The 282920-nt window shown below is 49.7% G+C and overlaps 2 protein-coding genes and 1 pseudogene across 34 annotated transcripts; all 3 read left to right on the forward strand.

The window, feature by feature from the left end:
• Positions 1-8630, forward strand: part of LOC110561823 (betaine--homocysteine S-methyltransferase 1-like) — a 13617-nt pseudogene extending 4987 nt beyond the window's left edge.
• Positions 8631-20436: 11806 nt separating this feature from the next.
• On the forward strand, positions 20437-140427 carry Map4k4 (mitogen-activated protein kinase kinase kinase kinase 4). Of its 32 annotated transcripts, none has more exons than XM_021658355.2 (32): positions 20437-20645; positions 20879-20944; positions 78886-78942; positions 92210-92335; positions 94823-94933; positions 97492-97582; positions 99664-99794; positions 100648-100702; positions 101915-101993; positions 104533-104708; positions 109053-109125; positions 110380-110590; positions 113138-113299; positions 116043-116129; positions 116679-116900; positions 117486-117647; positions 119698-119931; positions 120680-120786; positions 122089-122240; positions 122764-122861; positions 124866-125041; positions 125450-125570; positions 126428-126619; positions 128684-128801; positions 129099-129269; positions 132252-132395; positions 133951-134085; positions 135593-135693; positions 137125-137274; positions 137795-137954; positions 138519-138658; positions 138858-140427. In XM_021658355.2, exons 1-32 carry the CDS (start codon positions 20589-20591, stop codon positions 138939-138941), a joined length of 4149 nt encoding a protein of 1382 aa, XP_021514030.1. In that variant the 5' UTR covers positions 20437-20588; the 3' UTR covers positions 138942-140427. The 32 variants fall into 32 exon arrangements, with proteins under 32 accessions (XP_021514030.1, XP_060225901.1, XP_060225903.1 ...); XM_060369918.1 differs by having other exon boundaries at positions 122092-122240; XM_060369920.1 differs by having other exon boundaries at positions 116772-116900.
• A 52310-nt stretch (positions 140428-192737) lies between these two features.
• On the forward strand, positions 192738-227244 carry Il1r2 (interleukin 1 receptor type 2). 2 transcript variants are annotated; one of them, XM_021658380.2, is made up of 9 exons: positions 192738-192912; positions 208332-208477; positions 210284-210542; positions 216038-216218; positions 218715-218889; positions 221461-221523; positions 222967-223102; positions 224647-224789; positions 227044-227244. In XM_021658380.2, the coding sequence occupies exons 1-9, from the start codon at positions 192881-192883 to the stop codon at positions 227226-227228; spliced, it is 1320 nt and encodes a 439-aa protein (XP_021514055.1). In that variant the 5' UTR covers positions 192738-192880; the 3' UTR covers positions 227229-227244. The 2 variants fall into 2 exon arrangements, with proteins under 2 accessions (XP_021514055.1, XP_021514054.1); XM_021658379.2 differs by lacking the exon at positions 192738-192912 and adding an exon at positions 198029-198112.
• Positions 227245-282920: the final 55676 nt, after the last annotated feature.

Here is a 282920-nt window from a genome sequence, read left to right on the forward strand (position 1 = left end):
GCCTTTGACACAAGCAAAGCAATTCCAATAAGAAAATGAAAATAAAAAGAAAAAACGGCACAATGCGGCACACGTGCCAATTTGATGACGTCACTGACGTCCTCGTTAAAGTGAATGAGTGCATGCAACAAGGAGAATATTCTTACTGGCAAAGGCACACAGCAGCAATAGTCGGGGATAATAAAGGGAGCTGTGCTTGCTTTGTCCAAGCCGCACCACAATTCCATAGCTAGATTTTTATGTCACACGATTTAGCAAAAGACATCACTCTTTCAAAATGCTAAATAATTTGTCTCAATATTAAGCATGTAGCTGTTTCCAGCTGGACAATCAGAAAAATTCAGAAAATAAATAGTCCAAAGCCAGTAAGGCACTATCTTTTTATTTATTTGTTTATTTATTACAATTTATTCACTTTGTATCCCAGCTGTAGCCCCCTCCCTCCCTCTTAACCCAGCCCTTCCTCCCTCCTCTCCTCCCATGCCCCTCCCCCAGTCCACCAATAGTCCATTGACCCACCATTCTGTTTCTATGCCAGTACCATGCAGTTTTTATTACTGTTGCTCTATAGTTCAGCTTGAGATCAGGGATGGAGATACCTCCAGAAGATCTTTTATTATACAGGTTTGTTTTAGCTATTCTGGGTTTCTTGTTATTCTGTATGAAGTTGAGATTTTTTCTTTCCAGGTCTGTAAAGAATTGTGTTGGTAATTTGATGGGAATTGCATTGAATCTGTAGATTGCTTTTGGTAACATGGCCATTTTTACTACATTAATCCTGACAAGCCATGAGCATCGGAGATGGTTCCATATTCTGGTATCTTCTTCTATTTCTTTCTGCAGAGACTTGAAGTTTTTTTTTCATACAAGTTTTTACTTGTTTGGTTAGGGTTACACCAAGCTGTTTTATGTCCTTTGTGGCTATTGTGAAGGGGGTAGTTTCCTTAATTTCTTTCTCAGCCCATTTGTCTTTTGAATACAGGAGGGCTACCAATTTTTTTTTTTTTTTTTTTTTTTTTTTTTTTTTTAGTTAGTTAGTTTTGTATCCAGCCACTTTGCTGAAGGTGTTTATCAGCTGAAGGAGTTTTCTGGTAGAATTTTTGGGTTCATTCATGTATACTATCATATCATCTGCAAATAGTGATACTTTGACTTCTTCCTTTCTGATTTGTATCCCCTTGATCTCCTTTAGTTGTCTTATTGCTCTAGCAAGGACTTCAAGTACTATGTTGAAGAGATATGGAGAGAGTGGGCAGCCTTGCCTTGTCCCTGATTTCAGTGGAATTGATTTAAGTTTCTCTCTGTTTAGTTTGCTGTTGGCTATATATTGTCTCTACTATGTTTACATAAGTGCCTTGTATAACTTTAAACATAAATTGGTGTTGGATTTTATCAAATGCTTTTTTAGCATCGAAGAAGATTATCATGTGTTTTTCTTTTTCTTTCAGTTTGTTTATATAGTGGATTACATTTATGGATTTCCATATATTGAGCCACTCCCGCATACCTGGGATAAGCCTACTAGGTCATAGTGGATGATACCTTTGATGTGTTCTTGGATTTGGTTTGTGAGGATTTTGTTGAGCATTTTTGGATCAATGTTCATAACGGAGATTGGCCTGAAATTCTCTTTCTTTGTTGGATCTTTCTGAGGTTTAGGTATCAAGGTGACTGTGGCTTCATAGAGTGTGTTTGGTAATGTTCCTTCTGTTTCTATTTTTGTGGAATAGTTTGAAGAGTATTGGTGTTAGCACTTCTTGAAGGTCTGGTAAAATTCTGCGCTGAAACCATCTGGCCTTGGGCTTTTTTTTGGATGGGAGACTTTTGATAACAGCTTCTATTTCCTTAGGGGATATAGAACTAACTATTTAATTTATTTACCTGGTCTTGATTCAGCTTTGGTAAGTAGAATCGATCAAGAAAATTATCCATTTCATTTAGATTTTCAGATTTTGTGGCATATAGGCTTTTGAATAAGACCTAATGATTGTTTGGATTTCCTCAGTGTCTGTGGTTATGTCTCCCTTTTCATTTCTGATTTTTTTTATTTGGATAGTGTCTCTCTGCCTTTTAGTTAGTTTGGCCAAGGGTTTGTCTATCTTGTTGATTTTCTCAAAGAAAACCAGCTCTTGGTTTCATTGCTTCTTCGAATTGTTCTCTTTGTTTCTAGTTTGTTGATTTCAGCCCTGAGTTTGATTATTTCCAGCCATCTACTTCTCTTGGCTGTGCCTGCTTCTTTTTTTTTTCCCTATGGTTTTTAGGTGTACCATTAAGTTACTTATATGAGATGTCTCAAACTTCTTTCTGATAGACACTTAGTGCTATGAACTTTCCTCTTAGCACTGCTTTCATTGTGTCCCATAAGTTGGGTATGTTGTACCTTCATTTTCATTGCATTCTAGGAAGTCTTTCTTTCTTTATTTCTTCCCTGACCCAGCTGTCATTGAGTAGTGAATTGTTCAGTTTCCATGTGTGTGTAGGCTATTTGCTATTTCTGTTGTTGAGGTCTAGCTTTAGTCCGTGGTGGTCAGCTAGGATACAAGGGATTATTTCAATCTTCTTTTATCTGTTTCTTGCTTTGTAACCAACTAGATGGTCTATTTTGGAGAAGGTTCCATGAAGTGCTGAGAAGAAGATAAATTCTTTTGTGTTTGGGTGAAAGGTTCTGTAGATGTCTGTCAGGTCCATTTGATTCATGACGTCTGTTAGAGTCATTGTTTCTTTGTTTAATTTCTGTTTTGTTGACCTCTCTTTTGTTGAGAGTGGGGTGTTGAAGTCTCCCACTATTACTGTGTTGGATTTATGTATAGTTTAAATTCTATTAATGTTTCTTTTACAAATGTGGGTGTCCTTGTATTTGGGGCATAGATGTTCAGAATTGTGATGTCTTCTTGGTGAAATTTTCCTTTGATGAGTATGAAGTGACCTTCCCATCTCTTTTGATTAATTTTGGTTGAAAGTCTATTTTGTTGGATATTAGAATGGCTACTTCTGCTTGCTTCTTGCGTCCATTTGCTTGGAAAACTGTCTTCCAGCCCTTACTTTCAGGTAATGTCTATCTTTGTGACTTAGGTGTGTTTCTTGTATGCAACAGATTGTTGGGTCTTGCTTACACATCCACTCTATTAGTCTGTGTCTTTTTTTTTTTTTTTCAATGCAGTTTATTCAGAAACCTTGAACAATCCTCGGACCCTGGGGAAAGCCAGCCCGCAGCTTAAATAGCCTCTGGGTAGCCAACCCAGGCGTGCCACGTGGGCAATGCAGATAGGTCCACATACATGGAAGCAAGCCAGATCCTCAGCCTTAGCCAAATGTGGAATTGTTCGTGACAGAGAGCACTCACCATCGGGAAGGTGGAAGGCGGAAACCAGCTCCATCTTTAAGGCATAGCATTCCGCAGCTCTCTACAGTTCCCCCTTTTTGTTTTAGATGCATCAGGCAAGAGTAGAGGTCTGATCTCTGATATTAGAAATAAATTGGGACTTTGTACCGATGTTCGTTTGGGTGTCATCCACCCAAAGAGCATCAGACCCGTCCGATACCTTTTTCTCAGAGGCGGGACCTGGGGCATCAACCCGCATGCAAACAAACATGCTCTTCTCTGGGTCCAAAGCGGCTGACCCTGAGTGCAGTGCTTAGCCTCGCATCCTGAGCGTAACATTTTAGCTTTTTATGGTATCCAACCATGCTTGGGGAGAATGTCCTGCTTCAATGGCTGTAAAGGCCTGAATGATCAAGGCTGCATCACACTGTTGTGAGACTCTAATCTTGCATATATACCACAGGCAAACCAAGGAGACCAACACCAGAAGGCCTGCTAACGCTCCCATGCCCGCCCATTCCTTCAGATGATTCATGGCTGCAGCAATCCATGATGATAATCCTGCGGCTAGTCCTGCGTCCACTCTGGTAGAATTTACTGTGACAATGGCCACTCTCAGCTGCTCCATCGTAGTATCGAATTCTCCAGTCCAATTACCTAAAATATAGCTCGACAATTGTTTAGACAGATTTGCAGCACAGGAAAAATTCTCATGTTATATGCTAGTGACTCAAAGTCCAGCATATTTTCATTGACAGCCAAGTTGAGCGATTTGCCATAGGGTATCAATTTGCTCCTGCACGAGGTCAATCCTCTGATTGAACACCATCAAGCTTCCTTTTAGTTGAGCATTAATTCCTTTATGTACAACTAAGGCATGAGCTACATTGGCTAAATGATTGTTCAGGGTCTGAGCAGTCTGCCCAGTATGACTCATGGCTAATGCCCCGGTGGTAGCTCCAACAGCCGCCAATGAGATGGTAGTAACAATGGTGGCTGTAGTTCCAAGATCCCTTTTCTGTCTGAAGAGAGTCATAGCGTGAGGGGCATCAACGGGCACAGGCACGCAGTGAGGCATGCGAGTAACCAGGGCATACCTAAATTCACTAGCATTCCAGCACTGGGCAAAAAAGCAAGTATCATCACCACAATTACTTGGCTCTATCTGGCTAATAATGAATAAAAATGGGGGATATAGACAAACAGGTGTGGGCTTATAGGAAATATTATGAGAAGCCTTAACCCCCTCGTTGGAACTTCCTGCATCAGTTCTAGAACTAGCAGTGGTGGTGTCCGAGGTCTGAGTAGGTTCAGGAGACCATTGCCCCCAGGGGCAAGACGTGCTCCATGCCAATTGACTAACTCCATGTTTTCCTCCACTTTTGAAAGTCATTTAAGGTTCTTAAATTATTTTTTTCCCTTTTTTTCTAAATTTTTCATCAATTACACTTTATTCATTCTGCATCCCCCCATAAGCCCCTCCCTCCTCCCCTCCCAATCCCACCCTCCCTCCTCCCTCTGCTTGCATGCCACTCCCCAAGTCCACTAATAGGGGAGGTTCTCCTCTCCTTTCTGATCTTAGTCTGTCAGTTCACATCAAAAGTGGCTGCATTGTCCTCTACTATGGCCTGGTAAGGCTGCTCCCCGCCAGAGGGAGGTGATCAAAGAGCAGGCCAATCAGATTATGTCAGAGGCAGTCCCTCTTCACATTACTATGTAACCCAATTGGACTCTGAACTGCCCTGGGCTACATCTGTGCAGGGGTTCTGGGTTATCTCCATGAATAGTCCTTGGTTGGTAGTCTGTGTCTTTTTATTGGAGAATTGAGTCCATCAATGTGGAGAGAGATTAATGACCAGTGGCTGTTAGATTCTTTGATTTTGCTGTTGGTTTTAGTAGTGTTTGTGTGCTTGGCTACTTTTAATTTTGCTGAAGTGAGGTTATTTATTTCCTGTGTTTTTCTGACAGTAGCTAGTTTTCCTGGGTTGTAATTTTCCTTCTAGTGTCTTCTGTAATGCTGGATTTGTGGGTAGGTATTGTTTAAATTTGTTTTTGTCGTTGAATATCTTGTTTTCTCTGTCTATGAGGACTGAGAGTTTTGCTGGGTATAGTATCCTGGGCTGACATCTGTGTTCTCTTAGGGTCTGCATGATATCCGTCCAGGCCCTTCTGGCTTTCATTAGTCTCTGTTGAGAAGTCAGGTGTGATTCTGATGGGTTTGTCATTATATGTTACTTGGCCTTCTCCCCTTGCAGCTTTTAGTATTTTTTTCTTTGTTCAGCATACTTAATGTTTTGATTATTATGTGGCTGGAGGATTTTTTTTTCTAGTCTAATTTATTAAGTGTTCTGTAGGCCTCTTGTATTCTTATAGGCTTCCCCTTTAAATTGGGGAAATTTTCTTCTATGATTTTGTTGAAAATATCTTCTGGGCCTTGGAGCAGGGAATCTTCTTTTTCCTCTATTCCTATCATTCTCAGGTTTTGTCTTTTCATGTTGTCTTGGATTTCTTGGGTGGTTTGTGTCAGGAATTTTTTAGATTTAACATTTTCTTTGATGGATACATCTATTTCTTCCATTGTATCTTCCACACCTGAGATTCTTTCTTCCATCTCTTGTAGTCTGTTGGTTATGTTTACCTCTGTATCTGTTTTCTTCCCTAAGTTCTTCCTCTCCATGATTTCCTCCATTTGAGTTTTCTTTAATTTTTCCAATTCTATTTTCAGATTGAACTGTTTTGTTGATTTCCTTCACCTGTCTAACTATATTTTCCTGGTTTCCTTTAATTCCTCTGTTTCAATTCCTCTGTTTGAACATTCCTCTGTTTCTTTTATTTCTTTCAGTGATTTAATTACTTTTTCTCTGAAGGCCACAAGCTGTTTGGCTGCATTTTTCTGTATTTCTTTAAGGATGGCCATAATCTATTTGACTTTATCTTCCTCTATTTTTTTTTTAACTGATGGCCATAATCAGTTTGAATTTATCTTCCTCTGATTCTTTACACATTTTATTTGTTTCCTCCATTATCCTCTTCATTAGCATAGATGTGAGGTCATATTCTTGAATTTCACTTATGATAGGGTGTCCAGGGCTACTTGCCCCTGAATAACTGGGTTCTGAAGATGCTATATTCCTTTGCCTTTTGTTGGTTGTGCTTGGCCTCTACCCATCTGGGTGTCTCAGGTGTTGGCTGTTAGTTTCTGGTGCCTGCTGGAATCCTGGAGTGGGGAGAATCCCCTTGGCAGGAAGATGGTTGTTCCTGAAGGAGGCTTCCTTAGCTTTTTTGGTATGGTTACCAAATGGCCGGTGCTTCTCAGGAATTGCCACAGCTCACCTCAGATGTATGGACCTGGGAAACAGAATCGCTGGTGTTTTAGGGCCCAGAGTTTGGTCTGCTGGTTGCTGTGCAGGTGCTGCTGTCCTGCTCGTCTGCCACAGTGTCCTCTAGGTGCTGCCATCTTGGGCACTATCTTACAACATAATCTAGTTTGCAAATATTGTAGCAGAACTGGAGATTAGTTAATGTTGAAATATATTCATTTCGGCAAATTCAGTTACTGTTTAGAGCTATTTTAACCTTAGTTAGCTTTCTTCTTTTCCCTAATAGTCTCTTCTCTGTCATCTGTTATTTTTTGTTTGCCAAATGGCTTGATTTTTTAAATTTATATATAATTCCATTCTAAGAATTCCTTTCATATTGTGCGTATTTGTTTTAAATGTCACTCTCTTTCAGAACCACAGTGCAGATGAGCAACTCGTAGCTTCTGCTTAGTTTTGTAAGTTTTGATAGGTTGAGCTAGAGAAATGGATCAGTGGTTAAGAGCACTGGCTGTTCTTTCCGAGGACCTGGGTTTAATTCCCAGCACCCACATTGCCACTCACAACCATCTTTCACTCCAGTTCCAGGAGGTCGAAGGCCTCTGCTGGCCTATGGGGTGCACAGAGATGCATCCACACATAACATCCGCACACATAAAATAAAGTGAAAAAAGTTAAATGTTTGTTAGTTTAACACAGTGTGTGACGAATAGAAACGTGGTAGAATAGATAATGAGGAGGATGGCAAGGGGGAATGTGAGGTGAATCATGGGAAAACCTGTGCAAACTATTACTTTCCTAGACCACCTATTTGGCTTTTTTTCATTCATACAAAAAAGAAGAATGGGGTACCTTTGGGTCTTCTGAGGCAAACCTGGTCTGCACAGTGAGTTCCAGGCCAAACCAGGGTATATTGAATGAATGAATGAATGAATGAATGAATGAATATGCATGCGACTGCTGAAAGAAACAACAAGATGTTAAATTGCTCTTACACTTTGTAAGTAATTGTAGTGGAAGTTTTGGTTTCTTTAAAAGCTCAGTGATGGGCCGTCTACTTCAGAAGTCACGTCAGTGGATGCTGCCCCAGGCTGTGAGGTGTAATGGCCCTTTGTGGGGATGCCCACACATCCTCTTTTCTGTTTTATTTATGGTGACCTTGGGGAATGGGGTCCTTTGCCCCAGAACTGTTGTCTCCAAGCCTCAGGGGCTCACCTCAAGCAACAGTGTCTGTCTTAGGTTGCCCCAACTCTTGGGGTCTTACTCATCATTGTCTACTCATCTTCCTGTATTTGAACATGTTGAAGAAGATGTGTGGGCAGTGGAAGCTTTAAAAATGTCTGGTAAGCCTGGAGCAGCTACTATGTGCATTTGTCCTGAAGGAATCTACATGGTGTATCTCCTGGAGAGTGTGTGGTGTGTCTGGTGAAAGCAGGTGCTTCCGTTGTCGGGGTGAACTGCCACTTGGACCCCAGCACCAGCTTACACACTGTGAAGATCATGAAGGAGGGTTTGGAGGCTGATCAGTTGAAAGCTTACCTGATGAGCCAGCCCTTGGCCTACCACACCCCTGACTGTAGCAAACAGGGATTTATTGATCTCCCAGAATTCTCCTTTGGGTTGGAAGCCCGAGTTGCGACCAGATGGGATATTAAAAAGTATGACAGGGAGGCCTACAACCTGGGGGTCAGGTACATTGGCGGCTGCTGTGGGTTTGAGCCCTACCACATCAGGGTGATTGTTGAGGAGCTGGCCCCAAAAAGGGGATTTTTGCCACCAGCTTCAGAAAACCATAGCAGCTGGGGAAGTGGTCTGGACATGCACACCAAACCCTGGATCAGAGCCAGGGCCAGAAAGGAATACTGGTAAAATCTTCTGTAGCTTCTGGCAGGCCAGACAACCCTTCAATGTCCAAGCCAGATGCCTGGGGAGTGACCAGAGGGACAGCTGAGCTGATGCACAGAAGGAAGCCACTACTGAGCAACAGCTGAGAGAGCTCTTTGAGAAAGAAAAGTTCAAATCTGCACAGTAGCCACAGGGCAACCATTTGGGGTGAGTTCTACGTCTGGGCCACAATGTGCACACAAAAGAAAAAGGTACCTAAAACTCAGTGCTTGTGTTACTACTAGTCTACACCTATGATTGGCAGTTAGGTAGACAGAATAGAATCACAAACATCACTTTACAGTTATAAAAGTATGTTTTAGATATTTACTTAGAAGCAAAGAAAAGAAAATCCATAATAAATACTAAACAGATTTTTTAAGTACGTGGCATGTAGCAGGCATTACAGAAATCACCGCAGCAAAGCAAAAGTCACTCAGATGTCAATCCCACTTCAGGTAGGAGGATGGGACATAAGCCACATAAGTGATATGGTAACTACTCAGGGACCATATTATAAATGACACAGCAACCCATTTCATCTAAGGTGCTTCTGGCAGTGATCTCACGATCTTTTGAGCATGACCTTTAGAGAGAAACATTGTCAGTAACAGCTCTGTAAAACAACATATAGCCACAAAGAAGAAACAAATGATCCATTATGGAATTTCTGGATGTATCTCCTTCCATCCCATTTCATTAATAAAAATATGTTGATTGAAAAAGAAAAAAAAAACTCAGTTATGTTACGTAAATATGTTTTTGTTTTAATCCCAAGTGTGGGATTTGGAGCTGCTTTCAGTTTGTCCACTGCAGATAATTGTCTCATGAGGGGTGTGGTCTCTGCCAGCTGATGGCAGCCTTGGGTGGCTCAGAGAGGGGCGTGGTCTTTGCCAGCTGCATTTGGTTTAATTCTGAGGACTCTGAGAGGGTATAAATACCAGAGCCCAGAGAGAGGAAGGATCCCTTCAAGGAGACGGCAGAGAAAGAAGAGGGTTCTGCTGCTAGGTATCCTGACCACTGAGACTGGTGTTTTCCCAAAGGGCCCAGCGACCCTAACCAGCCAGAGCTAAGTCTAAAGAGGTCTACTTTAGACTTTGAGGACGCTTCTAACCTTCTTTCTCTCCTACTAGGGTTGTGGGGTTGGGAGGGAGGTAGAGACTTAAGGAACCCCAAATAAAGTCGAGTTTAAAAACTAGCGCCTACAATTGATAGCATCTTTCCCACTCCTCCAAAAAGACACAGTGAGGCCCTAACAGCTACACCCCAAGATGTGACTTTACATGAAAATGGGGAACTTGTTATTTTACTACTTAGGATGGGAGTAGGCAGGCCTTGTCCCAGTGTGGGAAGTCCTCACAGAAGGACCCAGTGTAGAGACAGTCACGGGGAGGAGGCCATGTTTTTCTAGCACACGCGGAGGAGGTGGTGGTGAGGCTGCCAAGCCTTGAGCTGGAAGAGGCGAGAGAGAACTTCCCCACAGGCTGGTGCCTTGACTCAGTTTCCACCCTCCAGGGCTGCAGAATAGTAGCATTCAGTTTGTGCTGTTTGGAAGAGTAGCCTTATGGACGTTAATTAATTAATGAATTAACCTTATCTCATTACTTCAAAAGTTAATATTAGAAGATGTGCTCAGAGATGAAATCCATAGTCTGTGACCTGAAGGAGGAAAAACAAAATTATAGTTTTTTTTTAATCTAAAAACTTCTAATATTTTATGTCTCCCTTCCCACTATTTTTTCCCCATGAGCAATTTTTCGGTTTTACACACCTGTGGCCATACACTTACGTTTTGCGCAGTGATAGTTTCAATATCATCAAGTACATCTTACGATTTCGCAAATGTTTTTACAGCAAGCAATATGACCCAGAACAATGTCAGGAATCTTATTTTTGTGATTCTGTTTCATTATTGCAGACATGTCTGTTGGGTTGAGTTCTGAGGAACTTAAAGCTCCTCTGATTATCACTAACTCTCTAAACCAGGCTCTGAGAGAAACATGAGCGTCATGGTGAGTCTTGCCTGTCAGTTTGATGGGATTTAGAGTCACCCAGGAGACAGTCTTGGCCCTGTCTGTGCTATACTTCCAGAGAAGCTGAGCCAAGGGCAGAAGGCTCAGGTTTCAGAGGCTGGACTCCCCGAGGGGTCAGGAGAGAGCGGCTGGGATGCCACGTTTGTGTCTGTCAGTGTTGGTGATGCAGAGTGAGCAGCTGCTTCACTCTTCTGCCGTCATCACCAACTGTGTCACGAGCTATGAGACAAAACAAGCCCTTCCTTTCTTCGGTTGCCCTTCTCCAGCTGCTTCGTTGTGGCAGTGAGAAGTTAGGCTGTTTGGCTAGAGAGAGGCACAGTGTTCGCACTGACTCGGTGCTGTCACAGGACACCTGACTTCAGTTACCCTGTGCAGAGAGTTCTGAAGACTAGAAGTCCAAGGTCAGGCAGCACTATCTCCTGGGCTTCTGATGACATCACGCTACTGGCCATTGACAGATACTTAGAGAACAGGAATCACTGCCTTTAGGTACACCTGCTGCTGAGCCAACCAGGCCCGTCTGTGTAGCCATGGGGCTATCCTCTGGAGCCAACAGCTCAGTGGTAAAGAGCAAGGTCCCAGGAGCCCCTTGCCTTTCCGAGGCTGACTATTGACAAATTGTCTGTCTTGTGTAGCTGTGGTTCAGATAATCACAGTTGTGAGGTCGTGGTTGCAATGGCTATATCAAGCCTAGAAGACATTTCACAGTCTTTCACTCTGTCTTCTGGCTCTTACATAAATAACTCATTTTCTTTCCATAACTAACCCACTCTCTCAGGACTTTTTAATTCCCTAATGGGCTTCAGATCAGAGGGTGCAGTCCCTGTGACCTAACTCTCTCTCTCTCTCTCCCCTCTTTGTAGCTTTGGCTGGTCAGGTATGTAGACCAGGCTGGCCTTGAACTCACAGAGATACCTGCTTCTGCTTCTGCTTCCCGAGCACCTGGATTAAAGGTGCACAGCCCATGCCCAGCCCAGCCTAATAACTCTTAAAGGCCACACAATCTCTCTGACTATCACAGTGACAATGACATTTCAATCTGACTTCTGCTGGGGACAAACTATTTCCACAGCACGTTCACAGACCGGAAAAGCCACAGGTCATTTCCACACAGTGGGCTGGTGATCTGTCCACTACTCCAGTGCAGCTTCTGAACCAGAGGTCAAATTCCTGACTCCCACTCTGAAATAAGTCCTTTCTCTCCTCCCAAGTCCTGGCTCAAATTATTGCTCAGCTTTGAATTCAGAAACACACTTAAGAGATAGCTCTGCCAAGGGATTGCAGAACCCTGACTTTCTAGTATGCCTTGAAGTAGGATTTTCTACTTATTTTTTTATTTTTTAGCAATAGAAATCTCCTTCAAAATATCACTCGCCTTTTAATGTGAAGCAGAGGCAGGCAGATCTCAGTTAGTTCAAGGCCAGTCAGGGTGATACAGTGAACCGTTGCAAACAAAACAAAACAAAACAAAACAAAACAAAAACAAACCCACATTCTTAAACTTATGCCACATATGATCACAGAGGGAAAAAGAGATGCCAAGAGCAGTATGATCCTCACATTCCAGTCTCTGATGCTCTAGAAACCCCAAGCAGCATTTGGTACTATGATGCGGGAGAAATCCTGTGGAATGTCCAGTGCTGCAATGACCCAGAGACCCATGAGATGTCCAGTACTGCGGCCCTCTAGACACTCCATGGCATGTCCAGGAAGCCTTGCATCATCTTCAGGGAAACTTATGGATCCAAGGAATAGAGTTTGAAAACCAACTCAGATTCTAGATTTTATCTTTTCGGTATGCAACGGCAGCAGATGGTTTTTCACGGCTCTCTTTTGTCTTAAGAACTGATGGATATAAAAATGCTTTTAGGGCTGGGGAGATGGCTCAGAGGTTAAGAGCACTGGCTGTTCTTCCAAAGACCCTGAGTTCAATTCCCGGCAATGACATGCTGGCTCACACCATCTATAGTGAGATCCGGTATCCTCTTTTGCCCTGCTGGCTCATACACAGGCAGAATACTGTATAAATAATAACGAAATAAATCTTAAAAAGAAAAGAAATGTTTTTAAGAAGCTGGACATGGTGGCTCATGCCTGTAATTCCAGTACTCAGGGAGGCAGAGGCAGGCAGATCTCTGTGAGTTTGAGGCCAGCCTGGTCTACAAAGGGTATCCAGGACAGCCTAGGCTACACAGAGAAACCCTGTCTCGAAAAACCAAAACCAAACCAAACCAAAACAAAATGCTTTTAAGGTTCCCCCTGGCAGCTGGCTCTGGGGTGCTTAACTTGTCCCCAGTTCCTGGAAATTTCAAGATGGGTGGTGACATTTAGAAGCTGTGTCGACTCCAGACCCAGATTGTTAACCTTTAACTCCTCTTCCCCGGCTGGTTCCCCCTTCTCTGCTGTTTCTCTCTACACTACAGAGCAAAGTTGTGATTCTAAAGACTGTGCTTGTGTAACACTTCTACACACAGGCTGATTATAAACCAGAACTCCCTCCCCTCCCCTCCCCTCCCCTCCCCTGCCCTCTTCTCTTCTCCTCTCCTCACTTCTCTTCTCACACAAGCCAGGTAGCTAGCAACAGTATGTTCTAAATTGAGAAAAGATGCAGTTGGTGAGACTGTGATGTCTTCGCCTTAGAGATAGAGGCCAGTTCTTACCTGACTTGCCAGACTGACTTGGCCAATTAGCTCCAGAGATTCCCCTGTCTCTGCTCCCCATTCTCCAGGCACTGGTAGCTTGTATGTGGGTGCTGGTATTTGAACTCAGCCCATCGTGCTAAGCAGAAAACCCCTTGCCTACTGAAAGCCTCTGGTGTGTTTGGAGGGATAACCCCAACTGTGAGAGAAACGCCTCTCCAGTGCCCTCTCCAGTGGTTTCCTCAGGACCTGATGTGCCGTGTTTCCACAGACGGTTCTATTCATTCTGTGACACAGCTGCTGAGCCCAAGAGGCCCTCCCCTGGTCGGCCCCTTTCTGGAGCTGCAGAGACGGAGGACACAGACCTGTGACGGAGCGTCAATCAAGCCTGTCAGAGTCTTCAAATAGTTGCTTCACACATCAAATGTAGCGCTGAGTTTTAGCAGTATTCTGGTTGGCTGTGGTGGACCACACATCCAAGCTCAGCACTGTGGAAGCTTAGTTGTGAGCACCCACCACACACACACACACACACACGCACACGCACACACACACACGCACACGCACACACACACACACACACACACACACACTCACACGCACGCGCGCGCGCACAAGAATGCACCCCTCTTCCCTGAAAACCCACAGCAATACAAAACCAGAATTCTGCTTTTTCTTTTATTTACTGGGATGTCTTAGGGTGGTGGTGAGGTGGCTCTCAAATGCCAAATCCTGCCTCAGTTTCCCAAGTAGCCTAATTTGCAGGTGTAGGCCACCTTGCCCCACTTATTGTTTTTACGCTGACAAAACCCTTTTCTATGAGCACAGGTGCTACGCTTCACTATGGCCCTTTGAAACTCACTGAAAGGAGAGTGCCCTCCTGGCTTTCTTTTGGGAGGGGTGCGGTCACTTTAAGAGGGATTAATCCTTTTCTGAGTTTGTTCTCTTACAGGCTGCATTAGTCATGCCAGGAGGGGGTTGGTGTGGGCCGAGGCTGGCCCGCTCCCTTCTGCACACACCTGCCTGCCCTTCCCTTTCTGGAGTGTGGTGAGGCAGCTTGGTGATGTCATGCTCCTGGACTCTCCAGTCTGCAGAGCTGTGAGCCAACAGCTCTGTGCTTTAGAAACCTCTCCGTCTGTGCTGCTGTTGCGAAGTGAGCTTCCGTGGCTCTTTTCCTTCTCATTTTCAGCAGGCTGGCAACGTACAGCCCAGCTGCTCATAGCCACACCCTGCCTGTGAACACAGTCCACGCTACCTCAGGCATCCCTGTCCTTGTGTCTCCTAAAACGATCCCTGCAAACAAACGGCTGGTTCCCAAACCCCCATCTCAGGATCTGCCTTTGAGAGACCCAAGCTAAGACAGCTTCCTCATCACAGAGCTGCCGACACCCACAGCCTCGGGGGCAAAGGCAGGATGTGGGTCCCTCCTAGGGGCCACTTCTCCTGCGGCCCTTTGATCTAGCGTCTGTAGTTGACACTGCCTACCTTATCGTGTGTTGCTCTGGCTATCTCCTTTAATCCCACTGATCAGATCAGTACTTTAAAACGTTTTGGTCTTGTCTTTCAATGATCAAAGGCAGGGTTTTTTAGACAAAGTGTCACTGTGGCCACAGGCTGGCTGGCTTGGAACTTAGATCCTCTTGCCTTTCCCTCTCTATAGCTGGAGTCACGTGTGTGTTTCCCCTACCTCCTGGACACCTTCTTCCCATTTCCAGGGCTGTGGACACGATTCTGAACTTTGTACGCAGCTTGTATGTGGTCTCATAGGAAACCACGCGCGTAGCCCTTCACAGACGGCTTTTAAAGCTGGGAGCCGCTGCCCAATTTGCAGCATTCTCCATACGCCGTTCGCTTTACTGCGCATGTTGACAGAAGTTGGAGGCGTAAGTCTGAGGGCCCCGGAGCACCTCTCAATCATTTTCGCCAGTCTCCCAATTCCATGTGTGAACACTGAGGGTCCACGAGGCTACCCGTCTGCTCAGTGCTCACTGCTCTGGCCTGGTCAGCCTGTGTCTCCATCCTCTTCCTCTTGACACAGCTCAACCTCCTTTCCCTTGTCGTTTTCCATTGCCTTGGCTCATAATACTTTTATTACTTATCTCTAATCGGCCTACATCCTCAGTGGCCTTGAATGTTCCAGTTATACCCATGCTGTCCTCAACCCTATTCTGATTTTGCAAATACATTTCCCCAAATATTTTTGCAACAAAGAAAAACTAGGAAATTAAGCAAAGTGGCGTTGTCATTGCCGAAGCAGCTGTCTTGCGTCAGCAGCTGTCAGCAGGCCACCCCTGGGACTTCTGTGCTTGGGTACAGAGGAGGCTGCCACCCCTGCACCCCAGGAAGGTGAGCGCTCATGTCCCATGGCCTGGGAGCTCGGGGGCTGCTCCCACACTGCAGTTTGAAGGTGTGACTTGGAGTTCCTGTGTTGGAAAGTAAACAGCGCAGCAGTGCTAAGAGGCAGGCCGGTCAGGGCGCACAGCCGGGCCGCCCCGCTCTGGGCCATCAGGGTTTTGATTTCAGATGTCCGCAAGGCCTGCATTTTGTGTTGCTGCTTTACTCCCAGGATGCTGCAATGAAGTTGCAGCTTCAGGAAGTGGAGCCTAGCAGGGGTCCTGGGCTTGGGGGTGGTGTTGGCGGGACCCTGCCTCTTCCTCTTCCCTTGCTTCTGGCTGCCATGAGATGAATGGCTGCCCTGGCATGTGCTCCCTGCCACACCACGCCACCTTGCTGTAGGCCGAGACGAAGCAGGGCCACCCTACCATGGCCTGAAACCTGCCGGGCTGAGGGAAATAGAGCTTCCTCTTGTCACCATGACGGACAGTCTGCAGTCTGTCTCTGAGAACCCTGACGAGGCGAGGACTCTTCTGCCAGTATGGCTGACCTCTTTGCTTTTCCATGTTTTATTTCTTCACCCAAGACAGCTGTTTTACTCCCTGACCTAAAATGCCCCATTGGTACTCATTTTCCAGTTCACCACCTTCTTGCCTTAGTTTGTGTTCTCAAGCAGATACTGTTTCAATAACTTCCCTGCTGCTGTGATAGAGCACCAGAAGCAAGGCAGCTCATAGAAGGAAAGGTTTATTTGGGGCTTAAGGTTTCATCACCACCAGGGCCGCAGGACTCGGGAACAGCACTGAAACAGCAGTCCAGAGCTCACATCCTGATTCACAAGCAGGAAGCAGAGAAGTGCACTGGGCTCGGCATGGGGCTTCTGAAGCCTCAAGTCTGCCTTTCTGGACACCTTCTTCCAACAAGGCCACACCTTCTAACCCTTCCCAAACAGTTCCATCAACCAAGCACGTTGGTATAATGTTCTTGTTCATTCAAATAATGATTTCTCTCCCCCACTCTCCGGTTTCAGTCCTGACACTGCATTGTGATGCCTATTCTAAACATCACAAGTCTCAAGTTTGTGTAAACCTGCTACAATTTGTTCTGTTACTAATAAAAACAACCAGTGCTGTGCAATGGGGAGAATAGGGTGGGACATCCTGATCCAGAGGGGAGGAGAAAGAAGAGAATGGGAGGAGAGACCCGAGAGGAGAGGTCCTGAAAACACTAGGAGAGATGAACCAGACCTAAGCTATGACTAAAAAACAAGTATAATGCGGGAGATCTGAATGGGAGGAAGCTATGCAGGCTTGGAGGTTTAGGATGGGGTAATTATTGCCCAGTGCGGTGCTCTAGGTTAGTAAAACAAATCCTAGTCTCTGTGTGGTGATTTGGTGTACAGCTGGTTTAGCAATAACGAAAAGATAAATCAATATTAAATATTAATAATCAACAGCACAATGAGTGAGTCTGGGGGTCATCCTCATTTAAACCACCACAGATACATGAGGACAAGGGCTTGTCCCTCCTTTCATATGCCGGTGCTCTATTTCCACATGCCACAGGTCTGTAAGGAGAGGCAGGGTCCTTGGGAAAGCGAGGAAGGTGGGCTAAGTCAGGAGCGGAAGAGCTGCCTCGGTGGTTAACGGTGCTGGTTGCTCTTGCTGAGCATCTGGGCTTGGTCCCCCCAAACCCACATTAGCTGTGGATTACAGGCACAAAGAGGCCTGTGATTCTCATTCCAGGGGCTCTGCTGGCCTCTCTGGCTCCTTCCTGTGGTGCACAGACAGACACACAGGCAAACACACACACACACACAAACATAAACAAGCCAAAAATAAGAAGGGTGAGTCCCAGCAGGCTAGGGCAGCACAGAGCTCATTCTCTTTTTTTCAGTCAGGAACTGGGTGGACGCCTTCTAGACAGGAGGAGCCTTGGTAAAAAGCGAGCAGTCTAAAACCTTCCTCTTGGACACAGAGCCTCTAGAACTGCAAGAAAGTAGGAGTCTGTCCATACTGAGGGACCAGCTCCCAGATCCTGCCTGGATGTCTGAAAATGGAGACAATATACACATACAGGCACACACACACACACACACACACACACACACACGTGTGCGTGCACACGTGGCATTTTCATATACACACTTGTGCTCAAATTTAATTTTTAATGTGGACACAATGATTTATTAAAAACAACAATAATAAAGTAAAACAATTATAACAATATACTGTATACTGTCATGGGCTGTTTAAGCTTGTGAAATGTATCCACATTTCTCCATTTTCAGACTAGAGTTGGCCTCAGGTAAAGGAGGCCTCGGAAGGGAAAACACAACAGAAGCCTCCCTTACTAACGCTACCTACTGCAAGGTATTTTGCTGTGGTTTGGGAAGCGATAAACGTGCATTTCCTCGAGGCCTCTACCCACAGTGCTCCTTTCATGTGTGGCAGATGTGAAACTGCTCTGTTTACAAGGCTTTGTGTCCTAAGGCAAACACTTGGTCACTTTACCCAGCAAACCCCATCTTTCCCTCTGCTCCAAGCAGCATGCCAGCAAGCGTGAACACGGTTCTGAGCCACAAGGAAAGCCGCTAGTTACCTCCTGCCTCTACGCTGCGTTCTGAGATCCCTTCAGCTGTCAAGCTGTGGAGACTCTACCATCCCAGACCTCTTAGGTCTATTCACCAGGCCTCACTCCTCGGGCCTGAGCTCTGGCTTCTTTTCTTTCTTATCTCTTGCTTTTATCTGGTAGACTGAAGCGGAAACAGGCCGAGAGGTTATGCAACGGGAGCAAGGTTGCACAATTGATAAATAATAGAGCGAGGGTTCAAGCCCAGTTCAGCTTTGCCCTCAGACTCCACCTGCTCAGTGCTTTACCTGTCTGGCCAGGATGGCAGTGCCCTGTAATGGGCATTTATGCAACTTTCCTACGACCACTACTCAGCCGTGAGTTCTCCGAGGACACACTGTGAAGCTTTCCGATACCCTGGGCGCTGGCTAGCTCTTTTCAGTAAGAGATAGCGCCTGGAAAGCGGAAAACAATGGCCTCAGAGGTGATGCTCCTCAATCCCTCTTAGGATGGGCGTGGGGACTCAGAGAGAGCCTACAGTAGGATGTGGTGGCTCTGAGGGATGCACAGAACTAGAAGGAAGCGGTATGAGGCAGGCCTCGATGTCCGGGGTCTGGAGAGAGCGGGGGGAGGGGGGAAACGCACTGCACAGCCAGCACAGCTGCACACTGGGTAAGGTGCTTCTTCAGATTTCACTTTCTGACGCGTAAAGTAGGAAAGTGAGAGCGCCCCTCAAGGTTACTGCGAAGGACAATGAGGTAAGATATGTAAAAGGCTGGGTGTACATCACTGCATTATTCACATGATCTGAGATTTCGGAGAGAGCTTCTCTGAGTTAGCCTTCTCACAGAGACAACTTAAAACGCTGCTGTTGATCAAGAGTAAACCACTTTAAAGCGCTGGAGTAGAACCCAACGCCGTTTAATCCTCCCAGGCAGGAGAATCCGGAGTTTAAGGCCATATGACGGCTAACCTAGTGAGTTCGAGGACAGGCTAGGGTGCGTGAGACCTTGTCTTCAGAACTAATAAGACACAGCCAAAAATAAAGGCTCCAACAGCTCCATAAACATTTTCGTTGCCGTGCGTTTCTTAATAAATGGGTACCAGGAGTTTCAATGTAACTTTACAAGAGTCTGACAGAGGCCTAATGATGCAAACATCCTCTGGACACCTCAACCTGAGCCTTGGGTATGGGCCCACCTGGAGAGCATCCTCGCTCCTTTCCAGGTAGGGTCTTAAGGGCTTGGGCACAACACTTTCGGAATTTGGGGTTTTCTCCGAGGCTGTAAGAAGGCCATCAGAGCAACGTGAGTGTGTGGGGAGCTGCAGGACTGTTAGTGACAACAGAGGCCCAGGGCCGTGAAGCCCAGCTGGGAAACACTGCATTTTGATCTTGGGGGCGCCCAAGCTTAGCTCTGCTAACCCGTCAGGCCCATCCCAGGCCTCCTACGTGTGGGCGTCAGGCCCCGAACCAGCGATTTTACAAGACTACCTGGCCATTCTGGGGCCCTGTCGGGGGCGCCGGCCTTAGGTGACAGGCAGCCACTAAACGCGTTACCGGCTGGTCCCGGAGGGTGACAGAGATGACTCGACGAGGCACTAGTTAAACCGCCTCGCTGACTTGCTTGCAACCTGTTCGGTGACCCGTGGTGATCCGCGGGTACCGGGCAGCGCCCCGGCTTTCGACCCCGCGGCGCACGGCGAGCAATCACAGGCGCTGTTCGGGATTCGGCCGCGCGGCCCAGGAGGATGCTCCGCGGATCCTCCAGCCGTAGCCAGGCCACCAACTGAGCCTGCAAGAGAGAAAGGGAAGGGAAACCCTGCAGGCAGAGGCGAGGCGAGGGTCTCCGGGACCCGCGGGCGGCCGAGCGGAGGGCCGGGTGGGGACGCGCGCAGCTCGCCGGCCCGCCCGGGCACACCCTGTCCACGGCAGCGCGGCGCTCGGCGTTCCCCGTCGGCGGAGGCAGGGGCGTTCCCGGCTCCCCGCGCCTCCTCCGGGAAGGCCCCGGGGGCCCCCGGCCCCACCCCGGGCCGGGCCGCCATCCCGCCGAGCGCCCCGCCATTGTTCGGGCCCCACCCCTGCTGAATATTCAGGCGGCGGGCGCGGGCCGCGGCGGGCGGCGGAGGGGGCGGGGAGGGGGCGGGGGCGCCGCTCGCCCCTCCTCGGCGGCGCCGGTCGCGGCCCCGCGGCCCCGCCCCCGCCCCCGCCCCCCGCGGCAGCTTTGTCTCGCGGCCTCGCGCTCGCCCGCCGCACTCTCCGGCCGCAGCTCCGGGGCCGCTGGTGCAGGCGCGCGCGCGCGGGGCGCCGGGGCCGGACGCCCGGGGCGTGGGTGGGGGCGCACCGCCGGCCGGCGCGCCATGGTGTGAGCCCCGCGGCCCGCCCGCCCGCGCTCGCCCGCGCTCCGAGGACGCGCCGGCGGCCTGCCCGTGCGGCCCGAGCCCCGGCGCCGCGGAGCTCCCCGGCCGCGGCCGCCGCTCTCGGGGCACGATGGCGAACGACTCCCCCGCCAAGAGCCTGGTGGACATCGACCTCTCGTCCCTGCGGGTGAGCGCGGCCGCGCCCCGGGCTCCGCGGGGAGCGGGGGGGACACGGACACCCGGGGCGCGGCGGCGCCTTTGTCTGCCGGGCGGGCGGGCGGGCGTGGGGCGCGGGCCGGCGGGGACCGGGTGGAGGGCGAGCCTTTGTCACCGCCCCGCGTGCCCGCGCCCCGCCTGGCGGCTCCGTCTGGGGTCCCCCTTTCTCCAGCGCTCACCTCCCCCGCCCTCCTGTCTCCCCAGGACCCTGCTGGGATTTTCGAGCTGGTGGAAGTGGTTGGAAATGGCACCTACGGACAAGTCTATAAGGTCGGTGTGGGGCGCCTTTGTTCCCCGTGGCGTGGACAAACTTCTTGGGGACCGAGGGGAAGGGTGACGGTGCGCTGCTCGCGGGAGGCCAGGCCGCCCGGCCAAAGTTGGGAAAGGGCTTGCGCCTGCCTTTTGTTTTCTGGTTTTTGTTTTTCTTTCTTCTTCGCCTGTGCTCAGACTGGCCTTAAAGGACCTCATTTCCTGGCTTTGAGATAAAGGAAATAAGCTACGCTGTTAGGCATGCACTCGGCTTCAGCAAAATAGAAGAGGAATTTTGGGTCCGAACGCGGGCAGAGGGTCTCCCCTTTTCTCCCCCGCCGCCCCCTCCCCGTTCCTCCCAGTCCGGCCTCCGTGCGTTTGCATCCCTGTGTGAATTAAAAGTCAGTGTAGGAGACAGGCCTTGCCTGTGATTACACTCGACCGCTGCCTCGATCTGCTTGGAAATTGTCATCGCCCTCAGGAGCGCGTGCCAGTGCACTGAGCGTGAGGAGTGTGGAGTTACCTGGCACTGCTTTTAACGCCCTGGCCAGCCTACCCTCTTCTGGTGGGCAGCGTTTTCGGGGGAAGCCGAGAGGAGTATGTGTGTGTGTGTGTGTGTGTGTGTGTTTGGGCCTCGGGAGCAGCAGGAATTACAGTGTGGGGATTAGAAAATGTGAATTCCAGGAATAACCTGTGTGACAGCTGTGTAACTGAGACGGGAGTGAGGGGCGGAGAGGAGGCCTACCCCCACCACCCTGGGTCTTTCCTTGATCGAATCCTCCTGTCCCAGCTGCAGATGAGGCTGAGGAATCTGGACACTGCTGAGCAGCTGCCGCCCAGGGTGACTAACTGTGGTGTTCATTCTGTTGAGTGCATATTCTGGAAGGGGCAGGCTCCCAAGTGGAAAAACAAAACAGAACAACAACAACAACAAAAAAACCCCTCTGCATTCTTAAATTCTCTTCCTTGATTTCGTTCTTGTCATCAGACGTTTTCTGGAACCGTCTTTGCTAGGGGAGTTTTCTATTTGTTAGGACTGGGTCAGGGTTGAGCTACGAGAAAAATTATCCTCTGAAGGAGGGCTTTGTGGCTTACCATGAAGAATTGTCATTGTTTCCCTAAAAATGGGGGTGGTGGAAGCCGGCTGTAGACGTTTTCTGAGGCCAAGTTAAGTGTGGGTTCCATTGTCCGCCTTCTGCTCCATGAATAGGGGTTATGTGCCCCCATTGCTTCCCTGGGCCTCTGCCTGTTGCCCCTTCCCCCACCGCGGCCTGGATGGTGGTATTGACAGGCCTGTGGCTGAACTTGAGGCAGCGTTATTGGGTGATCTCAAGTGAATTAGCATGTTTTGTTGGTTAGCTGTTGGGGCCGGGGCCAGCTTTTTGAATTTGAAAGGGAGCCCTGTTAACAGCCTGCTGGGCTCAACTGCATTTGGAAGGCCTTGGAAAATTTTGGAAAAAAAGATTGTGTTGCAACTCACGGAGTGGCTGGTAACTGGCTTAAAGACATTCTTCCCTGCGCCCCTGTTTGTTTAAGCACTGTTTTCTTTTTTTTCCCCTAACCTAGTTTCTCTGGCCAAACCTAAGTGGTGAGTAGACTTTTCCAAGTGAGTTAGCCAGAGCTGTTTCTGACCTGGTTCCACAGTAGTGGGATTGTTTGTGTGTCCCGGTCAGCGTGAAAGCTGGGTAGTGAGGCCAGCTGGGATTTACCCGGTTCTGAGCGGTGGGCCTTCTGCGCTGTCACTTTGGGCGTGTGCTTTGTTGTTTCCCCTATTCTTTTGCCCCGCCCTACTCCCTCCAGGCTTGTGAGGTAGATGTGCAAATCACTGCTTTTGGGGAGTGTTTAGGATGCACTAACTATACCCCTGAGGTTGAAAAGGGCCCTGTGCAAATCTGTTAGGGTTTCCGCGTAAAAGTTGCCTGTGACCGATTACAAAGCAGAGCTTACGGCTTTACTCACAGGCAGTCTCCTGTCTCCCCATCTGTAAGGAGGTTTACAATCATGCACGCAGAGGTTTTAGAGCTCCGTTAAGAGCCCACCTTCATTTTTCTGTCATCTATGTTCTTCCTGTGGTATAATTTAATCGGTAAGCAGTCCGGGTTTCATTTTAACGATCTTTTGAGCATTATCACAGTGTGGCCCCACACTCAGACACGTGTCAGGTTTTTCCTGCGCCCCGCCTGCTTCCATACATGTCTCAAGCGGAAGATTATGACTAGGCACCAGGACTCGACTCTCCTGGAACTGGCATCTGTTTCCCTTTTCTTTTGGACGTTTGCTTTCAGGACCTGATACTGCCGTGCAGGAAGGTTTAGTTAGCAGTTTTATTGGTTGGCATGGGGTGGTTTTGGGATTAGGTTGTTAATAGTGGAATTTGTTAACAATTCATGAAGACAAATTTTAAGAACATTTTCAGGTAAAGTGTGAACTGGCCGTCCTAGGGTCCTAATTTATTTCCGTGTTGTATTTTCTGTTTCTCATGTGAATGTATGTGGGTGTGTGTGTGGTGTGTGCCCATGTATGGGTATGTATGCAGGTGTGCATGCGTGTTGGTGCGCGTGAATATGGAGGCCCAAGTGTGACGGTGCTGGGTGGCGTCCTTGAGTGCTTTCTGCCTGTGCATTGTGGTGGGATCGGCTCGTCGCCTGTCCTGGGTCCCCTTTTCCTCCTCCCCCGTGCTGTGTTTACAGAGGGTCACCGCGTCCCCCTGGCTGACAGGAATCAGAAGGTGGCTGATTTAGGTGGGGGGAGCAGAAATGAAAGGGAGGTTTCTGGGAAGATAACTTTCTGAGGCTGCATTCTGGCTTTTGTAATCTTTCTGACAGGACTAGGCTGCTGTGGCTGAACCGCATCTCCTGAGGTGCTGGCGAGTGGCCCAGCAGCTAAGAGTGTTTGCTGTGTTAACCAGCATCAGGACGTGGGTTCAAATCCCCAGCACCCGCAAAAGAAGCCGGATTAGCTGTATCTGTTCTGTGAGGCTGGAGGCAGGAGGACCACTGGAACTTGGCCTATAGCCTAGCTCCAGGTTGATTGGATCTGGAGGGATAGGGCAGGGGTGACGGAGCGGCGTCTCCTGTGGCCTCTGGGTGGTGAGGCCAGGCGTGGGCACCCAGATACACAATGCTCACCCTTGAATCTCACATTACCCTTCACCCCCACAAAAGGTGGAGTATAGAAAAGTGAACTGAAAGACAATGTATATTCTTCAGAGAAATTTATTTCTAGCCTTAGGTGCCTGAAGGATACTATAAAGCTTAGAACACTAAGTTTTGGGGTGTTTCCCATGTTGATTGACAAGTGTTGCCTCCTGTGAGCTGGGCCTCAGTCCTATCCCTGGAAACAGACTGTGGAGTTCTGTCTACGAGGCTGTGTTCAGAACACTGTGTGTGAGAGGTGTCTGCGGCAGCGGTCAGCTCCCTGCTTCCTGGTTGCCCAGGATGAGTAAGTGGTGAATTGAAATTGTTTTCATCACTGCGGACAGCAATGCTAGGGAGGACTAAGAGCGGCAAAAACCTACTTCCAGGTTACTTTGGGTTTTATTTTTTCCTTTGAATGTTTGAGGATTTATGGGCGGAGTTTCTGAAATCTGGGTGGACTCAGGAGGTAGTTATGGAGAATGGAACAGATCTGCGCTATTTTGCTGTCTTTGGAGAAGTGTCGTGTAAACTGGGGGTAAGCAGGGGCCAGTGTAGGCCCAGAGACCTTCATGTAAGAGCAGCTAACACTGAGCGCTGTGCCTTTGCTGCCACTGCCCCTTCAGTTCTGTGAGAAAGGCAGAGAAGGATGAGGGTATGGAGGGATGAAGGACCAAGAGTGACCATTAGAACGGCAAGACTAGGGGAACGGCAGTACCAGGAAGGCATTTTTGCGGCTGGAGTTGCGCTGAGTAAGCTGAGGAGCGTTGGAAGGTTTTGTTGGGCTTGGGATCCCTGGGAGTGGGAACTTGAGGTGATATTGTGGGAAGAACAGGTGGGATGTTTGGCCTAGGACAGAGGCCCCTTGGGGGTCAAAGCACCCTTTCACAGGGGTCACCTGAGACCATTGGAAGGCACAGATATTTACACTATGATTCATAACAGTAGCAAAATTACAGGTTATGAAGTAGCAACAAAAGTAATTTTATGGTTGGGGTCACCCATAAAAAGTTGCAGCATTGGGAAGGCTGAGAACCACTGGCCTAGGACATTAGTTCGGAGAAGGGTGGTGAAGGTCTGGGCAGGGTAATGGTGGTGATGGTAAAGAGGAAGGAGGCAAGGTTGCGGCAGATACTTGGAATTTCTTTCTCTACTTTTAACCTGGGAGATACTTGACGTGGGGGCGCACGCACAGGTGTAGGATTTGCTCTCCCTTTGGAGTTGGAGCTCCTTCCTCTGGATGCGGTGGAACTTGGGTGGGCTGGGTAGGAGTGCTACGGGCCGGTCTGATGGCTGCTCTGGGATGAAGGGCCAGAGGAGGTGTCTGGCTAGCAGAGGTGGGAGGAGCCTTCCTGTGGGCAGTGAGGATTCTGAGCTGGATGTTCCGTGAGGAGCAGTGTGTCAGCTGACCTGGAGCCCTGGCATGTTGAGGCTTGTTCTGAGGCTTGGGCTCCCTTCATGCTGGAAGGATCCTGCATGTGGGTGAGACGGAGGAAGCCAGCCTGTTGAACAAGTATTGCTGCGCAGCTCTTAAAGACCCGCAGCCCCAAGTTTCTACAGGCTGTTTCCCAAAAGCAGGAATGTCAGAGCTGCGCTTGGGGCCTTGATGCTTTCTCAAACACTCCTAAGTCTGTGCTCATTTGAACAGTCCTTGTCTTGTGCTTTTTTCCTTAGCCAGAATTGGAGATGTGTGCATGTCTTTGTATTAGCCCAATCCGAAGACATTATCTGTGTCTTTTTGATCGCAGTGTATGTGTTCACAGATTGAGCCTGGAAGAACAACAGAACAGAAGTCTCCTCCTTTTGGAGTATTGTGTCAATGGAAAGGCATGCTATGCTAAAGAATGGTTATCCAGGAAAGACAGGCTATGCTAAAGAATGCTTCTCCAGGGAGCCTCGTCCCTGGAGAGCCACGACCATTGCGGTCGAGTGCCTCCGAGGGAGTGCCTTGACATGTGGGCTTGCATGTGGTAGTGTGTTTGTTTCTTTGCCCACTGGCCTGAGTGGCTGTGTCAGCCAATCACTGCCCACGCTCGGAGCCGCAGACCCTTCTCATTTCTCTCTGTTGTATTAAGTTCACGATGCCCTGTATTACCATTGTTTTCCTTTTCCCAACATTTATTCCAGGCATTAAAAAAACAGCAACAAAAAAACAGCAGGTAGCAGTAGGATATGTACATAATTTCAGAAATGTCCCTGTTTAGGTAGAGGAAGTCAAGGTGCTGAGACACAGTTGTGAGAGGTGACTGTATCATGTGGCCAGCAGTCAGGTCCAGCCGGCACGTCTGTTCTCTGGCTTTGATGAAGGGATTTTACGCACGGTAGAGAAAGTGCACAGTGACTTCTCAGGTCCTGGCTTGAGAGTGTGATGGTTTTAAGGATTTGAATTAGTGTTTACAGGGTCTCTCTCACAGGGTAGGTATCTACCTAGTGTTATGCAGAGTATTTTCAGATAGTTGCTTTGAGAATTGAAGTAGCTTTTTCAGTGTTTGGTTTCTTACTGGAGTGGTCAGTTCTTCCCAGGACTTCTTTACCGTCAGGGTGAGGGTTCCTGAGAACCCTCTGACTGGAAGACTGGCTTGCTAACTAGTTTGCTTTGCCAGTAGGAGAGCACAGGATTGAATCAACGTTGGGAAAGAGGGCGAGGAGGGGACTGAAGAGGGGCACGGAACTAACTATGCTTACCACCAGTGGCCAGAAATGTCTTTGGGGTTTCTAGTTTTACACTCCTGCTTGTCTTCTGTTGTGAGACTGTCAGAGCTGCAGATGCCGGTGCCTCAAGGACTTTCATGTAAGAGGCTGAGATGTTGGCGTGTTTTCTAGACGGCTCTGAGATGCTTAGAACTAAATTGGGGAGCAAAAGGAAAAATGCGCAGTGTTTTTTTTTTGTTTTGTTTTGTTTTGTTTTGTTTTGTTTTTGTACCCACTGTACTATTTCCTGCATAGGGCTTCTTGTGTGTTAGTACACTGTTCGGGCCAGGGTTTGGTGGTGGATACTGCTTCAGTGAGCACAGGAAAGACAGGGTGGTGGTGGAGGAAGAGGAGGGGGAGGTAGAGATAAAAGCAGGCTTCTGTGCATTGCTCCCGGGTCCTTCCCGATGCACCTGCATTCAGACACATGGAAACAGCTGCTCGCTGCTCTGAGAGCTCCTCACTGTGTAGCCTGTGGCCAGTTTGGAACTCACTGGGTAGACCAGTTGACTTTCCACCGTTGGGAAGCCAAGCCAAGGAACCTGTGCTCCCAGCTTTGTGCTCGCTGCCAACTATCTCTGATCTCTGGCATTGTGTCTCAAAAACGGCTACATATTGGCAAGTTACCCTATCACGTCTAAATAATTAAAAGAACTGCGCCTGTGGATTATAACTTAAAAATTGCCCTCTTGTTTGATGGTAAGGCCCTTAAGATGTTGGAGGTTACAGGTGTGTGTGGCTGGGAGCTGAACCAACTCTTAGATGCGTGTTTCAGAGCATGGCAGGAGTCTGCCTTCAGAGGCGTCACCTTTCAGTGCTGCTCGTTTGGTGGTTACTGCCGTGTCCCTGTCCTGTGGCAGGGAGATAGCCCACCCACCTTTCCCCGTTCACTGGTTTTACCTATCGGCATTGGCCGTAGCTGCTGCTGCTGAGCTGTGTAGTTCAAGAGCAGCCGAGCACTTAGCTTCTCTATCAGCTCCGCCCGTAAGTGATTCTGGCAAATTTGGGGGCTGAAATGGTAGTTACTTATATCTTCATGACTGCGTAAATATTATCTGTCTGTGAGCCAACTGGAATATGATATTTTCTTTTTTAAACAACACCCTTTTGACATTGTTTTGCCTTTTTTTATGCTAAGTTCTCAGTGTCTCATCATTACTTTTCTGCTCACAGACCCTATAAGCCAAGCACCTGGTAAAGTTCAACCTCTCACAGCCATTTTTCCTAATGATGAATACATATAAGTAATTGTTTCAGATAATGTATAGCTTTCAACTTTCCCATCCGGGAGCTGTCGCAGAGCTGGGCAGAGCAGGCTGGCCCGAGACTTGGTATCCCACCGCGCCATGCAGCATTCTGTTTCTTATGGCTGCCTTCTCTGCCTTAATATTTCATTATGCTCATAATATCCGATAAGCATTCTTTTGGGACACAGAGAAAGTGTGCATGCTGACAGAGAGAGAGGGAGAAAGAGAAAGAGAGAGAGAGAGAGGGAGGGGAGGGTCAGGGAAGGGAGGAAGGGAGGGAGAAAGAGAGAGGGCAAGAGAGCAAGAGAGCTAGAACTCAGTAAAAAAGGAACCAAAATGTGTGGATTACTTCCTGAAGAGCCCCTGTGGAGAGAGGAGGTCCCGCCCCTCCCTTGGCCACGCCCTGTGAGGTAGGGGCTGGGGGCTGCTAGGAGAACCTGGAAGCCAGACCTGCCTTGGTTAGTTGGTTGGGCACCTTGGCCTCTGGTCTGGGTCTGAAGCCAACAGCATCCTCCGGGGCTTCCAGGACGGAAGTTGTCAGTCACTACAGGCTCTGACCTTATCTTTTCTAGCCGTGACTGCTGCATGCTCCCTCTAGGGACTAGCCCTGTGAGCTGGCCTGGCATGGAGTGATGGGGATAGTGGTGGGAGGTGAAGAAAGAGCTGCAGGCTGAGATAAACTCTCCATTCCAGCCTGGAACCACCTGGAACCACTTGCTTTCCTGTGCAGGTGTCCTCTGGACTCTGGGGGGCCAACCGCCTGGGCTGCTTTAGTGCCCTTCCTGGCACTTGGCTTATAACTGTTCCTCCCAGTGAGGCAGTAACTGCTCTGTCGCCTTCTGGTTTTCAGAAGTTGGTAGCGATGATCGGTCTCTCTCCGTCTCCCTTCATTCTGTGGCTCCCCTTCTGTGGTGTTGGAGCTCAGGGTGCATGGGGTCAGTGTGCCACGGTCAGCCACAGCTGTGTCTGTGTTTTCAGACTCTTGGCTCTGCTCCGTGTCTGTTTACCGGCACAGGAGTGGCAGAAACCGCATTGGGGGAGGCGGCAGTGCCTGTGCGGGTCCCTGAGCTGACTTAGCTGTGCAGCCCGGGAGGTGATGACGAGGAAGAGGAAGATGTCTGCAGACGCTGTGGAGTGCCCTGGGCTGCTTGCAGCAGCTCTCAAGACGATGAGGCGTTTGCAGCCTGCTTCTGAAGGTGTTTAGAGGCTTCTCTTCTGACCATGGAACGCGCCCTGTGGAAGCTTACATTCCGGCCATGCGGATACATTTCCAGAGCTGCCGGCCTTCCCCACAGCAGTGCCAGGACTGAGGCCATCTGCGTGAGCTCCGAGTATCACTTAGAGTTACCCCCATTCTGACACACAGCGCCAGGCAGGCCCTGATGGTTCTTCTGGTGTAAATTTTATTTTTAAGTGCAGCATGTGATCACATCGACTTCCTGTTTTTGAGAGTCAACTGCTGTGGCAGCCTGGCGGCTTCTCTCACTAACAGTTCATACTTCTCCACTGTGTGGCTGTGCCTTCCGTGTGCCTAGCTGTTGAGCGGTTTACCGACACTGCGGTTGTCTCCAGTGAGAGGCCTCTAGAAGTTGTGTCTGCCGGCATCTCCCTCTGGCTCGGCAGAGTCTGCCGGAACGGCCTGCAGGCCAGAGGCAGGGAAGCAGCCGTCTGCCCGCCTGTCTTTCCTCCATCAGGTTAACCAGACACCCGGCTGGCTGTCCTGCCTGCCAGTGCCTGGCTTGTGATTCTTCTCACACAGCTCTGGACGGGGGAAGCATTTGAAAGGTGCACTTCCCTAAATCTTTGCCTTCCTGGCTCTTGCTGTGAGGTTCACTCATGTTCTGGAGCTTTAGAGGCAGTTTACCATCACCGAATTCCTAACAGCAGAAACCACCCTCTTCTTCCTCTCTGTGTTTTGGATTTAACTTTATAGAGTCAGCCAGTGCCGTGAGGCTGAAGACTGGGGCTTCCCTTTATCTGAGTAGGAGCTGGTGACCCAGCAGGGCCTGGTTCAGAGGCAAGGGGAGCAGGCCTGGAGGACCTGAAGCCCGCCTTGGCATCACACTGGTGGCAGGAGAGACCCCACTCCTTTGCACCACCTGTAGCATTTGTGTGCATGCTTTAAAATCTGTGTTGCTCGGACAGAAAAGTGTACTTCAAGTGAAATAAGTGATTTTCTCTGTTATGTGTGAAGGGTGATCTTACTCATCTGAATTTGCTTCAGAAGTGTCTTCAGGATGTTTCGGGGGTGGGGTAGTGCTGTGAGACACAGTCTTGCGAAGTCACGCTGACTGGTTTTGAACTCATCCTCCTGCATGTTGGGATTATAGGCATGTGCCAACTTGCCCAACTTTGTGGGTATATGTATATATATACACACATATACATATATAAAATACTTATATAAATATGTAATATATGTATATATGTATATTTGCATATACATATATGTAAAGATGCTTGAGGCATTTATTTAGCTCAGCTCTTAATAAGTGTTATAACTGCATACATTTTGGACACTCCTGACTTTTTTTTAATGGTTGCTGACTGTGTGTCAAGGGACAGACTTTCTGTTAGGGATTCCCTGTGAGACCCTGAGTGTGAGACCTGAGTGTGAGGTACTGATAGTGGCTGAGGATGTGCCTTCAGGAGTCACACAACCTTGTGTGTGTAGCAGGCCAGCCCACCAAGGCTGTGGGTGCACCTTTCTGTCCCCCCTTGCTTGTCTCTCCTTTGGGTCTCAGGAAAAAATTATGGATGCCCAGCTCTTCCCAGTGATTTAAGGGCCTGATATTTACTGTTCGCTTCGCTGTCCACAGTGCTTCGAGCCTCATCAGCTGGGTTTGCTCTCTTATTGATTGCCGAAATGCTTAATGTGTGTCTGATCTGTGCCAGGCACCTGTTAACAGGGAACAAGAAGGTCAGTAGTGCCTCTGTGCAGTGCGTAAGCCCCAGTGTTGGGTGGAAAATGAGCAGCGTGAGAGTGGTGTGACGGGTAGAACACGTCAGGGGCTGTGAGGGTACATGAAATTAACAAAACTGGGTTTGTTAGCTCGATGCTGCGCGGTCCACAGCAGAGAGTCTTTGCAGGAGGCATAGGTTAGTGAGGAGTAGCGAGGAGAAGTGACTAGTCCCTAGGTGTAGACGAAGCCACTGAGCCCGTGACTTGTGTTTAACTCCAGGTCTGCGGCCTGAATGGAGGGAGAGAGTGGTGATTGGCTGTCTCTGTGTGCCTGGAGCTGCCTGGGGCGTGGGGCCTTGCCTCCAGCTTGGTTGCTTTGCATCTCCTGTGTCAGTCTGTCCACTGGCAGCCTACACGGCCATCTCTTCAGAGGTAGGGTCTCGTTAGGCCCAGATGTACTCAGAGTATCTGAGTGGATGCTTAGAGTGGAGACGGAAGGAGGCCATGTGTGCCCTGGGTGCCCAGAGAGGAGACAGCGCTGTGGTCTCAGAGTAGGAGAGGGGAGCTCTGGAAGACCATTGCAGCCGAGAGGGACCCCTGGAAGACAATTGCAGCGAGAGGGACCCCTGGAGGACATTTCACTAGGAGTTTCTGTGGTTTTGGTTAGAGAAGAAAGCGATTGAAAGGTGAACTTGGCATTTCTTTCTGAGCTGCCGTGTGCAGTTAGCTGTGGGTCACTTGGTGACGCGGTTCCGTTATGAGAAGTGTCGCCCTTGTGCTGTCTCATGCTCCAGTTGTGTAAGGTTAGCGTGTGTGTAAGTGAACACGGCTGTCAGTAGGCAGGGCGTCGTTTTACATATGGTCTATAACTTTTTGCTTTTTGATAACATAGATAAGAATTTTATTTTTCTGAGCTAAGATGGCTTTGTTGGATTTTGAAAAAAATATGAATTGTATTCCTACTTTAATTTTAGATTAATTTGTGTGTGTGCACACATCCGCACATGTGTGTTGGGTGTGAGTGGAGGGCAGCGGAGTGGGGTTGGTTCTTTCCCACCTTGGTCCCAGTGGTCGGATTCGGGTTCTCCGGAGTGGGCAGCCCGCCCCTGCTGAGCTGGCTGGTAGCCCCACAAGGTGGAGACACGATTTCTAGCCTTTTCCTGCCCTCGCCAGAAAAGGACTGTGCAGCTTAATGGGAGCTTTCAAAGTATGAGATTCCTTTGGTTTATTTGGAAATTGTTGGCTACCAACGCCCAAGGTTGAATTAGTTACGTTTTCACTAGTTTTTCAACTAGCTGAAAATATTTTCAGTTGCTTACTTACTGCTACGTGAAATCAGTGATTTAAGTTAATGTTAAATTTCATGAAGGTTTTTTTGTTTGTTTGTTTTGCTTTCTTCTGATTCTGTATGTAAGAACTGTATTTCTTTAATTTTCTTTGTCTTTGGGACTCTTTTTTTTATATTCCTTTTTTTTTGCAGGGTTAATAGCTATAAATTTGTTATTTTATAGGTTGTTTTAGAATTTGTAGTACATTACTTTTTAAGTTTATTTGTTGAGATTGGGGTTCCCGTTGTAGACCAGGCTGGCCTCCAACTCACAGGTTCTCCTGCCTGTGCCTCCCAAGTGCTGGGAATAAAGGTGTGTGCCACCACGCCTGGCTTTTAGTGTGCATTTTCGACTTACAGTCTGTGTTCAAGTGCCGTGTGTTACAAAAGTGAGAGGTTTTCCAGTCCTGTCCATCTGACCTGTATTAGTTGCTTGTTCCAAAGCAGAGGTGAAGGAGGGAGGGTTTACTCAACAAGACAGGGTGGCGGAAGGGTCCGGTCTGGTCATATGGTCGGAAGCAGACAGCCATTTGTCTTTGCTCAGCTGGCCTCCCCTTGCGTTCCTGTCTGTCTGTGGAATGGAGATCCTGGGTGGCTCTTCCCATCTCGGTTCACCTGATGCGGGCAGTCCCTCAAAGAGGTGCCTCGGGCTTGTCTCCTAGCTGTTTCTAGGTCCTGTCAACCTGACAGCATTGGCCGCCACCTGGCTGTCTTGGTCAGTGTTCTGTTGCTGTGGAGGGACACCATGACCATGGCGTTTCTTATACAGGAAAGCATTTAGTTGAGGCTGGCGTACGTTTTCGGAGGTCAGTCCATTATCATTGTGGTTGGGAGCACTGTGCAGGGAGCACTGTGCTGCACGGGCAGACATGGCAGCTGAGAGTTCTATGTCTGGGTCGGCAGGCAGCAGGAAGAGAGAGACACTGGGCCTGTCCTGGCTTGGGCTTTGGAAGCCTCAAGGCCCACCCTCAATGATGTACTTTCTCCAGCAAGGCCACACCCACCAACAAGGGCACTCCTCCTAATCCTTCTAAGCCATGCCACTTCCTGCTGACTGAGGGTTCAGATCTGAGCCCCTGGGGGCTGCCATTCTTACTCAAACCACCACATTCCACGCTCAGGCCCCCACAGGCTTGTAGCCATATCGGAATGCAAAAATGCATTCAATCCAGCTTTGAGAGTCTGCATACTCTATCACAGTCTCAACACTGTTTAAAAGTCCAACTTCAGAGTCTCTTCGGAGACTCAAGGCAGTCTCTTAACTGTAACTCCCTGTAAAGTTATCGTTAAAAAGCAGATCACATACTTCCAACATACAGAGGCCCAGGATCTACATTATCATTCCGCAAGAGAGGAGAGGGAGCGTGGTGAGGAAACCTGGACCAAAGCAAGACGTGAAGGTTTTCTTTAATTCCTTCCCACAAGGTGGAAGCTTAGCTGGGTAGCCATTGCCTACTGCTCCCCTTATTCCATTTAGCATCAGACTTTTCTTCTCCTTGACTTTTTATCTCCTTGAGTGCAGGACTTAGCTCCATCGCGTATCCTGGTGCTTCTTTTCTCCCCAAATTGAATGTTTTGTATTTTTCCTTGTTTTCGTTATAGATCCACAGAAGACTAATAACCATAGGACAGGGTCAGTACTAGGCTGTCTTGAAATCTCCTCTGCCAATGCCATTAATCCAAAAATCAGCATAGCCTTAGGCAGAATTTTGGACAAAGGCAAAAAACCCCCAGCCTCATTCTTTGCCAAAAAAATTGCCAGAATGGTCTCTAGGCCTCTTACTAATATTCTTTTCTCTGAAATCTTTTGAGCTGGGCTCATTCCACAGTCCACACCCCTCAGGACCACTGTCTTTCATGCTTCTACATGGACAACCCATTACACCCAGCGGGAAGCTCTCCTAATCCAAAATCCACGTTCCACCAATCAGCATGGTCAGGCCTGGCACAGCTCCCTGGTACCAGCTTCTACCATGGTCAGTGTCTGTTGCTGTGAAGAGACACTGTGACACTGGGCCTGACTTGGACTTCTAAACCTCAAAGCCACCCCCAGTGACGTAATTTGTCCAACAGGGCCATACCTCCTATTCTTTCTAAGAATTGCCACTCCCTGATGGGTAAACAAATGTATGGACCTATGGCGGCCATTCTTACTCGTTGTGGCATATGAGTGATTACTCTGTCTGGTACTTGCCAGTTTTTATTTATTATACCTGTACTTATTTTTGGTATCATTTTCTTGTATCTGAGGATTTTCCTTAGTTGATTATTATTATTATCATTACACTTTCAGTGTGAGCTGGCTGATGTTAAATTCTTTCATCTTTGCATATTTGAAAGCATTCACTCTTGATTTCTGAAGGATATTTTGTTGGATATAGCATTCTAGGTTCATACATTTTCCTTTCAGATGTTAGAGTTACTGTGTTTTCATTTCCATTTCTGCCTCTTATTTGAATTTACAAATCCTTACTTTTTCCTTTGTTTATAAATGTTATTCATCTCTGGCTGCCTTTAAAACGTTCTTTTTATTGTTGCTTTGAAGCATTTTGATTATGCGCTTGTACACACGTGTGTGCTTCTATGCTTCTTGTATTTGTGGATTTGTCTGTGGATTTGCTGGTTTTAGCAAACATATTTGTCTGTTTCCCCTTCTGGGTCCTAGGCTTGGGAGTCCTGTGATGTCTGTTAGCCCTGGGTCTGGTTCCCAGTTCCCTCCCTCCCTTCTTTCCTCCCTCCCTTTTCTCTCCCTCCCTCCTTCTCTTCTTCTCCCCCTCTCCTTCCCTCCATCCCTCCTTCCCTCCTTCCCTTCTTCCCTCTCTCCTCACTCCCCTGTTGTCCTCCCAGACTCAGGGCTTCATCTGGGCTAGTCACTGCTGCTCTGGCTTCATGTTCACCCTCCCCCTGTCCCCGACTTATTTTGTGTTTGTGTATGTGGATATGTGCACAGAGGCCATAGGCATTGGGTCCCCTGGAGTTGGGCTTACAGGTGCTGTGTAGTGAAGCTGTGTAATGTGAGTGCTGGGAGTCGAACCTGGGTCCACTGCAAGGGCAGTGTGTGCCTTTGGGCCACGGAGCTCTGCTTCTCTGCTGCATTACTTGACTTTTTATCCCCATGGGTCTACCTTGCTAGTAATGCCATGTACCACACACACACACACACACACACACACACACACACTTGTGTATATAATGTATATAATAAAATCTTAGACATTAGCATATATTTTTTATCTCAAGGATTTTGGATCTTTTAATACAAAGTACAAACATTTTCCCAGGCTTTACATTTTCTCTAATTTTTCAGTATAAGGAATAGCTATACTGTTTGTGGTAATAATGTTGTCTAATTCTAGGCTGACAATTTTGTAGCCTTTTTGCTCTCTTATGGGTTATGATTCCCAGTGTATTGATCTCAGTGGATGCCATTTGCTGTGAATTTTACTGTGTTTTCCTGCTGTTTTTTTTTTTTTTTTCATTCCTGTGAGTATTCTTGAGGTTTGTCTGGGAGACAGTTCAGTTACATACGAGAAAGCTGATCTTCTGAGGACCCACTTTTCTGAGTTTTAGTAGGACGAGCAGTGGTGAATCTTTCTGGTGCTCCCTCAGTTTCCTGCTCTGCCCTCCACTCCTCTGGCGTATATTTTGTCTCCGCCTTAGTGGTTTCCTTGTGTACATGTGTTGACTTGTACGTGGCTGAATTCATGCAGGCCCCTGTCAGAGCGTGGGGCTCTTTCTGTCTGGGCAGTCTCTAGGTTCCCATTTAACCCTGACATCTTTCATTTCCTTAGCTCAGGGAATAGCCTACTCTTTGCTTTGGTTTCTTCTGGAGTCGGGGCCTGAAACTTTGCAGGGAGTGAGTTGTCCCTGCAGCCAGCAGGCATCACTCGCTACCTTTCATTGCTTGGTACCCAGCTTCCCCTTTCTTTCTCCGCCTTTTCCTTTCTTCCATTTAAAAACAAGTCACTGTTTGCCTGTGTGGTGCGCACGCAGCGAGGCAGTGGTTTGCAGCCCTTGGGAATCAGGTATCCTGCATATCAGCTGTTTATGTTTTGATTCCTAAGAGCAGCAAAGCTTCGGCTGTGGGGGAGCATGAAATGACCTTATAGTTGGGGTCACCATGGGGGAACATAAAGTGACTTCAGGGTTGGGGTCAGCTCAGCCTGAGGAGCTGTGCAAAGGGTCGCAGCGTTAGGAAGGTGGAGCATCATTAGTGTGAGGGGAGCAGAGGGGTGTCCAGTGCCTCTGTCACTCCGCCCGTTCTTTTGAGGCACTTGGGTTTTCTCACCTAGGCTGGAAGCCATGAAGCCCGAGTGCTCAGGCAGGGTTGATGCCAGCCTGTTATGGGAACCATGATCTGAGCTTTGGGTGTGGGGCTGAAGTAACCACAGAGCCATTTCTCCAGCCCCCATTCTCTTGCATCAGACTCACTGTGTAACGAGCTGTTGGGAGACCTTTTCTCAGCCTTCTGCGTGTGGGAATGTGAGGGCTTTCCACCACATCTGGTCTAATATCCAGGGTGGTTTTTATTTTTTTATTTTGAGATAGTCTCATTGTTATACCTTGGCCAGCCTAAAGCTTGCTATGTGAACAAGGCTAGCTGCACACACACACACACACACACACACACTCACACACACTCACACACTCACACACTCACACTCGCTCGCACTCTGCTGGACTAAAGGTGTGTGCCAGCATGCCCAGCTCCTTGTCCGTTTCGATGGTGTATTGACATGTAGAACAAACATTTTACTTTAGAAGGAGCTTTGTTGTTGTTTTGAGACCTGGTTTCTCTGTGTAGCCCTGGCTGGCTCTTACTCAGAGATCTCCCTGCCTCTACCCGAGATTAAAGGCGTGCGCCACCACTGCCTGGCTAGAAAGCTTTTTAAAAAAGAAGAAAGTAGGTGCCACACACTCACTGACAACACGATCCATGGCTTTTGGTGTATTCAGAGGTGCCCAGCCGGAGTCACAGTCAGTCGCGTGACATTCTTGCAGTAGACCGTGCCATTCTTGTGTCTGATGCGCTCTGCACCTCAGCCTCGGCCACCCGCTTTGTCTCTGCCTCTTGTGGATGGACGCACCGTAGGTGTTCCCTGTAAATGCACGTGTACAGTGACGGACCTGGCTCAGCCTGGTGCCCTCACATCCATGCATGTTGTAGTGGGTGTCGGCACGCCAGCTCCCGTTGTTGGATGGTTCCATTGTGTGGCTGACAGTGCAGCAGCTGGAGGGCAGACTTGGGGTTTCTGCCTTGAGCCCCTGGGGTGATGCTGCTGTGGGCGCGAATGTGCGGTCTGTGCGGACTCTGGGACAGCGTGCTACTGTGGGCCCGTATGTGCGGTCCGTGCGGACTCTGGGACAGCAGGAATCTGCAAACTGCGACCTCTGCGGAACTGCAGTGTGTAAGCTGCTGTGACACCCCCGCCAGCGACACACTAATGCACGTTTTTCACATCCGTGCTGACGCTGGTAAGGGCTGTCCTTCTCACTGTGGCCTTCATAGTGAGTGCGGAGTGTCCTCTCAGTTGTGGTTTGGGCTTGCGTTTCTCTGATGACGATGACGTTGAGCACGTTTTTACTTGCTTTTTGGTCTTTGGAGTATTTTTATGGGACTTTTGTCAGGTCTGTTAGCTGTTGCCTAAGTTAGGTGATACTGTGATTTCTGCCTACGTGGTGTTCTTGTGTGTCCAGGACTGTGGGGCATAGACTGCGGCGACTGTCTCAGGGCTCCGGTTTGTTTCGCTGTCTTGATGGCACAGCTCTTCCAGCACACTGCTCATCCGGATGGAATCCGGTTTGCTTTTATGTCTGTGGTGCTGGAGTCGTGTCTGAGAAACCTTTTCCTAATTGAAGGTCGTGAAGGTTCATTCCTGTGTTTTCCTCTTAGCTTGATAGTTTTAGCTCTTAGATTCATTTTTAATTAATTTACACATTTTAAGTTGTGTGCATATTCTCCCGTTTATACACGGCTATCTAGTTGAGCACCATTTCTTAAGACGACTTTTAAATCCCCCACTGAATTACTTTAACACACATGTGAAACTCGCTGAGTTAAATGTGCAAATTCTAAGTCTCCCTCCAGTGACTGGCTTGTGTGTCTTAGGCCGCCTCAGTGTCTTGATCCCTGTACCTTTGCAGTGTATGAAATCAGGCAGCATGAGCCTTCTGCCCGAGTAGTTCCTCAGAGAGCCTGTTGACTCTCCAGCCCTTTTGCTGGAGAGTGGCGGTGGGCTCGGCACACTGCACGTATTTCAAAAAACATTGTTCAGTAGTTGCTGTAAACTTTCCCATTCAGCGTTTCTCTCAAAGTTAGGATTTCTCCTTTTTTTTTATGTTTTTCAAACTATACATCCACACATATCATGTGTCTAGCAGACCACCATGTTTTCATCTAGAAACATTGGTAGGTCCTGCCTGCCCTACACATAATCCAAATCATGATTTGATAATGCCAGTGATTTCAGGATCTTACTGATCGTATAAACTATGGGCCGTAGAGTATAGAAGAAGATAAGATCTATCCAGGAACGGGAACTTAGCCAATATCGAGATGTAAAATATCTCCAAAAAGTTACGCTGTGGGACATTTTCAGAACATGCACAGACTTCATATGTTGACTGCACACCTTTCAGTATCACTGAAGTCGCATGGTCTAGGATAGACTGTCCCAGGGCTGCCAAGTAATAGTTTGCTTTGATTTTCAAGAGCCAGTTGTCCCCAAATTTCTGTTAAACCCAAATCTTTATATTCTGCATAAAATATTTCCTGTGTTAGGGAAATCTCTTCTGCCATTCTAGTGTTCCAGTCTGACTGCGACGAATGGAAAAGTTCTTAGTGGTCTGTCATGTGACCCTACCAAAAATAACACGCTGAGGGCCTCCCATTTCAGTAGCCGGCCGACCCGAGTGCCCGAGCCTGTTGTCCAGTGCTTTTGTCTTGTACTTCATACAGTACAGATGAACCTCGGCTCTGGTCCAGTGCCCTCAAGAACAAGGGTGACCCTTTCCTGCTCCCCCAGACTGGGTCACGCTGAGCAGCCCTGGCTGGCCTGGAGCTCACCATGTAGACCAGCTTAGCCTCAAGTGCATGGAAAGTGGAGGTGTGGGCCACCATGCCTGACCCTGCTACACGTTCAAAGCCTCGCTTTGATTTGATTTGTTCAGGTGATGGTTTGTAAATGTTGGTAAAAGTGGAACTAGCCGGAGTGTAGATTTATCAGGCAGTCTGTTGAGATTGAATTCTAGATGAGGAAGTTTTTGTGAAATGCCTTTCATTTGCTTGTTCGGAAACCTTTGCTGAGCCTAACTTCAACTCAGAAGACTGTGAGCATTCTGTGACATCTCAGTGAGGGTCTTTGAAGAAACGGGGAACTTGTCTTCTTCATCATTCTCTGTGACACTCATACCCCCATGTCTTCCTCTTAGCTAAAGTGCTGAGGAAACTGCCCGTCAGAGAGGTCAGCCCTGATGCTAACCACCCAGGGTGAAGAGACAAGTGAAAGCTCCCCTCTAAACTGTCTGCAGACCGTGATTTCCATGCAAGCTCCTTAGGGCTCAGGGGCATCCGGCAGGGCGTGTGTGAACTGTGGTCAGAGATGGATCTTTTAGAGACCATTTCTGAATATGAAACTCACCAGTCATGGGACTAAAGCTCACCTCCTGCTAGTTAAAAGGAAATCAATTTAAAAGTGCTTGTTTCTCCAGTTTTCATCAATTCCAAGTTTACTTACCAAGAATTCTCCCCAGCTCCTACCCCTCGAGACAGAATCTTGCTGTGTTGTCCTGGCTGGCCCTGGCTAGCCTTGGACTCAACAGTCTCCTAAGTGCTGGGGTTATAGGTGACACCATGGTTAGACTAGTTCCTCACCAGTTCTCATTGTCAGACAGTGTGCCAACAGCGTGAGGCCACAACAGCCGATGTGATGTCTGGAGTGAATCGCTGTTCTTTTCCTTGAGCCACCGTAACAGAAGGCCGACTCGGGGAGGGCAGACAGTAGCCCTGCTTTTCCGAGTTGTAGAGATTGAACCTTGAGATTGTGGGACACTGTTGGCCTCTCCTGAGGTGGGTCCCCTTACCCTGTCTGCAGAGGCCTTCTCTCACGTGTCTGTGGCTTTTCCTCTGCATGCCTCCCTGTGTTTCTCTTCATAGTCAAACTTCTGGGACCCCGAATTTTTTTTTTCAACTCCATTTACCATTATTTTCCAAGGTACTGTAGGTTAAGGCTGCTACCTAGGAATTTTGAGAAAGTCTCAGTCGGCCCATCACAACACACACACACACACACACACACACACACACACACACTACGCTTGAGCACCAATGCTTTATTATCTGATAACAGATGCAGCTGACATCACATCAGATATGTAGCCCGCCCTTCTAATCCAGGAATCCCCGGTGCCTGTGGTAGATGAGGCACATACAGACCTGGTGACGGAGAAAACTGGCTCCAAGCTTTTACAGAGAGTGAATGTGCCCGCCATTCCTGGGAGAAAAAAACAGCCTCATACCTACAGGCCCACACGTCACTTTGTTCCCGTGGTTGTGTGGCTCATTGGCCGGTCGGGTCCATGCTCAACACGGGGGCTCTGGTCTCTTCTCCATCCCCAGGCAGCTGCTTCGTTCACTAGGAATTTTGTGGTGTAAAATAGGGCGTGGCAAACGTTTAAACACCCTGATCTTTTTGGTCACATCAGTTTTCTTTGTCTTTCTTTTTAAAGTGCTGTCAAAAAGATGCTGAGTATGGTGGGAGGGTGGGTGTTGGGGGTCTGGGTGGAGCTATAGTACTGACCTTTAAACTGTCTTCCAGCAAGGGGTCTCGGCACCGCTAATTATAGATTAGCAGATGAGAGGGAAGAGTTTGGGGTTCTCATCCATCCCTTCATATAGGACAACAGCAGAGTGACCAAATGGGCCGTAAACTTTTCTTTAGGAGCCTCAGTTCATGCACGGAGATGCCAGCGAGACCTGCTTTTCTTAGCTCAACAGGACATTTGGCTAGGGCCAGGTGAAGGAAGTCATGTATACACGCAGCTTTCGGGGTTCAGGCTCCTCCTGGCCTCCCTCCAGAGAATGCCGAATTTGAGAAGGAACTCAGGTGCAGCTGCTGGGTCCTGACTGAGGAGGCCTGGGCCTCTGTGTGGCCCGTCTGCTCCTCTGCGTGTCCAGTGTGCTCCTCAGGGATGATAAAGTAATTGCACACCTGGAATCCCGAGGCCACAGGAGGCTGGAGTTAGCCAGGCGTGTTGGTGGTTCCCTGGAGCACACCTGGGCCATGTCAGATTTGTGCCTCACCTTGCAGGGTGAAGTGTGCAGCCACACACACTGATGGTGTGAAGAGAGAGTAGCTTCTGGTGAGGAAACAGGGTATTGGAGATTGCAGCGGCCACAGGTGGAGGCGGGGCTGTGGCTGCTCAGGGCCCAGGTGTACAAAGATCTGGCATCTCCCTTAGTCTTGCCTCCTGTTGGGTGCAGAGTGTTGCTGTCTTGTGCCACTGATTGGCATTTCGTGATGAGATAGAAGCTCACAGTGGGCTTCCAGTTCCATTTCTGTTTATATAGTGCACCAAGGAAAGCAGAGTTGTTTGGGAGCGTGGATGAACTAGAGGCCTGGCTTCTGAGCGAGGCGGGTCCCGGCGTCGGGCCTGTAGACCATGCAGAAAGCGCCCAGTGAAAACAGAAGAGGAGTAGAGGGGGCTGCAGAGCCGGACAGTGGCGGGCTGCAGACTATTCTGAGTCGGCGGGGCTGGGCAGGTTTGAGAATTAGCTGGGTACCACAGGGAAGATGGCTGTGCACCCCCTTCCCTCTAGGAAAGCGGGAAAAGGTGCCATTGTCAGAACAGAAGCCTCAGGCCCGGGCCGTGGGGATACAGGGCCGGAACAGCCGTGGGTGGAAGGCAGGGCAGGGCAGGGAGATGCAGATTGAGAGGGCCCTGGCAGAGAGTGCTTGCTGTGCTTCACAAGGCTTTGGTGGGAGGTGGGGGAAGCCCTAGAGTCAGGAATGACCGGCCTGGGAGGAGCTGTGGGAACCTCTGCATCCTCACCTCTCTAGAGACTGTTTGACCTGGTGAGGCCAGGGCCTTGGCTCTCCAGCAAACGTGCTTGCCCTCACTCTGCTCTCTCCCATTGAACTATCTCTGTCTTCCCGCTGATAGCATTATCTGAAATAAGCTACTTTCCAGAGTTTCCAAACCAGGGCTTTGAAGTGAAGGGAGAAACTGCTGAACTATTTGAAGATACATTCCTTTCTAAAAATTCCAAAAGTTGTAGACTTGACTAAAAATTCCTGCAGTCACTTTAGTGATTTTTGCCAAGATTGCTTTATGTTTTGCTTAATTCAGATCCACTGTAGTCTTGGATAAGATGGTTTTGACTACAAGTTACAGAAAATAGAGCCGAATCCCTCCTAGTCACGAGAGTGGCCGTCTAGGGACATGACAGCTAGGGTTCCCTGGTTCTCCACTTGGCCATCCTAAGAGTGTGGCTCTGTCCTTCATGTCCTTCCTGGCTGCAACTCTTTTTTATTACCTGAGCTGCAGGCACTGTAATACATTATTTTTTTTTTAGGCTTTGATTTCTTTTTTTTTAAAGATGCATTTTATTTTATGTGTATGAGTGTTTGCTTGCATGTATGTGTGTGTACTGTGTGTGTTTTGTTCTGGGTTTTGTTCCCAGCATGCCCAGTGGCTCACAACCACCTGTAGCTCCAGTTGTAAGAGACTCCAGGGCCGTCTTCCCATGAGCAAGCCAGCGAGCAGCACCCTCCAAGGCCTCTGCCTCAGCTCCAGCCTCCGGGTTCCTGCCCTGCCGTGTTCCTGTCCTGCCTTCCCTCAGTGGTGAACAGTGCTGTGGAGCGTGAGCAGCATGCGCCCTTCCCTCCCCAGCTTGCTTTTGGTCATCGAAGCAGAGAAACCCCAGCTAAGCCCACGCCTTCCTCCACAGAGCCGTGTAGGACATGCTCCCTGCTGACATCGCGCACAGTTGCATCTACAGCGTGAAGTCCTTACAGACTGCGACACTTAACACTGTGTGCTCAAAGGAAGAACGTTAACGGAGTCAGGAGAGGCGCAGTAATCCATACTCTTAGGGTCCCTGAATCGCTGAAGAAAGTCCCCAGAGTCAAAGGGTTTGCAAAAACAAAGAGCCTTTATTCTGCACAGAATTCCAGCATGCTGGGGTCGCCACCTTCATGAAATGACAGCGACCCCGTGGGGAGCTTGAAGGCCCCTCTTTAAGCCAGAAAGGGGAAGTCCTACCATGTGACGTCCATCGGGCTTGGCTGGTGCCTGTGAGGCTACGATTGGGACTGCGGGCTCCTTGGAATGAAGTCCTCTCATACCTTTCCAGCCTGGCTCATGGGGGTGCTCTCAGACACACAGCCAGGTTGCAGCGTTCCACAGCAGAGCAGGTCAGTATTTCCCAGCACTGATTGTCGTAGTGCAGGCCACTCACCGCTGTGATGGCCGGGATCGTCAGCTCACACCTGGGCTGAGAGCCCCCGGCACGGGCAGCCTCTGCGACTCCTGTGTGAGCCAAATAAGCCAGAGGTTGCTTCTGTTAGGGCACCACAGGGAAAGAGACTGACAGCCATCAGCAACACCCTCTTCCCCCAAGAAAAGTGTGGAAGAAAAAAGTGCAGATGACTTCCGGATTCCATCACTGGTCACGTCTCACGCCAGCACTGCGGCTGACACGTGACAACGTACGGGGCTTTAGATCCTCCGGCCCCGCCGCACTGAAGGAGCACAGGGACGCTCGGGTGGTCTTCCCGGGGCCGCAGCACCGGCATCAGTGTTCTTCTCATTGCGGGACTGTGCCTTGGCTGCTCGTGCACGCTGGGAGACGTTTTCACTCCGCCGCTCCTGCTGACGCACGGGCACCGCCCCACTTCACAGAGGCAGCCGTGTTGTGGGCTGAAGCGCCCAGTGCCGAGGCCAGCTCCCTGGGTGATTCTGGGCGGCATGAACAGCTCTGGCTCCCCCTGCAAGCCTCTCATGGCTGCGCTCTCCCTATAAGCCACATGTGCCGTCTCCACACTCCAGGGACGTGGACGCAGTGGGGTCAGAGCCACCCCCACCCCTGAAGCCAAGCCCTTGCTGCTCGCTGACAGTAGTCTGTTACGTGGCTGGTGCGCTGTGGGCTCTCGTTGTTGTTAGCGAGGTGGGGGAGGACTGGGCCCTGAGAACTGGGGGACAGGAAGCTTTCTGCCAGGTCCTGTCGCGCAGCAGGCCACAAGCTGTGGTGAACAGATAAGGCACCTTGAGAACACCTTGGCACACTGCTCGGGCCCTGCTTGGCCAGGGAGCAGCCCTCCTCCCTCCTCCTCTTCTTCCTCCTCACTGCAGTCTCCTGGGTAGGGACACACAGGCCTGGGCACAAAAGTCAATGGGCCTTTGCGAAGGCATTTGAAGGTGGAGTTTGAATTCTCGGGGTGCTTGAAGGCTTCCTCTGTGTATTGACAGCTTCGTATTGACAGTTTCCAGTAGCAGTCAAACCTGTGTTCCTGTGACTCCGAGCCTGCTGACTTGATAATAGAAGTTAACTGACAAAGTCGCATCCGTACCCCGAAGTGCTAGCTCTGCCCTGTACACGAGGCGCCCTGAGTTAGAGAAGTGTTATGTACACGAGGCGCCCTGAGTTAGAGAAGTGTTATGGCTAGTGCCAAGTGCAGGTTGGCTGGTCTGCAGTGCTTTGAAAGGTCAGAATAAAATCTGCTTTTCGTTCGCATGAATCATAGGAAATGGTCTTAAAAGTGTTATTCTCCTGATGCAACAGGCTGCAAAGTCTTACCAACCCTGCCAGGGTCAGCAATAAGCACTTCAGCTTGTGTTTCCAGATTACATAACGGCCGGCAGTAGATGGGCCTGGTGACCATTCTCCTATCAGGAAACATTAGCAGCACATTTCTTTGCCCGGGCTGGAAAGGACTAGCCTGGAACTCACAGTCCTTCTGTTCCAGAGTTACAACTCAAAAGACTTCTTCATTAGGTTGCAGTAGTAAATTTTGACAAATTGTAACAAAGGGAACTGGAAAGATACTCAGTAGCTCAGAGAGCTTTGCAGAGGATCTAGATTCTGGGCCCTTCCTTCCCCATCACTCACTAAGTAAATGCCCGCAGTTTTGCATACAGCCTGATCTTATGGAGGCATTTTCTCCATCAAGGTTCCACCTCTCAGGTGACTTGTGTCAAGGTGACATAACCTAGCCAGCTCCTGCTATCAAAGACAAGGACCGAAAGGGTTTCAGAATATGTGTTTTTCCTTTTTAGTTTTTCTTTTTCTGTTTTGAGACTTGAACCCAGGGCCCTAAACAAGGCGGGCAGGAACCCTGTTTCTCACAATTGAATTATAATTCAATTATGTACACCAAACATTGACATTCTAGCGGGAGCTTGTAGCTTCTTAATGGAGGAGGTTCTCTTTTATGCATGGAATTTGAACAACTCACATAAATTAATGTTCTGGTCATGGTAAAACGTGGCAGAGTGGCTTTCTATTCTGGTTGTGTATTGGGAACAGGCAAGCAGAAGACTTTGGGTCAGCAGACAGTGGGTTTAAGTAGGCTATAATTTGCTTTCTAAAACAATCCCTGCCTGACTGTTGAATCACTGTTCGTAACTCGGTTGGTTTTGTTTTGTTTCTGAGACAGGTTCCCTCTGCGTAGCTTTTGGCTGTCCTGGAATTCACTCTGTAGACCAGGCTGGCCTCAAACCCACAGAGATCTATCTGCCTCTTTGTCCCCAGCCCAGGGATCAGAGGTGTGCGCCACCACGCCCAGCTGAATTGCGTTGTGTACGAAAGCCTGTCCCCTGGGCTGCTTCCGTAACACAGCAGGAGGGCAGCTCCGTTCGTGGAGGTAAAAGCTGAGGACTTTTACCTTACAGCGTTTAGTCCTGATCTTTTGAAAGTTCAGAGCATTGACTGCTTACTGTGTGTTGCAAGTGTTTTCTATTTCTCGAGGTTAAGAAGAAACCCTAAACTGGCCTGAGAGAAGTAAGTCTTCACCCTGGGAGCTAGAGACGGTTAGTCCAGTTACCTTAGTCCTTAGTCCTTGTGTCCTGTGAACTGACAGTCAGTCAGTCAGTCAGCCAGCTGTGTGTCAGTGCTCTCTTCCCCGGAGCTTCTGCCCCCGTGAAGCAGCGGTGGAGACTGCCGAGCTTAGACTGAGCATCTCTGGTCCTGCCTGTCACCACACCTTTGAGTGTGCTCCAGTGGGTGATAACCCACAGCACTTCCGGGTGGCCTCAGTGGCCAACGTTTCTGCTCCAGCTGTGATGTCCTTACAGAGGTTTGAGAGCTTGGAGCAGTCTAGGAAGGTAGAAGTTGCCAGAGCCATGATGTTAGGCAGCGGCCAGGCATCATGGATCAAGAGCGAGCCCCACACTGGAATACAGACAGATTAGTTCTGAGCTCACCCTAGATCCTGTCCTGTCTTTGGGCCTCAGTTTCCTTCTCTACAGAAGGAATGTGGGCCTGCTCTTGTCTTCATGTGTGGAGTGCTTTAAAAGATAGTTGTTTTTGACATCTGGCACAGAGTTTCATTAGGAGGTCATCAAGGTTTGTATGGTATTTGGCTCATTCAAAACAAACAGAAAATGGGTGCTGAGCCATCTTTCCAATCCACTTAAAAAAAAACTATTTACTTTATGTGTCTAAGTGTTAGGCCTGCGGCTAAGCACACCCCCTGCACTGGGAATCGAACTTGGGTCCTCTGCAAGAGCAGACAGTGCTTTTAGTCACTGGGCTCTCTCAGCGCCTTGCTCGATTAGAGGTGGTGAAACACCTGCAGGTGTAAGCGAGTCCTGTCATGGGTTCCTCGCAGGCCTTTCTGGGGCATGGGAGGCCAGCTTTTCCTCTGCTTGTGGCTTGCTAAAAAGGAAACAGCTCTACTTTGGAGTTAAAAGCCAGGATAGGAGGATTAGGTAGTGTGTTTCAGCCTTTAGGAAAGAACAGGTGGTTTTATGAGGGACCTGGCTGGATTGTTTCACTTGTTACTGAAAAATCTCGTTCGATTCTTTGTAACTTTCTATTTGCAGAAAACATAATTAATTTATTGATGAAGCATCATCTTCCAGAAAAAGTTCTCCTGTAACACTGACTATCTTAAAGGTCTTGAGAGCTTACAGAAAACTTCCCCAGGGTCTGTTGTGTTGTAGAATCCAAGAAAGATGCCAGATCTTGCATGGGCGGAAGCCTGCTTTTTCACTGTAGTTTTAGAATTCCTTGATGATAAATTGGAAAGAAAATTATTTTTGTCAGATACAGCTCAACAGATACGGGCCAGCCAAGCTTACTTACTTACTTATTTCTTTGTTTTCACAAGTACACCTACAGATGGAATGAAATTCAGCGGGCCCATTTAATATGTCTTGATTTGACATTTAGCGCTTTGGTTAAAAGTTGTGTGGTAGGGTTGGCAGTGTGGCCCTTTGGCAGAGTGGGTCTGATGCCACTGAGTGGGCCTCTGCGTACATGTACGCCCTCACACACATGTGCACGTGCAAGAGAGAACTAAAGTTGGAGCACCGTTAGGACGTTAGCTGGAGATATTTAGGACCAGTGAGCGGAGTGCAGTTCTTCTGAGATCGGTGCTGAGTAGCCGGAGTAGGTGAGCCTAGTTCAGCCCAAGTGTTTTGCCTTCCCAGCTGAGGACAACGCTGGGGTGGTGGCGGAGGCGGGGTGGTGGGCCTGTGGCATAGGTGGGTCATGGCAGCTGGTGTCCCTATAGCATCCCGGTGGCCCAGCAGCCTCGTGTCCAAGACCTCGAGAGTTTCCCATGCAGTGGCTGCTGCGGCTGAGACGCGCTTGGGGTTCTGCAGGCTCTGTCTGCTCCCGGGGCCTTTCTTCCCAAGGTTTCATTACACAGAAACTCGGCACTCACGTTTTATAATGTTTTGCTTTCTCTCTTGCCTGGTTACCTGTTCACACCTTAGTCTAGCCTTTTCTGTTACTTCAGAATAAGTTAGAGAAATCAGTATCTTTCACCTGAAATTGTTCCTGAATAGCATTAGCTAGAATGCGCAGGCGTGTGTGTGTGTGTGTGTGTGTGTGTGTGTGTGTGTGTATGTGTGCGGTATCTGACTCACAGAGATCCACCTGCCTCTGCTTCCTGAGTGCTGGGATTAAAAGCTTGAGTAACTGTGCCCTCCTAGACAGACAGCTTATCAATGAGTTTCACAATACACTCATGTGTATTGTGTGTGTATCATGTGTATCACTCAACTTTTTTAAAAATACAGACTGTCACCTGGGAACTCAAAACTGTAATCTGATTTGGTATCCCTATTGATTCATCTGGGCAGAGACCCAGGCTCCCATGAAGAAATTTCTGAGGTGATTGATGTGCAGCCAGGCTGGGTGGCGTCACACTGGTCGGCCCCGGTAGTGTAGTATGTGAGGGAAACCGGTTTACGCGGGAGCGCATCAGCTGTAACCTACGATCACCTTTGACTGATACAAAGATGCTAAAATGAAACAAAAATTGGAAAAAATAAAAAGAAAGCAGAAGCAACTTACGGTGCTGGTTTTATGATATTCTGTTAGATTTTTGGAATAGTTGGGTAGAAGGTTTATTTGGAGATAATGCTGCTTAAAATCACTTCTGGCTCCTGTTGTGAATTTTAATTATGTGTCCAGATAATGAGGTGTTTTAACATGAATGCCAACTGTCTTTAATTTTTTTATTGTTTATCTCTTTACCTTCTCATCTATTACATATTGATTGATTGATTGATTGGCACCATAACAGAATACTTGAGAGATTGGGAATCTTATTAAAAAACAAACAAACAAAACAACAGCACCAAAAATAAAGACAAACACAAAAAGACATTGGTTTGACTTGAGGGTGTGGAGGCTGGCCAATGTCTGTGGGATCATCACGTGGCCACAGGGCATGTGAACATGGACAGAGTGGTCCATCAGCTGCTGCTGATTCAGGAGCATCGGAAGCTTGGTGGCCAGCGTGAGTCATTGAGGGTGCTGTCCAGGGAAGGACTGAAGTCGCTCTCTCGAGATCCTGGTTTGTTCTGTGAGTGAGCTAGTCTGGAGGAAGCAAGGCCTGCTCGCCCCCCCTCCCTGATCTCTGGCATCCTGTGCCGGTCTCCTTCACAGACATGTTCAGGACACCGTCTCCCATATTCCTTCCCAGGGTCACACGGGTGGAGGTGCCATGTGCCATGCTCCTCACGAGCCTGTGAATTTGGGAGCTCAGTACGCAGTTTGCCAGTTTACAGATGCAGCCTCAGTGTTTGTTCAACGGAAAACAGAGTTCTGTCTGAGGCCAGAGCCAGCTTTCCTAAGGAGTCCATTCCTGTGATAACCGTGCTCCTCCGTGTGAGGAGACTAGAATCCTCATGACCTGATCAGCGTTGAAAGCCACTCTCGGTTATAATGGTGGTTGCATCTCGGCATGAGTTTTGGAGGAGGCATTTAAAGCCGAGCAAAGGCCAAAATTCTAACTGTGGATGAAGGGACACACTCAGCCGGGCCTTCCGGCCTGCATTGGCTGTGGCAGGTTGGTAGTTTCTGGGCGCCCTGGTGAAGTGAGGTGAGGAAGGAGCTGGCCCTGCTGGCTCACCCGCACTCCAGGAGCTCCAGGACTGTGGTGAATGACTGTGTGGAAGTGACCGACTTGGTGGCGGCTGTCGGTTTCCCCGAAGCCCTGTGGATGGTGCTAGTTTTGTTGATTTGTGTCACCCGGGAATGCTGACTCTCCTAGACCGTACTGGGTAGGAGCAGGAGAACCCGCCCCCTTTGTCTGGGTGTTGTTTTTGTTTTTCCAGACAGGGTTTCTCTGTGTAGCTCTGGCTGTCCTAGAACATGCGCTGTGTGGACCAGGCTGGCCTCGAACGCAGAGATCCCCCTGCCTCTGCCTTGAGTGCTGGGATTGAAGGTGCGTGCCATCGCTTACAGCAAGAAAACTGTCTTCGAAGCAAAGTGCTGGTGGGAGTTTTGAGAATGACCGTGAACACGGCAGTGTGGCTGGTTTCTTCTCCTTTACCTGAGATTCCCTTTGATAAAGTCTTGCTTCCTGGTGGTGGCTTGGCAGAACTGAGCAGGGAAGTGGTGAAAACGGCCCCGATTCCATCCGGAGCTGTTAGTTTAGCTTTTCCTAACTTTGAACTTTTTTTTTTTCTTCAAATTTTGGAGGTGAAGCTGGCTCTGAAGTTTCTGTGGCAGCGTGTAAAATTAGCACCGAATGAGTAGATGGAGGTGTTAGTCAAATTCATCGGTGGGCAAAGCGGGGAAGTTCCGAATCTAGGGCAGAGACTCTGGGCGGGGCACACTTTAAGCGTCCTTGTCGCAAACGTTGCTAGTCGATCGTTCTCACTTCTTCAGGCTTGCTTGATTTTCCGTGTGTGAGTGCTTGTGTGTGCCTCTGTGCACTGTGCGTGTGTCCGGTGCCTGCAGAGGTCACAGGGAGGTGCTGGGGCCGCTGGGTTGTGAGGCAGCTCCATGTAGGCCTCTGCAAGGACACGTGTTCTCAACCACCTCACCTTTACCGCAGCCTGGACCAGTTGTCTTAGCTGAGGCTACCCTCGCTCTGATTCAACGGGGAGGAGGGAAGGCAGGTTGGCACTTTTAAAGGCCTGGCCCAGCACTGGGCTGGGTGGCGTGCAGCCGTGTGGCCGGGGGTGCCCTGCCTGCTGTTGAGGAGGAGCCAGAAGAGAACATTAACACAGAAGAGTGTAAGTCCGAGTGACGGGCAAGGTGTGGCTGATGGTCAGGCTGCTTCCTGACACAGATCTGGGTGGCTTTGAGTGACCGCTGCCCACCCTCTCGGGGGTTGATGGGAGACGGCCCCTTGGCCTCTGACATGTGTGACTGGTGGTGTTTGCTTGACACATAGCTCAGCCTACTCTCCCCAGGGTTTCACTCCGCCGAAGCATGCTGCCCTTGAGTGTTTTGAAAGCCAAAGGGGCAGACTTGCAGGCTGGGCCGCTGCTGTGGTCAGGTCCACCGTTGTTTACCTGTGACCTGGCTCCAGAGAACTTGATTGTCTCACCTTGAGCAGTTCCCAGGGCTGGGACGTACCCAGGTGTCTGGCAGATCTGGTGTGGCACTGACGTCCATGCACCACTCTCTGTTGCTGTCTCTCTAGCCTCCAGGCAGGCTCTGGCTGTTACCTTATTTCCTCCTGGAGCTGGAAACACCTGCTGACCCCTCCTGAACCCCTTACTCGGCCCTGATTGTAGACCCAGGGTTTGTTTGTTGGCCTTGCACTTTCGCAGTCTTTGGCTGGCCTTAGAGAGGGCGCTCCCCCGCACCCCCAGCCTCTGGAGCTGAGTCCAGCCTGGCCTAGCCCAGTGCATTTTGCTGCTGATGGCCAGCCACCTTGAGAAGCTTGTCCAGTCTGTTTTCTGATTGTCCTTCGGAAGGGCCTAACCCCTTCGCTGTGCCCCACAGAGCCCACCTGTGGTCATTTTATGGCGCTCGGTGTGTAACTGTCAGTGGTGACCCTTTGGGCTGTGGACCCAGTGCTCCCGTTACAGCTGTTTCTGGCACACTCCGGTGCCACGTCAAGGTTTACTGAGCACAAGACCTCCTTTCAGAAAGGTTTGTAAAATTCAAGGCCCTGGCATAGAGCTTTATCTGTTCCCATTGCTGTCCTCTCATTTCTCCCTTTCCCTGGCTGGACAGCTCGTTTTCACTCTCTCTGTGTGTGCCTGCTGGGTTATCATGAGCCGTCCACACACAGGAAAGGACGAATGTTGGGCAGTTTGGAATTCCGGTTAAGGAAGTTAGTCACTGTGACGAGTGTGTGAGACACAGGTGATAAGCTGCTGCTAACACACCTTTAATCCGTGGGCTCATCTGTCATCCGGACAGCTGCCTTCTGCTAGCTTTCCAGCCGATTCTTAGAAGGTACTAGATAGATGGTGCCTGTTCTGGTAAGGAGCTGCTGTTTTCTTCTTGACACCGAGATTAATGTGTCACATGGTTCCCAAGAGCTTGGCAGTGCGCCTCACTGGCAAATGACTAGTGAGCTCCAGTCATCCAAGGCGGGCGTTTCCCTTTCTCACCCTCCGCCCTTTGCTGTTACTAATTGTTGTCTCATTTGCTGATCACAGAGGAAGATTGGGAAATACTGAGTGTGCCATTGGGTGATAGACAGCGCTGGGGCAGCCTGTGGCGGGGCTGCCCGTGTCTCATCAGCGTGTTGGTGGCTCGAGGGAGCCGCCCGAGCCTTCCTTTGCCTGCTGCCCCCTCCTCTGAGTCACTCAAGTCCAGGGGCCTGTGTGTGGGACAGGTGACTCAGATGGAGGAGAGTCTGGAGAGCAAAACTGTTGTCATTTTCTGTTAGCGTTCAGGGCCCACACTAATGCCCTCCCCCCCTTTCTAGAGCCCTTGTGCTAATTCTTGCTCCTTTATTTCTCTTTACAAAGACTTCGTTTCCAGGAATGAATAAAGCACAAAGGAAGAAACGGACACACGGACTTTTAAAAGGCAGATGTCTCTCTTTAGTTTGGGGCAGTTAAAGTCGACTTGAACCGAATAAAACAATGGGAGGTGACTTAGTGCTTTGAGAACCGTATAGAGAGAAAAGAAGATGCTGTTCCATGGAAAGACTTTAGGGGCAGTGACTTGCATTTAGGCCGGGCCATTGGAGTCTGACTCAATGTTCTCACCATTTCTTTGCTCTGCACTGTGACTCAGACATTGTTCTGTGCTCGTTGATAATTGCCTTTTCTTACCCCCTTTGTGCTCCTCTGTCTGTCTGTCTCTGTGGGGCGTGCTGTGTTGCCCATGTTGTCCTGGAGCTCTGCTTTAGCCTCTCGAGGGTGCTAGGACAGAGCATTATTTCTGTGATAGTTTATATGCGTACCCTAGGTTGGTGGCTCGATTCTCTCTCACCCACTCGCCCTCCCGCCCCTGCCCCACCCCCTTTCTCTTGTGTGTGCTTGTAGCACTACATAAGCACTGGGGGGGGGGGTCACTGAACAACTTTTGGGAGTCAGTTTCTTCTTCCGAGGACCAAGGCCAGGCGGGAAGGCATGGCAGCAGCGCCCTGCTCCTGACCCAGGCCGCCAGCGTGGGGCTTGGAGTATTTTTGGTGTGCGTCTCTTGGAGGTGGCCAGCTGTTTCCTTGGTGGACGGAGCTGTGTAGAGCAGGGCTGATTCTGTGACCTTAAAGAAGACGGAAACCTCTTTCTTCTACAGTGGCCGAGTAGAATTTGTGGTGAAACCTAAAGCTCTAGACACGAACTCAGGGTCTGTCTAACTGAGACTGTTTCTTCTTGGCGGTCCTCAGCATGTTTGAGAAGTCCGCTGCAGATGTGGGGAGAAGCAGGCTGAGGCCCTCACAGTGGGCCCTGCCGGCCCTAAAAGGGAGTGCCCTCCTTCCCGTGCTTGGCCACGGCCTCTACTCCAGCAGAAGCCTGCAGGGAGGCTGGACCTACCAGGGTGCAGGCCCAGGAATGAAGGCACCACAGTTCCCGGAGGATAGGAAGTTCTTTCCCGGCCTCAGCGGGGGTTCGGGCTTCACGGTGCTCAGAATCATCTTGATGCCTTCTCCTGGGCTGTGGTAATATAAAGTCCACGTTGTATTGTGCCTCTGATGGACTGTGCTCTGGAATGCCCCAGGAGGGCTCTACTGTCTTCAGTGTCGTCACCGTTTGGAGGAGTGGGCCTCACACTGATGTCCGCAGTGAGCATGGCCAGCGTGAGCAAAGCTTCTTCCTTGTGCTGAAAAGAGCCCTTTAGAGCGAGGGGAGGAGATGCTCCTGCTCTGAGCCCCTTGCTGGCTCTGAAGCGGCTGCTTCGTCCTCCTCCCTCCTTTGCTGTGGGACTCAGTGCTAGAGAGCACAGTCTTCAAGGCGTTTCTGTGGCCGAGTCTTGACCTACACACACATGCACACACACACACACGAGACCAGGAGTGCCCGGCCAGTTATGCCCACTGCTGCGGGTGGTGAGGCCAGGCCTTGGTGTTGTGAATTCACCTGAGGCAAGAGAGAGTTAAAACTTTGTGGTGCTTCAGGACTCTGGGAGCATTGAGGATTCAGACTTAATAATTTTGATCTTGTAATGGATAGTTTTCTCCCTTCAGGGTATTTCAGCCTGCGCTGGTGGTGGATTCCTGGGTCATGCTAAGTAGATCAAGGGCATTTCATTCTGTCTCCTTCCCCTCTCTAGATACTCAACTGTTACTTCTAGTATAAACTGTGATACCACTGCCTTACCAAAAGCTTGGTTTTTCTAAGTGTGAAAACCAAACCTGGAAACAAAACTGTTGGCTTATGTTTGGGACATAAAGTGGGACAGAAGCTGCCCTGGGTTCATGGCCATTGTTCATGCATTAGCTGTGGGTCCTTGTGAAATTTATGTCATTCTCAGTACCCTTGTTTAAAAAACACAGAAACACCAGAGCCGGTCATAAAAGCTGGCGGGGTTGTGAGGACGAGGTAAAGCTGAATGCGGGAGCTGCCGCTGCCGCTCCGCCAGAGCGGTTGATGGCCGTTGGGCTGAAGTGCTTACAGCCATCCGGAGGCTCGTGTGCACGTCCACAGACGACTAAATACGGAGCGCAAGGTGAAACACACTGGTGTAGGGGTGCAGCGAGCATCTGCTGTCTGAACAAATGGCCTCAGACGTAGTGTAGTGAGGCCTGGCCCCGGGGCAGGAGGAGGTGCCAGGCCCCTTGGACGCTCGGGCCCTTGAGCCGCTGTCCTCCTCCTCTGGAGATGTGCCAGCGGCACCCGAGCCTCACCCTCTCCGATCACCTCGCATGGAGGCCTCCTTGCATGCCACAGTGGTTCTGACCTTGGTTGTTCAAGGCAGTAGGGCTCGGGGCTGAAAGCCTCTGGTGTTCTGGGGCGAGCCTGGTGCCAGCGCTCACTGGGACAGGTTGGGTCCCGAAGTCTTCAGTGAGGGTGGGACCGAGGCGTGAATTGGCTGCACGGCACGGCGTGAGTGAACGCTCAGCTCCCACTTCTGAAGCTGCTATTAGTGGAAAAACTGCCTGGCAGGTGGAGCTGAATGTCCAAGGTTTTGCTCAGTGTTCCGGCTCCACTCATGCTTTACACGTGGCTAGCAGTGTCCATGCTTTACATGTCTCTTTACACGTGGCTAGCAGTGTCCATGCTTTTACACGTGGCTTTACACGTGGCTTTACATGTGGCTCTACACGTGGCTAGCAGTGTCCATGCTTTACATGTCTCTTTACACGTGGTGAGCAATCTCCATTCCTGTTTTACGTGTGGCTAACAGTCTCCACTCGTGCTTTACACGTGGCTAGCATTCATGCTTTACAGGTGCGAGTGCACGTGGCGTGCTTTGCACGCGGCAGGCGGTCTTCCTCACATGGCGGGAGGGACAGAAAGAGGGTCTAGTGACGGTCTGTGACCGTCCTGGCAGCAGCTCACAGGAAGGAGGAGCACCTATTTGTGGGGTCACGTGTGTACCCAGTCTCGGCCCCAGCAGCCACTTCCACAGAGGTGTAGTGCTCTCATGTGGCAGGGCCGTGGTGAGCTCTTCGAGGGGATGGCCGTGGTGTTCGGGGACGTCGCCACCCTTTATTTTTGTCCAGTGTGTCCCACAGTCGCCTTTACCAAGGAGAAACTGCCACAAGCCCTCCCCGCTGTGCCAGGGCACACTTGCTCTGGCTGTGGGCTGCCTGCCGTGAGAGCTGCCAGTGCGGGAACCTCCCGTGGCGACAGGCGGCAGGGTAGGCTCTGAAGGCGTTGCCCAGAACCTTCACTGTGCACTCTGAGCTCGTGGCCAGCAGGAGTCCGAGGAGGACCTGTGCACCGCTTACACTGCCCTGGAGTGCGCATACGAGTGTGGAAAGGGACAGGTTAAACCCGGTTTTAGTGACAGGTTTTGTGTGACTTCTGGCCACAGCTGCTGCTTCAGCTTCATCTTAAGATGTCATTATTGACCCTGCAGTTTCCTTTTTGCAGAGTGAGCCCGCTGTGTGGCATGCGCGTGCGCCCGCCGGCCTTCCAGAGGCCTGCCCGCCACATACAGGGACCTTAGCCCTCTTCCCAGCCTTTTGAGAATTTAATTTATAATTTCATGAAACCTTGCTCAGTTCTTTTTCTTTTTATCCTTTTGAGACAGGGTTTCTCTGTGTAGCCTTGGCTGTCCTGGACTGGCTTTGTAGACCAGGCTGGCCTTAACTCACAGAGATCCTCCTGCCTCTGCCTCCCCGAGTGCTCGGGTTACGGGTGTGCACCACCCTGCCAGCTCCATTCTCTCTCTCCGAAGTGAGTTGTAGAGGTTAGTTTAGAGCTATGCCCTCTGGGAGGGTAGTGGGGTGTGTGTATGCTGTCCTCTGCCTTGGGGACTTGAGTTCCTCAGTCTTCCTGGTGTGTAGCGGGGTGTGTGGGTGGGTGGCTCTAGGGTGGACTTCGAGGCCTTCACCCGGCGGCCTTTCTGTTCGCACAAGGCCTGCTGCATTCCTATCCTGGGTCGAGGCTCAGATCTTCCTAAAAACGTGAGATTTCCAGCAAACCCAGCAGTTTTGCTCCAGGTCGTTCCTGGGTTCTCCGGTTAGGTAAAGAGTGCGTGCTTCATTTCCCTGGGCGTGAGGCGTGTGCTGTGAGGCAAGAGTGGCCTCCCTGGATGGATCCGGGGTTTCCAGGGAGAGTAATGACCGGCTTCCTTCAGAGCAAGTCGCTCAGCTTCTAATTAGGAGGGCCTGCCTGCGTGTGACTGCACCTTACAGCAGCTCCGCGGGTGGGGGTGGGGAGTGTGCACGGCCCAGCCTGGTCCGTCTCTTCTTTCTGTGAAGGATTGTTCTCCCGAGCCTTACACGGGCTAGGGAAGCCGCCTGGCACAGAGCTGCCCGCACACTGCCACTGCTGCCAGCTGGTATCAGGAACTGTGCCTGGCTTGGGCAGGAAGTGTGCTCAGTTAGCCTTCGCAGCCCCGGAAGTGTCCCACTACGCCTGGGGTAGGCTGCTGTCGCTGTGGCATTCATTCATCCATCCATTCATTCATTTTGGCAATCCTGGCGACGAAATGCTTCACAGACCCGTGAGAAACGTGAGGCCGCTCTGGTAACGGTGCCATTAGCCTCAGAGGCGCAGAGACCCTCCAGAGGTCTTCACGCACTGGTGGGTTGGGTGTAATTGTAGCGTATTTTCGTCTGTTCACAGGGCAACCACACCCTGAGTGTGGGTGTAAAGCAGTCACATAGTAATTTAGGAAGTGCCCCAGAGACTCTGAGCTCTGCACGTAAACCCATACCCTGCTCTTTGGCCTTTGAGCGGTCTGAAGTTTGTAGGAAAAGCTGCTGAGAGCGTGTTACATCCCCTAGGGCCGGTTACACCCCGACAGGGTAGTGAGGTCTGAGCGTGTGCCTGTAGTGGGCTCCGGAGGGACACGGTTCTGAAAGGCAAGCAGAGAGGAGCCCATGCTGCTCCAGGCTGCTCACTGTCACTGAGGCTTTCATCTTGCTTGTCACTCTGGGCCCTGAGCCTGGACTGGCAGAGACCGCATTTATGCTGTCTTAGCAGGCATGTGAGCCGATGAGTGTGTCAGCGGTGTGCATCTGGCTGCTGCTGCTGCAGCTGTCTGCTGTATCCCTTCTTGTTCCACTTCTTCTTCCATCTATCTATCTATCTATCTATCTATCTATCTATCTATCTATCTATCTATCATTTACATTATTTATACAGTATTCTGGCTGCATGTGTGTGTGCACACCAGAAGAGGGCACCAGATCTCACTATAGATGGTTGTGAGCCACCGTGTGGTTGCTGGGACCTCTGGAAGAAAAGCCAGTGCTCTTAACCTCTGAGCCATTCTCTCCAGTCCTCTCCGTTCCACTCCTCTTTCTTGGCGTTTGTGTGTGTGTGTGTGTGTGTGTGTGTGTGTCCCCACGCACATGTATGTCTCCATTATATATGTTTGTGGGTGTCTGTGTGGAGGCCAGAAGCGGGCAGCTGCTGTGTTCTCCACCATCTCTTGTGGGACATAGTTGGTTTTTGAACCTGGAGCTTGCTGATCAGATTAGTGTGACCAGCCGCAGTCCTGTGTGTGTGCTGCCAGGCCCAGGGCTTTTGTGACTGCTGCCACTTCTGGGAGCCCCTCCTCAGCCCAGCATCTCCTTTCGTTCTGCTATTCTTTCTGTCTGTCTCCAGGACCGGCAGCTTGGCTGCAGCATGATCGAGCAGCAAGGGGAGCGGCAGTGCCATCTCCTGGCAAACCGTGGCTGGGGGTGACACGGAACGAAAACGTGGCAGACACAGGGACACGGGAGAGCTGGGGTCAGGCGGTGTGGGCTCTGGAGAAGCCTCGGCACCCTTTTACGTTTAAATGGGAGCAGGGCCATTGCTTCCAGCTGGGAGAGGTGGGGCTGCTATGCTGCACAATCTTCGCACACTCACATTTGTGCTCTGATCCAAGGAAGGCCTGGCCATTTCCCTGACCCTCACCTGGGAAGACCTGGCCGGGCCATGGCTGAGACCGCCGTTCCTGGTGTGGCCCGGCTCCTGTCTGCACACCTCCGCTCAGGACTTCCCTGCTCCCATGAGGTTTCCCGCCTTGTTCCGTTGCTCTTGTTTTCCAGCGGACAGTGTCCTGGAAAGAGTGACAGAGCTTTGATAACACTGCCCGAGTTATGAATTAGCACTCCCGGGACCAGTTCTTGCGCCCTCGTGGATGTGCGAGCGTTCTCTGCGTGGGCTGCCTTACCCGGCATGCTCTCCCTCTTTCCTGATGTGCTAATGCGGCCGGGCAGGATTGAAGAGTCTGCTCCCTCCTTACTTCCAGCCGCTGCCCTCTTTTGAGAGTCACGTGTCTCCTGGGAGTTTCCTTGTCCTTGTTTTCCAGCACACTTACTGGGCGGCACCGAGTGCTGGGCACACTGCTCCTTCCACGTGTAGGAGGGGGAGGCCTGCTGGCCTTTCTGGGGCAGACAGTGCGGTGAGGTGGACCGTAGGGGACACTGAGGCCGGTGGTTGCTTCCTGCAGGCCTAGGAGGGTTATCCGGGACCTGGCCGCCACCCAGGAGGACCGGGTGTGAGACGCCTCAACTTTGCTCGCGGTTCTATTGGGCTCTCTGTGTTTCCACACATCTCAAGTCTCTGTGTAGGCGTGGGAGCTAGGAGAATTCAGTGTTGAGAGGTGCCCAGGCTGTGGGGGACTGGATGAAGGCGTGAGAAGCAGGGTGAGAGAGACCGGAGGGAACCGGCTGGCAGCTGCCCCACACGGGCTCCCTGGTGTCCTTTTGCACACCTTGAGGCCTTGGTGGACGAACTCAGCAGACACAGTGCCACGGCCCATGTGGCCGTCCACCGGGTGTGTGCTCTGACTCGGTGTGGACCTGCAGGAGCCCGCGCAGCATGCCTCCCCAGGATGAGCGGGGCGCGGCTCTCCTGGTCCTGGGCCTTGTGAGTTCACCGGCTACTGGGGATGTGGCCGACCAGGGCGAGCGCTCCCCGGAGCTTGGGGCCTCCGGGCCAGTCTCTGAGCTCTGTTCCCCTCCCTCCCTGCTCTCCCTTCATTTTGAAGTGAACCACCAGCAGCTCATATTGCGCGTGGGAGGCCAGGGGTGTGCAGAGAGTGAGAGCGGTTCTGGGAGCCTGGCAGTGGGCAGGGGCATCGGGGCTCGCCGGGCCACGTGGCTTCTCGGCTCTTCTCGCCCTGCTCCCCTTCCCAGCAGTCCATGGTGATTCATGAGTGTGAGTGGGGCGGGTACCCACTGGCTCATCCTTGGCTGGGCGTGCCACTCCCCTCCTTAACCTGCTTTTCCTCTTGGGCTTACTCACCTCACACTCCCCCCGGGCTCTCACGATCACGCTTGAAGAGCCTGGTGATAGAAGCTGCTCCTCGTCAGATGGTCCTGGGTAAGGGGCAGGGAGAGCGACAGGACAGTCTGGAGGCTCGTGGAGGCAGGCCCTGTGCCAGCGCTTATGTGCGCATCTGCCGAGGCCTCATGCTGAGCAGAGGCTCAGGAAGCCGAGTTCCCTGAGTGTGAACTGCCTGACAGGTGCTGGCCTGGGATTCATTTACTGAACAGTGCTGAGAGCTCTCAGCCACAGCCACATTCTGTTTCATCGCTGCTGCCCCCTGCTCCCCTTTCCCCTGTCCTCCCGTCCTCCTGTAAAGCCATGGCCAGCTAGTGCGCTCCTGTCCACTTTTCCTGGTGCCAGGATAAAGCCGGTGCCAGGTTCTCCTATAGGGAGCATTGGCAGCCTTATACAGATAGAGCCGTGGCACCAAGGGCAGAACAAGCCATAGGACAGTGCCGGCTCTGTGTGTTCCGCGCGTGCTCGAAGTTTGAGCACGTGCTTGCCTGCGCCACCTCACACAGTCCTTCAGCGTACTTGCTTGTCCATTTCCTCTTAGGTGCAGAGCTGCGTATGACCTCTGAGTTCCTACTGGGCCAGTCAGTGGCAGAGTTGTGGTTTGAGAACTGTTTGAACTAGTGTTTGAATGTGCTTTGGTATTGTGCACACAGACGCTTCCCGTGTGCTGCCGGAGGAGGCTGTGGAAATGCGGTCCCTGGAGAGCCTGGCAGACAGGCCCGCTGGCCCTCTGTTTTGTTGAGAAGTTGGAGTGTAAGAAGCGGGGTGGTGGAACGGCCTCGTCCAGCTTTGACCTGTGCAGCACAGTTGTCGGTGTTTCAGCAAGTGTGCGAGCATTTATTTATAGCTTTTTAGCTGGTTGTCCTTCCAGCCGTTGGTCCATAAGTATTCGCTGGTCTCGTTCAACCCAGTGAAAATATTCCCACGCCTGACAGAGCCTCTATTTTAAGCCGGGTAGAAGCTGCCAGCACTCGCTGGCCTTGCTGCTGTTTGGGTTTAATCAGTTGTGTTGACACAGTCCCCTCGCTCTTGTGATTGTTGTTGAGGGTTATAATATTTACTGTTGGTTTATTTTTTAGTTCACAGCGGTTATTCCTAAACAGCTGTACACCCAAATCATCACACACAGACTAGCATTTATTGAAGTAACCTAGAGCACAATGCTGGGCAATCGTTACTCCATCCTAAACCTCCAAGCCCGCATAGTTTCCTACCATTCAGATTTCCCACATTATACTTGTTTTTAGTGGTATCTCAGGTCTGGTTCATTTCTCCTCATGGTGCCAAGTCCTCTCCTGCAGATTCTCCTCTTCTCCCCCTGCTTCCTTCCTCTTCCCCCGACTCCGGACCAGGATGTCCCACCTATGCTCTCCATTGCTCAGCATTATAGCTGGTTGTTTTAATTGACAATTTAGAGAACAAATGGTGGCATTACACAAACTTGAGACAGGTGATGCTTAGAGTAAGCCTCACAGTGCAATGCCCAATTGAACCAGATAGTGGGGGAGAGAAATCAGCATTTGAATGACCAAGGGTAAATTGTTTACATTCCAAAAGAACATTATACCAACAGATCGTCTGCATGATTTGCTCTTCAGATGATGTCTCCTTTGTCTCCTCGGACTCTCTGGAGTCGCTAACTCGTGGCCAGCCCTTACTGATGTTTATATGTGGAAGGGCGGGCCCACTGAGAACCAGTAGGTTCTAGGATGATCAGCTGCCCACAAGCTAATTGGTTTTCTTCTTGTTGGTTGAAAAGGGCTCAAGGAATGACATTGCTTTTTTTCTTCATTGTTGGGCATTTATCTGCGTGCTCTTTGTTCTCGTTCTGTGAGCGAGGCCCTCTCAGGATGTCTGTTCATTGTTAAGTGCACCTTCACATCTTCATGTCTCTTCAGCTCCGACGGCTGCTTGCTGGAGCGCTTGTGAGAAATCACTTTCAAGTTCTGGGTTAGGCCCTGTTTTCCTGCGGGAGCCACGACCTTTGGTTTTAGCTAAGGCCCTGGGAGAAGCTGCAGGAGGAGGCTGGCAGGTCCTGAGAACAGCAGCTGTGTCCGAGCAGCCAGCCGCTAGCTCGGCGCGGAGAGGAGGGCCTTTTTATGCATTTTCAAGAGTGCTGGAAAGACATCCACATGAAGGCCTCTAACCTTAGCAAAGACTGAGCACCTCGGTGTGCCACAGGAGAGAGCAGCAGGCCTAAATGCACGTGTTTTCATTTGTGCCTTGTTCTAGGGAAAAAATAAAGAGGAATATTTACTGTTTGGAGTAACCTGTTGATTGAGAGGCAGTTTGGGGTATGGACAGCTTTTTTTTTTTTTTTTTAATTGACTTATTTTTATTTTATTTATGTTGCTGTTTTGTATGCATGTATGAGAGTCAGATCCTCTGGAACAGGAGTTACAGACTGTTGGGAGCTGCCATGCGGGTGTTGGGAATTGAACCTGGGTCCTGGAAGAACAGCTCATGCCCTTAACCATTGAGACATCTCTCTAGCCCACTTTCTTTTTAAACCTTTTATTAGTTAAGAAATGTTAATGAGAATTTGCCTGTGCGAGATTTGTGAATTTTGAGTAACTTAGAAAGAGAAGATTTTATCAAACATTTTCTAAAAGTCGAATTTGTTTTCCTGATTTTTTTTTTTCTTAAGCGTTTTCCTGGTAAAGGCTTTTTGTCTGTTATACAGACCGAGTTCCTGTGACTGGGACACGGAATAAGTAAGTGCATAACCCCGTGAAAGGCACACTGCCGTGTCCCCTTGATCCTGTTAATTCCCGTTCTCTAACTTTCCAGGACTCAGGACTCTACACAGCTAGTCCAGGACCTAGAGAGCTGCCAGGGCGGCAGAGGAATGTTGTGTCCACCAGGGTAAAGGTTGCTGGCCCTCAGGCATTGCCCATCCTGGCAATCAGGAACTCTTTGGCCTTCTTCCAGTTTGGTGCACTGGTTGGGCAGGACAGACTGTATGAGCGGGTGTGTGTGTTGTCATGAAGACGTTACATATCTGATGCAGGAGTGCTGGCCATACCCTGCATGTCCCGCACTTCTTTTTCTTTAAAGTACGTTTAGATAACGTTGTTTGTACTAATAAGTTCGCAATTTATATTTTGAGGGATAACTTTTGAGGAATGAGAATTATATGGAAGGACTGAAACTAATCTTTGGAAATCTTTGCTTTCTCATTGGTCGTTTGCGTTTTCGTTATTAGTTATCACCGAAGACTTGATTGGGCCTGCTCTTGGTTTTGCACAGTGAGAAACAAGTATTAAGCTAGAACTCACCGTTTTTATCGGGAGTGGACACATGCATTGTGAGCGTTTTGGAGCTTAAATCACGGGCACACACACCGTAAGATAACGGTTGGCATTTTTCCTTAGTTGGCTGCGGATTGAGGCGGGAAGTGGCTCCAGCGGGTTCTCGGTGTCTTCTCTGCTGGCTGTGCTGTGCGTGGTGTCCCGGCGTGCCTCCCCGGGTCAGGGCTAGTAATTCAGGGAGGTGGGGAGCAGTGAATGCTGCGCTGCTGCGGCGGCCCTGCGCCCGAGTGTCCTGGGCACATGCGGTGTAGCAGTGTCCTGAGTGCTGCTGCCCTGGGGAGGACAGCCTCGTCCTCTCGCTTTGTTTTAGCGGGTGAGGGATGGAAAGAGCCGCTTTGATTGAGTGTGTTGATGAGGTGTAAAGTAGCCTAGTGAGGTGAGCCACATGGCGCCGAAAGGCCACCATCTTTCCCCTGCGTCATGAGTAGAATAGCAGCTGTCACCTCGTTTGTGTCTGAATCATCTTTGCCTCAGGAGGTCATGAAGACTGTCAGAGTAGAATCATAGGCTCTACGTGCGCCTCCCTTCTCAGACCCCTCCTGCAAGGCTTCAGCATGGGCCAAACACAAATTGTAGCCTACAGAATCTGGAAGCTGAGAGACACCATCTTGTCCAGCCTCTTGTTTGTAGCTGGGAAAACCACGAGCAGCCCTGCAGTGGCTAAAAAGTGCTGGAAAAGGTCAGTAAGGCATGTACATCCCAGGGACAGGATTGTTCGTGCCAGTGGCAGGATGGCTTGTGTTCTCTAGGCAGAGAGCAGTCTCTTGGGGACTCCCTGCTGTGAAGAACGGTTGCTGTTTGGTTAGGCTCCTTACTTCAGTGTCAGTAGATTGGAAAGGCTCATTAAACCATAGGAAGCATCTTTCTGTGTGAGCAAAATTTGCCGCCTTTGGTTTCCTTGGACACTTTCCTCCTAGAAAGCGCTCTCAGCTCTTTGTTTTTCGTTTTTGAAGACACTTGCATCACACCACCTCCTTGGTATTTCCTTCAAGTTTGCGGATTTCCGAAGATTCAGCGGGGAAGGGAGCCGTGCGAGGCCGCGGAGCTGAGCAGTGTCGCGCACCCACCCTCTCGTCTTCTGTTTTTAAGGGTTGGCTCTGCCTCACTCACATTTTAAAAATGTCTCCATGCTCTCATAGTACGTAGAACCTTGAGCTGACTGCCGGATATAATGAAACAACAGTGTCTTAACTGGGTAAAATACTGCAGTTAAGTGATAGGGAGATGGAGGTGAAAAATTGGTTTACAGATTAGAAAACTGTAGTTGAGAAGAAAATCTAGTTTACAACCCAGTCCTTTAACTAGATGACTCAAAAGAATCTTAGGCTGGCCAGGGCAGGCCCCAGACTCCCAGCGTAGCTGAGGCTGACCTTGAACTCTTTCTCTTCCCGCCTCTCCTGGCTGTGGTTACCCCGCATCTTCCTGTCATGCAGGGCTCAAAGAGCCAATTGTTTGTATCTGTGGAATTCCTACGTCTTCTGGAATCAGATGTTCAGGCCATCTTAAAGCAGTGCTCGTTCTTGACGAACACGCATTAACGGTGAGTATTCTGCAAGAGCAGGGCTGCTGTTCTTGGGTTTTGAGGTAGCAGCACTTCCTTTTTCAGATTATGCTAATGAAGGCTTTAGGATTTGTCTTTTATGATCGTGCGGATGGGGGGCTGGGCTTTTCCTGAGACATATGTGAGGCCCTGCTGAAGCAGTCTTGTTTGTGTGGGGGATACTGTAGGGCCACATCCGCTCTGTGCACTGAGGGCTCTGGAATTAGGACGGCCAGGTTCAGGGCCTTCCCAGGTGGAAAGCAGTCAGGTCTAGGGGAGCTCGCCTTGGTGAACTCCTGGACCGTGGTCTATAGGAGTGGGCAGCTTAGCCTCTTTCAGTTGCTTTCCTGGCTGGAAAAATAGGACCAGGAGCCCCTGCCAGCCCAAGTCATTTCAGAACTAGAAGCTATGCGATGTGAACTTTCAACTGAACAGCTGTCAGTGGTGCTGTGCTCGGTGACGGCATTCATGCAGGATGTGAGGCTTAGCGGCGCCTCACCTTAAGGTCCCGGAAGAAGCTTTGGTCAGAATATGCACTATGGTAAGCGTCACAACGTGGCGGGATGCTTTGTCTTCCCTGCCTCCAACTTGGCAAGTCGCCTGTGCCTGGCACAGGTAGCACGTTCGATGGTGTCCCCTCTCCACATCCCCCTTCTGGGCAGTGAAGATGTTTTTCCCTTGCGCTGACTTGAATACTTAGGATCTAGAACACCAGAGGAGTTTTCAAAGGAGCCACTTGTGAATAGAATCTCTGTCTGGCCCAGGCCCTTGGTTCCCCCATTCAGCTCTGAGGACAGAAGGACTTTTGATACCGGCTGCTGAGTTGTCAGCTCTTGTAGAGGTGAAACAGCTGAAGTGGCACAGGGGGAGATTATTAAGGGCACAGCCATCTAAATGGGGGCCCTTTAACAAAAGTCTGGCAGTAAACGTAATTTCTGCCTTTTAAATTGCTGTGGAGACCCCCCCCCCCCAAAGCGTGCGGTGTACAAAGCTGCACTGTTGTCTCATCCAGGCCAGCAGAGGGCTGAGGGGTGCTTGGACTTGATACAGATTTCCTCCTCCTGGCCCTCAGTGCCTGGCCCTCCTCGTGCTGTAACTGGAGGGCGCAGAGGACTGTGGAAGCAGCCGTTTCTTGTATGCTGGTTCCCAGCGCTTGCTTTGGGTGGTAGGGGCTGAGATGTAATATGTTTGGTAATGAGTCTGAGTAGCGGCCATGAGTGGAAAGGTGACAGGTGACCATCATCTGAAGGGCAGCTGGGTGTGAGGAGGAGAGGCCAGAGCAGCACAGAGACAGAACATCCGAGCTGCATCCTTAGCCAGGCGCCCTGGATGGGGCTGGCTGCTGGGAGCCTGAATCCAGGTGTGCGCTGCACAGCTGCAGAGGAGAGGCAGCAGGTAGAAATCACGCTTCTGTGCACACTTCCTCCACCTCAGCAGGGGACGAGGCCCCCGTTCACAGAGCTGCTGAGGCGGGGTGGGAGCTGGTTCACTGCAGGAGCATTTGGAAGAAGAAAAGCCGCCCTTGTTACCTCTGCCTTTCCAAACTGCAGCCAAGTCAGGTGGCGGGATACTGTGTCTGAACTCCTGAACCCTTCTGTGCTGTGTCTGCCATCACAGTTTTTCTGGGGTGAACAGTGTTACTAGGGGTCTAACGGGCGGACTTCCGGCCGGGAGGAGGACATGCCTGAACACAGGAACCTAAAGAGAGTCAGCGCTCAAAGCAGGAGGCTCTCCGTAGAGAGGCCGGCCGCTGTGTTAGCCACCCTTGCTGTCGCTGGGCCACCTGCCTGCCCAACAAGGGGTGTTTAAGAGTGTGCTGGTCAGGAACGCAGGGTAGGTGGCGGGGTGCGAGCAGCTGCCACACCATGTTTACAGTCAGCGAGCAAAAGATGCGTGGAAGGCCTGCCGGGAACCTCTGCTCACCGTTAGTGATGCGCCTCCTCCCGCCGAAGGTTTTCTCACCTCGCAGGGGATGCCACCAGCTGGGGATACCCGAGTGCACCCTGTGTGCGCGCGTGTGCGCGTGTGTGTGTGCATGTGTTTGTGCGTGTGTTCATGTGTGTATGTGTGTGTATGTGTGTGTGCTTGTGTTTGTGCGTGTGTGTGTGTATGTGTGTGTGTGCTTGTGTTTGTGCCTGTGTTCATGTGTGTATGTGTGTGTATGTGTGTGTGCTTGTGTTTATGCGTGTGTGTGTATGTGTGTGTGTGCTTGTGTTTGTGCCTGTGTTCATGTGTGTATGTGTGTGTGTGCTTGTGTGCGTGTTCATGTGTGTGTTCATGTGTGTGTATGTGTGTGTGCTTGTGTATGTTCATGTGTGTATGTGTGCATGTGTGTGTGCGTGTTCGTGTGTGTATGTGTGCGTGTGTGTTCATGTGTGTGTGTATGTGTGTGTTCGTGTGTGTGTGTATGTGTGTGTTCGTGTATGTGTGCGTGTGTGTTCATGTGTGTGTATGTGTGTGCTTGTGTGTGTGTTCATGTGTGTGCGTGTGTGTGTGTGTCACATTCACAGTGACACAGAGTCAGAAGAATCAGTGAGGGGCAGCTTAGAACCGAGCAGCAGTGTGGTGTGAGTGGACTAATTGGTGGGTTGTGCGGGACCCTGTTTCTCTCAGCTGTGCTGGGGTGTGTGAAAACTGCTCTGCTCTGCCGCGCTCTCCTTCTGTGGACATGTTCGTTGACTTTGCTTTGCAGAGGTTGGGGAGGTCGTATCTTACCGGGAGAATGGGTCAGTACTGTCCGTGTGGGCAGGGTTTGGGCTCGGGAGTGAACTGGCAGCATGTGTGGCGTGACCTCCGCTTTTCCGTGCTTTAATGAGTTACAGTAGACGATGGTGGTGTGAGTTCTGACAGTGACCTTACAGATTCCACACACAGTGCACTCACAAAGCCTGTTAAGGCAATTTCTTGTCACACCTTTTTCACCCTTTAACTCAAATTTAAAAAGCAAAACAAAACAAACCCCCAAGTGCCCAGCTGTGCTGCTGTTCCAGTGGCTTGTCTCATCCCTTCTGTGGCCCGTCCCTCCTGTGGCCCCGTCCCTTCTGTGGCTCATCTCTTCCCTTCTGTGGCTCGTCACTTCCCTTCCGTGGCTCATCTCTTCTGTAGCTCATCTTGTCCCTCCTGTGGCCCGTCACTTCAGAGGCCTATCCCTTCCATGGCTCGGGGCACGGCAGGTCGTGTGTGGACCAGACTCACAGTTTCCTGTGTTCCTGTGCTCTGTGGACCACTCTCCTCTCCAGCGTTTTGGGACGGAGGTCCGCTCCTGTTCAGTATACTGGACTGAAGGCGAGAGTCTGAAGTGGGAGAATAGGTTTGCTGGTTTTTAACCTCCTTTCTGAGTGTGGGCATGCCGGCGGGGGAGGCGGAGGGTCATGCGGATGCTGGAAAGGATGCAGTGGCCTCCATCAGGTGGCTGAGAAGCTTCCTCAGGATGAGCGTGCACATGATGTCTTAGCATGGACGATGTCTTAGGGTGGACGGGAGGAAGGCGTGGCACTGGCCTGCTCCTGCTCTCACCACTGACACATGGCTCAGTCTCACTGCAGTGTAAGGTACATTCAGGCGGAAGTGACTAGGGTGTGTGGGAGGGGGTAGGCCTGGCCCCGTGTCCAGCCGTTGTCAGGGTTCCAGCCTCTCACATTGAGGGCTTTCCTCCCCTTTTCTCGGCAGAGTTTTCTTCAAACGTTTGCACGCTGGTTGTGTTCTCGTGTGTTCCCAGCGTTGGTATCCTTGTCTTCATCTCCCTGTGTTCGCTGACTGGGAAATGGTGTCTGGAAACTGCTTGCGCCGGGCAGGCAGCGCCTGTGCACTGCAGAGGCCATGACAGTGAGAGGGGGATGGAGGGTCCACGCTGGGCTGAGTGAGGGGGGCTGCCGTGGCTGTGGAGACGCTTCAGAGTGCAGTGTGCCAGCTCGCAGTGTGCCCCTGCTGAGGAGGGACCACAGCCAGCTCGCAGGGTCACTCCATGTGCGGGGTTACTCACCGGAAGGGCACGCTGTCTTCCACGTGGCCATGTGGAGTTTGAATTCACGTGCCTGAAAGGGGTGTCAGTATTTGGTGACATTACATGAATTTTGCAAACGTTCTTTTAAAGTATCAAATTAGGAGCACACCTGCCCGTTAAATAGATAGAGCAGAGCTATTGTTTTCACACTGGGCTTGTCCTTCTTAACCTGAGGACAGTCGGGACTTACTTTCCCGAAGCCTGAACTAAGTCTCCGCTCGAGGAGGAGGAGAGGCTGCACCCGGCCTGAGCCCCGCCTGACCTGGTACCCCGGGAGGAGGCTGCTGCTCCCGCTCTCTGCCTCCCAGCTCTGTCTTGTCTGATGGGGAACATGATGCCTTTGCATTGTGTTTTCAGGAGCATGGGCGCATGTCCCCGAGTTGTGGGGTCGCGCCTTTAGGTGTTGCGGACATCCCACACCACGGTCTTTGCCCCCCCCCACCTTGTTGATGACTCCAGCATCTGGGTGGGAGTTCCACCTCTCTTGGTTTTGCTGTTTTCCATCTGAACATTCCTGGATCACCAGGGACTCTGAATTTTTAATTTCTTGAGTGACAACGTGAAAGAAAAGAGTAGGAAAAGGGAAGGCAGTGGGGAGAGGGAGGGAAGACAACGCCAAGAAACACAGTCTCCAAGTGGATCTGTCAGTGTGTCTGTCTGTCCTGAGGGGCCTCACTGGGAAAACAGGAAAGAGAACCAAGGCCTCAAGCCTCTCCTGGGTTTCAGTCATTGCTGCTTTAGTTCAGTTATGTAAAAATATTGTTAAGTAAAAGTGGCCCTAGTTTCCTTTTGTATGTACAATCTGAATAGAATTTTAACAGGAGTATGGGCTGTTGGTGGAAAGAGCCATTACCCTAGAGCCAGCCCTGTGTTCTTGCCCTGGTGTCTGAGGTGTTAGGGAGCGCTGTGCTGCTCCTTGGACACACCCCTCTCCCTCTCTCACAACCCTGAGCGTGCTGCTCTGGCGGAACCCAGAACCCAGGGCTCACAGAGCACAGACAGCTGCGGGGCCCTAGCCAGCTGGCTGCTTTTGGTTCTAGCACTTTTTTTGGGTTAATAATTTTAATGGTGAATAGGGTTTCTGTTTTTTTTCTTCTCTTAATTTATATAGTTCTCTGTCTGTCTCTCTGTCTGAGACAGGATTTCTCTGTGTGTTCCTGGCTGTCCTGGAATAGACCAGGCTAGCTCGCAGAGACCCGCCTGCCTCTGCCTCTGCCTCTGCCTCTGCCTCCCGAGTGCTGGGATTATAGGCGTGCACCACCACGCCCGGCTGTAGTTCTTACTTTTTAAGGGCTGGATTAAGGCTGTCCAGCCTCCACCTGTAGGTTTTATTCTCCCCTGAGGTCTTCCTGCATACAGCGCTTTGCGGTTCTGCAGTGTACAGTGTATGAGGCTGAGGGCCTGGGGCAGTCATGTCTAAGGAACAACAGTGGAGTCTGGCCCTGGACAGGCGATGACCTGGCCTCCACAGATGAGCTACTTATGTTTTTCTTTCCTTTTCTTTCTCCTTTCCCCTCCTCCTTCTTCCCCTTCCTTCCCTCCCTCCCTCCCTCCTTTCCTTCTTTCCTTCCTTTTCCCTCTCCCTTCTTCCTTCCCACCCTCTCTCCCTTTCTCTCTCCCTCCCTGTTTGACTGTGTTTTTCTGTGAAGAAGCTTACCTCAATGAGCTCATCCCAGGAAGGTCTGTTAGAGGAAGTACTGCTTAGGTGGAAATGCCTGGAAACCCAGAAGGAAAGGTCATCTGAGGGGCCCGACGGGTCTGGCTCCTGCTGAGATTGTTTGTTTACAGACCAGTGACTGGGTTCCTTTTCTTTGTTATTTGTTGATAAACATTTGCTGGCCGCCTGCTGTGCAGGCCTGGACTGGTGCTGGGACTTAGGGCGACTCCAGTAATAGTGAGTGGCCATTTTCTCTCTGCCTTTCTTCCTTCCCCAGCACCTTAAATAACAACAACAAAACCTCGTGTTGCCTGGTGAGGCGGGAGACAGTGTCCCTGCGTCTGGCCTGTTTCACTCTCGCTAGGGTGCTGTTTGCATGGTAGGTTAGTGTGGAAAGGAGGACGGGGAATTAGGCTCTCGGGCATCGCTTGGTGCCTCATAGTGCCTCTTCCTTGTCCATTCAACACAGGTTCATTCCTTTTCCCCTTACTGCACCATGGGATTCAAGGTAGCGTTTGGGGATCTTGCAAGTGTTTTCCTTACTGAGAATTTGGGTTTTGGGGTTAAATACTCAAGTGCGTTGATGATCCAGATGGGACTAAGCACATTTGACTAAAAACCAAAACCCAAACACTAACAAATAATCTGGTCCAGGGCCCAGTGCCAGCCTGTGCCTTGCCTGTATCTTGTCCTGATGAAGGCTGAAGATGCTGGTAGCTGTTGCTGGCTGAAGGGCAGCACCCAGGAGGCAGTCGTCAGCTCAGCTTTAGATACTGACTCCGTGGACAGAGCCTAAGGCACCAGTCTTAACAAACTCAACTTCCAACGGAAGCTGCAAGTCTGGGTTCTAAAGGTAGTGACTGTTTAGAAGCAGAAGCAGTGGGAATTGAGGGACAGGATGATAGGAGATGGTAAGGGGAGGGAGCATGCTCAAAGGTCACGGTGTACTGGAACAAAAATGTCACGAAACCCATTGCTTTGAACCCCGAACACACACTAATAAAGCTCTAAAACGTGTAGCAAGCTGAGGTTTGTACATACTCACAGAAGAAGATAAAATGCAGACATCACACTGCCCCTTAGCCTGCAGCTGCAGGACGGTCAGTTAGGCAGTGACTTACGGGGGAAGGCCCTGCTGTGACCGGCCACAGTGGCTTCTGGCTGTAGAACTTTCAGAAAGTGCCTTGGTTTGGTGCCAGCGTAGTGTGGAATGGGAGAATGCCGCCAGCACGAGCCTAGACGGCTTTAACATGGCTGCTGATGCCTCCGCTGCCGTTATTCAGCAGTTGAGTCTGGGGCGTCATAGGCCAGGAACCACATGCAGATAGTACCGTGTAGTGTAGTGTGTGCAGTGTGCATTTCTTCTTAAAATGATCTTTTCTCCTTTCGCTCCTGGGTGCGCTGGAGTGCTCGTGGTCTGACTCTGAGCGTGAGCCTATATTTAGGCTCAGGAGCAAAGCTGTTTAGAGAAGCAACAGTTTGCAGACCTTAATTGAAGGTTAGGCTGGTGCTAAGTAGGGCTCCGTGGGTGGGTCGAGGCCCAGAGTGGACTCAGCGTTGAGGGGATGTTGTATAATTTCACAAAATGGAGTATGTTACAGAGTCACAAGGGAGAAAGCTGTGTGTAAACCTCTTGGGTGAGGAGAAAATGCTCAATTGTTTGTTCTTTTTCTTTTTCTCCTGGATAAATGGTTGCCATTACAATAGACAGTTTTTATTAACATTCACAGGCAGGTGGTGGTTGTTGGTATTTGTGCATGTGTGTGCTCATGGAGGTCAGAGGTCACACGTCTCTTTTGTCTACTTTGAGAGCAGGGTCTCCCCGACTGGCTGGACAGTGCGCCGCCGGGAGCGGCGTGTCTCTGCCCTCACGACCAGTGTCCGCTGTAGTTACGCTGTCATGCCCAGTTTTGACGTGGGTGCTAGCTCCTGTCTCGTTTTGAGCTGGGACTTGCCACGTGGTCACCCCTGCTTGCCCACCACACCTGCCTCTCATGCTCACCCCTAATGCGTCAGGGCAGAATATGAAGTTGAGGTTGAGTGTGACCAGATTGACTAGTGACTTACTTGTGAATGTCAATTTCTTAGTGGGAAAGGTATAAGAATAACTTTGTAAGTTTGCATGTAGCAAGGGATAGAGAACTTTTCAAGCCGCTCCATGTTTTTTGTTATTTCAAACGGAAACTGCTGAATTTACAGTCGCTTGGGATTTTCGAGTGAGCGAAGGGACGCTCGTTGCACTGGGGTGAGGCGTGAAGCCGTAGCTGTCTGCAGGCTTGAACATTTCCATTGTTCTAGCCCCTAAAACTAACATTTCCACAAAACTGTGCAAGCATAAATTCATCTGAAACGTACATGCCAAGAAATGGCAGGAGAAAAAGTCTCATTTCTGTCATAAAACTTCTCCATTTTCTTTTTAAAAAGTTTGTTATGAAGTGTTCTGCCTGCATGTACACCTGCCTTCCAGAAGAGGGCACCAGATCTCATTACAGATAGTTCTGAGCTGCCAGATGGTTGCTGAGACTTGAACTCAGGACCTTTGGAAGAGCAGCCAGTGCTCTTAACGACTGAGCCATCTCTTTAGCTGTGCAGTGGTGGTGCATGCCTTTAATCCTAGCACTTGGGAGGCAGAGGCAGGTGGATTTCTGTGAGTTCGAGGCCAGCCTGGCTACAGAGTGAGCTCCAGGACAGCCAGGGCTACACAGAGAAGCCGTGTCTCGGGGGAAATAAATAAAGAAATAAAACGTTTTCCGTCTCTGTGAGAGTGGAGGGCCCTGTATTTACAGTGAGAGCCCTGCGGTTCACTGTAGGAGTGACTGGCCTGAGCTGAGTATCTCAGGCCGCACTACTTGGTGTCGAATTGCGCCTGACCCTGCTGTGTAGGGAGGGTCCTCACCTGTGCGTGCAGAGCCCAGGCTGCAGGGAGTCCTGACAAGGCCGGAAACACCTTAGAATCCAGTGCTCAATTTTGAATTAATTTTTGTCTTTGCATGTCCAGAAACCTTTATTGTTGCCCAACCTCTTATGACCCCACATTCATTTCTGTTCCCTTTTCGGGGTTGGGACGTTTGAGACGCTCGCTGTGTTTTGAGACCATTTCTAAATGACGGAACAGCTCCATAGATCCCAGATGATGAGGCCCTTTGTGTGTAATAATTCCCAAAGCGCTCTGATTGCAAGGACTGGGGGAGTACTTGGTGTTCACAATAATTTCCCAGGCCATTAGGAAAAGTGTTTTTAAGGCTCTCAAGAATTCAGGGCTTAGAAACTTTCCCATCCAGATTGGTCTCTTAAAGAAAACATGGTACACAGTATATTTTATTTTTTGTTCTTCACCAATTCATTTGTGCAAGATGAGGGCACATTGACTGAGGAGGGGTGTGGCAGAAGTCAGTCATAGTGTCTGTGTTTGCTTTTCATTCTTAACCACCAGTTTTCCTAGCTTTTGTTAGTGCTGTTTCTGACAAATAGCGTTTACCTAAGGAAGGCACGATTCCATGTTGAAATTTTTGACCGGAAACTCCTGAGAGAATAGTGTTCTCGTTTTTATTAAAGCCCACGTTGTGACTGGTCCCATCATCCACACCCTTGCGCCTCCTTTGTCTACCTGCTCATCCTGGGAGGTGGAGAATTGGCAAGATGGAGAATTGGTAGGAGCCGTAGGAGTGTGCAGAGCTGTGAGCCTGCCTGCTAGCCACACACCGGAGGCCAGCCATGAGAGCTGGGCACGCACCAGCAGGCGCCCGCTGCCTGTTCCTGGCCTCCTGCCGGGGGTGTTCACAGCGTGCAGCTGATCCCTCAACTGTCTCCTATCTAGTGACTTTCCTTACCCCAGATGGCTTGTGGAGTGCTGGCTGGCTGCCTGCTGCATACCCTCCTTCTCTGTTGCTTTTCTTTTTGAAAGATGCTTCCTGGAAAAAAAGTCTACTCCTAAGTGAAGATTGTGCTTTGAGGTTGACAGTGCAGAACCAGTTTAACCTGTCTCCACCTTTGGGATAGGTGGGTGGGTGGATGGATGGATGGGTGGATGGATGGGTGGGTGGATGGATGGATGGATGGATGGATGGATGAATGGGTGGATGGATGGATGGATGGATGGGTAGATGATTGGGTGGGTGGGTGGATCGGTGGATGGATGAGTGGGTGGATGGATGAATGGGTGGGTGGATTTGTGGGTGGATTTGTGGGTGGATGGATGGGTGGATGGATGGATGGGTGGGTGGGTGGATGGATGGATGGATGGATGGATGGGTGGATGGTGGGTGGATGGGGGTAGATGGTGGGTGGATGGGGGTGGATGGGGGTGGGTGGGGGTTGATGGGGTGGATGGTGGGTGGATGGGGGTGGATGGTAGGTGGATTGGTGGCTGGATTGGGGAGTGGATGGGTAGGTGGATGGGGGGGTTGATGGGTGGGGGGTGGGTGGATGGATGGATGGACATCGTGTGAGGAGGGGACGCCATGTGAGGATGGTAGGTGGTTGGGAGGTGGGTAGGTGGATGGTGGGTGAATGGTGGGTGGGGGTGAGTGGTGGATGGATAGATGAGTGGGTGGGGGGTGGGGGTGGATTAGTGGGTGGGTGATAGAGGTAACCAGTTGGTGCGCTCCTTCTTGGAGGAGACTTATTTCTCCCGCTGTCAGCATTCCTCAAAAGTAACCCTGCACTCCCAGGGTGCCGGAGAAGCCAGCGGGCATTGTTTTAGGAAGTCATGGGCCCTGTCTTGCTCTCTTTGGTTCTCATGTTGGATCTGGGCTATGAGTGCATACATTGTGTGGGACCAGGAGCGATCTTTATATCTGTTTTGTTATTGCGTGTGTGTGTGTGTGTGTGTGTGTGTGTGTGTCTGTGTGTGTGTGTCTGTGTACGTATGTGAACATATGCACCTGCAAACATTTTACCGTCTCCTTAGCAGGTACCATGTTGTTAGGCAGTTTTGGATTATACTTGGTAGACTTACTGAGAAAGCATTTTGAGTTTTCAATGTCTATTGAGAGGGAATGGCTAATAAGATGATTGTGGGAATGAACAGTAGCTCATTACGAGGTTCTGAGTGTGCCCTCCTAACACTCCTGGTTCACTAAGGATGCTCCTGGTGTAAGCGGCCCAGGCCAGGGCCTGACAGTGTGTCTGCTGCTGGTTACTGTGTTGCCGTATTTGATTATAAGTCCCTCCCAACGTTTGTAGACTACTGTGCTTGAAGTTTCTGTTGCATTTGATTGGCTGAGATGTGCCTGCCTGCGGGGGGGGGGGGGGGGGGGGGGGCTGAGTGCGAACTTGAGCTGATCAGCGAATCATCTCTGAGGGTTAGTTTTCCTGTTATAAAATGAGGTCAGTGGTGCTTGTGCTGTGTTCTGGGAGGAGTACAGGAGTGTTAAAGTGCACACGTGTCCATCGGGCGGGCTCGGAGCAGGCTGTGCCGGTGCCTGTGCTCTGGGCCTCCTGGACCACGAGGCTGTGCAGGCCGCAGGTCGCGTTTGCTGGAGCTGAGGTTACCTAGTTTGGCACTGTCTGTGCTGTGACAGTGAAAAACCATCTCTTCCCTGAGTTTCATGAAGTCAGTGAAGAGCTTTTGTATGGTCACATGTTTTAGGTTGAATGTTGCTGAACAACACAAGCAGTAGAGAAGGGTGAGCGTGAGTGTGAGTGAGTGCCGTGAACAGAGACAGTGCTGGGTTGTGGTGCACCTCAGCTCAGGTGAGGATCTGTCAGGGATGTCAAGATGAGAGGGACGCTGTGAGGAAAGGGACACTAAGATGAGAAGGATGCCGCGTGAGGAGAGGGAATCTGTGAGGAGAGGGACACCGTGTGTGGAGGGGACGCTCTGAGGAGAGGGATGCTGTGAGGAGAGGGACACCGTGTGAGGAGAGGGATGCTGTGAGGAGAGGGACACCGTGTGAGGAGGGGATGCTGTGAGGAGAGGGATGCTGTGAGGAGAGGGACACCGTGTGAGGAGAGGGATGCTGTGAGGAGAGGGACACTGTGTGAGGAGGGGACGCTGTGAGGAGAGGGACACTAAGATGAGAGGGACGCCGTGTGAGGAGAGGGATGCTGTGAGGAGAGGGATGCTGTGAGGAGAGGGATGCTGTGAGGAGAGGGATGCTGTGAGGAGAGGGATGCCGTGTGAGCAGAGGGATGCTGTGAGCAGAGGGATGCTGTGAGCAGAGGGATGCCGTGTGAGGAGAGGGACGCCATCTGAGGAGAGGGACGCCGGCCGAGTGAGGAGAGGAACACCATGAGATGAGAGGGATGCCATGTGATGAGCTGGGTGTGTGCAGGCCGAGAACTGGACAGGCTGGCAAGCAGGTGTCCGTATCTCCTGAGACCCTGCCTCTGAACCCAAAACCAAGTAGCCAGACAAACACCATGATGGGAGGGGGTGGCATCAGACAGTGATGGCCTCCTGAGGGTGGAGGCCGAATGCTCGTCAGCTGCCTGTGTCCATTCGTGCATCTGCCAAGATCGTGTTACTGTGAGGTTTTCCTTTCAGTCCACTCAGTGAGGCTTTCCTGTGAGTGCACACAGTGAGGTTTTCCCTTGAGAGCGCACAGTGGGGCGTCAGGCCCTCTAAGGAGGTCTGAGTGGTCTAGGTAAAGGCTGTGCAGCCGTTAGCTAGTGTCCATGTGTCTGCAAATCTAGGCAGAGCCACGTGTCCTCTCCTTGGGTTGAAGCTGTCCGTGGTCTTTGGCTAGCCGGCAGTGGTGCAGCCGGGGGAGCATGTGACCCTGCTGTTATTTGGAGTAAAGAATGATGCCACAGTAGAAGTATGGAGAGCATCCTGACACGCCTGGCTTTCCTGAGGTGCATTCTGAGGGGGCCTGCGTCACACGCTGGAGGACTGGCCTGCACTGTCCATCCGAGCTACTCCAGCCTGGCGGGCAGTCCACCAGCCCCGTGCTGTTCTGAGAAGTGTGCTGAAGTGGGATGGAAGGAGCCGCTGTACAGGGGCTGGAAGGCTGAGGACGGTGTGACGTCACTGTGTCACCTTGCAGGCTGAGGTCACTCTTCCTTCTTGGAGTCAACACAGGCATGCTTTGGCTTTGTGATGGTGTAGTCACGTGACGATGCAGCCACAGCAGGACTGCTGCCAGTCATGTGACTTTGCATGCATATTCATGTGACCTCATAGTCATCTGACTACAGGCATAGTCATGTGTCCCCAGTTATAGTCATGTGACTGCTGCCTAGCTATGTGATCACTGTCTTGGTCATGTGACTTGGTCGTAGCCGTGTGACTGTGCTGTCACAGCTGTGGGAGCTCCGTGGTGCCATTACTGATGGATGGGATGGACTTGCTGATTCTGGGTTGCATTTGTACAAGGGTCAGATGCCGTTTGACTTCCACCAGGCCGTGTTGTAAATCTGCCGGGCCTCTGGAACTCGAGGACACCCTCTCTGTCCTGTGATGCTGGAAGGACCGTGGTAAAGAGTGGAGTCGTGAGCGGCTCAGGACAGATAGTCAGTCCCTGTTGCTGCCGTGAGAAATGCTACAAGTACTGCCCCAGAGCGTCGGTGGTGCCCCTCAGCGTGAGAGGAGGCGGTGCCCCTCAGCGTGAGAGGAGGCGGTGCCCCTCAGCGTGAGAGGAGGCGATGCCCCTCAGCGTGAGAGGAGGCGGTGCCCCTCAGCGTGAGAGGAGGTGGTGCCCCTCAGCGTGAGAGGAGGCGATGCCAGGCTTTCCCCTCTTAAAACACACGGCGATACAGAATGAGCTGCGCAGTTTTAGGTCCTCCGTCAAAAGTTAGGGTTGTGACAGAGCTGTCTTGCTTGCCTTCAGATCTTTTGTGCATTTCCGAGTCTCAGATTGTGGCCTCTGCTGATTGCGTTGGCTTGCTGGGCTGATGGGAGGTTTTAAAGGGGCATTTGCCGAAGCTTGAGAGCTCAGTAGTAACCGCTGGGAATCCCTGGGAAAATGCAGTTACCCATTTACGGCATAAAGGAAATATCCTGGGGTTTTTCTTATGTTTTTATTTTATTTTTTAAGAAAATATTGGTGAACCTGACACGCATGACATAGGTTGGTGGGAGGCCCGGAGATGGCTTCCTGTTGGTACCAGCCCTTCCGAGTTGGCTCGGAACCCCCCATAGCTCCAGTTCCGGGGGTCTGATGCCTTCTTGTGGCCCTCACGGGCTCCTGCATGCATGTCCTGCCCCTGTATGCACGCCTGTTTAACAAAAGGTGGTTTGGGTGCATTAAAAGTGGGAAAAAGCATTGCTGTCTTATCTAAACTCATGTGATAATGCCGTCTGTGAGCACATGCTTACCATGATCACCTCTTATTAGTAACAGAAAACCCACGGGGGCGGTGCCGGGCTAGACCTCGGCCACTCCAGCACAGTGACTGTCCTGGATGTTGGGACTAACCAGTCTTTCTTTTCTGCTTCTTCAGGGGCGACATGTCAAAACTGGGCAGCTGGCGGCCATCAAGGTTATGGATGTCACCGAGGTAAGGTCGCGCCGCCTGTGTTTATGGAGAGAGAGACTGTGACTGACAGGAGCCTTGGCGTGTTTGCGATTGTGACCCCTTACACACATAAGTCTCCTGTGGGATCAGGGTCAGCATCAGGCCCAGCCGCAGGTGGTCAGGGACTGAGAGTCAGTTTGCCAAAGTTTCTTTCTTTTTACCAACCCACCCACAATGCCCAGCCTTTATCTGAGTGATGCCATCTTCGGCCACAAGGCGGGCTGTCCTGGAAACAGCTTCACTAATAGAAAAGGCCATATGACTAGAGGGTGAAGGGAAAGCTGAGGCCTTGTCTGCGCCGTTGCTTTTATCTTTTCCTGCTGGGAGAAGAAAAGATCCATGTTCCCAGAGGTTGGAAGACAGAAACATCTGCCAGAAGGCTGAGTGGGTTGGTGGCCAAAGACAGTCCTTTTCACGGCCAGTGCGGAGCTGCTGCCCAGCGTTGGGTGGGAAAGAGGACCGAGCAGACAAAATGTGAGTCCCACATGCACTGTGCACACTCGGGGCGTGCCTGGGTGAGTGCTCTGTCAGAGGTCCGAGCAACTCCATGTACGTGGTTCTGGGCTATTGTAGTGGTCTGTTTTCTGCACTTGCTCCTTGTAGTCAGTGTTGAGTCAGACTCCATAGGCACGGAGTCTCAGAAAGAGCCCGGCAGCCTGAGGAGTCGGCAGTCTTTACACCAGACCACAATTTCCCCAAATCTGGAGTCCCGGAGGATGTGCTGGCCACGCCTAGTTCTGTGAGCCGTCGGAAATCCATGAGGGTCATCTGTGCCCGCTCCGAAGCTCTCACACAGCCTGGGCCTGTCCAGGGCACATCTGGGGGTTAGAGTTAGAACACACTGCAGACCACAGGAAGGACGTTGAATCTGACTGAAGTGTGTGAAGGTGTGGCATTGCCTGAGGCCACTGCCCTCTTTTCTGTCACACAGGATAGCTAGAGACTTTGAAGATGAAATTGTATCTGGTTGAGTATCCAGAAGATTAGCCATGGACAGCTCAGTTGAGTGTGGGATCCACCTTGGCATTCAGCTCAGTGGAGAACTAGACGATTTTCAGCTAAATAGTCCCATTTGTTTGTTCTTGGGTTTTTTAAAGATAGGATTTCTCTGTGCATACTGGAACTCACTCTGCAGAACTCAGAGCTTGGCCTGTCTCTGCTTCCCGAGTGCTGGGGTCAAAGGCCTGTGCCAGCACTGCCAGATCAGCTGCACATTTTTCCAGAGCAGTGACAGAGCAGTGCCTTGTCACTTACTGTGATTTCCTGTGGTGGGCATCTGTGACGGCTGGGAGACCGAGCCAGGAGTGGTGCCTTCTTGATGAAGCATCCGTGCCTGCCCTGTGAGTCTTGCTGCGGTGTGGGCTATGGTGTCGCCAGAGCCCACGCTTTTATAAACACACATGTTGACTGGTTTATTGTTAGGTTTGTGGGCACCACCTCAGATGACGGCTTTGGTTCCAAGCTCGGGTGCACTCTTTCATCCCAGCACTCAGGAAGCTGAGGCAGGCAGATCCCTGTGAGTGTGAAGCCAGTGTATGCAGCAAGCCCCAGGACAGCACGGGCCCCAGAAAGGGACCCTGTCTGTGAGAACATCTATAAAGCACGTGCACACTTAGACCTGTACTGAATGCTTTTGTGCTATTATTGTTATTTTCTGTGCTGGGCTTTCGTGAGGCCCTTGTGCGTCCTAGCTAGACGGTGCTGTGCCACTGACTTACACACCAACTGTACACTTGAGTTGTGTACAAAAGGTAATTTCTTGCCTGAAAAATGCGGTGGCAGTGAACAGATGTACGACATAAGGATTTTTAGGGCACCTTTAACAATAGTTAATGCCAGCTCATGTATTCCAGTGAAGTGGAAAGCGAATGTAAGCCTTAACCAGAACCAACCTCAGCCAACCCCTGAGTGTGCGAGCTCCTCAGTGCTGTCTCTTACATGCTCTTCTCTTGCAACGGTCTCTGCTGCAGCCCAGGGTGCAGAAAGGGCCCAGAGTAAGTGTGCTTAACAGAAGGCGTGCAGCTGCAGCATGGAAACATGCCTTTGCCTGCCTGGAGCACCACGGCCTTGCTCGGAGCATGTGGGCCTCGGCCTGGCTGTGGCCTGGCCACAGAGGAGAGGGTTGGCAGCTGTGCAGCAGAGCTCAGCTCTAGCGGGAGGGCTCCCTGGAGTGAGTTCTCTCGGTGAGAGCAGATTCTGTCTGCTTTCCCCTCACTCTCATCTCAGGAGCAGAAAGGCGCAGAGGTGAATCCCTGGGAATCACCGATGGGAGGCAGGTCAGGACGGTGCTGTTAGCAGGCTCAGAGGGCAGGAGCAGTACGGGTGGGCGCACCCAGCCTGGCTCTCTCTGCTTGGCGGTCTGAATGTAGCTCCAGCTGCAGTGCGGGGGAAGACGTGGGCACCTCACCTGGCACACTGGTCATGAGAAGAACCCGGACACCACTGACACACATTCATGTTCCCTGTGCTGCTTCAGCACGGGCTCTGGGGAAACTAAAGGAGAAAGCAAGCGAGGCATTTCTTTGTGTAGATCTCCTCACATCTCTTCTGAACCTCCACAGAATTAAGAACTGAGGACAGACGGACTCTTCTGAAGGGAACTGTCTTTATCTGGTTGTTTTGGGGAAGGTTTAAAGAACACGTTACAAAATCTTTAAAACTACATGGCACTAGCACAGTAAGTCGGTCATTAATGTGGGTGTGTGTTTGCATTGTTGTAACATAATTTTAGACTGAGAGGGATGTTTAGGAAAATGTGTAGAGGAGTCCCGTGTTCCTGTCACTCAAGTTTCTCGGGATGGCCTGGGTAGCATTCTGCAGAGCAAGGAAGGCTATTAGTGTTTGAGGCAAAGCCCTCCCTGCGACTTCAGTGTAGAGTCTGCTGGGGTAGGCCAAGCAGTTACACCGCGCCTGCTCAGACCTCAGTGTCAAGACTGGCCATGGGGTGGGGGGGGCGGCAAGGCACACATCTGGCCATCCGGGTAGGGGGCGGCGAGGACACATCTGGCCATTGGGGGGGCACCGAGGCACACATCTGGCCATCCGGGTAGGGGGCGGCGAGGCACACATCTGGCCATTGGGGGGGCACCGAGGCACACATCTGGCCATCCGGGTAGGGGCGGCGAGGCACACATCTGGCACGTGCAGCATTGGGAAGAACATCTGTTCTTTTGGCACTTGTTTACCATTGAGCTCATCTCCAGCCCTCAAAGTTGAGATTCTTAACTTTACCTTGTGTCCTAATAGTAAACTTGTATTTACATTAGAGGTGTGCAGATTTGCTATCCATTTGCTTTCAGTTAATATCCTAGTAAGGTTTTTGTTAGTTTAAAGGTGAGTTAGCTGCTCCAGTGGTTGGTAACTTGGGGTTCATAAATTGTACGAGGTTTGTCTGAAGCCCCAACTTTTTTGTTGTTGTTTTTGTTTTGTTTTGTTTTTGAAGTGTTTCTCTTTGTAGCCTTGGCTATCCAGAAACTCATCTATAGCCCAGGCTGGCCCTAAGGTCACTGATATCTGTGGCCTCTGCTGATGAAGTGCTGGGATTAAAGCTGTGTGTCGCCAGTGCCCATAAACATATTAATTCTTGGGCTGGAGAGATGGCTCAGTGGTTAAGAGCACTGTCCGCTCTTCTAAAGGTCCCGAATTCAATTCCCAGCACCCACACAGTGGCTTCCAACCACCTCTAGTGAGATCTAGTGCCCTCTTCTGGCCTGGGGGCTCTGCAGGCTCACATGCAGGCAGAATGCCGTATGAATAATGACTGAATCTTAGAAAAATATTCACGTACAGAAAGAGGGAGCAGTGTATATGAGTTAGTTAGATTTGACAGTGTTTAACATTTGTCTGTGTGTTGTTGAAAATATGTACTGAACCATACCGAGCTGCCAACGTATTAATGTCTCTGCGCGTGAGATTGAGACAGAGTCTTTTGAGAATGAGAGCTTGCTGTCTTGTCCATGTTGGTATCAACTGCTGGGCCGCAGAACTCCTCCTGCCCCAGTCTTCTGAATAGCTGGTGTTAACTCATACACTCCACTGCAGCTGGGAACTGAAGTGTTGTAAGAGTGACTTAATTGGTAATGATTGCTGCTCTTTTGAACAGTTAGACTTCTTTTGTTTTGTGTAGAAATAGAATGTGTTTCAGGTGTGATTTAACTCATTTTAACTTAGGAGTTGGCAAAAAATAAGTTTCTTTGTTAGTGAGTCTCCGTTGTCGCTGTGATAGAACACCAGCCTGTGCAAGGAGACATTTGCTCAGACTCACACTTCTTACTACCGTCCATCATGGCAGCCGAATCTAAACGGCTCCAGGCGGCTGCTCACACACGTGTGCAGGGAGGACACAGAGTGTGCATGCTTGCACGCACTGTCCTCCGTGTGATTCAGGACCAGCACAGGGAATGCTGCTGCCCACAGTGGGCATGGCTTCTTGCCTTAATTGGCCCAATCAGGGTGAGTCTCTCCAGGCCGCTCTAAGGCTTGGTTGACAGTTGAGGAAAGAATGGCTGTTGCAGGTCTCGTGTTTGGAAAGTCTAGGCTTTATGCACAGTAACCGTTGGCGTTCAGAGAGACACGTCTCTTCAAAGCCCTGCAGCCGTTACCAGAATAGGATCACAGTCTTGCTCTAAGCATTAGAATTCCTAATTAAGTCCACGGTGGTATGTGGACACATTAAGTTCCGTGTTCTGCTTCACTGGTGGATTAGCCATGTTTTCGCCGCTGTGAGTGAGTGCTTGAGATTGAGCAGTTTATGAAAGGAGGGTTTTCTGACTTTCAGTTCGGGGGTTCACAGTTGTTCTAGGGAGACTCTACTTCTTCGGCTGCACACGCCTCCCAAGCGCCACTGCAGCTGGCAGTGCACACCGTCTGTTGGCGCTCAGACCACCGTGTTCTGCCTCTGTTCCCCACGTCAGCGCTTTACTTCACAGTTCAGCCTTGTGCAGCTTCTTGAGACGTGAACACAAGGCAGGCAGATCCAGTGATGGTGTGTGGCCTTGACGGCTGCCAGGGGACTCCCCAGGGGCCGTCTTCCCTCCAGGGTAAACCTGTGGGACGCCACTGTCACTTTTCTCTAGGCATTCTCGTCATCTGAATTCTGAGCAGAAAGCCCCGTAAGCCCTGCGTGCAGCATGCAGGGGCTGTGTGCCCGAGCGGTGGGCTCTGCACATTCCTGGGAAACCTGTTCCCAGCTCTTGGGGCACGCGGCCAGACTTGCCACAGCTGTCACCTGCCTTGTCAGCATGGATCTTCCTGTTGGCTACCTTGCCTGGTGCAGGATACCTGGCGAGGAAGGGGAGGGGTCCTTGCTGGCTCACAGTTGGAGGAATACCCGTTTTTGTGTGTCGTGAGGCGTGGGACCTCGGCCAGGCCACAATGCCTCTGCGCCTAGGAAGCAGACTGAGAGCAGGAAATGAGATGATATAAACCTCAAGGCCCACCCCGTCGCCGCTCTCTCCAGCAAGGCTCTGCCTCCTGAGGGCTCCTCAGTCTCAAAGCGTGCCCACCCACGGTGGCCAAGCTTCAAACACCCGAGCCTGTGAGAGACATTTCACATCAGGAACACAGTGCTTGGCATTACTAATTACTGTGTACAAGTCATTGGTCTCTCTGGCCAAGAAAAATTTATCTCGTTTTCATATCCTTCTGTTCTAATTGTAGATGTTGTAATTACTTAGAAACACGACCAATCATAATAGCATGGCCTATCTTTTCCACCTCATGCTTAGACTTCATGCCCAAGAAAAGGTATAGTGGTTTGAAAGAGTGATCATGTATGTAATCCCAACACTTTGGAGGCAGGGGGATTGCCCCACATTAAGTAGGCTGGACTTTGTGTGGAAGACAAATGCTTTGTCATTGAACTGGTAAAACTGCTTCAGCCTTTTACCTATAGACATACATTGAAGCACATAAATTCCCTCAGTGTGAACACGGACCTTGAGGCTGCCGAGTTGGCAGGAGAGAAGGCAGCAAGGAGAGCGGTCCTCTTAGTGCACAGCACTGCTGGTGGCGGGGGAGCCAGGCAGATTTCCATGTGCCAGTGCCCTTCCTGCTTAGGCGTGTAAGTGGGTGATGGTCCTCACGGGTGGCCTTACACCAGTGTGTGCTGTAGAGGTGTCATTTGAGTCTGTCTTCCCTGCCCTCGGTGGGCACATGTGCATGTGTGTGTACAAGTGTGTGCGCATGTGTGCTGTCCTACTCTTTGGATGTAGGCCTGGGACAGTGGGTGGTCCTCTTCTTGACAAGTGAGCTGTTTCTTGTCTCCTCAGAGCTCCGGTTTTAAGACAGTTCTTCTGACTTGGCCAACATCAGGAGATTCAGACAAAATCTCACCATGTGTTTTGCTTCATAGTCATGTAGTGTGCCAGGGGGTGGGGCTCCCTGGAGAGGGTAGGGAGGGCATTGCTTCTCTGCCGGGGACCAGGAGGTGGGGCTCTCCGGAGAGGGTGGCTGTGCTGCTATCAGGGAGGACATCACTTGCAGGCCTGGGACTGAGCAGCTGCAGTGTTCTGGGGGCCTCTTCTCCTCCTTCTCTTCTCCTTTTCCTTTTCCTTTTCCTTCTCCTCCTCCTTCTCTTCCTCTCCTTTTCCTTTTCCTTTTCCTTTTCCTCTTCCTTCTCTTCTCTTCTCTTCTCTTCTCTTCTCTTCTCTTCTCTTCTCTTCTCTTCTCTTCTCTTCTCTTCTCTTCTCTTCTCATTCTCCTCCTTCTCCTCCTCCCCCTTTCCCTCCTCCTCCTCCCCCTTTCCTTCCTCCTCCTCTTCCTCCTCCTCCTCCTCTTTCTCCTTCTCCTCTTTTCTTCTCCTCCATCTCCTTCTCCTTCCCCTCTCTTCCAGGGAGCCCTGCTGCCTCCCCCATCTGTCTGCATACTCGAATTGTACCCATGTCTCAAGAATAGAGGGAGGAAGAAGGGACCCAGCCACAAGTTGGTGAGCTGCTTTTAGACCACAGTGAAGCGCGTTTGCTGTAGCAGCTCTGGAGTCTGTCCTGACTCACAGTCAAGCAGTACTTTAATCACTTACCTTTCCAGGCATCTGAACACAAGTCTGTTTCTCTTTCACCTCAAATAATTGGTGTGCAGCTTTCCTGCGTTGCTGGGCAGGGTCCTGAGTGGTTAAACAGTGGGCTTACGGCAGCACAAGCCATGGGTTTCAGAACGTCAGAAGGTTAATTTCGTTTCCCCTTTGAATGGGCTCGTGCTGATCCTGTAGAAGTTTGTTTTCCGTCCATCAAAACATCACCTCTTGAACCGTTGCCTTACTTGTCGTAAGACTGGATTTGGAGGAGCAGCTGTCCTCTGAGAAGACGTGTGCCATGCTCACAGTCAGCAGGGTTCCCCCCCCCCTTCCTCTGTGTACTCCTGTTACCCTGCTCATAGAAAGCTAAGCATGTGCGTGCTCACGTGGGGTGTGGTCAGGTCACAGCTTGTTGCCAGCAGTACTGTTTGGCCAGCTTCTGTTGGATTCTTTGTGTTCCCTAATTAAAAGGTTTGGGCCTTACAAAATGTCGAAGTGAAATCACTTTTTGTAGAGAATTTGGCTTTGGAAGTAAATACAGACTGTTTAGGTTGTATCGTTGAAAACACTTAACACCTGTGATATTTTGCCTAAATGTTGGGACTGATGGTGATTTCTGGGTGTTGGCATGAAACTTTGGTAGTTTGGGGTCCTAGAAAGCCAGGGTTTCTCTGGGCTTTGTGAGAACCGCCATCGCTGTCTGTCGCTGTGCTGTGTGGTGGGCTGATGGCAGACGTGCTTTGGCCTCTGTTTCATGGTCTCAGTCCTCCAAGGCCGTTCTGGGGTGAGTGGTGTGTGGGAAGGGAAAGCCTTCTGCTCACCGTGCTAGCTAGGCGTGCCACTGGCGAAGAAGAGCTTCAAGGCCATGGCCATTACCAGAACAGATGCATGGGTTGTTCTGTAGAAAAGAGCATGCTTTAATATCAGTATTGGATGTGGTCAAGGGAGTGTTTTTCTTCATATCTTGAGCAAGCTTTTGTGCATGTGTGACTTTCTCTTTGGCTCTGTTAGTTTTGATGGTGTGTTTTTACTGTAGCACAGAGTTGCTTGGGTGAGGATGCTAATTTTGAAGACGTCATTCTTGTGGCCTGGTCCCATAATTTTGTTCTAAAATTTATCCTCTTCTAGAATCTGTAAATTTATATTCATTTCTATCTTGTTGAGAGGTAAATTGAGACTGTGTAACTTTTTATGTTGGGATCACAACCAGATTAAGCTTTCTTCAGTAGTGCTACTTTACCCTGGTTTGTGCTGAGTTGGACACTTCCTGGTCGCCTGGGATTCCAAAAGGTGGCGTTTTTGTCATCTTTCCGTTGCAGCCACTAGGAAGAGCTCAGGAGCAGCTGACTGTAGCCACTAGGAAGAGCTCAGGAGCAGCTGACTGTAAGCTGTTCTTGTGAAGCAGTGTTTGCTTTCCGGAATGTGCTCAGTTGTAGATCTCAGGGCAGAGATCCACCAGGCAGGCTGTCAACCAGCTCCACCGGGACCACTGGCTGCCCTGTGTCTGTTCATCTGTCACTGATGGTGTAAATAAGCCAGGTGGAAAGACGATAAGCTCAGAACATTCTCAGTCCTTTTGGATCCCAGTTAGCATCTCTGAGGTCTGTCTGTCATCACATATAGTACTGCCATTAGTGGAGTGAGAGAGAGTTAGACAGTGAGGGTCTAAAACCACATTTTAAGGGACCCCAAAATCTCCTACTTACCGGAGATGTAAGCTCACATACTCAAGGCACTGTAGAGCAAACGCTTACATCAGAACACCGAAGGAGACATTAAAAACCAGCAGCCAAGCTGATGACACGCACCTGTGTGCTCAGACGGTGACCTGGGAAGCGCTTTTCATCTGACTCATATACAGCCCGCAGCTGCCTGAGCAAAACGTCCATCCGTCCATCCATCCAGAGACAGGGCTTCTCTGTGTGTCCCTGGCTGACCAGGCTGGCCTCGAGCTCATAGAGATCTGCCTGCCTCTGCCTCCCACATGCCAGGATCACAGGTGGCTGCTGGAGCAGATTAATGCTGTGCAGGTGTTGCCTCCTCCAGCCCCGAGGTCTCTCCTCTCCGGGGAGCTCACTGGAAGCTCCTCCGTGGTCACACCCTGGCTCCGGACAAAGAACTTCCCTGTGGGTGCTGCTGCTCTTGATCAGGGGCCAAGTGCTAACAGGCACCAGCAGCATTGACTCACCAAGCGTGGGTCTGGCCACTGGAGACCAGAAGAGAGCCTTCTTCCCCTTTGCTCCAAGAGGCCCCTCCCCGTCCTTCAGGTCCTCTATTTGTGATCACCGGGACCCCTAAGGTGGAATATGAAAGGCTCAGTAGTTTAGACTCACATCTCGACACATGAGACGGTACATAAACTTTGTGTGTGTAGCTTTGTCAGTTCAGCTCTGTGTTTGAGTTCCAGCCTCACATCTGTTTACTGCTGTACTTTCTGCTTGAAAGAAGTCTGCTTGATGGTGGTATGTGTGTATCTATTACGTGTTCAAATGAGACTACCACGCTCATTTCTTTTTAGAAAAAGGTTTGTTTGTTTTATGTATGTTGTTGTTTTGCCTGCATGTATGTCTGTGTATCGCATGGATGCCTGCTCCCCAGGAGTACTGGGTCCCTGGAACTGAGTTCAGATGGTTGTGATGCTCTGTGCGGGTGCTGGGTGTAGAACTGGCCTCTCTGGCTCTGGCTCTTCACTGCCGCCGTCTCTCCAACCCCTATACTTTAAACTAATGAGCAAAGGAAGTTGGGACTCCAGCTTGGTTCACTATAACTGTAGACAATGTAGAATACGGTGAAATATAAGTCTTAGTCATAAGATTTTAGTTGCCCCTGGCAAATTCTATACTTCTGATGCGTTTTCTCCAAGGCCAGGGCTTCATAATTAGACAGTAAATGACAATAAGTGGTGCTGAATGTCTTTTTTATTTTATTGTGTGTAGTAGTCATCTGTCTTAAAATCATAAAAACAGCAGAAGTAGTGTTCAGAGCACCTGTGACAGTACGTCACCCTAAAACAGGCCTTTGGAAGGGAGACCACGATCCTCTCGGTGCTTCTTGTGGTCCAGTTTCTTCTTCTAAAGACCCTTAGGGTATATTTTGGCAAGTAAATGAATGTGATCACTGTATCTCTGTGGTATTGTAGTCATGTGGAAAGGCTGCCGTTTAAGTTGGTTGTACTTACGTTCTCGTGCTTCATTGACTCTGAGATGTAAGCAGCTTCCCATTTGGAGATGAGTCCCATTATGTAGTCCACAGACTTGCACTGGCTGCCTGCCTCAGCCCCCCAGATGCTGGGATTTCAGGCCTCCCCCACCACAGCTAATCTGTAGCCCCGTTTTGAAGGTGTCACGGTGTGAGTCTTGTGAAGGTGCAGTGTAGTTACAGATGACAATGTGTCTCTGTCCAGAGATATTCAGAATTGGCGAAACAGTGCCGTGAAATCCGCCCATCGTATTTTCTCTATAAATGATGTTTTCAGACCAGTGGACAGTACTGATACTCACTTGTTTTGGGGATATGGATCTGCTGAGTGCCTGTGGAAGCTCTGGACTTCATACAGTGGACAGCGAAGGAAACGGTGCACTGGAGCAGAGTTCTGACTGTTGGTCACTGCTCAGGCAGCTGCGTAGGGAGACTTCTTGCTGCATCATTCTCTGCTGAGAAGTGGAAGCTCTTATCTGCTGTTAGAACGAGGACGCTGGGATAACTAAGCGAGGGGGCAGTGGAAGGAAGTGCGGAGGGAGGGCTGTATGGGCAAATGCGCCTCTAACTAGGGCAGATCAGACAGCAGAGAGCTGGAGGCTGGCCGATTGACCGGTGAGGCAGGAAACAGCTTAACCCTTCCCTGGCTTCTTAAAACAGTTCCTAGTGTTCCTTGCGTGCATTCTTTTTTAAAGACAAGATCTCACTGTGAGTCCCTGGCTGGCCCAGAACTCTGTAGACCAAGCTGCTCTCAAACAGCCGCCCCGTGTCTGCATCCTCCGTGCTTGGATTGATGGTGGGCGCCACTGTGGGCGGGCGCCACACACCTGGCTGTGCGCTCTTCTCAGTGCTCCAAACCTCTGTGTGCTTATTGTTTTTTAAATAAAAATAGAGCATCTCTTAAGTTTCTGTTGCGATTGCCTCGCCATCGTAATTGTAAGGAAAGGGACGTTTGGGTCTCAGGAGCGCCTGTTTGCTGCGGGCCGTACTCTGGGAGCAGCGTTAGATGGCTCGGAAGCGGCCCCCAGTGTTCCCTGCCAACACTCTCACCAGCTTCTCAGGCCTCACCCATACCTTCTGCATTTTTCTGCACACGTGCGTGTACGTACAGATAGAAGCCATAGCTGAAGCCTTTCTGTGAGCCCAGTTTCTTAGTTTTGTTAGGGAAAACTCCTGCTTTTGGTGCTCATCACTCCTGTGTTGTAATACAGTTCCTTTGGAGAGAGCTCATTTTTCTGTGTTAGCCAAGTTAAAGGCTGGTTTAGTGGAGGATTCAGAGAACTGCCCTGACCACAGTTGTTACCCAGTGTTCACGGCTGCTTTAAGCATGGCCATGTTGGAGTCACTCGCCGAAATGACAGAGTTTGGTATGATCTTCTCTGCACAGGGCTCCGAGGAGAGGCATTGGGTGTGTTTGTCGAGTGGCTTGCTGCTGTGCTGATGGTCTTCTCCTGACGAAGTTACACGATCGTTGTGTTTGCAAACATACTGTAACATTTCACCCTGTGTCTTTAAGTGATCTTTTTGGTAGTGAGGCCAGGGAGGAAAGCCATCGTCAGAGTTGCTGCTTTAAGGTGGCTGGTTGCACTCCTGGCAACTCTTAGACGGTTGGTTTCTAAAACAGAAAGCATGACAGAAATTGCATTAAATGGTCTTTCTTTACCCATTTTCTTTGGTCTTTAATAGTTAATTGATGAAACTTATCATTTATCTTAAAGTATACTATTTTCTTCTCTAAGGTTTTTTTTAAAAGATAATTTATTTAATTTTATTTTATGTTATTGGTAGGAGGGTATCAAACTCTTGGAACTAGAGTTACAGACAGTTGTGAGCTGCCATATATGGGTGCTGGGAATTGAACCAGCGTCCTTTGGAAGAGCAGACAGTGCTCTTAACCACTGAGCCATTTCTCCAGCCTTCTTTAAGGTTTTAAAAGAGCTTCTGTAGAGGCAGCCTAAAGCCATTGATGTCTCCAGACATGTGCCTTACACTGACACACACACTTGGACACACCTGTTTGCGAGCATCTCTTGCGTCTCACATGTGCACACACCTGTATGTTACTGGTCCCCAAGTCTCTGGAGAGGGAGAAATGTCGGTGTGCAGTGTGTACGTGCAGGAATGTGAGGAAGCTGCAGCAATGCCGTGAGTGTGTAAGGAGTTCTGGAGATTTGATGCTGAGATTCTCCCGGGAACTGTGCTTCCTCACCCCGGCACCGCCCCCAAACACACTTCCCCCAAACACACTTCCCCCTCATTTTGATTCTGATTTTCCTTCTTTTGGGCGGTGCTTAGAGACCTTCCCTAACCTGGCTGTCTTTCAGGAAGTGATCAGTGTGCAGCGGCCTCAGAGTGGAGTGCCCCTGCTGCCTGCTGCTGTTTCCCCAGGTGTGTGGAGACAAGCCCAGACCACGGCCTCTGGTCCCTTGTCCTTAACAGCTCACTTTGGGTTTTCGTGCCTGCATGTCCTCCATCCCCTTCCTCATCCACCTCCTCACAGGGCTCTGTCTTCTGCTGCTCAGCTTGCTTTACACCAACAGGCAAAGGAAGAGAGCCGTGGGAACCTGCCTGTGTCCCGCCCGTGTCTCGGGCTGCCCCCAGCTCCCCGACGGCTGCCCTCACCTGAGTGGAGGTCATGCACTGCCCCCTCCCCAAGCCATCCGTCCAGTCCCTCGCAGAACTTACCCTGTCTTAAGTGTATTCACGAATGTTTCCTCAGGGGAAATGGCTTTCTAAAAGTGATTAATGAAATATATTAGTCAAGTTAACTTATGGGGTTGTTTCACGTGAGCACACTGCCAGGCAGAGAAGGAGGTGACAGCCGGAGGGCGCATGCAGTGGAGAAGCAGGCTGGAACTCTACCCAGGCAGTCCTGCTGTTTGTCACACTTATTATCCCCTTTCTCTTGTGGTCACATTCAGAAAGGTGAGCTGAGAATGAAGAGAGAGTGTGTATGTGTGTGTCTCCTGTCACATTAATCTGCATGCGTGGGAAGAAACAGATCATTCAAAAGCCGCATTTTGTTATTCTTTTCTTAAGGATGAAGAGGAAGAAATCAAACTGGAGATAAATATGCTGAAGAAATATTCTCATCATAGGAATATTGCAACGTACTATGGTGCTTTCATTAAAAAGAGCCCTCCGGGACACGATGACCAGCTGTGGGTAGGTGGATGCTTGCCAGCCTCTGTCTGGGGTTCTGTGCTAAGGGAACTAAGTCGTTCACAAGAAACATGGAGCTAGAAAGAAACAGAACCGAAGGGCAGCAGCTTCCTCATCCTATGTCTGTTCTGTAGGAAAGAGAAGAGTTGTGTGAGGCCGACTCACAGGAAGCTTTTTGATAGAAAACACAATGATCTCTCTTTCTGTTTCACACTGAGGTAAAAGAGACATAAAGACAATTCCTTGTTGCCTGTTGCTTGTAAGTGACGTTAATAATTGTAGTTTATTATGGACAGTCAGTTCCATGACGATTTCTGAACTGACACAGTCAACCATTAAAAACAAAAAACAGTTTATCCTCAAAATGATGGCTGAGAGACTGTCGTCTGTGGTCAAGAGACTGAGTCTTGGCTTTATGGGGCAAGAAGATAGGCTGATAACTTTTCCCGCTGACTTTTCGAAGGGCGATGCAGAGAACAGCAGCTTGGCACAGGCATGGGAGAGTGCAGAAAGGCCGGGTAAATCACGGCCTCAGGAGCGAATCCACATAGTGGTAGTGACTGGCTTGTGACTAAGACGTCAGGAGCATGCCGTGGAGAACAGCGCCTGTAACGGATGCTGCTTGGGAAACTCAGAAGGAAGGAGCAGGTCACTCCCTCTCCTAGTAGACAAAAATAGTTGAAAATGGGCCAGAGGTCTTCAAGTAGGGTTGAAACTGTGAGAGGAAAACCCTTCAAGATAAAGACACAGGCAAGGGTTTTCTGGAAAGGACCCCAGTAGTTCAGAAAATAATGCCAACAGTGGCAAATGGGATTGCGTACAATGAAAAAGTTCGGCACAGCAAAGGAAGCATGAAGAAATTAGCCCAGATGGAGGCTTTTCCGGCTAAGCATTGGACAGGATAAATACCTGGAATATGTTCTAAAACACCAAAACCAACCCCCGGCCAGTGACGGAGTAATGAACACAGCCCTCAGGGGATGCGCACACCTCCAGCAAGTACCTGAAAAGGTATTTGCCATCCTTAGCTGTCACGAGAGAAGTCACAGACACCCGTGTGGACACGGGGAGAGGACTCACACACCCTGCTGTGGGCTGGGAATTGTTTGGCCACTGTGGGCGTTCCTCCAAAAAGCTAACCGTTGCAGTACCACGTGACCCAGCTATACCGGAGGGACCCAGGATGTCTGACCAGGAGGCGCGCGCGCGCACACACACACACACACACACACACACACACACACAGAGCTGTCTGCACAATAGCTGCATTACACACTCAGCCTTCAGCAGGTGAGTAGAAAGAGAATGCCGTCTATGCACTGGAATTCTGCTCAGCTACAGAGGATAAAATTACACCATTTGCTTGAAAGTACGTGCAAACGGAGCTCCGATCCTATTAAAGGAGGTTGCTCAGATGCCAAAAGACAAATAGTGTATGATTTTTCACATTTGTGCCCCCCCCCCCCCGCAAAGCCATTTTCTGGGGAACAAGACCTGAGGTGGTCCTTTGTCCTGCACACATGCGTGTATATTCGTGTGTGCTCTCCAGTAAATAAAAGTGTAGGTAAGAATGTGCTTGGGCTCAGTCTCATGCACACTGAATTGCGCTGCTTCCTGTTACCGTTCAGCACTATCAAAAGCGACCTAGCGGAGAAAGGGTTTACTGCGTCTCTCAGCTCAGAGGCCGCCATGGCAGAGTCAGGGAGCCAGCGGCCTGGGCCTGTCCCACAGCCGCAGCAGCCCGAAGTAGGGAGCCGACAGGACAGGACGGAGCCAGGCTCCCAGCCTCCAGGTGTGCCACTGCGGGGACACACTCGTCCAGCAGAGCTCAGGTCACCCCTCACTGAGCACCCCTGCTGGGAACCAGCGCCCAGACACACGAGCCTGGCGGCATCCTCGGTCGTTCACAGTGAAATACACTAGAGAGAGGGAGAAGAGCAAGGAAGAGAGGGCAGGAAGGGCAGGAAACAAATGAAACAGTCACATTGAAAGTTTAGAATAGTGTGTTTTCTAGGACGCTTTCAAGTGTCGCTATTTAGTACATTAGTATATTACAGATAGACATTTTCAAAACTATGTACCGTTTGCCCTCTCTGATTTAAACTCAGCAGGAAACATCACGAGACAGGTTGGAGACCGCAGTGTATAAAAACAAGACAGCCCAAGGAAGAGCTCATGAAATGTACATTTCTGGTAATTAGGTAGCAATGACAGCAAAGTGACCTCCCATAGGAGGAGGGAGGACGCACGTCAGAATTACCACCCACAAGGGTGTGGCATGGCAGAAGGCATGCTCAGTGTCCTGACTACGCGGCCAGGGTGGACACATTCCCTGAAAAGCAACTTCTGTTGCCCGGACGCTTCCTACATGGTCTGGCATGTGCCGAGTGTTGAGGGAAGCGGGTGGCAGGGTGGTGTGTTCTCACCTGGACATAGGTGACAGGCGCCCAGTCCTGTGGTTGTTAACAGCGTGTCTTGTCTGTCCTGCAGCTTGTTATGGAGTTCTGTGGGGCCGGGTCCATCACAGACCTTGTGAAGAACACGAAAGGGAACACACTCAAAGAAGACTGGATTGCTTACATCTCCAGAGAAATCCTCAGGGTAAGACGAGCAGAGCAGAGCACCCAGCCTGGTCTCGGGCTTCTCCTGCAAGCAGATCCTGAACTTGGCTTTGCGTTAGTTCTTCATCCAGAGATAATTGCTGTGATAGCAACAGAGTCTTCGTACTTCCCTCCAGTTCATTCCCCATCGTGGCTTAATTCTTTGACCTCTGTAAAGACCCGAGAGCTTGGCCTGTATGGTTGGAGAACACTTGAAACAAATTCTGTGTCTAGAAAATACAGACGCTTCATAAGTCATGGGGTACAGACTGTCCTGGTGTTAGGGTCTTTCCCTGAGGAGGGTGGGAGCTGCAGCTTCCACGCACGTGCTCACCGCCATAGCCCGAGGAGCCCGAGCTTGCCCGTGTTCCCTGTGGAGGAGGTTGAGGTGTTCCCAGAACCAGCCTCAGGCACACCCCTCAGCAGCTGAGGTGCTCTGCTCTTGGGACCATTGCAGGGCGCCCGCAGCCCCTTCCCCTTGGCACGAAGGGGCCGGGGGTGACAGAGCCCGCACTGCTATGTGGGGCAGCTCGGAGAGGCCCCAGTTAGCACCACCAATCAGTCCCCCGTGCTGATCTCAGTGGACTCGGCCTCAGCTGTTAGACTGTCTAATTGCAAAGCTGGCTAGTGAGCTCAGAGTGAGTTTCTGAATTGCTGGTTTTTAGCCCCTGACTGGTTTCTTTCAGTCGTAAAGTCATCCTTCCAGCATGTGCGGGTTTTCTGGGCATCATATTGAAAGCTTCGTGTGACTTGCTAAAGGGCTTTCCTTCCACCACCATGCTTTTCTTTGCCTTCGCCCCCAGATGGCCCCTAAATTAATTGGGAGCATGGTTTGTCCCTCCATATTTTAAAAATGAAGACCCTGGACTTAAACCCAGATTTTATTTATTTCTCTACTAATCAAAGTCTGGTAACAAGTTAGGCATCTTTTTTATTATTGTAACTAAATTTACTTTTTATCAGTGGGAGACTCCAAGTTGAAAAGCTGTCAACTATTATTTCTAGAGAAATGTTTTAATGTCTCTTTGCTCCTATCTTATGGAGCCTTCAGAAAAGGTTCTTGAAGAGACCAGTGTGAGTAGGGAGTCTGAAGGTAGGGACCAAACGTTGATGTGGGCTCGCGAGTGCTGTCCCCGAGTCCCAGCGCCGTTTGTGGCTGTGACGGAGCTGAGCCGAAAAGCCTGTGAGGGCTGGGAGCTGGTAGGAGCAGCAGACAGGGCTGGATTCTAGAGCTGGCTACGCATGCGCTGAGGAGCTGGGCTAATGCTGTTCAAAAGCAGATACACCTTTCTGTGTGTGGTAGTGTTAGACTGTGGCCATCTGCCTTGGCTTCCTGTGTGCTGCAGTTACCAAGACTGCAGATACTCAATTTCTCAAGTACAGAAATCCATGCTTTTAGCGTAATATTCTAGGCCTAGCTTGTATCACAGATGTCAGATGATTTGCCTGTTTTTATATACCTGTGGAAACAGTTTGCCTGTCAAGTGTAATGTGTTTATTTTAGCATTTGTCGCCATTGACCTCAGGAGCCCTGAGGCGCAGCCCAGGTTGCTCAGAGCTGTAGTCAGTGTGGTGAAAACTGCGTCCTTTTGAAGCGCTGCAGTGTCCCCACTGCGCATCTTTGAGGACAGCCCTCTCCCCCGGAGCCAGCTGCAGCAGCTGTTTTACAGTAGTTTGAGTTCAAAACAAAGAAGTGCCCCCCCCCAGCACCTACGTAGTGAAGACTGCCCATACCACAGCACTCTTCTTACTTTTTCAAATAGAAAAATCAAACCCCTTGCAGGTGACCCAGCCTTGGTGCTGAGGCATTTCAGGATAAGTAGCTGCTGTGTCTTAAGGAGACACAGTCTGGGATGTAGCTTCTGGCCAGGAAGAGAAGGGTAAATGAGCTATGCAGTGTTGCATCCCTGCCCTCACGGCACGGTTAGATGTGGTGTGTGTCTTCCCATCACCTCTCTCGATATACCGGTGGGTTCATTCTGGATGCAGGGCACCGGAAATGCACACGCCAGGAGTGTGTGTTTGCCTAGGGAAGAAAGAAATTCCTTCACAAGGCTGTTCCGATGGCAGAACTATTACACACTTGGACACAAGTGGGATAGATCAGCGCTTAAGCATTTGTTCCTGTGTACTGGGAAGACAAGCCTGCATTTTCAGAGGCAGATTTTAAGCCCCTCTGTAATTCTTTGCTGTTCCCCTGAGATGGGCCCAGCTTCGTAAGTTCACGGGGTTACCCACTGAAAGATAGACGTTTGGCGTGGGAAAGAGCGATCCTGTACACAAATAGCACAAATTATAGTGGAAAAACTACAGATGGCAACCCAAAGCCTGTGCTGTAGGCTCAGCTAAAAGTGGCTCTACGGTCCCAGAGGGAAGGCTCCACCCACTGCTTTCTGTACGTGTGGCAAGGCTGGCAGTGCCTTCCTGGGGATGCGCCAAGGGTGAATTTTATGTTCAAAGTGCAGGTTTAGAAAAGCTGGGCCCGCTGTGCCCCGTGTTGTGAAGGGTGCTCCCGCTGCCCGCTGGCAGAACTGAGGCTTGGCTCTGTTTCCTCTCCAGGGACTGGCACATCTCCACATTCACCACGTTATCCACCGAGACATCAAGGGTCAGAATGTGCTGCTGACTGAGAATGCGGAGGTGAAGCTTGGTAGGTGGCGCTGTGTGCCTGTCGCGGCCTCTGACACCCCTCCCGGCACTGGTGTGGCAGTCCGAGCACTTGTGCCCTCTAATGTTTATACAAGTTAAGGTGTGCTCCCCCGTAGCCCGGCTCCAGCCTCTGTGTCCCTCCTGTGTCTGCTCTGTCGGGACACGGCAGCCAGATGAGGGTGTTTTTTTGTTTGTTTGTTTTGTGATTTATTTATTTATTTTATATATATGAATGTATTTGTATATATGAATGCTTTATTTGCATGTATGCCTGCTTGACACAAAGGGCATCAGAACCCATTACAGATGGCTGTGAGCCACCATGTGGTTGCTGGGAATTGAACTCTGGACCTCTGGAAGAGCAGCCATTGCTCTTAACCACTGAGCCATCTCTTCAGCCCCAGATGAGGGTTTTTATTCTTGTTTTCTTTGACTCCAGGGAAGGGGACTCATGAGTCCCAACCACAGGACCCGGTGACTGAGGCACACCTCAGCCCTGTGCTAACGTTAAAAGTCAGACTTCCTACTTTCTGGCTGAAATACTCCCCTTAGTGGTGCTGGCATAGTGTATTGCTAGCCCTTGGGAGGTTGAAACAGAGATTGTGAGTTTGAAGCCAGCCTGGGGTGTGAAGGCGGGGGGCGGGGGGGTTAGAGAGCAGGAGAGGGAAGAGTAAGAATAAAGCCATGGAACGTCCATCAGGAGGCAGCCCTGCTCGGCCACTGCCATTTCTGTTTCCCTTTACTTATAAGAAGCCCCAGGACCTTTGCGCATACAGCTCTTCCTTGGGAGTACTTGACCTCACCTTCACAGTTACAGTTTTTCTTGTCTTCTGGGGCCTTCCCTGGCCGCAGACCTGCCTTGGACTCCTATCTCCTTTCACAGCACTGTTGATTATTTATACTTCCTTCTGTGATATCGCATGGCACCTCTCAAGGAAAAGAGCTTGCTCCCTTTGCCAGAATATCCTGGGATCCAGCAGCCAGGACTGTTAGTCACTGGTGTAGTTCCGTGTAGCGCCTGGCAGGTTGTCCCCAGCGCCACAGGGTCCCGCAGATGCCCGGTGCTGGCATTTCCTGGAGACGGCGGGCTGAGCACGCTTGCCTTATCTTTGCCCTGGCTGACCTGGTGTTTGCCTGCTGTCCCTGCCCTGGCTGACCTGGTGTTTGCCTGCTGTCCCTGCCCTGGCTGACCTGGTGTTTGCCTGCTGTCCCTGCCCTGGCTGACCTGGTGTTTGCCTGCTGTCGCTGCCCTGGCTGACCTGGTGTTTGCCTGCTGTCGCTGCCCTGGCTGACCTGGTGTTTGCCTGCTGTCCCTGCCCTGGCTGACCTGGTGTTTGCCTGCTGTCCCCTCTCTGGCTGACCTGGCGCAGTGCTTCCTTGCACTGGCCTCATGGCAGGACACGGTGGTGTCCTGAGTTACTCAGCCATTCGCTGTTGCTGCTACAAAGCTCCGTTAGGCTTTCTGTCCCTACTTTGTTCTGTGTTGAGGAGCAGGCGATACGTGAGCCCGCTGTTCCCTGGGCTGGTGGAGTGTGTGGCCCGGCCAGTGGCCTCACATGTCGCCTGGTTTGTGAGCTGCTCCTCTGCGGCTAGGCTCGTGCAAACACTGATGGGCAAACATTCAGCGTAACTTTGTGGAGCGTTCCATCAGGCACCTTCCATAGGTTCCAGGTTTGTGCGCAGAGTCCCTTCAAGTCCCTTCATCTGCTGAGCAGTGCCACTGCCCCGCGTGTCCTTGTGATCCTCTCCACTTGGTTCGCTGTGGTGTGTCAGCCTGTGCACAGAAGCAGCTCCGCGTGGGGAAGGCAGAGGACTGGGAACACGTTCTCTTGCTGACCCGGGGCCCTTCAGTGTGCTGTTCCCCGAGAGCCTCCGGCGGCCGTGCACAGCTGGTCTAGGGTCTGTTTTCCTGCTTCGTGAGCACCTGGCTGTGGCACTCTCAAAGCGCAGGCGCCGTTGCTGTCCTGCCCAGGCCCTGCTGTCGCCTGGCGTTGGGGGCCGGCCTCCGCCTCCTCCCTGAGGCTCCTGGTTGCAGGCCCAGTGCTGCCCTGGATGCTCGCCGACTGTGCTCTCTCTCCTCAGTTGACTTCGGCGTGAGCGCCCAGCTGGACAGGACGGTGGGACGCAGGAACACGTTCATCGGCACGCCGTACTGGATGGCCCCTGAGGTCATCGCCTGCGATGAGAACCCCGACGCCACCTACGACTACAGAGTAAGAGGCCTGCCCCGGGGCCGCTGTGTGCGCCTCCACAGCTGCTGGGCTCCAGCCACAGTGCACGCTGTTTTGAGCGCAGGTGTTCCCGGCCCGTGCTAAGCAGCTCTCTTGTTGCTTGTTGGTCCACCGCTTTGTGATCTCAGTGAGAAACTCCTTGCTTGCTGGCACAGCCGGGCACAGACTCCTCACAGGGCACTCAGATCCCTTCCTGCGTCTTTGTTAGCATGAAGAACACAGTAGACTCAGATACGGTTTCCTTTTAATGTACTGTCAACGCTTGTAACAGCTTCCTCTGACATTTTAGTGTTTGCGTATAGTTTTATAACTTCTTCCACAAATAAATTGACATGGTCATAGAGCGACCCCTAGGGACCGGAAATCATAATACACTTCTTATCCGGGCATAAAAATCCATACTTATTTGACTCAGGGTGACTGAGTTACTTATTTCATTCGTCAATGAAACTTTCACTTTAGTGGTCATTGTATCTGTTAATGATGTTAAAAGTGAGTTCATATTTAATTGTTCCCCACGTGTTTGAGTATTTGTTGCAAATATACAACCAATGAGGTTTAATTTAAGCCATTGCTTCGGAGAGATTTTCTTTTAATTTGAAGTATTTACAAATATGTCGCAGACTCCCGATTTCCTACTTTTTAATACACACATAAAGTTTGCAGCGCTGTCCACCATTCTCAAAATAATGTCACGCTTAAGGTAATGAAGATAATCCCGGGCTGGGAGGTGATGATGCCCAACAAGGTCTGCTTTTGTGTTCTTACGTGAAGGTGCTTTTACTTCATCTGTGTGGAACTGTGGCATTGAGGGCCTTGTCTTCTGGTTTTGCAGAGTGACCTTTGGTCTTGCGGCATCACGGCCATTGAGATGGCAGAAGGCGCTCCCCGTAAGTAGCTTCCTCCTTCTGAGCTTCTTCCTCTGTCAGAACCGGACGCTGGGCAGAGTCGCACCTGATGGGCACCGGATGCAGGGGGAGTCCTTGGCACCCAGTGTTCCGCCCTGGGTCTGTGCCTGTTGACATGCGGGATCTGACGCTAAGAAGGCCTGCTTTTTCCTCTTTGCATTTAAAACACATTGTTGGAAACAGATCCCTAGTCTTTGAAATTTTGTTATTTTTTTTTTATTTTGACTTTATAAATTCAGATATTAGCTTTTATATGTGGAATTTTGTGTGAAGATGTGAGTTTGCTTTTTCTTGGGTTAAATCAGCAAATTAATCATAACATTGATCTTTGGTTTGGGTTGTGATAGAAAAAGTAAGGAAAACACACTCATCATTTCCTCCCGGTGCCCAGGATAGATGCGCAAAGACCGGCCACTGCCTCTTCCGAGGTTGTGGAGTGAATATTTGTAGAATGAATCTAAACAAGTCACAGTGCAGAAGTGGACATCCCGGTGACTACTCTGTCCCTTCTGTGTCCTCAGATGACAGTGAGACAGTGGGCGTGTTGCGGGCTCATTTGGCTCAGTTTTCTTTCACACTGGACCCCGGGGTCTGCTGGTCTAGTCCGCATTCCCACCTGCTCTACAGGTGTCCTGAAATTGTGCCTCATCGGTTGTGACACGCTAGCATGCATGTCTGCGGAACTCACATTTCTTGGGGCGAGTTATGTCAGCACAGACAGTAACTGCACAGCCGTAAGCACCTCCATTTGCAGTGGCCTCACTCCCCTCCTGACACGCGCTGTGGGAACAGGCGTGTGGGAACACGCGTGCAAGGAGGCTCTGACTGTGCGTGCTGTGAGGGGACACAGGCACAGAGTGAAACACTGACAGCCTCTACGAGCTGTTCTATGGGTAGACCAACCTTCCAAGCCCAGCCGTCTTCATTAAAACCCCTCAGGACTGTCTCCTTTTAAATTTGAGTCAGTATTTATCTTTGATTTATGAACACTTTGCAGTGTCCATTTGAAGTTGTGTATTTTTCCTGCTTTTAAATGGTTTTTAATTCAAGGTATGGCCTAGGGTTTGTAGCTAGACACCTCAGCTGCTTGGCATTCATGGCAGTTATTTGTGAATGAAATTATTTGTGAATGAACCCCAGACATCAGGAGTGAGTGAACAAGCACCTTACTGACACAACTGTCTCCTTTCCCAGCTCTCTGTGACATGCATCCAATGAGAGCGCTGTTTCTCATCCCCAGAAACCCTCCTCCCAGGCTGAAGTCAAAAAAATGGTAAGCGATGTGTGGATCTCTGTCTCCCTCTCTCTGTGCCTCCCTCTCCTTCCCTCTCTCCCTTCCTCCCTCTCTCCTTTTTTCCCTCCCTCCTTCTCTTCCTCCCTTCTTCTCTTCCTCCCTCTTTCTTCCTCCTTCTCTCCCTCCCTCCTTCTTTTCCTTGTTCCCTCTTTTCCCCCCTCCCTCGTTCTCTCCCTCCTTCTCTTCCTCCCTCTCTTCCTGCATCCTTCTCTCCCTCACTCCCTCCTCCTTTTCCTCGATCCCTCTTTCCCTCCCACCCTCCTTTCCTCCCTCTTTCCCTCTCTTCTTTGTTCCCTCCCTCCCTCCTTCCCTCTCTTCCCCTTCCCTACTCCTTTTCTTCTCTCTCCCCCACTATAGTTTTACTTTATTCTGGAATAAAGTAGAATTCTAACTTGAGTACTACAAAGGCCAGCACCTTCAAACAGTCTGAAGGGCACTGATTTTGTCTGTTGTTGTTCATCTTTGAGTTCCAGCCTAATCACAAGTGACAGCTGGAAGCTCCAGAATACAGAGAAAAGGCTATAGTTTAGTACTGAAACCTCTTTTAAGCATAATGTGTTGCAGAACATTTTCTTCCTAAAATGGCAGAACTGTGTGGAAAGCCCTCTGATAGTAGATTTTCACACTGCTGAAGGGTGTCTGGGCTGCAGTGCATGTTAGCAGATCTCATGACTTATGAGGACCGTTTGAACTGAGGAGCTTGAAGCATTCTGGGTAATAGAGTAAGATCCTGTCTGAAAAAGGGGCAGTTAGCCGCACCTTTTCATTCTGAAGAGCAGGCTACCAGAACGGCCCTTTGCTCCTGCACAGCCGGCTCCTTCTCTTGCTGCGTTTCTGAGTGTGTCCTGCAGAAGGCTGACTCCTGTGGAAGGCGGGCATGATGACCCTCTGAGCAAAGTGCTTAGAATCACAGCTGTGCAGGCTGGTGCTTTGCCTAATTTTACATCTTTAAGGGAAGGCCAGTGTCTGTGTGTGGGAGGGAGGCTGAGAGTTTTGTCTGCACTGAAGTGCCCCAGGCCCTGAGCCCCTCCTCCATGCAGGCCCTGAGCACCCCGTTCTACCCAGACGCCCCGTCCTCTCTCTGTGTTCACTCTCCTGATGCACAACACATTTCGCTTCACCGTTCCTAGCTTCCTTTTACTGGAAAGATCTTTTCCCATTCTTTATACACTCTTTAGCCATAATTGGTTCTGAGTAACAGAACCACCTAATTCCACGAAGCCCGTGTGTAGAGAGAATGAAAGAACCACACCGTTGCACAGACCTTGGCCCAGTTGGTTCCTGGGATTAATAAGTGAGAGCCGGTGGCTCTGGGTGTTGCTGACTCCTGGGTAGTGGACCCTTCCCAGGATCACGGGCTAGAGGACTTTAGCTCACGCTGCACCCTGTTCTCTGCTTTCCTGTCTTCCTCTTGTGACTCTGACTGGTGAGCGTCTTTCTGGGGAGTCCGCAGGTCAGTTCTCTGACTGTTCTCTGACAGTTCTCACGCTGTCCCCATCACCCCTAGCTTTGGTTGACCATTGCTGTAACTGCTGACAGGCAGAGGCAGTGGTAGATGGTGGGTGATACCTTCCGGGTCCTGAAGCCAGCCTCTCTTCAACTAGAGTAGGTAAGGCGCTACATTGGTTCATCCGCATCACTGTTCCTGGTTTTCCTGAGTTTTTGAAAAGAGAGCAGCTTCTTCCCTGTGTCGCTGTCCTCTTCCCGGATGTAAGTTTTGGTTTCCTCTTCTGGAGAAGTGGCTCTCTGGAAGAGGTCAACAGCTGATCTGCCGACAGAACTCAGCTACTGATTTTAAGGAATGTAGCAAGTACGGTTGGTTCCTAAGGGTTGTCTTGGCAGCGTGATGCGCAGGAGTCTTCGAAGTTAGGGATTCAGACTCGAAACTTAGGATGTTGGTTTAGTGAGTCAGTGCTGGTTTCTGCGGTCACGTCTGTGGACAAGCTTGGTGGGTACAGGGCTAATGATCTTGTTAGATACTCTAAGCATCACGCACACTGTCACGCTCCTCTTCACGCCTAGACCTGTCTGTGAGGTGATGGCAGACCTTGTTCCATTCTCTTTACTTTTTGTAATAGTATCAGGAAGTGGCTCATCCGTCGCGGACACTTTTGCTTTAAAGCTCATATTCCGAGCCCTGAAAGCTGTCTTGTTCCCTCTGTGAAAGAGCAAATATTCTACCTTCAGTTTATGCTCAACCCACCGAGGCGGGCCCTTGCTCTCTCAGGGTTCGTTCTTGTTCTCTGGACATGGTCAGCTGACCTCCCTCCGGCCCCTCCCGCATGAGGCCCTCTCCTGTTCCTGTCTCCTCCTGCCCCAGGATGTAAAGGCTAGTGAATCACAGCAGACTTAGGCCGTGCTCCTTCGTTAGGGCCGTTGGTGGTATATGGTTAGGGCAGCGGCGCTGAATGTGAACCACACTGATTTGTGTGCTGGCCGGATGGCCCTCGGCCTCCTGGCAGGTGTTTCCGAGCTTTGCTTCTCTGCTAGAGGTTTGATGGTGTGCTCCCTCCTACAGGTCAAAGAAGTTCTTCAGCTTCATAGAGGGCTGCCTGGTGAAGAACTACATGCAGCGGCCCTCGACAGAGCAGCTGCTGAAGCACCCTTTCATAAGGGATCAGCCCAATGAGAGGCAGGTTCGAATCCAGCTGAAGGATCATATAGACCGGACCAGAAAGAAGAGAGGGGAGAAAGGTACTGAGGCTCCTCTTGTTTTCCTTCTGTGAATACCTGCCCTTTCCCATGTGCCCTCCACCCTCGGGTCCTCCTTCCTGTCACGTGTGCTCCTCAACCCTCCTGTTGCTACACCAGAGTGAGGCTGCTGCCAGTTACTTCTCCTCAACAGCCTTATCCCCCTCAGGGGCACCGTCTGCTTTTATGTCACATACACACTGACACACATAGGTAAACACTGCCAAGTAGCACCTCCTAGAACAAGCAATATTTGACTCCCTGAGTCTGGGTCATGTCCCTTATTTTACGAATTGCTGGGTACATTCATTTCCCTGTAAGTGTCTTTTTTCTTTCCCCCAATGGCTACATAGAATTCCGTTGTTACAGGACCGTGCTTTCACTGATGGTCTGTTGAAGGGCTTTCAGGGTGACAGGATTTTTTTTTTTTTTTTTTTGCTATTGTCAGAAGAACAGTGATAAAGATGGATATGTACACGTGCAGGAGGACACAGCCTTTGAGGACTCTGCTGCAGAGAGGGGTCGCTGGTGTTTTTATTTGGCTTTTTGAGAGGCTTTCATGTTTCACAGTAGGCCTCAGTTTACAGCCTCACCACCAGCGAGCAAAGATTTCTTTTCCCCACAATCTCACCACCATTTGTTCTTGCTGATAAGTGACCAGGGTAAGGTGGAGCCTCTGGGCAGTTTTAATTTGAATTTTTATAATGACTAGGGATTTTGAGTGCTTTTAAAGATACTTATTGGCCAGTTTATATTTTGAGAGAAGTTTATGTCATTCATTCATATCTGACATATAGCTGGCAAAAATACTCTTTTGTTTGTCCTGCTGCTACTTTACTTTGCTGTATGTAAACTTTGTAAATTATGTAATCCCATTCATTGATTCTTGGGGTAATTTTCTGTGCTTTTGGAATCCGGGTAGAAAGTTCTTGCGACCGCATCCTGAAGTGTCTTTTTCCTCAAGCATCCTTGGCATTCTATGTTTAAATTTGAAGGCTTTGCTCCACTTTGAACAGACTTGTAAACACTGATTAAGTTGTTCTTTGGCAGTTACAGGTGTGCGCGCCTGTTGATTACTCCCACGCCTCACCTGCTCCTCGCACCCTCCTCCCTGTGGCTGGATAGCCATTTTTCTCAGTTTCTGTTGTTTTAAAGATTTCTTATGCATGTGCACCTGCAGGCCATAAGAGGGCGCCAGATCTCATTGTAGACGGTTGTGAGCTGCCATGTGGTTGCTGGGAATTGAACTCAGGACCTCTGGAAGAGCAGGCAATGCTCTTAATCTCTGAGCCATCTCTCTGGCCCCACTGTTTGCTTGACTAGGCTGTTTCTCCCCTGCAGCACATGCTTCTAACACCTTTGTTAAATCTTAGGTGGCCGCAGCTGTGGCTGTGTATCTGGACCCTCTGTCTAGTCGTCGTCCTCGGGTCTGTTTTTCCCGGTGCCGTGCTTTGTCACTGTTCCTCTAGCATAGTGTGTGGCCAGCTGTGCACTTCCTGTTAGAATTACTTGGCTGCTCCGAGTCTTCCGTCACATAGCAAGTTTCTGGATCTTTTTCTCTTTAACATGGGAAGGTTTTTCCCTGCGGTGTCATCATCAGGAGACTTAGAGTTCTATTGCAGAGGCCTCGCACTTCCTTGGCCAGCTTTATTCCTGGATGCTGTTATCTCTTTCGCAGTAAGGTTGCTGTTGATATATAGGGAAGCAACTGGGTTTTATATGCTAATTTTGTATGCTGAAAGTTGACGAAAAGTGTTTATCAGATCTGAGTTTGATGGTAGGGTTGTTAAGGAGAGGATGTGGTGTCTGAGATTAACAGTCTTTTGACTTGTTTCTTACGTGTTTTTCTAATGGCTTACCATTTTAGCTGGGTGGGATTGAAACATTATATTAAATAAGTGTGCGGTTCTAGACTTTGAGGATTTGCTGCTTGTCCCCATCTGGTAGAGCATTACTTGTAGGTTTGCCGTGTGTAACCTTTGCTATTTAGATGTGTATTCTGAAGTTTGTGTTCCTAACTTCTTCAGGACGGTGTTTTTTTAGAAGGTGGGCATCTCTGTAGCCCAAGCTTGCAGATTCACAGCGCTGCTTCTTTCTCAGCCTCTCATGTGCTGGGATGGCTGTGTACCGTGATGTGGGCTCCTCAGGAAGACACATTTAACTTTGTCTAATGCCGTGTCTGCACTTGAGCTCTGTCCTGAAGTTCATTTATGTCATATCTTACATTGCTTGTTTTGCGCCGCTCTGTGTCCTTAGATAAAACCGTTTGGGTTGTGGTATCTGGTTTAATACATTCTGGAATACAGTCTTTGAGTATTTTGTTGAAGAATTTTTCACCCAGTATGCATTAGAGAAATTGGCCTTTAATGTTCTTATTATATCTTTATTCAGTCTTGCTGGTAGGGTTATCTTGGCCTGACAGAATGAGTTCACCAGAGTTATTCCCCTTCTTTTTGGTAGACTGTGAGAGTTCTGGTGTTAGGTCCTCTAAGTATTTGGCACAGCCTGCGCTGCATTTGTCTGGCCCTGGACTTTGTTTTATAAGCCTTCTTCTCACTGCTCTGGTCTCTGGGCTTGTTAAGGGCCTAGCTAAAGGCTTGTGTCTTACAGATTAAAGTGTGGTAAATTGTAGGCCTTTAGAAATTAATTCCTTTCTTCTGTGTTTTCCAGCCTTTGGAATATAAGTTTTCAAAGCATTCTCTAATGATCTTTTGGATTTCATTGGCTCTATGGTGACAACTTGCTTTTCATCTTTATTTTTATTAATTTGGCCTTTTTCTCTGCTTTTATTAGTTTAACTAGGAGTTAATCTCAATGAACTAGATCTTTTGATTAGTTTCATGCATTGTTCTTTCTGTGTCTGTTTCATTTCTTTCTGCTCTGGCCTTAATCTCTTGTCATGTGCTAGGTTTTGTTTTAGCGTCCTGTTTTTTCGAAAGCTTTACTTGAGGTCCCTGAATTTTTACCATCTTACCGACAGTAGTAAGCGTCTCTCCGGGTTCCCGGGCGGTACACAGAGGGGCAGGAGATGACCATCTTTCATTCGCTTCACTCAGAAGAGTGTGGTTTGGGAGCCAAGGCTTCTTGGCTGTTGGTTATTTCTACGTGTGTTTCACCGTGGTCTGGCAGCAGAAAGGGAGTCTGTCTGCTCACCTCTCCCTGTCTACCTGTCTGTGTGTTGGTCAGTTTTAGGTCAGATTTTGTGTGAAGATGGAATAACCAGTAGATATTGGTAAACTCAGTTGACTCATGGCGTAGCTCAGCTCTAAAGTATCTGTCGTGGGTTTGAGTGTGGAGGAACTGTGTACGTATGCCTGGTGGGTATTGGCTCACGCAGTGAAATTCTGTCAGGACCTTTCACAACACTGTTCATGAGTGAATCTTCATAATTATTAGATGTTCCTGGTGAGTTGTTCCTTTCTTAGCTCTTATTGCTTGACTTTATTCTTCTGACTTTGGTGTCAGAGTAACTGTATCAGATACAGCATTAGCTCTGTCTGCTTGTGCACACAATCCTTTGTGTGGTCAGTTGATTTCTAGCCTCCACCTCAGTTTTTGGGCATCTTTGCTAGCTAAGTGTATTTCTGGGAGACAGCAGTCAACAGGTGTGGTTGAGGCCACACCTCAAAGGAAAAGTTCCATCCCTTCCCCAGCAGTGATGGGTGGCCGATAGCTTCTCAGTAAGGGTGAGGCCTGGCACCTCCCCATGTGTGCCGTGCTGGGATGGTGGCTTGAGTGGTCTTGTCCAGTCTTGTACAGGCAGCTGCAGCCGTGGATGTGGCCGTATGCCACATCCCGAAGATGGCACCCGTAGCTTCTCCTCACCCTCAGCCTTTAATACTCTTCCTGCCTCCTCCTCGGTGAGGTTTCGGGAATGTTTAGTTCTGTTACTGCTGCAAAATGCATACTTCATGTTTCCTTTACCTCCATCTGGCAAAGCTCTCTCCCGTGCACCTCACGGAACCTCAAATGGGAAAGTAATTAAACAAGTGGTTGTGCTGCCTTGGTTGGTTCGGTAGTTAAACCTCTTTGTCTTCCTGTGGACATCTGTTTATGCTGTCATCTGTGTCTGTGTCATCTGTTTTTATTTCACTGGCATTCATGACAGCTTGTTTTGTGTGAATATACTGGTGCTGTTGAGCTGTTTCCTGGTGTGGAGCCTCTCACAGATAAGCTGGTGCTGAAAGACCAGCTCTTCTGTGGGGGTGAAGCCAGCAGGGAACTTCCCAGCATGGCAGCAGCCATGAGCATTGCTTCTGTGTGTGTCCTCTGCAAGATGCTGTGTGCCCATCCTTAGACAGCCGCCAGGGCCCGTCAACTCCCATTTCTCCTGTCCTTGTCTTTCAGATGAAACCGAGTATGAGTACAGTGGGAGTGAGGAAGAAGAGGAGGAAGTGCCTGAACAGGAAGGAGAGCCAAGGTACTGACGCCACCGTGGCTGCCTTATGAGCGATGAAGCTCCGTTGACGCCAGCGTTCCGGAAGGCTCTCTAGCCACAGACGGGCCTGGCCCCCCTCCTGCCTGCCCTTCTTCTCCCCATGACAGATTTCTGTCAACAGCTCTCCACCTCAAGCTCTTACCTGGTGTTTTGGTTTTGTTTGTAACCGAGTGTTACGTTGGAGGCTGAGGAAATGGTGCTTCTGACATTTCTTGCTCCAGAAGGCAGAGTGGTCCAGGTCTTTTGCGGACAGTCAGTCCTGCCACAGAGCAGCATCGGTTCAGTCCTGCAGGGCCTCTGTTGCCAGACTCCTTCCGGGAGCCTTGTGTCCCTCTGTGCATATGTGGTTGCCAGCGTTTGGCCCCCTCGGAGTGTGTTCTGCCTGGCCAAAGGTTGAAAGAGCGGATTTACTTGGTCACATTTTTCCTTCGTGGGTTTGCCTGACTGTCGTTTCACCTGGCCTCACGTATGCCTGAGTACTAAACAAAACTAAGAGCGAAGGTCGTGTTGAGACCTGTGGGAGCCATGTGCTGGGAACGGGAGGTCGAATTCTTAGACTAACTTAAACAGAAGATAGAGTCCATTTCAATCTACAGTTTCAGAGAAGTTAGAATTGATGTCGTGAGCGATGGAACGGCTCTTCGGGAGCCCAGTGGCACGTGTGTGCGATGCACAGTGCGTGTATAGGAGGAGGAGTTTATGGTTTGTGTCTTGGGGTTCCGTGTAATATGAGCTTGCAGCGCAGCAGTCCCCAAAGCAGGAAAGATGTGAGCCAAGGTTTCTGTGCAAGCCCATTCGCAAGGGCCTGCTGCCACCTCGACCATAAAACATCGTGGCAGAGTGCAGAGCTGGCCTGGTGCTGGCCAGAGGGAATGAAGGACTGATCAGTGAGCGCTGCCCTTTCTTTGTAATCATGGAAAATGAGAGGGCCAGCGTGAGACCGGGACACGTGAGACAGGTGAGCTCAGCCTTACGCTGTCACCTGAACTGATGTGAGAGGCCTAGGTAGAAATGCTCGGCCACCAGGAGGGAGCTTTCAGACATTACAAATGATAGAGGAAGGTGCAAGGCCTCTGAGCGGTGGGCGGAGTCACCTGGGGGGTGGGGTCATCCTGCTGGACACCTTGCCTGAAGCCTGGGCTCAGGAAGCAGGCTGGGGAAGAGGACTAGGAGCCCAGGCTGGTCACGCGCCCAGAGGCCGATGTGACAGAGCCTGATGGCCCTGTCCCCCCGCAGCTCCATCGTCAACGTGCCTGGAGAGTCTACCCTGCGCCGGGATTTCCTGAGGCTGCAGCAGGAGAACAAGGAGCGCTCCGAGGCCCTGCGCAGGCAGCAGCTTCTGCAGGAGCAGCAGCTCCGGGAGCAGGAGGAGTATAAGAGGCAGCTACTGGCCGAGCGGCAGAAGCGGATTGAGCAGCAGAAGGAGCAGAGGCGGCGGCTGGAGGAGGTAGGAAGCTCCGTGTCGGTTCCTCCTCCTTGCCCGTCTCCACATCTGCTGGGGAGACGCGAGGCCACAGGTCCACAGCCTGATGCAGCGCAGCAGAGCCTGCGGAGGGATGTGTGGCCATGCACCATCAGGCCTCACATTCTCGAGGCCCTGGGAATGGGTTTCTTGTTAAACGTGCCGAGGAGCTGCCTGTCACTTAGACGTATTTGATGCAGAACTGCTGGTCCTCAAGATGGCCCTAGAGCAGCTTGCTGGAGTGCTTCTGTGGTGCTCAGATTGACTCACTTATACTTGACCTAACTCCTTTGCCATTTCTTGGCGGCTGTACCCCAATTTTCTATTTTTCTGAAACCTCAGACTTTTTCTTATGAAAAATATTGCTCCCTAAATGCAATCCCTTTGGGGTGGATTTAAGAGTAAGAAAAATTGAGGCCAGTGAGATGATTCCACAGATTAGGTACTTGCTACCCTGCGTGGCGACCAGTTTGACTGCCCCCTCCCCCATCCCGGGTGGTGTGGAGAACCAACCCCAGCAAGCTGTCCTGATGTCATACGTGTGCTTGCACACACCCCACATACACATGTAAATGTTTTGGTTTTAAGAGAAATTCAGAATGTAGAATAGTCAGTAAGATTAACTGCAGTTTGTGGCAGGGAAGTACAGGGTGCACCAAGTTCATTTAAGCCATTAGTGTTAACTAGTATCAGTGTTGGTGATATAGTTATTTATAGGTTAATTTTATTTCTAACTCACAAACATGTACGATTTCCCTGTAATTCCCTTGAGAACCAAAACTTTGATTTTCTTTTCTTGACCATCTCCTACTTCATACACCTCTAAGTTCTCTTTCATCGCTTGTTTCTATTTGCTTTAAACATTTTTTTAACCTTTGTTTTCTCTAGCAGAAGAACCATCAAAAAGCCCTGCAGTGACATGCTCGGTGGGATTTAGATTAATAACAGACACTCGCAGGTTGTGGATTAGTCTGTGCTGTCACGGTTGATGTGCTCTGGGGAGGACCAGTGCTCTCGCTGGGGGAGGTGATGGGAGTATGTAGCTAGGACTCCAGGAAGAGAACTCGCTAGTGTTCGTAACTTTTAAACGTTCACTTGCAGTCCTCTGTGAGATCTTTCCTGAGGCTGCATTCACCACTAGATGAACAGCACAAAACTGGAATGAGTTTGCGGCCTGCACGGTCCAGGATGGGTGGCGCCCACCATGTCCCGGGACACTGCCCACTGCCCGGGCGGGTGGCCTGGTTCCCCGGGGCTCCAGACTCTCCACCGTCTAGTCCCTGAGACAGGCACCGTCATCTTGTTTCTCAGGAAGCAGGTCCTCGGGAGTTAGACTGGCTGCCTCAGTGTTTCCGTTATTCTCTGTTAGGCCACCCTCAGGGCCCCTACATGCAGTGGACTGTCTGTTCCTCTCCTGAAGGTGACTTAGACATGGAGAGGGAAAAGGGACCTAAACATAGCCATTCCTTCATAGAACTTAAATTTCTAAAAATGTTTTACTTGAAGCCAAGAAGAAAATGCTTTTTGAAAGCTTTCAGTTGATAATTGAGTTTTTTTTAAGGTTTATTAATTTTATGCGTATGAATGTTTGACCTGCTTGTATGTATTGCACCATGTGCCTGTCATGCTCACAGTGACCAGAAGAGAGCATCAGGTCCCTGTGTTTGATCTATAGATGGTTGTGAGCCACCATATGGGCGCTGGGAACTGAGCCGGGGCCTCTGGAAGAGCAGCCAGGGCACTTCACCTCTAAGCCGTTTCTCCAGCCCTAGAGGCAGGTTTCTGTGTTTCAGAGACATTATCTTTGTCTTCTTCCTGATAATATATTTTAATTAAATTTAGTGGTTTTTTAACTTAAACTAATTGAATAAAAGGTCATGTTGACTTGGCTCTGTCACTGGGCGTGGCATGGCGTGCAGCACAGAGTGGACGTTAGAGCCAGCCAGCATGGCTGTGTTAGCAGAGGCTTTGGCTGGGGACATTGGGCAAATCATTTCCTGACACTACAGTAGGGGTGAGGTTCCGACTCCTTAGGGTTTTGAAGACAATTATACTTAGGTACGACAGATATAGATTTTTAAATGTTTAGTTTCTGACACAAAGCCAGAGACATAGAAGCTCCCAGTTCTCTCCCAGGTCGCAGTGAGGTGTCCCTGGCAGGAATAGAAGTGTTTGGTTTGTTGTTGCTAATGTCGATTTTGTTTTGTCTTTCTCATGCATGCTTCTCAGTTTTCAGTATTTGCTTTCTTTGTCCTTTTCTCTACCCTTTATTCATTTCTTTCTTTTCGGTCTGACTTTTGGTCCTGGATAGTTAGTGATGCCCATGACTGAAGGTCTTGCTGACCTCTAGGTTAGACAGTAGGTGTTACGGGTGATGGCTTCCTGCGTGGAAACCAGGGCAGCGGTGATGGGGTGACCAGGGCACGCATGGGATACTGGCCGTGCAGGCAGGGTCAGACACACCTGCTCGTCACGGCAGCGCATCTCAGCTGAGCTGGCAGCCCCGGTAACTGCATGCTTCTACTTCTGCAGCAACAGCGGCGAGAGCGGGAGGCCAGGAGGCAGCAGGAGCGCGAGCAGCGGAGGCGCGAGCAGGAGGAGAAGAGGCGCCTGGAGGAACTGGAGCGCAGGCGCAAGGAGGAGGAGGAGCGGAGGCGGGCGGAGGAGGAGAAGAGGAGAGTGGAGCGGGAGCAGGTGAGGCCTCGGGAACGCTGGTTCCTCATCCTGGAGAGCTGCGGACCGGGGCAGAGGAACGCACACAGGTGTACAGCCCCCGGCACGTGTGTGCACACTCAGAGGCCTAGGTGTCTAAACACAACGGAAACACCAACAACTTGACTCCTCTCTTCCAAAAGTATAACAACAGTCACAGGTTAGAGACCCTTTGAAACTAGCCGGAGTCTGAAGAGTGCCGTGCTCTGAGCTCCGGGTGTCTGGGTGATACTAACCTTCGGAGAGGGAAAGTAAAACCAGTGTAAGGAAGTTTCTTATAAATGTTTGAAATACCTAGTGGCTGAGTGAGTGCTACAGTACAAGTTTGCACACACACACACACACACACACACACACACACACACACACGTACACATTTGTAGCATTAAAGATTTTTGTATAGCTAATGAAAAAGTGTTTTATTGCTTGTATAGCTTATCTGCAAACTTCATAAACTGTGCAGGCAGAAGGTAACTTTCTTAGTTTCTTTCACTCTCCTGTCTTTGAAATGACCGTTCTGGGTCTTGAGCTTTGAGTAAAGGACACCGGTGAACGGGAGTCGTTTTGAGGAGTGCGTGGAGTTCAGGGTTAGAGGACTTACAGACCGTGACTTTATCCTCGGCGTGTGGTGGTCCAGCCACTGTCCTTGGTGCTCCCTGACCTCGAGTCTGACCTTGGGTGTGCGCAGGCACCCCGTTTCCCAGAGCCTCACCTCCGTGCTGTCGCCTGCCCGCTGCTGTCTCCCTCTTGCTTCTCACAGTGGTGCTTATCTGTGTATGGTAGTTAAGTATTAATATTTTTATCATGTTTATGCCCGAGTGCTAAGAAGTTGTGAAAATGCTCCTTGTCGAGAGGTCACCTGGGCGTGTGACCGCGTGTGACTGTGACGAGAAGCTTGGTGACACTTCACCTGTAATGCGGTGTTGGTGCTTGTCACGAGCTTGTGAGCGATGGCTGAGCAGCTCTTCTAGAGGAGCCTGGCTTAGTTCTCATCACTGCATGGCCCCTCACAGCGTGTGTAACTCCAGTTCAGGGATCAGTGTGCCTTTCCTGATCCCAACAGTGCATACATACGGTATGCAGGCACAACACTCACAAATACAAAATATACATAAATCTTGAGAACTTTGGGAAAAATTGAGAATAGCAAGTGCCCTGCCCTTTAAGGGTTCCTTAAGCTGGTTGTTTTACTCCAGTTTTCTTTTCTGAATTCACACTGTTTCTCTGTTAAACTCGCTGAAGTGAATGTTGCATTCCTGTGCAAGTGTATGTGTCCTGTCCTCTGTGCTCACTGTGTGTCCAGCATTTTTTTGAGTAGACACTGTGGTTTTCCCCGATTTTCTTGCATTTTAAAGTCAGAAACAACAAAAAAATATAGTAACTTGATCTTTCTGGTTTGGATTTAACTCTTTTTTTTTTTTTTTTTTTTCAAAAAATAAGTGACTTGGGACTCATACTCCCTTTCTCAGACAGCTAAGGCCGCATGTTCATCAGGGAGCACTTGGTGCTCGAGTGACCGCAGGGTCAGGCACTAGCTAAAGCCACCTGGCTTTGGGGGTTCAGTTTGGTGGAAGTGTCTGCGGGTCACTGTTTCTCTGCTGTCTGCTGGCTCCTGAGCAGAACTGTTGGTTACCTTAAACTTTGTTCAGCCCGAGTCTTTGGCTCATTTTGCTTCAAGGATGTGCCTTGAAATGGGGCTACTATAGAAACAGAACCCAACCCCTGGGCCGCTTTCCACGCCCCTCCTTTGCTTCCTCCTGGGACAGGTAGGCAGTGGTGAATGTCAGGGTGGTGGTGGTGGTTGTTCCCCCATGGAAAAGAAGGTGTCCTATAAAAAGCTGTTCTCTTGAGAAGAGTTCCTGTCTAGCTCACGGTCCGTTTCTCGGGCGAGAGAGCAGATCGTGGAAGGCTAAAAGTGTGCAGTGGCTTGTCCTCGGTGGACCCGGGTGCAGACTCTGGACGTCTTTGTCCAGCTACGATGTGTGTGACTTCAGGGTTGAGTGTGCTCCTGCCTCTCACATACCCCTTCCCAGTGCTGGAGCTTGAGCTGAGGGCTTTAAGCGTGGCAGGGTGTGTGCTCCGCTTTTGATGACCCGTTCCCATCGTGATGCAGTGGCCATTTTTCTCCCACTGTCATGGCGTCATCAGTCCGCCGTGTGTGCCCGTGCACACAAGCTCGTCACTGAGAGCTTGGTCAGTTTACTTGTAGAGGCCCCCCAGGCTGTGATTCCTCGCCGCACCCTCAGCCTTCCGCCACTCCAGGCACCGTGGGAGTCATCGGCAGAAACACAGATCATGGGTGGGTTTTTGTTTTGTTTTGAAGTCTTAGATTTGGGTTTTAGTTTTCAAAAGCTGCTGGTCTGTGCTTATTTGAGAGGATGCCTTGGAAGCAGATCTTCGCTAACCAGCATCCCCGATTCTAAATAAACTCGCATTGTCCGCAGAGCCTTCCATCCCTAGGAGGAAGATGCTCTTCAGACTTCGGCATTGGGTGCAATGAGAGTGTCGCAGTGGTCCCACGCCACCGTGTGTGAGGCCGGAGTGTGTCAGACGCCGCGCACCTCTCTGCCCCACTTGAAGCCTCTCCTCAGCAGCAGGTTGTCTTTAGCTGCAGTGCCCTCCTGGGCGAGCTTGTGGTCAAGCTTGTGGGCAGTTCCTGGTTGCCTGTGCAGGAGAGGGTGCTCCTCCCGGGTGTACTGACCGCTGGGTGGTTTCCTTGTGACAGGAGTACATCAGGCGGCAGCTGGAGGAGGAGCAGCGGCACCTGGAGATCCTGCAGCAGCAGCTGCTCCAGGAGCAGGCCATGCTACTGGTAACGCCCCGCCTCCGTCCCCTTCCTTAGCCACAGGCCGTTGTCCCTCCCCGAAGTTGGCCAGCTACGGTGGCTGTCAAGGCTTTTTGGGCTTGCTGTGATGGCCAGGTTCTGGAGAAGATCTGCTCCTCTGTGGCCGTGGCACCAGGCGCAGTGTAAATTGGCCCGTGCTTAACTCCCTCTAGGAAGTTGACTCCTCTTGCTTGCTAGATTGCTGTCAGGCCTTAGGCAGAGCTTGGCACTCAGTGGATGGAAACGCTGAAGGTGTCAGGCGCACAGCGCACGCTGTAGGATTTGTGCTGAGTCTGTGTGTATGTTCCACTGTATCTCATGTTGGCTTGAATTCCTTTGCTCTGCACGATCTTACAGTTAGCAAATGCTGTCACATTTTACACAGGTAACATGCTATTAACACCCAGCCATTTTGCCTGGCTCTCACACAAGGGGAGGAAAGCGCTGTTTAAAAAAAGACAGAAGTTGAGAAGGGCTCCCGAGGAGAGCCGAGCTCGCCACGGCCCCAGATTCAGTGTCGCCCTCTCCCTCTCCAAGGAGTGCCGCTGGCGGGAGATGGAGGAGCACCGGCAGGCAGAGAGGCTCCAGAGGCAGTTGCAACAAGAACAAGCATATCTCCTGTCTCTACAGCACGACCACAGGAGGCCGCAGCCGCAGCCGCCGCCGCCGCCGCAGCCGCAGCCGGACAGGAGCAAAGCCAGCTACCATGCTCCAGAGCCCAGGCCTCCTCACTATGACCCTGCTGACAGAGCGCGCGAGGTATCTGCTTTCACTTACTGCCTATACTCTGGTCCTGAGAGAGCTCTGGGACGTTCCCTCGTGACTGTTAAGCGCTGTACCGTGAGCGCCAGGCTGGACCTTGGTGCCAGCCAGTGGCTCACCTTCGTTTTCCACACGTATGCCTCCATTAGCAAATATTAGAGGAATTGGAAAGGGAACCACGCAGAAAGAATGCTTGGTGCCATATTCTCTAGCGAGTGAGTGGGAGAAATGCTGGTCTGGCCTAGCGCTCCTGTGAGGAGGAGGTAGGCTTTCACCAGATTTCTTACGGCTTAGTTGGTGCTTAGATCGCCAGAGGGTGAGGGAGCCTCCTGCTCCCGTTCGGGCTTGGCAGAAGGGCGTGGCTAGCCTGCAGGTGCCGTCCTTCCTGTGTGCTCACCTTCACGGAGGAGAAGCAGGGAGCAGACGTTAGAGTCACGGAGCAAACCTTAGCCCTGCTTCAGCACCACTGTCCAGCTCTGTCTCACAGCTGAAGAAAACAGATCTCTCCTGCTTGTCCTGCTTTTCCTCTCGTCTCTCCTCCCCGTACTAACATGGAGCGTGTCTTCTAACTCTCCGCTGCAGGTGGAAGATAGATTTAGAAAGACTAACCACAGCTCCCCCGAGGCCCAGTCTAAGCAGACAGGCAGAGGAGCCGAGCCGCCGGTGCCGTCCCGGTCAGAGTCCTTCTCCAGCGGCAACTCCGAGTCTGTGCACCCCGCCCTGCAGAGACCAGCGGAGCCCCAGGTAGCAGCCGCAGCCTTCGCTGTGCGGGCGGCTCGGGCACCACACTTCCCACCGCCACAGCTGGAAGAGAAGAGGGCACACACTCCGCTGTAGGGAAAGGAGGGCTGCGGTCGGTCTTTTTAAGAGTTCTCCTCCGACCCGTTCAGGTGCTGCCAGGCAGCAATCTCATTTTCCCTCCTTAACTCAACAGGGAAATCCCTCCTTCTTCCTACACAGATTTTTTTATTAGGCTTTTAGGAAGTTGATTTTACTGTGTAAGCGCATCAGAAGAGAGCCGGGGCCCTTTCTCCCACACGCTTTACAGTGGTCTGCTACCTTGTGGTCTGCTGGCTGAAGGCCCTCAGAGGCCCCCCATGCAGTTTCACACATGATTCTACTTATTTGGCTGAATCAGTAGATTTTTCTGTGGAAAGAAAAGCTTAAGCAGATTCTCACCCATGTCAAGATTGGAAACAGGTTATGGCCAATGGGTTGAATATTGCTCTCCTGTAGGAGGTCAGGACAGAGGTTACAACCTTTCCTTACTCTGCCTTGTCTGAGTGCTCGGGAGAGAAGCTGCCGTGTTCTCTGGAAAGGAAAGTACAGGACAGAAGGGCTGAGCCTGCATTTCAGCCCCAAACACCGTTTCTGGCGCTCTCCCTCAAGAGGCTGCTCTGTAGTGTGGACAGCCTCAGACACACCCCTGAGCTCCCTGCTCTTGGCACTGGTGTTTGCCCTGCACCTTGCACTCACCCGAGAATTGGGGTGTGCTTTGCAGTCACAAAGCCTCCTGGGTAGTCAGCGGCTATGGCGCAGGGTTTAGACGGGTAGACCTGAGGTGGGCATTGTGTAGTGCAGCAGAGAGCCTCAGAGAGTAAAAGAAGAAGACAGTAGCATGAGATGCTGTGTAAGAGGCTACCCTGCTCCTCAGCTCCGTGCTGCGCTTCTCCCGAGATGCACAGGAGCCATCTGTCCTGAAGCTGGACCCAGCCCAAGGGTAAACTGACCTGATCAGCAGAGACCCCGGGAGCCCCTGGGTTCGGCTCCCACGTGGTTGATGGGGGTTCAGAAGCCGTCCTGCTCTTCCCCTCCCCTCCCCTACCTGGAGCGCTCCAGGCCGAGGCCCACCCTGTGGCGAGTTCTTGAGGACACACCCATGTGGCTCCTATCGCTGAGTCCCTCTACTGCTGTTCTGTGACACGTTCATTTCTGTTTTCACAGCAAACGCTGAAAACGTTTCAGTAGTATGAGGCTGTACCAAAGCTAGGTTCTCTGGCTCCACTGTGAGCCACAGGGCCTGCGTACCATGGTGTAGCCGCTGGCAGGGACTGGTTCTGCCTGCAGAAGCCAGTAAGGGAGGCCTTGTGGGAACTAGAGCTGCCGCAGCTGTCCTGTTGGTTGTTCTGCGACAGCGACAGTGCTTGCTGAAGATACTGTGTAGATTTCTGAGTAGCTTTTCAAGCAGCTGGCAAATAGTCACATTCTTCCATTCTCAGTCTGGCTGCTCAGCCCAGGGTATCTGGGGACAGGACATTTTGCTAAAGAAGTTTTAATCCTACTTTTTTTCATAACTCATAGAAGTAGTATAAATTCATCTAGGTTTTGAACATTTTGAGCATGGGAGGAAATTTTTTAAAAAGTAGATAAATTTGAGAAGTTGCTCTGCTAGTCTCGGCGTAGGAGGAGCGTGTGCGTCATCGCTGATGTGGCCTGCTTTCCGCCGCGTTCTCACTGGGGCGCGGGGAGGTCTGCAGTGTGGCACTTTCCCGTCCTGTGGGTCCCACCTCTGTCCGTGCTGACACAGATGTGCGTGCAGCATGCTCTCCTCTCGGGTCTGTAAGTGCTTCTGTTCCCTGCCGTCAGCTGTGCGCGCCTGGGCACTGTTTCCTCTGAGTGTGCATTGTTCCTTCTCTCGCCTCTCCATCGGAGCGGAACCGGGCTCCGTGCCTGGCGCCGTGCCGCCCTGATTCACATCTGCTCCTGCTCACTCCTGTTTGGGATGTAGTGCTGACCGGAAAAGCTGGCTGTGCGCAGAAGGCATTGAATGTCGTGTGTTTTGTTCTCTTGTAAGGTCCAGTGGTCCCACCTGGCATCTCTCAAGAACAATGTTTCCCCTGTGTCGAGGTCCCATTCCTTCAGTGACCCTTCTCCTCCCAAATTCGCACACCACCATCTTCGTTCTCAGGACCCATGCCCGCCCTCCCGCAGTGAGGCGCTCAGTCAGAGCTCTGACTCTAAGTCAGAGGGACCCGACCCCACCCAAAAGGCGTGGTCTAGATCAGACACTGACGAGGTGCCTCCAAGGGTAAGGAGCAGACAGACAGCGCCCTGCTGTTTCTCTTTATTCCAACTGTTTACTGTGATGATGGGAGCAGTGATGTCACAGCGGAATCTCAAAGGGACTGTGGAGGGACAGTGTCCCATACCTACACGGTCACCGTCACCCTCAGCCAATGGTCGATTAGATTTTTATTGTTACCTGTTTTTAAACATAAGTCAGTAAGAAACATTTAAGGGAAAAGTTACAAGCAACATGCTTCTTAAATTAAATAGAATTGTAGATTTATCTGGAAGCTATCCATCATTGTGTATAACATCATAAATCTTACAAGGAAAAAATGAACAAGAAAACTTTTTTTAAAAAAAAAATTAAAGCTGTTTCCTAGTTAATAGCACAAGGAAATTGAAAGGCACATTTTAGTATATTTTTCCCCTCCACCTGGAATTTGCTTCCTCTGAATGTTTTCTTGCTCCTTTGCCAGTCTTTGCTTCCTGCTAATCTATTTAAGGACCATTGTTTGATTTCTTTGAGCTTATTTTCTTGACTCTCACATCATCTCAGCAAAAGTGCTGTTGTGTGTTCCCTGCAGCTTCAGTGCAAACATCACAGCAGCGTGACAGGACTATAGAGATGTCCAGGCTGTGGACAGGAGCAGGGAGGGGCCAGGGTTGACGGTTGGGTAGTCCGCCTAAGGAGGACTGTGTTCGAGTGTGTGTGCAGAGGATAGCACTGTTCATCCCGGTCAGTCCTAACTGCTGTTCCCTGCCTGCAGGTTCCCGTGAGAACAACGTCCCGCTCCCCTGTCCTGTCCCGTCGGGATTCCCCACTGCAGGGCAGTGGACAGCAGAATAGCCAAGCAGGACAGAGAAACTCTACCAGGTACGGGAAAAATGACAGGAAGAAGTGTGCTCTGCGTGGCCGTCGCTTAGAGAGCCAGCCTCTGTCTGTGTTTATGAATGTGCCTCTTTCAACACTGAGGTTCTAGACAAAAGACGATCTGTTTCATGTAGGCGTGTGCACACACAACAGCAGCATCAAATTGATCAGTAGTAAAAAGGTTTGAATCCTGATGTGTATTGTAGTAGTTCTAAAATGAAAGTACTTTTCTCTGTGAAATGGAGGAGGGAGGATTGGGAACAGGTCCTGAGAAACTTGTGATTTGAGAGAGTTTTTCAGTCTAAAGGAAATGGTGAGGGTTTGGACTGGTGTGAAAGAATCATGATGAAGTCAGTGTTACATAGCAGTGTGCAGTAGTCTCTAAGCTGGCCTGATGGCGTCCTTGCCGAGGGTCAGGGGCTGTGTCTGTTGGCCGTATGAATTCAACTTAATTAAAATGAAATAAAATTAACACGTCACCTCCTTGGTGGTGACAGCCATGTTTCCAGGGCTCAGTCACGTGATTAATTCGAGGCTCTGACGTTTGGTCATGTGGCGTGTGCTGCGTGTTTAGCTTCCTGAAAAGCTTAGTCTGTCTCAGGTTGCCCTGAGATTAGCACTGTCAAGCGTTTGGTCGTCACTGACCTGCTCTGTGGGCAACCTGGTGCAGTTACAGTGGCCAGCTTGATGATGACCCAGGGCCTTCAGGCAAGGGCACTGCCGTCCTCCCGTGACGGTGTCCAGGGCATGGACCCCAGCATAGGTGCACTGTAGTCTGACCTCGGCAGAGAAGCCTCCCAGCTCTGTTTCCTCAGCAAAAACGGATGCGCCATGGGCATTCAGAGCCATGGAATGATGGTGAGTGAGGTCAGCCTAGAGACATAGCATTTTCTGGGTATTTCCAACCAAAAGTCTCTAGACAGGATGGAAATATTTGTAGCTGTGAACAGCCACATAGCCTTTCCTGTGAAGCACGGACTTCACATGCTTTCGAAGGAAGATACCACCTAACGCCTTCCAGTTTAGGATGTCCAGATGCTGACCCTCTCCAGTGTGCAGTGCACTGGGCATTAACTGCTGTTTGCAGGCTCTCCTCCCCTCCTCTCCTCCCCTCCTCTCTTCCCCTCCTACCCTCCTCCCCTCCTCTCCTCTCCTCCTCCCCTTCCCTCCTCTCCTCCTCTCCCCCTCTCCTCCTCTCCTCCTCCCCTCCTCTCGTCCTCCCCTCCTCTCCTCCTCCCCTCCCACATCACACACCTGTATGCCATACTGCAGTGGGCTGACACTGTTCCTCCTCTCTTCTAACAGCAGTATCGAGCCCCGGCTCCTGTGGGAGAGAGTGGAAAAGCTGGTTCCCAGGCCAGGCAGCGGCAGCTCCTCAGGGTCCAGCAACTCAGGATCCCAGCCTGGCTCCCACCCTGGCTCCCAGAGCGGCTCCGGTGAACGCTTCAGAGTGAGATGTAGGCCGCCTCTCCTGCACACTCTCTGTGGGAACAGACATGACTTTAGTGAGCAGTTAGGACAGCTCGTGTGTGAGACCGGAGCTGGCATGTCACAAAGTGGTGTTTTGACATAGATGGCTGAGGGTGACTTTACTCGGGAAGCTGGATTTCCAGGGCAGCAGAGGCCTAAACGCCTGAGCTGGGATTCGAACACCTCAATTTCAGTTTGAGGTCTGCTGCCTGTGCTCTAGGCGGTGTGCTCTGTTGATGACAGGAGTTGAAACTCCCTTTAGTTCCTCTCAGCACTCGGGAGCGCACAGTAGGTAGATGTGGGATTTTAAGTGAGACTTCACAAAGGCTGCCAGCGTCCCCCGCTTTTGCCTGGAGTTCAGCCTCCTTGGGGACCTTGCTATGGGTGGGGTCAACGGAAGTCAGCAGGGGGAAACGGGAAGCTTCGGTAGTGGGGAGTGCGTGCAGGACAGCTTATGACACGCGTGTATCCACGTGTTTCTGCCTTTTCTGTCTCTTCTGAACCTGACAGCGTCATCCAAGTCTGAAGGCTCACCATCCCAGCGCCTTGAAAATGTAGCCAAAAAGCCTGAAGAGAAAAAAGAAGTATTCCGACCCCTCAAGCCCGCTGTAAGGACTGTAAAATCAGCTGGTTCCATTTTAGGCCTGTGTGGACACTCAGTGTTCAGAGTAGGCTCACAGGGCTGGGGTATGTGGCTGCCTGTGGGAGGGCACGCTCAGTCTCTAGGAAGAAGAAGAAGAAGAAGAGAAAGAGGCCGAGACTCCCGCAGTGTTTATGGGGAAGCATGTCCTGTGCCAGGCTGCCCTTGTGGGTGTCCCTGAGGCATCTTACTTCTGACGTTCTTAGTAGGGCCGCTTTTGTTGTCTACTTCAGCCTTACAAGTATTGTTCACTGAGCATTACAGAGAAGAACAGAAGAAAATGCAGTTAGGAGCTACAAGCCCCAACACACACACACACACACACACACACACACACACACACACACACACAGTTACTGCTTGACATTGGCCATCCTTGATGAGTTTGGCATTTACAGTATGTTTTCAGGATACATTTTTATAAATCAGCCTCTCAGAGCCCCCTGTTGCTGGAATGCTTTTGGTCTCTGGAATGGTGGCTGCTGCTGCCCTGCCTCCCTGCCCCTACTGTAGTGACCAGTCATGTGACTGTGGGTGGGTGTGGAATTTTAAGCCTGTTGCCGCTGTAGATTCCGGCTTTAACTGATTTCTGGACTTCTTCCCCCCTTTTCCTGCTGCCTGCTCCCTCTCTCGTCACCGACGATGGCCTCTTCTCTGCCTCGGTGAAACTGTGCGCCCCGCAGGGTGAAGTGGTAAGCCTCTGACAGGCTCAGCTGCTTCCGCAGCACTCTCTCTGCCTTTCAGCTCTGCTCAGATGTGAACTCTGCCTTCAGCTTGCCTTCTTACTATTTTCTAACCTTACAAGCTCAACTTTAGTGATAGTCAGCTGTTGAAGCAGATATTCGTTGTTTCAGACTTAGCTCTGCCGAACAGCTGTTTTACAGCTGTTGCTTTGCCAGAAGTTGACAGAACATTGTGGGTTCAAACTCGCTCCCTGATAACTCAGAGGCCCAGGGTCAGAGATTAAAAACATATTCTTAACCGCATGAAAGAAGAGAACTAAGTAGAAAGGGAGAAACCGTTATATGTTGGTTTTTAATTTTTTTAAAGGTTTATTTACTATGTGTACTGTTGTGCATGCACACCAGCAGAGGGCGCCAGATCTCACTATAGATGGTTGGGAGCCGCCATGTGGTTGCTGGGAATTGGACTCTGGACCTCTGGAAGGGCAGCCCGTGCTCTTAACCGCTGAGCCGTCTCTCCAGCCTGTATAGATGGTTTTTAAATAAAACTCCCAAGTAGAACAGTGCATTTGGACTTAACACATAAATGGGAGGAGTGAGCTGTCATAACTGAGTAATTAGACTTAGCAGGTTAATAAGAATCTTAAAATATCTCAGAAGAGTAGCGGAAAGGGAAGCCCGTCTGCAGTAAGCTCCTCTCACACCCACACTCACTGGCCGTGTTCTTGGGAGCGTGGGAGGTGTGGAAGGAAGGCCAGTGGTTGTCGCCACGGCACGTGTGACAGGCGTTCCTACTGCACATGTCCCTGACCTAGGAAGGCGCCCGCTGCGCGTAGGCAGGTGAGGGTGGCTGTGTGCAGCAGTCTGCTGTCCTGCAGGCGTGGGCGCTTCGTGGAATGTGTTAGCTGAGGTCTGTGCAGCCAGAGGACAGTGCCCCGAATGCCTTCCTGAGGAGAAAGGCCGCAGTCACGCCTCCACTGCAGAGCCTAGGCTATGCCGTGGGATTTGAATTTCCTCTGCCTCTTTCTTCCTGTTGAAAACCATGCACACCCCTTCATGTGGACGTCAGGCTCCACAGAGCCCCATTCTGTCTGACGAGGACCCTGGCTGCGTACCAGCTGTGCCTGGAAAGCGTGTCACCTGTGTCCCCACTCTCCTCCTCACTAACCCTCCATCCTGTGTCCTGTCACCTGTGTCCCCACTCTCCTCCTCACTAACCCTCCATCCTGTGTCCTGTCACCTGTGTCCCCACTCTCCTCCTCACTAACCCTCTCCCATTCTGTGTCTAGGACTTGACTGCGTTGGCCAAAGAACTCCGGGCGGTAGAGGACGTGCGGCCACCGCACAAAGTGACCGACTACTCGTCCTCCAGTGAGGAGTCTGGGACCACGGACGAGGAGGAGGAGGACGGGGAGCAGGAGGGCGCCGAGGACTCCACCTCAGGCCCGGAGGACGCCCGAGCAGCGTCAGTGCCTGCTGAGCTAGCACGCGCCCTCCCCCAGCCCGCTGTCCGCTGCACAAGTCTCATGTAGCTTTCGTGGGCTCCGTGGCACATAGCTTTCACACGCGCGCACACACACACACGCGCCCTCCCCCAGCCCGCTGTCCGCTGCACAAGTCTCCTGTAGCTTTCACACGTCACTGCCTCCCCACGAAACCTCCGAAGTTTTCTTTTATGGGAACAGTGAAGGGGAAGTTAGTTAGAAATAAGTGCCCATTCTAACGTTCTGCCTGAACGTGAGCTTCGAGGAGCCCGGAGCGGGGAGAAAGCCAGGCTCCTGCTGTCCTGTGCCCGGTGCTTCTGCTCATCTGTCAGCCGAGAAGGTCACGTGGCTCGGCCCACAGCCTTGACTGGTGGGCGTTGTCTCTTCAGGTCGTCTCTGAATCTGAGCAACGGTGAAACAGAATCTGTGAAAACCATGATCGTTCATGATGACGGGGAGAGTGAGCCGGCCATGACCCCGTCCAAGGAGGGCACGCTGATTGTCCGCCAGGTACCCGTGTCTCTCCTTCCTTGTGTCAGGCTGAGCTTCTCCTGTGTCATTAACCCACTTGCTCATTCACTCACTCATGCTATCTCTACATCACCATCTGTGTTCACGTTAACACGGCTCTCAGGGTAGCGCGTCCTGGGCTAGGGAGGTCGTGTGTGCTGCATGCCTCCAAGGTGGCCGCTAGCCGGCACCCCACGCTCCGCCCCTGCATGCCTGTGGCAGCCTTCATCCAAGCACCATGCTGAGTCTCCCGGTCTGTGTTGGAGTGCTAGAAAAGCCTCGTGGTGTCCCTGAGTGAAGGTGACGCTCGTGGGGTGCAGCGAGAGGCTGAGCAGGCCTCCCGGGGGCCAGAACGACCACCTCTGTCTGTGACGCAAGGTGGACTCTGTCTGCGTGACAGAACTGTCTGTTCACTCGGAGCTTAGGTTTCTCACTGAAGTCGCACAGGCCTTCTCAGGCTCTGGGGTTCCGCCCTGTGGCTTTCAGGCCACAGCAGTGTATTTGGATGGAAGCAGGGAGAGCGTGGGCCGGCCAGGCTGCAGAGCGAGCGCAGGGCACTTGCTGGAGGTAGCTTAGACATACTCGCAGAGGAGGCAAGGGCAAGCTCTTCCCCAGATGGTCTGCTGCAAATGCTGCCTGCCCTGGGTGGTCCCCAGTGAGCTGCTCTAGTTCAGTCAGCTCTTACTGGGCATTTGGCAAAGGAGTTGGAGCAATTCTGGCTAATTGCCTTGGATTTTCCTCGGTAACTTAACACAGGTTGAGAAGTCACACCGCACCTTGACCAAAGCAGTTATCTCTAGGGCTGTCACAACGTCAGCAGCGCTTGAGCGAGACCAGTGTGCCTGTTTTTTCTACAGAGTACAGTTGACCAAAAGCGTGCCAGCCATCATGAGAGCAATGGCTTTGCGGGGCGCATTCACCTCTTGCCAGATCTCTTACAGCAAAGCCATTCCTCCTCCACCTCCTCCACCTCCTCCTCCCCATCCTCCAGCCAGCCGACACCCACCATGTCCCCACAGACACCCCAGGACAAGCTCACTGCTAATGAGGTATGTCACACACCACAGCTGGCCGCTTTCCTGGGTTAGACCAGCACTGCCTAGGAGCTAGATTGCGAAGACGCCCTTCCCAGAAACCCTGCCCCCTTCCCTCCTCCCTGCTTCTCTGTCATCCGCCCTTCCAATCCCTAGTAACATGTTCAGGTCTGCGTACAGATCCCTAACCGTAGCTGGACTGATCCCCCAACTTGCCAGTTCACTGTTTACTTCTTCTAGATAAAGTAAAGTTGCATGGCTTGCTTCACTGTTTATTTTAAGTAAATAAAACGATCGCTGTGTTTTCAGATCCGTTACATATTTGGCATGAACTCCTTGTAGTCATCTGTGGAATTTGCCTCTTTGTTCCTTTTATCCAGTATATAAAACACAGGGGAATGTGGCTGCGTAGATTTGGCCTTACCCACACAAACTCCTTGTCTTGTGTGAGAATCTCCTACAGAAAGGCATTGATTGATTTTGGTTACTGATTTTCATTTGTTTATTTTGGGGAGGGGCTGGTTGTTGGTTGGCAACTTTGGTTTTCACCGACCCTTTTATAGGGATCTTTTCTTGACATGTACATGTACTAAGGGTTTAAGAGGTCAGGTGCTTTGGGGAAGGATCTAGGAAAATGATGCTTAGCAAGGACACGAGCCTGAGCTATCTTTTAAAGTCTTGTGGAGGAAGTCCCGTGAGTTCGTGGCATGCTGTGGTGCTCAGTCTGGGTGCCGGGTGGGTGAGTCTTCGTTCTTTGACTAGATCCTGCTCAAGCGTGGTGACAGAGCCCACCATGAACACCTGCTGAATTATACAAGGTCCTTGATTTTGCAGGCGTGGGGCCTTAATGAGGCCGTTTGCATAACAGTCGAGAACGGTCCAAGCAGACCTGTAGTTTCATCCAGTCTGGTCAAGGTCGCGCTTGACGACTGCTGGACAGCAACAGTGCCTCGGCTCCCTCGTTGGAAAATACCAGCAGGGTCGTCCGGCATCACACTGGCCATCGTTTGGCCTGGCCACTAACCGATGGGCAGGGCAAGAAGCCCGAGATGGCAGATGTGTCAGAGGGGAAAGCTTAGGATGGCATGAGCAGTGGGGCAGGGCGACTTTCAGGTGCCCCCCACCCCCAGAGGAAGTGACAGAGGAAAAGGCGCTTGATCAGATGTGCTCTGTCCCGGAGGTCTGTGCTTGCACCTCTTGTTCAAATCTCACCTGCGTTCCATCTTACTCTAACCTGTAACCTACTAAACTGGCAAGTTTTTCTGTTTGGTTTTAATCATCATTACATTTCCACTTAACAACTCGTTTCACTTCCTCTGTGAGCTTGTTTGTTTGTTGGTTTGTTTCAGTTTTTGGTTTTAAGTTACATTAGTCATACCAGTGCTCCTAAGCGCTCAGAGGTCATGCCTGCTGTTGTTTGTGTGTGTACTAATGCTCCCTGTTGTCTGGTGTGGACGGAAGGGTGATGCACCGTTCAGCAACCTTAGCCAAGCCTTCTGTAGCGTTCTGCAAGAGGCTCAATGTCAAACACGTAGCGAAAAGAAGCGTTTGCCCGTAGTCTGTCACCGTAGAGGGTGGGTCACACTGACCGTGTGTCCCAGTAGGCGGGAGGCCATAACGACATCTGTCACAGTAGACCACACCAGTAGTGGGTCACGGTAGAGCACACTGCCTCTCCTGTACATGGTAGACAGTGGGTCTCTCGCTAATTGCCACAGTAGATAGTCGGCTGCTCCTTTATTATTTTTTAGTGTAAGAAGTAAATTCATAAAGTAATGAGTTGATACTAAGCATTGTTAAGTTTTAAAAACTTTAAATTTTTTTAAAAACTCCGTTTGAGAGTTTCCACTTCCTGTAGAGCCCGGTCACAGAGCGGGGCTCCCGTGAGCTTGCGGCATCCCTGCCCTAGGCGTGCGTCCCCAGGAAGAGGGTCGCCACTCGAGATGCCTGCTGGGCCTTTGGGAGCAATGTAGAAGAGCGGGTTGGGGAATGGTGCTGTGTATAAGTGGATGGAAATGGTCTTGAATGTTCACCTTTTGAATGTCTCTCATATTAATGAAATTGAAATTTACATTTCAGACTCAGTCCGCTAGTAGCACACTCCAGAAACACAAATCTTCCTCCTCCTTTACACCTTTTATAGACCCCAGGTTACTACAGATTTCTCCATCTAGTGGGACGACAGTTACCTCTGTGGGTAAGTACAGCCGCAGCCAGGACGGCAGCTGCAGACAGGCCTGGTCCCTGGCGTAGCTCCTGAGGGCCGTAGGCAGGGTAGCTCCTGACGCAGACCTCGCTAGGAAGCCCATCCCACCCCCATTGCCTGGTCAGCAGCAAGCCTCATGCTCAGTGTCCTTTTCCATGTCCATATCGCTCCGAGGCCTTCTCCTTGAGGAAGTATCAGTTGCAGCACGTGAATGTTTATCTGGGCACACCGGGGGGCGAGGCAGCGAGCAGTGTGAGCGATGGTAACGCCCCAAATACTCTGTTTCAGTGGGCTTTTCCTGCGATGGAATGAGGCCAGAAGCCATAAGGCAAGACCCTACTCGGAAAGGCTCAGTGGTCAATGTGAACCCCACCAACACTAGGCCACAGAGTGATACCCCCGAGATCCGTAAATACAAGAAGAGGTTTAACTCGGAGATACTGTGTGCTGCCTTATGGGGTAGGTATCTCTGAAGACCAGTGTTGCCATTGGGAACATCCCTTCCTGTTTGGTTCCTGCACCTTCAGCTCTGCTGACCCATGCTTGCTGCTGCGGTCATTTCAGCAGTAGGACGTTGGGAAGAATGGCCCGTCCCCATTTCTCCACGGAGAGTTGAACAGTGAGAGGATGCAGCATGAGAATGGTGTTTAAGTGTGTGTGCACCTTTTGCTGGGACGCGGCCAGTTTACAGATGAGGTGCTTACAAGCAGCTGCAGAGGGACTGGTAGCCTGGCTGCGCTTAATGTGTGTTTGCAGAGCCATAGCAGGGCGGCTGTGCTCTCATGTCGGCCTTCTCAAAATCAGCTCTCTGCCAGCCCCACCCTGTCCTTGCCTGGCATCTAGGCCCACAGTCTGTCCTGCTGTTAGCATGTCCTGCTTCTGCCTAGCACAGTCCCTTCCTTCCTTGACCCTGTGCATGCAGATGGTGACGTCCTGGTTTCCCAGGTTCGCTTCTTGAGCAGCCGGGCCACTGCGTCACCTGCAGTAGGTAGTAAATTGCCCATCCTCCTTCCCACATCTCAGACTTCCATGCTCCTCTCAGTTTCGGGAGAGACAATGGACGCAGGACGCGGCTTTCATCTTGACACCTGTACAGTGTCCCAGCTCCTGTTTGTGCCCACTGGGCCCACCCTTCCCTCTGCCGGGCTCCTGAGCTTCTGTCCAGCCTTCCACCAGGTCTCTTGAAGAGCCACCCACACTCAGCAGTCCCACCTGCGTCCTTGGGGTCAGGATTCTTGCCTTTGACGTGACTGCTCTAAAGCTCATGCAATATGGACTTGGTGTTAACTCTAAATCGGGTTTTCAACCTATAGATCACGGCCCCTTTGGGGGTCGGAGGACTCTTTAGCAGGGGTCTCAACCGAAGACCATCAGAAGACGGATATTTACATCACAATTCATAACAGTAGCAAAATAAAAAGTATGAAGCAACAAAAATTATTTTGTGGTTGGGGGTCACCAAAACTTGAGGAGCTATATTAAAGCTGTATTGCAGCATTAGGAAGGTTGAGAACCGCTGGTCTAGATAAAGCTAAAATGGGATGTTTCAGGGATTGTGGGCGCCGTACCACAGGAGCCGGCACAGAGGTATGCCTGGCACACTGCTGTCGCTCAGCAGGTGCCGGCTGCTCAGAACGCAGACTGTCGGTTGTTCAGATTGGGAGATTTTACTGTGGTGGTCTGCGTTATGTCAGTAGGTGTAGCGATTGTGGGAAATGCGTAGTTGTGCTCGAGTTGCTAATAAATGCCTGGCAAAGGGCATCATTTTATCCAGAGACGTTACTCTTGCGCATAGTTTCAGGATCGCACTGTTCCTCCGGTGTCCCAGGAGCCCGTGGGCCGTTCTCTGTGCCTTCATCTGTGAGCACTGTTGCTGTGTTGCTTCCTCGCTGTGGTCAGATGCTGGCAAGCAGCGGGGAGGATGGGTTGTGTGGCTCGTGGTGTGAGGTCTGTGCCGCTTGGTGAAGTGCTGCTCAGCTGCCCCAGCTGTGAGCCAGTGTGTGTGTGGCTGCCAAGCACGTGAAACGCGGCATGTGAAACTGAAGAACGAGCCGTTTATCTGTTTATAAGGACACTGTTCCTACGGCTCATCCCATTAATGTACGAGTAGCGTAAACTCATGGCCTTGATTTAGAACATGTGGCTCTGCTTCGTAAACTCACAGCAGAACGCTTTTCCATAGCTACACAGATCTGACAGTGACTTCATACGGGGGAAATGCCCAAACTCTAGAGAGCCTAGAAGTTTCCTGGGCTGTTTTATCTGTAACACACTGTCTTGATACGTCATCCTCATGAGGGCGGTGACCCAGCAGGTATTCTGTCAGAGCACCACACCTCACTGCTTGTCTAGAGCGTTTATCGTTTATTCCGAGCTTGGAGGATGGCCCTGAGTGAATATGATTTGTTCCCTGGGAGCACAAGTCCATGCTGTGTGTATGAAGATGCTTTCGAAGGTGAAGGTTCTAGACCAAGGAAGCAAGAACATCTGGATAAATACGTGAGTTAAGAGGAGAGTCCAGAAATAAGGATTATTACGTATTGGCCAAGCTTTTTAGTGGGAGAAGCCGGCTGGCTTGAGAAGTGTGTGGGTCCTGGATGCCAAACCAGAGCTCCTGACAGTGCATCTTGGGATCTGTAAATTTTAAAGATGCAGCGTGACTCGGTGGGTGTTTTAAGAAAACAAGGATCGCTTTGGTGTGCACTTGTGAGAGATTATGTGGACAGTCCGAATGAAGGCCTGTGTCTGTCAGCAGTGAAATGGTTTGTTAGAGCAGGAGGAGGGAAGAAGCGGCAGGAGAAGGCTGTTCCAGGGCTTGGTTGCCAGGCTGGTTAGCTTGGTCAGGTGTGAAGTCTGGTTTCAGTAGGAATCTGTATGGCGTGGCACGGCGGCAGGAGCGGCTGCCCTGGCATAGGTGGGCGTGTGCGTGGTCAGCCAGGCAGCACCAGCGGTGGCCAGCACACTGCTTCACCCGTCAGAGGGAGTGGAAAGGGAGGAAGGAAACAGTGCGGCTGCTTGTTGGGTAGAGACTGTGACGGAGGACAGCCCAGAAGCCAGTGGGATCACAGAGGTGGGCCTCCTCCAAGCCATTCCAGAGGCTTGCCAGTATCAGAGCCTCATGTATCACTGTGTGATGGTATCAAGTATCTAACGTGACTAGCTCAGTAAAACCCAAGAAATAGTGAGCTGACAGGCGGGAGCTCAGTTCCCTGGAGACAGGTAAGGTGGTGAGGCTTCCTCGTTCTTCCCTTGCGTCCATTTTCATAGCTAAGGAATGACACAGTCACTCCTATGTGGCAAGGATCAGCTGCTTTAGCCTAACCGTTCTGAGCATTTCTTTCTCAGTTATGAAAGCTGTCATCTCTCAGATTGAGCAGTTTTCCCCCTATGGTTCAGCTGTGCAGGCACAACCTGACATGTAGGTTTGTGTTCTTGAAACAGGCGTGAATCTGCTGGTTGGTACAGAGAGCGGGTTGATGCTCCTGGACAGAAGCGGCCAAGGGAAAGTGTACCCGCTGATCAGCCGGAGACGCTTCCAGCAAATGGATGTGCTCGAGGGCCTAAATGTCCTGGTGACGATATCCGGTAAGTATTTTCTAAAGCAGCATGTATGGCTGGTCAGAGGGCCCAGCCTTCCATAACGAACGCAGCTCATCCTTGAACTACTGCCCAAATGAGATGCAACTGAGAGACGTCTTGGTGTTTCCGGGAAGGCAGGTGTAAGCACGGCTGCTACAGAAGCGTTTGTGTGCAGCTTTTTGCTTGAACGAAAGCTTTGATTTTGTGTGTTTGGAAAAAACTCAGCTACTGGAAACACAGGGCAAAAGTGGCCAAGCGTGGGGGCCACTGAGGTATCCTTCAGGGTCTCCATCATAGCAGATGGGCAGGCAAGGGGGGTTTCCGAAGCACATCCTGATGCCTGAGGCTTGGGATTTCCGTCTGCCTTGGTTGCTTCAACGTGGAAGAGAGAATGTTGTGTGTTTTCTTGTGGTTATGTTCCTTCAGTCTCTCTTCCTTTGTGTCTGCTGAGGTCTTTAGCTCATATTGCAATTGGCTCTCTTTTTCTCCTATTGTTAGATTTTAAGAATTCTCTGTATATTTTAGATAGCAATCTTTTATTGCAGGTACTCTGGAAATACTTTTTCCCCTGCCTGTGGCTTCTCTGTTTATTCTCTTTACCAATGCGCTATAGAACAGATACTTTCAAGTTGAGTGAAATCAGGCACTTTGTGTGTCTGTTTTGTTTTGTCTCATTTTCATTTTTGTGAATGGTGCTGTTGGTGTTTTACCTAAAAATTCACTGCTAAATCCCAGATCCATCCAAGTCTGAATCATTTTTAACTTATTTTTGTGAAAGATTTAAGGTTTGCAGATAGCTTCATTTTCATTCACAACTTTCTGTGTATTTTAGAAGAGGCTTCTTCCTTCTGTATCTCTGTACATCTCTCTCTGGCCCCTTTTACTCCAATAATTGATTTGTTCATTCTTTTGCTAATAACCACGTGCTCTTGGTTGCTGTATTGAGTGTATAGTAAATCTTGAAGCCAAGAACTGTCCAAAAAGCTTTTGGTTCTCATTTCAGTATTTTGTTCACTGTGTTACTGTTTGTCCTCTGAACATAAGCTTTAGAGCGTGTTTATCGGTATGCACAGATCACTAGGATATGACCTGTGCTAGAACCATGTTGAATCTGTAGTTCAGGTTAGGGAGAACTGACAGAGTGACTTTATCCTTGACCAAACACAATACTTATACATTTTAGTTCTTTAAGGTCTTTGACAAGAGTATTCTAATGGTCCTCAAGAGATATTTTAAAAGAGCTGTTTTGTGAGATTCGTGTATATTTTATTTTTTTTAGTGTTAATGTGAATAGTATCTTTATTTCAGTTTCTAATTTTTATTGTAGGTGTATAGGAAAGTAACTGACTTTTGTGTAATGGGCTTGCTATCCAGATCATCACTATAATGCCTCAAGACCTTTCCATGCCTTTCGCAGACAGACTGTCTCTCTTAGGGGAGACATAGCTACTGTTTCTTTTAGTTTGGGTTTTTTTTTGGGGGGGACGGGGCATTCCTGTTGTTATTAATGATAACATTGCTTTTGACCATGGTGTAAAAATACTTACATTTGTCTCATTAGGCAAAAAGGATAAGTTGCGTGTATACTATTTATCCTGGTTAAGAAACAAAATCCTTCATAATGACCCTGAAGTGGAGAAGAAGCAAGGGTGGACCACGGTGGGCGACCTGGAAGGATGTGTGCACTATAAAGTTGGTGAGTTCTTGCGGAGTCTCCCCAGAGTGTCTGTAGGTCCTGCGTGGGTGCCTGGCCGTGTGGTTCACCTGTAAGTACAGCACGGTTCGCTCCTCCTGCCCAGCCTGCCCTGTGCTTTTTGTCTGTGAGTCATTCCACCTCGCTGATACTCTCCTCTGTGGATGTGATTCTGAACCAGTAAGCCCTCTCACCTTAGAGGTTCCCTCTGTACCTTAGAGTATGCTGGGAGGCCTTGGCCATCACCAGTAGAACACCGAGAACGGAACTGCTGTTGCGGGTTGTTAGGTTTAATTAAGCACATTGTGCTTAACATTGTGCCCTTACTTGTGGAGACTGAGGCTGGCTGTGGCGCAGAGCTGCCGTGCCCTTACTTGTGTAGACTGAGGCTAGGAGTTGCTGTTTCTTGGCAACTATTTAGTGGTTGCCTTTTCCCTCCTGTGGAGCATTCAGTGATTCTCACAAAGTCATCTAACAAGACCCAAGCTGAGTGCTGTTGCCTAAGAAAAAGAAACTGCTAGAAACGGTGGGACGGAACAGGCCGTAGCATAGTGACAGCTTTGCTGACAGTGGGATTCTGTGGCCTGGCTGGTTAGGGGTGCTCTGAAAGCTGATTTCTGTTTGCATATTTTACTGGGCACCTCCCCCAGCACATTGTAATCCGTGGCATTGTCTTCTTTGTCTGTAGCGCCAGCTCGTTGGCTAATAATTGTTCCAGGAGTGGTCTCACTATTTTGAATGATTCTGAGTCTCCACCGAGACCAGGTTAAAATATAACCAGGTTGAGGTTAACAGCCATTAATTCAGTTCCCATGTGGTCCCAGTACCTCCTAGTGTCAACAGCTGTGGCTTTATCTAAAGGGATTAGCAGTGCGCGTAGAATGGTTTCCATCATTTCAGAAAAGTCCATGAACAGTTCTTTGGGTATCCACTTAGAATTCTCTCTGTGGATTTTGAACACTTGGCAGTGTGGGAAGTTTAACAGAGCTGAGTGGAATGACAAGTCAGGCAGCTGAGTGATGTTTGGAAGGTCGTGAGGCGTAGGTGGCGCAGCACCAGACCAGTCCCGCATACGAGGGGACAGGAGTAGCTGGGAAACAACACGATGTTCTGTGATTTAGACACGATTTACCACTTTGCTTCTTTCGTCCTCCCCCATCTGTGTAAGCTTGGGGCTCGTCGTGTTTTTATTTTGAAGTACTGGCGAACTCTCCAAGCCTTTGGTTGCCCACCTGGCGTTGCCCTTGATAATACTTGGAAACTAAGACATTGTGGTTATCAGTTAAGCTATTTGGTGTTAGCTTAGACTTGATCTAGGGAAGTGAGTCCGACACCAAAGAAAGAGAAAAGCAGAGAGTATGGCCTAAACCCTATTTCCCACCCCAATCCCTTGTTTTATTTGGATGAACAATACAAGGCATAGTTATGAAGTTTGCAAATAGCAGCTAGAAGAATTTATGGCTCTTTGTTGATACTGAAAGTATTTCTCTCGCGTCTATGTTTCTTTCAGTAAAATATGAAAGAATCAAGTTTCTGGTGATTGCTTTAAAGAGTTCTGTGGAAGTCTACGCGTGGGCACCGAAGCCATACCACAAATTCATGGCTTTTAAGGTAAAACCATCAGTTCTAAGTGGCTTAAAGTCTGAACAGTTAATACAGCATGGTACATTGCTAAAGCTGTCGAAGAAGAAGCTGTTCCTAATAGCAGCTATTCTCCAAGTTCCCAGGTGGCACTTGTGCCCTCTCTTAGGACGTGGGCTGTACCCAACAGACACAGATGTGAAAGTCTAAAGGCTCAACAAGAGATGGGTTAAGTGTGTACAACTTAAAGACCAGGTGATGAGCTGGGTGTGAGTGCATGCCAGAGAGGCCGAGGCAGGGGCATTGCTGTGGGCTGAAGGCCGGCCAGGGACTGCCATCAAGGCCGCATCTCAGAAGAAAAAACAGTTAAAAAAAGTTACCGGGAGTTTTGCTAGTACAAGCGATATGCGTTACACGCTAAACGAGAGAAGAAAGGTAAAGTGTGTGTCATATGGTCCTGTGTTTATTTAAGTTTTTAAAACTCAGTTTAACATGTCCTGATATTTACAGTGAGATGGTTTGGGTGAAGTAGTAATGTTTGTGCTAAACTTGGGACCATTGTTTGTGAGTTCACACGTACTCATGATTGGTCTTGTATCTACACTGTGCTGACACCAGGTGACGTAGGAAACCCATCTAGTGAGTGTAAGCTCCCACAGCTCACACTGCAGAGAACTCATGTTCTTCTGGGTTTCCCTGTGCCAATTTCAGAGATTGCCCTAAATCCAAAGGATAAGATTCCTAACTAAAATCATCCTGTTCTGCTCTTAGAGATAACAGTTGCCTCTCTTTGAGATACAGAACCTTCAGAATAGTCCAGGCACATTTTATTTTAGCAGAGGGTAGGGAACGAACGTTCATCTAAAATGATTTGATACAGCTCATTGAAAGAGTACGGTTCAGTTATTTGGGAAAATTGAATTAAGGGGTACTTCCTGCTTGGCACCGTTGACTCAGTCGGTGGGGTGACTGTTTTTGGCAACTCCTAATATAACTGGATAAAGATAGTAAATTATCAAGTCACTTACATTGTCTTCTACAATCTGGTCTTAATAGTCCTACATGCCAGCCACCGCTGTTTCCTTCCTTGACTGTTCCAGTTCACAGCTCTAGTGCCGTGGACTATGCTGGTGTGAAGAACTGAGCCCCGCCCCCACCCCAAGTCTGTGCAGTGTTAGTCTCCTCACACAGCCAAGGTCACCGCTCCCACAGTCTCGCCCACCGCTGTGTTTGAGTACTCTGATTCTGTGCTGTGCCTAGTTCTTACTGTTTACATGTGTCCTAACTAAGCAAGACACAGCAAGACTGGACAGACCATTCTCCAGCTAGGTAGGAGGGAAGAGGTACCTTCCGGATGCCAGTTAAGGAACAGGACCACACAGCGAACCAAATGCCTGCGGCTAGCCTCTTCCCTGCTCGGGAAGTTTGACTGTGGCCTCTGTCTTGCTTGTCTCTGTATAGTCGTTTGGAGAACTGGTCCATAAGCCATTACTGGTAGATCTCACTGTTGAGGAAGGCCAGAGGTTGAAAGTGATCTATGGCTCCTGTGCCGGATTCCATGCTGTCGATGTGGATTCGGGCTCAGTCTACGACATTTATCTACCAACACACGTAAGAAAGAACCCCCACGCCATGGTGGGTTGACAGGCTTCACTTTGCGCTTCCCCTACTCCGCCTAGTGAACTAACACAACATGGCCTCCTCGTTCCCCAGGCGTGCGTGAGTATTCAGTGAAGCACTCTTCAGTAGCTTCATGTTGGGGAACAGCAGAAGTCTGCTTCCCCGGCCCTGCTTCCCCTGACTCAGCACTTGTCTGCTCTTGCTTTGACTAACAGGGGACGGAGGCGGGGCTGTTGCTGTCAGGCTGGAGTACACCAGGGTTGGGAACGGCTCTCAGATAAGTCCTCCGTCCAGTTACGTTTCCAGAGACTCAGAAATGAGAGTCAGTGGAGCACGTGGCCCGTAAATGGTAGACATTTGATTGTAAACTGTGTGGGCTTCCCACAGTCCCGCAGACTCAGGGTAGCTGTAGCCAGGGGGACAGTGCCACTGTGCCTGCCAGACAGTCTTCCTGAGCGCCCCCACGGGCCGGGAGACGACCCCAGCGTGCCTCCCTGCTTCTGTTCTCCAGATCCAGTGCAGCATCAAGCCCCACGCGATCATCATCCTCCCCAACACGGACGGCATGGAGCTCCTGGTGTGCTACGAGGATGAGGGGGTGTACGTAAACACCTATGGGAGGATCACCAAGGACGTGGTTCTGCAGTGGGGCGAGATGCCCACCTCTGTAGGTACGGCGCGTCGGATGAGGAGGGCCCTCTGCCTGCTGTGCGGGCTGTGCACGCCGCCCACGCCCATTGGCCTACGGCAGACAAGTCCAAGCAACTCTTGGGTGCTCCGAAAAGCTGTGCAGTTGCCATCTCTCATTTGACTCTTAAGTTACCTAAAGGGAAGCTTTTTCTTTGGCACTGCGTGGCTCTGTGTTTATTCCTCTACACGCCTCCTCACCCTCACTCTCACCTCCCTTCTCTCATGGTGGGCTGATGAAACGTGCAGTAACCCGCACACCGGGGCTATTAGAGGGGAATCAGTTTGTTCAGTTATTGATTCGTGAGACTGCCCAGTGACAGAAAAGGCACAAAGGCATGCTCTCCCTTTTCCGGCCGTGCTGTAAATTGAACGAATCCAGGGCTTGTGCATGGGAGGCAGGCTACCGGGGACTGAGCAGGTGCCCAGCACCGAGGCGGAACTCGTGCGAAGATGCAGTCACACAGGCTGAGCACTGGCTCATGTGAATCAGAGACATCTTGCCAAGGCTCTCCGTGTTAATACTTTGTCTTTTCCCCTCTTTAAAGCGTATATCCGATCGAATCAGACAATGGGCTGGGGAGAGAAGGCCATAGAGATACGATCTGTGGAAACCGGTCACTTGGATGGCGTGTTTATGCACAAAAGGGCTCAGAGACTAAAATTCTTATGTGAACGCAATGACAAGGTAATGTTTCCTTATGGCTTCTGTACAGTCGTGACTGTTTATCCTCCGCAGATAGTGATAGTAATTTCCTTGTAATTCTGGTAGAGTCTAGGACAGGTGAAGCAAGGTTTTAGCCATTGCTTTCTGGGCACGTTGTGAGGGGTGGGCACTGGAAGGTGGCCGATGGCCTGCTAACTGTACCCTCTCGTTCTGCTTGCAGGTGTTCTTTGCCTCCGTGCGGTCCGGGGGCAGCAGTCAGGTTTATTTCATGACCTTAGGCAGGACTTCTCTCCTGAGCTGGTAGAGGCAGTGTGAGCTGGGATCACCAGAGTCAAGACCCCGAGAACTCGGAATTCCGTGCAACTGGAGCTCAGCTGTGTCGGGTCAGCCAGGACAGCTGCACATGCGGGCCTCTTGTGTGTTGGATCCTCTCTCCCCTCCTTCCTACACTTCTTGCCAGTCTGTTCCCACTTTCTCCTGCTCCTTTCTCAAAAATAAATCCGGGCTGCATTGCAGCTGGTGCTGTTAGACTCTACCACCGGTGCTAGGAGTGTTTGGGGAGCAGCAGCCGACCAGCAAGAGCGCCCTTCCTTCAGCTCCAGAATTCCTTGTCTCTGCGCGACTCTGGCCTGTGCATGTCTGACAGCTGTGATGGGCACACCGTCAGACGTTGGCAGTGGGCACAAGGAGGTGAAAAGTGTCAGCAGCAGCTTGCTGAAGCAGAGGACAGATTTAATATAGTAACATTAACAATGTATTTAATTGACATTTCTTTTTTGTAATGTGACGACATGTGGACAGAGAAGAAGGTGCAGGTTTAAGAAGTTAATATTTATAAAATGTGAAAGACACAGTTACTAGGATAACTTTTTGTGGGCGGGGATTAGGGTGGGCTGGGGTGGACTGAGGGGTCCCGGTTTGTTTCTTTGAAGTTTTTTTGGAAGGGGTTGTCCTGGCCAAGAACTCAGTCATTTTTCTGTGTACCAAGTTTTGCCTAAATTGTGCAGATGGTTCTTAAAAAAAGAAGAAGAAAGAAAAGAAAAAGAAGGTGTGTCGTCTTGTTCGGTGGCCAGGTGTTCGTTGTGTGACAGTATTAGCACTGCCTCAGCTAAAGGTTTAATTTCTGTTTGGGCCTCGAGTGCAGCTGTGGTCTGCACGCGCGGGAGGAAGAGTCTGCCTTCCTGTGGGTTCTGTTCTGTTTTTTGCCTACCTCATTGTCTCCAATGCATTGAGAGGTGACTTAGCTTATGGTTTTGGCAGAAAACATTAATGTTTAACTTAACCTTAATACCAAAATTATCTGATTGAAGTTTGGCTTATTTTGTCACAAGTCTAGCCAGGTACAAGGAGACCTGTCTGGAGGCCCGGACTGGCCTGTGGCTGTCGCGGTGTCCTCTCGGGAGGCGGCGAGCTGTGTCCTCAGCAGACTGCGCATTGCTGGTGGGCAGAGGGCAGCCGCCACCTGTGCCACAGCAGGCTTCACTGTTCACCGGGGTTTGGAAGCAGGCGGTCACGCTTGGGGAGTCAGACAAACTGTTCATTGTTGCAGGAACCTTTTCTTGAGGGTGAGGTTGCGTCCCTTTTCTAAAAATGCAATGCACTAAAACTATTTTGAGAATGTAGTTGATTCTACTTATTCATAAAGATGGCATCGCCCGCCGTGTGTTCTAGATGTGACATTGAAGCCCTGGCTTTCCCTTTTTTCTCACTTGCTCTCGTTCTGTTTTTTTTAAAACTAATTTTTCTTTACGAATATGTCTGTGACATTTGTAATAAATGTCTTGTAATAATTTGCTTCCTGGTCGTCACTCCGTCCCCTAGGATGCTGACCAGCACCTCGGTGGAGGAGCAGCTGAGTCGGGACCCTGCCTTCCTGCTCTCAGTGGGGTTGTCTGTGGCAGCGGCTGGCGCAGCAGCCCCCAGGCAGAAGCTTTGCGCCTCAGAGGCTTGATCCTCCTGTGGGGTCAGCTTTCGTTTCCAGCCTGATCCATACGGCCCCTGTGCCGTGTACGCGTCACCTGTGCCCGCTGCCAAGCCTGTGCCGCCCGCCTCCTCCAGGCAGCTGCTAGGAAAGGACACGTAGCACAGCTGCAGTTAGATGCTTGGTTGTAAATACACACCAAGACGGGTCACGACGAGTGAGCAGCCTTCCTCCTCGCAGGGGAAAGGACAGTAAAAACTGCTTTCCATTGGTGTGACCTCAGAGTCGTCCAAGAACGGCTTCTCTCCTCTAGTTTGTGGTTAACCTAGGGGAGCTGAAAGGGTTAATCCCGTCCCAGACTTGAGCTGCTGCATCGGTAAAGGACATACGTTGTTGGAAGTGCTCCTATCTGGACCTCTGCAGGGGGAGCATGGGCAGGGCACGAGCTCAGGTCAGCTGGGCCTGCCCCACTTGCACGCCCAGGCCAGCGGTCAGTCTCCCAGTGGACCCAGACCAGCTCCATGGCCAGCTTGACTGAAGCAGAGCAGTCTGCCCTGGGCAGGCTTCAGGCCCCTCTGCCGTCTTGGCCTTCCTTCCCTCGGTCCTGACACCCTGTGCACCAAGAAGTTAGGCGGGTCAGCTCAGGTGTGTCCAGGGAGAGATGCCTGGTGTGTGTGTGGCTGCTGGGATGTGATAGTTGGTAGGGGAGGATAGGCTTTCCCTTACTCTCCTTCCATAGGACAGCGCTGTCTTCATACAGGTCATTCTGGAAGAGCAGTGTTAGGGTCACACCAGGGGCCATGGGCATGGCTGTGGGGGCGCTCTGTGCAGTACCACCATGCCCAGCATCAGCCAGAGCATCAGTGCCTTTCTGTGTGTGTCAGAGGACCCTCGTCCGTGGCGAGCCAGTGTGTTTATTGTGCACATGCACATCGGAGGAAGTGTTTACAGAAATGGCTGTGGTGCACTGAAGTGTGTCGCGTTTACCGTTTACTTTTAAGTGGCTTTTTTTGGGCTGTTGGGTTTCTAGCTTAGGATTTGCAGTCCCTGATTTTACCTGTTACCAATTTGCTGAGTAATAGTACAGGTGAGAAACGGCCTGAGTTTACCAGTCCCGGAGCCAAGCCGGCTATGACAAGCACACAGCCTTTGCTTTTCCTTCCTTTTTGCAGTGCTAACTTGTCTACTGTTAAACAAATTATTGTTCTCCCTACCTTTCTTTCCTAAATAAAGTAAAAGTACTTTCTACTTGAGTGTGTCCTGACCCTTTAGGCATTTTCTTCATAGGAAGAACCCTGTTTTATGCATTCCTTCCCTACCCCGGCTGGCCCATCCAGGTGGGAACCGGCTCCCACATCCTACTGTCTCTGGCTGTGGGAGCTGAAGGACAGTTGTGAGAGAAAGTAGCAAGCATGTGCGCCAGCTTCTCAGCAGTAAGGTGGAAAGCCCATCTGCAACCCATGAAGCAAAAATGAGAACGAGAGAAGAAAGGAGGTGGGGTTTTTTGCATGTCTGAATAGGATCAAAATGTAGACTAGGGGTTGGTGGGGTGGCTCAGCAGTTACAGCATTTGCTGTTGTAGCTCAGCTCAGCACCCACACCCATATTAGGCAGCTCATAACCAACTTCAGTTTCAGAGGAACTGATTCCCTGTCAGCCTTCATGTGGAAGACACATGGCAGATGCACACAAATGGAGATAAAAATCATTTAAGATAAAAACATTGAGCTAGCATGTTCCCAGTAGGACATAAAGCAGGCTTTTTTCGACTGGTTCATAAATGCTGTCTTGGGCACAACGGCTGAATGATGTCAGTGTGGCTGAGCGTCCAGTCTCTGTCCCTAAGGTGTTGAGGTGTGTGCCACCTCCAGCAGGTGGGAGCCAAGCTCCCTGGACTGTCACATTGCCTGCACTGCCAGGGTTGTGTGTATCCTGTTCTCTCCAGCACAAGAGTAAAGTGGTAACTGTCTCAGCCGCTAGGTGGTCTCAGGGCCTTTTTTCTGTTTGCAGCTGGTGGCCAACTCTTCCCCTCTGGTCGAGAGTTCACTGGAAGGAATTAGTTGGAATCGCATTCGGTCCTTTCCGTGTCACATTCAGAGACGCTGAATTGTTGCTCCCTGCTGTGTGCCACTGTAGAAGAAGAACCCTCCATTTCCCTTCAGCAGAAGTAAATGGAGTGCTTTAAAAAAGTGGCTGAGGAGTTGAGAGTTGGCCGGAGTCATTACCACGTTTTCTTACGTGAGAATACAGGTGTGTTCAGATACTAGGCTGTCACACCTGGCTGTTTGTTTCGGCCTCTCCGGGTTAATCTGTTTTTCTTAGTAAGAATGAAGTCCGTGTTCATCCTGGAGAGATTGTGCCTCCTCTGGCAGTGTGGACCTGCTCATGAGCTGCATGCTTCAGCCCGGCCAGGGGAGGAGCACAGAGGCCCAGCAGGCTGTAGGAGAGAGCACCAGCTGAGCAGAAGCAGGACGCAGTCCGCTAAGCGCTGTTCCTCCCTGGATTCTGCTTCAGTTCCTGGCTCTAGGTGCCTTTCTCCAACCTCCAGCAAGATCCATCTGTGATCTGGAAGCACAGGGTGAAATTAGCCTCCTCCTTCCCTGTGGGAGCCCGCTGTTAAGGTCGAAGCCTAGCACTTCTGGATAGCTCTGAGCTGTGTGTGTAAAGAAGGGCTCCCTGCCTCGCTGGATTCCCTCGCTGCCTGGTGGGGGAGCCCAGGTCTCAGAAGGAACATCACTCAGCCCTCAGGGAGATTACAAGCCCAGCCCTTTCTCCAGGTAGAACCTGTTCAGCAAGCACCCTTGGGACATGCAAATGAGGTGTCCCTGGCACTCCTAGCCCCAGCAAACCAAAGCATTCACCCCTGAAGCTCCCCCACTGCCCAAGCTCTATAAAAGTCGCTGATTCATGAAATAAACTCCCCTGCACATCACTCCTCCACCGTCACCGCCTGAGGCTTGTCAGTTACTCTGGAGAAGGAAGGGTTCCCTCCTCCCTGAATTTTCACCACTGAGCTGGGGTTGGCTCTGTGGCTCCCGCCTCTGCCTGTCTCGGCTTTGGAGCTCTGAGCTAGCCTGTGCTCCTTTGAGCCAGTGTCTCACCTTTTCTACCCAGAGCCTGCACTCTTGTTTCCCGCCCAGTGGCCTCAGTGGGGAACTTGTGCTTGACTGGTGTTTAATCAGCACCAGAGAAGCCGACCAGAACAGCCAGCGGGTACATAGGTGGCCAGGGCTCTTCCTGGTGTCTACAATGGGAGTTACCATGGCAACACTGAGGACACCCCCGGGCTACGAGCTCCAGGGAATTTGAATCTGGTGTTCTAGCTTTTTTTTTTTTTCATTTGTTTGTTCATTCTGTGTTGGTTTGGTTTTTTATTGTTTCTATGAGATGGTTTCCATTTTGATCTGAAGTATGAGAAGTCTGCAAGGTGCCCACATGTTTTCTGGGCAGGAGATAGATCTGGAGCGGGCGCAGCCTGTCCCTCCCTTGAGTTTGCTGGAGCTGGACTTGGTTACAGCCATTCGGAGCAGGGTTAACCGACTGCCAACCGTGCGTGATAGCGAACACTGTCGCAATGGTCACGTCCCGTGGCTCACCCATTGGAAAGCACAGAGGTGGCTGGCCTCTGCTCAGGTCCCCTGTGCCCTCCAGCCGTTACCTTCTGGCTACAGGCAGCCTCCCCCTCCTCTGCTCTGAGCCTGCCGCCGTAGGGCTACTCCTGTCATTGTGAGACAGCCCCAAAGCCACCCTGGATTTCTAGGGTGTTCTCTGTTTCAGAAACCCCAGGGTCCCTCCCTCCCTAAGTGGTCCTGCTACCAAACATGAGGTTCATCGTGAACAATTAGACCAGGAGTCACCATTGAACAGAGGCCGCCTGAAAGCTACCATCTGCGGACTGGCCCTGCCTAACTGTGGACAATCTGGGCAGTTTGGTGCACTCAGGACCTCAGCTGCCCCTCACACCTCATCCTGCTCACTCTTCTAGGAAGAGGCGTAACTGCACAGGATCCATTTCTTACTGTGGGCACAGGCATGGGCAGGGCCTCGGATTCCCGTGTGTTACTGGCATCCAGGAGGCTTCCTTGGTGTGCTCTCTGAAGGACTAATTGTCCTTTTACCTTCCCCAGCAGGGCACAGCATTGAGTAAGTGTAGGAGCTTGTAAACTTCTGGGAACTTGGTGGCTTTTGGTCAGGTTGAGCAATCCGTGTGCTGAGCAGTCTTAAGGCTCAGGGCTCCTGGAGGGCAAACAGGCCTAAAGAGTGACATGGAATATTGGTCACTTTTCTAGATGCTAAAGTGTGTGTGTGTGTGTGTGTGTGTGTGTCTGTCTGTCCATGTATCTGCACAAATGCACTTATGAATACAGAGCCCGGAAGTTGGTGCCAGGGCCCATTGTCAAATGCTCTTCACCTCATTTTTGATTGTGACTAGCCTTTAATGGCTGAGCCATCTCTCCAGCCCTCTCAGCCTTATTTCTGAGACAGAACCTCTAACTGCCCGGAGCTCACTGGTTGGACTGGATCGGCAGGCCAGCCAGCAAGCTTCAGGGGTCCTCTGTCTCCTTGTCTTTAGAGCTGTGATTCCAGTGCGCTCTTCTGTGCCTGGCTCTTCATGTGTGCACTGGAACACACGTCCTCATGGTGCTGCCAAGAAATGTCTCCACTGAGCACCTCCCCAGCCTCAAAGAGTTACACTTCAGTAAGCTCCTGTGGCAGGTGCCGCCTGAGAGCCTGTCAGTTTGGGCTGTCTGGATGAAAGACGAGAAGGAAGGCTGCCTGTAGTTGGATGTGTAGCCCTGTTCCCGCTGGGCTCTAGCCCTTTGATGCACATCAGCCTCACAGAGTGCAGGCAGCTGCTAGGGGCCCTGAGCAACATCTGGTTAAACGAGAGGCAAGGGAGGGAGCTGGAAGTAACTAAGCTGGCTAAGTTCATCCTAGCCTGCCTCTTGGACAGTGACAGGCTACATAGGCGTGTGTTGCTATGCACTGGGCTGTGAGCAAAAGCCGTTAAATGAACCTGCCCAGCCTGCACAAGAGGAGTCTTGGGGTGCCTCTCTACTGATTGTGAGGAGATCCCAGTGCAGGAACTGAGTGGAGCATTAGCAGAAATGGGCCCAGAGACAGGACAGGGTCAACCCTAGTGTAAAAGGACAGTTCGAGTGAGCAGTGAGCAGGCGGTGGCTGTCAGGCCTTGCAGCACTTGAGATGCAGTGAGTCCCTTTAGTGACCGGCTGCCTGCCTTGAGAGGTTAGCACACAGGATGTGCGCAGGGGTGAGTATCCGTGTGTGAGCCGAGAACGCTTAGAGCCACCTACAAGTTGTCTCGTGTTCTCGGTAGAGGAGAACACACAGTGGGGATGAGGGCAGACTGGAGGCTTGCTGGCGTACCCAGAAATGGGGTCGGCGTCAGCAGGTGCCGGCTTCCAGGGCCCTCGGAGTGGAGCTGTGTTGGACTTGAGCTGTGTGGCCTGCCTGCCTTGCCCTGCCCGCAGCCAGGGTTCAGATTTGGAAGAACTGGGCTCCTCCGGCCTGACCAGAAGCCAGGCGGCTTTCGCCAGAGAGCTTTCGTATCCAGCCACCCCTCTCCATTGAAAAAGAAACAGCAGTGTGCCGAGCCTTTCAGATTTCCAAATTTATTTAAGCAGTGCCAACATCTAAAGCACGCTTTGAAAAGCACTGGTGTGAATTTCACGTTCAAATGTGTGCTTGCGTTCAAGGCCAGGCCTGAGAGAAAACTTAGCTGGGCTGGCGGAATCCACAGGCACCATCTGTCCACAGCAAGCTTACTTTTCTGTGTTCAGTTCCCTGATACGGAGAACATCCCCACTGCTCCCAGGGTAGGGCTGCTTTGCAGGGAAACATCGTGAAGGCCTTGAGGTCAATAACACTGGGGTGCCTTCTGTTCAAGGCTAGTAGAGAGTTTAAAGATACGCACAGCAGAAGTCACTATGTAATGCAAACTTGTTTTTATTGGCTTACCATATGAGATATGGCCACATTTAATGGTGTTCATGCAGACTTGGTAATGTACTTAAATAGTATACGAAAATGTGTAATCTTACAGTGTGAGGCCTGGCACACTGCTAATTGTGTACATGCAGAGCCTGATAATGTACACTTAAATGAGTGTATAGCAAAATGCCGTGTCAACCCGTGATTTATGAGAGGAGAACCTTCGCACTCTTTTCCATACTAAGGCTTCGGCCTTGGCCTGAGGTGTTACGGACACCATCCAGGTGAGTCCCCCGCTGCTGTCCGTGTCATAGCTTCCCCTCAGCACACCATAGCCCCCCAGGATCATTCTAGAATGGGAGATCCTGAGCTGGGACATGGTCTGCCAGTCTCCAAGGGTGCTTTCTCTGCATCGAAGTGTGTGTTACTGTGATCACACACACACACACACACAGTTACCATTGTTAAGCCTACAGGATAACCACAGGAAGGTCCCACTAGAGCAACAGTTCTCAACCTGTGGGCTTCGACGGCTTTGAGGGTTGAAGGACCCTTTCACCGGGGTTACAGATCAGATATCCCATATGTCAGCTATTTACATAATGACTCATAGTAGCAGAATTACGCTTATGGCTGGGGTCACCACAACATGAGCTGTATGAAGGGGTCGGTCACGGCATCAGGAGGGTTGAGGGCCTCTGCTGGTTACCTGTGCTGGATTTTACAAAACCGCCCCATCCACACGCGGACACTTTGGCAAAGCTTTTCTTTTTTGGCTCTGTGAAGGTGGTAGTGTGAGAAGGTTAAAGGAGGAGGCCGTAGTTTGCAGAGCTCAAGGCGCTGGACTGGCCGCGGGTGAAAGCTAAGACGCCTCCTTCCCACGGATGCCGCAGGGTACTGTGATGTGGACCTCTGGCATGGACAGTGCTGGGCTCCTCCTCTTTCTGTAAAGGCTACAGGGAAGGCAGGTTCTCACACCAGGTCGCTGTATGTCTGTGCAGCCACCTGACTGCTGCTCTCAGACCCCAGCAGAGTGTCGTCGGAGCCTCTGACCCACTGAGGCAGCGAGCAGAGCCCACCTTGCTGGGGAATGGTTCTCTGAGGCTCCTGGCATTGGGGGGAACCCACCCACCATGCTCAGTTCCTGCTGGGGTCCCGGTGCTCCTCAGGACTCACCTGGGCTGTCACCTGAGTCCAGACTGCGCACTCCGGGCTAGTCTGAGGTGAAGCAGCATTGACAGCTTTTACTGTCACTCTAGGCCAACTGCTTTCCCCATGGGCGGGAGCCATCATTGCCTTGAGCTGGGAGTGACACAGAGTAGCCATCCTGGAACCTGCTGAGTTATGGCGTAGGCCTGACTGACCCGGCCTCTCAGCTGACCTTTGCCCGGCCATACACAATCAAGCTCGGCAATCACAGATGTCTCTAACTGATGCAGAGCAACACGCAGCATCACCGTCGCTTTAGAAACAAAGGGGGGTCTTTGTGCAATGAACACGGATGTGCTGTGTATTTGTGCAGTGAACACGGATGACCAGAATTACAGGTCGTGCGTGGTCCCTTTGGAATGCTCAGACACGGACATGACCATGGACGAGGATCTGATCTTTAAAGGGAAGCTGATGAGAAAGGGGCACACACGGAGGAGTACAGCATGGGTCAGGAGAGAAGCCAGCCAAGTGCAGCCTGCGGGCCTGTGGCTGCAGACGAAGCTGTCTTCATCCCCGGACTTGGATCACAATCCCAAGATGGGGAATTCTCTCTTCCCTTTACTCATTTCGTTTTTTTAGAACAAGTTCTTTGAGAATTTCATGCCTGCGTATATACTGTCTTCAAATGCACCTCCGTCCCTTTGCCTCCAATTCTGTGGACCCCAGCTCTGTGGAGCTTCAGTGGCAGAATTCACCAGGGGAGGCTTCCGGCAGTTTTCGACACAATTCTGGGAGTGATGTGACTGTCTTCACCCAACCAGTGTGGAGAACTTTACACCTATTACATGATATGCAAATGAGCTAAATTTACTCTTTCTACCTTTTAGTTGTGGAAAAAATAAGTATATATAAAATCATAAGGGACTGGAGAGCACTTACGGCTCTTTCCTGGGCTGAGTTCAGTTCCAAGTGCTTAAATCAGAGGATTGACAACCGCTCACAGCTCCAGTTCCAGGGGCATCCATTGCCTTGCCCCCAACATTCATGTGTACACACCTACACACACACGCACACACACACACACATACACACACACACACACACACCATTGCCTTGCCTCCAGCATTCATGTGTATAGACACACACACATACGCACATTTAAAAATAATAAAGAAATCTAAAAAATGTTTTCGCCTTTCTGCTTCAATGACCTTTAAATACATGTTTCTATGTTTGTCTACATGTGTGTCTGTGTAGCACAGAGGCCAGGACAGAGTGTCAGGCTGGAGTGACAGATGGTTGTGAGCCACCAGGTGTGTGCTCAGAATTGATCCGGGGTCCTCCTGTCAGATCCCCAGGGAGCAGGCTGTAAGCTGCATGTGAGTTCTGGGAACTGAACCTGGTCCTCTGGGTGAGCAACTGGCACTTTTAACCACGGAACCATTTCACTACCCCATCCCCTGCTCCAAGTATTATCAACTTAGTGATATCCGTCTCACCTTATTTACCCATGGGCCATTTCAAAGCAGCCCTTAGACATTAGGCCATCTTATTCATAAATATTCAGCCTCTGTGTCCAAATATATAAAATAACTGCACCAAACAGTAGTCATTTCATCAGATTTTCAGTTGTCGTGTGTTCTTAGGCATCTTTTCCTTTGTTTTGTTTTTAACTGTATGTGAATCACAATCTAGAGCTGTGTAGCATATTGTATGGTTAACAAATCCCTTTGTTGAAAGTCATCATTTTTGTGCACAAATATTTTAAGCTTTGGTCCCTAGAAGCTTGTTCTTGTTACTTGTTGGGTGTGTGAAACAGCTGTAGGCTCTGGTACATTTCCTGCACTTCCTGGATTCTTCCATTTCTCTGAGCCTGTGCCATCTTCAAGAGAGAGTATTATGGCCTGGTATTCATATTGTGAGTAGCTATAGTTAGAAATTTTTCTAGTTCCTTTCTATGTAAAGGTTTATTTCTTTGTCTGCTTGCTTGCTTGCTTTTGACAAAGTCTCACTATATACCCCAGGGTCACCTCAAATTCTCCACCCTTCTGCCTGAGCCTCCTCAGATGGAATTGCTGATACAGAGCCATCCGAAAACAAAAACTTTACATTGAAAGAATCTAGAAAAATTACTAACTGCAGCCACGAACAATATAAATACCACACTGATTACCAAACCTTTGGTTGGTCCTATAAATTCTAGATCTTCTTTTCCTTGTTCCGGACACAGTTATCATTCCCTGGTCACAGGACGTACTCCAAGGCTCAGAATACTATTGAGCCCATCATGAATGATCCGTGACTGTGAGAAAGAGGCGGTGGGTTGGCTAGCAGACTTTGCTCTGTGTTTTGTTCCTTTTGCCTTGGAATGTTGTGCTACCAGATTGCTACATAGGCTTGTTCGCTTTGGAGCTTTTCAGGAATGCTTTTCAAATGTAACTCTTATACTCATGTAAAATAGTATCTGTTCTTGAGTCAGTTTTCCTAAACAGAATCTAGTCAGCCAGGGAATTCAGTCTTCTCTCCCTCCTCCATCATGAGCCTCTCTCCCCTTCTAGGTAACTTTTAAAATATTAATTTGAGGGCCAGCGGTGGTGGTACACTAAAGAAACTGAGGCAGGGGGATCAAGTGCCAGTCTCTCTCGGGCTAGCATGAGCTGGAGACTGTCCTTGGAATGTGGCAAGACTCTCTCAAAAAGCCAGCATGCGCGAGGATGAGGTTTCTTCTTTCTCTCCATTAAAGTAAACCAAAAGCCAAGCAAACGTGCGTGTGTGGTGGTTATCCATCTTGATCTCACATCTGTGCTCAAGTAATAATCTGTCTCAGAACATTCGTGACCCAACTGCATTTTGTTTAAGAAGCAGCTGAGATAATTTGAATAGGCCTCAGTACATTCCCTACCTGGAAGGTCTACCCGGAAAAATTCTAAACATGTAGCATACATCACAACCTCCTTTAGAACATTCATCACCCAGAACGTCCCTTCCTAGGCCAGCTATGAAAACTGGTGTCATTCTCTGCATGGTCTGCGGTCTGGTGGTATGACTGCGCCACTGAAGGCAGGAATTTCCAGCACGAGAATGAGCAGCCCCTCCAGTATCCTGTTAGTTGTTCAGGCGGTGGCAAATATTTTTCCTGAATGGCACCCTCTTCCCCCTGGCATGTCAGAAGAAGGCTTAAGAGTTATCGAGAGCTGCTTGCCAGCTCTGCCAGGCTTTGCCAACTGCAGACACGGTGCCATCCGCCTTCCCCAGGGTGCTCCCTGTAGACCACCAGTGCTTTCTTCTCTTCAGCTGGGTTGCTGTCTAGGATTGCTGGCCAGCTCTCACTCCAGACTTCCCTTCTGCGATTGCTGCTCCTCTCCCTACCTGGGTTAGATGTTTTCTGGATTTCATTTCCTTCTCTCTTTTCTTTTCCTTCCTTATTTTCTTGAAGAACACCCTTGAGCAACTTCCTCAACAGTGTTTGTGGGAAGAAAGTTTGCAAGCAGCAGTCTTTCTGAAAATGCTCCTGTTCATCCTGTGTCACCATTGGCAGTTTTCCTGGGAGTAAATTCTGTGTAGACGTGAGCTTCCTTGGGATTCCGTTACCTTCTGTCATTTCATGGTAACTCATGAGGACTTGTATTGAGACCCTCCTTCTCCTCCGTGCTTGGAAGTTTCCCCCAGTCTCATTTCCATTTCTGTTTCTGTGATAAAATACTCTGGCCAAAAGCAGCTTAGAGGAGGGAGAGTTTATTTTAGCTCAGACTTTCAGATTACAGTCCGTGACTGCCCGGAAGTCAAGGTATCAGGAAGGTGGAACAGCCAGTTCCATCATACCTGCCGCCAACAGCAGAGAGAGATGAATGCCTGATTGTGCCCAGCTGATTTCTTTCAGGGCTCTCCGGTTAGAGAGCGGTGCCGCCCACAGTGGGCTGTGTTTTCCATGTCAGTTAACTCAAGTCCCCTGCAGACATGCCCAGCAGATGTATGCAGTCTCGCAATGACATTGTCTTCCCCAGTTATTTAGGTGTGTCAGGCTGAGAAAGCTAATGATCACACTCACGCTAAGAGCACCTAAAGGCTTCCTTTCACTGTTGGTGTTCTGAATACTTACGTTTCATTCTGGATTCTATTGTTGAACTTCAAAACATATCCAAACGGCGTTAGTAGACCCTTTCCACCTGTAATCTGATACTGCCTGTTACTTGCTCCACTGCTTTCACTAACAGTTGGGTGATCTACTGATGAACTGACTCTGTCTCACCTTGTCTTTTACTAAAGACTCTGCTGTCTTGTTTACTGGACTGTCTTCCCCTTAACCCATCTACGGACCTTGTTTTCATTTTGGCAAACACCGTTCCAGCTCAGACAAAGGTCTTAAGCATCGACAGAATGCGTGCTCCTGATCACTGGCAGCAACTGGAAGTACCTGAAAAGACAGAAAACAAAGTGCACGGAGAGAGGGAAGGTGTGCAGGTGGGCCCGAGTTCTCAGTGCTTCTGCCCTGAGAGAGGCTTGCTTAAAAACAGTGACTTCAGCTAGAAAGGTGGAACCCGTCCGCTGGGAACTGAAGCATCGTCACTGGGAGACAAAAACACGGATGGTAGGTCTACAGTCTTAGGAGCCTAAGTCTCAAAAATCTTTGAGATGAAACAAGATTTTCTGTTTTCCTCATGTAACTGCTGACTTTTATAAGCAGCATGAATTCAAGACCCTCAGAAGATTAAGAGACAGCGCTTTGATAGTCTGATGAGCCTGAGAAACAAATGCCCCAGAGGCCTGCGCAGTTAGCAGGATCCTAGAAAATCCCCAGACTCCCGGGGAGAACCACAGAATGACTGGGCTGCACTCCAGGATTAGGGCCAAACCTGGAGAAGGTACCCTGCCTAAACACCAAAACCCAATTTCAAATCAGATCAGTCCCCAACCAGGCAGTGTGTGTCCTCTAACCCTGCTACTTGCCAGAAGGCAAACTGGATTCTTCATGGAGAAAGACAACGTTACAAAACTTCCTACATAATTTTCCATACATAATGTTCAGCATGCAATAAAAATTATTGGGTATCTTGAGGAAGGGATACAAATAATTCATTAAAATATGCTATGTCAGCCGGTGGATGGTGGATACCTTTAATCCCAGCACTCGGGAGGCAGAGCCAGGCTGATCTCTGTGCCAGCCTGGTCTACAAAACAAGTCCAGGACAGCCAGGGCTTGATACACAGAGAAATACTGTATCAAAAACAAAACAAACAAAAAAAACTATGTCAAATATGTCAAAGAATCAGTTGGAGATACTGGAGTTACCTTGGAACATTTATGGCCAAGTTCAAGAAAATAAGACTAGAGGTATAAAAAGCTGGGGTCAGAGGAAGACAATGAGGCCAGTCCTGATGAGACCTGCTAGACTAGGGTCAGAGGGAAGGGAAGGGTCTGGGGAGGGCAGAGGAGAAGAAGAGGGAGGGTGGGATTGGGAGAGGGTGGGGAGGGAGCTACAGCTGGGATACAAAGTGAATAAACTATAATTAATAACATTTTTTAAAAAGCTGGGATGACATTTAGTAACAGAAACTTGATAAAATTTTACTTTAAGGCAACAGTTCTCAACCTGTGGTTTGCAACTCCTTTGGGGGTCAAACAACCCAGAAGCATCCTGGTATCATGCTCATCATGGACCAAACATCAGTGGTCCAGGTTTTCATCTTCATTGCCAAGACTGAATGACTGGTGGCAAATGTGGTCCTTGGAAAGGTGAAAGAAGACATGAGTGTTATGGAAGCCGTGGAGCGTCCAGGAATGGCATGACCAGCAAGGACATCTTCACTGCCAACTATGAACAACTCTAATTCTTTTGACTCTGGGCATCTTACCCATCAGACCATTCTGTAGCTCAGGAGAGCACCCCACCCCAATCTGTGCATAATACTGGATAATCTTTGCTCTGACTGAAGTTCTTTGTGTGGTTCCATATTTTATGAATAAAAACAAAAAAAATAGGGAAGAAAAAGTTTGCAAATCATGTCTTTCATAAGGGGTTAACATGAACTCTTATGTCTCAAGACAAAACAGAACAAAAAGCTGATGAAACCATGGGCAAAATACTTGAGTACATGTCTCCAAAGAATATGTACCAATGGCCCAGAACCACAGAAAACATCATTAATCAGGAGTGTGCAATTCAAACACCAGAAGAAATGCATGGTGGAAGGATGTGGGGGAACTGGGATCCCTGTTGATGGGAATACAAAAGTGTTTCACAGCTGGAGCTATCAGCGTGATAGCTCTTCAGAGAGTAAGCATGGGGTCACCCGTGCAGCACAGCAATCCACTCTATGTGGAGGCCAACATCGCAGATAGTCTGAAAGGCAGAAGCACTTCTCGTGTCCATTGTTGCATAAATATATGAGCAAAATGTAGGAGGTTGTTCCTCCCAAACATCTGTGTGCCCTTCTGCCCTAACTGCACGTGGTTTGGGGGTTTGAGAGGAGTGCCAGGTACACAGAGGACTGGGAAAGTTAAGTGAGACTGCATCCATGGAGCTATGGTGAAGCCATCATCTATACTGGGTGCAGACTTCCCGGCTGCTTTAAAGTCACCGGTGCCTAATAAACTCACGGATTCTCCAAGGTTCACTTTAGTGGAATCAAACTTCAGTGTGTAGTTGAAGTCTTAGAAGGGGGCAGGGATAGATGGTTACATATTTCTCCTTCAAAAGCCTTGAAGAAATCTGAACATACAACAAAAGGCTGTTCAACCGTAAAAGGGAAGAAAATGCAAGCTCATGTGCTGGGGGTTGGTCTGATGCTTGTATTTTTATGCCAATTACTGGCCCTCAAGATCTGGTTGCTGCCTTGTCCTTGCTGTGTAAACCTGCCTAAGACATTATTCCTGATTGGTTGATTAAAAGGCCTAAAACCTTGAAAGGGCAGAATGGGGTAGGCGTGGCTAAGGTTCCCAGGCTTTGGGTTCAGAGAATCATGGGAAACAGGAAGATGGGAAGAGAAGAGGAAGGAGGACCCCACTGTGGGTTATTGTGGAGAAGGAACCACATGGGCCGGGAGAAGGGACTCTGAGGATGGCGTGGATGGAGGAAACATCACAATGAAGAATGTAAACAGCATTTATGAGATTATGAATGGAAGGCAGCCCAGACAGGAATAGGTAAGGCGGATGGTGTTGGATGGATGGGTCTGGAAGATGGATAAGAAGGTTATTGGGGGGGGGGAGCAGAGAGTGACAAGAGGCCAGTGAAATAAGCCAGCTAGAAAGTGACCATCACTGTGATGTCACTCTTTCTAGTTCGATTCAGAAGGGTGTGAGTAGGAAAGATGCTTTCTAGAAGCTGAGCAGAGAGTGTGGATGCCTCATGTTCACAATACTAAGGTAACCGTGAGCGTGGAGGTGGACTGAATGGATTTGGCACTCTCGGATAATCTCACTAACCCACAAACGCACGCCTATGCTGTGCAGGAACTTGCCGTCCTCCTCTCCTGTGTCTTTACCGTGTAAATATAGTATCGATTGGGAGCATGTCGTAGTTACGGGTGGTTAAATCTGTGTTGTCGTATTTGTCATCAGATATTAAAAGTGTAAACCTTCGTCGTGGGACTTTGCCAGCTCTTCTTGCGAAAGAGCAGTGCGGCATTTGGGTTGCATGTAGGGCCATGGTATCAAGCTGGATGGAATTGTGACATTGTTATTGTCTTTATTTGGAAATTAAGTGTGACACAGTGAGGCACGGTAGAATAGCAAGTTGAGCAGGAGTTCCCCTGGGGCAGTGGATTTTGACTGTCAATTTGATGGGCTCTGGACTCAGCTAAGGGAAATGCGCACGGCGCGAGCCTTGCCGGAAGGAGGAGGGCACTGAGGGAGGATGGCAGGTGGAATGGCCGCACTTCCCTAGGGGAAGCCCAGATATGGGGAGCCTCTAGGAAACAGCAGTGTTGCCTGCCTGCTGGTGAGTGTGTTTGCCCTTCTCTGATGTCAGGTTGTAACTTCCAACACAGACCAAAGCGCAGCGGTGCTCCAGGCATCAAGCAGGCCATGAGCACCAAACACCGACTGCTGGGCTTTCCAGCCCCATGGACCAGGCAGCTGCAGGTACTCGCCCTCTGCCCTGTACAGACAGCCCCTGTAGAGGAGAGGCTGTGCCAGTGACTTGCCTTTAATGATGTCTTCACATGCATTCATTCTGCTCCTCTGGAGAACTCTAAGGCAGTATTGTTGGTCGTAGGGCAAGGTGCGAGAATCAGCTCTACCTTTATTGTTTAGGCAGTTTAAGTCTCAGTAACCGAAACCCGCTCCAGATTACTGTCAAATGATCCTTTGACCTTGGGGTCTAGGCATTGTCCTGTTTCCCATAGATAAGGCCAGAAAGACTTCTGGTCCTGGGACAGACAGACTCCATATCCCTGCCCAGCGTAAGAAGTCCTCAGTGAATGGAGCTCTGGCCACCATCAATCTTTAAGCTTAAGGGACTGTGGTTCCAGAGGGGGGGCTCGAGACAGGCTAGGAAGAACCGATCGGAAAGAGACTCCCGCTGAGAGAGTCTGACTAGAGTTTCTTTCTGACTGAGAAACTGTTGAATAACAACTACAACATTCTTGCGAAGCCAGATACATGGAGACACCATTTGAGTCTTTGAGGGATACTTTAAGTAAGACTGTTAAAGAATAATGAGGTTAAATGTTATGCTACTCTTTTGAGTTTAATTTTACACCCCTCCTCTATAAATCTGTAACTGTGGAAAGCCCACGTTAGAAGCCATGCTTATAGCCAAAGCATACCCTGACATTCCCTGTGACCTGTACATAGTAAGGATTCCTTTGACCTTTTTGACCTGTTTCATCTGGACCTGAACACACAGTGTACGCGTTACCTTATAACCACCATTAACTAAGGAAAGCTCCTTTCTATAAAAAGAAGCATACCAATGTATTTTTAGTTAATCTTCAGAATCTTCAGACCCTGAAACGAGGGAAGCCGCCCACATCATGCAGTAGCTGTTGCCGACCTCGTTCAGTGCATCCTCCGTGGCCATCCTCAGTGCCACACTAGAGTAAAACTCAGCCCAGAAGACGGAAGTGTTGAAGGCCAAGGAGAGAGCAGCACCTGCCACATATAAAGGCGAATTCACGAGAACGACGGGAGAGTTCCTAATAGAAGCTCTAAAAGCTTTAAAAGCCGGAAGGGCTTGCTTGGAACAGTGTTGTTCAGACCGGGAAACAGCAACCGCTGACCAAGTTTGCTGTATCCGACACAACCACAATTGGAGGCTAAATAAATTCTTCCCATGATAAAAACAAAACCCAAAGAAGTTAATGACCACTAAAAAGATACTTGAAGCACTGAAGAGAAAGAAAGATAAATGTGTTCTGAGGCGACAGGAAAGAAAGCATTCTAAATAGTAGTCACGCAAATGCAAATGAGGAAAATACCTGTCTTGGTTTCCTTTTAATTGTTTTGACAAAGTTCCACACCAAGGCAACTTTAAAAGAAGTCATTTAATTAGGGCTCGTGGTTCCAGAGGCAGTGTGTAGGACCATCATGGCAGGGAGCATGGTTGCAGGCGGGCCAGGTGCTGGAGCAGCAGCTGAGAGCTCGTGTCTTATTCCACACGCATGAGGCAGAGAAAGAGAGAGCTCACATCTTAACCCACAAGGTGGAGAAAGAGAGAGCTCACATCTTCATCCACAAGGTGGTGGAGAAAGAGAGCTCACATCTTAGCCCACACGCATGAGGCAGAGAGAGAGCTCACATCTTAGCCCACAAGGTGGAGAAAGAGAGAGCTCACATCTTAGCCCACACGCATGAGGCAGAGAAAGAGAGAGCTAACTGGGAAATGTGCTGGCTCTTGAAACTGAATGCCCACCCCCAAGAGCCATAGCTCCACCAAGATCCTCACATCTCCTAATCCTTCCCAAACAGTTCTACCAACTAGGGACGATGCATTCAAACAGAGGAAACTATGGGGGGGGGGGGGATTCTCATTCAAACCACAATACCAAACTGTAAAGTGACAGAAACTAACATGCATTTTTCAAAAAGTACTTCTGAGTAGTAATGGACTCAATCCAATAATCAAAAGACACAGACAATCCGATTGGATTAAAACAAAATAAAACAATATCCCAATATCCAGCTCTTTGTTCCTTCCAAGAAAAATATAGTTTCCGGGTAAAATCAAGGGGAAAGGTATTCTAAGGAGAGGGACCTAGGAAGGAATCAGGCGTCGCTGTTCTACTATCTGACAAAATAGTCTTTAAACTGAAATTAGAAGAGAGGAACGTTCCACCGTACTGAAATGTAAGTAACTTACAAGGAAATGGTGCATCTTAAGGGGATGTGACATCCCAAGAACACACATGCATGCACACACACACGCGCACATGCACACACACACACACACACACACACACACGCACATACACCCTGTGACATTAGTGCTGCGGGCTAGCCTGCAGGATACAGATGTGTCTTTCGTTAGGTTCACTGACGTGGGAAGGCCCCACCCCAACACCTGAGCCAAGTGAGAATGAGTCCAGATCTAGATGCAAACATAAATACTTAGGTGTGATGGTGCTCCAAGCCCTGGATGTGACCTCATTTCCTAGATCAGGCGGCTCTGGAGCCACTTTAGCTGTCATCCTGCTACTCCCTGGAGAGGGGAGCCTTGGGTCCTCCTCATCAAGGACAGGTTCAGTGATCCGGATGTGTATCTGTGGCCCAAATCTACGCTGAGAAAGACAGCCTTAGGAGGATGTCTGTCTAAAGCGACGGCTCCCGCCATCATGCCATGAAGCAGGGGTGCTATGAAGAAGCCCTCCGTATCAAGACATCCAAAGGTGCATCAGGGTCTGTGAGGTGACCCCCCAAGGATTCAGCTGTTTCACCTGGTTGAAAGTCGCCTTCTTTCCTCACAGGGTTTGATTCGGGGCCTTAACTGAGGTTTTATTGCCTCCTTGTTGTTTGGTTTTGTTTTTATGTGAAGTTCAGGTCTCCATCTGCTACAGAACATTGGCCAGAGGCAGAGTAACCGGTTGGAGACCATCTTGGTATTCACCTCACAAATACTCCACAGGTGTCTCAGGGCCTGTGAAGGAGGCTGGGTTCTCAACAGAGGGCGTTTCCTGCTTCCTGCTGAGGATAGCTCTAAACTGCCATTTTTGTTTTTTCCCTCAGAGAAATTATGAGTCAAACTTCAGAGTCACAGTGAAGGTATCAACCTCAGTGATTAGCAGGTGGGCTTTTTTCCCTTTTTCCATAGCCACATGGCTGGCTTTAGTTGTTTAACAACTTGGGTCAACCACTTAAGAAACACGTCAGAGACAACCATCACTGAGTATTTCACAGAACAGGGGCCATCTCCAACATTTAGCATCTCTGACAGTTTCGATCCAGCACAAACTCACTACCCAGCCTCCCTCATCGCCACAATATTCCTACGTGGGTTTCAGTAGAAAGGAAACATCTGGCTTTTCAAAACAATCTCCAACATGTTTGTTAGGCCTGGGAAAACTGGTGATGGAAAGAGAAGAGAAGAGGAGGGGAAAGGTGGAGAAGGGAGGATGGAGGAAGGGGAAGAGAAGAAAGGGATATGGTGGAAAGGGGAGGAGAAGGGAAGGGGAAGGAAGAAATGAGAGGAGGAGAGGACAAGAAGAGAGAGGAGGGAAGAGAAAAAGAGAAGAGATGGAAGAAGAGGGGAGAGGTGGGAAGGAGAAGGGAAGGGAGGGGATAGCAGGGTAGAGGAGAGGAAGGGAGAGGAGAGGAGGAGTGGGGATAAGAGATGAAGGGGAGAGAAGGAAGGGAGGGGCACCTTAAGGAAAGAAGATTTTTATACTTCCATTCCACAGGAGAGGGCCTAGAGGCTAGCTTAGACCGATTTTATCTCGAAATGTGAGTTCATTAGCAAAGCTTCCTCTGGACATGTTTCTGCACATAGCACACGTAGCATACATACTTCTCTGGAAATGCCTCCTGTTGACCTTTGAGAGTGACAATGACAAGAAACGCTGGCTGGTGGGGGCAGCGAAGCAGAAAGGGAAGGAAGTCTTAGTGAGGTACTGGCCACAAACCCCACAGTCCCTTCCGGTAGCTGATCTGAGTTATCATTTGAGCACTTTTCCTAGGATGATAAATTAGACACGATGTAAGAAAAAGCCATCTGCCTGCCTGACTATACTGTACTGGTTAAGCGAGCATGGCAGAAGCTTACAAACCAAGCCTAAACTGCAAACAGTACTTTAAAACAAGAGTCAAACCTGCAGTTTTGATGATGTTTTAAACACCAGCACAGTTGGAATAATAAAAATGTATTTACTTATTATCCAGAATTATTGAAACAAAAGAATTAAAAAATAATATATTTAATGATATCTTCCAAATTTACAAGTAAGTTAAATAGAAAAGAACTATCAGTAATTCGGCTTTTGAAAGATTCTAATTTGAAGGAAGAAAGGGCGCACCACTGGGTACAGGGTCCTGCATGTGCACGGGCTAGAATGTGCCTCTCCAGGCCTCTGGATGGAGGGGTGCTCCGCCTTCATCCCCGCAAGGTACCAGGCCGAGATGCTCAGTGCCTGGGTCTGTGGCTCTTTCCGTCAGGAGCGACAGGGCACTAATTGCACCATGCCTGCTTCAACATTATATCATACCAACTTCGCCTTCTCCGGCTGGACCAGCAGCTCTTAACCTGTGGGTCGTGACCCCTTTAGGGTCACGCACCCCACGTCCTGTGTATCAGATATTTACATTCTGGGTCATAACAGTTTCAACATTACAGTTATGAAGTAGCGAGGAAATCATTTTCTGGGGTGGAGGAGTTACCGTGAGGAGCTGTATTAAGGGGTCTCAGCGTTAGGAAGGTTGGGACCACCGGAAGAGGGGTGTCAGCTGAGCCTCTAGGCAAGCGGAAAGGGCCGGGTGGCTGCGGCAGGACAGAGGGACACGCCAGCTCTCCATACAGGTGCTCAGTGGGCAGGACGCGGCCTCAAGTGAGTCCAGAGAACAGGGTGCAGGGGTAAAGCACAGCTCTTATTCTCCTTCCAGAAAAGCAGCCTCAGCCATCTGTCCTCTCAGAACCTCGGGACTGGCTGGCCAGCAGAATTTACAGTTTTCCAGGACTCGCTGCCTCTCAGATCCTCCGCCCAGCCTTTCCCCTCCGGATCCCTGAGTGCCCTCCTGAGGTGGTGAGAACAGCAGGCAGCTCCGTGAAAGACCTTCACGGTGCTTGTGAAACCTTAAGGCAAGGGCAGGGTCACAGAAAGAGGCAGGTTGGGACGGGAATGCCAGGCTCCCTGGGGCGGTCAGGCCATAGATGCCGCTCCGTTTCCATTCTCTCAATAATGGTACTCTCTCCTGGGTTCCTGCAATGGAGGAAACCGTGCCGGCATTCAGGGATGGAGTGCTTCAGAACTCTGGAAACTTTGTCCTCGATTGTCTGAAGAAAAGCCAGTCGCAGGGCACCGGGGGTAGGCAGGGTGGGGTGGGCAATAAAGATGCCACCTGCCACCCCTTCATTTGTGCTGCTAACCTGTGTCAGGACACTGTGGCCAGGCTGACTTCAGGAGAGTGACACATTCGGGTAAGGACACCTGGGTCCTCCTGCCTCAACCATCAATCGAGAAGGTGTCCTACAGGCTTTTCTACGGGTCGGTGTTTTACAGGGGCATTTTCTTAGTTTTACCATGTGTCAAGTTGGCATAGAAATCGAATAGCACTCACAGCTAAGATCACACAGACAGGAAGTGGTGGAGCAGATATCCCAAAGCAGTCTTCCTGCTTCTCAGAGACTGTTCGTGCTGTGCTGTCTTTCTTGAATTAGTTTGTGATTTACCTTTCAGATGTGTTGGTGTCACTATCACTCATCATACAAAAGGAGGGAGGCCCGGAAGGACGGCTCAGTGGTTAAGAATGCTTGCTGCTCTTGCAGAGGACCCAAGTTGGGTTCTCAGCACCCATATCGGTGGTTCATAACTGCCTGTGTCAGCTCCAGGAGATCTGATATCAGCTTCTGGCATCTGTACATACATGCTTGCACACACACTTGCAGTGATAATTTTGCACATCTGCACATACATGCTTGCACTAAGAGTTTTGATTTCTTTAAAAGCCCAGTTCCGTTATTTGATTGTGTTGTTTTGTTTGTTTGTTTGTTTTACTCCTCGGGGTGGAGGGGCATGGGGCTGCTTCAGACTGTCCGCAGCAGCTGACTCTGATGTGCCTCATGCTCTGGCAGAGGTGTGATCCTGCCCACTGAGGATGGTTTACGGCTGGAATTCTGGGGACTCTGCCCAGGGTCTATCAGTGCCACAGCCCCGAGAGGCGGTGGCTGCTCCGCGGCTGTCATTATGGCTGTTGCTGATGTTGGCTGGTTGCAGTTTGTTTCAGTTGGTTGCAGTTTGTCAAGTAGTTGTGCAAAAGGAGAAGAGGAGGAGAAGGAGGAGGAGGAGGAGGAGGAGGAGGAGGAGGAGGAGGAGCAGGAGGAGCAGGAGGAGCAGGAGGAGCAGGAGGGAAAAGGGGAGGAAGAGGAGAAGAAGGAGGAGGAGGAGGAGAAGAAGGAAATTGAATATCCTGACAGCAAAAATCAACTTTCCCCTAGGAGCCCAACACCCCTAAATAGCAGGAAGTGTCTAAAGAGGTCTACCCTACCTCTCCCTCTAACCTTTTTCTCACCTACCTAGTGTTGGGGGTTGGAAGGGTTGAGGAGGAGAAAGGTGGCAGGTATAACCCAATGAAGTAGCCCCCTAAAAGTCCTCCTGCACACACTCACAGACATAAATGTTTTTTTAGAAAAAGAAAAATCGAACTCTCTCCTTCACCTATATTACAAAGCATTCTACGCAAGTCAAAAATAAAAATATTTAAATAAAAATCACACAAAGAAAACGTAAGGAGCTTATGTCAGGGGAGGCTTTTCTAATCCAAGTCAACAAAGCTAGAGGATTTTATATACCTCAGGAAAGACAGTTATACATAAATTTCTGAATATCAAATTACACTAGAGTGACGCTATCAACTTGCCTTCCCTGTGATAAAACACCCGAGACCATCAACTTAAAAAGTTGGAAAGTTGACTTGGGTTCATGGTTTTGGAGGATTCAGCCTGTGGTTGGTTGTTGGTTTGTCCATCGCTTTGGGATTTGCGGTGCGGCGCTATGACATCATGAGGGCATAACAGAGGCGGCTGCTTACCTCACGGCCAGGAAGGAAAGAAGGGGAAGCAGAAGGAGCTTCAGTGCCCTGACCTTGACCACAGGAAGATGCTCCACCCGCCAACAGCTTCTCGGACTCCACAGGCCGAGGCCCCAAAGACCCGAAGGCTTTGTCCAACACATGTACAGGCCAAGGGGAAGTCAAGGGGGCAGTGACCAGATGGAGGGAGACATGTTTAATGTATAGTGAAATACTGCTAAAACTTACACAATTAAAGAAAAAAATGTAGAAAAATTGGTTAGCTATATGAATAAGTAATCCATAGTCACAAAATCAACTATAAAAGCTGGAAAGTTATGGATGGATGTAACACATCATTAGTGGTTATGGGGATGCAAATTAGAATATGCAACTTATAAAAAATAAGATGAAGCGCACCTTTTATTGAGAGGAATTTGGGGACAGTCCTTACATGCTCTTGGAGTTATGAATAGTATAGCCTTTTTGGAAGTCAACATGGCAACTCCTATTGAAAATCATACAAAGCTATGAAATCCATAAGTCTCCACCTGTGGACGAACAGTAAAGAGTTAAGCACGGCTAGACCTGGAAGATGTTTGGTTAAACAAAAGCCAGGCACGGACACAGCAAAGCAAGTGTCACAGAGCTGTGGGCGTAGAGTGGAGGGGCCAGAGGTGGCTCGGGGGTGAGAGAGCTTAGCGTGAAGACTGCAGTTTGAACCCCCAGACCCCGGGGAAGCTGGTGGGACTCCGCCCAGCATGGGGGCTTGGGAGGGGCGGAGCAGGTGTGACCGGCAGGTGTACTTGAAAAGGCTTCCACTTCCCGAGGAGCCTTGTCTCAGGGTACAGTGGTTCCAATGAGAGTGCTCCCCGTAATCGCGGGCATTTGAGCACATGACTGGCAGTTCACTGGTGCTGTTTGGGAGGCTGAAGAGGTGTGGCCTTGCTGGAGCAAGGCTGTCTCTGTTGGGGAGGGCTGTGGAGTTAAAAGCCTTGAGCCATTTCCAACATGCCCTCTCTGCTTTGAGCTTGCTATCTGAGGAGGCGAGCTTTCAGCGGCCTGCTCCCTGCCTGCCACGCTTCCTGCCGTGGCGGACTCTTAGACCTGGAATCACAAACCCTGTATAACTTGCCTGGGTTATGGTGTTTCATCCCACCAACATAAGAGCAACAAGGAAATGGGGTGGAGACTGATAGAGGAAACTCAGCACCTTCTTCAGCCTCTGAATGGGCGGCACAGGCATGGACACCGCACATACACGAACATACTCCCACACACACCACCCAGCCCCTACCAAGTCATGCAATAAAACTTTTAAAGTAGAGGACAATGGTGGCTACCGGGACTGGGATAGTCACATGAGAGGTGATGGTAAGGGTGCAAAACTCAGTCAGAAGGGATACTATATCCTCTCTACATAAAGTGACTGTCGCTAACAACAGTGTATAGTGCCCTTGAAAACTGCTGAGAAAATAGTGTTCTCACCATGAAAAAAAAATGACAACATGAGGTGATGCTTATGTTAGTTAGCTCAGTGTCGACATCCACAATGCCTACATATTTTAAAACAGTATGTTATATGTGAGTAATATATATGATATATATTTACTAATGAAAATAATTTGACAACTTAAAATACAGCAAATCTTTCTTTCCAGAAATCTATTCTTCATACTTTATCTTATGAAAACATCAAGATGGAAGAATTTATACATTTGAAATTTGTACCAGAAAGCTTCACTGAAAACAATGCCTGCCAGTTGAAAGAGCCATGCTCATGCAGATAAAAGAATACTATGCAACAGTTAAATATATAATAGTTGTAGCCTGGAGAGGCTACATTGATATGATCATTCTTCTCAGCTGTTTATTTTGGAGTAATTGTAGACTTAACCCCACATTCTCCTTTATTCCAGTTCTTGGTTTCTTAACACTTTGCTGTATTTTTGCCCTCCATGTGGTTTAATGAGAATGGCCCCCTAGGCTCATCTGTTTGAACACTTGGTTCCCAATTGGGTTGCTAAGCATTAGGGCGTGGCCTTGTTTTAGGAGGTGTGTCTTTGGGGTGGCTTTGAGGCTTCATAGACAGCATTCCCAGGGTCCCTCTCTCTGCTTCGGCTTGTCGATCATGGTGTGAGCTCTCAGCTCCTGCTCCGACACCATGCCGACCCACAGACTCCCCCTCTGAAACGATAAAGCCCTAAGTAATCTCTTCCTTCGGTAAGTTGCCTTAGTCAGGGCATCTGATCTCAGCAGTAGGAAGTAACTAAGATGCCCCTCCCTGGTTGGCACAGATCATTGTATGATTCTTGCTTTTGCTTAAGCATTCCGATATGGTTTTAGCAACGAAAACATTTTCTTACTTAACTATAGATAAGTGCTAATGTCAGGAAATGAGCCCCACAGTAATTTTATTACTCAGGCACAGGACGTTGCCGGCTGATGAGCATAGAGAAAGGAAGTTGGGTCTCTAGGATCCAACCGTGGTCCACCTTGCATGTCTCGCTGGTTCCTGCTGGGAGCCTTTCTCAGTTCCTCCTGTCTGTCTTGACCGAGACTCCTACAAAGGACAGGTCGGCTGTTCCGGAGAACGCCCGTGTTTGGTGTTTCTCCGTGATCAGATGCTGAGCACGTCACCTTGGCAGGGATTTCTCCAAAGGATTATTAGTCATGTCTCTGCTGGAATAAATTCCTTTTAAAAGCAGCGAGTTTTATCGTTTTCACCATATTGGGCCACCACTACCCCCGTCTTACATTGAGCCAAAGCAACTTTATCTTCTTCTACTCTCTGATTATCTCAAACCTTCAGTGACTGCTAACTTCCTGCAGATTCGCCAAGTACATACAGTTCACGGATTTTAATCATCTACCCACGGACCTCTGCACGCCTGGCTTCTTTCACTTGGCGTAAGATTTTCAGAGTTTTTCTGTGCCCTAGTTTGACTTGTGCTGCTATGAGACAGATCCTTACGAAAAGCGACTGAGGAAGGGAAGGATTTGCTTTATTTATTTTATTTTACTGTACGGTCTAGCTTACAGTCTATCATTTTGGGGAAGTCAAGGCAGGAACCTAAGCTGTTAGTCGTATGATACCCATGGTCGAGAGCAGAGAGGATAAACCCATCCTTGGGCACTTCCTGCCTCTGCAAGGCTGCTTTCTGGCCTTTCTACGGCTCAGGGCCCAGCTCATGAGATGGTGCTGTCCACCACTTCAGAGTGGGCTTGCCGCTTCACTCAGCAGTCAGAAAATCTCCCACAGATATTCCTGTAAGCCAACTTGAGCTATGGAATTTTTCGTTCATGCTGCCTCCCCAGGTGATTCCAGGTTATAGGATGCACTTTAGGCCTATTGATTTATAGGTGAATGATAGTAGAATGTGTGAAATCCCAGAATCCGTCTGACTTTCTCTGGATTCACTGTTACTTCCCAGGCCGACTGCAGCTATTAGTGTCAGCAAGAGCAGGCGCTCCCCAGACCTGCCCTCCTGCAGAGCGAGGGGTCTTCCAGGGCAGAAGTCAGGCCAGCCACAGTCTAGATGCTTCCTTCTAGGCTGTACCCCGGCACTTTGGGGTCACATCATCCCCACTCTGCTTCCCAGGCCTGTAATGTCTTCATCTCTGGGTCTGTCCCATGAGTGTGGACGTCATGCCTGCAGTGAGCCTCCTTTTCTGGTGGGGATGCCAGAGTACAAACTGTGGAAGAAAGACACCCACACATCATAGGGTACTGCCACATGCTCTCCCTTTCTTTTTTTAAATTTTATTTATTTAATCTATTTATTATTTATTACAATTTATTCACTTTGTATCCCCTCTGCATCTCCCTCATCTTCTCCCAATCCCACCCTCCCTCCCTCTTCTCCCCCTATGCCCCTCCCCTAACGCCCTGATAGGGGAGGTCCTCCTCCCCTTCCATCTGACCCTAGCCTATCAGGTCTCATCAGAACTGGCTACATTGTCTTCCTCTGTTGGCTGGTAAAGCTGCTCCCTGCTCAGGGGGAGGTGATCCCAGAGCCAGCCACTGAGTTCATGTCAGAGACAGTCCCTGCTCCCCTTACTAGAGAACCCACTTGGAGACAGAGCTGCTGAGGGCTACATCTGTGCAGGGGTTCTAGGTTATCTCCATGCTTGGTCCTTAGTTGGAGAATCAGCCTCTTCAGGCCCCCTGGGCCCAGGTTTGTTGGCTCTGTTGGTCTTCGTGTGGCGCTCTTATTCCCTCCAGGTCTTTCTATCTCCCCCTGCTCTTTCTACCTACAACAGCAGTTCTCATCCCCACCCAGCTACTCATTCTTTAAAGATTGACTAGGTAGGCCGAGGAAAGCTGAAGCAAAGCAAACAGGAGTGGGCGCTGGCTTGGTGACCAGGCCCTGGCTGCACAGTGCTGTCCTCCCCCACCTGCCTCGAGGGTTGCTGTCTGGTAAGGGTGGGCTCCTACGAAGCAGGGCGTTCTGCCAAGAGAAGGTTTCAGGGGGTTCAGCTGCTAGGCAAGGACAGCGGAGATGTCGCAGCTTCAGATGAACTATTTGCTGTCAGTCAGAGCCTGAGCAGGGCAGGCAGGTGAGCGTGATGCCGGCTCCCAGGGAACAGCAGAGAACAACCCCCTTCAGTCCTCCGCCTTAGGGTCAGCTCGCCCCCTCCTCTCGCTGACAAACGGAGGCACACGGAGAGGAACAGCTAACGCCCCCGGGTGCCCGGGTCATCCCTCACTCTGCCAAAGCCAAGCACCTCCTTCACAGTTGGAAAGCCACCAAGGAGACTTGCTCTTGCTCTAAGCCACAATGGGCTACAATGGGTGGGGTAGGCGACTTTGCGTGCCTCGATGCAGGAGGGCCCTCAGCTGCCTGGCTGCTCCTGAGGTTCCCTGCACCCTGGCATCTTGAAGAGGCGCTGCCCAGCTCTGCCGCTGACAGGTGACCACTCAAGGTGGGGTGGGGGTAACTCAACAGGAAGTGAAGACTCAAAGGCTCTTCTAGGGCAGTGTGGACGGCTGCCTCTTCCACCAGAGCCCTGCCAGCTCTGAGGGAGGCAGCCTTTGCTCTATGAACACCCCACCCTGGGCCTCCTCTCCATCCCAGTGAAGTCTGTGAGCCTATCTCAGAGGCAAGGGAATCTGGGGGTGGGGGGCGGAGGTGCTCTGAGCCAGTGGTCTGCCCAAGGCTGTGTTGCCCAGGACACCGGCCACAACCTCTCCCCTGGAGCTGGGAGTGGGTGGTGGCTGCCGGGCTCTGTTATCTGGTGTCACAGAGGTTCTGCCTTGCAGACTCAGCTGCACGCCATTTCTCAAGCAGGCGGAGGTGCTCTGGCCTGGCTTCCTCGTGGCACCCCGCAAACGCACAAAGCAGAGATGCTGCCCTTTGTCAGCAGCTTTGGAGGCTCACAGCTGCCCCAGCACTCATTTCCCGCACACCGTGGAGGGGACAGCGCACAGGCTGTGTCGCCTGCTGGGCGTCCATGAGGGTGGCAGCCCTGGGCCTGTCTCCACACTCACAACAGGACACAATGCTCGGGACTGACGACTCTCCGTGACATATATCTGTGTGCTCCACTGCTCGCTGGCTCTTCTGCAAACATCTCCACAAAAGTCTCAGTGAGCCTGCAGTGTCTCATCCCAGGGGCCTCCCTGAGGCTTTGGGGGCAGCACAGGAGAGGAGCAGAGGGTGTCTGTAGGAGGTGCCGGAGGCTGAGAGCTAGGCGCTGAGGAGGAGCCCCTCAGGGGCGGTGGAGGCTGAGCAACAGGCGCAGATATCTAGCGCACGCTGCAGGCAGCCCTGCCGCAGACAGCCCGGAAGGTGGAGTTTGTCCTGATGGCAGAGAGGGCTGTGGCGAGACCCAGAACTCAATCCCCGCTCGCTCTCTGAGACACAGTCTTATGTAGCACAGGCTGGCATCAAACCAGACTCATTTAATGGCTAAGGATGGCCCTGGGTTTCTCATTCTCTTGCCTTCACCCCCTGAATGCTGGGATTACAGAAACTATACCAGGAACCTGGCCCAAGAGCATGTCCTGACATCAGGGACCGGCTCTTTGATGGTGTGTGTTTGTGTGTGTGTGACCTAGCCAGACCCTGGGCATGCGGTGGACGAGACAAGGAGTGGAGTCAGTCAACCAGCTGGTGGGAGGAGTTTCTTGCCTTAGGAGGGGTGACGTTAGAGGGACCAGTGCTGGAGGTGACAGGATGGAAGGTTTTTCACCAGGGACAAGGAGCACAGGTCCAGGAGGAAGGGGATCTGGGGTTGGGGGGATCACCTGCCTCATCTCCCCCACCTTCTCATCTCCATCTGGGTCTCCTGAGAGTCAGAGCCTGAACAGTGCACACGGCAGCAGATAGCCTCCAGCCTGGCCTAGCTAGGGCTCTGTGGGCATGTGTGAGCACGCGCAATGGAAAATTCCATGGTCCTCACTGAGCCACCCTGACTCTCCCCATAAAGGCGGGAGAGGACTCACAGGTCGCCCTACAGCACAGGCACAGAGCTTCCCCTGCTTGCCCTTCAGGGAGTGGGGCCTGGAAGGCAAGGCGGGACCCAGCCCAAGGATGAGCGGGAGCACATCTGCCCCTCCTAGGCTCAGGCAGATGCCACGGTGAAGCGCATTGTGCAATCCTGGTGCATTTTCTCCTGTATTGTGCTGAGCACGAGCAGCTGAGTGCGTGCGTTGGCTCTGGGCAGACAGTCGTGTTTAGCTTGTGGCTTCATGTTGGGTCACAGGTCCCTCCCAGCCCTACCCCAGGGACTCTCCAGAGCTAACGGCACAGCTGTATGGGCTGTAGTCCTGTGGTCTGCTCTGGCTTCTGGGGAGCAATGGACCCATGCCTCCTTACAGAAGCCAGGAGCTGTCAAAATGTTGAGCATTTTAGGAAGCCAGGGAGGAAAGAAAAGGCCACGGAAGGAAAATTGCCAAGCCCCTGCTGGTTCTGTAGCCATGTTTCTCAGTGGGCCCCTGGTCACCCTCCAAGCCCTGTGGAGCCCTCTTTCTCTGAAGTGTGATGTAGAGATGAGAATTCAGCTCTCGAGTACTGCGCCGGGATAGGATGGGACCTGAGGAACAAGGCCTTGTCCTCTCTAGGCTTCAGCCCTCAGGTCCAGGGGCTGCTAGTAAAGGGTAGGAAGGCTATAGCAAGTCTTAGGAGTCCCTCAGCTGTCGGCTGCAAGTGCGTTTGTTAGCCAGCTTTCTGGCACTGTGACAAAATGCCAGAGATAATCATCTTACAAGACAGAAAAGGTTTTGTTTGTTTTGTTGTTGATCTATCCTAGGTTGCTTCCAGCCTGTGGAAGTGTGAGGTGCGTGAGGCCTGCCCACCTCTTGACACCCAGGAGAGAGAGGAAGGCCACCCCCAAGGCAACTTCCCTTCCCTCCCGTAAGCCCCCCTCCTAGTGGTTCACTTCCAACCTGCTCGGTGCCAGGCTGGTGAAGAGTTGGGGGACACTGACCTTTTGCCAGGGACCTGCAGTCCAGGAGGACCCCAAGTGATGCTAATCATGTAGAAAGCACAGTAGAATTCGAAATCTTCAACCCAGCCCAGAGAACCTTTGTACAAAGGTATGAAAGTAAGAAAACCATTTTGTTGGTATCGCTTGAGGCATCAAACCAGAATGTGATCCACATCAAAGGCGTAAGAGATTTCACACAGAAATCTCATCCTTTCACACAGCCAGGTGGGGGCTCCCTGGCACAGGAGACAGAGGAACAGGAGCTCTCCAGGCATCCACATGTGTGTGCATGTGTGTATTATATATCACATATGCACACGTAACCTTCCATCCATTCTTGGAGAATTGCACACATGCATCCAGGGCGCTTGGTCACACACAGCACCTGCTCCTCCATCGCTCCCTTTTAGATCCACTCACTACTTAGATCTCCCTCCCACTTCCCACCCTCTTTCTCTGCTCTCTTTTTTTGTAGCCCATGGAGTCCAGCGCGAGCTGCCCACATACCAGAGCTTTGTTAACCCCACGTGGGCCACATCCTTAAATAAAACTGAGCCCTCCTCAGAAGCCGTGACCTGGGAGCAGCCCCTCAGCACGGGGCGGGGGCTCACGAGCCCCTAACCAATCCGTGCTGAAGTGTTGACTGACTTGCTCTCCTGTAGGCCTCCTGAAGGCCAGCACAGCTGCGGCTGCTCACGAGCACAGCAGCTGCCGCCCAGAAGACACTGTTTCTGTCTTCCCCAGACTCTGGAGCTTGCAATCTTCTTGCCCTCTGTTCCACAAAGGTCCCCAAGCCCCAGTCAGGTTTTATCCAGTCCCACAGGCAATAGAATTAATCATCACAGACGGCAAACCTGGTGAGGCTCAGGCAGCCCTGGATTTCCATTTCTAGTCCCCCACATAAAGCTTGAAACCCTCTGCAAGCAGGCTGTCACTGAGGCTGAAGTGTGTGTGGCTCGAGCGCTCAGTGGTCCACCTGGGCACGCGCTCCTCAGGGAGCTCTGGAGCTGCGCCCACACCCTGCGTCAGCCGGAAGGACGTCGCACACCCCGGGTCTGCCTCGGACCACTTTGGAGCCTCAGGCCCAGCTCTCCGGCCCGCTGAGTCCTTTGGGCACCGAGTGGAGTGAAGGCATCAGGGGCTGGCCAGTGGAGGACGGCCGCCAGTTCTGAACCTTCCCTTCCTGCTCACTCTGCCCTGCCCATCAGCGTCTTGCACGGCTCCCAGAGCATGAGGAAAGTGCCCACGTGGCCGCTCCACAGTGCGGTTAAGGTTTTTACTGTAGACATGAGAGAAAGAAAAGCTGGAGGTGTCTGTTGGTCCAGAGCAGAGAGAGAAGAAATCCTAGCATGGTCTGCAGACTAGACATGGCCAGGGAAGCAGGAGAGGGAGAGAGCGAGTGAGCGAGAGAGAAGAAAGCAGAACTAGAGAGAGCAAGTGAGGAGCAGCAGAGCACAGAGGGCTAGGAGGGTGAGTTGCTGAGGGATGGGAAGGGCCGGGACATGGGTGTGGGGGCTTTGGGTTGTGTAACAAAGACTGAGGGACTTGGAGGTCAGCTCAGCTTCAGTGCAGCCACAGGTCAAGGAGCCGTATGTCCCTTCTGCCAGAGGTTGGGGAAATGACTGCTTTCGGCAGCGGGGCACCAGTTTCACAAGCTCCCGAGGAACACTGGCTTTTCTCTAACCCAGAAGTCCTGCCAAATCCAGGTGGAGGTCATTTCTTCCTATCCGCACAGCTGGAGACCTAACAGGGGCCCCAGCCAGGGGACGTCATGGCTGTATAGATCTTGAGATCTATAGGAGGCTGACGGGAGCAGATTCCTGGCATTTCCACACGGGGAGAGCCTGGTGTGGGCTGGGTCTAGAAATGTCCTTCCCTACCATGGCAGATCCTCCAGAGACGCGAAGCACGGGAAGGGGACCTGTCCTCTGCGTCAGCAAAGCCATCTTGCCACTCTCGAGATGGGTGAGCTCCAGCCCCAGCATGCTGTACTTTTGAGACTTACGGAAGAATTCATGGAAAACCACCACGCCCCTCGGCTCCAGCATGACCAGAGGCCACGGGTCCACGCTTGCTCCGGCTGGATGGCACCATCTGCAGAGCGTCAGCCCGATGAGGGTTGTGACTGCCTCGCCTGCTGAGGCGTCATACGGTCCTCGTGACTCAGGCTGCTCTCGTGCTGTGTTCATAAGGTCTCAGTTAATACACAAAGGACCAGTTCACACCCAAGTGAAACGCATGTTTGGATACAGGCGCTGTTTTCAGGTGTGGACTCCCTGGCCTTCCGGGGAGGGGTTCAGGCCTGTGCGTGGTAGAGGTGTGTCGTTAAGGCTCTGGGCCTAGGGCTGTGACTTTCTGAGATGAATTCTTTCAGGATGATGAAGAAATGGATTCTTGGTCGCTGTCATGTTCATTGGTAAGCACTGACTGATATACTCTTATAGACGGACACCAAAGCTATGGGTCATCTGGGAACACGCTGCTTCCATCCACCAGACCAGTGATGATGTAGGTGTCATTACCCAGTGCCAGTGAGGACATCGTGGCTCACAGCAGAGAAATCATGTGTCCAAAGTCCGAGAGCTGAAGCTAGTGGGGCTGAGCTCAAACCTACTAGCTCCTCCCCTGACTGGTGCCCCTTGTACGGGTAAGTGTCTCCTTCTGTATACAAGCTCATTTTGGCCACCACTCCAAGCCTTTCTGCTGCTGTGGTACGGAGCCAAGTGGCCTTCTATAGGGAACGGGGCCACACATGTATGTTGCTTTATCTTTTTTTTAAATTTTAACCATTCTTTAAGGACCCCTCACAGCCCCCTTGTAATTCTCTCCTTGAATCAGCCTGATGAACTGGGCAGAGAGGGTCTTGCTGAGTGTCCAGGAGAGTCAGAGAGGCTGTAACTCTGTCCATCTATCCCGTGGAGTGGGAGGCCTTGGGAAGACAAGGCACAAAGACTGCTTTAGTTCTTGCGGCTGCCGGCTCTAGGCTGTGACAGAAGAGAGGCAAGGCAGGCTTTGGGGCTGGGGACTAGAAGCTCTAAGAAACTTTATCTCCTACTGGACAACAGTAATGATGTTCTCACTGCTTGATAGGATAGATACAAGCCTGAAAGGCTCAGAGCTTGCTCAGAGCTGAGATCAGTGGTCCTCAGCCTCCCCAAGGCTATGGCCCTTTGATACAGGCCTTCATGCTGTGGTGACACCCAGCCATAAGATTATTTTCATTGCTGCTTCATAACTGTGATTTTGCCACTGCTGCGGACCGTTTTGTAAACATCCGTGTTTTCCTATAGTCTTTAGTGACCCCTGTGAACGGGTCTCTTGATCCCCAGAGGGGTCTCGACCCACAGGTTGAGAAGCACTGGCTTAGAGCTTTGTCCAGCATGTGCGAGGCCCTAGGTTCAGTCCCCACGATGTGCAGAAAAAGTCACAGCGGAGTCACTAGTGGTCCTCATGTGTAAATTGCTGCAGCGTCCCTCCACTGTAGATGGTGACAGACGCAAGGGAGGAGGACACTAACTCATGCTTTTTTGAAAACGCCCGTGGTAGCCGAGGGTCAAAGGCTCTACGACCACAAGCTCCCTCCCTCTCTACCTTCTCCTGACCTAGACTCCCAGTTTGTAGGAAAAGCTTGGATAAAGACTCATTTCAGGGCCACCTGCCTTGGTGTTTGGAGGTGTAAGCTGAAAGTGAGGGCCCCTCAGGGAAGAGCTTCTGCAGGGAGCTGCCCCAGGTTAGAGCAGGGCTGGGGCAGAGGTGGCCTCCTGAAAGCATGTGACCCACTCCGGATCCCTTCGGCCTTCTGAAAGAGTTGCTGGAGAGTTCTCATCAAATTCTGTTCTTGTGTGCGTCTCACCTTGTCTGTCTTTGTTTCCAGTCTCTCACCCTCTTGCCTGCCTGGGAATCTGAGCTTGTGCCTTTGGATTAAGACCCAGATGGAGACAGACAAAGGGAGCAAGGGCAGAGCCTATGTTCCTGTTGAAGAAAAAAAAAGTTTCAGTGGGAAATTGTGCCTCATCCATTGTGTATCCTTCTGAGCTGGCTCGACAGAGCCACTGTCTCGAGGCTGAGCTGCAGCTGACCTTTGTAGCAGTGGCTGGTCCCTGCGCTGGCCTCCCCACTGCCTTGGCAGAGTTATCCCCTGTACTTGCTGCCTGCATTGCTCTCCCCACACATCCAGGCAGTTTGGAGCCCCCCCCCCCGCCCCCAGCCAGCTATATCTGACTCTAACCCTCATGTCATTCGGACGGTTTATCGTATTTACTTACCTGATTTTAACGGGTTTCAAAACTATCTTTTAAAAGGGAGTGTTAATGTGGGTGCCGTCAGATGCTGTCGGGGTGCCCCCAGAGGTCACCTGCAAACTGTGGCTGTGGGGCTTAGTTGTGGGGGACTTCACGCAGCTTCAAGATGGCATGATGGTGGCCTCCAGGCCTTCCTAACAACCCAACTGAGAATGAGTTCTCACCAGCTCTGGCTAAGGCTGGAATATCTCTGGTTGGGAGGTTGGGGCCTGGGAGTGTCCAGAGCCAGATTTAGTTTGATATATCAGAACTAAGAAGCATAAGGCTTCCTGCATCCAGACAGCATGGAGCAAGCGCTGTGCATGATGCTGCATGTGGAGGCTGCTGTGGGCGGAGCTGACTGTGGAGGGTGACTGTCTACACCGATTCACCTTTCGGGCTGACGGTGAGGCAAGGGGGGCTTGGAGAGCTTGTGTGCAAACTGATGTGAGGAAGGGGAAGGATTTTAAGGACGCTGCTTTGGTCTTGGAGAGACTAAGGCAGCAGTGACGGACACAGAATCCTTCAGCGGTATAAAGGAGCCAATCTCTTCAAGCTGGAGATCCCTCCGTGGGAAGGCGCAGCATGTGTGCTGAGTGAGGACACCGAGCGACCCTGTCTTTGCGCCTAACTTCTGTGACGTGTGTTGGCTACCTGAGGGGAGGGAAGCTTTGTGCCTTTTGTAGTGAGTTATTAGTCAAGGACAGTTATTTCAGGGACTGACCCACCGTTCTTTCGAGGAGGGCTGGAACCCTGGCTGCTTGGCTCATTTGAGATATTGGAGCGATGACAGCCTGGGTGGCCAAGGACCCATGTTTCAGAGGTGGTACCCCAAGGCTTAACGGGGCTCTGCTGCAGCTGCCGGCTAGTGAATGAGGACTTAGGGTGTGCCAAAACATACCCCTCGCCACTTAGAAGGCTTTTAGCTCCTTAGAAATCAGGCATGATTTTCGGAGCCACGGTTGAAGGTAGGAACCTGGGTTTAGCCTTTAGTCTTTGCACATAAGAAACTAAATATGAAGAATGAACAATGGCCAGGGTGTGTATATAAAATGAGACTATGACCTATGTATGCAGCAGCCAATCCGGGACACACCTATTGTGATAGCTCCTCTCACGCTGAGTCAAACCTGCACAGGGTGATACAAACAAGGAAACCATAGGACGCCTTGCACAGCTGCCCCCTAAGCAACGACCGACAGCCATTCCAGCTTCCGGTTTACAAGGCAAGAAAGGTAAGAAACAAGGCGAGCACACCCTGAGCCAGTCATGTACGCCGCCGCCCACATTCAGTTTGCGTCACTTGGCTCCCAGGCCAGGAGCCTGCGTCCCTCTGATGCTGCCCCGCCCTCCTGCGCGAGGCTCCCTGTGGCCACACCCGCCAGTCGGCCAGCTCTCAGCGCCCCGTGGCTCCTCTGTCAGAGCAAGCCTTTGCTGGCTTTTGCTTGGGCCATCTTTATTTCCACAGAGGCATGTTCCTGATCAAAGAGGAGACGGGCCAATCTGAGGCCTGCCTGGTTGTTCCAGCAACTGAAATGAGGGAAAGAGGAATGCCAGAAGCACAGACCAGCATGCCTAATCTAGAAACAGGGACTGGTATGCCTACTCCTTCCATAACTGCTGAGTTGCAAGATGCTGAGATTCACCAAGTTCAATTCGCCAAGTCTTACCAACCGTACTTGGTACACCTGGCACTGGCAACCGTAGTTTCTTTTCTTCTCAGCTTGACAATATTAGCTCTCAGATCACAAACTGTGTGTGCAAATTGTGTGCATGCGTGTTCCCAAGGGGCCAAGAAAAGGTTAAAGAGTTTGCAGAGCTCATGGATCTCACTGAAGAAGCAAAGGGCTGGGGCAGATGCAGCTGTCGCGTTTGGCTGGACTTTAACGGCTCACAGGGGGTTCGGGAGAGTGAGGCTTTGCTCGCTCTGGATCAAAACTTCGGCAGAATGTTATGGTCGGGGCAGAATGTGACAGGAGTTTCACATAGCCTAGAGGGGGAAGATGGAGAGGAGAAGGAGAGGGAGGGAAGAAGAGAGAGAGAGACAGAAAGAGAGGAGAGAGAGGGGAGAGAGAGAGAGAGAGGAAGGGAGAGAAGAGGAAAGAGGAAGGGAGAAAGAGTGGATGAGAGCGAGAGAGGGAGAGTGTGAGAAAGAGAGTGGAAATGACAAGAAGAGTAAGACACCCCGAAGCTCCCGCCCCTCATAACTGTCTCCCACCTGTCATAACCTTCCCAAACAGCATCGCCATCTGTGGGCCACCTCCCTGGAACTGCAGTGACGTTAAAATCGTGCCCGCCTCTGTATGTGATGCCGTGGGTGCTCCTGGCATTGAGCTGTGCCCAGGACTGCAGGCCCGCCAGCCAAGGGGACTCAATAAATGGTTCATCAGGCCTTTCAGCAGGAAGCTCACACCTACAGGAAGTCTCTTGCTTACATCTCAGACACCAGCGGCCTGGGCGCCAAGGTGGGCTTTGGCGGGTGAAAGAGTGACCTGCGGTGCGGTGGTTTGGGTTGGAAATGGCTCTCACTGCTGAGACTCAAGGCCTTTGGAGTGGATTGGGCTGAGCCATTTTAGGAAGTGCTGTCTGCGCTTGCTTTCAGGAGGCAGGAGCCCTGTGGGGGTGGCGATTTGCACCTCCTATACAGCTCTGGTCACTTTTTTCATTGGGGAGAACAGCTTAGTGGTGGATTGGAACCAGCCTAACACAGATTTGGCTTTTGCCTCAGAAGGCACGTGAGGCGAGGGATGAGTTCTCCACAAAGATGGAGGGCGGAAACTTGCTCAGCCTACAGAGAAGAATGAACGGAACAACATTTTCTTAGTCCTTGCTATTAACACCTGGTTCTTGTAAAGCATGTCTGTATGCGTGTGAAGCAGATTGCTCTTGAACTTGCTGCCGTGGCAACCTTTAGCAAGTCCACAGTGTGCGGCTGTTGGTCTTCTCCACCTTTAGTCTTTTAGGACTAATACTTTCTATCTGGTGGGTTTGCATAGATGGGAATCTTTGCCACAGTCTCTGCATTTGAAAGATCCCAAGATCCCACGTGTAAAGTTTGTTGAGGGGAGCTGACACATGCCATCCTGCTCAATGGACGGGATGTATGTGTTATTGGGACTGTACATTATGCGTCCATAGGCTGCGTGTCCGTTTCCACAAGGCTTGAGATAAGAAATGTTTCAGATTTTTTAATAAAGAATTTTAGAATATTTGTGTATAATTAAATGGATATCTCAGGGGTAAGAAGTAAGTCATGGAATCCATTCGTATTTCATAACACTACGCAGTGTGTAGCCTTAAGTAATATTTTATGGAATATTTTCAATAATTGTATCCACGAAACAAGTTCTTAAGGTATGGAAATTAGTGATGTCATGTTTGTACTCCAAAAGTTTAAGACTTAGGGCCTGTTACAGTTTAATATGAAATGCTGTCTTTACGTACCAGAGGACGGGTTACAAACTGAGGAGGTCTTGAGAGGCTGCTGGATCAGGAAGGCTCTGCATTCATTCATGGCTAAACCCTGCTGATAGGTTCATAATTCGGTGGGACTTTTGGGAGATGATGGAAATGCTAAAACGTGGGAGCTGCTTGGAGGAAGCAGGCCTTTGGAGTCATGTGCATTTTCCTCCTTTCTCTGTTTCCTCTCTGCCACGAGGGATCCGCCACCCCTTCCACAGTGCTCAGCCTCACCGCAGGCTCACAACCGTGGAAACACAGACTGCGGACTGGAGTCTCTAAAACCGCAGGCTGGAATAACTCTCCCCTCCCTTAAGTCGCTTGTGTCATGTATATTGTCAGTGGGAAAGCTGACACAGGTGACTCTCAGATTTGGGGTTAAGAATGCCCAATCGAGCTGGAGAGATGGCTCAGCTAAGAACATTTGCTGCCTCCAGAGAACCCAAGTCCTGTGCTCAGGACCCACATCAGGTAGCTCACAAGCCCCTGTAACTCCAGCTCCAAGGATTTGACACTTTCTTCTACCCTCTGCAAGCACCCCCACACACGTGGCATTCACACACAGACACACACAGACACACACACACACACACACACACACGCACACACACGCACACACACAGAGAAATAAAAATAATATAAACAAATCTTTAAAAAGAATGACCAGTCTGTATAAAATCCAAGTCCTTCTCAGGGCGTACAGCTAAACACTGAATTTCTCCCTTAAAAATCTTGGTGCCACGGACTAGAGAGATGGCTCAACAGTTAAGAGCAGGTGGGGCTCTTGCCGAAGACTCGGGCTCAGTTTCCAGAACTCCCATAGTCTCTCACAACTATTTGTAACTCCAGCAGCTCCAATGCCGTCCTTGACCTCTGTTGGCAGCAGGCACGCAAAGTGATGCGCTCAGGCAAACACTCGTTCACAGGAAATAAAATAAACGAATAGAGAGCTTTTAAATCTCAACGCCAGCCTTAGCGCTGGCAGGCTGGAAGGACTGTATCCCCGGCATCGACAGCCTGAAAGATCCCAGAGAATAAGCGGTTGTGGTTTGGTTCACAAGCATGGAGGAAGAATCCTGGTCCCACAGAGAGCCAAAGAGCCTCCTTCCTTTCCTCCCAGAGGAGACCCTCAGAGAGCGTGGAAGAAGCTGGAATGTCCTCCTTGGGTGCACACCAGGGCGACTGAGGGGTGTCATAGATGCCTCTACCCTGCTCTTCGCCATTGCTTTTGGGGGGCTCTCCCAGAAGCGGCATTTGGAAGGGTTCTGGTGTCCACATGGGAGGAGCTCAGCTGATGACATGGCTGGAGATGGTGGGCCCTGTGTTTACTACGCTGTCCTCCCATACACGCCTTAAAGATGGATGCGGCAGCTCACTGTCCACCGTGGGAGGGAGGTAGCCAGGAGGAAGATCCGTGTTTAATTTGGGATATTTGGATAGTCCCGCCTGGAAGATAGGCTTTGCCTCATGTCCACATGCGCAGCCTCTCTTCTGCTCTGCAGGGCTGCTGTCCTGGCCTAGGGCACCAGCCCTGCTCCGGTCTCCTCCGCTGGAAGCTCTGGGCTAAGGAGCCCTGAGGCCGGCAGGTGCTTTCTACAGGAATGTCAACCAGGTGCTTACTTCCTGTTAAATTTTCAGGACACTAGGGGTCTGGAAAGCAGGTGTTCAGAGATGTCTTTCTTTTCTGGAGATGGGGACAGCGGGACCTCGGGCTCTGACTTCCTTCTTCAGCGGTCCTTAGCTCTGAGTGATGAGCATGCTCCTGAGGGACTTTGGTCAAGCAAGGCAGGGAGGGTCTACTCTGGGGACTGGATCACGTGAAATAAACCTGAATGTAGGTGAAAGGTGGGATGAGGGTAGGATTATCTACAGAGGGTGGGCTCCAGGGAAGGTCCGTGGCTGTGGTCAGTAGTCAGCACAGCCATGGCCAGCAGGCTGAGGCCGAGCACGGCCACCTGGGGCTGGGCCTGTGTCGTGTGCCCTCAGAGCCACATCTTGATTTTGGCCCACTGAGGAGTCCACTGTGGGTTTCTCTCCAAGGCATCCCACCAATTTGGGGTCAGATTTTGACCCCTGACCATGCATAGGACGAAGAGACTCAGTCCTGCTGGTGTGTGTGTGTGTGGGGGAGGGGCTGGCGAGCTGCAGTCCCAGGCTGTCACCATCAGCTGGGAAAGCGAGGAGCCTAGGTGCTCTGAGGCTTCCTGAGCAGCCAGCCATTCCTTCCCTGCTGTGGCTCTCCACCAACCATAGAAATGGGCAGAGAGGGGAAGGGTCACTCAGAGGGACCCATGGCTCAGATGCTGAGGGAGCATGAGGAAGGAGGGACCAGTGGTGGGCGCAGGGAGGAGAGCAGGGTATTGCAAAAGGTGGTGTTACCTGGGGAGGAGAGGGAGCAGGGTTGGGTCCCAACATGCTCTGGGGTATAATTCCTTCCTGCTCCGTATGGCTTGGCCTTCCTGGCTCAGGTGGGCTCCTTGTCCCCTTGGCAGCTTGAATGACTGTTACTGCCTGGAGGCCTGGAACGTGGACATGTAGCACAGTCAAGGGAGGAAGCGCTGTTAGCATCAGTTCTTGCTCCTCCTGCTGCGGGGCTTGGGGCATGTGGATGAGGAGGAAGTGTCCGAGCACAGGGCAGGCATCAGTGAGAGCTGCCTGTCTCCTTAGGGAACAGGGTCAGGCTGGGTCCCGAGGTCCCTCCGCTGCTGAGTAACTCTGGAGGAGGAAATGAACCCGGTTCCCCTCTCAGTCTCTCCATCTCTCACTCCTTCACCCACTCCCCATGGGCGCCACTGCCTCCTGAGTATGCTAGTGTCCTGACATCTCCTCTGCTTCACAGAGCTGCCCAGTGCTGGGTGCCTGTGCAGGCTGGAAGGCAGCGCAGCCAGGGCAGATCCAGGCCTGCGAGGGAAGGGGAGCAAGTGCAGGAGCAAGGTCAGGAGCTGGCAAGGTTGACGTGACCCTGAGTCAGCACCCTTAGGCTCCCCGAGTTCTTTTCACCCGGAGCAGGCTGAGCTTAGAACAGTGCCATGCTCAGGAGTGAGGGCTGTTGCTGCTATTTTGCACACACACACACACACACACACACACAATATGGGCCTGGAGAAAACGGCAGAGCAGTTAAGAGTGCTTGCTGCTCCTTCAGAGGGCCCGAGCTCAGTCTCCAGAACTGGTGTTGGGCAGTTCACAACTCTGGCTCCAGGAGATCTGATGCCCTCTTCTGACTACCACATTTGCTGGGGCTGTTGGTACTGCTTTTGTCTTCGGGGGCCTGTGTTTCCTAGGGTGACGGCTGGACCTGCAGGGTGGATGCTGTTCTGGCATCGGGTGAGGGCCCTCACCTCTTCCTCTGAGGGAAGCTCGTCCCACCAAAGTGCTGCCCAGCCTCCGTGAGAGCAGGTTTGGCGCAGCGTCTCCTCCGCCCCCAGGGCAGGCAGTTTGCTCTGGCGTCCTTCCACCTGGCAGGAGCTGCAGACACCTGGAGCACTTGGCTGGATTCAGCCCTCACAGAGTGAAAACTGCTTCAGAGAGCGGTAAACAAGCCCAGCCCAAACATGCTGTTCTCCACCAAACTGCCTGTTCCCACACCTAGCCGGGGTGGCTCCTGCCTTCTTACAGAGGTTCCTTAGCTTGCCTCTGTCTATCGCAAGCTTTTGAGAAGATAGATAAGCAACGAATAAGATAGTATCTACCATGTCTTCTGTAATCTCCACCACCACCTCCACCATCACCATCAACATCACCACCATCATCACCACCTCCATCATCACCATCACCATCATCACCTCCACCATCACCTCCACTATCACCTCCACCACCACCTCCACCACCACCTCCATCATCACCTCCACCATCACCTCCACCTCCACCATCACCTCCACCATCACCTCCACCTCCACCATCACCACCACCATCACCTCCACCTCCACCATCACCTCCACCAGCACCCCCACCATCACCTCCACCTCCACCATCACCTCCACCATCACCTCCACCTCCACCATCACCTCCACCTCCACCATCACCTCCACCTCCACCTCCACCATCACCTCCACCATCACCTCCACCTCCACCTCCACCATCACCTCCACCATCACCTCCACCATCACCTCCACCATCACCTCCACCATCACCACCATCATTACACCTCCACCAGCACTACTACTACCGCCACCTCCACCACCACCACCACCACCACCACCATCACCACCATCACCACCACCATCATCACCATCAACATCACCACCATCACCATCACCATCACCACCACCATCACCACCACCACCATAATCACCACCTCCATCATCACCATCTCCACCACCATCACCACCATCTCCACCACCACCACCACCACCACCATCACTGTGAATATACCTCATGTCTGTGCTCTGAGCTGAAGTCACCCCAGGTCTGCACCACCAGAAGGCACAAGCGAGGCTTAGCCTAGCGAGGAACTGCACCCTGCCTGGTTTAGAACAACAACGTAGAATCACACATTTAGAGCAACAGCATGCTTGCCGGTGTCCGGACCGTGGGCTCTGCCACACTCTCTCCGGTGGCTGCGGGAAGGTCCCTCCTATCTTTCCCAGATCTGAGTGCTACTGGCATCTAAACCTGCCATGCCCATCTCGTCATCCCTCAGAGCGTCTTTAAGTCCCCCCTCCATGCTTTTCTCTGTGCCTCAGTTTCTCCTTTGCACACGGACAGGGGTGGGTAGGGAGAGCCCACCCTCGATCCCGCTGTAACTGCCTTTTGTTGGGGCCTAGTTGGGGTACTAGGCCTTAGGATTTCCACACACTGGCTTTGGCAAAACAGAATGAAAGTGTGGAAGAACGAAGACCAGCACAGCTAAGCGATCCGCAAAGCCATGTCTCACTGACCGTGGTCTTCTGGGTACCTCCTCTCCTCAGAGTCCCTCCCCCCCCATGCTCTCAGCTGGCCCAAATCACGCCCCTCACACAGGACAGCTCTGAGCAGACTTCATTCGACCTCCCACAAGACGGCTTCCAGCAAAACATCACGTGGCACAACTGAGTCTTCAAGGAAACCAGAGACTTGAACTTCAGAAAAGGCAGGCTGTCCTCACTGCTCCCAAGAGCAGGCGGCCATGGAGCAGGGCTGAGGTGGCCCGCAGAGCAGGACCGAGGCACCGGTGGGACAGGAGGCAAAGGGAGGGAGGAGCAGTCTGTGCTGAGGGGATGCAGGCCCACTGCAGGCTGAGTGGAATGCCCTGATCAGAATCCAGGGTGCCTGGGACCTGCCGGGTGATTCCGGCAGGGACCTGGGGACAGAGTGTGAGAGCATGGTGGAGTGAGTGGGCAGGGGTGGGCATTGCATTGGTCAGTCTGTGGGCCGGTGAAGGGCTTGTGGTCATGGAGCTCGCTGGGCCCCGTGGAGAGCTTTGAGAGCTCTTTCTTTAGAACACTGTGCAGTTGGCTCTTGGCCGAATCCTGGGCCTTTCCTGATGGGGGTAGAGTGAACTTTGTTTGAAATTCGTTTTCTGCATTAATAACATATCAAGGAATGAAAATAAAACAGCTTCCACTGTTGGGGTCTTTTGACCAAGAGTGAGCCCGGATTTGCGTCTCCACTTCTTGGGTTGGCGTCTTTTCAGCACCTGAGGCAGATGTTAGCAGCCTGCTTCCGACCGTTGCTTCCGACACTTACGGGGTTCTAGCTGCTTCAGGTTGTTTTCAGTCTGTTGGCTACATTCAGAAAACGAGATGACGGCACACACATACTGTTCTGGGAGAGGCATGGAGAGTGTATTGTTTAAGATTCAAGCCATGTATTAGCTTAGCTTGTAAAAGCTGATTGCAAGAAATCAAGGCACGGGGAGGTTGATCACATTGTTCTCTTAAAGGCAGTGTATTAGTTAGGTTTCTCCAGACAAACAACTGATAGGGTGAATCTCTCTGGGTTTTCCTCTGTGTGTATTTCTTTGTATGTATGTATGGGCACATCTATCTATCTATCTATCTATCTATCTATCTATCTATCTATCTATCTATCTATCTATCTATCCAACTATCTATCTATCTATCTATCTATCTATCTATCTATCTATCTATCCATCTATCCATCCATCTATCTATCACCCATTATATTTATATCTGGGATTTATTAGAGTGGATGCTAGACTGTGATCTGGCTTGCCCAGCAATGGCTGTCTCCTGACAGAAAGTCCAAGAATCATCGTGGTCCATGAGGCTGGGTGTCAGCTGGCCTTCAGTATGCATCAGGATCCTGAGGAAGCAGGCTCTAATGCCAGTGAAGGCATGGACTGGCCAGAGGGAGCAAGAGCAAGCAGACAAATAGCAAAAGCTTCCTTCCTCATGTCTTTTTAGGAAAGCCCAGATTTAGGGTGAGCTTTCTGACTTCAAATAATCCGAACAGAGTAATCTTCTGACCTTAAAGGTCCAGTCAAGAAAAATCCCCAGAGGTGCTTGGGCGTCAGTCAATTCCAGATGTCATCAAGCGGACAACCAAGAATGGCCATCACAGGCAGGTGAAACTTCAGTAAGCTGGGTCCCCAGTAGGCTAGCTCCTCTGTCTGCCTGCCTGTCTTTGTCTCTATCTCTCCGTCTCTGTCTGTCTCTGTTTCTCTTGTGACAGCATTGACATTGTCTGAAACGGCATGGATCATACACAAATGCCCTTTTAAGTCTAAAGCAGTTTCTAAGGGCAAACTTTTAAAACAAAACCCGATGCTTGCTGCTGTTTTGGCATGGGTTTTTAATTTTTAATATACTGGGAGTTTTGAAAGTGTGATTGGGTGTGGCTTCTCTTCTCAGGATGAGGCGGAAGAGGCAATGAGTGGTTATTCAGGGGTGGTGGGAGAGTGAGCATGGCTCTGGGGAGTAGAAAGGAAGGGCTGTAATTCATTCATACAGAAAAAAAAAATCCGCAAACACATATCACCCTCTCCACACATCTGGGACATTGCTTTTAAACAAAAACACAGTCATTTGATTTTACCAATAAAGACTCAGGGGACAGATGCAAGGGTAAACGTCTGCTCCCTCAGAGAGGCAGAGAAAGCACCCATCTGACCTTCCTACTCAGAGGACCTCCCAGAAGGAAAAAGGGGTCCCCTCCTTTCTGCTTCCTTTGCTTCTCTCTGTCCATCCTCTGGATTTCCTCCCACTCTCTATGGTTTTTCCCTATGTTCACTACCTGTCAACTGGTTTCTTGCTCCACCTCTTGACGTAGGGTTAACTTTATTTAATCCTGCTTACCAAAAGCTCTTAGATTAAAGGTGTGTTCTAGGGCTGAGACATACCACAGTAAACAGATGGCAGATGCCAGGCAGGAGGAGCTGCCGTGAGCGTCCTGGAGATGCCCACCATTTTGCTCAGCTGAAGCAGGACTACCTTGGAGAGACATGGCCCCAGGGCCTTGGTCTCCAGATGGCTTCTTGCTGCTGCTGTGCCTTCTCATGTCTGTTATTGTTGTGTTCATCATATATCTGACATGGGTGATTGGGTGTGGGGAGACCCTCGCTGCCTCTAGTCCACTGGGATTGTTTCCTGGGTGACAGCCCATTCATTTGGGCAATTTTCCTGCAGATCAATATGAAGATGACCTTTCATAAAATGATACTGTTTAGATGAATTAGTGATTGTACAGACTTCCTGATTTGATTTAGTTTTAGAAAGTTAAGCTAAGGTGTTTTTGTCAGAGGCTCTGATGTAGAAGAATCTGAGGAACATTTGAAGTTCAGAAAGGCACATTCTTAATAGAAGACCTGGGGAGTTTTTGATGTTCGCGTTGGCTGATGTGATTCTCTTGCCGAAACTGGGTTGGTGATGGCTGATTTCTTGTGTCCATTTTGCCCTGAGCTTCCTGATGTGACCTAATAAAAATTGTTAGTGAGTAGATGTGCACCCTGAGGACTTCAAGTGGAAATGGCTGATGGCTTTTCATATAAAAGTTTATATTTGTGATTCTTTTAAGATTTTTATAAGATTGTTTTTTAAGATAATTGATTCTTTCTCTGTAACTGCAAATTGCAGCCTGCCCATAAAGAGAAACTCGCTGAGAAAATGACCTTCCTTGCTTACACTTTTTAAATCTATAACAAGTTGCTTAGCTGCAAAGATGTAAAACATTTGGCCATGTGAAGGCACGGGGAACATGTCTATCTACCTACACTCATTGGAATCATTCACTTGAAGAAAAACAGAATGTAACCACGCTGTGATTTTTGTACTGCTTGAAAGGTTTTAATGGGATATATAAGCTGTGGGAGAAAAAAAATAAAGTTGTTGGAGTTTTCTCCATCCATCCAATACATAGGTGTGTATATGTGTATACATATGTATGTGTGTAAAATGGTTGGAGCCTTTGAAGCTTTGCTCCATCTACCCAATGTGTGAATATGCACGTGTTTGTCTGTCTGTATTATGTATGCATGCATATGTGTGGAGTTGTTGAAGCTTGTTGGAAATTATTGGAGCTTGTCTTGCTTCATTGTGTGTGCGCATGTGTGTGTGTGTGTGTGTGTGTGTATGTGCATGATCATTCTTTCCTCCTTTCCTTTTCTCTGGAAACAATCACTTCCATCCTGGAGAATCAAGCTTCATCAGTCTCCAGATATAAGCAGTACTGGCCTCTAGTTGCCCTATGCCCCCCTCTATGCCCTGCCTCGTTTTACCCATGTGATGTCAAAGCTGGTGTGTGCTAAGGTTGAGCCACACCACAACTGGAAACAGGTTTTTCCAGTTCACAGTCTCGGGGTGTGATCAAATATCCTGCAACACTAAAGTAGGGGATCCTAAAGCAGAGAGTTCATCTAAGGGTTTTGGGGCGTGTGTGTGTGCGTGTGCGTGTGTGTGTGTGTGTGTGTGTGTGTGTGCGTGTGTGCGTGTGTGTGTGTGTGTGTATGCCAACTTCATTGTGTGTCATATCAACTCAGTTCTTCAGTAATTTCTACCTCTATTAGAAGGTTAGCGGAGCCAATGAGATACGTTAGGGTCTCCACCACGAGAAACAGCTGCTCTCTGACTCTCAGGGCATGGAACCCTCTCTCTCCCCTCCAGAGCAGAGGGCAGGGTGCCCACCACAGCGAGTGGCCTTCAGTGGTCAGTTTCTGGAGTTCACTCCCTGGATAGGCTCAGTGTACCGACAGGCTGAGGAGCAGCCATCCGCACGCCACGTGCAAGCGTCACTTCTGTCAAATGCTAACAACACAGATGGTACTAAAGTGTGAGAAGGAAGGGGTCTCAGACACGCAGTCACCCGGAACCGGCACAGAACACTCCTCTGGAAATAACGCTTGGTCCAAAGGCGACCACAACTTTACACAAAAAAGTTTTGGCCCAACAACTTCCTGTTTAATCTGACCGAAGGCATGCATGTTATTGATCCTGTGGCCGGCATTGTTATTTCAAAACGCCTTATGCAAGCCTCCCCCACCCCCTTAAAACTGCCCCTTGACCCCGCTCCCTTACGTTCCCACGTTATTCACCGCGGAGCCTTCCCACCCTGACGTCCACTCCCAAATGAATCCACTCATTGTAGATTCTCCCTGTGGTAGTTACTTCTGACTCACGTGGAGGAGAGAGTGGGCTCAGATAAGGCTAGGGGTGACTTAGTGTCTTTGGAGCCCCAGCGTTGTAGTAAAATTGATGGAAGAACACTCAGATCTTGGGTGCTGGGTGGGGCCTGGGTGCTCTTGGGAAGGTCACTTGGCATTGAAATGAGACCAGGGTCTAGCTTCCCTGGGCCCCGTGGGAAGGCAGGATGGTGTGAGAGTGATCAGGAGGGGTCAGTGTCAAGGCTGACCTCTCTGGAACTCCCATTCAATTCCAGCCTGCCTAGAAAGCTAAGGTGGGAATAAAAAAGACAGGAGCAAGAAAATAAAAAGAAATCCTTCCGCAAGCCAGGCGCAGTGGTGCACTGGGGAGATAGAGGCAGGCAGATCTCTAAGTTTGCTCTACAGAATGACTCCAGGACAGCCAAGGCTACACAGAGAAACCTTGTCCCAAAAAACAACAAACAAACAAACAAACAACAAATCCTTCCACAGTGAGCACTGGATTTTTTTGGAGTTGAACAGCAGAGTTAGATGCCTTGGGAATCACCAAGGCTCCACTTGTATTTTGTTTCCAGTTTCTGCTTAGCCTTAACTGGGGGTATGAAAAGAATTGTGGGATTGCCATGTTATTGTTGTTGTTAAGAGAAACCATCTTACCCTGGGTGGACTGGCCTTAAACTCTGGGACTCAGCCTCTGAGTGCGGGGACTCCAAGCGTGTATGGACAAACCTGTGGGAACCACCTTCTCATGCTTCTGTTCAGAAGCATAAAGCACAGATTGTGAACACCGGAAGGAGGCATTGAACCCATGGTAGCCAAAAGATGCCTGCCTCTGAGTCTTTGGAAGCTGGGAACGTGCTAGCTAATGTGGAGAAAGGGGCTTCACTAAAGTAGATAAAGGATTTCCAGGTGAGGAGACAAGCTCGGATTTGGTGTTTAAGGGAAGAATGGTCAGATGGTCAGAGGAGAAAGAGATGCTGTGGGCGGGCCTATCGTCCACGAGGCAGAAAAACACCACAGAGGCTGGACAAGGAGCAGGCATGGATGCTGCCCTGTGGTGCCGAGACCTGGTATTGGCCACAGTTCATGTTGGCCCGCTGGTACCCATGCAGACCTCTGACCTTCATGGCGACGTAGTAACAGGGAATCAACATGGATCTCATGGCCCCTGCCCCCACCTTCATCTGATTTTTCCCCAAAACAGGAGCCTGAAGCCCATGTTTTCTTCTCCTGTCCTCAATTTGTGAAGAGCTTATGAGCAGGAATAGCTTTTCTCATGTCTCTATGAAAACGACATAGCGTTGTTCTGTTGCCCAGCTGACCAGAGTAGGGCTTAGGGTTCTTTACTGTACAATACATCACTGACTTTTAGCCTAGGTGTTTGATGGCCAGATTTTCTTCCATCAAAACTACAGAACTTGGATCTGATAAGAACAAATGAATGGTGAGGACAATATGCCAGGGTATTTGGGGTTAACATTGTCCCCTCAAACTGGGGACAAATTCATGCCATTAGTGGCCCACACAGGCTATCTTCCAGATCACCTTCCTCTACCCTCTGGCCTGCGCATCACAGAAAGGACCTTGTCACAGGCTTCCAGGGGTGGCTACTGATTTCTAAACCCGAGTCAAGTAGGGAAAACTTCTCTGGGTCTAACAAGGAGGGGTCTCTGCTTCAGACTTTGGACAGTATCTTGGGTACCATGCATCTGGAACCTCAGGGGATCTTGAGATGCCTGTGTTCATTTCCCATCAGCCGGTGGGGAAGCTGAACTGAATATTCTATCGTTGGTAGGACCATGAATGGAAGATGGAGGGATACAGGAGAAGCAGCCATTGTTTCTTAGCTTCTTCTTCTTCTTCTTCTTCTTCTTCTTCTTCTTCTTCTTCTTCTTCTTCTTCTTCTTCTTCTTCTTCTTCTTCTTCTTCCTATTCTTTTTCTTTTTCTTCTTCTTCTTCTTCTTCTTCTTCTTCTTCTTCTTCTTCTTCTTCTTCCTCTTCTTCTTCTTCTTTTCAGCCTGGCCTTGAACTCACAGAGATCCACCTGCCTCTGTCTCCCAAGTCACTGGGATTACTGGCATTCACAAAGCAGGCCTTGGGCATTAGTACATGTAAGGATTATTAGGCTCTATGATTGCCTTAGTTAACTTTCTAAGCTATGATAAACACCGTGGTCAAAGGCAACTTGGGGAGGAAAGAGTTTATTTCAAATTACAGTTTTCAGTTCTCCATGAATGGAACTCAGGGGCAGGAATCTGAGGGCAGGAACTGGAGCAGATATTATGGAGGGGTGCTGCTTTCCAGTTTGGTCTTTTAGGATTGCTCTGTCTGTATTCTTATTATACCCAGGACCACCCTCTGGGGTGTGATGGGCCCTCGCATCTCAATCAGTAATCAAGAAAATTCTCCACAGACTTAGACAAGTCTATCAAATGAGAAACAGATGCTGCGTGCAGGCCTGTCGTCCATGAGGCAGAAAGGGGACAATAGGAAAATCTGATGGAGACATTTCTTTCAATTAAAAAAAAAAATCCCTTCTTTTGATATATGTCTTGGTCTGTGTCAAGTCAACAATAACCAACCAGCACAGTGATCAAAGTTTTTCCATTGACAGAAAGTGAGATTGAGTAAATTCCTCTTTATAGATCACAAGGTTTGAAGTTCCTCTTGAGCGCAGACCAAGGCATCTGCATGATCTTGCTTCTCCTCTAAGCCACTTTAAGCTGTGTGTTGCCTTTGTTATTGAGTGACTGGGATCCTAACTTAGGCAGATCTGCTAGAGTGATGCACGTGAGGGATACACAAACATACAGTCACCACCAACTCCACAATAAAAGGAAATAACATTCATTGTCACTATTATCTAGCAACATCAAAACTACAGAACTTGGTTCTGATAAGAACAAATGAATAGTGAGGACGATATGCCAGGGTATTCGGGGTTACTCAATTTGGTGGACACAACTCTCCAACAAAAGACACAGACTAACAGAATGGTTGCAGAAACAGGATCTGAGACTCTGCTGCATTGAAGAAACACACCTCTGCAGCAAAGATAGACACTACGTCAGAGTAAAGGGCTGGCCTGTATGCTGGCATGGTGAGGCCTTTCTGTTGGGGTGAATTTCTGCCTTTGATACTAATTTGACTTGATATTTATAGCTTACTCTTCAACCTTACCATGTCAGAATTAAAAATCAAAAGCAAATAGTCTACCTTCAGGAGTACTGGGAAAAGAATAAACGTGGATATAATTTAACACTTACCCTTTGTTCTACAACCTCATTTTGGGGTAGGAATAGCCTCATAAGACCATTACCCAGTGTGATTGTTGAGTTTTGTCAACTTCACACAGACCTAGACACATCAAGGAAGAGGGACTCTTAATTGATAAAATGCTTCTGTAAGATTGGCCTGGAGGCAAGGCTGTGAGGTATTTTCTTGACTAATGATTGGTGTGGGAGGGCCCAGACACTTGTGGGTTGTGCCATCCCTGGGTAGTGGCACTAGAAAGTATCAGGAGACAGGCAGAGTGAGCCATGGGGACGCAGCGTTAAGGCCTCTGTTTCAGTTCCTGCTTCTAGGTTCCTGTCCTGACTTCCCTCAGTGATGGATGGTGACCTAAGAGTTAGAAGACGAACTAAACCATTTCCTCCCCAAGTTGCTTTTGGTTACGGAGTTTTATCACAACAATAGAGAGTGTAGCTAAGACACCCAGGATGAAGAGACGTACATGATTAAATTAGCATAGTTAACTCAAACGTGGCCCCCCAAACCTCTGGACTCCAGTTTGATCTGTTTCAACCTGAGCATCAGTCTGATGAGGTCCAAGTTTCCGTCTCATTCTCACATTTTGTTTTGTTGGATACTATTTACTCATTCTGAGATTTGAATTCTAAGATGAGCCTTCTTTGTTATCAAAAGGCTGCCTGTTTTAACTTGACTTGAGACTTGTTTCATTTGTTAAACTTCCGTGTAGGCATGTATCTACGTGGAGTTAAGTGCACGTGGATGCAGTGTTCTCAGAGGCGAGATCCCGGGGGCTGGGGTCCCAGCAGTTGTCGGCCGCTTTGACGTGGGTCCTGGGAACTGAACTTGGGACCTCTACAAGATCCAAATGCACCCCTAACTGCTGGGCCATGTCTCCAGCGCTGACCCTGAGGCTTTTGTGAGGTTATGAAAGTCTTAATATTTTTTAAAATGTTTTTTGCCTCCCCTTTCACCTGTAGGAATATGAAGAGCTGATATAAACAAGGTAGAAAATACCATCAGAGTTCATAATCTGGGTTGTTGGTTTCTTCCACGGTTGATATCATTGTTTGTGATTATTCTTTGCAGTGTTGAGTTTTAAAGTGCAGTTTGAAAAGCATCATTTTCCATCTCCCAGTAGCGGGTCTCTGTGTGTGCCTGTGCTGTGTGGCAGTGCCCAGCATCTATGCAGCAGGGTGTACTGGGACTGCATGGACCTGGAAGGCTAGCAGGGGTCACAACCTGGCACTTGTGCCAGAGCCATGGCCTCACTGTGTCCCACGCTGCTCCCTCCCAAGCACCCAGTGATACACCACAGTGCCTCTGAGATCTTGTGAGTTCTGAGAGATCTGCCGCTCTCACTGTATGTGTAAAGGTGACCTAAGAAGGAGAAAGTGGCAGCATCTTTGGGACCTTTGGGGGAGTCAATGAGACATTTCTATAAGAACAGAAGCTACTGTCAGAGCAATTCCATACACTGGAAAGAAAGAATTAGAACATCAACCCTTTATATTGCCTGTCTTGGAAACAATTCATGGAAGGTTAAAAACAAAACAAACAAACACAAAACTAAAAAACAAAAAGCTAAATCAAAGCCCCTAAAACAAGCCCATAACCCTCCTTAGAGCCAAGAGGAGTCCTTTCGGGTATGAGTGGGGACTGCCCTCTCCTTCATTAAAAACCTCCTTTTCTCTTTAATGGGGCCATGGTTGGGTTTCAATCAGCACCCAGCCACTGGGGTGGAATCCCACCTGTGAACCTGCCTACAACTTTTTGATATACAACCGGCATCACTTTAAAATGTATTTTCAGCTGGAAGCATGTCAGTTTAGCAAGTCTCACACACACACACACACACACACACACACACACACACACGAAACTCAGAGTTTCCTAGGCCACTTCCCCATCTGGCAAGCGTGTACGCACACAGCCCCACGAGCCGGGTGCTCCCTGTGAAGAGGGAAAAGGTGTGTCCACCGCCACCCAGTTAGAGTGTGTGACACAGCAGTTAGGAAATCCCAGCAGGCAGCAGCCTATAAATCCCTGTGGGGGCTGCTGAGACAACATAGAAGGTGAAAGTGGCCTGCAGCCTTCCCCAGGCAGGATGCAGCACGGTGCAAGAATGCAGAGCTCCAGGTGAGACGCTGGGGAGGCCGGGAAGGACACCAGGGCGTCAGAAGGGCAGCTCTATCTTTCATGGGACCCCAGGCTACTTGCCATGCTCCTCCTGACCTCCTGTGGGTGAGCCTTCTCCTCAGTGACTGTCCACACCTGTGTGCGGGTCACTCTAAGCACTCCTTGGCCCTCTCCCACTTGGGTTTCTCTGTTTTGAAAAGGGGCAATGGGTCGGAGTCGTTCTGAGGGAAGTCTGCAGTTCCACCTGGAGGGAGGGGATGGCCTGGGAGGCTGAGCATGTGGACTGGGGGCAGAGCACGTCTTCGGAAGGCTCCTGGGATGCTCCCGTGATGTAATGTGTGGTGATTTAGCATGCCCGAAGCCTCTCAGAACACAGAGCTCCCAGGCTGACTGAGTAGCACTCTGGCACAGGCCTGGCACACACAGGTATTAGATAAACGGTCTGCTGCTTTTCCCTTGCTATTTAAAGTTCCTCCTCCCTTTTGGAGCCTTTTTTCTTCTGAGCCCCAGTGTATCAGTCTCTGACTTCAGCCTCCTCACACAGGGTACTCTTGGCCAGAACTTCTTTTCGGGTTTCCTGCTGAGTAGGTAGAGGCAGAGGGCTGACCTGTCCTGGCCAGTCCTGCCTGGGCTCTTCTTGCTGGATCCCCTCTGCACTCCTTCTTACCTCCGGAGCTCTTCAGCTCTGCCTGTCCAGGAGGCTTGCAGTCTGGGAGCAATGTCTTGTTCCTACAGGCGTAAGTGTAGAGAATGCCTTCCCAGAGGAGGAATGCCTTCCCAGAGCAGGAGTGCCTTCCCAGAGGAGGAGTGCCTTCCCAGAGGAGGAGTGCCTTCCGGGGCCTCAGTGCATGCTTTTCCTTCTCCCAGCTTCTTTGGTTTTCCCAGGTCTGGGGGTTTTGGGGGTTCTGTGGGGGTGAGCCCTCCATCCCACGTGCTGCAGCTTGACCTGGGCTCGCTCCAGCAGCCTCACTCCCAGCTCATCTCCAACTCCAACTGGGTGGCACTTAGAATGCAGCGATCACGTGATCATTCCCCTCCTCCCAGGCCGCAGGAGAGCAGAGCCAGCCTCCAGCAGGGCTGAGGTTCTGCTGCCGCGGCCTTTTCCTGGAGCAGTCCACGAGAAGGCGCTCCGCCGCGGCAGCCCAGTGTTTACCAGGTCCTCAGACTTTGCCTGTATCAGATCTGCCCACACAGATTTTCAGGTCCAGGAGGTGTGGGTGGGCTGGCATCACCCACACTGGACTGTTTTCTTGGGAATGAGAGGCGGGTCAAGCTCATTAGTGAGCTCAGGAGGGAGGGCGTTATCTAGGGACTAGGAACTCTGAGGTCACTGTTTCTTGTATCTTGGGAGTCCGGTAAACACGTGGGTGATATTCTTTTTCCTGGAGGCTGATGCAGGGCACCTGGATTCCTCACAAGTGTTGATTGTGCTGTGAGTAACCCGCCCTAAAGAATCTGGAAGAGACCTTTCTTGAGAGCGAGGAAAAAGTAATGTAAAGCATTGGGTGGGTCTCGGGTGTCGGAGAGGTCGTAGTCACTGGATGTTTCACACGTGTGTAACAGGCAGAAGGAGATGGCTGACTCACGCCTTATCTAATCCCCTCTACTGAGCGAGGCAGGGATGTAGGGGCAGATGGGTTCTCGCAGACAGGGCTTGTACTGCCTTATATAGCCAGGTGGAGGGACTTTGTGGGCGCAGTCAGCTGAACAGAAGAAAGAGCAGGTTGGGATCTCACGTCACAGCCTCCTTCTTTATAAGTGGGTCAGAGATCCGAAGCAGCATCAGATGGTTTGTTGGCCTTAAGAGGGGCAGAAGGCATGAGATTTGGCTTTGGGGACCTGGCCTTCAGCTGATAAAAAGCAGGGACTTCAGCGGTCTAATCATAACTGTCACGTAACCTTGGAAGAAGGCTCAGAAAAGGAACAGAGGCCAAAGGACTCTTAGCTTGAACCAGGAAGGACTGAGCACAGAGAAACCATCTAAACAGAGCCCAGATGCTGGGCCTGCAGCGGCTGCGGCTGTACTGTTACCGGTTTCAGGGCAATAGCAGGCAAACCTCCCTCTTTGACTCATGGATGCACTAATCCAAGGCCCGATGCGGCGGTGCCTATAACTCCCTGTCCCTTAACATGGCACCAGCCCTTATTGCTCCTGTGATCACCTGGACTGTACCTCACAGCCTCTCTTGGCCTCCCAGGCTATTTTCAAAACAGGATTTACAGAGAACAGCTGCTCACCTAATATTGTTTTGACGTTCATTCTCTCTCTGTCTCTCCCTCTCTCTGTCTCTGTTTCTTTATGTCTCTCCCTGTGTCTTTCTCTCTGTCTGTCTCTCTGTCTCTGTTTCTGTCTGTCTGTCTCTCTCTCTGTGTAATAGACCACAGGCTAGCTACAGGACATATAGGACCTGAAACTTCCTCTGTGTCCTAAGGAAGTGGTTTTCAGAGTGTAGTCCCTGGGCTAGTGGCTTCAGCATCATTTGGGAACTTCCTAGTCATGTAAGTCCTTGTGTCTGCACTCATGCCTACTGAAGCAGACAGAGCAGCAGAGCAGGAACCGATGTTTGGGTCAGCAGCTGGCCCTTAGACCTCACATGTCGGGGGGACCAGCTGCGTTCTGCTGGCAGCATTCACAAGAACTCATTATTTACTCTGGCCAGAGAGTAGAGGACTGGAACAGAAAACACCAACCATAAACTGGGGCAGGCTGGAAAGCCAAGTGTCTCCACCAGTGGCGTGCTAGGCTGAAGTTCAAGGACGCAGAGAGAAGAAAGTACCTGTGTATCCCACAGTAAGGCAGTGTCCGCCGCTGATGACCCAGGTTCGCTGTGTCAACATGTCCAAGCGCTCAGTGACGCCGGCTGGAGCGGCTGCGGGGGAAACCCTGGGCACAGGATTTGAGGTTGCGGGCTTTCCAGGGGTGCTCTCACTACAGGGCAGGCGGAGAGAAGCCACAGGGTGCAGTGTAGGAAGGAACGTAGCTCTTTGGGCAGAACCAAGAGTTTGGGGGCCCTGGGGAATACAGAGAGTTTGGGGTGACTGCCTTTTCTCCCGGCAAGGGATTTTCAACACAGTATAGAGAAAAAGCTCTTGGAATCCAAGTGTGTGGGGAGATTGTGTGTTCATGGCTGACCTTTATTTTCCTCACGGATAGTCATCAGGACAGCTGGTGACCCTCAGACGAAAGGACATTTTAGCTTGGTCTTTGCCTTGGTCTTGGTGACTCTGACACCAGAGGCCATTCCAGGTGGGCACAGTTTCTGGAGAGTAGGACGTAATCTTTCAAAGCATGAAAAGAAAAGTCCTGTCTGGCGTCTTAAGAGCCATATAAAGAAAAACTTTATATCACTGTAAATGATCGCCCCATGTGCCTTTATTCACGGCTGTAAGGAGGCTCTCACTTGGTTCCTGAGTCCTCCTTCCACAGGGCAGGGAACTCCAGCCTGCTGCTGAGCACTGTGCCTGGCTCAGATACTCACACCCATTCCTCTTGGGCTCACCAGATTCCCTTGGGTGGGTGCTCACTGTGGCCTCTCCTCTGTTCCTCGTAGCCTGGTCTAGGATGCATTCCCAAAGCATGGCAGGCAGTGTTGTGTGTGTGCTGGCCTGGGTTACTCAGGGCTTCCTCAGAGCTGTGTGCATAGCTTCCTGGTCACAAAGTCACTGCTACTTGGATGCAGGGCTGGGGAAAAACACAACCTCATGCCTAAGGTATGCGACAGCCAATGCTGGCCAGTTTGTCCCCTGTGCTGCTCACTGGGTGCACCCGTCCTCTGCATTTGGACAAACTTTCCCCCCTCTGGTTCAGAACGTCCAGGTGATAGCCAAACAGTTAGTGAGCAACCTAACTGGACACGGCCCCATCTGTTGCTGGACTGTGGGAGTACTGGGAACATCAAGAAAGCTGGAGCACCAGAGAGCGGAGCTTGGGACCTTGGCAAAGCCGGCATGTCCTGCTTCCTTCTCTGGCTGCTCCATTCCTTCCCAGCTTTGGCCTCAGCTGGGTTAACCCCTTTCACCGTGGCAGCCTCGGCCCAGCCCTCGGTTAGCCTCCGTCCTTCCCAGGAAGCACAGGGGAAGATCTACACACTCTCTGCTGACGTGGCAGTGAGACCAGCAGTCCTCTAAAGCCTAGCGCCCCTTTTGCTGATGCATCGCATCATTATTGCCTTCCCTTCCGCCATCCCCAGCCTACTAAGAGCGCCTCGGCTGCCCAACATGGGGTTCCTGTACAGACCCATTTGTAATGGACAAAAGTTCTGCTCTCAACTTCTTAAAAAAGAAAAAAATCAAAATTCTTTTCTGCTTGGCTTTTAGCTTTGGAAAGCAGATTAGGTCTATGTACCTCTTTCATCTGGCACCTCTCTCTCCATTTTCCTCGGACCCCAAAGGACGATTCTCTTCTGCCTGTCTTCCTATGAGGAAGACATTTCCTCCACGTCTTGCCTACACCTCTCCCTCCTTTCTGAGCAGTGTGCTGTGTCTCCACTCCTGGGGCCATCTTACAGAGCAATCAGGAACAGAAAGACACACATTCTGGAAAGCAACTGCCATCTTGCCTTCACTAAAAGCCTGCCCTGCTCCACCTTAGACAAGCTTGGCCAGAGCTGAACTGTTCTTCATGACCCAAGGCTGTCCCTGGAAAGCTTAGCTTTGTGTGCTCATGTCCCAGTGTCCTTGCTGGGACACAATGACACGGAAAACAACACTTGTGTCTGCTTTTGTGTTCTTGCAAAAGCCTTAGTCTGTTTTCCCCCTGTGCCCTGCTGTTGTTTGCAGCATGCGTTTCCTTCTCTGCTGTGTGTTTCAACTGAGTTCTGACAGTCATCATTGGTTAATGAATGGGCTTGTCTGTGGGGTCTAAGATGGCTTCCCTCACATGGGCAGAACCTCGGAGGGGATTTGAGGGGTTGCTGGCAGCTCGGTGAAGACCCCTCACACGTGCCCCTGCTCCCGGCACTGGTGACGGTCAGGCTGCTTGGATAGTGGCTGGAGACTGCCCAGCTCTCTCTGACGTAGCTGCAGAATCCACGCACCACGAGCTCAGTCCCACTGCATTCCTTCGGCCACACGTGAGCTACCAGCCCGTCCACATTCAAGGGAGGCGAGCTGGACTCCACCTCGGGATGGCAGGCCGCTGGACTCCACCTCGGGATGGCAGGCCGCTGGCAGCACGGCCGGAGACCATGAGGGATGGAAGGTAGGGTCCTGGGCATCCCAAGGGTCTGACCTACTCTGCAGAAGTAGTTGTGCTTGCACACAGAGAGAAAGAACCTCAGAGGAAGGCTTCTCAGGCACCACTGTGAGTCAGTTCACAGAGCGTGTTGAAGGCCCATGGCTCCCTCAGCTATTCTAATCTCTCTGACCTTGTTTGTTTTGTCTGCTTTGTTTCAGACAGGCAAGTTTTCTGGGTAACTGGCTGCTCGAATGTCTGTGTTGTTCCCTGTTTTCAGGTAACAGGAATTGGAGGCCCACATTTGGTCTGAAAGGCGTTGTGTGTGCCACCAGCCAGTCCTCAGCCCCTGTGACAGCAGAATACCCAGTCACTAGCTACCACTGCCTAGAATTGGTCCAACTGAGGCAGCACTCTAACACCCAGAAGAAAGCCCCAGTCCTGAGGGTTGGTTCTGTTCTTTGCTGGCCACAGAGATTAGGGCAGAGGAGCTGGCTTGGCACATTCTGTCTGATGACCCCTCCCCCTCAACTTGAGTCTTTAGAAACGTAAGCTGTAAGCCAGACCGAGACCCGTGCTCAGATCTGGGATAACTCTGAATCCTAGAGATTTTACTTGGTGGTGAGGCCTCCTCAGCACAGCCTTTGTATTTTGGAGATGAAGAAACTGCGACCCAGGTTGTGTAATTGTCTTTGTGGTTGCCTAAGATCACATAGCTAGTAAATGGCTTGGATCTCCTGATCTCTGTTTAACGGCTCCATCTCGAAGGGGTCAGACGGAAAGAAGGTACCAGAAGGATTAGAATTCCCAGCCAGCTTTATAGAGCCATATGCAGCTTTCTCTGTGAACGTAAAATCCCGTTTATATGTTAAACGTACGTTTACATTTAAACGTAAATGTTTAAGGGTTTAGACTTCCTGATTCCATTAGGCAGTACTGTTTTTATTTGAAGCATGGTGAATGGTACCAGCTCAGTTAGTGCCTGCGATAGCAGAAAGGTCCATTCCCTGGGGTGCAACCAAAGCAGGACCCCGCAGCCAGGAGGGTGGGTGCTGCGACGCTTTGCTCAGGCCTGATAGCTTCACAGCCACGTTACTAACCCGCTCAGCCCCCAGCGTCCGTCAAGCGCCTTTGCTGCCGCGTGCTGAGCGGTTTCTCTTTTTCAGCATTGGGCTGGGTGAGCATCACGTGACGTGTCCATCCTCCTGTGCTTTCTGCCGGTTGGCCTCCATTTATAGATGAGGAGAATGAACCACCCACGTGTGATCTTTGTGGTCCTCAGCCATGCCTTTGCAAGCTGTGTGTTCCCTCTTTCTGCCCCCATATGCTTTTCCACTGTATTTTTCTGAGGTCCAGGACGACTGAACAATGGGAACAAGGCCAGGTAGTCAAATCTGACCAGTGGATGCCATTTAGAGAAAGGCGAATTTGGGCTCGGGGCTGAGAGAAGTTTCCGATGACGGCCTTGTCTCAAGACCGGAAATGCACATCTCCTAATGGGACAAGCTGGACCTTCCACGGGTGACGATGATGGCGGGGCTCTTCCAGGAAGCATCGTTGTCGTCCTCGGCTTCTCTGGAGGGTGTGTGTGGAAGGGCGCCAGTTAAGGAGCAGAGAGTGTTCATCTGACAGGGCCATGCACTGGAGGCAGAACTCCCTTTCTTCTGGCGGTTAAAGCTGGGTGCCTCCAGCTCTTTTGCCAAGGAGAGCTGCTGCGACCCCTTAACAACTTCCCCCTCACGTGCCCCAAGGACCCTCCCTTTGCTGCACTTTGTAAAGCTGGGAGGTTTCCCGCCTGAGACATTTTTGATGTGAATGTTTGTTCTGTCCCCAGCTGCTGAGCGTTTTGTATGATGGGTATGAGACGTGTGTGGGATTTTAGGATTTTGTTTACCACACTGGATGTGACTAAGTGATGGGTGCTTGGGCCAATAGCTAATCAACTTGATTAGCATCCAACACTGCCGCCTTGGCCTTGTTCTGTTCTTTCTGTGACTGCTCCGTGTGACTCAGAGGTAGGCCAGCTGCCCAAACCTCCAGGCCTCCAAGCGAGGATAACAACGGACTAAAGCTCAGCCTCCCAGGCTAGCTCAGCCCTGACACACTCAAACACAGTGCAGGACCTAAAAAATGTCTTACTTGATTTTTGAAGAGAAGTTTTGCTTGTTTATTCACCTCTGATTCCGCTCAAAAGATCTCTACATTCCTCTTCCAACTTTAGCTTTGTTTGTTTGTTTGTTTGTTTGTTTTTTTATAATCCATGGAGCCTAATTAGGGCAGCGTGTAAGGCACTGAGTTCATGATGCGATGTCCGGTCATGTCCAGAAGACAGAATTAAGCAGGTCCACTGGCTTCTTGTGATTTTCTCTCCTTTCCAGAAGTTCTCTGAGCTTTTTGAGGAGGCTGTTGATACAGCCTGAGGGCTGAGAGACCCATGGACTGAATCTTAAGCCTTTGGAAGGCAGTTTGATGCTACATCCATTTAAGAAAACAATGACCATATAGGTCATACCCTAGGGCCAATGACCTCTCACCTTCCAGTTCTTATTTACATTTATTTATTTACCTACTCATCTATATATCTATTTATTTATTTTTACTTATTTCTTCTTAATCTGTTACAATGTACTTATCCCTACATGTATTCTGAAGTATTTACAAGTTTGATGAAACCTGTAATTTTTAGTTGTATATAGAACTGTAATTCTATATATACCTGTAATTTTTCTGTATATGGAATTTTACAGTATACACAGAGGAAAACACACACACACACACACACACACACACACACACATACATATGAGTTTAGGTGAAGTATACTCTGAAGCGTCCTATACCATTTTTTCCCTCATAAAAGTTGGACTGAAAGGCCATGAATCACCGACAAGCTCGCAGGCTGTTTACACTGTCCATGGACAGAGGTCAGGAGACAAATAGCTGACCCCAGCCTGGGCGCGCACCACCGGAGGACGAGGCCTGTCTGCTCTGGGCTATGTCTCTGAGCCTTTAGTCCACTGAATTTTCTCTTTTCCACATCGCCACACATGCTCACCATTTTCGTATCCCACCCCACTTTGCAGCCCATCCCCGTTTTCTTACATGGACTGGGATGTACGGAACATGATTATTTGTCTAGAAAAAGAAATAGAGATCAAACCATAACTCAGATGCTTGGAATGAGCCATGCTTGAAATTTCTTCCCGGTACTAAAGTCAACTCAGACTTCATGAAAAAGATCAAGTTGCCAGTGATTTGAAGATGCGTTTAAAGAAAGTAGGGCAGGAGGTGTGTTTGGCCGGGAGCCTCACAAATGGTTTCTCCTCTCTGGGCCCGCAAGGACTCTCTGTTTCACACACTACAACATTTTGGCTTCAGCCTTTTGCGATGTTTTGGTTATTGAAAACTGTTACTTCTGTGTACCTGTGGTTTTCTTGCCTAAAGCCACTTCCTGGGAGAGTCACAGTGAAGCAGCTGTTTTGCTGAAGTCCAGAGAGAAGCCAAGACTATCTCTCGGCTGGGGGCAGCCTGGGCCATGGACAGGGGCTAGCTGAGCTCCAGGAGAACATCACCTGAGGCTTTCGTTTTCTTCTGGAAACAGTTATCTTCTTGCTTGGCCAGATAGACAAGCTGGAGAGAACAGCCAACTTCAAACTCTCTTTGGTTTCCTGTCCAAGGAAGATACCAGAGTAGAATTCTCATGTCAGTCACTTTTCTTGCTGCTAGAACAAAATACCTGACAAGGAGCAATTCAAAGCCAGTCCTTTTTGGCTTACAGTTCTAAGGGGACATAGTCTATCATGGTACAGGAGACATGACAGCAGGGATAAAAGGCAAGCTGGTTATAGTGCATCAGCAGTCAAGAGACAAAGGGTGAGGAGGAAGTGACGCTGGGCAAGAAGACCTCAAGACCCTCCCTCCCCTGAGACCTACTTCCTCCAGGAAGGCTCTGCCTCCTGAAGGTACCACAGCCTTCCAAAACAGCACTGCTAGCTGAAAACCAAGTGTTTACACACATGAGCCAGGGACATTTCCCATGTTATCCACACTTCCCTGACTCCACAGCGTCATGTTTCTGTGAAACCATCAGCTAGGGATCTCGCCTGCATGAATACAACCTGGTGTTTGGTGTCAGAGTAATTGTATAGACCACCGTATAAACGCAAGGAAAACCTCACTCAGAAACAGGATGAACCTTGGTGGGTAGTGCTTTATCCCAGCAGAGGCTGCAAGGCAACTGCCAGGTGGAAAGATTTTTCAGTCAACCATCAGAAAACTTCTGATTTGAACAAGCTGGTGTCAGGAGGAGGGCTGTGTGAACAGTGCCCTTGATGATGCCTTTTAGGGCTCCTTCCCTTGCTATTTTTTTTTTAAATTTAGTTAATAAACTCCAGGCAGGCCACATATCGAGTTTGGCTGCATATTATAGAAAGCTTGAGCACTTAAAGAAGGTGGCCTAGGACTCAACCTTCTTCTCATTGTTCCAGCACTTCCCACTTGTAGTCCAAGATGGTGGCTACTATCTAGCCACCAGGGAGCACGAAGACCGAGGACAAACAGAAGAACGCTTAGCAGAGACTTTGTTGGTCATGCTCTTTTTTTCTAACATAACGGTGCACGCTTATGGGCAACAGTGTGACGATGTGGCACTTATATATTTTATAATAAACGATTGTATGTGATCAGCGTAGCAATCATGTGGCATAGATCTCATTGGGAACACAGGAAATCTTTGTTGACTCTAGTCATCTTATTGCACACTGAGAAGAGTAGTTCCTGTTCTTCCTGTCTGCTTCTAACTTTGTTCCGGTTGACCGGTATTTCACAGCTTCCCTGCTCCTCCCTCTATCTCTGCAGGTCACTCTTCTGCATAAGACTTCTGTGTGATCCACATTTCCAGGTGCCACATACAGGGGAGTTTCACAGCAGTTGTCTGTGTCTGGCCTCTTGTGCTGGGCTTGATATCGCTTTACGTTGATGCAAGTGGAAGAATCTATCACTATAAAAAACCAAACAGTGCCTGTCATGTATACACACATCACATATCCTTCATCCATCCACATTTGGATATTAATTGACTCCAAATCTTGCTCACTTGGAATAAACAGAAGTGTCTCTTTGACACGCTGACTTCGTTCCTTTGGGTGTACACCTCATAGTGGGCTATGAGATTGGTAAATACTACCGTAGGGGACCTCCCTAGGAAGATTACACGTTAGATACATTCCTCGACCCAAATTTTCTCATCCTCCTGATTACAGAGGATGATGGGAAGTGTGGTCTGCATGAGAGTTGGTGGTGGGCCCAGTAGAGCAGCAGAGGGATATTGTTGGGGAAACAGAGTAGACAGGGATTGGGGGAGGGGAGGAGCATCTGCTGTAGACAGCAGTTCTGAAGGTCAGGGGCTCTGGAGTCAGCCTTCCTGGGGTTCTGTTCTCAGTAGCTGTGCTAGCATGGCCAAGCCCTTCAATCCCTTTGCTTCATTCTTATATATCTTGTGTAAACTGGTATGATATTCACCTCCTAGGGGTAAATGAAAGAACGTGTCTTCGTCATCTGTCACAATCACTCTGGCTATTACATTAGCCCATACTCGTTCCAAGCATCGTTTGCCTCTGTCTGCACTGTGTTTACTGTTCTAAGGACACTGAGAAAAACATGAGCAGACGCGTGCTCCACCTTGGAGCCATCCTCAACCCTGCCTGCTCTTGGCTAGGCAGCCTCTATAGGACACAGAGACTTGTAAGTGAGAGCAAACCAGCACTTTATGCCATCAGCACTGGGGACATCCCCTGAGCTGCCTCGCTGTGGCAGTGGTTGGCTGGTACAACCAAAAGTGATGTGATACGGTGGGTGTGAGAAGGGCCATGGGAGATTTAGAAGAACAATTGATGGACCGATCTGGGTCGGCGGAGGTGCTTCATGAACGTGTATATGATAATCACTTTTTGGCTACTCATTTTTTTTCAAGGTATTAATGCCCTCTACCCCCAGAATACTTTAGATGAGGAAGTTAGAGTCTGTCAATGCATGTCAGAATTGTGAAAATCAGAGTCCATTTCACATACAACTCCAGGGAATTTGTTCATTTGTCCCTTGGTGTCTGTGGGTTATTGGCTTAAGATCTTCTAGATACTGCAATCTTAGGGTGCTCACAAGCCCCTTACAATTCATGAGCTGTGTAAGCCTCCTGCATACCTAGAATCATGTCTGGGTCACATGTGATATCAAACACAAAGGAAATACTATATGTCTTGTTACTGTAATGTCTGGCTTAGGAACATGGCAAGAATGATGTTTGCGTAAGCATAGCAGAGATCCTGAGAAAGAACCAGAAAGTCAAGTTTCCCAGCCATGCTTTCTGACACTGCTAAGTCGTCATAATAAATGGGTCTTTCAGATATAACACCATTCTGTGAGAGGGAGGGAAAATTGGAAGAGAATTTCTAAGTGTAAGCCTTTATGAAATGCTATGTGAACTCTGGAGTGGAAAAAATTTCCGTCATGGGACTGTATGGGTACAAGTCTCTAAGCCCCCCAGGCTTACAACCCCCAAACTCAGACAAGCTGACCTCCTTCCATCTGGGACCTCACCATGGTCTTGGCCCCTCTTTGGGCTCCTCCACCTCCGTGCAGAAAGCTGTATTCGGGGATTCAGCGAGATGTGTATTTTCTCAGTTCTCCCCTCCACCTTCTGTTGGAATTGAGGAAAAGAGCTGTCTAGATGGAAATTCCACTCCACGGCTTTAAGTGTGTCTTTAAATGGTGCGCTGGTCTACTCACACGCTGACTGGCTGGCATCACCTGGGGGAAATAATGCTTTCTGATGTGGGGACCTCCTTTCAGCTGCAGTTTCACAGGGCCTTGGGCACTTTTTGAAAGCTCCCAGGTGATGCTGGAAACCTCGTTTCAGCTGCAGTTTCACAGGGCCTTGGGCACTTTTTGAAAGCTCCCAGGTGATGCTGGGGATCTCCTTTCAGCTGCAGTTTCACAGGGCCTTGGGCACTTTTTGAAAGCTCCCAGGTGATGCTGGTACACAGCAATGCTGAGAAGCTTGAATCCAAGTGGGGTCTTACTGTGAAGACACGGGTGGATCAGAATCTGGGGCCTCACAGTCCCCTAGCTTCACCTGTGCTAAGGAGTCAGTTGTGCGTGCCAAACCCTGGTCAGACCATGTCTGAACACGAAAGGGCGAGGGTGAAGGGCTATGGCCTCTGCGAACTGTTCCCAGGGCTGCACCAGTGCCATCTCGGTAGGGATGCTCAGCCCTGCTTCTGAATGCAATAAGCCACCACGGGACAAAGTGAGATCAATGAGCTGAATTTTCCCCAAAGCGTTTCCAATCCGGGTCCCAGGTTTTGAGGTTTTTCTTCCTTGCGCACTACTGACCCCGTTTATCCCGTCTGTAATGAGACTGAGGCCAGGAAACCAGCTGACAAGGGAATCAATTTTGATTTTGGGAAATGACATATTGAGACAGAGAGATGGTCAGGGCATGGGTTCCCTCTCAGATGGTGAGGCCCAATCTCACAGAGGACAGCGACAGGCTCAGGGGTGAGTTCCTCAGCTTTGGCGTTTGTCTTATCCTGGAGGTGTGTTCTCACAGCACTGTGGGCCAGAAAACAGCACATGGCCACACAACCACTGTGCAGCAACCGAGAGAGGGCAGAGTTTCCCATGCAGGTCTCCACTGAGACCCAGAGAAGCCCGTCTTGGAGCTGTGGAGAGGACAGAGCATCATACCATCTGCGATTTGGAAGGAGTGCCAGGCTACAGAGCGACGCCTGATGAACTTAGGCCTCCTCGGACCTTTATCGAGGTGCTCCTGAAGACACACCAACACTGTCCAAGCTCACTGCGAGGAAGAGCTTCATCGATATGCACCACTACGCACAGGCTGCCGCACGGTCCTACAGGAATTTATACCGCCCGAGGCAGACTATGACCCTTTGCCAACTCTGGTAGAGGCCTTAAGGTTTATAACCACAGAGTAGGCGGAAGACGTGAAAAGGAGTTTAGAGAATCCTACGGACCTCGGGTGCCCTGATTTCACTGCTACCTCAGGGTGACCCCACAACGCCACTGAAGATCTGCAACCAGCTTACAACAGGAGCAATGAGCAATGGTACCCAGGGTAGAATCAGTGTGTGTTCTGGGAAAGGAATTCACAGGAAGCAAGACTGTTCCCTCCCGTCACCCCAGAGAGGGCAAGCTGAGTGGATTCCACACTGAGCCCAAGCTCGGATCTGGTCCCCTAAGGGGGAAAGTCACCCCCTGGACTGAAGAGATCTGAGGCTCTCTCACCTCCCTCCCAAATTCACCATCACAGGAGCAGGGTCTCGCTTCCTTGACTGCAACGGGGAAATAGTTTAAGCGGTCAGCCTAAAAGCAAAGGAGCTTCATTCTCCTTCCAGGTGACGCCTGTTTCTACTTCTCCTTAGAGAGAACAGATAGGTTCGGAAGAGCCAGAAAAGTCCCCACCAGCTAGCTTTCTTTGATAGTCCCAGTCCTAAACTCACATACATTCCTCACAGACAAACAAACATTCCACACAGAAAACAAAGCGTGGCCCTGGAGTTGCTAGTGAGATTTCTTGGGCATGGCTCTGTAGACCCGCCCTTATCCATAAGGAAGGGAAAGGGCAGGGAGTCCCATCTCAGTCCCTGGGGCCCAGTATTTATCTAAAATTTGAATCTCCTCAGAGCCACAGTCCTGTGTGCCCTATTGAGACTCACAGGAAGCTGCGGGACCTCTTGGGGTTGGGGCAGCCTCCATGGTTTTGGCCGTGCTTTGGCCAAAGTATTAAGAAAACCACCTAAGGAAGGGGATGGGGCTGCAAACACAGACACTTGCTATTTGATAAGGTCTAGAGATCAGCCCTGTGCTCCAAGGACACTGTGAGCTACAGGCTTTTAACTGTACCCTCAGGGGAGGGACCAGGACCACACCTGTCACTTGAAGAGTCAGGGACAGAGTCCTGTGCCTCCAGACATCGCAGCCAGAAACACATGATGTCAGCCGGGGCCTGTTCAATCTAAGAAGCCTTGCTGATTTCTCAACGCGGCCTTCTATCTCTAATGAGAAACAGGCTTTGCAGGATCGCGCTATTTAAACCATCTCCCTCACCGAGGACTTCAGTTCTCAGCAGTCCGGGTTTCCCAGGCCAGCTCTGTGATTGTGTAGGCTTCCCTCCTCGCCCCTTCAGGGTGGCCCAGGGACCCTAGCCTCTGTTGGGCTCCTTTGTGCCTGAGAAAATCCCTCCCCAGGCCTCCCTGTGTGGAGCTGCCTGCTTTACTCCTGCCTTGAGCCTAGCAGGAGAACCCCTGGACGAGGATGCTCTGTGGCCTCCTGTGAGCTGTGCTCCCATCCCTGGCAGGCAAACGGGTACCACCAAGAGCCGATGGTCAATCTCGAGAAGCCTTCTTGTTGCTGTTCCCATCATCTGCCCGCGTGGGACCAGGGAAAGCTCCCTGACAAGTAAAATCGGAGGACTGTTTGGCTGCTAGTGATTTGTTGGCTCGTTCACGAATTTACAACTGAGTTGGGGCAAGGTAGGACACAGAATAAAATGAAGCGTGTCCTCATCTACACAGCGCTTACGTGAGTTCAGCAAAGAGTGTTGCAGAAGACCATGGAGCCAGAGAGGAGAATGTGGAGGGCGGCGGACTCGGGTCAGAAAGCGCTGCAGGTTTACCTGCGGGTGTGGAGATTCCTTACTCAGAGAGTGGTCTGTGGACACAGGGAAGGAGGAGAAAAGGTACAGGGTGGCCTGGGCAGAGGGGCAGGAGCTGCTGAGATGCTTTTTTGGAGAGAGAGGCGCTTAGGACCCACTGCTTCCATTTCAGGTGTGTGTGTGTGTGTGTGTGTGTGTGTGTGTGTGTGTGTGTGTATGCAGGGTTCATGTTGGCCATAGGGAGACAAATACAAATGGCTGGAGAATGTACAGACTAAGTGGTGAACGCCTGTAATCCCAGTGCTGAGGAAGGCAGAGGCAGGAGGATCTCTGTGTATTCCAGGCCAGCCTGGTCTGCAAAGAGTCCAGGGCAGCCAAGGCTACACTGAGGAATCCTGTCTTGAAAAATCAAAACCAACTAAGCAACCAAACAAACAAAATGTGTAGACTAAAGGTTCCCCTTCTCAGGTGCAGTTCAAGAGCCTATTTTGTCTCCTACCGCACGTCCCACCCCAGGACCATCTTCCCGTGGAAGGTCACGCTCCCACTTGACCCCTCTTTCTCTTCTTGCAGGCTGCGAGGGTCCTGGGCCCTCTGGAAGTTGGTGCGGACGATGTTGATCTTGTGTGTGTTACTAACTGGGGTTTCCACTTTCACCACTCCATCAGTGCGCACAGAAAGGGCTTCCGGACCTCCCAGTACGTCAGAGACTCTCACAGGTAAGAAACAAACACTGGGAAAGGGCCGGACCCAGCTTCTCCAGGGGAAACAGTTTTTGGGAGGGCGGTCTGCTACCCAACAGCAAACTACAAATATTCACGGCTTGGCAAGTGACCACAGATACTCCCGTTGGATCGCTGCAGCCTGGGCGTGCGTCTCCTGCCGGGAAGAGAATGAGGAGCATGGCCAATTCACCCTTACTCAAAGATACATTTGTTTTGGAGTTTGAGATGCCCGGGAAAGGCCACAGACTTAATCTGGATTGTAACTCGTTAAATTTGTTGAAGCTGTTAGCAGGACAGCAATCTCTGAGCTAAATCAGAGACTGTGGCTCAAAGCCAGGTGAGGGGAGGATTTTTAAAGGAGAGAAGCACAGGAGTACCTGCATGAGCAAGAGGCAAAAGTTCTTCTGCTCTGCCGACATTAGGTGGTCAAGGCGACTTCCAAACAGTCCTTGAATGTCTGCATAAGAAGGCTACAGAAGCCAAAAGAGCAATTATGTCATAACAGGTAGATGTCACGGTTGTATATTTCCAGGCGGGGAGTCAGGGCTACCAGGAACTTATCGTCCAAGGACTGGACTCGGAGACAAATGACTAGTGGGTACTTAGCATAACACGGAGTTTCTTTACCATCACACCGTTGATTCTAAACATAGTCTGTCACGACCAGCCCCTTTTGTCTGTATTTACATAGTTCAGCTTTTGATATCAACACATGAATATGACCATGGTTTTAAATCTTCTAGAAAAGATTTGAAATCTTGCTTTTATTTGTGTGTGTGTGCGCATGCCTGTGTGCAAGTGCCCTGGAAGGCCAGAAGAGAGTGTCAGATCCCCTGTCGCTGGAGCTGCAGACGTTTGTAAGATTTCTGATAGAGATGTGGAAGGATTTCCAGCCCCCATTTTTAAACTTTTATTAATTACACTTGATTCACTTTGTATACCCCCATAAGCCCCTCCCGCCTCCCCTCCCAATCCCACCCTCCCTCCCCCTTCTTCACGCATGCCCCTCCCCAAGTCCGCTGATAGGGGAGGTCCTCCTCTCCTTCCTTCTGAACTTAGTCTATCAAATCTCATCAGGAGTGTCTGCATTGTCATCTTCTCTGGCCTGGTAAGGCTGCTCCCCCCTCAGGGAGGTGATCAAAGAGCAGGCCAATCAGCTTATGTCAGAGGCAGTCCCTCTTCCCATTACTATGGAACCCACTTGGACACTAAACTGCCATGGGCTACATCTGTGTAGGGGTTCTAGGTTATCTCCATGCATGGTACTTGGTTGGAGTATGAGTCTCTGGGAAGACCCCTGTGCTCAAATTTTCTGGTTCTGTTGCTCTCCTTGTGAAGTTCCTGTCCTCTCCAGATCTTACTATTTCCCACTTCTTACATAAGATTCCCTGCACTCTGCCCAATAGTTGGCCATAAGTCTCAGCATCTGCTTTGATAGTCTGCAGGGCAGAGCCTTTCAGAGGCCCTCTGTGGCGGGTTCCTAACTTGTTTCCTGTTTTCTTCTTCTGGTGTCCATCCTCTTTGTCTTTCAGGGATGGGCATTTTTTTTTTTTTTTTAAAATCACAATGTGAACCTGACTTAGCTGCCTTCACAGGATAGAACTGGAAGGTTATCATTCCGGAGGTCTAAGGCCATAAGAGGGTGCTGTGCTCGGGACCCTGGGTGCAGGGCGTCTGGAGCAGGCAGGCTCTTCCTCAGATGTGCTGTGTGTCTTTGGGTTGGGGTGCCCTCAGTTTGGGGATGTGCTTTTGTGATGTGAGCGGGTTTGGGGCCTAATGCCTACTATGTCTGACCGGCAGTGCCTGGAGACAACTGCCGGTTTCGAGGCCAAGATTACAAATCCGAATTCAGGCTGGAAGGAGAGCCAGTGGTTCTGAGGTGCCCCCTGGCACCTCACTGGGATGCCTCCAGCAGTTCCCACAGCCTTCTGACGTGGCATAAATCGGGCTCTTCTCAGCTGATCCCAGGGGACGAGCCGAGGTTGTGGGTGAAGGACGACACTCTCTGGCTTCTGCCTGCGGAGCAGCAGGACTCTGGCACCTATGTTTGCACATTCAGGTAAGTCCCTCTGGGCCTGGGGCAGTGTGGCTCCAGGCAGAATGGACTCTAAGGGTCTCAATTGTACTTCAAAAAGTACACAGATGGCAACTCACAGTATGTTTTCCTTGGCGTCTCTGAAAAATGCCTGTGCTAGTTTTATATATAATATAGATATGTATATGTGTGTGTGTTTGCTGCTGTTTTGTTTTCCTGTCAACTTGACACAGGCTAGCTTCACTTTGGATGAGGGTAACGCAGCTGAGGAACTGTCCCCGTCAGACCGACCTGTAGGCAAATAAGTGGAACGTTTTTGATTAATGATGTGCGTGGAAGGATGCAGCCCAGAGTTGCAGTGAGCTCTCCACTGCCTCGAAGAGACACCACAGCATGTCAGCTCCTATGAAGGAGGCACTTGGTCGGGCTCACTCACAGCTTCACAGGGTCTGCTGTCCCATGGCGGGAAGCACGGTGGCCTGCCGGCGGGCACGGGGCTGGGAAGGAGCAGGAAGAGAGAGACCCTGGGCCTGGCTTAGGCTTCGGAGGCCCCAAAGTCCATCCTCCAGTGACCCACTTCCTCCAACAAGGCCACACCTCCTCCTCTCCCCACAGTTAGTACCACTCCTTAACGACCAAGTATTCAAATGGATGAGCCTGTGGGGCCGTTCTCACTCAAATAACTGCAGCCACTATGGAGCAAGCCATTCCTGGGTTTATAAGAAAGTAGGCTGAACAAGTGAGTAGGCGGTGTTTCTCAGAGGCCTCTGCTCAGGTTTCTGTCACTAGGTTCAGTCCCTGACTTCCCTTCATGCTGGACCATGAGCTGTAAGCGGAAATAGATCCTCTCCTCTCCTAGTTGCTTTTAGTCATGGTGTTTGTCAGGGACAGAAAGCAAACCAGGCCAACCCCTCATCTGCACGTTATCACAGCTCCCTCCCTCCTGGGAGACCGAGTTTGGTCTCTGCTCAAACGTCTCCTCTCTGGAGAGCCCTCCCCTAGCCATGTTAGCTGGCCTGGCATTTGGGCCTTTCTCACACACACGTCTTCCTGTGTGCCCATGTGTCTACCAGCAGAACGAGCCGCAGAAGGACGAAGGCTTGTTTTCGTGCTTCACTGGTTATCCCTCATGGTAGAGAAGCAAGGCAGAGACGGAAGCCCAGCAGGACTTTAGAACCACACACTAATCCAAATGCTTATTGTACAGAAGAGGGACACGCACAGGAAGTTCTTGTGGGGCAGGAAGAGGGCACACTGTGACTCGGGGACAGTCCTCTCTCTCTCATGGCCTAGCGCTTTTGAAAAGAAATGATGTAAAATGCGTATGACATAGGTCCCGCCATGCTAACTTCCTCTAAGTGAGCAGCTCGAGTGAGTTAAGTGCTTCCGTGCTTGCATCTCCATCATCACCATCTTCCTTCAGAACTTCCTCTTCTTCCCAACTGGAGCTCTGTCCTCCTGTCCTCCTAAAGCTACAGCTGTCCATCTGTGCTTTTCTTCTATTTTTGTTTTCTGAGCTCAGGAACTCACAGATGAATTCAAAGTAACGAAGCTTTCCTTTTTGTTTTCTTCTATAAATATATAGATTTAACTCCTGTTTCAGGTTTCTGATACGTTTTGAGCTGTTTCTTTGCATACAGCGTGAGGCAGGTCTAGCTCTGTTTTTGCATGGTCTCTCTTGCTTTCTCATCACGGTTTGTTGAAAAGATGGTAATTTTTTGCAGTGATTGCTGCTGACTTGTCCTGGCGCTTCTTGAAGGGTGAAGTTGTTGGCTTTGTGTTGGTGATCCTAATGGTTCCCTGGTGCAGTTCTGAAAGGATCAGGACACACCCTTGGCATGACTGGAGAGGAGCTTTTCCTCTCCAGATGGCTGCCTCTGCTTTTAGGCCAGTGCTTGCTCCACATCTTACCGGTTTTAGATCCCTTCTAGAGTCCTATGTAGAACTTGTCCAGGGCATTGACACCTAGGAGATCCAGACACACTGACATTGTTAGCACAAATGGCGGAAGTTCAGACATCAGCACTACCGTAGGTGAGGTCTGTAAAAAGTGTGCACACACTGGAAAGATGCCCCAGTGGCTGAGCGATCATGCTGAGCCTGGGGTCGGCTCCCCGTGCCTATACTGGGTGGCCCACAGCCAACTAACTCCAGCTCCAGAGGATTTAATACCTTTTCCCAGCCTCAGCCAGCACCCAAACACACATGTACATATTCATACACACATACACACACACACACACACACACACACACACACACACACACACACAATTGAAAATAGAAGAGGCATTAAAAAATAGAAAAAAAGAAAGCACATCACATGTGTTTGTGATGCAAGAATTCTTTCAGCTCAAATCCAGCTTGGTGCTCTGGTCCATGTGCCTCACTTCCCTGTAAGTGGTTTAGGGGAAGCTTCACACAGTCAACAACATGGAGAGGGAGCAGGCAAGTCGTCTCTCATGTCTAAGTCCGTGAAATAGGAACATCTGACTTTGCAGAAGGCATAAGGCTGCATCCCTCCAAGGTTTTCCAACTGACCTTCTCTGAGGAACATTACCAGGAAAACTTAGAAGTGTAATAGAAAAACAAACAAACAATAACAACAACAACAACAACTTCACCCTTCAAGAAGCGCCAGGACAAGTCAGCAGCAATCACTGCAAAAACAAAAACAACCAACCAACCAACCAACCACCACCACCACCAATGGCAGCAGAAAAACCTCCACCTTGGAACCTGAAAGACATAGTGGGGATTTTAGCCCTTCCCCTTCTTATCCTGACATTCATGGTTCAGTTTTCTTCCCTGTTGAGTGTTTGTTGGGGGCAGGGTTAGGTGGCTAGCCACAGCATGGTAAGGCTCTGGTGTAGCGAGAGCCATGGTCTCTATGTGGAGCCCCTGCCAAGAGGTACAAATGCCAGGGAGAGGTGAGTAGAGGCGTGTTGGTCTTGTAGCTAGTTTTTGTGCTAGAATGAGAAAAAAGGGAGCGCTGAGATTTGAGAGGCAGTAAAAACCCCAGTGTGCTTGCCTTCTCTTCCGACTGTAATCCTGGGCTTCATTCAGTGTTGGAGAGGTCAGGGTGGAAATCTGCAGCAGCTACTGGGACATACTGACATTCACAGTTCCAGGACACGAGACCGCCCTGCTCTTCCATGCTTGTGCTCATGCTATTAGGAACTCACATGACCTTTCTACCACTCAGTTTGGTCAAGATAATGCTGCCAGAACAAACAGTCCCAAAATCTCAGTGTTTTGTCCAAGGGGAATTATGAGATAAATAACGTGCGCAAGCTTGGGTCTGGCAAACTTGGTTCTGGAGACTTCTCCTGGTTTGTGGGATTTTCAAGAGCTGTTGATTTTTGTCTCTTAGTAGCTACAGAGACTCAGAAGGTTACTAAAGTTCTTAATTTAGTTTTGTTGGAAACACTATAATGATTGTTACTACTTGTGTGTGTTTCACTGGCCTGAGATCACTTCACTGTAACAGACTTCTCATTTGTATCTCTTCAGTTGTGATGTGATTGTTAGGATTTCCTACATCATCTTTGTTGTTATTTACTACAGTAAGGATAACTTATCAGTGTCCAGAGAACTGTGAAGGTGACACCTCCTTCCCTTGGTACCCAGTAACTGCCTGGAGCCCTTCAGTGAGGTGTGGGCTCCTCCCGAGGGCTCCTCCCCTGGGCTTTGGACAATTGCAGTCTTATACAGGAGACCACGCTGCTCTGAACTCATGAATACAGTGGCCTGGCCATGTCCAGAAGATGCTGTTTCATGGTTTCCCTTCAGTCTCTGAGTGTTACATTGTTCCCCCCTCTCTTCTGCAATGCTCTCTGCGTCTTAGGGTGGTGATGTGAATGTCCTATTTGGGGCTGAGCACCCTGGAGTCTCCTACTTTTTACCAGTGTAATAGCACTGAGTCTCTGAATCTTCACCCATTGAGCACAGAGACTTCTCTGCTGAAGGATGAGAGCCGCATTCGTCTGTGGCCAAATACGTAAATACGTAAATACTTAGGAGTAGTTTGATACCATGTCATTTAACAGAATAATAGCAGTAGGATTTCCATCAAGGCCTATGACCTTTCCAGCCTCAGAGAGCAGATTTACAGATCCAAGTGTGTTTCTTCCTGTGAAGGAAGCCTCAGATCCAACCAGAGAGTAGTTGGCTGCCTCTATATGAACCATGCCGTTACTACATCAGTGGGCATGCCTTGCCAGGCAGGAAGCTGCAGCTCATGGCATAGCCAGTTACGCTGCTGAAGACTTTTCTCCCCCAGCAATTTGCATAGCATTTTCAATACTCTGTGAGCTAGCCAGTGGGGAAGGAACTTCTTGCACAGATCCAGATGGATTTCTCAATGTCCTGCAAATCCCAAGTGTGGTTACTCGTTTTGTTTTAAAATTGAGAGCTAACATTTTCTTTGTGCATAAATTTTCCCTCTAATTTCATTTTTCTTGTCTGTATTGTTTTTAATTTATTTTTAAAGCTTTCAGCCAGTTAAGTGGTTATCAAACTTCTTGCATATATATTTGCTGTGTTTTGTCGCTTCTTTGGATGACTATTGTTAGACTTGTATGTGTGTGTGTATGTGTGTGTGTGTCTGTGTGTGTGAAACTTTTACAGCATATTTGCAGTTGATTCTCGTGGCCTCCGTTGAGGTTGTTATTCATTTTATATAGCTATTCCTCTGAGGGTTTTAGCTGATATAATTCTATTTTTCTTTTTTCTTTTGTTTCATTTTTTATGGGCTGAAGATAAAATGCAGGGCCTCATCCGTGCTAAGCACAGGCTCCACTACTGCTCTGCCTTCCAACCCTTTGTTTTTGTTTTTGTTTTCATTTTAAACATTAAATTTTGTTAATTGTTTCTATGTCTTCATCCATTCACCCTCACATTTTCAGCCATAGTTTTACCTCTGGCTTTTTCTCACTCCTAAGGGCTTGACAAAATCACATACTAGGACTATGGGTGGGCTGATGAACAATTCAAAACATCTTTTGGAATGAATTGTTTTCCTCTCCACTCTGTCATGCCGTTTTGTTCTCGTTCAAGAGCCCAAACACAAGGTTCTCAGCAGTTTCCTGAGACTAGAAATCAGTTGGCAAAGGATTCCAAGGGGAAGAAAAAGGAATTTTTCTTTTTTATTTAACTGAAATAGTGTTTCTTGGGAAACTATGTATTTGGAAATAGTTCTTTGGAGCATATGCAGACTTGGTTCAAGGCTCCCGAATTTAAACTCTCTTTGGAGAAGGCTTGGGAGAGGGGCATGTTCTTAGTGTCCTGGGCGCTGGAATGAGGCCTCTGGGGGTCCCTCACGAAATGCACAGGACACATGGCCACTAAAGAGTTCTCAGGCATGATGCTTTTGTACGCAAGAACTTAAAACAAACAGGAGGTCAGCAGGCAAGACAACAGAGTCAAGATTCAGTGGGAGTGGGAAGCTGTTCTCAGCTTCACTTTGCTCTAGTCTTTCTGTCCTTGCAGTCATTGCCTTTCTTTTTTCCTAACAATTAGAAACGCGTCCGTCTGTGAGCGAATGTCCGTGGAGCTCAAGGTCTTTAAGGACACCGAAGCTTCTCTGCCGCTTGTCTCCTACTTGCAAATCTTAGCTGCCTCGGCCACCGGGTGGCTCGTGTGCCCTGATCTGAAAGAATTCATCTCCAGCAACACTGGCGGAAAGACACAGTGGTATAAGGTATGCTTCAGAACACGTGCGCCACTAAAACATGTTTTGCAGGCCGCAGGACACATACGCAAAACTCGTTTGGAGACAATGTATTTATGTAGACACACATGTAATTATATATTAAGAAAGATAATATATACGTAAATATAACACAAAATATATTACAATAGTGGTGATTAGTATTGTCTTCTAGTCCTTCTGTGGTTTGGGTAGGTTCATGTAGAAAGAATAGGAAACGATTCCAGAGGAAGTAGCTGCTAAAGAGCTTTTAGGTGCCATTTGCCTGAAAATAAGTAGGAAAAAAACAAAAAACAAACAAACAAAAAACTCCTGTTCATTTCTAAAAAAAGTTTAATACATGTTTTTTTTTTTTTTTTTTAAGTCTCTTTTAAAGTTCAATACAACGTTTGGGTTACAGGAGCAAACACAGTGACAATTTCCTCTCTGTCTTCTTAAGTAAGCAGCAGGTGCTTTATGGGTTCTTTGTGAGGTCCTCAGACATTGTCATGTTGGGCACAGGCCACAGACGACAGCCTGCAGTCATGCAGAGCCTGTCTCTGCATAACTCATCAGGAGTGGAGGGCTTTCAGCCTGTAAATGCTTGAAAACAGTAGAGGAATGCTTTGGCGCACGTGACCCTGACTCTGGCCCACACTCTGACGTCCACAGCACATCTGTCCTGGGACACAGCTATACCGTCAGTTTCCAGATTGTGTCTACATCACTGTGTAGTTGTGACAGAGACAAGGGGACTCTGACGGTACTAACGTATGTCCTACCTGGCTCTTGCCTGAGAGAACTTGTCAGCCTCTGATCCAGATGCCAGGAAGTATAGTATTCAGTCATTGATAAGAATTAGCCCTTTATTAAACAGGTTAACCGAGCTCCTGGTGTTAAAATGGCAGAATGTAAATGCATGCACAGGCACACTCAAACACACATGTTCGTTCACATCATCGCAATACAATACTAGAAATTTAAAAATGCTTTTCTGAAAGCAGTCTGTGCCTGTGTGCAAGCCTGGTGAGCTGGAGAGGGCCTTGTCTTGGTTCAGGAAGAGCGTGCAGAGGACAAACGCCAGGTCTCGCCTGCAAGGGATAGGACACAGATCCGCAAACAACGCATCTGGGTTAGAAAGCTGCTTCCTTTCTTTTAGTGTGGTTCCCTTGCTTCCCTTCTTGAACCCGCTTCTTCTGTGAAGTAGAATTAGCAATTCTGGCTCCCTGCAACTGTTCTGAGGGTCAGGAGAGGACCTACGGGCAGGAGGCACCCTGCATGGTGCTGGCGGGCACCTACCCCGTGCTTCCTGAATAGGACTAGCATGTCAGCGTTAACAATAACTGTTCCCTCCATGATCATGCTGAACACTGCTGACATCCTGCTCTAACCTCAGCGAGTACTTTAACGAGGCAGGGAAAGGAACAGAAGAAACTGACCCAAAGCCTCAGTTTGTAGAACAGCTGTGATTCTGCGCGTGCTCATATTCGTCTACGCAAGCTAGGGGTTGTGAAATCTCCCCCTTTAGTTAAGTATATTTTGAAGACAAGCTGCCGACTGTCTCAGTTTTGTCAGTGTTCTCATCCAGTGTAAAATTATGACGTCACTCAAGGTTGTGTTGGATTACTGAAAGCCTTTAGTTTTAATCACAGTTTGCTCCTCCCCTCTCCCTCTTTTTTTTCCTCATCACTCTCCCCCACCCCATCCACTCCATTTGATAGGGTTTTTCTATGTAGCTCAGTCTGGCCTCAAACTCATAATCCCCGTCTCAGCTTCCTAGGTATATTATACAATGTATGGGTTTTATGGGTTAGAAAGCAATATACTGAGGCCGTGGGATGCTCAGGATTTTCTTCCTGTCTGCTTCTCCTGTTTTCCGGAAGGCCGAGCTCCCCAGGGCTTGGTTTGGCTGAGAACTGACGGGGCTCCATGACTCTGTGAGAATGTGGACCCATCTCTCCGATTTATTTACTTACAAAATCTCGTCTCTTGCAGAAAGTCCTAAAACTGAAATGATTGTTAGAGATTTCTGCCACAGGTTCTCTTGTAACCCTGTTTGCCGTGTCTTCATGCCCGTGGAGCAGCGACTTCCCTGGGTACTGCGCAGAGTCAGTAGCAGGCAGCTGGACCTTAGATATATATTAAATGATCCAAAATAAGCTGATCTTTAAAAAAAATCAAGTTGTTAACCAATTCCTTTCCCTAAACTGGGTGTGGGACCCCGTCCATGTCATGCCAGACTCCCGGAGGCCATGACAGAAGACCCAAGACTTTGAGGCCAGTGTGGGCTATGTGCGAAGGCCCTGCCTCAAGAATAAATAAATAAATTTCCCTAAAAATACAGACAGAAGCATTCCCCAAGGACAAAATTGTCAAAGTGAGCATACAGCAGGGAATCTTGGGTTGTAGATTCCTCACTGATTGACAGCCGTGACACGGCCCTGAGTGACGAGAGCTTCGAGAGCTTCGTTGTTCTACGATGTAACTTTAAGACGCATTTTTCCTCAGGGCTCCGTCCTCCTGGAGGAAGGCAACAGGAAGTTTGCAAGTGCAGGGGACTCCACCCGCTTGCTGATAGCCAACACATCCACGGACGATGCGGGCTACTACAGATGTGTGCTGTCCTTTACCCACAAGGGCAAGGAGTACAACGTCACCAGGAGCATTGAGCTCCGGGTCAAAGGTAGGCACTCACCGCTGGGCCGCCTGCCTTACCTGGTTCTGGAAGCAGCAGGATGACGAATTCAGGATCACCCAGAAGACTTCATGAGTCTTTGGCATGAAGGAAAAGAAAAACATGTGTGTCAACTATTCTAAGTGTTACTAAGACACATGCTTGATAGTCTGAATCACTAGGGAGTTCTGAGAGAAGGAGAATTAATTAATTCTTGGGCAGGTAGGGGGCAGGTAGGGGTATTTGAAAGTGGCTAAAACAGCTAGAGAAGGCCAAGCCAGGGGTCCTGGTGCCCGGAAGGAGCGAACACTCTGAGGTGCCATGACACACGTGCCATGCCCAAGAATACACTTCTGAGGTAAGGAGAGTTTGCTGTGGGGGTTCTCAACCCGTGGGCCGTGACCCCCTCGGTGGGGCTGGTCACATATCAGCTCTCTTGCATATCAGATATTTATATCACAAGTCATAACAGGAGCAAAATCACAGTTTTGAAGAAGCAACGAAGTAATTTTGTGGTTGGGGATCAGCACAGCATGAAGACGTGTGTTAAGGGGTCCCGGCGTTAGGAAGGTTGGGAACCAGTGTTTTAAAGCGTCAGCACGGCCTGTGCAAGGAGCCCATGTTGCCTGGACATGTCTGGTCGCCCTTCCTACAGGCTGAACACCACCTGCCTGAAAGTTTGACAACAGAAACCTTCAGAATCTGATTTTTTTTTCATGAATTGGCATATTTTCACCAGCCTAAGGACATATCCTGGGCATAGGCAGAAGTTTAAGCATGAAATTAGTTTACACTCATATATATTTTACACGTAACCCAAAGATAATTGGATGTGACGCTTTCTTTCATGTTTGAGACAGGGTCTCTGGCTGTGTTAGAACGGCTATGTGGTTGGGGGCCTCCGGCTGGCTTCTATCTAGAGAGCCTATGTGGCCTTCTGTTCCAGACCACTGCCAGCAGGACGGCTATCCCCGTATTTTAATTCTGCGCATTAAAACAACACTTTACAGTATGGAATTTTCTATGCACAGCGTTGTGTCGGTGCTCAACAGGTTTCCGACCTCAGACTTCAGAGTTCAGGGTTTCATCACCCCTGGAAAGGTGATGCCTAGCCCACACCAGGACAACTACATGTGAAAAGAGTGTGCTAGGCAGGGTTGGCCAGCATTTAAAACGTGTAATGTCTGCCCCCAGCTCTTATGTGCTGGAGAGGAAGCTGGAAGAAAGGGTAAAACAGGTGAGCCCCAGACTGTGGAGAACATTCAGTATTACTCTATACCGAGGGTCAGACACAACTGGAGCCGTCACATGGCAGCCTCAGAGATCAGTGGGAACGCTGGGCTTAGAGGACTGCCCTGTGAGGGGACAAGCCTTATCCCGCAGGACCGAGAGGGACATTTGTGTCACAGGGAATATCTTCCTCTCCATGAATGAAGCCTTGGCATGTGTCACCCCGACCCTGAGAATCCAGGTCCTTTCAGGGTGGTGCCCATACCGCATGGAAGCACCAGGGGGCAGCAGACCTGCATGCCGTGTGCTGAGATTTGCCGCTGGGCAGACAGCAGTGATTCTCAAAGGCTGGTCCTGAACTTAACTGAGCTCTCCTCCCACGGAGCGCCCGAGCCATCCTCACACACGCAGAATCCAAATAATCCTCACACAGAAATTCCGAGTGTACCCCCGCCCCAGGCTCTGAGTGGTCCGCACACACTAGAGAACCCAGGGTCCGAGGCAGGTCTGCTAAACCGGAGTATGGGAGCTTGGGAGTCAGGTCTGCTAAATCTGCGCTTCCCAAGCCTTTGCCGCCCCAGGCCGTACAGTTGCACCCTCAAATCGGAGAGGCACCGCAAGTTGCGTCCCTGGGCTGGTCTTTCTCCCTTGGTTGCCCCAGCCCTGACATAGGCAGCAATGCCAGTGGACAAGCTTCTCCCTGAGCCGCACCGTCACCTCGTCAGATCCTTACTCCTGGCAATTTAAGTGCTTTTTAGCAGCAGAAACAAGAACCACGAGGCCAGCTGAGGGATGGCTCTCAGCCCTTGACTGGCTCCCCAGCTTCTCACTGCACTTCAGGTGCCCCCTTTTCTTAACGAATCCCATGGAAGGCCCCAGCCCCCCTCAGGAGTTTACCGCCTCAGTTTACGAGACCTCAGTGACCAAGGCTGGGTCACTGTATTTAGGACCCAGTATGGGGTTAATCTCACACATGACCCCTGTGCCTGCTCTTGAGGAAGCACATCATTAGTGTTGAGGGAGAACAAAACCCCTCCTGTGGATGCCCTCAGCGAGCACTCGGGAGGCCTGGGAGGAAACTAGCTGATTGCTCATCACAGCGCAGATAACGAAGAGCATCTGCCAGAGGAACACGCAACCGTGGCCTCTTCCAGGAATGTCTCTGCCGGGAAAAGTGCTGGCTTAAGATGCTCAATTTTATGGAGAGCCTGTTTCCTTCGCCAGACAAAGGCTGATTCTCACAGAGCCTCACGGGGGAAGGACCCCTCAGTCAGCTAAACAATGAAACCCAAATCCCTGCGGAAACCAGGGCTTCCCTAATGCAGTCTCTTTTCCTTTCCACCTTCCCAGGAACAACCACGGAATCCATCCCTGTGATCATTTCTCCCCTGGAGACAATACCAGCCTCTGTGGGTAAGGGCCAGCAAGGCCAGTGCAGCTCACGTGCCCAGGGTGGTGCCGGAAATCGTCAGGGGCTTGGGGACCTGTGTGTGCTGAGCACAGCATGCCTTAGGGTGCGGAGCGCCTGAGTGGAGCCCAAGAACCACAAAGGGAGGGCTGACAGGATGCAGGGACCTTTGCCTTTGCTCAGCATTGCCGGTATTGCCTTTGTTCCAGAACAGCGGTACTTGATGTTCGGAAGGCTATACCTACAAAAACCTAAATGTAATGGGGCAAATATTTTGGCAAGCATTACTAACCATAGGACAGAGTCCACAGAGCTGGCATCTGTGGTACATTTAACTTAATTCATGGTCTCAATATTTAGCAGCTGCTCAGAATTCCTATTTGTCAAACAAAGGCAGCAGTGACTGTGGACAGTTTTCTGTTGCTAGCGGGGCTGGTATAGTCAGCCACTCTACAGTATGACGAAAAGGGGTTTCTGCTGTCACCCCGTGCAGGCGCAGGACGTCCTGACCAACAGTCTTGGTGGGTGGTCCACAGTGGTCAAGTTCATGTTAGAGAGGGGCTGCCCATTTATGGAGCATCTGCTCTGCCCAGTGGGAGTGCGGAACACAGCAGAGTCATGTGACCACTTTTGTTTGTTTTGTTTTATCCCAGTCCAGGCCTGGGGCCCAGCTTTCTGTACTCCAGGCATGAGCTAGCTCTAAGGGGCTGGGGTAGCTGGTGGGGAGTGTTTAAAGTCACAGGGACAAGAGGCGATGGCGAAGACCTCTGAGTGTGACGTGGGGCAGACAGACATATTGACAGGCAAACTGCAGGAGGTGCGTCTTCAGAAGGAAGAAGTGAGTGGGTGGGGCTGACTCCTGCTTTTCACTCCCCTCATTGGTGACTCAGAAAGAAAGGTAATGTACTATGATTGAGGCAAAGGACTGGCACCATGGCATTGCACAGCCGTATAGAGTATAGAAGGCGCTGTCTTTAGACTCTGCCACTGGTTCTCAGAGGGTTAGTGCTAAACTTGGGCCCTCTTGGAATGGAGCATTCCACTGGGAAAGAGTAGAGTGGAGGCCAGCGATGGGGCCAGAGAAAGAATCAGACACGACTACATTTTCTTGTAGTTAGAATCCACTGCGGGAGAAAACAGGCCTTGAGTAGGGAATGCTCCATGGGAGCTCAGTGCCCTTGGTGAAGCCATTCAGACCGTCTTTGCCTGCTGCACAGACCAGTGGTCTAGAGTCATTTGGTAGATAAGTATCAAAGCTTTACTCTAGCAGAACCATCTGGGGAAACTAAAGTTTCTTATATGGAAGGACTTGACCAATGGGGGCGGGAGGGAGTGTTGGAGAAGACAGGCAAGGCTGCGTGCTGAGAGCTTTCTGAGAGGTGGGAGCTAAGGAGACCATTTCCCTGCTGGGCTCTGATGGTTGGCTTGTTATGTCTTGCTCTGCCCAGGCTCAAGGCTGGTAGTGCCGTGCAAGGTGTTTCTGGGAACTGGCACGCCTTCCAACACCATTGTGTGGTGGATGGCCAACAGCACTTTCATCTCGGTGGCCTACCCAGGAGGCCGCGTGACCGAGGGCCTGCACCAGTAAGTGGCCGAGGGTCTTCCACTGTGCTCTACTTCCTCCCGGAGGGGACGTCACAGATACTGTAGTAAAAGTGACTTTTTAAAAGGTTACAAACTGCTGGGGGTTTAGGACTTTTAGAAGTGAAATCTGCTAAATATAGTCTTGAGAACCAAACGTTCTTTAGACTTGCGTTGAATTGCACTTTACTAGTTGACTCTTTAAACTGATTTTTTTGCATGTCTAAAACAGTCCAGAGTTGGCACAATTCCATTTGCCACTCTGCCACACTCAGTACCGTTAAAGATTTTTCCTAAGTCCTCATGAACATTATAAGGCCTGACACAGTACTGTACTGACACTGTGTTCTGGAGTGTCTGTGAAGGAGGGTGGGGAGAAGTAGCTCTGCTTAAACACCATCTCCTGTGACAGTTTCTACACTTGAAAGTCGAGAGGGAAGGAGAGAGACGGTGCGAGCTCTAAGGTACTTTTTGCGTTGCAGTGCTGACCTTAAGTAGCCTGGCGCTGTGCGTGCAGCTCTTTGGCGTTTTGGGGAGGTTAGCAAGAACGCCCTCTCTGGGTACACTCGGCGGGTGAGCATGGCGCGTGGTGGCACGCTCATTTGCTCTCAGTTCCTTGTTGCCAAAGACTGAGTCACAGCAAATGCCCGGTGCTGGAGGCTCAGCCTGCTTGCTCAGCCCGGCCTCCATGCCTTTATTCCTCGGTGAGGTGCTGTGGCTTCTGTGTAAATCACAAATGGGAGCCACCCTGGCCGGGACCTTCCCTGGCTGTCTGACGGAGCCGACCTGCATCTGTTTCCCCGTGAGGGAGGACACCCCGAAGCCCAGGCCCCGGAAACTCCCCAGGCCTCACCGTGCCTGTGAGAAAGCCCAGTTCCCCACACTAGACTTTTCTGTTCCTGCTTATTAGTGAAGGTATTTTTGCTCACTCCAAAATGAAGTTTTCCATCTAGACCAAGAGGAGGGTGTGGGCTTTCATTGTGACAAATGTCCGGTTACAAAAAACAACATCTTTAGGCTACATGGTCCTCTAGGAACAGGACAGAAAGTCTCTTAGATGAGAATCAAAGATGGTGGCAATCCACTGAAGTTGTGCTCAGCTTACCACAGCAGACGTTTCTAATCTGAGACTGTCTGCCTGGTTGCCCCGTAAAAGACAAGCCTAGCTACACACATCATGCTCTACATACATCATCATGTGCTACATACATACATCATGCTCTATATGCATACATTATGTTTTACACACATCATCTTGTTCTACATACATACATCATGCTCTACATACATCATACTCTACATACATCATGTTCTACATACATACATCATGCTCTATATGCATACATTATGCTTTACACACATCATCTTATTCTACATATATACATTATGATACAGTATGTTCTATATACGTGCATCATGCTCTACATACATACATACATAATTCTCCACATACATACATCATGCTTTACATACATCTTCTTGTTCTACATACATACATCATGCTCTACATACATACATCATGCTCAGTAAAATGTGTTCTCACCCAGCCAATACTCAGAGAACGATGAAAACTACGTGGAAGTGTCACTGATATTCGACCCAGTCGCTAGGGAGGATCTGAGGACAGATTTCAAATGTGTCGCCACGAATCCGCGGAGCTCGCAGTCCCACCACACCACAGTCAAAGAAGGTGCGTATCCGGGGCCCTCCGGAAGGAACACCAACCTGTCGGCTGCTTTATGATGCTACACACCGTATAGATGTTTCCTTGCGGGGCATTGAAAGCAAACCTCAAACTGTGTGTGTGTGTGTATGAAGGCCAGAGACAAGGTCTTCCTCAATCACTCGTACTTTATTTATGTGGGCTGGGCCCCTCTGGCCAGGAGCTCAGTGATCACACCAGCCCAGCCACTCAGCCAGCTGCAGGCTCCCTATCTGGAGTCGGGTGCTGGGTGACAGGCTCCACACCCGTGGGCGCATATGTAGGTGCTGGGACCCGCAGTCTGGTCCTCATGCCTGCACGGGTCCATACTTTACTTACCCGCCACTTCCCTGCCCCACCCTCTGCTTCTTAAAAAGAATCGTCAGCGAAGTGGACACTTGGCACTGGGAAATTATACTCACATGAAAACAGCCCAAGCTGGACTTCTTTTTAGCAAACACACAAAAGTCCGCGGTGAACTGAACACGCCTCATCTCCTCGGGCTCTGCCTTGGAGCATCAGCATTTGTTGGCCTCACACGGTCTCTTGAAGGGGGTGCAGCTTTCTGACGAGCAGGGTTTTAGGGCAGCAGGCAACTGCAAGGTCAAAGCCATCAACAACAGGAAATAAATGCAGCGGAAAAGTACATTTCAAAAGGAAAGAAACGAACCACAGTGAGTTAGTCTTAATGTCTGAATGTTAAGGGGGACTGTGAGGTGCTGTGGGTCACATAGTTTCCGCCGACAGGCTCTGGATCCGAGTGTCTGCAGGCCACAGTGACCCTGGAGAGGGGTCTGAGCTCCAGAGCAGGGCTGCAGAGGTCCTCGAAACCCCTCCGTCCGTACCAGTTTGCATGTCCAAGGAGGGGCTGTAGATGTATCTGAAATGAGGATGATGACTTGGCCAGACCCCAGAATGGCGATGGATAATAAGCCCACCTCCCTCTCAGCACCCACCCACCTGGCTTAGCGTGTCGGTCCCTGGGGAGGCCATGGCTGCTTCCCAAGGGCACATGAGGATTGAGGGGTCTATGCAACTCGTTTCTCAGGAAATCACAGCTTCATTATTCCTCATCCATGTGGAATTGTAAGGTAGAATCTTCCATAGAGCCAGCTTGCTTCCTGGGCAAGAGCATGGCAAACGATAGCTTCAGTGTGGAGTCTGGTACTCAGGAGATGTTCAAATGGTAAAGAGGACCCGAGTTCAGATGCAGGCATCCGTGAAAAGAGCCAGCATTGTAACATGGACCCATGATCGCAGCCCTGGGAGGAGATGGAAGTCCTGGGGCTCACTGGCTAGCCAGTCCAGCCAGTAGATGAACTCTGGGTTCACGGAGACACTGTCTAAAAAAGCAAAGTGGAGAGTGATAGAGGGGGCACCCGGATAATCTCTGGTCTACATACACACACATCTTCACTAACCCTGCAGTCCTCTCCCACAAACACATACATTTAACCCCATGCGCGCCCACATACTTACACCCAAACACATACCCTGCAACCACTGCACATGTACACACATACACACGCACACTCACACATACATGTGTGTACACACAGAGGTTATGAACCCCCTCTAGCAAGTGTGGAAGCCTACATACCTCTAACCCCAGTCCTTGACCGGAAGCAAGGGGGAATCAAGTTTGAGGTCCTCCTGGACTGCACAGGCCAGGCCCCATCTTTGAAAGAAAGCAGATTCTGGCCTCACCAACATGACATCTAATAACCCGTCCTCATATTCGCTTCTGAATACTGTGCTCACAATCTCCTCTTGTACTTCCTCAACAGAGATGTCTAGGAATCAAATATATAATATCTGTGCCCAAGAAATAACCTTGGCATTCAAGGCACATAACCAAAAGTCTCTTCTTTGCCTTTGCGTCCTGTTCAATCTTCCCGACGCCCGTGGTCGCTGGCATGGGCTGTGAGGCTGGGACCTGTCCTGGCACCTCATGCACAGCTAACAGACGAGGGCACGTGCCATCTCACACCCACTGCCCACAACTGGTGAGGCCCCGTGGCCTCTGCTCCTTGTCTTCTGATGTCCCTTCATCAGACTTTGCCACCTTGTTTGGTCTCTGACATCCTCAAGTGGCTTTGGTGTAAGAGACAAGCTTTCCAGAAATCAGTGCACACTTCTCAAGGAAAACAAACTCTGGAGTTTTCTTTCTTCCCCATAAACCTGCGCTGTCCTGTTTTGCAGTGAGTGACGTCCCCCCTCACGCCCTCTCTTCTCTCCACAGTGTCCTCCACCTTCTCCTGGGGCATCGCGTTGGCACCCGTGTCTCTGATCTTCCTGGTTGTGGGGGCAGTATGGGTGCGCAGATGCTGGAAGCGCAGGGCTGGAAAGACATACGGACTGACCAAGCTACGGCCTGACAACCAGGACTTCCCTTCCAGCCCGAACCAAATAAAGGAAATGAAGTAACACAAGGCTGACCGTGTCGTTTCTGGGGGCCGCTGTGCCACTTAGAGGTTCTGTGTTTGCCTCTGTGTTAGCAAAGCTGGAAGGCTTACACTCCACACTTCTCTGAAAGTCAGTGCCGGGGGCAAGCGTGCAGGGCATGAGCGAACATGGCCTCTGTGACCCTGTGAGAATAGCATGCGCGGAGGCACAACAGCTGTGGAGGTCTTGTGGAGCGCGGGTCCTCTGATCCTGAGTACAGCACCGCCCCTCCTCACCCCTCCAAAACAGCCACGCAAACAAGGCACCAGCAGTGTTGAGTAAAGTGAAAACCCTCCAGAGCACTCTGAGGCTCACCCGCTCTCTCAGTTGCGGTGTCTTTGTGATTAGGCTGACGGGAGAAGCTGGAGGCGCGAAGCTGCTTACCACATAACATGCCTTGAGAAAGGCTGATTTCCATTTTGATTCTGGAAGGGTGGTTTAGAAGCAGAAGAATCAGCAAGGATTACTGATTCAAAAATTAGCACTCATCTTTTGGTAGCAGATAGAAACTATGACAAGAATCCTTAGCTGGTCCACACTGCAGAGGACACTGCCTATGGGCTGCCCGCACCCAGCGGACACGTCTGCAGCACAGCTCCTATCCCCAACGCCCCAGGACTGTCTCAGAGGGGGTGGAAAGATTATAGGAGCCGCACGTCCTGCATCCACCATGAGACAACATCTTCTATGTCTGAAAAGGAGGCGGCGCTTAGGAAACAGCAGCGATATGGCCTTCTAAACAAGACCTGAGCAACGGTGGCGCTGGTTGCTGGGGATTCCACAAGGCTCTATCCCTAGATAAAGACCTACGGCTCTCCAGTGGTCACCGGAGGGAGAAGGCTCAGACTTCTGCAGGGGTGGGCCCCAGCAGCTTGCTCAATCCCAGCTGGTCAGCTCTGAGCACATATACATGTGAGCAACATGAAACAGGCTCAGCAAGTTATATATAATCACACACACATATCTAATGCACATATGTGCATATAAATTATAAATTTAATATATAAATAATAGAGACTATAATACTATACAATAATGTTTAAATAATAGATTACATACAATCTATAATATAACAATAAATTATATATTGTATGTATATATGCAGATATACAGATGTATGCATGCATACATATAAAATAATAAAGTTTGGATCATGAATTTGAGAAGGAGTTGGGGGCATGGAAGGAGTTGAATGAGGAAGAGGGTGTATGGATATGATAAAAATATAGAACTCGTGTATGAAATCCTCAAAAAATTGTAAAAAACAAAAGAACAAACACTGTAGCTTGTTTAAAATCGTAACCAGTTTCTTCACTAACAACGGAGTAGCTTAGCTTTGAGGTTGTTAGCTTAGAGGCATCATTCTTAGCATATTTCACTACCGTCTTGGCTTGCTTTCTGTTGCTGTGATGAAACCCAATGACCAAAAGCCTCTTGGGGGAGAAAGGGTTTATTTGGTTTGCAGGTTATAGTCTATCACCCTGGGAAGCCAACACCAGGCTCAGGAGGCTGGAAATGCGGCGGAGACCAAGGAGGAGTGTTGCTTATTGGTCTGCTCATCAGGCTCCACTTAGCTACCTTTCTCAGTCCTCCCCAGACCACCCGCCCAAGGATGGCACGGCCCACAGTGGGTCCTCACACACCATCATTCAGTGAGGTAAAAGCTGCCTACAGGTCATTCTGATGGAGACAGTGTTTTCAGAGAGGTGCTTCTTCCCCAGTACCTCTAGCTCGTATCAAGTCCACAAAGAGGTAACCAGGACAGATACTGTAACAAATTACCACAAATGGGGGTGGTGCTTATAAACAAGGAACTTCATGTCTTACAGTTCTTGAAGTTGAGAGTTCAAGATCATGCTGCTGCTGCTTCCTGGTCTGCACAGAGCTACCCCAGAGATCAACTTCCTCCCAGCGGCCTCGCCTCTCAGCACCATTCTGTTGAGGGTTAAACTCTCAACAGGGATGTTAGGAAGACACAGTCTAACAGCACTCACACCCTGTCACTGTGAGACAAGCGCAGGAGACAAACACAGAAGGCTCGTGTCAGGGATCACCAGATGTAAAAGAGACTTCGAGGTGCCTGCACACTCACACCCTGTCTGCGTTTCATGGCTAAGGTCAAGGCTGTTTGGAAGCCCATGCTCCTACACCCTGTGGCTTCTTTAGTAATTTGATAACTAATAAATTATAACAAGTAGTGAGGTACTGGTATCAACTTGGATGAGTTTCCAAGGACCAAGGGTCTCTTACCTTTTCTGCTCCGTGATGCTGCGCTGCTGACGTAGAGCCGTTGTGATTTTATTTCACCGTAAAAAATGGCAAATATTGCAGACAAGTGCTTCTGTGTCCCAGCTGCCCAAGTCCCGGACGTGCCACAGTGCTAGTCCTAGCAACTTGCCTTAGGCGATCCTTAGGAAGGGAAGATGATTAGCAATATACCACTTAGTGTCCTGATGATAAAAATGATGCACTAATTTTGTGATAATTGTCCAGGTTGTGAGACATAGAAAACGTGAATGGAAAATTACAAGGTGTTTTGTGTGGTCCTTGGAATTGTTACCAGTGGTCAGAATCTGGACTGTTTCCAGGTTCTTGGCTCCTTGGTTAAAGAACTGAAATGAGTCTATGTATAGGTTTGCAAGAGTAGCCAGGGAACTTATTCAAAGCAGACTCACTCACAGGCCAGCGCGACACTGTCAAAGCTGACCGTGGCAACTGATGAGGTACGTATTGAAAGGTCTGACTGTTTCCCAGGGTTTCCCATGAGATTCAAAAGGAGAGGAGGTTTGGTCCGAGGGTGTAGTTGGCACAAGTCTCTATTTTGATTGACTGATTGTGTTGCATAGTCATTTTTCTTGGTGTGTCCCTTTCCATAATTCGTCTTATTATAATCACGTGCACATCCAGTTGTGCATATGCATAAACGGAGGACTCTTCCCAAGAGTTTACTCAGAGACTCAGCTTTGCATCATTACAAAACTAATCCCACACCAAGCCTAGGCTCGGTTGGCCTGCCGCCTTTGTGCCTAGACACGAGCAGAGCATGGCTGAGTAGAACCTGAGTCTGATGGTTGTTCAGAGAAGGGAGAACACACTCCATTGTTCACGGCTGGTGTGTGTGCTGCTTGATTCAGGTTGGGGTCCGAGGTTAATGAAGGGTTGCTGGGAGCATTGTTTGAAGTCGGGCGTGTGCATAGGCTGAGCCAAGTAGAACCCAGGTGACTAAACCATTCTCCATGCTTGAGTGCCTTAGTTACAAGGTCACTAAACTGCACCCAAAGATGAAAGTTGGAAGTCAGGAATGGAAAGAGAGCTATTTGTGTCAGCTTTGTGATCATGGGCAAATCCTTTAATCTTGTAGGGTACCAGTTTTCTTATTTGAAATGTTGGGATGATAACAAAGCCTCTGTTAACTATTTTACTATATCTTGCATATTTATACCTTTCCTTTTTTAAAAAAATGAAAAGTCAAAGCCAGGAGCATCAACAGATATCAAAATGGCTGCTTTGTATAGGCTACTCAGAAGCAAACCACGGCTTTGCAGACTGGAGCTGCTGGTTTCTGTCCATTACCAGCCATCAGAATGTGGGCACACCTGCATGCTTGTGGGTTGTCATTGGCCGTCATTGCTTTTGGCAGGCAGAGTAGCCCAACAGTAAACAGCCACTGAGAACCAGGGCCACCTTGACTTCTATTTTGACATTTCCCTATTGTTGGCTTCCCTTGTCCTGTCCTCTTGTCTTCTAATCCTTTGAGAGGGAGAAGAAATAGGAAGAGGAAGCAGAGGCTTTTGAGCATCTGGGGTCACCCATGAAGGTAGAGCACACGGCTTGAGTGGAAGGAGCAGGCAGGGCAGGGCACGCGCGGGGCAGCAGGCTTGGGCCCTATGTCCCTTCACTAGTCTCTTCAGCTCCCTGGAGTCACACCTGTGGATTCTGGCAGCTTCAGCAATGCCAAGAAAAGATCCTGACTCGACTAGAAGGAGGGCCAGCTACACTCCAGACTCACCTTGACTGCAACCCAGATGTACTGCCTTCAGACTGTGCTTCTGAAGCATTAGAAGATGCAGGACAGGAGTTCTAAGTGACTTACATTCATGTTAAAGAAGAAGCATGATGAGATCAATAAATTAAAAGAAAAAAATAGCTGTTATCTTTATGAAAGACACACTGGATTATTTAAAGACGTGTCTTAGGTGGAAGAACCAAAGAAAGAAGATTGGCCACATGTTGACCAATTTTGTCACTGGTGATAATATTCCTGGACTTCTATATGCCATCCTGTCTATTCTTGCATGTTTCTGGAAACTTCCACAATACAGAATAAGATATAAATACACCAGGAAGTGGATTTCATAATGTGGCTGACCCTATCTATCTATCTATCTATCTATCTATCTATCTATCTATCTATGTATCATCTATCTGTCTGTCTGTCTGCCTATCTATCTATCTATCTATCTATCTATCTATCTATCTATTATCTATCTGTCTGTCTGCCTATCTGTCTGTCTGTGTATCTATCTATCTATCTATCTAGTTGATTCTCTTGACTGTTGGAATATGGGATTTTTTCACACCCCCTCTATGAAGGATGGATGTGGGAGGTTGATCCCATTAGCGACTTCCACTTCCGTGTGTTGCTGGTGGGAAAAGGACAAGCCCTATGTAATAAGAAGCCAGCTCTGCAAGAGGTAACTGAGGATGACAGGGGGTGTCAGCAATGGTAGCCAAAAGTGACTGGTGCACTAAAAGGTAGATTGGATGCTTCATGTATTTCAAATGCCCAGGGGAATGCAGGGGGCTCTTACATAGAAAAGGCAGACGTCTACTGCCAGGGTCTCCGGCAGGAGGGCACTTACTGAGGGCCGCGTCGCCGGCCCTGGGCTTTTCTACACTGTAGACATTTGCACCATGTCCGCGGCAGGACAAACTTCTCCCACCCCAAACTTGCACTGGCTTTTGCCCCGACTTCCTGTCAACAGTTGGGCACAAATGCTCCCTGTGTTTTTATGGTTGTTCTCCACCTCCTGGGCGCCTGCCACATTTGTCACCTCGTCAGGGCTACCTGTTACTGCTCCTGGGCTCCAGGAGATCACTGCTGCCACAGGGGGTGTGGCCCTCGGGTATTCAAGGGCAAGCTGCTCGGCTGCCAACCTTGGCTGCAAACACAGCCAGTTATGGCCACCCTCTGTACCTTCAGGAAAACTCTATTCTGAAGCTAATGTGGGCAACCAGACTCCAAACCAGGGTGATGGTGGCATGGCTCCAAACCCTTCCCCCACCCCACCCCATCTTCAGAAACAGCGAAGCAAAGCAGGTCTGCTGTGGAGAAGCTTGCAGAGCCCACACTGCTCACAGCCTTGAGAAACTGGTCAGGTCACAGCTGTAGGGTGGAGTTATCAGAGCGAGAGACACAACCGATCCAAAGAGAGCAGGGGAGACATGCTGGGGAAATGAAAGGAATAAAAGAAGAAAGAGAAAGCTTCGTGAATTTACAGAATTAAGATTTTATGTTTTGCCCAATTTAATGCTCAAAGAAAGAAATCTACTAGTTACCCACACTTTAGAGATAAGCAACAGATACACATTTATTACTTTTTAGTGTGTGTGTGTGTAGATAACATCAGAGTATCTTCTTTAACCTCTTTCCCACTTTCTATTTTTGAGACGTGCTCTCACTAAATCTGGTGCATGCTGTTCTACCTAGACTGGCTCAGCAATCAGCCTTGGAAAGTAAGCCTCTGCCTTTCAGCCTAAGGGCTTCTGCTACCTTCTCTGGCCTTTACATAGGTGTCCGGGATCTGGTCTCAGTTCCTTACTCTTGCACAGCGAGGACTTTACCCACTGAGCCATTTCCTCAGCCCTGACACTTTCACTTTAAGCTCCCTGGAGAGCGTGGCTTAGAGTAGCAGCAACAACGAGCCTTCTAATGCCTTCATGACAGCTGGCCAAGGTCAAGGCGGCTACAGCGAGAGGGGACAGAGCAAATGTCTTCACCCCTGGGGGCAGGGGGCTGGCTTCCGCAAAGAGACTAACTCCCATCAAACTCACCAGCAGACTTGTGTGGAGTCTGTGAGGAACTGGAGCTGCTAACAAAGATCCCTCAACGGAGAAGGAAGCATCAGAAAGGGAACCAAGGGTCCCGGCTGCAGGATTTCTCCACTTCAGGTTCTCTAAGCCGGATGGACTGCCCCACAGGCCCATGGTCAACTGAGCGTCACCCTTGCCCCTGCTTTTCCTTGGCCATCAAGCTTCCTGCCTTTGCAGCCTGCTTTCCCAGGGGAATGCAACACGGCTTTTGGGAACTTTCTGATGCTATTGAGAAGAAAATCTGGATTTTACCCTCAGAAAACTCTGAAATATTTAAAAAAAAAAAGTGTGTGAGCTAAATGAACATCAAAATCCCATCTGGAGTGGAGGCCTAGCTGGCCTCTGGTTGTGCAGGGGGAGGGGATCCATACTTGGAGGAAGAGCTTGCTCTAGGCTTACTTGGTGTGCATTGGAATGGCTCATTCTCTGAGTAAGTTATTAGCTGTCGGAACTGACAGAACCCGGGGGAGGCAGCTCTTCCAGGGTCAGCAATGCCCAGTGTCAAATCATCAGAAACACGCACTTAGAGTTTCTCTGAGGTGGTGCAAGAGAAGCAAAACAAGACAGTCCAATGGCCAAGCATTTTGCTGTGTGGATGTCCCAGCTGTGTGGCGGAGCTTTGCCTAGAGTCTGCAAGGCTCTGGGTCCATTGCCAATGCTAAAAAAAAAAAAAAAAAAAAAAAAAGTCAATTAAGTATGCCCCTGATACCAAATATCATTTACCAAGCGCAGCAGACCACACACAGTAAAACCTCACAGGCCTGGGCAGCACAGGGCCGGGGCAGCACAACCGTGCCGTTCGCAGCCTGGCCAGCAGAACCCGAGATCCTGCTCCACCCTTCCTTCCTGCTGCGTCTCCCGCAGGAGCAGGGCCGCCTGCGTTGTCACCTTCTGCCGAGAAGCCTGTGGCTCTAGTGCTGGATTCTGGAGCGGCCTCTCACGAGCGCCTTGCGGTATCAACAGAGGGTAACACGAGCCTGGCCCTGCACTGACTCGTCCGTCCGTATGAAAGTTTAACTCAAGCCTTCTTGCAGCCCTGGGGAAGGCTTTTCAGAGTCAAGTGGCTTCGGGGTCCTGGCTGAGCGAACCATGTTCACACACCACAGACGGGCGTTCTGAGGAAGTCAGGGAGAGGCACGCAGGCCTGGGTGCTGCTTCTCCGTGTGTGGACCGCAAGCCAGCCCTGGCCTCCCTAGACAGCTCTTAGGGTGACAGGGCTGCTGAGAAACCCAGGGCAGCCTACAGTTCAGCGCCCTCCCCTCCCCCCAGCTAATGGGCATATACCAAGGGTAAGCATCCGGCCTCTGTGGTCAGCCTTGAACCCGAGAGCTGGGATGGAAGAGCTCTTTGGGCCTCTCTTCTCAGCAGCGGTCAGTGATAGGACTGTATTTATCACATCTGGGCAAAATTCCACCTTGTACCTCGTCCCAGGATCCAGCGCTTGGGCTATCTTCCATAGCACACACCCAGGACTAGACACCTAGATACAGGCTCAGCCTTTCGGGGTGTTTTCCTTCCTCCCTCCGACACCGTGCTTTGACCGGTGACCCGTACTTTGGCCTTTGTCTACTGCCAGAGCTCCCCATTTTGTTGCCGATAGGTAGTTAGTATATGCTCCCTGCTGTGGGACTTTCTAGACCTGAACTTTGCAGGAAATGAATGCCCTGGGAGGCCTTTGCTTGGCTCGGCTTAACCTCCTTTACATTCTATCTCTTGTGGGCTGCTGACCTATCCATCCATCCATCCATCCATCCATCCATTTGTCCATCCATTCCTTTTCCTACTCTAACACGCTCTTCGAGATTTTGGTCTCGTACATGGGTCTCATACATGGTGTGACCAATGTAAAATCAGTCAGCTTTTATGGAAGAAGCTTCCTGAAGACTTTGGGGCCAAAAGGATCCCAGGAGCATCTGGCTTCATAATCATGTCCCGTCTTCTAATGGACAGCATATGAGCAGGAGAGCAAGGCACGCATCGTGCGTGTCCTTTCTGACACATGTGAGGTCCCACACTGCTCCCCTCTTGGAGGAGTGTCCACACAGAGGCGAGTGCCAGGCGGTGGGTGCGGCTGCGTCCTCCTCAAAGCCTCAGCGCTCCTCAGTTATTTCCAGCGCCTGCAGCGCAGCTTCTCTGTTCTGGTTCTGATCTTCAGTACTGCAGTCCTCGTCCCTGGAGTGTAGACACTGGGCACTTGGGGTGTAGTTTTGAAGTTGGAGTACTTCTGGGAAATCTCTTTGGAAACAAGACGAGTCTTTAGAGGCCGCTGCTCGAGCTCCATTCTCCATGCTATGTGCCCTCACCTTCATGCCCCGGGACTTCTGTGCTCCAGGGCAGTAGTCCACCTCTAAGGCTTTCAGGTTTGGCAGACAGTAGGCAATCCACACATGCTTATTGGATGCGCACAGGCATGACAATGAATGGTTTCCTCCCTGAGGGGATGGAACATGAGAAATAGCTTTCCAGTGGCCACTGGCCCTCCTGCAAAGGCTGGGGTCAGGTTCCCAGGGGGCTCTTCATCTGCATGGTATCACAGCATTCGTGCTTCCTACTTCCTGTGACGTAGACACTGTTTCCCCACTGAGCTCCAGTTGGAGTGCAGGCAGGTTGAGAACAGGTTCAAGATCTGACTGATCTTCACCTCTCAGAACCTGTCCTGTAAGACTTCACAGGACAGAGGAGAAGAGTGGACTCACATAAAAGCTCTGAGGAGGGTGGAGAGAGAAAGCAAATGGCTGGAGAGTCAGATAACTGTGCTGCTGGGACCTGGGGAGAAGGCTGGAAGACACAAACTCCCTCTGGCTGTCCACAGTCTTCTGAGGAGGCTGGCAGGACCATGGGGCTCTGAGGAGGGGGCTGGCAGGACCATGGGGCTCTGAGGAGGAGCCTCAGCTATACCCCAGGGGGTCTGAATTCCAGCATGTGCTCTAAAGCAGTGGTTCTCAGGCTGTGGGTCGTGACCCCTTTGGGGTAGAACAACCTTTCAAAGGGGTCATATATCAGATGTCCTACAGGTATTTACAGTACAACTCCTAACTAGCAAAATTGCACTTTTGAAATAGTGAGAAAAATAACTTTGTGGTTGGGGGTCACGCAACTCAGGGAATGTATTAAAAGGCCTCAGCATTAGGACGGTTGAGAACCATGCTCTGAAGAGCATGAGCTTAGAGGCATCTTGGATGTACAAAAACATGGAGTCACTGACGAGAAAATGCTAAATGTGTCCATCAGTTCATCCTAAAAGGAAACTCAACCCCTCCCTTCTGTTTCATGTTTTATCTCTCAATGGAGTCCCGGTCGCCGGGGAGCTGGCTTGGTCAGGGCGGGTAGCCTTTCCCAGCCTCTTCTGGCTCCGTGCTCAGTGTTTTCTGTTCTCTGGACTCAGGGTTTCCTGTTGAGAAAGTCTGAGAGAGTATCGAGATTGGTCACAGAGCACTTGCTGAACTCTGGCTGAATACAGCCTCTGATTAAACCCTTCAGACGCTAATGAAAACATTTCTTAGGAGACTCCTTAGGGAGCCATACCAAGAGCACGCACTTTTCTCGGCAACCGCTTGGACTGGCCGGCCCTTCTGAGTCAGCTTGGAGTCAGCGAGCCCATCCTGAGGAAACGCAGGCCACTGATCTTCAAAGCCCAGAGTGGGAGTCGGTTTCAGACGTCCTGGAGATAGCGGAGCAGAGCAGACAGCTCACTGTGCTGGGCTGCGATCAGTCCCTCGAAGTGGCCTCTTTATTTAACCCTTGCAGTAAAAATCCCCAGCAACATGCTAGAAATGTCAGCTTCTCAGGAGAAAGGCCACAGAGGAATTTTCCATCGCTTCTCTGTATCTTGCTGTCTCCTGTATCCGCACCATGTGGCGCTGGGCTGGGGGTGACGTGGGGCGTCTTCACAGCAGGCCTCACCTCTCCTGTGGAGGTGGCTTACGTCTCACGTCCGCTCCACACCATGGCTCGTTCTCCTCTTCTCCTGCTCTTCCTGCCTTGGCATGGAACCGGCACGATGTGGGTGGGAGGCCCTGTGTGCTCAGGACGTGGGAGGAAGTGCTTGGGCACACGCTGGGGATGTTTGCCACCAGGAGTGGGTGGGCAGCTCCCAGGAGGCTGCTTCTCTCCCCAGGCCTCATGGACGGAGCTCCTTCAGCTCCGCTCCTGCCCTCGGCTCTCACACCGCAGGTCCGTGGCACCCAGAGGTTGGTTTGGCAGCAGGGAACGGAGAACCGGAAGTCTGTCCTGCCGTGTCTCTTCCACCACCGGGCCCTTAGGAGCTTGGCCGTGGCAGGGCCACACCACTGTGTTCGGGTCGTTTCCTCAAGGCCACGGGGCACCATGGCATCTACACGCAGACAGGCAGCAGGGACAGGCAGCCGCCACCTTCACTCTCTCTAACGGCCTCTCCCTCAGCTCCCGGCAGTCTCCTGCTCACATGGGGCTGATTAGAACCCTCTCAGGAAACGGCCCCCCAAGGGAGGACAGGAAAGTCCTCAGATCTCAGGCTCCCACGCTCTCTTTTCCTCCCACCATCCTTTCTGAAGGCATTGCTTTTTGTTTTTTTGCTTTAGCTATTTATAGGCTCAGTTTTTTAGTTTCTAAGCACAGATCAATAATCTGCTTGTGGCCATCTACAATGGAGAGGCACTATGCTTTGTTGTCCTGTCATTATTCCTGTAACAACTGTTTACGTAGCACACATACTCACTGGATGTGACAGCCGTCTAGAGATGATCATGCTGTGGAACGCTCCCCCGGGCTGTACATGAAGATACGCACATCCGTGTGGCACATGGTTTCCGATAGGTCCCTCTCCTCTCACTACTCACTTGGGGATCCCAGGCCTGGCTGCTTGCAGCAACTTCTTTTCTCATGGGGCTGATGTTTTGAGGGTGGTGGGGTGCCCAGTGCTGATTGGGAGTGGTGAATCTGGGGCCAGGCTAGATGTCAGACATGTGAGCAGCTCAGCGACTTCAGGGGAGTCAAGAGTGGGATGGCGACAGGCTGACACAGACGTGCGGGAGATCCTGTTATGCTAGGAAGGAGCAAAGCAAGGGAGGGGAAGGGAAAGAGAGGAATGAGAGAAACAAGAAGAGGAAGGAAGAAACACAGACATCAGCACAGGGAGACAAAGAGAAAGAGAAATAGACGGATGCATGGTAGGGATGGACTGTGTGTGTGTGATGATGGAGATAGAGTGCACAAACAAGCCCAAACATGTTCTTTGCTACACACACACACACACACACACACACACAGACACACACACACCACAGTGTGACGTGCAAGGCAGAGCGAGAGAATCGACTCAGAGGCAGAGGGAGGCGAGTGAGAAGATGAGACCAGGGCAAGCATCACACAAGAAAGAGCACCTTGCTCATCTGTCTACTTGCTCACTCACTCACTCATTCACTTATTCACCTAATGTCACAGCGCCCTTCCTTGGTTCCCTGTCCAGCAGAAGGGACCTGTCCTCTTTTCTGCTGTGTCTCCCCAAGGACAAAGATAACAGACTCCTGGCAGTGGAGATTGTGAGGAAGATGAATGCAGCGCATAGTGAATACATCAGCTGGTCTCCGGAGGAGGAGGCGGTCAGAGGTTGTCCAGATATGAGTGAGACATCTTTGCAGGGAGGAAGGGAGGATTCCAGTTAGAAGCGGTGGGCTGGGCAGTGCAAGGGCTGCTGGGAATGGCCGACAGGATGTGGGAAAGGCACGCGCCCTGGACGTCTGAAGATGCTATCACTGGGAGGCCTACTTTATTTTTAAAAGAGATGTGGGGGAGTGGGTCTGTGGGGGAGGGGAGGCTGGCAGGAGCTGGAAGAAGTAGAAGGAGGAGAAACTGAGGTCAGTATGCAGTGTATGAGAGAATAATAAGAGAGGAAGGGGGAGAGAGGGAGAATAGATTGAGACAACTGTGGCCCAAGTCTCTGTACCAGTTCTTTTTTTTTTTTTTATTTAGAGAGAGAGAGAGAGAAAGAGAAATCATGTAAGGTTCCCTGAAAGCAGATTCAGAGATGAAGACTTGGATGCTGGGAGTCATGGGGACAGCAATTCCAGGAAGCAGGAGACAGGAAGACAGGTGAACAGGCCTGAACAGAGAGTGATGAAAGCACCAGTGTCCCGGGTAAACAGACATTCAACAGACGTGATCAGAGCCCCTCACCTTCCAGGTGCTTTTGCTAGTTTTCCGTGACCTCAGCCATGAACTTGGGTGGTCATAGAGATAAATATGAACTTCACTTTCATGGGTCATTAGGGGTTAGAGGGTAGCCCCCCCCCCGCCGCTTTGGGGGCACAAGCGTGGCGTGGCTCACTTTCTGTTACCCTCTTCTAATGCAGCCTTTATCTGGGTGGGGATCTCCCACAAGCCTGTTTGATCTTTTTTTTTTTTTTTTTAACTTTTCCTTTTTCAGTAATGCTGGGTTGTCAGAACTGTCTAGTTTTGATTTTAAGACTGTCTTGTGTATTTTAACATCTCAGCCACATGGTTCATTCCTTCCTTTGCACTTACTGCTGTGTGCTCGTGAAGGTGAGAAACGACACCAGATTAAAGACACTAGAACAAGCAAAAGATTTTTGAAATCAGTTTTTAAATTTTGTTTGTTAAAATATAACTACTCTTTGCCTTCCTCCATGAAACCCTTCCCATGCCCCAACTCCTTCTCAAATCCATGATCTCTTTTTCTTTAGTTGTAATCATCACACACACATACATACACACACACACACACACACACACACACACACCATGGAAAGGTTTTGCATGTTGGACTGTTACCACATGCTCAGGAAGGAACTGAGGCTGAGGGGGCAAATGTCTCACAGGGCCAGAGCTCTCTCCTTGCCCTCTATCTTCTGGGACGTATTCTCTGTGTGCGCACCCCACAATCTTTCACTGAGCTTCTGGGAATTTCTTTCAGTCTCATTATGTCTTTTTTTTAGATGTGGTCACCTAAAGTTCATGCAGTTTCCCAAATATGGTCAAAGCTGGGTCTGTGGAAATCCAGGATGGTGGTTTGTTTCTGTGGGTGGCCTCTGCTGCCCCTTGACTCTGGAGTGTGGGGGTTGGGAGATGGCTCCATGAGATCACTACGGTGACCTCCAGGTTCATTTCCAGGGCCGAAATCAGTAGGTGGAGACCTTTATCTTATAAAAATAGTGCAGAGGACATTTCTGGGACAGATTTTAGGGGAAAATTCTAATCATAAAGTGCTCTCAGAGAAGTCCAGTTGCCATCTCCTCCCAACTGTTTACCCCACCCTCAGGTCTCTCACAGATAATATTGGCACCATATTATCTGTGGATGAGAGAGTCACCTTCGAGTCAGAGCTCCCCATGCACTCCTCAGTAGAGCGTGGGGAAATATTCGTTCATATGGAGGCTGGGTTGTCTAGGGCTTCCTGTCTAGACTGTTGGATGCCTACATTTCTGTTGGTTCCCTTCTGAAGACATGAGGCTAAGATGGGAATGCCTCTGAAGAAATGCCTCGGAATTGGGGCTTGCGGGAAGAGGTGATGGTTTCCACACAAGGATAGTTTTCATAATCTGGGATTTTCTTCTCCAGCAAATCAGAAATTAGAATACACATATCATAAATATATATTTACTTATGAGGTATTTAAATTAGATTATTACAACCCACCACAAACTCTGGCGTTGATAAAAAAACATAAAGTGGCTTTTTCAATATTAAGGATGTGAGAGTCGTTCATAATGAGGTGCTGTGTTGTCAAATACTAAAGTGTCACTTGGGGTCTGAGTTAATCACAGGTAACGCATAGATAAGGGATCACTGGAATTAGGGACTCTTTCATTAGATAACATTAAATTACAGCAACACATGACATAGCTATCACAAGAGAAGGTATACATCCAAAAGAAATAAAATCAGTGTATTGAGGAGGTGCTGTCTGTCTTCTCATGTTCATCACAATAGCCAAGACATGGAACCAGTTTAAATGTCCATGGATGAGTGGAGAAGGAAAACACAGAATGGGTGAACAATGGAATGCTAGTCTGTACTTAAAAGGAGGTTTTGTCATTTGTGACTGGTTGGATGAGATGATGGTGTGAGAAATAAGCCAGAGATAAAAAGGCTATTACATGATCTCTCTTACACAGAGAATCTATTCATTAACGTGAACTGAGCAAAGAAAAGAGAATGATAGAGAATAAAGAAAAGAGAATAATGACCAGAGTCCCTAGAAAATAGTCATAGGATTTGGAGGTTTATTTTTTTTTTTAATAAATAATGAAAATTTTCAAACAGGAGGAATAAGTATGGAGCACCAACTTGATTAAAATTGTAATTAAAATTATCCTTGGTTGATTGCTATGCTTATAAAAAGGCATGCTAGAGAACTCAGGTGTCCAGTTTCTCCAATGACCTGTTTCCTCTATTTGAATTTATTTTACCTTTTGGAAAGAAAGTGGCAATAATTTTAGTTCAACCCTTACATCCAGGGAGCCAAGTACTTTTCAGAATGGCATGCATCAGACTGTGATCTGAGAAAGCTACCTAGAGGCTGAGTGAAGTCTAGAATGAGTGTCTGTGACAGAACAAAAAGGCGTCTTATGTCAGTTAGATACATCTGTGACAATGCTCTGGGTCTTGGAAATTCAAAGCACCAGCTAAATTACAGCAGTTCAGTGTCCAAGAGGGTTTCCCAGTAACAGGAACAGGGACTGTCTCTGACATGAACTGATTGGCTGGCTCTTTGATCACCTCCCCCTGAGGCGGGAGCAGCCTTACCAGTCCACAGAGGAAGACAATGCAGCCACTCCTGATGAGATTTGTTAGACTAGGGTCAGATGGAAGGGGAGAAAGACCTCTCCTATCAGTGGACTTGGGGAGGGGCATGAGAGGAGAAGAGGCAGGTAGGGTGGGGTTGGGAGAGGATGGGGGAGGGGGCTACAGCTGGGATACAAAGTGAATAAACTGTAATTAATAAAAAAATAATTAAAAAAAGAATTGTAAAAAAAGTTTACTGGGGAAATAAAAATTAGAATTTTGCAGCATTTTAGGCAAAACTAGGTCTGGCATGCCTCTTTCTATTCCATGTTAAAGCTATATCTGTAGACAGAGAAAAGGAACAGTGAAATAAAGCAGCTGCTTGGTTGTAGTCACCATTTGCCTTAGATGGGAGCCATCTGGTGGCTGACAGACTGATATTGGCTGTAGTGCTGCCACTGACTGAGATTCAGCCGTCTTTTGTCGTGGTATACCTTTAAATCGCTTTACAGCTTATTTAAATATCAAGTTAGGCTGTAGTTATTTAACACCTAAGTAGCTCTGGGTCCAGTTTTATCACCGACGTATAGAAACAATCTTAAAATGAGCATGGCTTTAACAGGCGCGTGAATCTAGATGTGTAGCAGCACAGCCCACTGTAGGGGGCACCATTCCCTAGGCAGAGAATCCTGGATTACGTAAGAGCACAGGATTCAAGCCGAGCATAAGGGAGAGAGTAAGCAAGGGTGTGTGCATTCATTTTATTTTTTTAATCTGCTCTGCGCTATGAGTGCGGTTTGAGCGGCTGCTTCAAGCTCCTGCCATGACAGAGCTTCCTATGGTGGGCTGTAACGCAAAACTGCAACTCTTCTCTGCTAAGTCGCTCTTCGTCAGGATATTCTTCAGGGCAACACAAAGGAAACCAGGACATAAGGTTTCTGGGTTGGGTGCGGTAGAACATTTCACTGCATTTTAACCACCTGCACTGTCTTTTTCATTTAGATGGATGGAGTAGATTTCTCCTGCTCCATTAGAAGTTCTGTGTCTCTGTAGTCACACATAACTTAACACGGCTGAACGTCAGATTTCTGATGTGCAGAACCATGAGTCGAGTTAGAGGCCTTTCCTACGTGCGTTGTAGCCTCTCAGGATGGCACCTCTGGGAAAGCACTTGCATGTGTGGCTGGTTTTTGTTTGAGGTGCTTAGGTAAGCAAAGGCCTGTGCAATGCGCCTTTCGCCCTGGGAGCCAGTACAAGCATTTGGAGGATCCGTCACACATCACTCCCTGCTGGTGCCAGGGAAAGTGGGAAGCCGTGCATCACTTCCGGACAGATCTCCTGCGGGGACAAGTGAAATCCTACGGCCTTTGAAGCCAAGCCAAACACTGAGATCCAGGGAAACAGCTGAAGTTAGCGGCTTGTTTGCTCTGAGCACATGGAACCTTCTCCAGCCTTCAGTGAGACTGAAGCTCTCCTCAGAAGCTGGCACCAGCCAGGACTTAGAGACCCAATGCTCATGACTAGCTGGACGGCATCTTTTAGAAAACACTTCAGGACAGAAAGATTCACACGTTACCAGTGCCAAGAAGTTCAGCTAGGCTGTCATTTCTCCTCCTCTGAGGGGTCAGACACAGTAGGGGTTGTTGTCAACATCCAGCTAGGAAAAACAGCTCAAACTGGGTCAGCACAGCAAGCCTGCCCTTGCTGACGCTGAGTGCTCAAAGTCCAGTCCGCCTAGGTGTTCTCGTTTATTTTTCTATTGCTTCAATAAACACGAGGATCAAAAGCAACCTGGGGAACAAGCAGCATTTCATCTTATGTCCATCATGAAGGGAGTTCAGGGCAGGAAATCAAGATCGGAACCTGGAGGCAGGACCTCATGCAGAAGCCAAGGAGAAACATTGGTTATGAGCTTGCTCTCCGTGGCTGGCTTAGCTTGCTTTCTTATACAACTTAGGGCTACCTTCCCTGGAGTGGCCTGCTGGCAGGGGCTGGCACCTCCCACATTAGTCATTAAACCAAAAACTTTCCCCAGAGACTCGCCCATAGGCCGATGGGACAGAGATATCTTGTCAGTGGAAGCTTCCTTTCCCCAGATGACTACAGCTTGTGTCAAGTTGGAAAGTAAAACAAAACAAAACAAAACAAAACAAACCAGCCAAGCAGCGCCGCAGGACTGTGGTTTGAACAATCCAGGAAGGAGCCCTCAGACAATCTTGAGCTGCAGCCAGAACCTCAGCTTGGTTGCAGATCAGAGATGGTAGTGAGAAGGTTAGGTTCCCATGGGCAGCCCACTGAACTCAAACCCAAGAGGCTACCGAGTTCCGGAAAGCCAGCTTATCTTGCCGTTGGCTTGTGGTGGTAACATGGGGTTACCCAAGCACCTAGAGGCATCTCAGGGAGCAGGACATTAATACTTATGGAGTACAACCGTAACGGAGGAGAGCCTTGACAAGTGTGGTTCTTGGGTAAAGTCCCAGCCAATTGTGTTGCTGATATTGGTGAAATTTCCTTTACTCACCTCTCTCTTCATCTATAAAACTGACATGATTTTATTGGAGAATTTGAAAGTCTTTTTTTTTAATTTTTTGAGAATTTGAAAGTCTTAAGAGAGGATTGAACAAAGTATTATAAGCAAAGACCTTGGATATGAGCTATTATAATCATCAACTTGGCAACCCCCCTCCCCCGCTCTTTGGTTTTTCGAGACAGGGTTTCTCTGTGTAGCCTTGGCTGCCTGGACTTTTTTTGTAGACCAGGCTGGCCTCAAACCCACAGAGATCCGCCCGCCTCTGCCTCCCCGAGGGCTGGATTACAGGCGTGTGCCCCTGTAACCGGTTTGGCAAACTCTTATATAGATCAGTGAATATCTGTCTTCTTTGACCTTGTGGTCTACTCTGGAACTACTCAATTTGGCAGTAACAGCATAAAAATAGCCACATATATTAGGTAAATAAAGGTTCATGACTGTTTTCCTATTAAACTTTATTTCTAAAAACAGACATGGAGCTGGGGTAGAGAGGGCGGGGCATTATATATATTATATATATGTATATATATATATATATGGGGGGGGTAGAGAGGAGCCGGGCAAAGGTAGTGAGAGGATAGTGCTGGAGTAGGGGGCGCTGAGACAGAGGGGCGGAGTATAGAGAGGGGGCGGGGCTTCGGCGGAGGGGGCGGGGCCTAGGTAAAGAGGTGGCTTGGCGGGTAGGCTGAACAAGCATGCCCCCTGAGTTTGCCCCCCACAGCCTGTGTGTGAATTGCGGCTGTACATCCCTCCCCAAGCACCAGCCTGTAGTGAAGGCTATAAAAGACACGAAGGATGGAATGTGTATTCACAGGGATCTTAGGGGTCTGCGTTGGCTGTTAACTCTTCAACAACCTCCCATCCAAGGGCACACGTGATGGCTTAACAGCGGCCCCCGTTGAGAGCATCCTTCAGAGGGAGCAAGTGTCACGGCTGGAGCCAGAACAGCCTTCAGAAAGGTGAGGGGACACTACTGCAAGTCCACACGTTAGCCAGACAAGCATCAATATCCATAACTCACCAGTCTATAAGGAAACTCTTTCTGTTGGTGCGCAGCTATGTCCTTTGCGGTGCCCTGCGTGGGCCGTGGTTGCTGAGGGGCGTTTGTCTTTTTCCTGGTCCTTCATGAAGGAAGAGCTGTGTAAGGAGCCTCTGCAAGGAGCCTGTTCACACTCGTTTACCCTGCTTCCCCATACGGAGGTGATTAAGCCCAGCTTTTTGGCAGCACAGAGTATCCGTTAGAAGCAGACAGAATGACAGTCAGGTGAGCAGGCCATTGGAAAAATGAAGATCCGGCTATGAAGCAGAAGTAAGCACTCAGAAAGGATGGCCCTTTGGCGACATTCAGTGGCTTGAGCAGGAGAGACAGGAGCCCGCGCAGGCCCCACGGTGTTCTCCGAGCAGCATTTGAGGCTGAGCACAAAGCTGAAAGGGTGAGTAAGTAAATGATGGAAGTAATTCTTAATCCTGAGGTGACAAGCGAGAGGCAGCAATGGCAGCCCTATCAGCACAGGTCACCACAAGGCTTCACTGCCTGCTGTATCTCCAGTGTGACGGCTCTATTGATCCCTTCATGTAGGGTTGTCTTGCTTGCATGCATGTCTGTGCGCCACTCGCAGAGCCAGAAAAGAGCACCAGCTCCGATGCCACTAGAGTGACAGACAGGTGTGAGCCACTCACAGGAAGTCGAACCTGAGTCCTCTGCAAAAGCAGCCAGTGCTCTTAACTGTTGAGCCATCTCTGCAGCTCCAGTTTTGAGGTCTCAAACACCCCCTTTCTCAGTGCCCCTTCTTATTTAGGCCTTTCTAGTCTGCATCTCCGAGTGCCTGGCGTGGCCTCAGAGACGGTTGCACAGCTGTCTGTGGGTTGTGATGGGCAGAGGAGAACATGTCCTGTGGCGAGCTGCTCTGACCAGACACATATGCTAACGGTCTTCTGAGCGGCCCCTGCAGCCGTGCCTTTGCCCTCCTTAATGGAAAAACTGCTAGTTTGATGAAGGACAGAGTCTTTTCATCTCTTCCGGAGGATCTGAGGAACAGGTGAGGAAAGGGCCTCGGACCCGTGTGCAGGAAGATCCGATATGTAGCTCAGGCCTTCAGGGTTGTTCCGTCTTCTCCATCTGCTTCAGCATTCTGCATTCCACGGAGACTGGAGTTTCGTTTCTCCTTACTCCTCGATGCTGAGCAAGGAGGGGCGACTTCTCACACTCAGCTTCCGTCCCCATGGGTACCGTATTAGCTACTTTTCTTTGTCTGTGGCAGTACATCACAAAAGCACCTTAAGGGAGGAAGGGCTTCTTTTTGACTCTCAGCTTGAGGGGATACAGACATGGTAAGAAGGCATGACAGCAGAAACACACAGTACGAGGTCACATGGTCACGCTACATGTGCAATCAGGAAGTAAGGGATACCCAGGAAGCGGGGTGGGCTTATAAAACGTACAGCTCCCCTCAGTAACTCACTTCCTCTCAAAGGTTCTGCAACCTTCCAAAACAGGTCCACCACCTCGGGACCAAGTGCTCAAATGCTCCAGCTTAGGGGGACATTTGGCATTCAGCCCACGACTGGGACAAATTGCTGTTGGCCAGTTGAGTTCTCCAATCCTGACTCTTTAATTTTTTCTGTAAAACCTTGATGTGTTCCTTGGTTTCTCTTCTTATTCAACCCCAGTCCCTCACATACTCAAATTATAAGCTTACAGCTACATAAAAGTTTCTGGTAGTGGGCAGACATCCTGGAAGGGAAATTTCAAATTTGGCTGGTCTGTGCTCACGCTGTGAGAGTAGCAATGCTGCCTCTCCTCCGGAGACACCCGGGACAGTCTTGGTCAGCTCTTCACCATCACAACGAAATACCAGAGGCTGGCTGAGCTTATAAGGAAAAGGAGTCTGCTTAGCCCACAGCTTGAAAAGATGGACGCCAGACAATGTGGCACAGGAAGGAGGTTCTACAGCTGTGTCACTCCATGTTGGGTGGCGGGGAGGGGGGAAGACGTGAGTGATTACACCCCAACTGGGAAGCCAGAGAGCTGGATACAGACAGCACTCTGAGAACAACCAGCAGGGAACACTTCGTCCTTAAAAGGCTTCCCACCAGGCTCTCACGTTTCCTTATCAGCCAATACCTCCTGCCACCCTGGGAACTAAGCCTCACTTTTCGAGGGACACACTGTATGGAAACCATCGCAGTCCCTCAGAGGGAAGAGTCAGTATGAGTTCTGTATGAGCCGCCGAAAGGAGTGTGAGCAGCATTCAACAGGCCGGTCGGAGCTGGCTGCAGAGAAGGACAAGATTAAGCTATTATTTCTGCAATATGATCTTTTCTTTCTTTTCCCTTCAAGTATGTGCATATACAAACATACATACACAGTACACACAAACACATACATACATACATGCATACATACATACACATATGTGTAGCGTATATATTCTTATTAATGCGTAAACATAAATAAAATGGTAATTTAAGCTCAGCTGTAAAAATGACCTATTTAGCATCGTTTACTAAAAACTTTAAACCAATTTGTGAAACAGCAGGAGTAAGAGGGCTGGGATGTAGCTCAGCGATGGAGCACTTGCCTAGCACAAAGCCCTCTGACCTCTGGTGCTGCCAGGAGAGTGAAATGGCTGCATTTTACAGTTATTATGGATGTCTTAAAATCTGGGGAAGCCAGGGGGCGCAAAGCCATTGAGCCTACACAGCTGCCTCCTGCAGGACTGCCCGCACAGCTGAGTCCTGACAGAACTGGACAGTGGGCTGAGAGGATAGGGAAGGTTGGACAGTTTAGAGGCAATGTGCTCTGCAGGCCAATGTCAGGTTCCAGTCTGCGCCTTGTCACGGGATGGTGCGTGTGTGACCTGGCTCATATCACCTTCGCTCTCCATTTTTGTTCTGTGAACTGAGAGTTCTCCTAAGTGATCCTTCCAAAGCCCAAAGTACAAGACGGTAGACTCTCCATGTAGAGCAGTTCTTGGGGCTGAGTACAGGGACCAGAAATGACAGGCCCAATGCTGCCATACTGCCCTGTCCCCACCCTGGGACAGTCACAGGACGCCAGACAGAACCTCTGTGAGCAGCTGTTGTCCCTTCTTCTTCACCGAGGCAGGAAGCTAACCATACCTCTGGCTGTTTCTCTGCAGTGTGAGGCTATTATTAGCTCACGCCTGACTCACAGTGTTATTCCGTAGCCAGCAACCCATGGCCATGGCTCATTCTAGCTGCTTCCAATTAAGGTGGGAACGGCTCGGGGGAGCTAAGCCGGTGGTCAGCAGGCATGGCGCAGAGCCAGTAATCAGCAGACCGTACCACAGAGAACGCAGCAGGATTAAGGATTTCCAGAGAACACTTGCCTTCAGCTTCTTGGAAGTGCTCTTGTGGCTTCTCAATTCCCCAGCACAGCTGTCCTTCCCTCCCCGCACCGAAGGTGCTGTGGGCCCGCTGCCCACTCTCTCCTTTGAGATGTTTCTTTTGGATAATATTTAGCCCATAAAAAAAAGCTTTTTGGAAAGACTCTGGTTTTATTGTTTTGCCAAGGATAAACTTCAAATCTAGACCCAATGAGCAGGCAACTTTTCTTATTAACATATTTGGAAAAGTAATATTTCAAAATTTCTGTTTCTTGTAGTGTTCTTTTATTTATTTATTTGCTTTATTAATTACAGTTTATTCACTTTGTATCCCAGCTGTAGCCCCCTCCCTCATTCCCTTCCAATTCCACCTTCCCTCTTCTTCTCCTATGCCCCTCCCCCAGTCCACTGATAGTGGAGGTCCTCCTCCCCTTCCATCTGACCATAGTCTATCAGGTCTCATCAGGGCTGGGCTGCATTGTCTTCCTCTGTGGCTTGGCAAGGCTGCTCCCCCCTTAGGTGGAGGTTATCCAAGAGCCGCCCATGAGTTCATGTCAGAGATAGTCCCTGGTCCTATTTTTGGGGAACCCTCTTGGACACTGAACTGCCATAGGCTACTTCTGTGCAGGGGTTCTAGGTTATCTTTATGTATGGTCCTTTTTTGAAGTATCAGTCTCAGAAAAGACCCCTCTTCCCAGATTTTTTGGTTCTGTTGCTCCACTTGGCTTGTGGAGCTCCTTTTCCCTCCAGGTCTTTTTGTCTCCCCCTTCTTTTATAAGATTCCCTTGCTCAAGCATGTTTGTAGCAGCTTTATTTGTAATAGCCAGAAGCTAGAAACAATACAGATGCCCCTCAGTAGAGGAATGGATACAGAAATTGTGGTACATTTACACAATGGAATACTGCTCAGCAATTAAAAACAAGGAAATCATGAAATTTGCAGGCAAATGGTGAGATCTAGAAAAGGTCATCCTGAGTGAGGTAATCCAGACACAGAAAGACACACATGATATATACTCACTTATAAGTGGATATTAGACATATAATATAGGATAATCATACTAAAATCTGTACACCAAAGGAAGCTAATCAAGCAGGAGGATCCTGGGTAAGATGCTCAATCTTCATTCAGAAAGGCAAATGAGACCGACATCGGAAGAGGGAGAAAACAAGAAACAGGAGAGGAGCCTACCACAGAGGGCCTCTGAAAGACTCTACCCAGCAGGGTATTGAGGCAGATGCTGAGACCCACAGCCAAACTTTGGACAGAGTGCGGGGAATCTCACGCAGTGTTCTTTAGGTAATTTTTTTTTTGTACTTTTCTTTTTCAGAGTCAGAATATGCAGAGGAGCCAATATGTACATTTTTATGCACAATTCCAGCCCTTACAACTAAATATTTACATCAGTGAAGTTTTCGTTTTATGACAACTTACCTCGGCTAGAGTAGAAGATTCATGAAGAGAACAGAAACCCTCAGGCACGTCTAGGTTGAGGGCCATTAGCGGTCTCATCCTGATGTCTTTCCAGCCGGCTGGCACCTTGGTCACCATAGCTCAGGTTGTGACATATTTTCACAGCAACGCACATGAGAATAAGAAAGTCTCCCTAACGCATCAGCCGGAAGAACAGCCCATGCACTGTGTTCCGCTGGACTGGTCCCCAAAGCCAAGGAGATGGGTGTATCCGCTCACGGAGCTGGAGCGGCATGTCCCGCTCATCCTGCACTTCCAACAGCACAAGCGTGCCCCGCAGTCCCCGTGCCCTCGATTTGGATGGCAGGGAGAATTCGTGGTCAGCCCTGACGGGCCGTTCCGTAGGGAAGTCATAGTTTCATGTCTCCCAGGCTTGACCTTCCGGGAGGAGTGATGCCTTCCAAGGAGGAAGGCGTAGGCCTCTGCCATTATGGAAAAGAATCCAAGCTAAAAGCTCCATAGGAATGATGAATTTCAAACTCAGCCTTGAAGGATCGTGAGGCCCCTGCAGGCATCTCTGTGGGCTGCTGACTGGTGTCGGGATAGACTGCGCTTGCTGCCATGGCTTCTGATGAAGGTCTGTGCACACAAACTCTAAGGCAGGCACTTGGTTTTCCCCTCAGAAAAGACAGGACTGGCAGGATTGGGGTGTCACCCTGCTACAGAAAGCCCCTCAACCCGGAAACAAGCCACGTCACTTTCCTAAGACTGTATGAAGAGTTCCTTGAATGGTGTTAGGTGAAAGTTCTTTTTCTGTGATGTTTTTCTTTTGAAGACAGGCGAAAGAAAAGGATGGTTGGGAGAAAAATCATCTGATTATTTGTTATAGGCAGCCTTAAAATGACTCCATCTTGCTGGGGGTGGGGGGCAGGCTGAGTGTGCTGGGGAAGCTGAGCTGTGAGCTAAGAGTCTCACAGGAGTCTAACTAACACTGTGACTTGAATTGTAACTCTAAATCCAGTTGGGGATTTCTCTCCAGGTTTTTCAGAATCCAGGGCTCTGTTATCAACAGAACTCTCTCTCCCTCAGACCCCCTGAAGCTTAGAAGTCACCTAAAATAAAGATCAGAGCCTTTTTTCCCTCGAAGCAGGTCAGCATTTCTGCGGGTCATCCAGGTCACTCAGCCCTGCCCGCCTGGGAACAAATAGTCTCTCCTGTGTTTTCAAACGTCCTTTGACCTCTTTTCAAGTGACACTGACCTCCCCTCAAATGTACACTATCAGGTTTCCCTTCCAAGAAGGCCTTTGAAGTTCTGTTCCTTGTGACTGCAAAGCAGCCCCGTCCCCTCCCTTCGGTGGTTACTGGAAGTCTGGTGGGACCCGGTTCTTGGCTTTTGGTCAGTGTCAGCCTGTACATGGTGATGTAAACATGGGCTTCCGGCCTTTAGCTGCAGGTGGCTCCCCCCAGCTTCTCGTGTGAGGGTCCCCAGGAGCATACGAGGCCACGTTTCAAAAATCTGACTGTGTCATATTTATACAAAACTTGTGGGCCCCTTCCCTGTGAGGGGGTCTCTCTCCTTGGTGTTGAACACCAGCTGAGGGTGAGGCTGGAGCATTCAGGTCCCCTCATTACCTGAGAGGGGCTATCACTGGAACCTACTTCAGGCCGGGGGGGCGGATCAGGCCCACACACTCAGGCCTCTTAGGTTTAATTTCAGGCTTTGGGTTTCTTCCTGACCACATTCAGTCTATCACCCCAAACCTGGTTTACCAAGCCTCCAGCTTCTGGCCTGGAAACCAGATGGTGGGGTGTTTTCACCCATGGGTCACTTAGAGCATCGACTTGGAGCATCAAGGAAAGGAGTGCCACAGAACAGAGGAGTCCCCCATGCCACACTCTCCACTGGAGGATGATGGGAGCTGCCTATGGCAGCAGTGTTACTGAGTCCCCTGTGGAACTAACTGCTCCATTTCACAACCAAACATAACCACTCCAAGGGGAAGGGGACAGGGGCAAGAGGGAGGGAGGCTGGCCTGGGGGGAGTTGAGGGAGGGGGCTTCAATTGGGACATATACTGAATAAGTTGTAAAGAAAAAAATTAAATATATATACAGACTCTCAGCAGGTCAGGGCTCTATAGAAAGCAACTGAAAGCACGTGTGAGGCCTTTTAGGGCTGTTTCTCTCTTGGGGCCACTAGGGAACACACAGATCTCTGGATGGGACAGGGGTTTATTCTGTGTCCTTTCTGGGAGACATTACAGCTGGCGGGGGCACGGGAGGAGCTCGGAGATTCTCCTCACCAGAGGAGGAAGGATGCCCTTCCTCACCAGAGGTAAGGGCACTTTAGCTGAGGCTGGAAGTGTGGTTTCTCTGCCTGTCCAAACATGACACCGAACAGCATATTCTGGGTACCAGTCCAAGCCCTAATCATGGGTTAGGATAAGAGCATGGAAAGCCAGGAAAACACGAGTCAGAACATTAGAACTGCCATTTGCAGTTGTGTGACTGGAGTCATTCTTTAATCTCTGGGTATCACTTGCTCTTACTACACCGCGTTGTACTTAATTTACTGTGAAGATTTAAAATAAAACACACAGGAAGCTATCCTGTTACATCAGGCTCCTGCACTGGGCCAACAGATCAGACTAAAAACCAAAATGAAGTCACCGCTGCTCCAGGTCAGCATCATGGAACGGAGACTAAGCAGTTGACCGACCTTCCAAGAATGAGGAGAAACAAGTGAGAATGGGAAAACTTCCCAAAAAGAGTAACTGGAAATCATAATGAAATCGCTCTGTCCTAATCTTCATGTCCTTTGATCATCATTAAAGATGACCCAGGGTCAGGTGACTGTGATAACCAATTCCTGCTGCATTTGGTTGGGTGTGTTTTTCCGTAGCGTGGGAGCATTGGCTTGGGATTCTTCTCTCGCTCATGCCGATAACTGGAAGGTTTGGTTTTTCACAGTGCTGCACACTTCCCATGTGTTTCTTTTATAGGTTTTATTTTTTCCGTATTTCTTACTTATTTGGTAGAAATCTTTTTTTCCTTCAGGCTCCTCATATTCCATCGTCTGCTGGATTCATTCTATTTGTAAGGCCTTCCTTTGAGTTTTCTAGTGGAGTTGTTGGGTTTTCTTATTCCACCGTCATTTCAGCTTGAGTCTTCTTCAATGTGTCTATCTCCTTACTGAATTCCAGTTTCAAGTCTTGGACTGTCTTGTCATTTCCATTAGGTTCATATTTGTTTTTTCTTGGGCATCATTCAGGTGTTTATTCCCCTTAATTTCATTGAGCTGTTTCCTTCTGTCTTCTTTAAACTCTTTGAATTCTTTGATAAGTGTTATGATTGTTCTAATTCTGCGTCCTAGGTTTCATCCAGGTAATTCTCATTGGCAAGCATCTCTACAGGACTGGGTGTTTCTGGAAAGGAGATACTAGCCTTATCTTAAATGGTTGCTACTTTTGCGATGAGATCTGGGTGTGTTGACTCCTTTGGTTATGGGCAGGAGAAGACGTGCAGGCGGGCTGGGCCTCCAAGGTTGGAAATGGCTCAGATGGAATAAAGTCAGGTAGACAGAGGGACTGGGCTGGGGTATAAGACATGCTTCCTGGTCCAAGCCTGGAGTGTTGGGTAGATGTGGCTGGCTTGGAAGGTTGCATATAACGAGGGAGAACTCTGTGATGGGGGATAGGTAGGGGTGGTCCTGGCCAAAGCTTGGCGTGCCTTTGCAGTGAAGGGAGGGGAAGCCTGACAGGCTAGACTATGTGGGACCCAGGCTTAGACCTACCAGATTCAGGAGGAAGAGCAGATGTGTCAGGGGAGTGTACTGGATCATTTTATGTCAACTTGACACAAGCTAAAGTCATCAGAGAGGAGGGAACCTGAATTAAGAAACTGTCTCTGGAAGATCGAGGCTGTAGACAAGCCTGTAGAACATTTTCTTAATTAGAGACTGATGGGGGAGGGCCCAGCATGGTGTGGATAGTGGCACTCCTGGGCTGGTGGCCCTGGGTGTTGTAAGAAAGCAGGCTGAGCAAGCCACGAGGAGCAAGCCAGTAAGCAGCACCCTCCATGGCCTCTGCATCAGCTCCTGCCTCCAGGTTCCTGCCCTGCTTGACTTTCTGTGCTGACTTCTTCAGTGATGGAGTATGAGGTGGCAATAAAAAGCCAGAGAAGCCTTTCCTCCCCAACTCGCTTCAGTGATGACATTTTCTCACAGCAGTATAGACCCTAACTAAGACAGGGTATGTCAGCAAGCTAGGGTCTGGAGAAGGATGTGAGAAGTCTGGGAACCAAGTAGGGCGTCTGGAAGCTGTGCAGAAGGGACCTGGGGATGGCTCAGGTTGCACAAATCCAGCCAGCATACTGGGGATTGGCTGCAGCACAGACTTGCGTGGCCAGACTTCCACCAGGGCACTGGATGTAGACCTGGGCTGGATTTGATGGCTGGCCTAACAGGAGGACTCACCAGGCTAGACCCCGGTGGAAGAACTGGGTGCTGGGTTTGGTAGTTGAGAGCAGTTGTGGGTTCACTTGTTTAATTTTAAACAAATGTTGACAGTGTCACGACTTATGCTCCAGGATGCACTGAGCACTGCTCTCTGTCTCTCTGCTTACTGAATCAGGTCACGTTCATGCCGCTCATGCTGCGTCGAGGGTTAGCAAGCAGAGACTGTGGGCATAGTTAACTGTCAAGGGCACAAAGGTCCCTGTGACCACAGATCACTAGGGAACCCGGGAGTGTTAATCACACAGGGTGTTTCCTCAGAGAAGGAAATGCCTGGTTTCCACTCAGAAGGCTGGAGTGCATGTTGTTAATGACCTGTGACCCTTCGCTATCTGTGGAGGCAGACCTCACTCAGCCTCTCCTCCACCAGAATGATCATCCCAGAGTCTTGCTCCCTAGGCTGTTATCTTTAGCTTCAGTTACTGGAACCCGTCCTTAGGGCAAATGTCACATGTGCTTTATAGCCTGCTGACATCTCTGCTATGGGTCAGAGACGGCATTAGATTCGATGTCTGTTAGTTCTAGAGCCCATCTCCACGCTTACATGTACTCTGCAAAGGACTTCCTGTGTGGCCATACTTTCACCTTTATTTGTTCTTGGGATTGGGATGCTTGTTGCCTGGAAACTTTACCCCAAATTCTATTAGGTTTAAATGTGTTGGTAATAAACTGCCTGGTGTGAGATTCCCAGAAGTTTGATCGCGGTTGGCAGCGTCAATCTGAACTGAGTTTTAATTTTCACCTCTTTGGGGTTGACTCCCCTGCCTGCTGTGACACCTGCAGGGACCCCCTCAGGTCACCACCAGCTGTTCACTATGCTTGCGTGACTCGAGGGCTTAGGCTCATCTGTGTGAGCCATAACCCCAATCCCTCCGTGCCCAGCTGCTGCTCGGGACCAGACTGTGAGGTCTGCAGGAGCTCTGCAGGAGTGACCCTTGAAGATCACCATGGCCGTGCTGGTTGACTGTTGACCTTCTCTCTTGGAAGGAGAGGTTTGGAGGGCCACAGAGTCTCACCTGAGTAGCCAGACCACCAGTCGTATGCAATCCTTCCCTAACTGCTCGAGGCTGTGGAGTCTCTGAGAAGGACTAGAGCCGCAGCTCTCAAACCTCTATCTCCAAAGAGATTTACATTATGATTCGTAACAGTAGCAAGATTATGGTTATGAAGTGACACTGAAAATACTTGTATGGTTGGGGGTCTCCACAACACGGGGAACCGTATTAAAGGGTCGCAGCACGTTGCAGAGCACTGGGCTAGAGGATAGAGGAGGGCAAGAATGACAAAGGGGCTCCATCTGTTAGTATTTATTTAAAATGATGCCACGTACACAACAGATATTATACAAAGGAGATTTATTGGATGGAGGTGGAGAGAGAGAGAGAGAGAGAGGAAAACAAAGAGAGAGACAGGAAAGAAAGCGAGGAGGAGAGCAAGAGAAGAGAGTAAGAGAGAGACAAAGTGGCCGGTTGGTCCTTTTAGAGCTTGTGCATGCGCAGCTGAACCGCATCTGCCACCAGGCAGTCCTGGGACCCCTGTGGCCTCATGAACTCACTGGGATTTCTGCCAAGATCTCTTAATGATTACGACTTTGCGTGAGAACACAGCGGCCAGAGACTCATGTCTTTCTGAGCCTTTCCTGTGTGGCCTCGGAGCTTCACCATTCCTCTGTGGCCGGCAGACGTCCTCTGGAAATGGAGACTTCCTACCAGATTTCGCCTTGTCGGCTTGTGGAGCTCAGCAGCACCACAGTTATCGGCGTGTCATCTCCCGGTGGCTGTCTCCTGCCTCCTGTGAGTCATTGGGGCGCAGCCTCGGCTCACGGAGACGCACCGTTTAGGAATGTGCTGCTCCGTGCCCAGAGTCTTGACAGCAGGCTTCGGAAACTTGTGATGGTTTTTCATCTGGCTTCAACATTTTTTTTGATAAATTCTTTGAGAATTTCACACAGTGTATTTTGATCTGTTCATCCCTCTCCCCATCTTCTCCCTTACCTGCCCTCACTCACCTCCCTACTCACCCAGCGATGACCATCAAGTCATTCGCTTCCCAAAAACTAGGGAGTGGGGCCCGCCCTGAAGACTGGCTGACCTGCCGGATCACTTTATTAAGGAAAACAGCTTTGTCCTTCCCAAAGAAGCTATGAAATGCAGCAGCTCCTCAGCTAGGGTGGGATTTCATGATCACCTCTCCAGCTTCATGCTGGGATTTTTTTTTTTGGCTGAATTTTGCACAGACCTTGACTATATTGTCACAATCACTGTGGATTCATCCTTGTAACTGTCTGGTTGTGTCTAGAAAATAGTGTCTCCTTGAAGTCATCAACCACTGGCTCTCTGGGTCTTTCTGACCCCTCTTCCACAAAGAGCTCCAAGCCCTAGGAAGACAAGGGTGTGATCTGTACATTCTGTGTAAGCTTGCCCACTTCCCAGTGTCTTGTTCTCTGAAGACTGACCAGTCGAAGGTCTCTGTGCGAACTGCCATCTACTGAAAGAAGTCGCTCCTCTGATGAGTGCCGAGAGGTTCACTGATGTATTAGTAAGCCATTTGCAGCCATTTTAATTACTATAATCAATTAGCAGAAAATAGTCTTGGTTTCTCCGCTAGGGCCTGGGGCCTATTTAGCTGCAGGTTCTTGATCCTTTAACAATGTCAGGGATGGACTCTATCTCATGGAGCAGGCCTTGGAGGCAATTAGAGAGTGGCTGGTTACTTCCAGAACATCTGTGCCATTATTGCATCAGTGGGCGATGCATTCTTACACAGGGCTCGCGATGCCATGAGCCTGCACGTTTCCTGCCCTTCGGCGTGTCTATCAGGAATAGTCTGTGGACAGTGACAAGAATGTGGCTAGCACGTTAACTGTACTGTCCAACCTAGAAGACTGCTGGAAAGTCTTGAGATTCCAATTCCTTTTCTGTGGATGGGAATAAGAGCAGTATGGCCAGTCACCCACCCCTCTATAAATTATAGTGGTTGGACCCATTCAAATGCTCAGAATCCATGAATGATCAAGTTCCTTAGAGAAAAGGAAAGCATTTGGGTAGATTCTACATACATCCTCTTGTCTTTTTAAAATTGCCTTCAGATCACTTACAATCCCAAACATAACATAAATAGGCACTACACTGTAATGTTTAATGACAAGAACAAAAGGCTACACACTTTCAATAAAGATGGATATTTTCCCTTATAATTTTTTTTGAGACAGGGTCTATGTAATCCAGTTTAACTTTACATCCTCCTGCCTCTGCCCCCAAGTGCTAGAATCAGCTACCACGCCTCAGCTTTTTCCTTATAATTTTGATCTGTGGTCGGTTGACTCTGCAGATGCAGCTACTGCTTGGGGGAGGGGAATGCAGCAAGCCAGTTAAGGCCCTGGCAGGAGGACACATGTCTAGACTTGCTGGGGTGCAGCATTGTTGGGACCAGCCAGGCAGCATCGGGGTTTGCAGCAGGGACGCTCAGCTTGGTCCACACGCTCATGTCTTCTGCGGGAGCATTTTGAACACTCTCTGAGGCTCCTTCGCCATGGCCTGACTCTTGATCTCTTGGGGCTCAGTGCCTCTGGTGTGCCTGGAATTTGTCCAAGCCGAGTTGCAGGAGGATAATCATTTGCTCTCAGTTGTGCCCAGGTGTGTACCCCAACACTCTGGGGTGCTGTATCCTAAAAAAAGGTGGTTGGCCCTTTGATTGCCTTGACTCGTTGCTTTGGAAGTTGCCTCTGTCCCGCTTCCATGGCGTCCCAGACGCCTCTGGATTATTCTCTAGGAAGTTCAAGTGTTCACAGTGTGCATGCCTTAAGATTGTGGCTCACATCACTTCTGGCAAGTCCTTGCTCTTGATAGGCCTGGAATCTGGATTCATTTGATCATCACTGTAGCTTAATTGCTTACTTTGTCAACTTGACACAAGCCTAGACATATCTGGGAAGAGGGAATGTAATGGAGAGAACATCCTTATCAGATTGGCCCGTGGGCAAGGCTGTGAAGCATTTTCTTGATGGATGGTTGATGCGGGAGGGCCCAGGGCTCTGGATGCCATGAGAAGGCAGGCTGAGAAAGCCCTGTGGAGCAAGCCAGTAAACAGTACTCCTCACGGTCTCTGCTTCGGTTCCTGCCAGGGCCCTGCCTGGCTCCTTCAGTGATCCCCTGTGACCTGAGAGCGGAAAGCCGAAATCAACCCTTTCCTCTCTAAGCTGCTTGCGTTCATGGTGCTTTGTCACAGCAGTAGAAAGAAAGCCTAACGGAGACGCTGATATCATGGCTGCACAGAGTATGTACTGTGAATGCACCAGCAGACCAGGGGGCCTGACAGGAAGCCAGTCCTCGGGGTCTGACACCATCTATCACACCTGGTACACAAAGGAAACAGGTACAGAGGGCTGGACTCGTTCCCAAGGTCCCGGTGAAGTGGCTGCTCAGACCTGGGTCTTGCAACCTGTAGAGTACTTCCGGATTCCACATCCTCATTGTCCAGAGAAGCCCTGGCTACAGAGAAGACAGCCTGTCCAGGAAAAGAGCTGACGCATTAAAAAAATTAATTTCATGATGAGCAGGCAGGCCCTGAGTGCCTGGGGAGACCTATTTCCCTCTCTCTTCCTGACACTGAGAAACCGGCCATTGTTTTCCAACAGATAAGCCTGAACTGCTAACTCAGAAGTTTGAAGTTGCCCTTTCTCTTCTTAAGTAACACCCCTGGTTCTGTTCCCAACAACAGAGTCTGTCCTCCCCATACCCCTGTCCAGAGAAGGGGTGGCAGCCTCTCCAGGCTCAATGGTGCCTCACTGGGGTGGGGACCTGGTTCCTGTTACAGTAGGAGGCCTCCTTGGCGGGAGCTAAAGCCTCCAGCGTGCACTGTGGGGTGTGTGGCTGGTAAGAGGCTCTGATTGTGGCAGCCTCCTCTGGGTCCAGCATCCCTGGGTGGTGGAAAGGTGACGTTTGCTCCACAGAAAATAAGGCCAAGTCAAGGGGATGAGGGCTACAGCCTTCCCAGAGGCCAGAACACACTGTGTCCCACTGATGGCAATCAGCAGTGTGGCTGTTTGGACGTTGGTCTGAATTCTAGTTAAGCTTGAGCTTGTGTGTGTGTGTGTGTGTGCGTGATTGTGTCATCCTAGCATGCCAGGCTTTGTTCACACACACCCAGAAACAAGAGCCACGTGCTTTAGTGTCTTGCAGAATTGTTTCTAATTTTTGGGACCTGTAGCTCATCACTGGGGATGCTCCTTAAAGACCTTCCTTTCCATTTATTTGTTTGTTTGTTCGTTCATTTGTTTATTCATTCATTCACTTTACATCCTAATGGGTGTAATGCTTTACCTCCCTCTTCTCTGAGTCCCTCTCCCTCCCCTTCCCCTCCTTTTCTCCGAGAAGGGGAGGCCTCCCATTGATATGCCAGCCTTGGCACAGCAAGTTGCAGTGAGACTAGGAACATCTTCTGAGGCCAGACAAGGCATCCCAGTTAGGGGAAGGGGATCCAGCGGCAGACAACAGACTCAGAGACAACACCTATTCCAGTTGGTAGCAGACGCACATGGAAACCAAACAGCACATCTGTTAAATATGTGTAGGGGATCGAGGTCCAGCCCATGCATGCTCCTGGCTGGTGGTTCCATGTCTGTGCTCCCCATGGGCCCAGGTTTCTTGTGGCGTCCTCGACCTCTGTGTCTCCTTCATTCTCTCTTCCCCTCTTCTACAGCATTCCTGGAGCTCTGTCGAATGTTTGGCTGTGGGTCTCTACATCTTTTTCCACCAGCTTCTGGGTGCAGCCCCTGGGAGGACAATTATGTTAGGCTCGGTCGGCAAGATTAGCGGAGTATCATTAATAGTGTCAGGGGTTGGCTCTCTCTCACGGGATGAGTCTCAAGTTGGGCCAGGCATTGGTTGGCTATTCCGTCAGTTTCTGTTCCATCTTTATTCCTGCACCTCTTACAGGTAGGACAAATTTTGGGTAGGTTTTATGGGTGGGTTGTAGTGACCATCACCCACTGACAACTTGTCTGGTTGCAGGAGGTGGCTATTTCAGGTGCCATATCCCCTGTTGCTGAAAGTCTTAGCTGGGGTCAGCTTCACAGGTTCCAGGGAGTCCCCCTTGTGCCAGGTTTCTGGTTCATTCCCGGGTTGTCCCCCTGCCCCCCCCCCCCACCACCAACTTCAGTTCTCTTTCCCAGTTCTCTCCCCCAGTCCTCCCCACACTCTATCCCTCCTGTTCCCCTTTCCACCCTCTCCCACCCAGTTCCCTCCTTCCATCGCTTCCAATGTCTACTTCCCCTTCTGAGTGAGAGTCAAGCATCCTCCCTGGGCCCTCCTTGTTACTTGGCTTCCTTCAGTCTGTGGCTTGTAGCATGATTATTCTGCACTACATGGCTAATCATGATGACTGAGTACATACCACGTGCGTCTTTCTGCTTCTGGGTTACCTCACTCAGGATGATCTTTTCTAGTTCCATCCATTTGTTTACAAATTACATGATGTCCTTGTTTCTAATAGCTGAGTAGTATTATTCCATTGCGTACCACGTTTTCTTTATCTATTCTTGGGTTAAATGACATCCAGGTTGTTTCCGGTTTCTGGCTATTACAAATAAGGCTCCTATGAACATCCATGAGCAAGTGTCCTTGTGGTATGGTAGAGCATCTTTTGGGGATATCCCCAGGATTCCTATAGATGGGTCTTGAGGTAGAACTGTTCCCAATTTTCCGAGAAAGCGTGAAATTGATTTCCAAAGTGGTTGTAACAAGTTTGCACTCTCACCAGCAATGGAGGAGGGTTCCCCTTGCTTCACATCCTCTCCAGCATAAAGGCCTTTTAAGTTACATTGTCTGAGAGGCACTGGGCTAGATCTAAACAGCACAGACTGAAGGGTCATTTTAGGTCAAGCATACTTGTGCCCCAGGAGGCGGTGATGTTCTCAGGTCAGAGAGAGGCCTCCCTTGCCCTAAACAGTTTCCCCACCTGGCCTCTGACTCATATTTCAAGGTGTAGAGAGGAAAAAGTGAGGAGGAAGTCTGAAAGAGTTTCAGTCTTGAAACAATGAAAAGACGAGGAGGGTGGAAGCCACATAAAAGCTGAGAACTTTAAAAACTGAGTGATGTCAAGCAATCTTGAAAGAACGCACACGAGCGCTGCAGAGACTTGGAGGTGGTGCTCGGGGCCGAGCATGAGCCGGCTGCTCCACTCCTTCTGTCCACTTGGCTTTGTCAGGAGTTTGGCCTCTCAGTAACTCAACACGTTCTGGGTTTTTCCTGCACTCTGGTGCCTGTGACCTTACTGTTCCCACTGCCTTATCTTCCAACTTTGTCTATTGTGTGACAAGACTTTCCCTGGGGAGACGCACACACACATATCTGCTTACCTAGGTAGGGGCCCATGACAGATCGAAGTATGGCTTCCAACAAAGTACAATTTGGTGAACCAAGGTGTTTTATTGGGGTTACTTACAGGACTACTGCTGAGGGGCAGAAAGGGCAGAAATGACTTGGGGACAGCTGCACCACCCCAGCATGGGTGACAGCTCCCCTGCACAGCCTTCAGGCAGATCACCAGGCTGGAGAATGTTCTTTGCGGGTCACTCAGGTCTTAGCCTCTTCCAGTCACCTTGACTGGTTTCTGTTTCTTCCAAACAGCCGGTCTCCTCTCAGAGTCTTCACAACTCAGCTAGCTTGTTTGAGAATGATCCTAAGCCATCTTTATCGCTTACTCGTGGAGGGAGGGGCCTAGTGAACCTGGTCAGTTTCAGGGACTTCCTGAAGCTCTCGGGAGTTTTTTACCTCCCTGCTTAAAGAGCTTCCTTGCAGGACGGAATGTTTCGATCTGGGAGGAGACTGTGATAGGACACACCCCTTCATACCCTCCGTGCTGCCTACTGGCTGGGCTTGCTTCTAGTGTTGCCTTCTGCAACGCTCTTCCAAACCTGCTTGGGAAACACTTTTCTGAAGCATGTAGGATACAGATAACAACCCATGGTTGACATAGTTCCCTTGTAAGACCTGGGGTCTCACAGCTCAGGAGTTCAATCGCGCCCTTCTCAGAAACTCCCCCAGACCAAGACTCGTTGCAAAAGCAAGAGGTTTATTAACCATTGTACAACGGGGTCACCCTTGTTGGTCAGCAAAGAGTGGCACCGGGAGACAAAGGCCTTTAGGTTTTTAAAAGAAAAATTGCGGGAAATTTGAAGTTTTAGTTTTGGCAATTTAGGATTGGATGAGGAAGCTATAAAGTAAGATAATTGGTTAGTCTTAGGTGCTCAAGCTTGGCCAGTCCTGCCAAGTGTGGATGCAGCTGCACTTTAAGGTGGGGGTGGTTAGCTCATCCTTGAAGATTAGGGCTGCGGGCTCTTGGCTGCAGGTCAAAAGCTACTCAGAAGAAGTCTAGGTTCGTTGCTAAGAAACGCTATCTCAAGGACAAGGGTCTGGTCCTTCTTTTGCTGAGTGAAGGTCATTGCTTGCTTGTCCTTTTTTTATATCTGTCGTCACAGATAGGGTCACATTCCTTCACTCTCTGGAAAGGTACTAAGAGGCTTTAGCTTAACCTGGACCTAAAACTCAAAACTATAGGCTTTAGAAGACATATAGGTTACAAAGTTAGTCTAACCCTTTCATTTCCCCCTTCTCCTTGTAACTGCTTCAATCGTGAAGCAGCTGCAGAGTGAGAATTTTATCTTAAGAAAAAAAATTTTTTTTTCTTTTGACTCAACATTTCAGTCTGTAGAATGGGACAATGGGCCGATGATCTGTCTTCTGGAATTTCTTCATGCTGATGATGGATCATTGAAATCTCAGTGTAAAAGAGGCTGAAATGCTGGTCAAAAGTTGGGGAGAGTACATGGGTAAAGATTACTAGGAGCCAGTCAAAGGCTGGTCAATGAGGCAGTCCTTAACAGTCTCTGGTTAGTTGATCCAATTGAAGAGACAGGGAGCAGTCAAGTCAGCTTCCAACAAGTCCAGATTTTAGTTTGTAGCCCAGAGTCAACCAGGTGAAAATCTGCTGAGACAAATTCAGACTAGAGACAGAAGTTAAGATTTGTCTGTTAAATGGAAAAAATGAGGAATCCCAACACCAGGGAAAAACTCTTCTGGGATCCATTTGAGCTATGCCAGATCTAGGTCTTATGACCTTTTGATTTTTATAAACTCATATGAATTTTTGGTACACAAAAGGAAAAAAATATATATATATACTCAGAAAAGTAACATATCAGCAAATCTAATACAGCAACATTTTGAGAGTAACAGATAAAAACTATATCCAACAGAATTGGTACCAGTCAGCTGTTTGTTTTATATCTTTTATAAACAACTTAAGTGTGTCCATGTGGCAGCCTTTTTGGAGTTAACGGCATCTGAGCAGCGGAACTCAGCTTCTTGGCTATTTTTTAAAGTCCAGTCTCTCACAGACTGACCTTGGTGGTCTTACAATGGACTGCTCTGACCCTGAGAAACTCCGTGCAACCATAGTAACCAGACAGCAGGCTCTGTGCAACCTTGAGTAAACCCTCCTATATTTTGGCTAAGTAAAATTGCCTGCGTGAGAAACTGCTTGTACTTTTTTTTTTTTACTTAAGTGTTAACCTGACGTCCATTAAATTGACACTTTGATCAGTATGTAGACCAACATTTTTTAGATTTTTATAACCTGAACTCCTATATCCTCAGACCCTATATAAACCTTATATTTTTTTATTTAACTATTAATATAAGACATTGGCAACTGATGTAAAGCCTGTGAGCAGGGCAAACCTGTTTTTTTTTATACAAAAGATATAGTACCCAGTAGTTTTAACTAACTAATGAACTGTCCAATGAGCTGATAGTAAACCTAACTGTCTGCTCTTTAACTGCCAAGTTACTGTTAACTAAGCCTAGCCTTTCAGTCTAGCTGTCAATGTGATCAGAGACCTGAGAAGGATAAATTATGAGCTAAGTAAATGTACCAATCAAAATGACAGAGATGACTAATTAGTCCATCACCTAGGCAGTGTCCCTGGTTCATGTGGTCTCCTGGCTTTCTGAGCAGAGGCAGTCCAGCCATCAGGCATAGAGGATGAGAAACTGCTGCTGTGGAAAGAGGAACAGGAGAGATTGACCTCACCTTGCGTCTCACAATGTGAGACAATGGCTCTTCAGGTGTCCCCGGCTTTGTCCACAGTTTAGGCTGGGCCCTAGCAGTGAGCCAGTTGGGGCAGTATTGCCCAGTGGTTAGCATACCACAATCCAGAGTTGCAGTCATCTGTCGTTGTCCAAATCTTCTCAGAGACCTTGGGGAGCTACTGCCAGGATTTTGGGACTTTCTGCCACAATAAACTTACATATGTTAAAATGCCATATTCATCAGATCTCTGATAAGCTTGAGGGCCAGCATATCTGAGTTACTCTTTGTTTTTATCATCTGTTTTAAACTGTGTCCTATAAAACAGAATGCTATTTAATCTAGTTTTAGCATATTTCTGAGATGCATGTTTTAGAACTATATATTTTAAGACAAATAGGCAAACTTTATAGTTACCCATCCTAGGCTTAACCTTAAAAAAAACCCTATACAAAGACACTAGGTAGAGCTCAATATCTTAACCAACTGCAGTCATTAGCATAGCTTTAAGTCTGCTCTTTCTGAACTAAAATTAAAGCAAACATTTTAATCAGATACAGTTTATAGAGGGGCTAGCAAATCTTGCTGATCCTACCACTTTGTATTAAAATTGAACAGTAAAAAGCTTTGCACTTAACACTAATCAGAGGACTGAACATAACTGAGAGACCTAAACAAAATGGTGGTAAACTCATGTCTCCACCCTCTTTATCTCTGAACCAGCATGGTGGCTGGCCACGTGTAACTGAACTCAGATGGAAGTCCTAAACAAATATGGCAGCAAAACTACAGCTTCATGTGCTCTCTATCCCTGAACCATCATGGCAGCTAGCCATGTGTTAGCACAGGCTGTGACTGACAATACCAAAAATAGCCATTAGGTGCTGTTGATGATACAGCAAACACTGTGGAGCATCCATAATCCCCCACAACCAAAAGTTTTAACATAGTGATCAAATAAGTTTTAGAACCAACTGCATAACAGAACAGTACAGAACACTTTTAAACTGTATGAATTATTTTAGCCATACCAAACCTATCAGCCAGAATTTTTTCCCCTTAAAAGAGCATAAAAAAACATTTTGCAATGAAGAATCACCAGTCTTTTAAATGAATTATAACATATTTAAATACAGTTTTTTTTTTAAATCATATTAACTCTCTGGCTTTATATAATACATCCACTAACCTTCTGCAACATCCTATATACCTTCAGGTTCCTAGCTTTCTTTTTCTGGCTTAACCGACATTTTTGCTTTAGACAAGCTATTTTTTTTTTAAATATCTCTTGCTCACTCTTTTTTTCAGACAACAGGAAAACTCTCATTAATTTTTTTTTTCCTAAGGGTTGGGAAACTGTTTTAAGTTCGTTGTTAGACTGCCCAAGAATTATTGCTTAAAAAATCTGATAAATCTGATAAACTGTAGATGTTTTATCCTCTTAAACATCTAAACAATTTTTAAAACTTGTCCCTGCAATATCAAAGCAAAGTATCTTTTTTAGGAGTGAATTTACAAAGCATAACCATAATTTTAAAAGTCGAAACCAGATTTTAAGACCAAAATTTATCAGTGAAAATAACCCAATCTTCAGAACCAATATCAACTTAGAATAAGACTTTCTTCTTATCCTAAAAGGAAATAAAATCATTTTGACTCAGAGATTTTGCAACCTTTGTTCTTTTCCTGAGCCACACCATGTGGCAATTTACATTGTTGTTATTTAAACATATGCATTTATAGACCCTACAAACACATAGGCACATATACGTGTTTAAAACAAGAATTTGAATTTAACCTTGAAACATACCCAATTATTTTTTTATCATATCAACCATTTAAGACCAGTTGAAAATAATCGTATAATGGCCATATATTTAAACAGACAGACTCAGCTGTAATTCTAAACATTACAGCAAGTGCAGTTTTCTTTTTTTTTTTTAAATTACTGTTTGATCTGTAAATTGCAAGCCCCCTAGGTGGGAGGAGGGAAGAGAGGAGCAAGAGGGCATGGTGAGCTCTTGCTGCTCACTTCCCTGCTAAGCTGGCATGAAGGCAAGGGGGAGGAGTTTTTCCTCACTCTCGGCAGCCAGAGCAGCTCCTATCATGGAGCAGCTACGGTGCCAATCCCCACCTAGCCATGTCTAAGGACTTCCACCCAGCAAGCCCATGAGCCTTGCCTACTCCCTTGGTTCCCTTGTGAGCTCTACTGTAGCTTAACTCCCCCGCAAGTCCTGAACCTGCTTCCTGGCTGGGCCTCTCCCCTCCCCCATGCTCTTTGGCTGTCCATCGCAACAAGGGGCCGCATCAAGCCTATGCCCTGCTGGGTGTGCATTGTTATTCCACAGACGCTCAAGTGCCTGAGCACTGCCTGCCCAAGCTCCAGCCCCAGCTCCACATGTCTCCCCAGCCACCCGAAAGTACTCCCTCCTTGGCTCCCTCGGGAGGGAGAGCACACTGCTTGGTGTCCTGCCATGCAGCCATGTGCACTCCCGGGCCAAGTTCTAATTTTAACTATCCTCTGTCCAAATTTTTATCAGTCCAAGTCTACAAAGAAACAGACACAGAAAAATAAATACATACATGAGAAACACAGGATTTAAATTGCTGGGGGAGCAGACTCTCTCTGCTCCTCCCTGTTCACAGAAAGGGGCAAGCTGAGTGTCCTACAGGATGTCCCATGGACTTGGCATTAATGACATGTCTGTCTGCCTTAATGAAACCGTTCCAGGCAAGTGGCCTCAAACCACTCAGGGGACTCGAACCTCTTCTACAGATGCTCTCAAGCTAGACCATCTCCCTGTCAAAAGAGTCAGAGAGGCAACAACAACAGTTCACAGAGAATGAGGCAAGTAATCAAACAAGGACACCCTTGTGAGTGGTACCACAGTGCTCTGATAGAACGGCTGCCTGGTGGCGGTCGTTTTCTACGAAAATCAGACAGGAGGAGAACCGTCTCAGATCCAACCTCCCAAACGGAAAGTGGGCGTCCCCAGTTCCCAGTCAAGCGATATTCTGACACGTCTGTCAATCGCAATGACTGATCAGATGACCAAAAAGGTCCATATAGGCGCCTAAACTGAAACAGATTGGTACCACAGAAATCTAATTGAGAGGCTGCCTCATGGCAGCCATCTCTGACAAGAAACAGATTGGTAAGACAGAAACAGACTAACCTGTTCCGAGCTCGACCTCCGAGTTCAGTCTGATGAGGGTTGGGGAAGGGGCACGCCCTTTCCCGGCCAATGCACCAAAAATGTAAGCCCTGGGGTCTCACAGCTCAGGAGTTCAATCGCGCCCTTCCCAGAAACTCCCCCAGACCAAGACTCGTTGCAAAAGCAAGAGGTTTATTAACCATTGTACAACGGGGTCACCCTTGCCGGTCAGCAAAGAGTGGCACCGGGAGACAAAGGCCTTTAGGTTTTTAAAAGAAAAATTGCGGGAAATTTGAAGTTTTAGTTTTGGCAATTCAGGATTGGATGAGGAAGCTATAAAGTAAGATAATTGGTTAGTCTTAGGTGCTCAAGCTTGGCCAGTCCTGCCAAGTGTGGATGCAGCTGCACTTTAAGGTGGGGGTGGTTAGCTCATCCTTGAAGATTAGGGCTGTGGGCTCTTGGCCGGAGGTCAAAAGCTACTCAGAAGAAGTCTAGGTTCGTTGCTAAGAAACGCTATCTCAAGGACAAGGGTCTGGTCCTTCTTTTGCTGAGTGAAGGTCATTGCTTGCTTGTCCTTTTTTTATATCTGTCGTCACAGATAGGGTCACATTCCTTCACTCTCTGGAAAGGTACTAAGAGGCTTTAGCTTAACCTGGACCTAAAACTCAAAACTATAGGCTTTAGAAGACATATATAGGTTACAAAGTTAGTCTAACCCTTTCACCCTGACCTTTGTCACCCTGCAGCACCCATGCTTGGGTCACTGCAAGGATCACCCCCATCAGGTCCTAATTCATAACTGATTACCTGTGTCATACTGCCTAGATGTCCTTATAGAGGGTCCAAATGTCACAGTCAAACAGCAGGAGGTCAGAGACAGAGCCCACAGTATGCACATAGGAGCCCTTTCCCAAGCTCTGCCAGCTTACCCTCTGGTATTTTATAAATGGAAATGCACACTCTCTAAAGACTGACAGCTGAGTGAGCATGATGTTATGTGAACTGATCTTATAGCACAAAGCAGCCATTTACAACTGTGTTCTTGAGAGCTGCTGTTGTGATTTTTAATGGATACTATCGAGAGTGCTTCACAGTTCCAGAGCAAGTACAATGTATGTTATGTGTCACCCCAACAGGCTCAGGGGTTGAGAACGTGGTCTCCATCTGGGGGACACAGTCACTGCGAGGTGATTGGATCCCAATGGCTTTGATGATAGTCTTCGAGTCATCCCAGTGACAGGTTCAGAACTTGTGTCACTGGAAGACGATTGAAATATTCCGCAGCAGAATGTGCTTGGAAGAAGTGGGTCATGAGTGAACTAGGACCTACAGAAATGTATAGGGAATACCTGGGCTTGAACCTTTTGTGCTTCACTTACCCAGATATTAGAACACTTTTGGTCCCTGACAAAATGTGGCATTTCTTATATTTTAACTTATATTTCATTGGGTATTGGTGATACTGAATATCTATTTCATGTTAATAATGTCACATTATCTTCTACAAGTAGCACATCATTTCTTTTGCTGATTTGCTTTGTGGAGATTGTTGACTTATAACAAACACTGGTTTATGTTGGTACTGCCTATTGCAAACATTTTCTCTGTTTTTCCTAACTTCTCAAGTGTTTATTATGCCACGCTTGTCTTTCCTATGTCAGCTTTTCACCTGCAGGTCATTGAAATCATGTTTTTCCTTTACTGCCTTCTTTTCATGCTAAGATGTCCTCCTACCAAAGGTTATAAAACCATATTCCTGTACTCTCTCTCTAACTTTATTTTCCCATCTCAGACTCTGATTTAGCTAAGGTATGTCTGCTGGGAGAAGTAAGTCAGATAAACTGGGTTGACTCACTTGTCTGATCTCTACCTCCACTTTCCTCACTGTCCTCTTCATATCTCTGAGCCCATCCTTTCATTCCTACAGTAGAATCCCAGAGCCAAATGTGTGCAACACACACACACACACATGAGAAAGAGAATGACAGAGAGAGACAGTCAGAGACAAAGAGAGAGACAGAGAGACAGAGACAGACAGATACACATACACACAGAGACACAGAGAGACAGAGACAAAGAGAGAGACAGGGAGACAGGGACAGACAGACACACACACATCGGTGGGGGAGAGTGTGGCAGCTATTGTTGTACTGAAAGGGTTAGGCTAACTTTGTAACCTATATGTCTTCTAAAGCCTATAGTTTTGAGTTTTAGGTCCAGGTTAAGCTAAAGCCTCTTAGTACCTTTCTAGAGAATGGAGGAATGTGACCCTATCTGTGAGGACAGATATAAAAAAAGGACAAGCAAGCAATGACCTTCACTCAGCAAAAGAAGGACCAGACCCTTGTCCTTGAGATAGCGTTTCTTAGCAACGAACCCAGACTTCTGAGTAGCTTTTGACCTGCAGCCAAGAGCCCGCAGCCCTAAGCTTCAAGGATGAGCTAACCACCCCCACCTTCAATTGCAGCTGCATCCACACTTGGCAGGACTGGCCAAGCTTGAGCACCTAAGACTAACCAATTATCTTACTTTATAGCTTCCTCATCCAATCCTAAATTGCCAAGACTGCAACTTCAAATCTCCCGCAATTTTTCTTTTAAAAACCTAAAGGCCTTTGTCTCCGGGTGCCACTCTTTGCTGACTGGCAGGGGTGACCCCATTGCGCAATGGTTAATAAACCTCTTGCTTTTGCAACGAGTCTTGGTCTGGGGGAATTTCTGGGAAGGGTGCAATCTTAAACTCCTGAGCTGTGAGACCCCAGGTCTTACAGTACCTTTGGGGATAAGGTCAGCACTGGTCAGTCCAGCAAGTGTTGGTTATAGTTTTTGGAGCATGGGAGGAGGTCTTCACTGCTCACTGACCAGAGGTTTTTCTTGGTTCATTCTGGAGTGGGAGTGAGTAAAACAAAATTTTAAGATAAGCCACTTACCTCAGTTAGTGAGAGATACCTGCCTCCCCCTCCCCCAGCCGCATTCACAGCTGGTCTGCTGCAGAGTGCCTTAGACAGTGCTTGCTCCATGAAAGGTGAGGCAAGCTCCTCCTGCTCTGCAGAAGGGTGGGGTTCAGATGAAGCAGATGGGGAGGGCTGCTGGGTCAGGTGATGCCGCTTCTAAGGCTGCTTGCACCCAACTTCAAAGACTCGAGTTCAATCCCCAGGACCCACAAGGTGGGAGGAGAAAGCTGCCTCCAGCAAGTTGTCCTCTGTGCGTCGACACCTCCTCCTGGCCCACGCAAATAAGTAAATGTAAAAACAAAACAAAACAAAACAAAACAAAACAAAAACAGTTAAAGAAGCAAATAGATCAACAAACTTGCCTGGGTACCAAGACATCCATGAGACAAGGCGTGGCTCCGTCAAAAGTCGAGGTGGAAATGGAGCCATGGTGCTTGTCAAATGGAGCAGAAACAGGGAAGCTTGCCCATTTGTTCCATCTCCGCCTTCATCCCTTCCCTGGCTGAGCTGACAGAGCACAGAGGACACTGAGGACAATTCACAGGGGAAATGACCCTCACAGGAACTCATGTACACACACTGCCACTGTCACACCTTAATCCCTTGCTTAGTTTATGTTCCAAAGGGCTCACTGATATCTATCTCCTTTGGAAAATATAGATCTATACCATGCGGATGAACTAAGATATCACTGTCTGGAGTTTGGCCACTCGAGAATTTAATAAGACCATGTAGGGTGCCTTGTAACCCGGCTAATGTGGGTTGTGTGAATGACTTTCTCTGTCTGTCTTTTGGGGCTCCCGGTCCCCAGCTGAACAAGGCAGGGTATAGATAGAGTTTAGCTTTGTGATAGTTCTAAGTATCTTTCTTGTGGAGTTTTTGAGAGAATGGAAATGGAAAACTATGCCTCCTCCTCCCCCCCATACACTTTTTCAAGCCACTTGAGACTCACTGGGTACCGTATTAAGAATCTAGGAGGAACTCCCTGGTGTTTTAAACTTATATCTCTATCAGCTGTGCAATCTGCTGGGGTAAATCCTGTACTTGCTGGCCACATGGCTCCATACTGAGCATGTCCCTTCTGACAATTTTCTGTTTTGTAGGATGTATTAAGGTCCAACCCCTGGGATCTCAAGGCCCCTTGCCAAGAGGAGAGGAGCGTCATCATTTACTGACCGTGGAGAGCAAGGAACAAAATGTTATCTAATTTTTTAGCCATGTAACCGCTTTGCTTTAGGTTTCTCAGCTTCGGCTGAGAAAATGGTTTTACCAGTCCAGAAGAGAAGTAACGGGTTTTAGTTTTAATGTTTGTGCACAGATTTTTGGTTAATTTTTTTTGAAATAATTTCAAAATAAATCCTGATATTGTTATGACTCAGATGCTTAAACAATTAAAAGCCTTAGCAGAAAACATAAGTAATTATTTTAATAGTGCATAAACTGCTTTTATAGCCAGTTCTTACAATTTTTGCTAGGAGGAGATCAGTATCTTAATAAAGCCTCATTGTTTTATTTTTCTCATTATAAGTTTTTGTTGTTTGAGAGTTCATACCGGGAAATATATTTATGGCTACTGCCTGGACTTCTGCCTGGACTTCTGCCTCCAGCCCTCCCTGATCTCCATCTGTGGGGCTACCCACCGGAGGAGGGGTTCTGTCTGTCTGTCTCTCTCTGTCTGTCTCTCTGTCTGTCTGTCTGTATGTGTGTGTGTTATTCCTCAGAAACTGTTCACATCTTGTTTCAGTTTCTTTTTGTTTTGCTTTAGGATGCTGCTGCTCCCTGCTCTTAAGCTTGAGGAGCTGCCTGGGCGTGAGCTTCAGGGACAGGCCAGTCTGAGCCTCTAATTAGGGTCACGGGCCTTTTGCCACACCTGCCTTTTGCTTTCAAAACTGATTTACTTTATTTTATGTGTTTGGGTGTCTGCCTGTGTGGGTCTGCCTAGGTGCACTGTCTGCCCAGAAGGCATTCCCAGTGGGCATGGACCTTCTGTTCATCCACAACAGAACAGAGGCAATGCCCTGGAGTGGGGAATCCCCCTTGAGCGGGGGGACTCTGGCCTCTGAAAGGGAAGCCTGTTTTCAGTCTGGTGTCCTCCACAGCACCACCAGACCAGAATGTCTATCAGGTTAAGCCATACTGTCCCTGAGGTCACAGACCGAAACATGACCACAGCTTGGCCATGAGGCAAGGGAGGCCTGCTGCCCAGGGAGAAGTAAACTCCCTGTCACTGTTAAATTTTTCACTTTTGGTACCCATGCTTCGTTTCCTCCTGCCGAGGAACTGCAGCCATGGAAGAGAGAGGAGGGAGAGGGGACACAGAAGCACCACCTCTCAGAAGCAAGGGTGAGGGCAAGGGAGGCGAGGATGGAGGTCCTCATTCACAGCTCACCGAGGGACCCCAAGTCAGGAGACACAGATGAGGAAAAAGCACCGGTATTGTGAGCTGTAGCAGGCTGGCGGAGGGATGTTGATTGACAGCCCATCTCACAGACCGCTGTCAGTGGCTAAAGTTGTGGTGTGACCCCATCTGCATGTTAAGTAATATGTCGAAGTGTGTACGTGTGAGTGAGTGTGTGTGTGTGTGTGTGTGCACCCCAACAGCCCTATGTTTCCAAGCCATGAGGAGGCCATTCCATTTTCAACTTCAATGGGAATGTGGAGGGAAAAGAAAGTTCCTTGTCATCATTTCAGCCAGGCCTTGATAGTCTCAGCTGAAGAACTAGGAGGCATGAGGAAGTGATAGGTGGGTACCATAGGAAGCCCTGGGAGAGAGAAGGTGTGTCCTGGAGGAGACACTGTCCCCGCTGGACCAACACCAAACAAGGGACGGCATCTTTCTTTGTGTTGCTGAGCCAAAGCTCTTAGAAGCCAAACTGCCAACAACAGTGAGGCCGCTTTGAAAGTCTTTGTCAGCTTTTGTGTTTTCTCCCTTTGCACTAGAAAAGTGGAAGGCAAGGACCATGAGACCAGATGCCCATCCTTCAAAATGGCAGCAGAAGCAGCCCTGTAAGCGTGGTCTAATAGAGAGCCCATGCCCTCAGTTTGCCTGGGGGCTTCGTGTGAGCCCAGCACGGCCGTGGCAGGAGGCTAGATGCGCACTTTGTTCCGATGCTGCGCCCCGTGCCCACCAGACTCCAGCCAGTGCTTACGAGCACTTGCTGCTTCCTCAGAGACCCAAGTTCACTTCCCTGTGCCGGGGGGCGGGCATCACAAATCTGGCTCTGAGGGATCTGATGCCCCTCTTCTGGACTCCATGGGCATCACACCCACCCACACCCACACCCACACCCACACCCACACCCACACACACAGCTGAAATTAAAACTTAGTAAGATTTACAGCTTCTGAGGTAAACTCAGGGCTTTGGGGCTAAGCTCACAGGTTTTGAGTCCCAGGCTCTGCCCGCGTCTGTACGGACTTGGCTGGGATGTGGTTCCTCCACTGCACGCCGTCCCCCTGGCAAGCTCACCGCTGCTTAGATGACTGAAGTCATCCAGGAGGAAGGAGCCTTACCTGATGGGTCGCCTCCATCTGTTGGCAAGTCTGCCAAGCACTTTCCTGATTAATGATTGATGCTGGGCTCAGGCCTCGTGAGGTGGTGCCAGCCCTGGGCAGGCCATGGGGGCAGCATGGCAAAGTGGTCTCTGCTTTAGCTTCTGCCTGCAGCTTCCTGTTTTGTTTGAGTTCCTGCCTCGGTTTCCCTTCAGTGAACTCTAACCGGTCAGATAGAGTAAACCCTGTCTTCCCACGTTGCTTTTTGTGATGGTGTCTATCACAGTGGCTTCTGCCGGTGTGGACCCCGCTAAGAACCTGGCTTCAGCAGCGGCCTCCCTGATGAGTGAGGTGTCTGACGGAGAGCCTGCCTCGCTCCCAGTCTTTTCCACCATCTGTGGTAACTGCTGAGAGGTGTTTCTCTAGAGACTGGCTGTTTGTGGAAGGCACCATAGTCCTCTGCCCTGAGATTTCAGACATCCACACCAGACACTGTGGGCCAGCCTGGGCTCAGGTCCAGACGACCTGGGCCTAATGATTAAAGGGTATGAATTTGGCTTTTGTTTTAAAAAAAATTTTTTTTATCTCCAAAGAAGTGACTTTCTAAGAAGAACTGTTTGTTACAAGAGAACAACGATGTTTGAAAATTCAGTAACTAAATAGATAGTTTCAAAGCCTTTTGCTAACAATTGGGAATATTTGTAGAACTTTGTGTGTGTGTGCCTTGCACAACTGAAGGCATATTCGCAGGAGGTTGAAAAGAAATTATCTTTCTCAGGAAATCATTATTTATATGGATAGAGACACACTGGATGTGAAAATGCCATTTTCTGTACTCACTACCTCCAAGAGTTCTATGCTAATAACTCTAAATCAAAAGCATCCAGCAACTGAAAAGCCCTTGGCTTCCTGGGTTTGGGTTCGATGCTGGTTGTAGCTCATGCTCTCAAGTGTTGAGTACAGCAAGAGGGCTTCAGTTAATTTCATACTTTATAGAATCATTTTTTATTATTAGAGGTGATACGTACTTCAGGTAAAATGTCCACAGCATTAAACAAAGATGGAGGAGAAAATAATGATGTTAGCAGCAAGTCCTTTCTTCCTAAATTCTCACCGAGAAGACCGGAGCTGTCCCCTCCCAGATTCTTCTGTTGTGGAGAAAGTACCATTTAAGAGAGAAAAGTAAAAGCCATAAAGAGAGCTGAGAGGGCAGGAAAAGGAAGCTGCATTCCTCTCAGATGTTGCCGGTCGTGGCTGTCGCCTGCTGTAACTGGGAAGTAGCAGTGAAGAATTCATTCTGACAGCTTCTTACAATTTGCTGTCTGTTGTAGACAGCATCATTATGTTCGTGTGTGCATTATCTGTATATACGGAAGTTTAATCCTTCTTACCCCCTATAACCCTGTCTCATTCCATTTTCTTTTCCCAGTGAAATCTTTCTCCTGCCCAACAAAATCCCCTTCCACATTCAGACCTTTTGCCTGTGTGGCCCAGGAGGTTAGTTACAGTGCCCGAGCATGGGTGGCAGGTCGTTCACAGGAGCATGGACGACTTGCCGCTGAAGAAAGGCGCACCCTCTCCAGTCAGCATTAACGCTCAGCAGTGCGTCTGGGAGAGCTAGGCCTTCAAAGCTGCTCCTATGATTAAATGATGGCAGCGGCCGTGGCTGTGGTGAGTGCATGCGTGCAATGGTGGTGTCATGCCTAGCAGACTTGACTTTGCAGCGCTTCTCCCTAACCTCTTGTTCTTCCATTCCTCCCACCTTCCATTTGGGCCGTGCAGAGGTGTGGCTGACACACATGTCCTGCTTAGGATCCTAGCTCCGTGATCACTTACTCTCCAGTCTTGGACCAGCGGTGAGTCTTAACTACTGTCCACGCCAAAAGGGATCTTCTCTGATGAAAGCCGAGAGCCACTAACCTATTGACATCAAGATAAGCACTTAGAACGCACTTTGGTACCAGGTCCATGTAGCAAAACAGCAGTCATTTTGCTAAGCAACAGTTGGTTCTTAAGTAGGACCCCAGGCACAGGTTCTTGACAAATTTATGTGCATAAAAGAGTTATCTCTTTTGAGTGGGCCTTAAATCCAATTAAACAACAACTGGTTGCCCATATAACATTCGTGCCACTTTTGCCTAATGGGCACATATTGACAGGCTGGTCATTACTGCAGCTCACGGGGTTCACAGTTGGGTAAGACGTTTTATGATTTTCTGTCCCAAGGAACACGCACACAGCACCTTCCAGCGATGTGAAAACTAGTCAACAGGAGAAAGTTTCCAGATCAGTTCCAGTCTGATTGTCCCAGATCCATGACCAACACACGTGGTATCTTCAAGAACAGTCTCACATCGAGTTCTGACGGGCAGCCAAGAATAATATCTGCCTGGTGTTTTTGCTCAGAAACAGTCAGTAGTCTGGAATTGTGGGCCAAGTTGTATTGTGTTGAATTTCTGCTTGGTGGCACAGTCCATGCCATGTGCTGAAACTGAAGATGAAGGCGCTGTCACTTTGTAGACCACCACATACGACATGTCATATCAGGAGAGGTTTGAATGTGCACAGCCGTTTCCTCTTAGTGAAATCACCCCTCCTGGGCGGAGGCTTAGTAAGTGTCAGAGGCAAATGGACAAACACTCGCCCTATCTGGCTCAGGAAAAAACCAAAAGCTCTCAAAACTCAGGAAGTTCTTGCAGGCTAGAGGCCACTCCCCAAGGGGTTATTCAAGCAGTAACAGTTGGTGGGAGAGGAGATCCTTCTATGCCTGGCAGAGCTACCAGTAAGTTGATCAGGGAGCTCCAGAGACCGGGTTCTGGGAACTATCTGGCCTGAGCTTGTTGGCAGCTGCCTTTGAGGCGTCCATGCTCCTGTAAAACCATCCTCCCTTTCTCCACCACCCACTCCTGCTCCTGTGAGTTACCCCAGCTAGCTCACTGGACCAGTAAACAAGATTTGATGGACGTTCTTTGGTCTGCTCCCTGTGCTGTATTTGGGGTAAACAGGAAAAGCCACACAACAGAAAGACTAAAATGAAGAGAAGAAAGTGATCACACACTCCAAAATGCCAATGAAGATGGATGGGGATTAGGTGACAAGACCTTGAGGGACTTTTAAATCTCCCTTCACCATAGTGACTTTTCCATATCTTAAGTATTATGGTTATATACTGTATACTAAGGATACTCTTAAACTCTGCTTTTGACTCACTCTGAAAATCCAGTGACACCATTTAAGTCCTGCCAGAGACCAGCTGGGAAGAATGCAGTTGTGTGTGACATCTAGGAGCACAGCCATTCAGACAGGTTTATTGGTCTGTGACTCATATCTAGTGGTTAAACACGATGAATGCTATATCAGATTGTCTTACAGTATTAAACACAGAAAGTTCCGGATCCATGCTTAGAACTAAAGATGCCATCCAAGTTCACAGAATGTAGAGCCAGGCATGGAGAGAGAAGGAGAGAGAAAGGGAGGTGAAGACTGCAGACCCAAACTCTGATTTAACATTTGCCCCCGCCAACCTCAGTTTCTTACTTCATGTCCCATGGTATGAACGGCATGTGCCACCTCTAGTGCCTTGACTTGTTGTGCAAGCAAAGCAAAATGAAAGAACCTGCCAAACACATAGCCTAAACCGGAGGCCTGGAGGAGAGCCCAGGAGTGCAGTGTGCACACCGGACACGAGGCCTTGCTGAGGACTTCAAAGGGAGGAAGGCGCTGACTTTGGATTTGGCCTGTCACCTTGCTGAGGTCCACACAGTCACTGGTCACCCGGCCTCTAGCGACCTCTCTGGGTCCACTGCTGAGGGCAATCACTCGGGCTGTGTTGAATTTGCTGGGACCCTTCTTGGCTCAGTTGTGCCTGAGTTAGGCATGGAACATGCCAGAAGTTCAACGTCCACCAGACCCTGAGACAGTGGTTCTCGAGTTCACGGTCTCATCTAGAGAAGACTGAAGATGCAGGCACTCGTGAGAGCAAGCAATGCTCTGTGAAGATGTAGCCACAAAAAGTAAGGCGTCGAGGAAAAATGAGACTCCTGAGAGCAGAGGAGGTCCCAAGGGAGGAAAACGCCACTGCCCTTGTTTGTTTGTGGCTTTCTAAGGGTCCTGTCAAAAGCTGCCCCAAGGCTGGAGAAGTTGCTCTGAGATTCCGTGGCTTTCTGGGCTGCCATGGGTCAAGTGGATGGCGAGCCCTTGTCCTCTGTGTGTGGCCTCTGGCTGAACCAGTGAGACGCTCACATGCTTTGTTCATAACACACCAGTTAGGCGGCTAAAGCCTCCTCCATGCAGCTCTCAGTTCAGAATTCTTGGTTATGGACCTTTACTGGGAGTCATTGGTCACTGGTTGGTGTTGCTACCTCTGCCCTTGAAGGTGTCTCAAGTGTGCTAATTTTGCAAAACCCTTTCTTCTTCATAGTTACCAAGAAGTAGACCCAGCTATTCTGTGTTAGCTTCTTGCCTAGAGGATGACCTGGGGCTTCCTTCCTTCCTTCCTTCCTTCCTTCCTTCCTTCCTTCCTTCCTTCCTTCCTTCCTTCCTCCCTTCCTCCCTTCCTCCCTTCCTCCCTTCCTCCCTTCCTCCCTTCCTCCCTTCCTCCCTTCTTTCCTTCTTCTTCATCATCTTCCTTCTCTTCCTCTTCCTCCTTCTACTCCTCTTCCTCACCTACAGGATGATCTGGGACCTCCTTCCTTCCTTCCTTCCTTCCTATCCTCTTCCTTCTCCTCCTGCAGAGAATCTTTCTTAGTAACTCGCCTTCTGAGCTTAGCTGCATTAGCCAGAGCATGTAGAAGAACAGCAGTGCCTTGCATGGTTTCCTCAGAGGCTCAGGACAGGAGACAGCTGGCCTGTGGCACCGGCCTGTGGCACTGGCCCAGAGCCTTATCCTTCCTCTCATCCGCTCAGCTTCGTTAGCTCAGACCCAGCCCTATGCCGTCTTTCTTTTTTTCTTCATCTTCTTTTTGGTTTGCTTTATATGTAGAATGTTTACTTGTACTCTAAGCTGTCATAATGTTGATATACATTGTGAACTGTCTTCAGTGTTTCAGCCTTCTTCATCTTAATCCTTAACCTGCCTCTTAGCCCCAGAATCAAATCTACTACAATCTGGAGTTTTCCTATTGGTCCCCTTCCCTTACTACCTACAGAGAGCTGGCTTGTGCCTCAGTTTGATGGCTTCGGGTACACAGCAATTGCGTTTGAGATGGCTGCACTGCTCTTCTCTGGCTACGAACAGCCCTTGGCGGTGTTTTTCATTTCATTTTTTTTTTTTTCTGATGGAAGATAGGAGGATGCTTAAAAGACCCAAGCTGCTCTTGAAGACAGCCTTGACGACCACAGCCTCTTCTGTCCGCTATCATAAATCTACCAAGGCAGCAGAGCACACAGTCTCCTTTTATACAGGACTCATAGTCGGCGCGCAGCCAACTGCACCCCGGATGGTTGGTTTTCTTTTCTATCGTGTAGATGCGTTTGCAGATGTGTGCCCTGTCTTGTGACTAAAGCAGTCTTTGAATCAGAAAGTATGATGGATTTTAGATTTGGCTGTGTCGACTTCATGGTGTTACTCTCAGCCTATGACTCCACGCTTCTGGAATTCTGCTTTCATTACTCAGTGACTTTGATGTGATTATTCAATGACTTTGCCGTGATGCGCCGGGTCTCACAGAACGCGGTAAGCCTGGCAGCTCTGCCCCTGTGCTGTGAGAATCAGCCTCGCCCTTCCCAGCTCCCTCCTTTGCTTTGCCTTGGCCTGGGGAGCTTTCCCTTCTTCATTCTTGGCCTCAGGGACTTGGCCAGGACCTCCTACATGCATCTGGTTTCCTTTGCTAAGGTTATTTTATAATGCTTTTTTTTTCTTCAAATTGAAGGTCAAGCTTGTAACTGTAGAAATCGTTTTCTGTTCTGTAACAGAATGCCTGGGGTTGGGTGCCTTGAGAGAAAAGAAGACATCCTTGGGGAGGCTTACAGTTCCTGTCACACCCTGAGTCTGTTGATGGGGGGGGCAGGGCACAGTCACATGGTGGCTGCAGTCCTTAGAGGCCCTGCTACTCTTTGCGGCCTTGAGGCATGAACCTTCAGGGAACACTGCAGTAAAATCTTATCACTTAGAGTTTGCTCTTTGGGAAAATGCCTCTTCTTACCCAGTCTCCCTTTCCTGTGCCCCTGGCTCTGGACAGCTATCACATCTCTGCACTGCTTGGCTCCTTCCTTCCTGGGAGGAGGCTGTCTGAGGCACACACCGGAGGCCGGAAGGGGCCGGCTGCAGAGCGGGGAGCCTGCCGCTAGCGCCTGCTCTTCCCGGTGACCCATCAATGGGCAGCTCAGAACGTACCCAGGCCTTCTAACCACATTGTTCATCTTACTCACAAGACGGATTTTTGCAAATTATTTTCAAGAAGTCCCATTTCATTAAATTCTGATTACTCGCCACCTAAAATCCCTCCTGAGACAAAAGGTTGAATGAGCTTCACCCTCTTGACGTGTTCTTAGTCACTTCATGATCTCGCTCAGCAGCCTGGTTTCAAGATGCCAGAAAACAATCCTTGTAATAAATTTACTTGAGCACTTCCCTGCTCCTTCATCTGGGCTTGAAAAAGAAAAATCCCTGAACCTCAGCAGTGGATGCAAAGCTCTCTGTCTGCGGCATGCATTCTTCCTGAGGTCTGGTAGGTCAGGGGAGGCACTGGATGGTCTCAGCTGCTTCTTTGCCTGAAACAAGAGTGAAGTCTGCAGGCAAGCACTCAGGTGTGGCTCCCTTGGTCTGACCACAGGGTTGCCAAGGGCCGCTGGACACGGCATGGTAGCTGTCCCTGTGCGAAAGGGCAGAGCTTACACTAACAGAATATCCCGGGCAGGTGTTTTAGAATTTCCAGGCCCAGAGAAATAGAGACACATGTTCAGGCATCATCCTGCACATCATACGCACTACACGCTTCTTCATCCTCCTTTCTCATGTAGGAAATACATGGATTTTAGTTTCAGTAAACATGTTTATAAGTCAATCAATTCTGAATTTTTCTTTACGAGCTTTTATGTACCAACACATAAAAACAATCTAGATTTCTTCCAAGGCCGTGTTTGCTATGACACTGTGTCATAACCACACTGTCTGACACCTTTCACACTAAATTCTTTTTATATTGGCTCAAAGTGTTGCATATTCTAGCACTCAGAAAGAAACCCGGACTCCAGGAAATTTTCCATTAGCTTCTTGTGTTGAATTTTTATTGCCAACTCTAACTATTTGTTTTCCCTACACCCTGTGGGTGACTAGACAGCTGAAAAAGCCCAGGCAGAAGTATATGTGCAGCTTTGCTCTTTGCTAGCTAGCTGTATACATCCGTAACATGGTACTCCTTGAGTGTGGGAGAAGAAACTAGTAAAAAAGGAGGGCCAGAAACATCTTTCAAATAGACCCTCTCATCTCTGCTGTTTAATAAGGACAAGCTAAACAGATTAGAGGGAGAAGTTTGGAGCAACAGATTCTTACTTGGGAGAATGCTTAGTGCCTTTGGTGGATAACTGTCCTGCCATCTTCACTCCTCCTCCTTCTCCTTTTTTCCCTCTTCTTTCTCTTCCTCTTCTTTTCCTGCTCCTCCTCCTCTTCTTCCTCCTCTTCTTTTCCTGCTCCTTCTCCTCTTCTCCTCTTCCTCATTTTCTTTTCCTGCTCCTCCTCTTCCTCTGCCTCCTTCTCCTCCCCCACCATCTCTGCTTTGGACACCCTAGGAAGCGAGAGGCACCTCTGGAATTGGGCTCTCCTCACCCTCTAAGTGGCGGAAGACACTGCACTGCTGAGCATTTAACTTGGCTGAGAGGGTACCAGCTGACATCTGTCTGAAAGCTGCTGGCGCCCTCAAGGCAGCTCTCCTTTGTCCACTCAGAGCCTCCCTGCCTCTCCCTATCTTTATCTGAGGAAAACAAAATGGGGAAAAAAGTAGGAAGAGAAACAGCAGGCAAGAGAGGAGGGGAGGAAGCATGGGGAGGAAATGAGATAAAGGAGGGAGCCGAAATGAAAGGCTGGGGGAGGACAAGGAAAAATATAAAGGAAGGGACTGGGGAGATAGAAGGAGCCTGGAGGAGAGGAAAGGGAGGAAGAGTAGAAGCAGAGGTCAGGGAGGAGCCAGGGACAGGACAGGCAAGCTGTTTGTCAGAGGAAATGCAGGGAGGGCTCCTTCTCCACAGCCTGCTCCCTCTTGGGCTTCTCTGTCACTGATGTCTGCCGGTGTCGAAACAATCTGGGTTCAGATCACTGAAATCCTGATCCACGCAGGCTAGCTTCAAATACCAGAAAGACCCATGGGCTCCGTCTCCCTAAAGTCCAGAGATAGTCCAGGTTGGATGTGTGAAGAGTGCTTCCCTGGTCC

Source organism: Meriones unguiculatus, chromosome 16, assembly GCF_030254825.1.
Source record: "Meriones unguiculatus strain TT.TT164.6M chromosome 16, Bangor_MerUng_6.1, whole genome shotgun sequence".
NCBI lineage: Eukaryota > Metazoa > Chordata > Mammalia > Rodentia > Muridae > Meriones > Meriones unguiculatus.

Coding starts and splice junctions, on each gene's coding strand:
- Map4k4 (XM_021658355.2), top strand. CDS start 20,589: ATGGCGAACGACTCCCCCGCCAAGAGCCTGGTGGACATCGACCTCTCG. Junction 100,703..101,914: donor GATGGCAGAAGGCGCTCCCC/GTAAGTAGCTTC, acceptor CTCCTTTCCCAG/CTCTCTGTGACATGCATCCA. Junction 116,130..116,678: donor AGGAGCAGGCCATGCTACTG/GTAACGCCCCGC, acceptor TCCCTCTCCAAG/GAGTGCCGCTGGCGGGAGAT.
- Il1r2 (XM_021658379.2), top strand. CDS start 198,039: ATGGCAGGCCGCTGGACTCCACCTCGGGATGGCAGGCCGCTGGCAGCA. Junction 210,543..216,037: donor ACCTATGTTTGCACATTCAG/GTAAGTCCCTCT, acceptor CCTAACAATTAG/AAACGCGTCCGTCTGTGAGC. Junction 221,524..222,966: donor GACAATACCAGCCTCTGTGG/GTAAGGGCCAGC, acceptor TGCTCTGCCCAG/GCTCAAGGCTGGTAGTGCCG.